This window comes from Gopherus flavomarginatus, chromosome 3 (genome assembly GCF_025201925.1).
Source record: "Gopherus flavomarginatus isolate rGopFla2 chromosome 3, rGopFla2.mat.asm, whole genome shotgun sequence".
In the NCBI taxonomy this organism is placed as follows: Eukaryota; Metazoa; Chordata; order Testudines; family Testudinidae; genus Gopherus; species Gopherus flavomarginatus.
Genome location: NC_066619.1, coordinates 203166995 through 203433720, shown reverse-complemented (window position 1 = coordinate 203433720; position 266726 = coordinate 203166995). Strand labels below are relative to the sequence as shown.

Sequence of the window (266726 nt, the reverse complement as noted above, 5' to 3'; positions counted from 1 at the left end):
AGAACTATAACAGTGTTTAAAAGAAAACTGGATAAATTCATGGAGGTTAAGTCTATTAATGGACTTTAGCGAGGATGGGTAAGGAATGGTGTCCCTAGCCTCTGTTTGTCAGAAGGTGGAGATGGATGGCAGGGGAGAGATCACTTGATCATTACCTGTTAGGTTCACTCCCTCTGGGGCATCTGGCATTTGCCACTGTCGGTAGACAGGATACTGGGTTAGATGGACTTTTGGTCTGACCCAGTACGGCCATTCTTATGTACTAAATTTTTAACCTTCCTGAAATTCAAAGCCTACAAAAAATTCAGGTATTCTCCAAATATTAACACGTTCTTTCTCATTGCTGCAGTATCGTGTATGCTGTTCAAACATGTTTTGGAGAAGCAATTTTTATTAAGCTTTCATTTTCAATTTGATACAAACTAGCGATTCAAATTTTTTTGGAGCAGAGGTTACAAAACAAACAGGCCTTTCATCTCCAGGATAAAAAAATATCGTATAACATGAGATCTCTGTATATTTTAAATAACTGTAGGCATCTAACTACTGGTCTTTTACTTTGCTTTATTAAGTAGAAGAGAGTTTTGCCATGTTGCTGAAGCATCCAATTAGCACTGTATGCAATTCACATGAAAACCATTTTATTTGTACAAATTAATATGTGAAAAGTTACCATTTTGAATTGATGAACAAAAATGGATACAGTGTTTGTTTTTAGAGAAACAGAAAAATAGTTCAAGTTCAAAGATTGCTTTTTGCCTTTTATTATCATATAGTAGATTCTTTACATGTTAACTGAGGTTTATAATTGTATTTTAGGTGAGTATCTTGGAGGAAGCAACAAAAGTAACTGGATGGTCTATCATGTAAATGCTGTTTTGAACACTAAAAACAAGATATCCCTGCAAAGAATGACAACTGAAAGCATGCTGCAATTTTAATTGCCCTTGTCATTTAAATGGAATTTGTAGTTTGTGGATCAATGTATTTTCTTTGAATGTTAACAAACTTCTCATTGAAGTGAATGGGAATGATGATGAGAGGGGAGATATTGACCCAGTTTATCTATAGCTACAGAACTTGACAGGAGGGGAACTAAATGGATCACTATTACTGATGCAGAACTTTGCACCTCTAGGGCACTGCATTAATTTGAAGCTACTTTTTGGATAGTGATCAAGAATAATTGTCGTGGCTTTCTGGTGGTGTAGTGGACTTAAACTGTTGTATACGTGGCACTGGCTTATGTAATGAGAACTACTAGAATTGGCTGGCTCTTTACTTAGCAGTCTCAATAGAGAGGTCAGAGTATGGAATGTGAGCTACCATCTCACATCTAGAAATGGTCTCCCCAGGATAGTGTTGAGGCACAGTGGTTTGGACCATCTGGAGAAGTTTTCACTGTCACTCCCTGTGCTATATCTGATCTGGGATTAAGCTCATGAACACTTTTTTCAGTTATGTTCATGATGATGGAACAATACATTTCCCTATGCTTTCTTTAAACCAACAAACAAACAAAAAACCACACCTCTGAGAAATGTGTATATATACCTCTACCGTGATATAATGCTATCCTCGGGAGCCAAAAAATCTTACCGCGTTATATCGAACTGTCTTTGATCCGCCGGAGTGCACAGCCCCACCCCCCCGGAGCACTGCTTTACTGCCTTATATTTGAATTCATGTTATATCAGGGTGAGGAATAATTTCCATTCAATGAGTTTCAGGCACTGCAAAATTAAAAACATTAGAACAAGCATTCATGAAATAATTTTTATGTTGGAAAAGAATGCAAGCCTTTTCCTGCAAAAATACCATATTGACATAATCAAGAAGACTTTTTCCCTCTCATAACAGGCAAGTATCCTAGCAACCACTGAATAGCAAAGTCTGTGAAATTCTCAAAGGTACTATCTAATAGGGGCATGAAAAATATTCTTAGACCTCAGCTTCAGCCTCCCTTTGGTTTCCAAACATAGGACCCAATTCTTCAAGCCTTCTATGCAAGAAATTCCCTTTGAAGTCAGTGACTTAAATGAGAGTTTCATAGAGCAGCTGCAGTGTCAACCCTTTGGTATGACTTTCTCCCAATATTTCCCTATGCAGAAGCTATTTAATATCTGCTTTTTTTATCTCTGTCTGTAATATTTAAATGTAAGTCAACCTGGAATTCAATAGCATTTGAATGTCTAACTGTATTCATTATTACACGTATATTGCATTTTATTTTGCAATGAATTCTGGACACGTTTATTGCCTTCTTTAACTTCCTTGGATGCTATGAATGTTGCTGACAAGCTTTCACCTTTACCTCTTCTGTAGCAGTGGAATCTTTATTTGGCTTTGATTTGTCAAGGACAAATCATTTCTTGCCACAGTGGGTTTTTGAAATGTAATGGCCTGCAAAGCTGAATTATTTCTCTCAGATGTGTAGATAAGCCATGCATGGCTTAACTAGGTCTGTCTGTGATCCTGGCAATTCAGGCAATGGTTCACTTACTATTAGATAGTGTAGGCAAAAATCATGTGGACAAAGAGCCAGTGAGTTAAAATGGAAAAGGTCTTAAATTTGTGCGAAGTAGGAAAAACCCTCCTATAAAACTTTTTTAAAAAGAGGATTATTTAGTGTGTTTACATCCATTAAAATAAAAAAATCCAAATATGAAATACTTTGCTTTTGTTTGTGGTTTCTTCTGTGAGCATTTTATTGCAGTCTCTTCTCGTCATCTTTGGGGAAGGATAAAACTCCTGAGAAGGGATGTTAGCAGTTCCACAGCCCATTAGTTTCCTTCACTGTTTCTGTTGTAGTGACCAGTTTTGTTGGAAGAAAGGTTTGGCGCCTTTGGGTTTGTTCTTTGTTGCAAGGCTAATAGAAGTCCACTCAGATTGTGGCTGATGAACCAGTTGATGACTGATGGTGATTTTAGAAGGGTTTGAGCTTGACTGTCAGTGTTCAATTTAGTGCTATTATAAACCAAAGCTTAAAAATATAAAGCAGCTGATACTGGGCTAGAGAAGACCTGGATTTCATGGGCATGAGAGATAGGAAAGAGTGCAGTTGTCAGTGAAAAGAGAAGGTAGGTAGAAAAGAGGGATAGAAGGTAAAGAGTGATATTTAGTTTTGAGGAGTGCGAGTTTAAGATCGTGCTTTGACGTTATGTGGAGTTGTCTGGGATTGAGAGATGCCAGACTGAGCTGAGAGAGAAGTTAGTGATAGAGAGGAATCACCAGCATAGAAATAGTAGTTGAAGGCATGGGAGGAGATGAAGTTGTCAAGAGGGATATATTGAATATAAACACACTGTAGTTCAGTTACATAAGGAGATCACAGCAAAGACAGGACTCTGGTGATGTATGATACTGCTGTGGGATTCCTACAAAGATGGAAATGAAGTACAGATATGTCTAGACAAGGCTCAAGAATGAGGTCTTGAATATAGCCAAGCTGTACACTACTGGTAATGTAGTTAAATAGCCACGTCTGATGAACAGCATGTGTCTGACAAAAGTGGGTATTCACCCATGAAAGTTTATGCTCCACTACATCTGTTAGTCTGTAAGGTGCCACAGGACTCTTTAAAAGCAGCAAAGAGTCCTGTGGCACCTTTATAGAGTAATAGACGTATTGGAGCGTGAGCTTTCATGGGTGAATACCCACTTCATCGGATGCATGTAGTGGAAATTTGCAGGGGCAGGTGTATATATATGCAAACAAGCAGCAGGCTAGAGATAATGGGTTAGTTCAATCAGGGAGGATGAGGCCGCCTTCTAGCAGTTGAGGTGTGAAAACCAAGGGAGGAGAAACTGCTTTTGTAGTTGGCAAGCCGTTCACAGTCTTTCTTTAATCCTGAGCTGATGGTGTCAAATTTGCAGATGAACTGAAGCTCAGCAGTTTCTCTTTGAAGTCTGGTCCTAAAGTTTTTTGGCTGCAGGATGGCTACCTTTAAATCTGCTATTGTGTGTCCAGGGAGATTGAAGTGTTCTCCTACAGGTTTTTGTATATTGCCATTCCTAATATCTGATTTGTGTCCATTTATCCTTTTCCGTAGAGACTGTCCAGTTTGGCCGATGTACATAGCAGAGGGGCATTGCTGGCATATGATGGCATATATTACATTGGTGGATGTGCAGGTGAATGAACCGGTGATGGTGTGGCTGATCTGGTTAGGTCCTGTGATGGTGTCACTGGTGTAGATATGTGGGCAGAGTTGGCATCAAGGTTTGTTGCACGGATTGATTCCTGAGTTAGAGTTACTATGGTGCGGTGTGCAGTTACTGGTGAGAATATGCTTCAGGTTGGCAGGTTGTTTGTGGGTGAGGACTGGCCTGCCACCTAAGGCCTGTGAAAGTGAGAGATCATTGTCCAGGATGGGTTGTAGATCCCTAATGATGCGTTGGAGGGGTTTTAGCTGGGGACTGTATGTGATGGCCAGTGGAGTTCTGTTGGTTTAATGTTAAACCAACAGAAGGTTGGTTTAGTGTTAGTTCAAACCGGTATTTTCTAGCTTTTTTAGTTACTTTATCTTTTTATTTTTCTGCAGTTTCTTACACATGCATGGATCTGCTTACGCTGTTAAACTCAATCAGAACAAACTCTTTGACATTCATGGCAAGCTTCTGTCAGCCCTAAATATGCCTTTGCTCCTCTGTAGCATGCCTGGGGAGGAGAAGGGTGTCACTATGAAGACTCCCCTCCTAAGGTTTCATTTTCATGCCTAAGTATCTTCATTGATGTTTTCTCAATATCTGGCACTTTGGAGATGTGCATTTGTTTTCCATTAGTGCCTGTATTCATTTGAAGAGTTTTACTTCAAATTAAAATTTTAAATGAATCATCAAAACCTCCAGAATGGCCTGTCAAATTATTGAAAGATAAATTGCTTAATTAAAAGTTCAAACTCCTCTTTGGTATTTCCTCTCTTCTCTCCCACCTACCTTCCTTTCCCTCCTCATTTTCCTTCTGCTTCCTTCCTTGTAGCTTAGCTAAGGTGGTCTCCTCCCTCCCCCCCGCCTCCGTAAGAGTGACGGATTTTCATGTACTTTATGCTTTATTCAGAACTGAGAGGAGAAAGCTGAGGTTCTTCCAATGTAAACACATATATATGATAGATGGAGGAAAGTCCTGTTGATTTGTAGAGAGGGGATGGAAACTGAGGTGTGAGGTTAAGAGGGATGGTAGAAAGGAAGGGCAAATTAGTTTTAAAGGATTTTATCATTTTTAAAAACAGTCCTCAGCTGTCTGACAGAGATCCCTTTTTTTAAATTATTTTTATGTATTTTTCATGTATGCTTTGGGGCTTTGCTGTTTCAGCAGGAGGAAGTGAAAAATCAGTGTACAGGAGTAAAAGTGCTGAGAAATAACTATAGCATGATTATAGCTTTGTTTTTAATGTGCTGTCCAGTGGTGTGGGTACACATGCACTCTTTATAAAAATACAGACTTGGCCCTTCCAAATCCCCAGCAAAAGGCTTTACATAATCCATCCAGCTATTCATCCTTGCTCTTCCCAAAGGGCTGGCCCAGTACAGAAGTCTTGCAGCTGTGAAGGTGAATGGGGATCAGTTTTAGGAATTTGCCAAGGTGCCAGTTAGATTTTAAAGCTGAAGTCTAACAGACTAGATTAGCCAATTTACTATGTGCCATAGCCAACATTGGAATGGAATTTAGTTAGGATAACTAAAGTTTGTTTACTAGTGTTAGCTTACTAGGGTTAGTTTACTAGTTTTAATGCTAGGTTCTTTTCAGGTCAGTTTTGACCCTGGACAGGATTTCTCAAATCAGGATGTTTGGTGCTCTTAACTAATAACTAATTCACCCAAAAGCACATATGTATGTATTCAACATTTATAGATCAAATTTGGCTACAACAAATGTTCTAGCCATATAGTGAACACACAAATGTCGTCTTGCAAGCACTTTGTTGTAGACTAGGGTTGAGGCTCAACAGTTATATAACAATATAAATTACCAATGTTTCTTATTCTAGTGATTTACAATTATCAATCATTAGTAAGGAAGTTATATTACCTCTGTACTTGGCACTGTCACAACTGCTGCTGGATTACTGTGTCCAGTTCTGGTATCCTCAGTTCAGGAAGGATAGAAAAATTGGAGAGGATTCAGAGAAATTATTAAATGACTGAAAAACACGCCGTAGTGATGGACTGAAAGAGCTCAACCTGTTCAGCCTAACAAAGACAAGATTAATGGGTGAGGATTACAGTTTATCAGTACAGTACACCCACACTGTAACGAACCCCTGGGGATCCAAGCCATTTGTTCAGTATAGCCAGGGGGTTGTTATGGTGGGGGAGTGGAGATTTGCTTCTCTGGCTCTGAGGCCACGGCCAAGATTGAGTGCTCCTCCGGCCCCGGGGCTGTGGCAAGGACAGGGAGCTCCTCTGGCTATGGGGCTGGGGCAGGGAGAAACAGCTCCTCTGGGGCCACTGCTCGGGCACACTTTGCCCTGGTTGTGGCCCCAGGAGCTGAGGACTGATTAACCCCCTGCTGTGGCCCCAGGGCTGGAGGCACAGTTCCCCCCTTACAGCCCCGGGGCTGGAGTAGCTCTCAGCCTCCCACCACAGCGGGCAGGGCTGGAGGTGGGATTCAGGGACCACGTTCGCTATAGCCCAAGGTTCACTATTGCAAAGGGTATTATTGCAAGGGCCTTCTGAACCTACAGGAGGAAAAGAAAATTAATACTGGGATTGTCGATCTGGCAGACAAAGGTATAACACAATCCAGTGGCTGGAAATTGAAGCTAGACTAGTTCAGACTGGAAATAAGGCACAAATTTAAACAGTGAGCAAAATTAACTATTGGAACAACTTACTAAGCTTTTCGGTGGATTCTCTATCTCTGACTTTTAAATAAAGATTGGATGTTTTTCTAAAAGAGATGCTCTAGCTCAAACAGAAATTAATTCAGGGAAGTTCTGTGGCACGTGTTAGGCAGTCAGTCAGACTAGATGATCGCACTGTTCTGTTCTGGTCTTTGTGATTACCCCCCACTTAGATTCACAATTACAAACATTAGTTAATTTATTCTCACAACACCCTGTGTGGCAGGGAAAAATAATATCCATTTTATAGTTAACTGAGGCACAGAGATTGAGTGAGTTGCACAAGTTCACACAGGAAGTCTGTGGTAGGACTTAGCTATATATCTCCTGAGTTCCAGACCAGCACCTTGGTTACAAGACCATTCTTCTTCTCCCAGGAGGTACTAACTTTTCTGCTGACTCCCTATAGGGATTTGGTTACCTGTTATCTGAAATAATTCCATGTCCTCAGGTGTTTTACACTGAGAAATCTCTGAAGCCTCAAATAGCCAAACTTATGCTCTGCCCTACTCCATCTCTCTGATACTTGAATACTGATATTACATGGTGTGAAACAAATTCTGCTATATTTTCCTTTTGCTTAACCTTTCTACTTTAATGTTTATTCCTCCTTCCACATTTTACTGTATTTGAAATTGGGAACAGCAACACATTATATGAGTGAGAAGTCCCAAACTGTGGTCTTATACACTGTTCTATTAACAGCAGTGCTAACAGCCAAAATGATCTCTTGATTTGCCAAATTATGCAATACAGATAACTGGTCTTTTGCATTAGTTTTGGAAGAATCTGTTCCAAGGAACATTATCTAATGGGGCTGAAAGGACAGAAAATGTTTTAGGGTAAAGAAATGCTCTGAAGTGCCTGATGACCATTTAGTAGCATCAGTGCTATGGCATGATAGGTGCTGTGTTGCCTAATGTCCAAGGAAACAAAACATTTTGGAATATGATGGTTGAAATCCTGGCCCTATTGAAGTCAATTGGAGTTTTGCCATTAACTTTGTTGGGGCAGGATTTCATCCTATATCTCTCTATATCTGTATCTAAGATTTGATTTATATATTTATCCAATATATATATTTTACTATTAACCTTGCTGGGGCAGGATTTCATCCCATATATATATATATATATATATATATATATATATATATATATATATATATATATAATATATATATATAATGTCTGCCTTAGGTGGTTCCAATTCACAGTCCAGGGAGCTGGTTGGATTTCCAGACAGACTCTGATTGGAGTCCTATATCAGGCGCATCAGTGGCCAGCATGTTATACCAGCATTCCGTGAGCTGCCCTGGCTGCCTTTTGGCTTGATATTTTTAAGATGTAGGTTTGGGCCTGTAAAGACCTACTTATGTGAGAGACCTGTACCCCTGTGCCAGACTACAGTCAGTGCTGGTACTTAGGCTGAAGCCTCCTTAGTATAAGGGGCGGGGAATGGGGTGCTATTGGGAAGGCATGTTCAGTGGAAGTCCTTTGGTGTTGGAAGTTACTCCTGCCCTTGATCTAAAATAATCTGAATGGATTGACTTTTAGGGCATGCTATGAAGCCAATCTATTTCCCATGGCTTTTGGGAAAGGGGGAGAACTGCTAGGGCAATAAGTGGTTTGGAGTCTGTGTGTGAGAGAGAGAGAGAGAGAGAATAGAGAGGTTATTGTCTCTAGTAGTTTTCTATTGCTAGGCTATTGTTGGTTGGCTAATTGTGAAGTTATCTTTTATGATAACTATATTTAAAAATGGCTATGGACTTGTACAGCTCTGGTGAGGTGCTGTTTTACTTAGTACATAAAAATAACTATTTTAAAAATGAATAAAGAGATTATTTTATTCATTGCACAAGATTATGTTGCTCGCTGTTGTTTTAGTAACCTAATGATGTGTAATTCTGAGTCATCTGGAGAGCACACAGCATGTCTTAGGTTTTTAGTCTATATCTCCACTGTAACTTTGTCAGGCAATTAATCTAGAAAATAGCATGAAATTGATGCACTAAATAAGTATTTCAGATAAGCACTTTAGTGCTCAGGAGCTGAAACCTGAAGGGATAGTACAGATTTTTTGCTCTCCCTTAAAGATAATCTTGACCACAAAGCACCATTAGTTGTGTTTACATGTATGTATTGTTCCTGGATAGCCCACACACAAATTCTCTTATATATTGCATTCTCAAAATAAATTCTCAGTGTCTTTGCTAATGTTTTGAATTAAGTCCAGTTGAAGACTGAAGGGAGGAATGTGGTCTAATATAGCAATCTGATATCACATCTGATCATCATAAGTTTTTATTCTATTTCTGTTATTGACAGGTACTGATCCAAAGCCCCCTGAAGTCAGAGGGAGTCCTTTCATAGACTTCAACAGGCTGTGGATCAGGCCTTTACTGTATGACCTTAGGTAAGTCACTTACCTTCTTTGTGCTTTGGTTTCTCCATCTAGAAAATGGGTTTACTCTATTTACTTATCTGACAAGTTTTATTGTGAGGCTTAATTCATTGTCAGTGCTTTGGGATCTTCAAATGAAAAATATTTCAGGTATATGGCTTGTTTCTTTGAGTGTCCCATGCATTAGCAGCAATCTATTTCATGCTCTGAAATCCTTACCGTGTCAATGAGTGAAAGTAGACACACAGAGAGAAGTGAAAGACGATGGACCTGAATTATGCACCTCATAGAGAATCTGTTAATTGAACGGTCTCATTCTGTTATAATAAACATTGTGACAGTAATTTCAATAGTCCTTCTAAAAAATGTGCACATTAATTTGAAACCACTGTCATTTTTTCACTTCTTTGCAGTATAAACCCCATCCTGATTTCTGACGAAGAGTGAGATAATATCACACGACTGAGCTGCAGAGAAAATAGCAAACTGTTCCAAGTACAAGAGCCAAAGTGAGTGTTGAGAAAGGGATCACTATGTTATGAGCTCATGTTGGCTACAACATTTGGTATGGGTGTAAACTGAGCTTTGAGCCTGAGAGAGAAAACAGATTGAATCTCAGAAGAGCACTTTAATGTGTTTTGTTTTTTCATTAGCATCAGAATCCAATTTATAAGCTGCTCTCAAACTGAAAATTATAAACTAGTCACCAGTGGATCCAGCTCTCTGATATCTCCTGCTTCTATCACCCCCTCTTGAAGCAGCTATTAGCATGAGAAGGTGTTAAAAGTCAGAAGTGTGGAAAAAATCATTGGGCTTTATTATGGGCATTATATCATCTTGTAGCCAAGTCTAAAAAAACACATATGGATGAATTTTGTACTTGCCCTTTTCTTTTTAAGATGCTATTGTGACAAGGTACGTTACCTAAAAGTTGTAGAGTTTAGAAACAAAACCATCAGAAATCAAGGGTGTGATGACGATAGTGATGCAGGAAGTGAAATGATCAGGTAAAACTAATAAAAGAGAAAAGACTATTTTTCCACTCCCTTCTATGCTGGCACAAGGTGGCAGTGTTTCAGAACACTACTTATGGTTGTTAACTACTCACTAGTTTTATGTTTTTATTCATACAGGAAGGTCAGCCATAAAACTGTGATGGAAGTGCAAAGCATAAATGTGTTGAGATATAAAATGGAACTGACAGCACATTTATTGTATATTGCTCTTTCAAAAAAAACCCCAAACCTTTAGTATCATCTTAAAATGGCATGAACTCTAACAGTTGGGCTGTCTATCATAACCCATAACAATGGAGGAGAAAAGAGGTAAAAATAATCCACAACATTTTTACTGAAACCAAATCAGGCAAAAAAAAAAAAAATTCAGAGCTTTGGTAAAACCTAATCAACTAGCCAAAAAGGATTTCTGGGATACTTACATGCCAATGGCAGAAGCCACAAAGATGGCAGTGATTAAGATGCTTGACAACAAGAAAAATGTTATTAAAGACAATAAAGGCCCCATCTGTGCTACAGAAATCAGTGTTTTGAAACAGTGTATAAAATGGTACTGGGAAAACCATGTTACAATATGGATTATCCTTGCCTATGTAGAGAGGAAAAATGTGTCCCAACCTTAATTCACTAAAGCTTTTAAGCATATGTTTAAGATCCACTGAATTCAAATTGAAGTTAAGCATTTGCTTTAACGCTTTAATATGGGGATGGACTGCAGAATCAAGGTCTATGCTAGTGAACTAGTGATATTTTGTAACAGTTCTATGCCATTGTGAACACAAGGCAGGGTAGCCACAGGCATTTATAATAGTATGCTATTAGGTCTGCTTTGAGCAGGGTCTAATCCATCATTTTTAGACTCCTGTAAAAAATCACAGCTGGTTTGCAGTGCCTCCTTCTGGCCCTCAGATGGGTCTGCAGCACCCAGCCTCAGTCTCTCTTCACCCAAAAGCTCCCCAATATGTCCTTAGAGGTTTGTGTCCCACAACAACACCCCTTCCTGGGGGCTAGTTTATTAACATACAGTATGCTCAAACACAATTACCTTCACCCCCACTCACCCCTCCTTTCTGAAGTCTGTCTATTTTGCAGCTTCAAATAAAAAAAAAATTTCAGAGTCTTCCACTGGGCACCATCCCTCCTTTGTGATGTCTATTTCCCTTTCACACTCCCTCTTCTCTGAGACCTGGTTTCAGTTTCCCCAGCTAAACACAGCATTTCTTTTCAGTGACTCCTTCCTCTGTTTCCCTTTGGAGTCACCTGGGTTACGCAAGCCCCTCTTTAAGCCCATACTCCCAGATTGAGAAAACTACAGGTGGTTTTCCCCCAACCACTTCCTTCAAGAATCCTACCAAGAATTCAGTCCCAGCTCAAACCGGTCTGCAAAAACACTCCTCTGCTGTTATCTTTCACAGGGAGTTCTCAATTCCCTGCCTTATGAAACCCAGGCACCTTACCTTTCAGTCAGTTGGGCAGCAGGCTATCAGTTATAGGTGCCTTCCTTTTCACTGTGACAATTTCCTATTAAGAATATTGCATCTCTATTCTTTGTAAAGCCCAGCATGCATATTACTGCTTATTTTTTGCAATAAAAGAATAACTCTTGGTGGGGAAAATGTAGTGAGTTTTTTTTCCAAACACAAAATGTCTGTATTTCCTGATGTATTGGGGTCAAATCCAGAGCCATTGAAGTCCAGGAAGTCTTAGAAGTCTTTTTACATCAACTTTTGTGAGCTTCAGAACAGGCTCTCAAGGACCACACAGACCCAAAGAAAGAAATGTGTGCTCTTACGGGCAGATTTTAAGGACATGCTAACTTTGCTTTGGTAAAGATTAGGCAATCTTTTCTATTTTGTATATTTTTTGATAAAAAGTACCATAAGGCTTTGGATATTTAAATCCAAAAGAAAAGTAGCGAATTGGGTCCTGAAGATGCATAGATTTAAAGCCAGGAGAAGGGACATTCCATAGGACTTCTCTGAATTAATTCCTGGTTTAATTCCAATAGCTGTGTTTCAATTAGAGCATGTCTTTTAGAAAAAACATCTAGTCTTGATTTTAGAAATTTCCAATGATGAAGAATCCACCACAATCCTTGACAATTTGTTCCAATGGTTAATTACATTCTTGGTTAAAAAATTGTGCCTTGTTCCCAGTCAGAATTTGTCTAGCTTCAACTTCCAGTCATTGGAAGCCACTGGCTCTTGTTATACAATTGTCTGATAGATTATCAAATGTATGTTTGCCATGAAGGTCCTTACAGACTTATTAGATCACCCCTTTACCTTTTCTTTCATAAGCTAAATATTAGATTGAGCTCCTTTCACCATAAACTATGTTTTCCTCTAATTATTTTTATGGCTCTTCTCTGAACCCTTTCCAATTTTCAACATACTTCTTGAATTGTGAATATCAGAACCAGACACAGCAGTGGTTGTACCAAAGGCACATACAAGTTAATATAACCTACCTACCTACTTGATATTTCCTTGTTTATCTATTCAAGGATTGCATTAGCCCTTTTGGCCACAGCATCACACTGGAACCTCATGTTCAGCTGATTATTTACCATGATCCCTGTTACGCTTTGTGGGTTGGCTCACATTTGTGAGTGCCTATCTCAGGGCAGATTGTCAGAAAACAGGGCAGACACTCCAAACTGGTACATTCTATAATTAGATTTCACCAAGCCAGTAACAAATGTGAACCATACCAGTCTTACCATGGAGTTACAGGGAGTCCCCTCAGCTTCTCCAGCCTATCTTGCCACACAGACAAACTGGACTTTGTGATAATGATCACTTAAACCAAAAATCACACCACATCAGTTTTCTCCCAGTCTCAAGGAACCAGTCACTTACCTCAGATCAACTGGTTATCTCAATCTTACACCAAAGAAAATGCTGGCAGCCAATCCAACAGTAAACTAGCTAAAGGTAAGGGGAAGGGCCTAGCTAAAGGTTTATTAGCTAAGGAAAAAAGAATGAGTTATTGAGTGGTTAAAGCAGGAAAAACACATGTACAGGTGAATCAAAGCCTCTCCAGACTGCAGCATGGGCCTCTCCCTTTCCCCTCCCAGGGACTCTCGGCATGTGAGTGGAGGAGAAGGATGGGACTGATCCCTGCATGGTGGGGCAGCAATGAGCCCTGGGGGGTGAGAAGGGGGAGTAAGGAGCTGAGTGAGGCAGGGAGGAGCCCAGGGAGGAGAGGTTGGGGCAGTAAGGAATCTGTGGGGATGAGAGGGGACAGTTAGGAGCTAGGGGGTGGGGGGATAGTGAGGAGCCCCACAGCAGAGTGTAAGGCTGGAGCTGGGCAGCGGAGTGAGGGCGGGGCCTTGGGGGGAGAAGCCTTACAGGGATGGGGGCTCATGGTCCAGGTGCTGGGGCGTCCCCACCTCAATTTCTAGGGAGCTTCCAGTGCTCTGTAGCCTCGCCCAAGGGAAGACTTATATGCTGCCTATGCCTTGGAGCCCGAATTATGGACCAGAATTCCATTGTGCAAGGCACTGTACAAACACAGAACAAATAGACAGTCCCCCGCGCCCCCCCCACTTACCATCTAAGTATAAGACAAGTAACAACAGATAGATATAGATAGGTGAGTACAAGGAAACAATGAGACAGCATAGGGCAGCATAAGCAATGGTCTCAGCACAAAAGCAGCCTAACCGTTGTCACATTTTTTGTAGGCCTCAGAACAAAGGAGAATTTTAAGGAGGGTTTTGAAAGAGAATGAGTTAGTTTCACAGATGTTTACAAGAAACTTCTTCAAAGGTGTGGGGAAGCATAGCACAGAGAATGAAAGTCCTTATTTAAAAATTTAACAAGTGGAAGAGGAGGGCTGACATGGAGATGGGAGTTAATTTTTGATGCTGAATAAGGGGATAGGTCGTGATGGGCCTTGAAAGTGAAGACAAGTAGCTTATGTTTGATACTACTGGAAGAGAAGAGGGAGCCAGCGAATGGATACAAAGAGAGGGGTGACATGGTCAAAGCTCTGAGATTCCTGGCTCTAGCCTGGGCTCCACATTTGCTGCCATAGATAAGGAAACCTGCTAGCCCCTGGAGCCAAGAGTTTAGCAGCCTCAAGAGCCCTGGTTCTAGGGGCTAGCAGGCTCCCATTAACAGAGGAGCTAAGTGAAATTGACCTTCTTGTTAGTTTTGTGGCTGCTATTCACTGAACAGCAACCATACAATTGATAAAAATGTCAATTTTACATTTCCTGTCAGGAACATCATATTTCAGTGTTTTTGAAACACATTATTTGGGGATCTTTGGTTCCCCAAAACATTTTGGGTAAATTTGCTCAGATACTTCAGTGACTGACAGGCACTATTAAAAAAACCTACACAAAACAAATAGTAGTTGGAAGAAACTGAAAGAGGATCTGTTAGAGATTGAAGTATATCTGAAAAGATGAAATATGCAAATACCATAATGATATTTACCCATATGGACTAAATTAAAACCAGATAGGTTTAGATTAGCTCATGCTTTCTGGGTTCATATATGGCTCAAATTCAGATAAATTTAATCCATTAATTAATTAGGATTTTCATAATACAAAATGGTGACTATCCAAAAGCTCTTAAATATCCATTGCACCAGTTATATATAAAACAAACTAAACAGCAACTTGCCCTGACTGCCAACATAACTACCCCCCCCAACATATAACACCTACATCCCCTCTCCTCACATTTATGGGGGATTGAACTCCATCAAACCTCATCCTCCACAGCCACCCACACAAATAGATGCACCTTGTAGTGTGCCCTGAAAGTCAACAGAACAGGGATGTTTCAGGTTGGATTGTTGGGTACCCAGTTTGTTTTTGCTTATTTTTTGTCTTCAGAAGGGTATTTGAGTAAAATGGGTAGACCTTTTGGAATCATAATAGTGATGGTGTCAATTAATGCATGGCAGTCCAAGCTTGCACTGTCAAGTTCCTTGTGAAATTTTCATCTGGAAAAAAGCAGCGCACAGGCTCAGCAACTCCAAGTGACTTGGTTGCTTTTGATTCTTTTTGCAAAAATAGCCAAAGGCCTTAATTCACATGTGGATTACTGCATATTTTATTTGTAAGAGCAAAGTCTTTCTTGATTTATAGCTACTTTAAATAATTACTTAGCTAAAAATAGCAAGGGAAGTTGCTGGCATAGTGGCTCAGCACATTAATGATATGTTTTCATGTGTCAACCCTCTGTTCTCAGTGCCACAAGCTTTAGTCCCCAGTAGGGACTTAAACTGATGAAGTGATAGCAGCAAGTTTCCAGATCTCAAGTGTACTGTGTGAGCTGTTCTTTGGTGATGAGGGCAGCTGCCCCAAGAAGCTGGATTTTCATAGATTTTTGAAGCCAGGTGGGAACATTTTGATCATCTAGTCTGACTTCGTATATAACACAAGCCTTAGAATTACACCCAGTAATTCCTGCATCAGGTCCCATAATTGGTGGTTAAAGCTGAACATATCTGTTAGAAAGACATCTAATCTTGATTTTAATGATTCCAGGTGCCAGAGAATTTATCACAGCCCTTGATAATCTGTTCAAGCCCTGTGGTTCATTATTCTGTTTGCATCTTTTTCCAGTTTGAACTCAGCAGACTTCATTTTGTTGTCCTGGCACCAATGGCACTGCACACAACATTGATCAAAAAACAGTATTGGATACTTTAAATGGTGGCTGTAGGAGGAGCCTGGGGTTGGTCCAAGCGCATTGCTTCCAGAAATTATTTTCCCAGCAAAGCATCTCCTCAGCTTTAGGATTATGGTGTGGATTTATTTGGATGAGAGGGAAGAATAATTAGCAAAATCCATGCATTATAGCTCAGTGGTTTGAGCCTTGGCCTGCTTAAACCCAGGGTTGTGAGTTCAATCCTTGACAGGGCCACTTAGGGATCTGGGGCAAAGTCAGTACTTGGACCTGCTAGTGAAGGCAACGGGCTGGACTCAATGACCTTTCAGAGTCCCTTCCAGCTCTATGAGATAGGTATATCTCCATATGTTTTTTTTTATTGATACCTTCTGGTTAATACTTGAGTATTCGAACAGAGCTGGCTGCAAATTTTCTGATTAAATTTAGTTATGTCGGAAAACACTGATTTGCTGGAGTGAAAAGTTTAGCTGAATCTAGCAGATTTCCAGTAGAAACCTGTCAGTGTTCCAAGGTTGACAGCTTTGCAGTAGAGAGCCTGGGAGTCCCTAGCTTATCTCTAGGGGCTTATAGATTTTCAGCTGTGCTGAAGGGAGACTGCTAGACCCTGAAGCCCTCACTGGAGCTGGGTTTCTGGGGGCTGCTTGGCTCCCAGCTCCAATCAGGGTGCTCAGGGCTTCCAGGCCTGCCCAGGAATAGGTCCACTCCAGCAGCTAGCTGGTCTGGGACTCTGTAAGCACTAGGGTCTCCAGTCCAGAGCAGTCCACGTGGCAAGGCTTCCTGGAGCTGAGGATCTTAGGGCTTCTGGTATCCCAGTGCTGTTGCAGGGAACTTTGAAGTTGAGAGCTCTGGCTTAAGTGGGGAGCCTAGCAGTCCCCAGAGCCTGAGGCTCTCACATGATCCTTACTGGCCAGCAATTGAAGGTCAATTTCACAATTTTGTTTCAAGAACACTATATTTTGGTGTTTCCATAATGAAATTTTCAGTATCTCCAGTATGATGAAATTTCAGTAATTTTGCTTTCCTTCTGAACTGGAATGAAAGCAAATTGGGAAGCACTAAAATTTCTCCCAAAACAAAACTCCCATGTTTTAGCCAGCTCTATATTCAAATAGAGAAGGACCAATTTGTTATCATGTTTACTCCCACTAAAATCTTGCTTTTTGTAGCTTCACGACAACTACACCTGAAACTGAGTTTTTAAGCATACCAATGTACTTCACGGTCTACCCATCCTATAAACATGTACTGACCTCTCTGGTCCTGGAGTTGAGTTGAGTTGAGTTGAGAGAAGGCATAAGGATGAAGAACAGCTTATCACCTTTTGGACCAAATTCTGTCATTGGTAATATATAGAATTCCTTTGCAAGGCAATAGGAGTTGCATGTATTTCCAATGGCAGAATTTTGCCCTAGTTTATTTCTTGTCCTGTACCACCTTCCCCCTACCCTCTCTCTTGCATGTGCAAATAAAATACAAGTAAGCTCTGCATGGGCACCGTTGTTTGCACTAGTGAATCTGATTGGACCCATTCTGACATATCTCGTAAGGGATGAATAAAAAAACTTGAACAATCCCTTATTTAGGCATACCAACAGCCTTTCCAGTCACAAATGAACAGTTTGAATGGAGATGAGAACGAGTGAGGTTGTGCTACTAGGACTAATTCAGGAGAGCTAGTTTCTTAAGACTTTCTGGTGTCCAAGTCCAACTTCATCAGAGCCCTTGTACTTTGATTCCATCACTGGTAGCTAGGTGGCACAAGAGAACTTTGTGTAAAGCAGAAATCATGAAGTCTAAACTTCTTTTGTGGTTATTGTCTGATGACAAAATAAACACAATATATAAAAACAGTGAACTCTTCTCAGAAAAATCTTAAAGGGGTTGTTTTAAACCATTATTAATTTAATCAGTATAATGGGTCAGGAGAGAGAATAGGAAAATCTTCTCAAATGTCTGTCAGAAGCTAGAGTTAAAGTTGAAAAGGGCATGCCATTATCTAGTTTAAATTATTATGTACTATTCAACATGAGTAAAAGTTTTACTCCATGAATGGTCCCACTAAGTATTGACTTAAATGGGACCATATGTAGGGTAAGGAAATATCCAGTGTAAGTAGGGTTATCGGAATCTGTCCCTAAATATATCTGAGCACCACTGAATCCCTTTAACATTTATTTTCATATTTGATTTTACCTTAGTTTTCCAGATGCATATTTTTCAAAAAGAAATCAGATGATGTTTATGCATCAGGAATAAACATCCTGATCTTCTTGGGAGAGGAAGGAACATATTGTGCAAAATTATGATCCTAGATTCAAAATACTTGTATTCTAATGATGGCTGGGCCAGAGAGCATGCATGACCCCCTGTTTCTCCCTTTAGTTAATCAAGAAGTTCTGAGGAGACTCTAACAGTTGTAAGGAAGACAGCTAGGAGAAACAGTTAAGTGAGTGAGGTGGCAATGGTAGTTTGGATAATAGCGGAAGAAGGTGACATAACCTTAGTCCCAGATTTGGACCTTAGCGTCCAAAATATGGGGGTTAGCATGAAAACCTCCAAGCTTAGTTACCAGCTTGGACCTGGTACCTGCTGCCACCACCCAAAAAATTAGAGTGTTTTGGGGCACTCTGGTCCCTCTGAAAAAACCTTCCCTGGGGACCCCAAGACCCAAATCCCTTGAGTCTCACAACAAAGGGAAATAATCCTTTTTCCCTTCCCCCCTCCAGGTGCTCCTGGAGAGATACACAGACACAAGCTCTGTGAAACTACACAGAGAGACTCCCCCTCTCTGTTCCCAATCCTGGAAACAAAAAGTACTTTCCTATTCCCCCAGAGGGAATGCAAAATCAGGCTAGCAAATCCAACACACAGATCTCCCCATTTCTTCCTCCCACCAATTCCCTGGTGAGTACAGACTCAATTTCCCTGAAGTAAAGAAAAAACTCCAACAGGTCTTAAAAGAAAGCTTTATATAAAAAGAAAGAAAAATACATACAAATGTTCTCTCTGTATTAAGATGATACAACACAGGGTCTATTGCTTAAAAGAATATTGAATAAACAGCCTTATTCCAAAAGAATACAAATCAAAGCACTCCAGCACTTATATTCATGCAAATACCAAAGAAAAGAAACCATATAACTTACTATCTGATCTCTTTGTCCTTACACTTAGAAACAGAAGACTAGAAGGTAGAAACTGCTTCTCCAAAGCTCAGAGAAAGCAGGCAGGCAGACAAAAGACTTAGACACTCAATTCCCTCCACCCAAAGTTGAAAAAATTCGGTTTCCTGATTGGTCCTCTGGTCAGGTGCTTCAGGTGAAAGAGACATTAACCCTTAGCTATCTGTTTATGACAGAAGGTGTGAGGCAAAAAGAGCATGGAACAAGGTCCACAGAAAAGAGAATAGTAGAGACACGAAGGAGGGAAAGAGAGCCTCCTAACCACAGCTGATTCTAGGTGCATGTGAGCAGCACAGTCTCCCAAAGGGTGGCATCTTGCTGCACCACTTGGTTTTTTATTTTGCTCTCCACTGATTGGCCAGTTTTTCCCTTGCCCCAAGGCTGATGGAGACAGGGAGGAAACAAAAACGGTTTCCCCTCGTCCAGCAAAATGGCCAGTTCCACTCCTATTTCTAGCAGAGCAGAAGGGCCTACAGAGGAGGAACAAAGGAGAGAAGGGAGGGGAAAATACAACTAATGGAGAAAATAAATGTAAGTATTCATTTGGGCAACTCTGTTCTGACAGTGAGATTTGGATTCCAATAGCCTTACTCTATATGAGTAAGGGTATCAGTAGCTGACCCTGAATGATCGCATCCATGCCTACAAGGAAACTCCCTCTCTTCAGAGAACAAAGTGACTTCTACTCATATTTTACCTGCAGCCACATGGCACTCAAAGCTGTAAAATCCTGCCTTTGAAAATAAAATCAAAGAAATTACTTCCAATCTGATTCTTACAATGAAATCCCCATGGATTAGGGAGGACCAAACATCATCTTCAGAAATAAATGAGTTGTATAAATAAAAATAAAAGCAATTTGTGAACAACAGAGATGAATGATGGCTACCAGCAGAACCACTACAGTTATGTTTTATTGTATCCCTAACTCACTTCTGTAAGTAAGCTACTAATAACATAGTAACTGTGACAACTTTCGTTGGTTGCCACAATATCTTTGTGGGTCCTACAAGAGACCTATAAGTAACCAAACAGCTGAGGATCTACATATCTGAGGCATCCTCCATTCATCTCATCTTCCAGGCTGAATCTCCATAATGAGGACGGCCTCAAAGGAAAAGCAGGTTAGGCAGGGAATAACACTTTGTTGTGTGTGTATTAGCGACCCACCCACACCTCAGTGATGAAAATACTAAAGTCAAAACTTTCAAAACCTATTAAGAATGCCTTGTATCTACTGTAACAGAGTGGTCTCCAAACTACTCCTGTCATACTAATCTAGGAAGTGAAGCTGATATAATACTCCTTTGCTGCCACTATGGTATGTCTTCACTGCAAGAAACACGTGTTCTTATCTATATTAACTAATTTAGCTAAATCAGATTAAAATAGCAGTGACAGCAACTCAGCTTCTAACTTGAGTTAGCAGCTCGAGTTTAAGCCTTTAGGGAGACTTGGGTTGAACTTGAGTTGCTAACCCAATTGAAATGCCACTTTGCTATGTCTTCATTGCTATTTTAATGCAGGGGCTAACCTGAGCTAAGAACACACACTTTTTTTGCAGTGAAAACATTCTTGTATTTATAGTCTGTGCTACTCCTACTCTTCATGTAGTTCTTCTCTCTACAGTGAGTAATCAGAAGAGGTGGTTAAATATATTATGTAAATATGCTCAAGATTTTAAAACCTTTTATTTGCAGTGTGAGGGAGAAAAAGATGTGGAAAAAAGACATGGAAAAAAGCAGAGAAGGAGTAAGAATAACTGAGAGGGGATGAAAGCATCAGAGAAGAAGAGGTGGAGGAAGGCAAGGAAGAGGGAAGGGAGACTGGCAAAGGCAAGGAAGAACTACTCTGGGTGTAACAAACACACAGCATGTAGATGGAACATTTCTACTGTAATTAGGATGCAATAATTATGGAAACTTAATACAGCAACAGAAGAATTTACCATTAGTCAGCCGGATTTTGTTCCTTACATAGGCAAGTTTACTGGATACAAATAGTGAGGAAACACCCAGCTCCTTGCAAACTCCATGGATACTCATGTTTGCATCAATACTGACAGAGCTACAGAAGTTGGGGAGAAATTAGATAGAGTTTAATGGATCCAGATATAATCCAGCCAAACATAGCCATTCAATGCATTTCCTCACCAAATTGCAGTGTATTCAGGTACTTCCACACTGATTTATATCTGAATACAGACTATCCCTATTTAGGCAGTGACTTGTGCTTGAAAAAAGCAGGTTTTGTTTAGTTCCTCAATAACTGCCTTGCTTGAACGTGATTCATATGTTTCCTTAGTAACTGCATGTGCTGAATAGGACATGGCTTTTCCCCCCTGCAAATGTGCTCTGATTCAATAGGATCCAGGCATTTTCATACTGAACATCTGTGACTTGGGAAGGATCCATGTGTTTTCTCAATGAATATTAGTGGAACGGGCAAGTCTCTGAATGTTTTCTTCTTGCTTCCATGCCTGGAATTATCACTATAATATATATTTTTTTATAATATTATCAATGTGTTTTGCTTCATCCAGCAAGATGAATAGGTCTAGCTTTTACTCTTCCCCACCTTCTCTCTACAAAAGACAGCAAGCCATGTTACAAAAATATGGAATAAAGGTAGGAGTAAATTCTCAAATATTCTAGTCTTCCCCCATTAGTTAATTTGTCCCTTTTATATAAATATAAAAGTTATTTATAATACAGAGAGAGAGAGAGAGATGTCAGAAATTAAATACCTACCACATCTGGATATGTGGAACTGTAACAACACTGGGGGAAAAACACTTCTCCCCTGAAGCTGCTATTTTAAATTATGTACAGCAGCACTAGCCATTCCAAAGAGTATTGCCATCCCAGGAGTGGTGCTTAGGAATGGGGTAAAATAATGGTAGTTCTTACCATGCTTGTAAAAGAGGCAAGTAGCAAACAAGCCTTTCTCCTAAGGGCCTAGCAAACACAAAAACTGTATTCTTTCATACCATATGATCTATCTATAATATGTGCTCCTGCCACCTCCTTTTACTCACCGTCCTTGTCTATCCATGCCAAATTTGCCTTTTCTGAATGCCAGAAATGATGAGATTCCGCATAAAGAAGGACTAGCAAGAAGAGCAAGACACCTGAAAATATTGAAGTCTTGTCCTTACTTTTCACAGAATGATTGATGCCACAGTACTTAGCATGTATAGGGTGCTGTATATTCTTAGTTTCACCATAGAAACATTAACAAATTAATCCTTATGAGATGCCGAGTTAGGTGAATGGGGAAACAGACAAAAGGTGAAATTCTGGCCCCACTGAAAGCAAAGGAAATGTTGCCAGTGACTTGAATAGAGCCAAGATTCTACCCAGAGAGAGTTTAGACAACTTGCTCAAATTTATTAGATATAGGATTAGAATTCAGGAATTCCTGGCTACTAAACCTATGCTTAGTCTAGACTTTACTGCTACAAAATCCCAAATCCCATGGTGTTTCAGAATAAACCACTTCTCCAATGTAATATTCCTGAAAAAAGACGCAGAACTTTCTGGGGACTAATGTGACTCATTTTAACCAGGAAAATGAGAAACTATTTTAGCAATAATCAATTCTGACAATTATTTTGTGACACTAGAAACCAGAATAGCTACTGCCAAGAGCAGCAGGGTTTTAGAAGTTGTGGCAAAAGATAATGTGACAGAAAAAAAAAAGCTATACTGGATATTAAGTTTCACTTAACTTGGAAGTTATTTCTGGTAAATGCTTCTCTGCAGTGCTTTTCACTATTTACTGAGCTAATAATGGTGGGATAAAGAGCTAGCATTCACGTTATGGAAAATTTGGACCAGAATAATAAAGAGAACAAAAACTCGCTGAATGTAATAAACAGTTTATTCTTGCAGATTTTTGCATAATTTAAATGCTGTCTCCTGATTAAGCATATTTTTTCTGCATCTAAAAGTAGTAGTGTGCTTTATTCACTGCTTTCATGTAAAAGCTCTTCCTCCAGCACCTCCCAAAAATCAATCTTTATAAGAGCCATCTCCTGGTTTGAGTTTGTTTTAGATCATTGAAGCATGACAAAATGTTACAAAATTTAACAATACACAACACCAAGTCTGATCAACTGCAGGATTCACAAAAATGTAGTGATTTATTTGTATGAGTAGAAAGCCAAGGAAATGTATCATCCTTCTAACGTGCCTATCCTCTGAGCTCGTAAGGTGTCACCATAACTGCCTACCTAGGGAATATATTTTCTCCTCATGTGGTTTGCACTTTTTTTGATATATTATTACACCACATTTACCTCAGACCTTTGTGTAGCTTCCCCTTCTAGGAATTTCATAAATAAATTAGTACAATATTGTTTACATGAATCACTGAAAAGGAGGCTAAGATCCTAACTGTGGCGACTATATCTGCAATTTTATCCATCTCATGGCTTTGTATAATTATGTAATAAAATTTGTGAAGTGCTTTGGGTTCCACTTGGGTGAAAGGCTCTATAAAAATGCTAGATCATTAGCAATCCACAGTCTGGAGTGTTATAATCTCCAAGCAAACTTCACTGCATTGAAATTATTAAGGCAGGAGACAGGAACATCTCCCAGATTGTCAATTTTCTGCATTTTAAGAACCTCCAGTCTACCTTTGTTTTGACTTTGTTGAAAATGAGAGCCCAAAGTCAACTCCTTCTGCCTCTGTCCTGGTGGTTCTGCAAGAAGCTTGTTTTCCATCTGTCATAAACAGATAGCTAAGGGTTAATGTCTCTTTCACCTGAAGCACCTGACCAGAGGACCAATCAGGAAACCGGATTTTTTCAACTTTGGGTGGAGGGAATTGAGTGTCTGAGTCTTTGTTTTCTGGCTGCCTGCTTTCTCTGAGCTTTGGAGAAGTAGCTCTACTTTCTAGTCTTCTGTTTCTAAGTGTAAGGACAAAGAGATCAGCTAGTAAGTTATATGGTTTCTTTTCTTTGGTATTTGCATGAATATAAGTGCTGGAGTGCTTTGATTTGTATTCTTTTGGAATAAGGCTGTTTATTCAATATTCTTTTAAGCAATTGACCCTGTGTTGTATCATCTTAATACAGAGAGAACATTTGTACTTATTTTTCTTTCTTTTTATATAAAGCTTTCTTTTAAGACCTGTTGGAGTTTTTCTTTACTTCAGGGAAATTGAGTCTGTACTCACCAGGGAATTGGTGGGAGGAAGAAATCCAGGGGAGATTTGTGTGTTGGATTGCTAGCCTGACTTTGCATTCCCTCTGGGGGAATAGGAAAGTACTTTTTGTTTCCAGGATTGGGAACAGAGAGGGAGATTCACTCTGTTTGGGTTCACAGAGCTTGTGTCTGTGTATCTCTCCAGGAGCACCTGGAGGGGGGAAGGGAAAAAGGATTATTTCCCTTTGTTGTGAGACTCAAGGGATTTGGGTCTTGGGGTCCCCAGGGAAGGTTTTTCAGGGGGACCAGAGTGCCCCAAAACACTCTAATTTTTTGGGTGGTGGCAGCAAGTACCAGGTCCAAGCTGGTAACTAAGCTTGGAGGTTTTCATGCTAACCCCCATATCTTGGACGCTAAGGTCCAAATCTGGGACTAAGGTTATCACATGAGTGGCAGCTGGTGGGATATAGACAGAATCCAGAAGCCAGTAGAAATATTATATTATTTTTCTTTTCTCTGCTAAGGGCTTTTTAGCAGAGAGAAACAGTTGGTTTTAAAAGGGAACCAGAGAGAATTTTTTTTTCTGCTCTCTCTCGCAGTTTGTGGCTTGCATGTTAAGGGTCTTTTGTCATGCAATAGCCCTCCCATTAGGAGGCAAGTACCAGCACTTATATGCATGCAAATAAAGTGGTTTTTCTGGTTTCCCTTCATTGAACATTAGCTAGAGAGAGAAAAGGAAAAAAGCACTGTTGCTAGGCAGACTTCAGGAGGCAACAGAGAACCTGCAGTTCAGAAGATAAACACCGGAGGGCACCCCAACACAAGAAAACAGGAATCATGACTTCTAAGGCAAAAATTGAGGCCGAAGGGCAAATCAAAGAAGCTGAACACAGGCGACAACTGGAAATAAAACAAAAAGAAATGGAGATGAAAGAAAGAGAAGAACAAATCAAACAGGCAGCACACAAAAGAAAACTAGAAGAAGAAGAGTTCGCCCACCGAAGGAAACAAGAAGAAGAAGAGTTGGCCCACCGCCGAGAAATGGAAAAGCACCAAAAAGAAATGGAAAAACAACAAAAAGAGAATGAAGAGAAGGAAAAACAGAGAAAACATGAACTGGAGTTGGCAAAAGCTGGGCTGCATGTGCCAGCCAACCCTAACAACCCGGCGCCAATTATTGCTCCACAGCACAGGAAATTTCCCACCTACAAGGCAGGTGATGACACCGAGGCCTTCTTGGAAAATTTTGAAAGAGCCTGTCTTGGGTACAGCATTCCCGAAGACCAGTACATGGTAGAATTGAGGTCACAGCTCAGTGGACCTTTAGCCGAGGTGGCAGCTGAAATGCCTAAGCACCAAATGAATGACTATAAACTTTTTCTAACCAAGGCCAGATACAGGATGGGGATAACCCCAGATCATGCCCGTCGGCGCTTCAGAACCCAAAAGTGGAAACCAGAGGTGTCATTTCCCAAACACGCCTACTACATTGCAAAAAACTATGAGGCCTGGCTAACAGGAAACAACATTCAAACCTTGGAAGAACTGAACCTCCTCATACAAATGGAGCAGTTCTTGGATGGTGTTCCTGAAGACATCACGCGGTACATACAAGATGGAAACCCCAAGAATATCGCTGAGGCGGGGGAGATTGGAGCCAAATGGATGGAACTGGCAGAAAGCAAGAAAGCTACTGTCAAGGGGAACGATTACCCCAGGGGGCACACAGACCATAAACCCTACAACCGAGGACAGCCAAAGACCCCACATACCACCCAAGTAAAGCCACAGATACCCTACCCTTCAACCTCACCAGTCTCCAGTAACTCACCTCGGCCCAGTGACCCATCAGATGGAAGATGCTTTAAGTGTAATGAACTGGGACATATCAAGGCCAAGTGTCCCAAGAACACCATGCGAGTGCAATTCATTACACCACCATCACACCAAAGATCCCCAGGCCCGGATGCCTCTCAAATACCCTTGGAGCGAAGGGAAAATTTGAGAGTGGGCGGAAAGAAGGTTACTGCGTGGAGAGACACGGGGGCACAAGTGTCAGCTATCCACCAATCCTTCGTTGACCCCAAATTCATCAACCCAAAGGCCAAAGTTACAATTTACCCCTTCATGTCACAAGCTGTAGACTTGCCTACAGCTCAACTGCCTGTCCAGTACAAAGGCTGGTCAGGAATGTGGACTTTTGCAGTCTATGACAATTATCCTATCCCCATGCTACTGGGGGAAGACTTGGCCAACCAGGTGAGGCGGGCCAAGAGAGTGGGAATGGTTACACGTAGCCAAACCAGGCAAGCTTCCAGACCCATTCCTGTTCCTGAGCCGTCCACAGAGGCCCCGTCTGTGTTACCAGAGACCCAGACAGAGGTAGTGGACCCGGATTCCATGCCAACCACTGAAACAGCCACAGCACCTCCAGTCCCAGGCCCGGAACTGGAACAGCAACCAGCACCAGCCATTGCAACCCCATCTTCAAACTCAACGCCAGAGGGCGCCAGCGAGCCAGAACTGGCAGAAGCAAAAGACAGCCATACCCAAAAGGCTCAGCCAGAGCCTGAAATACCCTCAGGTGCACCAGCGGAGAGCGGTTCACCAGCAACGGAAACAACCCCATCACCTACATCACTTCCAGAGGGACCAAGCCCAAGTCCACACTCTGAGGAAGAACTGGTGACCCCAGCCTCAAGGGAACAGTTCCAGACTGAGCAGGAAGCAGATGACAGCCTTCAGAAAGCTTGGGCGGCGGCACGGAGCACCCCACCGCCTCTCAGCTCTTCTAATCGATCCCGGTTTGTTATAGACCAAGGACTTTTATACAAGGAAATTCTTTCTGGTGGACACCGGGAAGAATGGCAGCCGCAAAAACAGTTGGTGGTTCCAACTAAGTACCGGGGGAAGCTCTTAAGCTTAGCCCATGATCATCCCAGTGGGCATGCTGGGGTGAACAGAACCAAGGACCGGTTGGGGAAGTCCTTCCACTGGGAGGGGATGGGCAAGGACGTTGCCAAGTATGTCCGGTCTTGTGAGGTATGCCAAAGAGTGGGAAAGCCTCAAGACCAGGTCAAGGCCCCTCTCCAGCCACTCCCCATAATTGAGGTCCCATTTCAGCGAGTAGCTGTGGATATTCTGGGCCCTTTCCCAAAAAAGACGCCCAGAGGAAAGCAGTACGTACTGACTTTAGTGGACTTTGCTACCCGATGGCCAGAAGCAGTCGCTCTAGGCAACACCAGGGCTAACACTGTGTGCCTGGCCCTAACAGACATCTTTGCCAGGGTAGGTTGGCCCTCTGACATCCTTACAGATTCAGGGTCTAATTTCCTGGCAGGGACCATGGAAAAACTGTGGGAAACTCATGGGGTGAATCACTTGGTTGCCACCCCGTACCACCATCAAACCAATGGCCTGGTGGAAAGGTTCAATGGAACTTTGGGGGCCATGATACGAAAATTCATCAACGAATTCTCCAATAATTGGGACCTAGTGTTGCAGCAGTTGCTGTTTGCCTACAGGGCTGTACCACATCCCAGTTTAGGGTTTTCACCATTTGAACTTGTGTATGGTCACGAGGTTAAGGGGCCATTACAGTTGGTGAAGCAGCAATGGGAGGGGTTTACGCCTTCTCCAGGAACTAACATTCTGGACTTTGTAAGCAACCTACAAAGCACCCTCCGACACTCTTTAGCCCTTGCTAGAGAGAACCTAAAGGATGCTCAAGAAGAGCAAAAGGCCTGGTATGACAGACATGCCAGAGATCGGTCCTTCAAGGTAGGAGACCAGGTTATGGTCTTGAAGGCGCAACAGGCCCATAAGATGGAAGCATCATGGGAAGGGCCATTCACGGTCCAAGAGCGCCTGGGAGCTGTAAACTACCTCATAGCATTTCCCAATTCCTCACTAAAGCCTAAAGTGTACCATGTTAATTCTCTCAAGCCTTTCTATTCCAGAGACTTACAGGTTTGTCAGTTTACAGTCCAGGGAGAGGATGCTGAGTGGCCTGACGGTGTCTACTACGACGGGAAAAAAGACGGTGGCGTGGAAGAGGTGAACCTCTCAACCACCCTGGAACATCTGCAGCGGCAACAAATCAAGGAGCTGTGCACTAGCTTCGCCCCATTGTTCTCAGCCACCCCAGGACGGACTGAACGGGCATACCACTCCATTGATACAGGTAATGCTCACCCAATCAGAACCCCACCTTACCGAGTGTCTCCTCATGCCCAAGCTGCTATAGAACGGGAGATCCAGAACATGCTACAGATGGGTGTAATCCGCCCATCTACCAGTGCATGGGCATCTCCAGTGGTTCTGGTACCCAAACCAGATGGGGAAATACGCTTTTGCGTGGACTACCGTAAGCTAAATGCTGTAACTCGTCCGGACAACTATCCAATGCCACGTACCGATGAGCTATTGGAAAAGTTGGGACGTGCCCATTTCATCTCTACAATAGACTTAACCAAGGGGTACTGGCAAGTACCACTAGATGAACCTGCCAAGGAGAGGTCAGCATTCGTCACCCATGCGGGGGTGTATGAATTCAATGTCCTTCCTTTCGGCCTTCGAAATGCACCCGCCACCTTCCAGAGGCTGGTAGATGGTCTACTAGCTGGACTGGGAGAATTTGCAGTTGCCTACCTCGATGATGTGGCCATTTTTTCGGACTCCTGGCCCGAACACCTACTACACCTGGAAAAGGTCTTTGAGCGCATCAGGCAGGCAGGACTAACTGTTAAGGCCAAAAAGTGTCAAATAGGCCAAAACAGAGTGACTTACCTGGGGCACCAGGTGGGTCGAGGAACCATAAACCCCCTACAGGCCAAGGTGGATGCTATCCAAAAGTGGCCTGTCCCAAAGTCAAAGAAGCAGGTCCAATCCTTCTTAGGCTTGGCCGGATACTACAGGCGATTTGTACCACACTACAGCCAAATCGCTGCCCCATTGACCGACCTGACCAAAAAGACCCAGCCAAATGCCGTTAAGTGGACTGATGAGTGTCAAAAGGCCTTTACCCAGCTTAAGGCGATGCTCATGTCTGACCCTGTGCTCAGGGCCCCGGACTTTGACAAGCCATTCCTAGTAACCACAGATGCATCTGAGCGTGGTATAGGAGCAGTGCTCATGCAGGAAGCAACAGATCACAACTTCCATCCTGTCGTGTTTCTCAGTAAGAAACTGTCTGAGAGGGAAAGTCACTGGTCAGTCAGTGAAAAGGAATGCTATGCCATTGTGTACGCCCTGGAAAAGCTACGCCCATATGTTTGGGGATGGCGGTTCCAACTACAAACTGACCATGCTGCACTAAAGTGGCTTCATACTGCCAAGGGGAACAACAAGAAACTTCTTCGTTGGAGTTTAGCTCTCCAAGATTTTGATTTTGAAATTCAACACATCACAGGAGCTTCTAACAAAGTAGCTGATGCACTCTCCCGTGAGAGTTTCCCAGAATTCAGTAGTTAAAAAGTGTTCTTAAAATGTAGAAGTCTGTTAGTTATATACTTAGGAGTATAGGTAAAGGTGTATGTGTTGTATTAATCTGTTTATTTTCAAGTTCTAGAAGGAAATCGCCGCCAGTGAGCTTCCCCACTGTCTGCAATTTGGGGGGCGTGTCATAAACAGATAGCTAAGGGTTAATGTCTCTTTCACCTGAAGCACCTGACCAGAGGACCAATCAGGAAACCGGATTTTTTCAACTTTGGGTGGAGGGAATTGAGTGTCTGAGTCTTTGTTTTCTGGCTGCCTGCTTTCTCTGAGCTTTGGAGAAGTAGCTCTACTTTCTAGTCTTCTGTTTCTAAGTGTAAGGACAAAGAGATCAGCTAGTAAGTTATATGGTTTCTTTTCTTTGGTATTTGCATGAATATAAGTGCTGGAGTGCTTTGATTTGTATTCTTTTGGAATAAGGCTGTTTATTCAATATTCTTTTAAGCAATTGACCCTGTGTTGTATCATCTTAATACAGAGAGAACATTTGTACTTATTTTTCTTTCTTTTTATATAAAGCTTTCTTTTAAGACCTGTTGGAGTTTTTCTTTACTTCAGGGAAATTGAGTCTGTACTCACCAGGGAATTGGTGGGAGGAAGAAATCCAGGGGAGATTTGTGTGTTGGATTGCTAGCCTGACTTTGCATTCCCTCTGGGGGAATAGGAAAGTACTTTTTGTTTCCAGGATTGGGAACAGAGAGGGAGATTCACTCTGTTTGGGTTCACAGAGCTTGTGTCTGTGTATCTCTCCAGGAGCACCTGGAGGGGGGAAGGGAAAAAGGATTATTTCCCTTCGTTGTGAGACTCAAGGGATTTGGGTCTTGGGGTCCCCAGGGAAGGTTTTTCAGGGGGACCAGAGTGCCCCAAAACACTCTAATTTTTTGGGTGGTGGCAGCAAGTACCAGGTCCAAGCTGGTAACTAAGCTTGGAGGTTTTCATGCTAACCCCCATATCTTGGACGCTAAGGTCCAAATCTGGGACTAAGGTTATCACACCATCACATAATTTAATAGTTGCACAGACAGAATTAATGTGGTTTCACATCCCTGTGTGTACTTATTCATTTTATCCTTTATATTAACCCCACAAGCTAAATGCAGCAAAGAATCCTGTGGCACGTTATAGACTAACAGACGTTTTGGAGCATGAGCTTTCGTGGGTGAATACCCACTTCTTCAGATGCATCTGAAGAAGTGGGTATTCACCCACGAAAGCTCATGCTCCAAAACGTCTGTTGGTCTATAAGGTGCCACAGGATTCTTTGCTGCTTTTACAGATCCTGACTAACACGGCTACCCCTCTGATACTTGACACCCCACAAGCTAAGCAGCTCTTCTTTTGGCACAAGTTATCCTACTCAATTGTATTACCAGTGATTATTCCTCTGTCTGATCTATAAGGTTATTCAAGATAAACGTGGATAAAACCCTCTCTCTCTCTCTAGGATCCTAAATCACTACTTTGCATAGATCACTTGATCGGGGGCCTGCATGTCTCCTCTAACGCTAGATTCAGGTTAGCAGGATCTGGCTAGTGTACTGTCCTTCCCAGCGTCTTGCTTCCCAGCCAGAAAGGAGAAAGGGACAAATCCCTGCTGCAGTGCTTGCTCCAGCTATCCGTAGGAGCGGAATCTACCCTTGTCTGAGAGCCGAGTCACATGGGAAGACTAGGAGGGCGTGTGTTTGCAGCTCTGCTACTCCCGAGACGTTGTGGGTAGCAGGCTGAGCAGGCGTCTTCAGCTGCAGCAGCAGCCAGGAAGCTGTCCCCTCCCGCCTCCCTCACACACTTGTTATTCCCCCCACCAACTCTGGCGTGTGTGTGCTTTAGAGGATTTCCTATTGCTCTAGCAACAGGAATAATGCACCTGACTGCGGCGGGGGGAAGGGGCGGGTCAGGCCAGCGGAGCGAGGCGCGGATGCCAAAGAAATAAAGGAGGTTGAGAGCGAAGAGGAGGCATCCGGCAGCGCTCGTGGAGGAGCGCACAGGCTGCGGCAGCGTGTGCGGTGAGGGGCCCCCGGCTGAGCCGCAGAACTGCAAACAAACCCCTCACGATGCTGACTTAGAAACGATCCCCGTGTCATTGCACTGGGCTGCGAGGAGGTGTCTGGGGAGCACCCGGCGCTTGGATTCCCCCGGCTGCGGGGAGACCAGCGGCTCTCGGCTGAGAAGAAGGGGGGAAGCAGTGGAGAATGGGGCAGCGGCCGCTGCCCCCGAGGCCGAGCAGCAGGTGCCAGAGGCAGCAGGAACAGCCTCTCCCCCAAGGGAGCAGGAGACGCGGGGGCCTCGGGGCGTCCGGGGCCGGGCTGCCGGCGCTGCTCGTGCCCCTGTGGCTGTGCGCGGCGGGGAGCTGCTCAGCCCAGCTGTACAACCTCAGCCTGGCGGTGAATGAGGGGCTCCCGGCGGACACGCTGGTCGGGGACATCCGGGCCGGGCTGCCCCCGGGGGACGGGCAGCTGGGCGGCTTCTTCTTGTCGGAGGGGAGCGGCGAGTCGGCGGTGCTGGCGGATTTCCACGTGCAGCCCGACACCGGCATCATCCGCACGGCGCGGCGGCTGGACCGGGAGCGGCGGGCGCGCTACAGCTTCGTGGCGGCCACGCTGCGCGGGGAGATGGTGCAGGTGGAGATCGCGGTCACCGACGTGAACGACCATCCGCCCCGCTTCCCGCGGGACTCGCTGCGGCTCAACGTCTCCGAGCTCAGCCCGCCCGGCACCGCCTTCCGCCTCCCGGGCGCCCGGGACCCCGACGCCGGCAGCTTCGGCACCCAGGGCTACACGCTGCTGGCCGAGGGGCAGGAGGCGGCGCCGCCGCTCTTCCGGCTGCGCTACGGCTCCCCCCCGGAGCCGCTGGACCTGGTGCTGCTGCGGCGGCTGGACCGGGAGCGGGCGGACTCGCACCGGCTGCTGATCGAGGCCTGGGACGGGGGCAGCCCGCGGCTGAGCGGCCGCCTGCGGGTGGAGATCCGGGTGCTGGACGAGAACGACAACGCGCCCGCCTTCAGCCAGCGCGAGTACCGGGCCCGCGTGCGGGAGGACGCGGCGCCGGGCACCGCCGTCTGCCGCCTGCTGGCCACCGACCCGGACCTGGGCGCCAACGGCGAGGTGCGCTACCTCATCAGCCGCCGCCAGAGCGACCCCGCCGCCTACTTCGCCGTGGAGGAGCGGACCGGGCTGCTGCGCGTCAACCGCCCGCTGGACCGCGAGGCCCGCGCGCTGCACCGCGTCATCGTGCAGGCGCGGGACGGCGGCGCCGAGCCCGAGGTGGGCAGCGCGCTGGTCTCCGTCGCGGTGCTGGACGTGAACGACAACAGCCCGGCCATCCACGTGCTCTACCTGACCGAGGGCGGCGGCGCCCGCCTCTCCGAGGCCGCGCGGCCGGGGGACTACGTGGCGCGCGTCTCCGTCTCGGACCCCGACGAGGCCGGGGACGAGCTCGGCCTGAGCCTGCAGGGCGGGGACGGGACCTTCGCCCTGCGGCCCGGCGGCGCCGCCGGCCTCTATTTCCTCTGCGTGGAGGGGCCGCTGGACCGCGAGAGCCGCGACCTGTACGAGCTGCGCCTGGCGGCCACCGACGGCGGCTCCCCGCCGCTCTCCGCCCACGAGACGCTGCTGCTCCGCATCGCCGACATCAACGACCAGCCGCCCGCCTTCCCGCAGCCCCGCTACCGCGCCGCCGTCTCCGAGGCCGCCTCGCCCGGCACCGCCGTGCTGCGGCTCAGCGCCTCGGACGCCGACGAGCCGGGCTCCCCCAACGCCCAGGTGCGCTACGCCCTGGAGGCGGCTCCGGGCCTCGAGCTCTTCCACATCGACCCGCTGAGCGGCGTGATCAGCACCCGGCGCGCCCTGGACCGCGAGCGGGAGGCGGCGCTGGAGCTCCGGGTGGTGGCGCGGGACCTGGGGGAGCCGCCGCTCTCCGCCTCCTGCCTGGTGAGCGTCCGGGTGGAGGACGCCAACGACAACGAGCCCGTCTTCGAGCAGCAGGTCTACAGCGCCAGCCTGGCCGAGCACGCGGGGCCCGGGCACTGCCTGCTGCAGGTAACCGGGCTGGGCACCGCGGGCGGGGGGAGAGACCTGCCGGGCAGCCCTGCTGCGGCGGGAGCAAGTGGGGAGTCTCGGGGCTCCTTAAGCCTCTTCTCCCGAGACACCTGGGTTTGTTCTCCGGCTGTGCTTGGGCCCTCGCAGCACCCTCCCTATGTGGGCACAGAGAGCAGCCCTGCTGGGGTGGCATCGCGGCAGCAAGCCGCCTTGGCAGGGTCTGCGTCGGGCTCACATTATGGCCGATGTATTAAACCTCACCTGTTGTGACCTCGAGGCAAGGTTGCCAGAGAGTATCTGAACTCCTATACTGTCAGCTTCACCGTTGTCACTCCCAAATCACAACATCCCCATCCACTGGCTTCTGGTTTGGAAACATTGCACTCCCATTGATTGTAAGGCATCACAATTCTCTTCCTGCTTTTGTCATTAGTGAGTTGTAAGAAGGAAGCCAAAGAAATAATTTCCTTTTTGCAAACACGGTCACATTTTTAAAACTGGTAGATCATGTTGATTTGGGGGAAACTAAGGAAATTCACACACCCCTTCCAAAATCCTCCCTTCCTGGGCCTCTCTGGAAAACTCCTACAGATTATTATGCAAGAAACATAGAAAAGGGGCATCTGCAGCATGGTACACTCCTTTTGCCAAGTACCATTGAAGATGTGCTGTAGAGTTATGGAGTGTCTGTTGTCCTAGACCATGCATGGATTCCATAGCAGAGTTAACCCTGGCAATCAATATTAACTTCACTATGTATCTGCTTTTTCTTTTCATACAAAGGGGTTTCTGGAGGAATAGACTAGCCACAGAGATCCAAGGCAGCACAATTCTGTTGAAGTTGGTCTTCTGTGGAGCCAAAGAAAGGCATAAGGATCTCTTGAGACTGTACAGCAGGCTGTGGGTTTTGCCATGTGAGCAGAACCTTGTAACCATTCCATATGAGTGATGCAAACTTTGGTCCTCGGAAGAACAATAGTTTTTTGTGCTCCTTGTGGTTTCTCTGGGGGAAAAGTCTTTCTGGTCCCAAACTGTTCTTCTAAACATTCCACAGATCCAGGGGATACATATTGTTCTTTCTTTTCCATAGTATCCTCCAGGCTTTGAATTACTATTTGCTACATATGGTATAATGGAACAGAACCACTTTTTGACAGAGTCATGGCTTCAAGATGTTTGTGTAGTTCTGGTTCTGTTGGTACAAGATGAACAAACTGAAAGTGGGGGAATGAGTTATTTTTGCACAAATCTTAGTGTTTATTTTGTACAGAATGCAAACACTTCCGTGTGGTTGCTTTACAAATTAAAATTATAATTGTATTATTAGTTGCCCTACTCAGGATTGCCTGCTTAGGTGGTCTTGGTGTAACACAGAGTTGGCTAGTTTTTCAACATGAGTGGAGGAAAATATGTTCCAACTTTAAGGCCTGAACCTGCAAACACTTATTCGGGTGAATAACTCCTTACATGGTTTCAGTAGGGCTGCTCACATGAGTAAAATAACTCATCTCTGTAAGTGACTGTAGGATCTAGTCCATAGGATGCAACTAAAAAACAAACCACCAAACCCTCAAAAAATACAGAATAAACTGCTGATAGTGATTTGAACCCTAACTGGAGCCATAGCAGGTCAAAACAAAACAAAACAGGAAGGGAAGCTCACAGTAAGTATACTTTTCCTTAGCTTCATGTGTTCCAACCAGGGTTTATTCACACCATATTTCTGCTAGTGGAATCTTTTTGTTCCAGAATGTTGTGGGGTTTTTCCTAGTGTTTGGTCTCTTTACCATGGAGATATGCTTCCAATTAAATCCTAGTTGTAGCATATGGATCACACGAATGATAGATTTTCTCATGTGTGCTTTCTGTCAGCAAAGTGATAAGTATTTTGTAGTTTTATAGCTTTAATTGTGTTCATTTTAATATGAACTACAACCTTTGCAAAAAGTTACAGAAATGTATTATTTGTCTTCAGTAGTGTCCACAATGTGTTTAAGCACTGCAATTAATTGATGCATTTTGTTTTTTATAGATGGCGAGTGCTCTTGAATAGCCAGGGCAATTGGTTGGCATTCAACACATAACTGACTTGAAACTAGACTTATTCTCCGGTGCTCTTCATTTCAGCTCCTCCATAGTTATGCTGCTTGGCTTCTGCTCTGCTGTGATGCCACCAAATACATCATTTTACAACATTTTGAGCCCCTATTCAATGATAAGGGCTAACCCCAATAGGGCTGAACTAAACGGTGTATTTATTGTATTGGGTTTTTTGAAGTGTTTTTTAAAAGATTTAATTTGTATTTCTTGAAGGAGCCAGACAGCATGACTCTGAGGGAACTGAAATGAAGGAAAAAGGAATATGAGCATAAAAGTTTATCTGCCGATGAACAAGGTCAGTTCAGTGACCCTTTGCCATGATGATTAATGCTAATTTTTTTTAAAAGATGTTTTACTTGCTCGTCAAACTACTACTCTACAAGTGTGGTTGAGTAGAATTTTGCAAGGCTGTTATTTTCAAAATATCCATGTCACCGTTGGTTTTTGGGAGTTTTGGCTTATAAAAATTGTGTTTTTAAAATGCAGTTCGTGTTTTAAACGGTTAGTTCATATTAGCATTCAGGTGTGCTTCAACCAGCTCTTTATTGAAGATAATGACCTTTAAAACCAAAAACTTCTTCCACTCAAACTCCTTCCTGGTTACAGGTCACATGATAAATTTCCTGCTGGCTTCATGCTTTGAGAAGCAAATAGAAAAGCTGGCAAAACCATTTGAGGAGTTTATCTGCTGCTAGTCAGATACTTCAGCCTTATTAGGGTTGCTAAGTGGTAGCAAAGTGAGGAGGATTGCAACCAGCAGTCCATGGTGCTGAAGGAAAGTTGTTTTTTAAATTGATGTGGCCTCAGTCTACAGTAGGAACTGATTGTTCCTGACACGTAGGATTGATTTAGTCATGTATATATTACTATCCTCAAGGAGGAATGGAGACCAAAAGAAATGTAGTATACATACACACAAAAGATAAGGTTGGAGCCCAACAGCAAGGTGCTGGTGGAATGCCCCGCTAAAGTTCAGACACTTCCAGCTGCTAGGAATGGGGAGGGTGTAGGGATTTGTACATGAGTGTTGACCCTGGATTCTAGCTGAGGGCTACATTTTTCTCATCGCTTTGCGTATGTCTAATAAATTGTGAAGCTTCGAGTCAGTGGCTTGGACAATTGGATGAGTGAAAAAGCTTTTCTTTCTCTCTCTTTCGCACCCCTCCAGAGCCTCCTGGCTGTCTTGAGGAGGATAGGGCTGTTTTGTGGTAACTGCTCTCCCAGAGGTTTCCAGCTGCAATTAATGGTGGGGAGGCGAAAAGTCTCTGTTTTTCCACTCCTCCTCTAGCCATTTTCTTGGGACCTATAAGCCCAGTATCTGACTTTGTTACTGCTCATAACTTTACCAAGAACCTGCATGAAACTGACATCATTATTGATTGTGTCACTGCTGCTTCCATGGTTCTGAATAGAATCTTGTTAAGTGAAGCTATCTGCATAATAAGGAATGATGCTCTGCATTGGTTTACCTTTGGTTCACAACTGTGGGAGCTAAAAGCCTTTTTAAAATGAAAATTTAAATTCTGCAGAAATGATAGTTTAAACCCCTTTGTTCATCAGGGAAATCTTCCGACTCTGCAATGATGAGTAGATTTTTCAACCCAGATGGGTGAAGTATAGAAGCCTCTTACTTTCTCCCAACTAAACTGATGACTAGTAACAAAGAGCTATGTTCTAGATCTTGCCAGTAGTTGCTCTACTCTACTACCCTGCTATAAATCTAGTAAAGTTGGTAAATACTGGACATGGTTTTCATCTGTATCCAAATGACAAGATGTGGTCAAGAATATTTGCCTGACAAGAAATTTTACTCCTGTTTTGATTGCTATTTGGATTTCCTTCATTTCTATTTTTTTCTTGTTGGAAATGTCTCGTAGACTAGTTCTGTGGATGATACTGGATTACTCTGCACCTAAATCTGCATTTGATTAGTTTCACTGGTTTTACAAATATACATAGCTTGAATGAACTGTCCCTCTCATGTGGAAACAATGTATGCTTTCAGTGCTCCAGTGCCCACCACCATGGGAAAATGCCATTGCCTATATTTAAGTGCAATCTCAGCAGCAATGAGAAAAATTTAAAACTTTATTCATAATGATTCATTTTATTCACGCAGATTTTCTTGCAAATCTAGCTAATTTAGTAGAAACAGTTCCTTCATCTCTTGGTTTGATATTGCTTCTGACCAATGTGGTGTTCAGCAAGCACTCAGATAGGTTAGAGAGATGCAAGTCAGCTATTAACTGCAATGCAACAGTTACTGCATAAACACATAGATCAATCTGACCTGTCCTTACAATATCCCTGCTGCTCAGTGAGAGACAAAGTATTTTCTGGAAAATAAACTGAATTTATATGCAGCAGCTGAGATAAGAAGTTATTAATTCAAAGAAGCTGACAACATAATGACTGCATCACTGAGAAAAACAACTAGATTTGAATAATTTAGAATCACCACCTGAAATCTAGACAAACAGGAAAAATCCTTAAAAGGGTGTAAGGGGAAGAGTATGCATTGAAATGCGTAGAGTAAATTTGTTAGTTATAAATTTTGTAGGTTTTTAAAAATTGTCATGCTACTACACGCAGGTCATTATGGGTTATAAGCACACTTCTCTTAAACTCACTGTTTACTGGTGAGATGAGGACAAAGCAGAAACAAAATATAGCAACAGACAAGATGAGCTCAGAGAAGAAGGGGGAACACTGTAAATGAAACTAGGAAACATAAGCAAAAAGTGTTACATTTAAAAACAAACAAGCAAGTGGAATACCAGCCATCCCAAAATAGTGCTCCACTCAGCCTTGCCATCAAGGCTGACCTTAGAGCCTGGGTGAAGAGACCTGCCTTTTCCCCCCAAATACTCTTCCCCTTGTGTGTCTCCAGCAGAGATTTTTTTATAGATCTTTTCTTTTCACAGGAGTCCAGGACAAAGAACTGGGAAGTTGGAATAAACTCTTTTTGTGTACTGGGGACTAGATAATGCCCCTGCACCTTCTCCTACTCCGTCTGACAAATATGCGGCCCACAACACAAGTGATACCTCACTCCTCACCCAGCATGTGAAAATGAATTAGCATTCTAGTGTGCTACTGCCAACCTAATGGCATACAGTGAAGGAATAGAGCCAGATACCAGGAAATGATCCCGGGATTGGTATCTTCCATGGCTTCTGTCTAAGCTGCAAGGGGTTTATCCACAGAACTGGTCAGGAATAGGTTCCAATAGTTCATGGATTAGGGACCCAATTTTATGGGGTTCCAGGAGCTTCAATATAGATTTAGATTAATTTTTCTATCTACCCAATGGGACTCAGTGCTCAGTCTAGAAGATACCATCAGAGATGCTTAGTTTTGCAGTTCTCAAACTGTGGAATTTGTCTCCAGAGATAACATGCTTGTTGACAGCAAAAATGTTTTAAAATAAATAATATATAGAGGTGAGAAATAACAGACCTCAACCCTATTGTCCCTATGCAAATCTGTGTATACAGACTCAATCCCTTACCTCTCTCTAAAAGTGCAAAGTTTCAAGAAGTTCAGTGAATAGAAGATTGTTGGGGATGGAATACATCTGGACAAAGAGAAGACGTCTGGAGATAAATGTGAGAAAGGAGGGACAGGCAGTAGACACAAAAGTGAAACTGTTGGAGCAGCATATTTCTGAAGTCTTAAGATCTATGTGAGTGTAGCCTTCGTTGATTTGAGATCTACCATACCATTCTCTCACTAAAAGGGAAAACCTATAATGGCAGCAGGCTGTAAAAGAGACCCAGTTTGGGAATAAGAACCATTCAGGAAATATGCTTGCTGATGATGCTTTAAAGAAAGTCAAACCAGTGAACAAGTGAAAGTCACTGAAGCACTTGGATTCAGAGACTGTTGAAGTGACAATCTCACTTTTAACAGCAGTAGCTTTTTCTGCCGGTGTAGAAAGAATATTTTCTTCCTTTGGACTAATTCATTCCAAACTGAGAAATCGTTTGGGACCTGAAAAAACAGGAAAGCTTGTTTTTCTTTTCCAGATTATGAAAAAAAGGGGAAAATGAAGGTGAAGAAGACTGAGTTAGCTGCAGAAGCCAATATTTTAAGTGTCTCATGTTGACCTGGCTGACATCGTCAATTTAATTTTTATTTAAAAAAAAATTCATTTAACTACTTTAACAAAAACAAACCTGATTTTAAAGAACTTGAATGTTTAACTAAATTCAAAAATTCATATGCTTTTTTTTGTTAAAATATGTTTTGTTAAAATTGAAGAAAAAAATTCTAGAAGACATAATGTTTTAGTTAAATAAAACAATTCAAATGTCTGTCTGGTAATATACTCCTCTTAATACAGCATGGAAGGCAAATCCTCCAAATATTAATGATTAACTTATAGAATTGGAGATAGTTCACCTCCCAATGACTTCATAAGTATCTGCTCCAATTACCTTTGGTAAATGAAATAACCAATCATTCATTTTCTGATATAGCTGTAAAACTAATCTGAAAAGTTTTCAGAATAAATCACTTAAAAATGTGTAGTGTGTACCTTCTAAATGAAACCTACATCTGTCTCTGAGTTGTGAAGAATATGTATTAAGGTTATAACAGCCAACAAGAATGCACTTTTATGTAGAAATCCATGATAAAATCAAGTCCTCCTAACTAGTGATATCAATTATGATTTAAATCGATTTGATTTAAATCAAATCCACTCTGCCTGGAACTGGGTTGGGTTTAACAAATTTCCCAACTTGTTAAAAATGCTGAGGGGCGTGGGGGAAGTTTCAGAGTCAGTTTTCCAGTTCAAAATGACTTTTTGTTTCAACATTTACATTAATTAGACTGGAAAAGATTTTTTAAAAGCTGAAATCCAAACAAAACACTTCAAGATTATTAAAACAAAACATTCTGATTGACTGACTGAAAACAAACAGTTCAGTATTTTTATAACTTTTGAAATTTAGACTTTTCATTTTGATTCAAGATGGGGCAAAAAATTGAAACTCTGAGCTATTTGTGGGCCAGGAAAACTGTTTCCTGTCCAGCTTGAAGGGTAAGTGTGATAAGGGTAAAATGGGTCAGAGGTGATAATAGCACAGCATCCATAGTTCTGTTGCCTATTGCACAGGCCTTTTTTTTTTTTTTTTTTTTTAAATCACCATATATAATGGTGGAGGTAGCATGGGAGGGTGCACTTCCTGCACAGCATGAATCTCCACTCTGGCAATTCCTGTTTGTCAGTGCACAGGGGGAGGCTGGTGATGGGATGGAGCCAGAGGATCTGCCTCTGTATAGGTCCTCACAATTCCCCCCCCCCTTTCATGTGCCAAAGAGGATCTCATAGAAGAGCCTGCAGACCTCTGAGTCTAGTGGTGAGGATTCCTCCCTGCCTGTGCCCATGTTTCACTCCAGTGCCAACTTGGTTACTTGGGCTGTGGGTTGGATTTGCCCTGTAATTTGTGCTGACTAGCTTTAGACTGAATAATACACGCTACAGAATCATACCATAAGCATTCAATGTTAACATAAATGAATAAGTTGCAAAGTACTCTACTACAGTTCTATGGGCCTCAGTCTCATGGGTGATGACGAACTAGCTCTCTTCTGAGCTGCTGATCATAGTGTAGTGCATTGAGGAATCAGTGGAAGTCTTGGCTTTAAATTTCCTTGCTAATGTAGGTTTAAATCAGTCAACAGTCAACTTTTTTTTGAAACTTTTTTGAATGATTATGAATGCTTTTCAGTATCTACTGTAGTGCTGCTTATAGAATTTTAGTGTGGTATGTGTCAGGAATACAGTATTAACTGACATGCCACTATAGGCAAGGATCTGTCAGTGTTTTTAGTCTTTGCTGACTGTGTGTGTGGGGAATATAACATTTGTCCCTTTCATACGCAACTGACTGAAACTTGACCTGTAAATTTTCATTTAATTTAATTCTGTTTAAGTGCTCTTCTGCATATCTGACACTAGGATCCATTTTCTGGTGCATTAAGAATATAATATATTTTGTATCCTAAAATGTACCTGGTAACTGTTCCTTTGAATCATTTTTGATGCAAAACATTTTCCTGACGGGATTTTGCAAAGAGAAATGTTTCAACCCGTAGCAAGACCACTAAATCAAATTCTGACATAAATTTGTCATGTAAACTCTTCAAGGCAGAGACAGTGTTATATTTTAGGTTCTATGAATGTTTACAATGCTATATAAATGCTTTAGTTGTAATAGTAAAATGTATTATTTAAACACGTTTTAGGATTAATATCAGTAAGTGCTCTGAATAAAAGTCAGTGTAAACATTATTATATTGATGCAGTAACGGTAGTGGCTTTGAATGGCAGTGTAGTTAAAGAGTCAGGTGTGAAATACCTAGTTTTCTGGGCGCTAATAGGATGAATTGACTTATCCTCCTCCTGAAGTAGACCAGTTGGTCACTATGCATTTTACTGTGCGCCACAATGTCCAGAGTAGCTCATGACTCAAGGTGCTTTTCTCAGGGCAGACAGTCAGAAAACACGGCAGACACACCAAAGTAACGGTGTGTTCTATAATTAGATTTCACCAAGTCAGTGACAAATGTGAACTCTTGGATCACTATACCGATCTTACCATAGAGTCATAGACAGTTGCCTTAGACACTCCAGTTTATCTTGCCACATAGACAGCCTGGTTACTTACACCAAAACCCACATCACATTTAGGTTGCTTCCAGTTGCAAGAGGCCAGTCAGTTACCCCAGATCAATTGATACTGTAGGTCTTATACCAAAGACAATACTGGTAGCCAATTCTGTGGTTAACTAACTGTTTATTTCCTGAGAAAAGGAAGTGAGAGTTATTGATAGGTTAAAGCTGGTAAAATATGTGCACAGTGAGTCACAGTTTGTAATTGCAAATAGTGGCAGTGATGTGATAAACTGCCAGTGTTCCAAAAGTCTTTTTAGGGTACCCAGATTGTCTCTGGGGATCTCTGCTTTGCATCTGGTACACTTTCCTATAAGAGTCCAAATAGTCCGAGATTCAGGGTCTTTCCTTGAATCCATACTTATCGCATTTTCTCATAGAAAACAAGCTGACAGGGTTGCTACCCATATTGGCTTTTCCTTTGATGGAGATTGAGGAATATATTCAGAGTCTTTAATCTCTGTTCATCAGACACAATGACCACTTGCTTTGAAATTAGCACTTTTCTGTTATTTAGTTACAAGAGTATATGCAATATAAGTGTTTGCTATGTTATATTGGGATACAGATAGGTGAGAATTATGTAAGTAACATCCCACTCATTTTAATGAAGTTTAAACACCAAATACACTCCTATATTGAACAATCACTTTGATCTATAATAAAATACAAGCGAATTGGCCTGGGGCTCTGGCATGAGCTTGCCCCTAGTCTGCTAGCGTCACATTGTGTGAACATCTTTTTAGTGAGATTTTAAAAAGTAAAGTCTTGTCTGCTCTAAATGGACATTAAAATCCTGGGAGACCTTTTTTGTTTTTTTAAAGGTAGGTGTTTCCTCATTACCTTTGCCCAAATATTCCCTTCCATCAATGTGGTGCAGTATAAGGTAAACTGATTGCCTGGATGCTGGGTACTGTATAGCAGTAGAAAGTTGTTTTTATTATGCAGTGTATAGGTTTCAATATATATTGTAGATGTATGTTTAGTGTATGATTTAGAGTAAGAGAGAAACTGTACAGTAGAAAGGTGCATTATATAATGTTTTGTATTGTATATTGTATTCTAAACTATGCCCTGTACAATAGCACAAGCACTCTTGCTGATTTTACAAGATATATTGAGATGTTCTCGGTATCTGAGTGGGAGAGAGAATTATTTGTATACACTGTATAGTCTGTCTGCTTGGTAAGTAGTATGTGTTTCATTGTCTAGTGAATCATCTTCACACATTCAAATTAAATATTTATAAGATTTTAGCAATTAAAATATTAAATATTCAATATATATTAGTGTATATTTCAGAAGTGTTTTTCCTATATGCAGTGATATTTTCAAATATCTAACACAGCATATGCATTTTTTAGTACAGGAGATTCTGCTTGCTAAATCTTTCTTTCCTTACTCATTCAAAATGTCAGTTGACTTAAATGGGAGTTTTGTGTGAATAAGGTGAGAAGGTGTTGGTGCTGTGTGTGTGTTTTCATAATATAGTAGTGTATAGTGTAGGTGATTAAAGCCCAGATCCTGGACTGTAGCTTAGTGCACAGTGCCACAAAGGAATGGTATGTACCACCTTTGCACTTTCCATAATGCTGAGGTGGCTCTGTGCCTGCCTGTTTCCTAGGTGTAAATTAGAAGCTGCAGACTGCTCTAATTTATACCAGATGCCATTGACTTCAGCGGAACAATTGGCAGCCAGAGCTTGCTGGGGTATGGATAACCCAGTCATACCTCCTTTTCCCTTGGCTATGTTTCCTATGTTGGTGTAACTTGTAAGGTGGGTGTGGCCTAGAAACCACAACCTCAACCCTGTACAGGCTGAACCTCTCTAGTCCGGCACCCTCAGGACCTGACTGGTGCCGAACCAGAGAATTTGCCAAAGCATGGGAGGTAGATGCAGAGTGCCAGCTGGTCTCCATAGGCATGGGAAGTAGAGGTGCGAGGGTGCTGCAGCAACTCCAGGCTTTGGGCCCAGCATGGCCCCCCGCCCAGGGGTCCCACTGCCATGCGACGTCCTGGATGTGAGCCCCCATCCAGGGTCCCAGCCATTGGCCCCAGGTCCTCCTCCTCCCTTCCGGAGCTTGAATACTGCAAATCAGCTGTTGTGGTGCTCCAGAAGCACTGGGAGGGAGGAGGAGTAGTTAGCAAGCGTGGGGCTGAGGGAGGGGGGAGTTTGACACCAATGGATGCCCCGCACCCACTAATTTTTCCCTGTGGGTGCTCCAGCCCGGGAGCACCCATGGAGTTGTGCCTATTCATAGATTCATAGACTCTAGGACTGGAAGGGACCTCGAGAGGTCTTCGAGTCCAGTCCCCTGCCCTCATGGCAGGACCAAATACTGTCTAGACCAGCCCTGATAGACATTTATCTAACCTACTCTTAAATATCTCCAGAGATGGAGATTCCATGACCTCCCTAGGCAATTTATTCCAGTGTTTAACCACCCTAACAGGAACTTTTTCCTAATGTCCAACCTAAATCTCCCTTGCTGCAGTTTAAGCCCATTGCTTCTTACTCTATCATTAGAGACTAAGGTGAACAAGTTTTCTCCCTCCTCCTGATAACACTCTTTTAGATATCTGAAAACTGCTATCATGTCCCCTCTCAGTCTTCTCTTTTCCAAACTAAAAAAACCCAATTCTTTCAGCCTTCCTTCATAGGTCATGTTCTCAAGACCTTTAATCATTCTTGTTGCTCTTCTCTGGACCCTCTCCAATTTCTCCACATCTTTCTTGAAATGTGGTGCCCAGAACTAGACACAATACTCCAGTTGAGGCCTAACCAGCGCAGAGTAGAGTGGAAAAATGACTTCTCGTGTCTTGCTCACAACACACCTGTTAATGCATCCCAGAATCATGTTTGCTTTTCTTGCAACAGCATCACACTGTTGACTCATATTTAGCTTGTGGTCCACTGTAACCCCTAGATCCCTTTCTGACATACTCCTTCCTAGACAGTCTCTTCCCATTCTGTATGTGTGAAACTGATTTGTTCCTTCCTAAGTGGAGCATTTTGCGTTTGTCTTTATTAAACTTCATCCGGTTTACTTCAGACTATTTCTCCAATTTGTCCAGATCATTTTGAGTTATGACTCTATCCTCCAAAGCAGTTGCAATCCCTCCCAGTTTGGTATCATCTGCAAACTTAATAAGCGTACTTTCTATGCCAACATCTAAGTCGTTGATGAAGATATTGAACAGAGCCGGTCCCAAAACAGACCCCTGTGGAACCCCACTTGTTATACCTTTCCAGCAGGATTGGGAACCATTAATAACTACTCTCTGAGTACGGTTATCCAGCCAGTTATGCACCCACCTTGTAGTAGCCCTATCTAAATTGTATTTGCCTAGTTTATCTATAAGGATATCATGCGAGACCATATCAGTGCTTTACTAAAGTCTAGGTATACCACATCCACTACTTCTCCCTTATCCACAAGACTCGTTACCCTATCAAAGGAAGCTATCAGATTGGTTTGACACGATTTATTCTTTACAAATCCATGCTGGCTATTCCCTCTCACCTTACCACCTTCCAAGTGTTTGCAGATTTCCTTAATTACTTGCTTCATTATCTTCCCTGGCACGGAAGTTAAACTAACTGGTCCGTAGTTTCCTGGGTTGTTTTTATTTCCCTTTTTTATAGATGGGCACTATATTTTCCCTTTTCCAGTCTTCTGGAATCTCTCCCGTCTCCCATGATTTTCCAGAGTTAATAGCTAGAGGCTCAGATACCTCGTCTGTTAGCTCCTCGAGTATTCTAGGATGCATTTCATCAGGCCCTGGTGACTTGCAGACATCTAACTTTTCTAAGTGATTTTTTACTTGTTCTTTTTTTATTTTATCTTCTAAACCTACCCCCTTCCCATAAGCATTCACTATGCTAGGCATTCCTTCAGACTTCTCAGTGAAGACCAAAACAAAGAAGTCATTAAGCATCTGTAGGGGACCCGGGAAGATATTGTTACCGTCTAGCTAGGGCCTGCGCTTTCTCAAGGAGAGGTTATTAGCGGACAGAAGTTGCTAGCAGCTGCTGCTTCTAACCGGTTAGAACTGCCTTGTGTGGGAAGCCCCAGTGTTTTGGGGAACTGCAGAAAGTCCCTGGCCCGAGGCCAGGGGAGGCGACCATTGCTGTTGGAAAGTCCCCCATTGCATATGTAGAGGCTGCTTTGCATGATATTAGCTATAATTGCTATGGGCTGGAGCTTGCGCGTTGGACTTCACACCTGACCAAGCTGTTCGGACGTTGGACTCCCCAAGCCAGTGGCAGCAATGCATGGAGTCCCCGTTGCGGGTGTGTCACTTAACCTTCATTAAAGCCAATTAACTCACCTGTGTGTGTGGGCCTCGTCCTTGCAGAGCATCCAGGCACGTAACAGCATCTCTGCCATTTCCAAGTTTCCTGTTACTGTTTCTCACTCCTCACTGAGCAGTGGGCCTACCTACTCCTTGGTCTTCCTCTTGCATGTAATGTGTTGATAAAAAGTCGTCTTGTTTTCTTTTATTCCCATAGCTAGTTTGAGCTCATTTTGTGCCTTTGCCTTTCTAATCTTGCCCCTGCATTCGTGTATTGTTTGCCTATATTCAGCCTTTGTAATCTGTCCTAGTTTTCCATTTTTTATATGACTCCTTTTTATTTTTTAGATCATGCAAGATCTCGTGGTTAAGCCAAGATGGTCTTTTGCCACATTTTCTATCTTTTCTACCCATTGGAATAGCTTGCCTTTGGGCCCTTAATAGTGTCCCTTTGAAAAACTGCCAACTCTCCTCAGTTGTTTTTCCCCTCAGTCTTGATTCCCATGGGACCTTACCCATCAGCTCTCTGAGCTTACCAAAATCCGCCTTCCTGAAATCCATTGTCTCTATTTTGCTGTACTCTCTTCTACCTTTCCGTAGAATTGCAAACTCTATGATTTCATGATCACTTTCACCCAAGCCTTCTACTTCCAAATTCTCAACGAGTTCCTTCCTATGCCAGACCTCCGATGTTGCCGGACCAGGGAGTGCCAATTAGAGAGATTCAATCTGTACCATCAAAGGATTCTCATACATTGGTGTAATGCTCCCCATCAGGCTATCCAGGGATAGAGTGTGCTGGTGACTGCAACAAAGTCCAGGATCTCTACTAACTTGTTGAAGTTCAGCATAAAATAGTTAATGTATCTACTTTAGTATATTGTGTTGTACAATATAGTGCACTGTGTGGCTGTTTGGCATATAGGCCCAGATTTTTAAAGGTATGTAGGTATTGATGCTTTTAGTGTTCCAATGATTAACTAATTTGGAGCCTAAGTCTCATTTTCAAAAGGGATTTAGGCACTCATGAGCCAAAATCCCATTGACAGAAATACTTAAATACCTTTAATTGGGCCACAGTGCCTGAATTGGTTCCCACTGAAGGATCAGATTGTAGTTTATGGTGTAGCTGTATATTGCAAAAAATACGGTGCATATGAAAGGAATAACAAATTATATTTAACATTAGCTTGAAGAGAACACAAATTGTGACAAATTACTGTCAATCACACACAGTAGTTCTGTGCTAGAGATTATTTTATTCTAAGGATTGAATAAAGAAAATATACTTATTGTTTTTAGAACAAAACGTTAGTCTCTATTATAGTCCAGAAGCTAAAGATCATGTGCTTTATCTGTCAGGTTATCTGAACCCATAAGATTTTGCTGCTAGAACAGTTTGCACTTTTAAGGTCCATAAGAGAATTATTGTAACTCACATTTCTTCAAAACTGAGGCATATGGAATAACAAAATCTCTGAGATGTGATTGTACTTTTTTGGCTGCGGAATGCACATCTCAGCAAGAAAGGATTTTATATAAAGCTGCAATAGCATATTACAGAAAATATCCATTTTTAAGGTACTGAATAGGGAAAGGCCTCTGGATTGTCAGGAAATATATTCAAAATACAATATAAGTATGTTAAAAACCAAGGAGCATCTGCAGGGCTTTGGATTTGTTCATGTTTTATGTATTAAATATAAATAGAAGACAAAGTAATAGAGATGCTTGTTCTTACATAAAATGTACATATTTCAAACAGCCACTAATGGAAAGGGTAGATTTTTAAAAGACTTGTATTTTAATATTCTGTATGGTTTTTTTTTCCCTTACAAAAAAGGGTATTTAGTGCTTCTGGAAGGTGTCAGATTGCTGGGTTTGGTGACTGAAATCCTCCCTTTTAGCCATTGCACAGAACAGTACAGGCTGCAGCAGTACATATTTCTTTCATCTGTCTCTCTCAGCACTGAGCTGGGGAGATGAGAGGTTAGTTCTTTAATGTATTCAGTTCTGTCCAACTAATGCAAATTGTAATTGCTAAGAATTGAACTGCGAACTTATTTCGTGTAGGTCTCAAACAGCAGTCAAAAGCTGACAGATCATTATCAACCTGGGCCAGTGTTGAGACAAACCTATCCAGCCAGCCCCCAGAAAAATAAAAGGCCTTTGCATCCTATTACCAATCACTAGAACTATCCAGTCCGACTTCACTTTCTACGTTTTTTCAAAAGTTGTCTAGAGTTAAGTAGACTTTGCTGATGGTATACTTAATGTGTTTGTAATCTTTTAAAACTCTACCTTGATTGTAAATAGGGTAGGGGAAACCACAAACCAGACAACTCCACTTGCTTGAAAACTAGACAGTACAGAAGTTATTGGTCAATATATAATTATAACTACACATGATTTATTTGTTCATCTAGTTTGTACTGTTGGTATTTATTTGAACGCTGTATTTAGTTTAATTCTTAGTTTATAGCAATTTATATAATTCATATTCTGGATTTCTAAATTCATGCTGGGTATTCTTCAGCTCTCCAGAAATCAAAGTCAATGGAGTCCCTATAAAGAATAATAGCTCTATGGCAATAAAATCACCTTTATGACTGCACATACCTTCTTGTAATCCATAAAATATGTGGCTTTAGCAGACAGTGATATTTTATGGCTGCTCTATGCTCAGAGCTTAACAGACAGACAGGCAATTTCTCTCAAAATCCATGCAGGATCTTACTACCTGCTGTGCTGTAACTGGTTCTATAATTACAAGAAAAAATACTTTATGGTAATACCTTTTCTTCAATACCTCTTTTAATTTTGGAGTGAATTTACTTTCTGTATATTCTTTTAACGAGAGTAATATTTAAGTGACTTCTTTTGAAGATTTATTAAGGATAGAAAAGGAATTCAATTAATGAAGACTTTATGTTGTGCTTCAGTGCAATTAATTTGTGTTCTTTATTGTAATAATTTCAGAGCCAGTCTCAAACATTTGACTTGCATGAAAGCAGTTTTGGTGATTATATAAAGCTCTGATTCAATACTAAAAATGCAGTAAAACAACCAGAAGTCCGGTGGCACCTTAAAGACTAACAGATTTATTTGGGCACAAGCTTTTGTGGATAAAAAACGCACTTCTTCAGATGTATGGAGTGAAAATTACAGATGCAGGCATAAATATACTGACATATGAAGAGAAGGGAGTTACCTTACAGCATAAACACTAACCCAGGAACCTGTCCTTGCAACAAAGCCCGATGCTAGCTCTGTCCACATATCTATTCAAGTGACACAGTCATAGGACCTAATCACATCAGCCATGTCATCAGGGTCTCGTTCACCTGCACATCTACCAACGTGATATATGCCATCATGTGCTAGCAGTGCCCCTCTGCAGTGTACATTGGCCAAACCAGGCAGTCTCTAGGCAAAAGAATAAATGGACACAAATCTGATATCAGGAATCATAACATTCAGAAACCAGTGGGAGAACACTTCAACCTCTCTAACCACTCAGTGACAGACTTGAAGGTGGCAATTTTGCAACAAAAAAAACTTGAAAAACAGACTCCAAAGAGAGACTGCTGAACTTGAATTAATGTGCAAATTAGATCCAATTAACTCAGGCCAGGAGCGGCACGAGGATTTTGGCGCCCTAGGCGCAGGCCCAGCTTGCTGGTTCCACGGCTCCGGTGGACCTCCTGCAGGCGTTCCTGCGGACGGTCTGCTGGTTCCGCGGCTCTGGTGGTCCTGCCACAGGCGTGCCTGCGGATGCTCCACCGGAGCCGTGAGACCAGTGGACCGTCCGCAGGCACGCCTGGGGGAGGTCCACTGGAGCAGTCTGCCGCCCTCCCAAATCCTGGTGCCCTAGGCGACTGCCTAGGTTGCCTAAATGGAAGCGCCTGCCTTGACTCAGGCTTAAACAGAGACTGGGAATGGTTGGGTCATTACACTAATTGAATCTATTTCCCTATGTTTAGTTCTCCTCACACCTTCTATGGGTCATCTTAATTATCACTTCAAAAGTTTTTTTTCTCCTGCCGCTGATAGCTCATTTCAATTGATTAGACTCTTCCTGTTGGTATGCATACTTCCACCTTTTCATGTTCTCTGTATGTATAAATATTTCCTGTCTGTGTGTTCCATTCTGTGCATCCGAAGAAGTGAGTTGTAGCTCACGAAAGCTCACACTGAAATAAATTTGTTAGTCTCTAAGATGCCACAAGTACTCTTGTTCTTCTTACCAGTGGAGAAGCTGTGTTAACAAGGCCAGTTCAGTCAGGGTGGATGTGGTCCACTCCCAATAATTGATGAGGAAGTGTCAATACCAAGAGAGGGAAAATTGCTTTTATAGTGACCCAGCCACTCCTAGTCCCCGTTCAAGCCAAAACTGATGGTGTTAAGTTTGCAAATGAATTGTAGGTCAGCTGACTTAGAACAGTGCTTCCTCAGCTCTCCTCCCCTAGCACCCCTCCTCTGCTTGTGCTACATTGATGACATCTTCATCATATAGACCCATGGGAAGGAGGCCTTTGGAGAATTCGACCTGGATTTGAACAATTTCCACCCCACCATCAACCTCAGCCTGGACCAATCCACACAAGAGATCCACTTCCTGGACACTACAGTGCAAATAAGTGATGGTCACATAAACACCACCTTAAACCGGAAACCTACGGACTGCTATACTTACATGACTCTAGCTTCCATCCAAGACACATCACATGATACATTGTCTACAGAGAAGCCCTAAGATACAACTGCATTTGCTCCAATCCCTCAGCCAGAGACAAAAGCCTATGTAACCCTCCAGCCCATCAGAGTTGGCACTAACAAGGGCTGAGTTCAGTATCTAGGGGTTCCATTTCAATAACACAGTGCAAAACTAGCTTGAGCCCCCACCCAGTGACTTGGAACAATTACATACCACCCTCCCGGGCGCATCTAAGAGGCAATACTTTCCCTCTCACAAGCACGGAGTCTGAGTGTAGCAAAATTCTTTTAATAAAGGAGGGAGACAATGTAGAATTGTGTTGGAAAAACACCACAAACAGGATTCATAACACAAATCATGAGCAAAAGACCCACCTCCAAGTAAGTTTGACACTTAAATTCTGCCCCTCGGGGTCTTAAATCCAGTAACCCAACAGTCATGCCCCCACAGTTTATGAACTTGGTCAGTGCAGCCCCCAGAGTTCAGACGTTCCTCTGCAGAGTTTACCACCAAGCCTGGATGGAAGCGGGGGAAGGAAAGGAGGGACATCATGCTCAGGTTGAGGGCTGATTGGCACACCTCGCCATGGGGTTCTTCCACAGTCTTCACCGCCAGCTGTGTCTCTCTGCCAGCTGCCCTGCTATCCTCTCCTCTCCTTTCTGCTAGCTGCTCTGCCAGCCACCCTGCTATCTGTTCCACTTGCCATGCCTCTCTGCTATCAGCTCCTCTTCACTAGCTGCTCGCCAATTTGTTTTCAACCCCCTACTTAACACAGATCTCAGCTCTTTAGTGACTTTAGCTGGTAGTAGAGGACCCTCAATGCCAGTGCACCACTAGCCCAAAGTAGGTCTAATGCTTAGACCCACGTATCAGTGATTTTAGCTCTGTAGCACGTAACAAGACCTCTAGTGGAGTAAATATTAGCTCTGTTACTGCACACTGGAGAGAGTAGGGGTAAAAGTGGTGTTAGGGGCCCACACTACTGGGCACAAATACCTGTTCCCAGCCTTTCTCAATTCACAGGGGTTTAGAACCCATGTACTTTGCCTAGTGAGTGCTACTTAGGTGAGGGTGAGTCCCTCAGTCATAAAATGCCAAGTACATTTCTACTGTCCTTGATTCATATAACCAGGATACCAACCCTTTATTACTCCTGCCCCAATAACAAAGAAACTGAGGATCCCACAGCAGCCAAAGTGACCATTTGGGCAAGCAGTCCATCATGCTAGGCAGGGTGGGTGTGCCCATGCAAACAAGATCAGCTCCTGAAGTCCTTTTCCACAGCTCACTGCCAGTTGTCAGGAGAGCTCATTCTGATTCTGCTTACATCTATAACGGGTCGGCAACCTGTGGCATATGTGCCAAAGATGGCATGTGAGCTGTTTTTTACTGGTATGCTGGCCGGGGTCCTGGCTGCCGCCCCCGCTCAGCTGCTGCCGGCCGGGGTGAACAGCAGCGGGCTGAGCAGGGCTGGCAGCTGGGATCTTGACTGGCAGGAGCCAGCGGACGGAACCCCAGACTGGGTTCTGTTCACGGGTGTAGTGTATTAAATTTCTCCCTGTAAGAATGCACTATTTGTGGAGCACCAGGACTGGCAGCCGTAAGTAGTACACTGTAAGTAGCACATTCCTCCAGGGAGAAATTTAATTCACTACACGCGGGTAGGGAAGGCTGTGCCTCTCCAAACTGCCCTCCCCCTATCCTCTCCTTCCTACTTCCTGCCCCTTGACTGCCCCCCTCATAACCCCTGACCCATCCAATGCCCGCTGCTCCTTGTCTCCTGACTGCCCCCTCCCAGGACCCCCTGCCCCTTGACTGCTCCCCTCAGAACCTCCCACCCATCCAACCTCCCTGTTCCTTGTCTCCTGAATGCCCCCTCCCAGGACCCCCCCACCTCATCCGCCCCACTGGGACCTAACCCCCCCTGTTCCCTGACTGCCCCGATCCTATCCACACCTCCAACCCCTGACAGGCCCCCCAGGATTACCATGCCTAGCCAGCCACCCCTGTTCCCCATCCACTTACCATGCCGCTCAGAGCATCAGGACTGGCAGCCATAAGTAGTACACCATAAGTAGCACATTCCTAGGGGGAGCAATTTAATACACTACACCTGGCCCCGCTCAGCCTTCTGCTGATCTGGAGTTCTCAAAATATGTTCTTGCACCCTTTGTCAAAAATTACACTACAGTTAGCTTAAAAACTTGAAAACTTAAAAACTTTGTATATGACAGTAATGGTTAAAAATGTGTAATGTTAATAAATACATAGGTTTGATTAAACAAAGTAGTTGCATTTATGTGCCTGTGCTTAATTTGTGTTTTTGATGATTTACCTTCTAAATAAATCTCTCATGTCTTGCACCCCAAGGGGGTGCGTGCACCCCAGGTTAAGAACCACTGCACTAAACTGATAAGATCTGCATTTTAATTTAATTTTAAATGAAGCTTCTTAAACATTTTAAAAACCTTGTTTACATACAACAATAATTTAATTATGTAATATAGACTTCTAGAGAGACCTAAAAATGTTAAAATGTATTACTGGCACGCAAAACCTTAAATTAGAGTGAATAAATGAAGACTCGGCACACCACTTCTGAAAGGTTGCCGACCCCGATCTATAAGATCTCTATCAAGCATTTTTTGAACTAGTGAGGAAACAGATTGACAGAGCGAGACGTGTACCCAGAAGTCACCTACTACAGGACAGACCCAACAAGGAAATAACAGAACACCACTGGCCCTCATGTCCAGCCCCCAGCTAAAACCTCTCCAGCACATCATCAGCGATCTACAACCTGTACTGGAAAATGATCCCCCACACCCACAGGCCTTGGGAGGCAGGCCAGTCCTCGCCTACAGATGGCCCCCGAACCTGAAGCAAATACTCACCAGCAACTACACACCACAGAAACACTAAACCAGGAACCAATCCCTGTAACAAACCCCTTTGCCTTCTCTGTCCCCATATCTACTCTAGCGACACCATCATAGGACCCAACCACACCATCACAGGGCTTATTCACCTGCACATCTACTAATGCAATATATGCCATCATGTGCCAGCAATGCCCCTCTGCCATGTACGTTGGCCAAACTGGACAGTCTCTACGTAAAAGGATAAATGGACACAAATCAGACATCAGGAATGGTAACATACAAAAGCCAGTGGGAGAACATTTCAGTTTCCCTGGACACTTAATAACAGATTTAAAAGTAGCCATTATTCAACAACAAAATGTCAAAAACAGACTTCAAAGAGGAACTGATGAGCTACAATTCATTTGCAAACTTAACACCATCAATCTGGGCTTGAATAGGGACTGGAAGTGGCTAAAAATTGGCTTTCTAAAAAAAAATATTGAAAATTGAAAAATTTCAGTTTTGGTTATCTGTCAAAACCAAAATTTGCATGGGAAAATAAATTACATTTCTTGCAGAAAACAGTTGGTATTTTTTGGCTGGCTCTAATGGAAATCTTTTTGTTAACTTCAGTGAGCTTTGGATCGGGGCGTAGAAGAAGAAAAGTCCAAAGATTTGTTCAGGCAGGTCAGTTTGGCAGTGCATACCCACTCTAATCTGTAGTCTTGATGAGAGTAGTAACTTCACTGAAAAAGTATTAATGGAGCAAGTAAATGTGTTCTTAGCACTTGACAAGATGATGTGTGAAGTTTCAGTCTTCTGGTGTGATTCTTTTCCATTAAGGATACTAGGATACAATTAAAATATTGGTCAGTGAAAACATAGAACACCAATGGCAAACACTCAAATGAAAATCTGGAAGTGTCTTTAATTTCTTTATTTTTCTGAAGGTTTATGTTGCATACTTTCCTTAGCATCCAGTCAGTGTCCATTTTCAATCACTGATTTCCCATATTAATGGTTGGTAAACACAGTCAAATGGAAATAAATCAATTCAGAAATATTTTGCTATTGTTCACCTTTATGCTAAGAGTTGTTTTCACAATGAGTAAATTATTATTAAGTTGTATATGTGTGGATATGGCCTGTATATCCATTTATCAAATATTAATGGCAGTTTATCATCCATAAATAGAGCTATAAACTGGAAAGTTGGCAGACAGTGAAATCTCAGTTTTTGCTGGAAGGTGTAAGAGCACGGGAAGATAAGGGCTGAAAATTTTTAAATTAAAAGTCACAAACTAGCTTACCGTGTAGAGGACTGAGATGTCACAGAATGAGTCTTTATTTTCTAAACTGCTGTAGGAACAATTCATTCTTGAATAACAAACCACGCTGGAAAGATATCAGTGGTTTACAGCGTCTACATTTGTCATTTACAATTTATTAGCTTGATTTAGAACCTATTCACAAGTTTCGTAGAGCTCAATTCAGTATGCTTGTGGAAAGGTCGGAGAAATCTGCTGTGCAGTGCTTCAACTGCACATCATATTTGGAATAACTTCTACTCTGCATTCATTATAAAAGAGACATAATAGGAGCAGCTGCAAAATCAATAGGAGGAGGGGTCTGGACTGTTTCCAAGAATAGCCAGCTTCTGCTATAGGTATCAGCAAGAAACAGGCACAGATAGCAGCTCACAAAACATGCTTTATGCAAAACATAGTGGAGTGCAGTAGCTGTGAGTGAGATAAGAGTATTCCATGTTGGTAGCTGAAAAAAGTATTTCATGTATATACAGTGGCATATGGCACTTGAACATAAATAAGTGCTGAGACTTGCCAGTGGCCAGGAGATGTGTTCTGATCTTGTTTAATCTATGTGCTGTTAGATATGCTGCTCCCATACTGCTCTGGGAGTTTGGGAGCAATAGAGATGGCAGCTACTGGAGAGAGAGAGAAGGGGCTAACCACATAAGATTGTAGAGCAGAGGGTATAGGCACTTTGAGGTGCACACTGCCTCTTTAACATCTGTTATGGTGACTGGTGTACGTCTCTGGAAATGATATTGATGGTTTTGCCATTGCTTACTGAGGGATACAATAGTTTTCTATGCAGTCCCTGTTATGCTGGGTTGGTGCTTGGAGTGACTCTCCAGGACCTGTGCCTCTGTCACCATGGTATGAAATGCAAAGGAGGAGACTTCATACATTCAACAATATTTTCTGCCCTTGTGGAAAAGTCCCATAGAACTTAATAGAAAATGCTTATCTTCCTATAGGTTTTTTTTTTAAATCCATTACGTAGAAGGTAATAGGAAATTATATCCTTGCTATCCAGTTCAATAACCTATAGAGAAGATAATTTTCTAGAAAATGTTCTTAGTTTTTAGAGTAACTTCTATAAAACCCTATTGATTTCTTCCTTTTTAATTTCTGTGGGACTCTTCCATAAAGGTGCCTCTGCAGCCAGGAGTTCTTCTGTTGTAGTGGGCCCTAGGTGGTTACACACTTCTGTGGAGAATGTGAAATTGCAAAGATTCTACTTTTTTACAGGAAAACATGCCCAGAAGCATTTAGCATTGCCCCATGATATGTGCAGGCACTTTGCATGTTTCTGTTTTGAATTGTGCTGATAAAAATACATAGTATGTACAGTAAAAGAAAAATCCAAACTAAATTTTATCCTGCCTAACACACACACAGCCAAATTCAACTCTTCTCTGCATTTAGTATGATCACAGGCACATATTAACTGCATAAAAGCAGCATTTATTAGACCCTTATTCTGGCCAGCCATGTATGGATGTAGAATCTCTGTTCAACTGCCATTGGCGATTACTTGGCCAGGATTATGGGGAGGTGAATGCTTCGGGTGTGGGAATTATGTGCTAAAATATATGAAATGCACCTCTGCAAAACCAGCACAAGGCCTGATAACACTTAAATCTCAGTTAAATCAGATATAAGTAGTGCAAAGGCCTTATATGTCTGAATTCCACACTACAACCCAAAGCCTTGCCCCGCTCTGTGGCTTCAGCTGCTGAGAATCTTATAGAATTAATGGCGCAGGATTTTATGGGAAGATACAAAAGTTGCAACTCTTTCTTCCCCCTCCAAATGTGCCATATGCTGGGGTAAGCCAGGATTGAGTCAAGCACTTAAGTTTTAAAATGCCTTTTTGTTCGGAAATAGTTGTTTTTTGATAGTTCTCTAGTTAAAAATACGGCAATAGACATGCATCTCTAGAGTTTCTCTTTTCCATTCTTCCTGTCAGCTTCCCCACACAAGAACATGTTTATGTCCATACCAGAATGTACTAGCTCTTAAAGATTTCTGTTGTGTATGCACCAAGCCAATAGGTAAAAATCAGGACAGTCTCAGGCCTATGTACTTGGAATCAATTTCTGCATTTTGAAGTTTGGGTTATTTTAAATATGAAACTTTTAATAATACATTAATAATAAAAGTGCTCCTTCCACAGAACAAGCAAACCTACCAAATTCAACCCTGAAATATGTCTCCTGCGTTGACCTTGTGAGACTCATATGGTGTTTTTCTCTCCCTCCTATGCAGAGAATTAGATTGTCATGCTTGTGTCTGCTCCACTTCCACTGACTGTACCTACATCTGGTACTTGGAAAGGGGTGACAGGAAGGGCAGTTTATAAACTAATGTCTGACTAAACAAACTTGAAACAAATAACTTGTATGTGCTGTATTTTTTTACTAATATAAACAAACACATATGGTTTAGGGTAACGTGCAAAGTACTGGGTGTACGTTTCCAAACAGTTTCTGTGAGTGGTACTGTTATACTTTAGCTTTTTTGTCATTTGCTTTTAAGTTCTAATAAAACTTTGAAGAGTAACTCTACAACTTTCATATCACATGGCACATGACTGAAATTCAGTTTTTCTTAGTGCACACTATAGTTTGATGAAGTACTTTAGAGCAATAGTAACATAAATCTTGGTAGTTGGAAATACAGGACCGAGCTTCATACATTGTTTGAAAATTTACCTCATAGAGTCTTGCAGAATTTTTTTCTTTGACAGATTTTTCTAAATTGGACATCCATGTGTCTAAGCTTGAGTTTGGTACTACATTAATTTAGTATCTAATGCTCTCCATGTTAGGTTTATATGCTATCTTGACAGGAAGATGGGTTTGATATAAGGGCTTCTGAAACTTCTAACTTCAGTCCCATAAAGAATTTTCAGCCAAAATTAAGTTGCTAACAAGTGGAGGAAAATAAGCTGTCTGGGGCATGGACTGTCTTCTTTGTAGCTCTCTACAGTATCTTGCATAGTGGGGTCCTGATCTGTGATTGGTTTTCCTAGGTGCTATAAAACTAATAGAAAATATTTTTATCTCAAGAACACTTTTATGGCTGGACTTGGGACTAAGATTTAAAACTAAAGGACTTGCTTGGATGGGAACAAGAAAAGTGGTGGCCCTTATATGCCAAGTTGTCACTTGCTCAGTTTTATCAGGGTATCCAGTTTTGACAGGATGGCTCTAGTCTTGACTATTTAGTGGACTGAATTAGTTCTTGTTCTTGACCACCAAGAAACTGAATTTGATTTTATATTCTTGTTTTCTCATACACAAAGTCTCTTAAAACACTTCAAGTTTGTACAGGGTAGATTATATTCTTAGTTACACTGGTGTAACTGGAATATCTTTGTTGAGACCTTCACACTACTCTTCTTTTCAGTTTGACAAGCAGAACTGCTGTTATGTTTCCATCAATAGTTTGCTATAGCCATGGATTTAAAAACCTTGTGTATTGAAAGGGAACATGGGCCAGAGCATCTGGTTATCCTCTGCGCCTTTCAGAAACTGCTAAAGAGACAATAGTGATCAGAGAGAAGTGGAAGAGACTTCAGTTCAACATTTGTGTTTACAAAAATATTTGTAATTTAAAAATATGTAAATTAAATGTGGGTGAAGCTATGCAGGATTCAGTCCACATGGGACTCAATCTGCTGAATAGATACATGAGTAGTCATAGGCCAAACTTTTATTGTCTCAACCATATCTCTAAGCTGGAGCTGGAGGGATCACTTATAGGGGCAAGATGCATGCGTGCCCATTCAGTCCTTTGCTGTTGAGAAAGCTAAGAGTGCAGTGGCTGCTAACTGTTAGAGTGACTTCTGTGATAGAGAATTGGCAGGATGTTGGCAGAAAGAAAAGGGGTTAGGTTGGTGATGAGCAGGTCTGACCACTTTCTATAGGTGTAAGCTAATTTTAAAGTTTTACAGATATCCTATTTAGGATAATAAGTAGGTGCTGCTACATGTTACTGAAGGAAAATTAGTAAATGCAAAAAATAAATTTAATTTAAATATTTTTCTGTGTATGGAACTGACCTGATATATATACCTAAATATGTACGCATGTAGCCCGGAGTTGCCTCTAACTCACTGATTCTCAATCAATGACCTGCAGATTGTCAGTGGTCCGTTACAGTCTTTCTCTCTTGTAAAGTGAGCCAGAGAATGAAAGATGGAAAACCTTCTTTAATAAAGGTTACAGCTGGGATGGTACTTAACTGGGTCCCATGAATTCCTGACTGGTGCTATTTCTTTGCTTATTTATGAGCTAAATTTTCCCCTTGCATAAGTATGTGAAGCTTGGCCTTATCTTTCTCTCATTTTTCTTGAGTTTACTATCTCTTATTAGCTGGGATATAACATGAAATTTCCCCTGATTTTAATGTTGTCACAAGAAACTCTTCATCCAATTTTTTAATTATTATATTCCGTTCTTTTGGGGGGTGGAAGTATGAGAAGTCTTCTGGTGATGCTGGCTTTGGAGTTGTTCCGCTGAGCCATCATGGACAGAGTTGGAGATGAATGGTGTTAAGTTTTTCCTATACACAAAGACCAAACATGCATTTCTCAGTCTGGATAATTTATTTCAGATTAAGGAAGACAGCAATAAAGAACAAAGTCTCCTTATGAGGAGGAAGGGGCACAGGGACGGGGAGAGAGACAGAGAATATTGTGACTTTGTAACATGCTGCATTTGAACAGTAACCTGAAATTGCAACTGTCCCTATAGCAGCCAGGAACTCTAGATTTAAGAGGTGCACAAAAAGGAATGACAACATCTCATTTTAGGGCTTGTCTAAATGAGCTTTTAGTGAGCGACAAGCTTGGGTGTGAATATACAGTGCTGTCAGTGTGCTCTAGGGAACTTTCAGACAGTTAGAATGCAGCACACTGGAATGCTGGAGATTTACACCCTGGCTTGCTGTTCACTAACTGCTTTCTTAGATGTGCACTCACTTATGTAGCTACGTATGCCGAAGTAGCTTCCCATTGACATCAGTGTCACAATCGTTCCTGATGTGTAACCTGGTCTATTTCTTCCCAATTTCTTTTGTTCTGTGTGATATGTTCAGGGCAATAACTCATGCTATTTCATATCATGAGATTGGTTAAAAACAATAAGACGGGGAAAAAAGTAGGTTAATAAATGTTTTCCTACATTTGTTATACAAATACTGACTCAGTGAGTACAGTAGAAATAAAATATTGCCCAAAGAAGGAAGTATTTCAGAGACACTCGTATGATGCCTGAGTTTTGAGGTGCAATGTGCACAAATGGAGGGAGGGGGAGTAAAACTCCCTCTGTGAATTATCTATCTGTGCTTTAGAAACAGTCACTATATGCTTTTTATATACTTTCAGATTTGTTTTTTTTAATGTCTTGGTTTCTTTAAGGTCTTAGGTACATCAGTAAATGAAATATCTAGTTCGACTGGAAGATACAAGGGCTACTTGCTGGCTCCTGTTCCTTGTGTCGATTTAGCGGGTCTACTGAATGGCCCTCTAAATCGATGATAAAGCGCTCTCTGGGTGACTCCAGTACTCCAGCTGTCCGAGACGAGTTAGGTAAGCAGACCAGAGAGCGTCTCCTGTCAACGCAGCGCGGTTAAGACACTGGGATAAATTGACCTAAGCTTTGTTGACTCCAGCTACGTTATTCATATAGCTGGAGTAGCGTAATTTAGGCTTATTTACGCCGGCAGTGAAGATAAGCCCATAGACTATTGTCTTCAATGTGCGGTACTGTGTACATAAGAAGAAAGAAAGCCTTGAAAAAAATCTACCCAATTCAGGCAAGACATTTTTTTAAGGGATGAATAAAACGTCCACTAGATTTTTCATTCTCATCAGTCATCATAGTTAAGGAGTAAGAGTAGATTTTGTGTCTGGATGGTAGATTTCCATGAAATTTTTTTAAGGCTGCAGTAGAACAGTTGATTTTTTCATCATCTGACGAATTTTTAAATGACTTGCCTCAGCTTTGCAGAGTTGAAGAGTCACGTTGCCATTGAATAGAGTTCTGTTCACCTTCACTGAGAAAGCTGGGGGGCTGTAAAATTTCCATGCAGATGTGCAGGCTGGAGCCCAGGGTCTGAGACTAGCACATTCACACAGCAATTTTATAACCCTGTGAATGGGACTTGTGCTCCAAGTCTCGAAGGCAGTTCTGAAAATACCACACTCAGATCTACTTTGTGTGTGAAAGAGAGAATGGGAGGGCAGGGTCATAACTACAGGGAACAAAAGGGCAAATAAAAATATGATGCAAATGTGACCTACTTTTCCAAAGTGTGGAAATATTTTCTTATTAATGTCAAATCTAAAAATAGCATTCTGGTTCCTTAATTAGTAGTATTAGAATAATTGTATCCCTAAAAATTGAATCTGAAAACCAGATCATACTAAAGTAACTACTTTGGTGGCTGTTCATTAATCTTGGTTTTACATTGAAAGAATTTTAAAAACGGTTTAGAGGAAAATTTTCCTGCTAGCTTTAAAAAAACAAAATCTTTATGCAAAAATTTAGTCAGTGTTTTGTTTGTTCCCTTTTCTTACCATTAAAGCAAAACTCCATTTCCTTCTATAGCAATATTTTTTGTTTCTTCAAGTTGTCTTTGATGTCTTTAGCAATGCTTTTGGCAGCATGGTAGTCTCATAATGATTTTATGCTGTTACTAGCTTGCTTTGTGCATTCTTTTCATTTAAAAAAATAAACAAAAATTTTGCATTTGCTTTTGTAATTAAAAAATAAAGGTTTGAATCTGTATGGTATTAATTAACAATTTTTTAAAACTCCATTTGAGGGAAAAATCAAGACATTTCAAATTCAGCAGTTGAAAAGACTAAGCACTTTTTAATTTTAAAAAAATGTGTCTTTGAAGTTTTTGTCATTTCCTTTTTGTGGTCGACTAATTTCTTTCTGACCCAGAGACTTTGCTGACTAGTTAGGACGTGACAGGTATTGCATATCTGGGATTGCTGTTACGAAGTGTAAGTAACACAACCAAATTCTTTCATTAGAATGCCTTACTGGAATCCTAACACCAAAAAAAGAGAAAAGTCATTGCATGTACTGAGAGATTATTTATGTAGGTCTGACCTTATTGACAACTAGTCAAAACTTGCCATTTGTTGTTTTGAGATCTTGAATACATGCAATAATATTATTTTTAACTCCTTATAATGCATGCCACGTTTTATGCCTATGGCCATACATTAATAATGAGTATGTTTCTCAAAAGTGGAAAGAAGTTACAAATAACTGCTGTGGTTGACAGGTGCAAATTATACCCAGTATCCCATGAGGATCTCTGACATAATTTGACACAATCTCTCATCATCCACCACATTTTTGGGAAGCAAGGAAGCCGAGTGGATTTGATTTAAATCACTAGTCAGGAAGACTTGATTTAATCATGGATTTCTACATAAAAGTGCCTTCATTTTGGTTGTTATAACCTTAATACATATTCTTCACAACTCAGATAGATGTAGGTTTCATTTTTAGAAGGTACACACTATACATTTTTAAGGGATTTATTTTGAAAACTTTTCAGATTAGTTTTACAGCTATATCAGAAAATGAATGGTTATTTCATTTACCAAAGGTAATTGAAGCAGATAGTTCACCTCCCAATGACTTCATAAATATTTCCAATTCAACAGGATAATCATTAATATTTGGAGGATTTGCTTGCCATGCTGTATGAAGAGGAGAACATCACCAGACAGACATTTAAATTGTTTTATTTAACTAAAACAACAACGTTATGTATTCTGGATTTTTTTCTTCAACAGCAAACATAATATTTTAGCAAAACAAGCATATGAATTTTTGAATTTAGTTAAACATTCAAGTTTTATAAAATCAGGTTTATTTTGTTAAAATTGTTTTTAACTAAAATAGTTAAATGAAATATTTTTTTAAAAAACAAAAATTAAATCAACTATGTCAGCCAGGTCAACATGAGAAATTTAAAATATTGGTTTCTGCAGCTAACTCACTTGTGTTCACCTTCATTTTCCTGCTTGTTCATAATCTGGAAAAGAAAAACAAGCTTTCCTGTTCTTCAGGTCCCAAACGATTTCTCAGTTTGGAATGAATTAGTCCAAAGGAAGAAAATATTCTTTCTACACCGGCAGAAGAAGCTATTGCTGTTAAAAGTGAGATTAATCACTTCAGTAGTCTTTGAATCCCAGTGCTTAAGTGACTTCCACCAGTTCACTGGTGTGACTTTCTTTAAAACATCAAACATATATTTCTTGAATGGTTCACCCTTAGCTGTGAAGTTTATTGTAGTTGGCATTGTGGAGGGATGATTACTGCATATCCATGTCATAGCCTACTCTTCTTCAGCATTTAAGGTTTGACCCTTGTACCGATATTGAGAATATTATCAAGAAAATGAGCTGGAGATAGTGCTTGTCCCATTTGTTTTTTTAATGCTTGTAATTTAATTCTTTTCATTGCATATTTCTCTTTTTAAGATCTCACTCAGTTCCTTCCACATTTCAACAGCATCAGCAATAAAACAGCTATTTCTCTGCTTTTTGTTCAAGGCTGCAGAAATAGACTTCAAGGTACTCCGCATGTGTTCAACATTTCTCTTAAGCCCAGTGTTGAGAACTTCGGCTGTGACAGTGTCATCTATTTTTTTCACGATTTTGTTCACAAACTGTCATCAGATTAGGCTAGTTCTTGTTATAGTGCTCCAAACAGTTCACTACTGAGTTCTATCGCACGTCTTGTGGGAGAGTTAGCTTAGTTCCTCCCACTTTTTTCAGAGCAGCTGCTGCAAAGTGTTTGTTAGGGAAGTATTTTGCAGTTTCAACAACATTAGCCTTTATTTCTGGAACACAGAAGTCTTTGGCTAGGAGGTGCATCAAATGAGCACTGCAACCATATATGTTAGCTTGGTACTCTCTTCTGAATTTCTTTTCATCTTGGATACATTTGCAGCATTGTCTGTGACCATGCTGCGTACTAGACATTTGAACTTTTTTTCACAGTTTGTTACAAGAAGTAGCAGTAAAAGCTGTAAGTATTCTACTGTCTGTGCATTTCCTGATGTATCAATTGTTTCCGTAAGGAAGACATTTCCTTCTTCTGTTGTCACACAAGCACATACAACAGGATCATTGTGGACATTGCTTCACCCAGCAAGACTCAGGTTAACAATTTCACCCTCTAGACCTTTTGCACACTGCTCAATTTCTCTTTCATACACTTTATCCAGAAATTTGCCTGCAACATCTGTTCTTTTGGGTGAACTGTATCCTGGTCTTAATGACTGCACCGTGTTATTGAAGTGTGGGTTCTCAGTCATATGGAAAGGAGAGTTTGTTGCATAAACAAACAGGGCAATTTTTTCATCAGTTACCTCCTTTTTGTAATCACAAAGTTATCTATAGTTGTTTCTGGATGATGGAGTTTTTTTTCGTTTTGCTACAGGTGGCTATATTGTGACTATGTGACATACATGATGTGACTGAAACACTATCATTGGCAGATAACTCTGAAACTATTGAAAATGATGGTGATCTTGAAGGTGGATAGCATTCAGAATCCTGTATGTTGAAGATGGGTTCTCCTAAATAAAATAAGTCAATGCAGTTATTTAATTATTATTACCATACTGCTTATTTGGTATTATTCATCGCATTCACTGACACTCAGTACTACTTTAAAGGTGAAATTGTAAAAGGAAGATCTGCTGTTTCAGCTATTTATTTTTTTTATCACAACTGCATCTAAAATGATAGTAACATAGAGTAACAACTATATTTTTTGCTAAAACATAAGAATTTAAAAATAGATTAGAAGGAAGACAGGCTGTCCTTAAGAAAGAAGTATGAAATGAAAAAGTTTACCAACCTGAACATAGGTGCCAACTTCCCCTCTTCCCGGAGAGTGCTCGACTGCCCTCACCCCACCACCATTCCACCCCTTCCCCAAAGTCCTCGCCCCTGTCCTGCCTCTTCTCTGCCTTCTCCTCTGAGCACACCATGTCCTCGCTCCTCCCCATCCCTCCCGGAAGCTCCTAAGCACTTCCAAACAGCTGTTAGGCATGGTGGGGAGTGCTTGGAGGGAGGGGGAGGAGTGGGGATGCAGTGTGCTTGAGCAGGGGAGAAGGAGGTGAGGAGAGGGAGCATCTGCTAATTTTTTCTCGTGGGTGCTCCCGCCCCGGAGCACCCATGGAGTTGGTGCCTATGAACTTGAAGATCCTGCATGTTCAGACATGTTCCTTTCGTTGTGTTCAGTGCAAGTTCCTCCTGAGAAGGAACACTTCTCATGATGTTGTTTCATTTGGGCAACTAGGCCTCACATTTCTTTGTTGTACTGTTTGCATTTTGCACATATGCCTGTGTTACCCACAGGTATAGGGATTTCATTAAAATATGCCCAAACTGGGTCACTTTTACAGCCTGCTGCCATTATAGGTTTTCCCTTCTAGTGAGAGGATGGTATGGCAGATCTCAAATCAATGAAGGCTACACTCAGAAAGACCTCAAGCCTTCTGGAATATGCTGCTCAGACAGTTTCACTTTTGTGTCTACTGCCTGTCCCTCCCTTCTTGCATTTATCTCCAGACTTCTTCTCCTTGTCCAGATGTATTCTGTCCCCAACAATCTTCTATTCATTGAACTTCTTGAAACTTTGCACTTTTAGAGCAAGGTAAGAGATTGGCTCTGTGTACACACATTTGCAGAGGTACAATAGGGTTGAGGTCTGTTATTTCTCACCTCTATTTATTTATTTAAAACATTTTTTCTGTTAACAAGCATGTTATCTCTGGAGACACTGCAAAACTAGACTTCTAGACTGAGCACTGAGTCCCATTGGGTAGATAGAAAGATTAACTTAAATAATCTATACAGAAGCCCCTGGAACCTCATAAAACTGGGTCCCTAATCCATGAACTATTGGAACTCATTTACAAAACTTCTCTTAAACATTACATGAATATGTTGTCTCATCCTATAGAATTAGAATTTATAATCCCTATTCCATGATGAGATATCTTTGAGCTATAATGTATCTTAATTAAAACTATCGTTAGGTTTTTTCCTCAAAAAGCATTTTACCAAAAAAATCATATTTTTTTTAAATAATTGATTTTTTTTTTATTCACTCTGCAAGGAAGAATGGCTGTCTTCCTACAAAAAGAGGCATTTTGATCAAACTCTAGACTGTTAAGAGTATGTCTGCACTGCACTGTAAGCTCAGGGTTAGTAGAACTTGAGTTAGCAGATACTGTGTTTGTTATTTTAGGTCTTGAGCGCCTACACTCATTTGTAACCCCAGGTTAGGAATCATTGAACCCTGGGTCCCAGCATGCAGCGCTTCATTATGGGGGCCTTAGTTTGATTACCCATATCCCAGACTTCCTAGCATGCTCCCAAAATGTGGCTGCTTTAGCCGTTTGTTTGTGATGCAGCATGGGAAAACTTGGACTGTGCACCATATTTGACTGTCCAGAGGAGAAAGAAAGTCAGACCGTGGGATTGTGAGGTGCTTTTGGGGGACTCTCACAGCATGAGTCCAATGGGGCTGTTTCTACGCTGCAGAGCAATAGGGCTCGAACCCTGAGTCCCGGCTTGACTCAGGTTATGTCTACACTGCAGTTTATGTCTAGGGTTTGAACTCAGGCTCAAGCCTAACGGCCCCCCCCTTCAGTCTACACACAAATGCCACTAACCCATGGTGTGGACCCAGGGTTCCAGGATCCCATGGGGGTAGAATGTTCAAGCTTGAGTCAAGCTAGGACCTAGAGTTCAAGCCCTATTGCTTTTCCATGTAGATGGATCCCCACTGGATTTATGCTCTAGGAGCACATCAAAAATATCCCACTATCCCATGGGCTAACTTTCTTTGTTCTCTGGACAGTCAAGTTTGGTGGACAGTCAAGTTTTCCCACAGCACCATGAACAAAGGGCTAGCGCAGTCACATTTTGGGAGAGTGCTCGAAAGTCTGGGATATGAGTGGTTTGACAAGGGCTTGCAGAATGTAATGTAGACATTGGAGTGCTAAGTTGGTGCCCAGGGTTCAACAGTTCCTAACCTGGACTTACAAATGAGTGTACGTGCTCAAACCCTAGTTTAACAAACAAACTACTGACCCTGGGCGTACATTGCAATGTGGACATACCCTCAGGCTCAGACCCTCCACCCCATGAGGTCCTGGGACCCTGAGTCTGAGCTATGGGTTAGTGTGATTTTATGTGTTGATGGAAGTAGGCTTACACTTGAGGCTAATTGTAGCCCTAAGGGTAACATGAAGTGCCTTCAAGAGGTGTGTGGCACTATGGCCACAAATTGATATAGAGGCTTTGCAGTCTATAATTTACTGAAGTGCACACAGCTGTTAAACATTTAAAAATGTTGCTGGAGGAGGGAAAATAAAACTTGGTGCTGGGAAAAAACAAAAGGAAACAGAAAACCTACTAGTGACTTCTAGTACAGAGGTTCCACCACTATTAAAATCTTATCTTCTTAGTTTAGAGACCTATCACTAATCTCTTTCTTTTAGTTCACAGGCATGCATGTGACACCATCCCTATGTTTTATATAACATCCTGGTTAATGGGTCTGAACGTTACCTTTTGCTGTACTAGATGGAATCAGAAATTCTTAATAGTGTGTCATGAACCCAAATACTACTCTCTCCCTAAGGGACTTCTTTTGTGTCTCATATGGAAGGTGTTCTAGAGAATTTAATAAGAGAATGGAGACATACATATGTTTTAATAATCATTAAATCAACCTCTAGAACTCCACATGGGGATATAATTCTCTGTTAAATTCCATACCTTAGTTTAAAAATGCTAAGAAAAACACTCACTTTAAATCTGCTAGGATTTTAGAATAATTTCTTTAGACTCCTATTGGTTTCATCATCATTAGATTCTATATGACTTTTGTGTAAGAGAGAGGTGATAGGTAACTGTGATTTTTGGAAAAGAAATATCTGAATTCTACCTGTGAAAAATCAAATGCTACTGTGCACAGTATGATGATTATGAATTCTTAGGTATCTATGTATCTGTTACAGTTCAGTCTGCTCTGTTTTTGTGTGCTGGATAGGGAGTGACATCTGCATAGGAGTAGAGAATTCCTGTAAAAGTCTTGTAAATCAGAAATAATTCAAACATACAAAAATAGAGAAGGCAGGCAGAGTAGACAACCACAAAGGAGACACCAGCATCAGCCTAGGCAAGAGTATCATCTAGTTCTCTAATGACGTCTCTGACCAGGCCTGAAAATATAGACAAAAACTAGTAGAGGCAAAGTCAATAAGTATCAATCAACTTTATATGGTATGAATGCCAAATTGGAAAAACAAGAACAAGAATTGTTAATATAGAGTAGAAAATAGATGCCTCATAAAAGTAGCTTGAGAGGGTAGCAAACACAGCTTATTCCAGGTTGGTTTTTCTTTTACACTTAACCCATTGTTATCAGTGTTAGAGAGAGAAATGCGTTATGATAATAATTGCAACTCCTTAATAACAAATCAAAATAGGAATTATGTCGATATGTGGGACTATAGGAGCCAGTGGAAGGTGATGGCCACTATCCTTTGAAAAGTAGATTCCTGCTATTTAGTAATTTGACATGAATTCACAACCACCGTATGTTGTGATTCCCTGTAAAATACTGAAAGGAAAAAATAAAGGAAAAACCTCAATGTTCAAGCTGAATGATTGTTTCAGAATAGGAGGATTAAAATAGAATCCTACAAGCTGCCAAAAAACAGCAGACGATAAACTTCCAGAACAAAAAGATTCAGTTTTTTCCTTGTAATGTAACACAGGCAAAATGCAGAGAACCGCTAGCTGGAAAACATATGTTGTAAAGTAAAGGATTTGATTATGTAATGAGTTGAGGCCACATGCAGTCAGCATCAGAAACATAGGCCTCTAAAACTTTAGCTAAAGGAAAATTCTCTCTCTGCTGTGAGATAGTAGAGGACTGCTTAGTTGTTGCCGTCACCCATTAGGGAGAATCATGATTACATTGACTAGGGCTACATATTTGCTGAATTAAGCAAGCTTATCCGGAGGGTACGGGGTCCACAAGACTCTGGGTGCCATTTTGTAACAAACATTGGCACAGACACTATGGTTGGTAAAAGGGATTGAACGCAGGAACTTCAGTGTCAAAAACATGCTTCTACTACTTGAGCTCAGGTTAAACTTCTTAAGCTGTGAGTAGTAGGCTGTTTTAGCTTGTGAGGAGTGGGGATAGCCACAAGAGTAGGATATGATCTCTCAGCACTAGGCTAGTTTATTACACTTTTGTCTGCTGTTGTGTGGCAGGACAAAGTTAAGAACAAATCATGTCCTGATGCCAGATCCTAAGCTATAAATCAGCATAGCTGCACTGAGGTCAAAATACACTTGGGACACTCTTCTTCACTTAGATATGTATGTGCTTTTCATCAAAACATAGAGTGTAGAAATGTGAGTTAAGTCAGACTTGAGAACTGCTGCTGCCATCGAAGATAACACAAATGGGATTTAACCAAAAATGGGAAGTGTGGTTTTATGCACTAATTATTTGGATACTGTTGTCTGAAACAGGAACTTCAGAAACAGATTTTCATGGATATAATTTATTCCACGTTTGCTGGAATAATGCACGTGGGCCTTTTGAAATGGGTAATCATTTTGGAGCTGTGTGCCTATTGTGCATGGGATTTTACTAGTCTTTTAGCTAACTCAGATTTAAATATTGTACAACAATCTAGTCCTCAGGGAAATCATGTAAATATGTATCATTTATTGGAGGAGTTCATGTCTTCAAACAAATTAATATTTCTGTTATCTATATATGGGACATTGGTAATATGGATAATCTTTGTTTAATAAGCAATCCAAAAACAATTCCGTAAACTACAAATATAAATTGAATATAGGCATTTCCTAAGTTATGAGTCCTTGACTTTGCAAGGTCAATTTTTTCAGTGTAGGCTTATTAATGTAATTTCCTAATTTAAAAAAAAAAAACAGAACTGACAAAACAGAAGTTCAGTCATGTGGAATCATATTGACTCTAACTTGGGTCATCAGTAGGGTTCAAAACTTTAGCTCCACAGTGCAAACTCCTGCTACTTGAATTAATGACATAACTGGTAGCAGCAGTGGGCTTTTATCATACTTTTGCCCCTCACCCCTACTCCTATCCACCCCCCACAGTCTGGTGCCTAGTCCTCCCCACCACCCATTCCTCTCTCTTCTACACATCAGCAAAGGAGGGTGGGCATTGAGAGCAGGAGATTCTCAAGACAATCTGCCACCTTAGGCAAAACTTCAGTGTTGTGCCCCCACCCCATTTCCTGAGAAGTTAGCAGCACCGATATGCACGCCATCTGCCCCCTGCAGCCCTCCCCAGGCTGCCTTGACCCCTTCTCCTCTGTGGCCAGGGACCCCAGCCCACATCCCCATCCTTTCTTGTATCCCTCTCCCCCTCCCTCAATATGTCTCCCCACCTTTCTGGATCAGCTCCTTGCTGTTCAGCTTGTAGCACAGGGCAGCCACATTGCTAGCCAAGAGTGGCAGCAGCTGGGGCAGAGAGCAAGGGCTGCTTTGACATCAGGGCCTGGCAAGGCTGACTGTGGAGCGGAAGCTGTAAATTAGGGGCTGACATGGAGCCAGGTGGATCACTCTGTTTGAGGCTGAATCCCCGACAGCACTTGTAGTGCTTCCAGGAGCAGCCCCAAGCTGCTCAGTGCCTGGGCTTTGATCATGACCTTACCCAGGCTGGGGGTGAGGAGCAGCCAGGAAGGGGTAGGGACACTTCCCTAGCAGACTGGCAGCGGGCTGCTTCCTGCTCCTTGGAGCCGCAACTGGTGACTGTCCCTTCCCTTGAGCATCCCTGCCAGCCTAATACCCCACCACTGCCATCATCTATGGAAGGAATCGGGGGGGGGAGGGTGTCCCAAAATCTGCTGCTCTAGGGGGTGCCTAGCTTGCCCTATGCCCAGGGCAGCCTCTGCCAGAAAAATAGTCTCTAGGCTCTCATTTCCTGTGTCTGGTTTCACAATGCCTTTACTGCTAAGAACAACAATTTCAAGGGAAGTCCTGATTAGTCCTTGCAGACCTGGCTTCCAACAAGCTCCAGTGTCCCCAATACAGACATTCTCCAAAAATTCTATTGCTGTCAAATTTTATTAAATCTTTACTGAGTGTATGCAAGTTGAGATTTTTGGAGGTTTTATAAATTAATGAGATTTGGGTGGATTTTCACAGGAATGGGAAAAGGCACATCCCAACACCCTGATGGCCTCTGTGCCAAATTTCAAGCTTTTTCTCCAAAGCATGGAGGCATGGGAGCTTATCAAGAAAACATTTGTTTGTAAGATTTTTTTTTAACCTGGACATACAACATTTATTCTTAAACTTGTTCTCAGAAATGACTGAGCCATTTTAGAAACCATAAAAAATAACATAAAATGCAACCTGAGACAGACAAATAGACTCACAGGCTCAGCGTGATCATCTAGTCTTACTTTCTGTACGTGGCAGGTCACAGAACCTCATCCACTCCTGAAATAGACACCTAACCTCTGGCTGAGTTACTAAAGTCCTCAAATCATGTTTTAAAGACTTCAGGTTACAGAGAATTCACCATTGATGCTAATTTAAACCTGCAAGAGACTCAAGCTGCAGAGAAAAGTGAATCCTCCTTCCCCCCTGCCCCCCCCCCGCAGGTTTCTGCCAATCTGACACAGGGAAAATTCCTTCTTGACTCCAAATACGGTGATCAGTTAGACCCTGAGCATGTGGGCCAGACCCTCTAGGCAGGTACCTGGGAAAGAATTCTCTGTAATAACTCGGAGCCCTCCCCATCGAGTGTGCTACCAGTCAGCTATACCAACTCCACCTAAAATACATGAATACACATACATACACACACTTTTATATTTAACGTTCAGAACAACATGTCTGAGAAAACATATCAGAGTGACATTTGTTCACGCACAATGTGAGGTACAGCAGTTTATGGCATTGGTGCTACGTCTCACTGGTATGCTGGATGGTTTTGGTATACAGAAGGTAGAGTAGATGATCTGGTGACTATAAAACTCTGTGTCAGTGTCATGCTCCAGCTATTCAGCCCTGGCTTTTCACCTCAGTGAGAGGCATACACAATAGACTGCAAACTTCTACTACAGATATAATAAAAAATATTGATGGAGAAATTGCATTGTTGTGTCTGGTGTTTTCCTTATAATATTTCAGCATAGTGTGTCTGAGCCAAAGATTGTTGAAGTCAATGGAAAGACCTCTGTTCGTTTCAGTAGGTTTTGAATCAGGACCAGGATGAGAAATAACCCTTATAGAAAAATCCTATAGAATGTACTTGGAAACTATAATCTTGCTGTACCATCCTATGTAATTGTAATACAGAAGAATGTCCCTGCTATAAAATTCTATAAAAAATATAGAGGACATCATTTTCTGTTAAAACTGCTAGGCTTTTTGAATAATTTCTATAGAACTCTTAAATTTAAAGCCTACCGGTTTCATTCCAATTAAATTCTCTTGGACTTTTTTCATAAAGGATGGTGTACAGTTTATATATGTTTGATGGTTATTTGGATAGATTGGTTGGACCCTACTATTTCAGCCAATACACTTTTTAAGAAATCCCTATATAATTTTAGTCAGTGTAATTATACTACTCTAGCAGATCAAGAAAAAAGAAATGATACACTGCATCCACTAAGATGGTGCACTTCTTGGACAAGTTGAGTTCCTGGATGAAGAACAGCTGGTTGAGGCTGAACCTGAGCAAGACAGAAGTTATGCTGGTGGGCTGAGAGAAGCACTTTGAAGAGTTTGCAGCCGTGATATGGTCTCAAGGCATACACCTGCAATTGGTCAGTTCAGTTTGTAATTTAGGAGTATTCTGGATTCCTTTCTGACACTATAGCAGCATCCATAAGTAGTATTTTCTACCATCTTTGATTGGCTAGGAGACTCCATCCCATCCTGGTGGATGATAACCTATCCTCAGTTATTCATGCCTTTGTCACTTCTCAGCTTGACTATCAACAGTGTGACACATCTGCACATGAAGCATTCAGCTCTTAGGAAACTCCAGCTAGTACAGAATGCTACACATCATCTCAGCAATATGGACCACCTCAAACACATCAAACCTGTTCTCTTCTCTCTGCACTGGCTTCTCATAGAATATCAAGTAAGGTTCAAGGTCTCAGTCCTTGTCTCAGGGTGCTCAATATACTGGGCACAGGGTATCTATAAGAACACTTAAAACTCTGAGATGGAGACATTGATCTACAACTCCACCCCTCTGGCAAAATGAAACTTTCTGCAATAATGGTAAAACATATCTGTATGGGAGATAGAACTTCTTGAGGTCTGGTTCTAGACTGTGGAATGAACTCCCACAGGAACTATCTCAAACTTCAGAACCGTCCACTGTAATTGCAAGGTGCATTTTTTTTAAACCTTGCCTTCTCTATCAAATACATAGCAACATTTAAAAAACCCCAAGTGACAACAATGAAAAGCTAGCTCCCCCATCAAAACAAAACATTCGATAGCAAACACTTCTTCTGGGGAGAGATTGACAGAATAAACAACATGTGACGTGACAGATGTTAGTCACCTTGTTTACTGTGCTACTGGAAGGCACTCAAATGCTGTGATGATGAGCACGATATAAGAACATAAATAGAAGAGAAGAGTAAGCCCACTTTGGACTGGGTAGCCAGAATTAGGCACATATTGTGTAGAGAGTGACACACATAAGTAAAGATCAGAACATAGGCCCAAGTGCAGATTAAATTCTGACCACATTTTTGAGAAGCACACCCAGCTCTGATTTCTCTTCCCATACCCAGATTTGAACACATGGATCTGACAGACCAGAAAGCTAAGTGTAAATGGCTTATGTGAAAATTTTGCTGCCCTGCCGAAGACAGACTCTTTCAAACTTTGGGTCACATTTTGTTCTCTGTTTTATAAGTGAGACCACATTGAAGTAAGTGGGATTGCAAGAGTGCAACTCATAGTAGAGTACAATCTTATGCAATCTTTACCCAATCCTGAGAAGTCAGAATTGAATGGTAAAGACTTAAAAATGAAAAGATTTTCATTAAAAACAACCAATGTATGTTGGGAAAATAACTATAATATTACCTATAATCCAAGAACATATCCCTTCTACTTCACCTCCAAACATTGTAATGAGAAGAAGCAGGTGTTCTCCTTGATCTAATTTTAATTTTAAATATAATTTTAATTTTTCTTGGTGGGGAAAGGCAGTACTGTCAGATTCAATCCTCATTTTACCAATTTGTTATGCTACAATTAGCACAGGCCTGGTTAAAATGCTGATTTTGTTTTATTACCATAAACTATTTGGAAACATCTTTTGAGCCCTGGTTCTGATCTTATTTACATGAGTTTTACACTGGTATTGCTCCACTGATTTCAGTGAAGTCATTTCTGATAAACATCAGTGGGAGATCAGGATTAGGCCCTTTGTCCTATAGAAAATTGTGTGCCTGGTTAGTAGTGTTGAAGGTACAGTAGGTCCTAAGGATAGGCAGAGGTTAGTAGAGGTCCGTGGTTCTGAATCTACTTATCATTGCAGGCCACATATGTAGCTCTCTGTGTTATGTGGGCTGCATCCACACAATATATGTACTACCTGTAGGGTCCTGAGGATGTCACATGGGCCACAGCTGTGTGCTGATTGGGCCACAAACGGCCTGCGGGTTGAAACTACTGGTCTAGGCTAATCAGATACCAACTCTTCGTGTGCGCGCGCGAGGCTTGTAGGGCATAAAGAGCCTTTCTCCTTCTGTATTGTAACCCTAACCAGGTTATTTCCCTTCATAGTGTACAGGAGTTTCCTGGCTAAAGTTCCATGGTGCACATCACATCCCAAAGGAGGCACAGTGTGTGGATCAGAAAATGTGTGTAGTTTTGAAGCTAACTAATGTGTGGGATACCACTGGCACCACAGGCAAGAAGGCAATAATTGATATGCAAACTCCTCCCTTAAAAGGAAAGATGCCTCTTGTCTTGGATATGCAGCCAGAAATGTGCCTCTTTCTCAGGGCCGGCGCTTCCATTGAGGCGAACTAGGCAATCGCCTAGGGCACCAGGATTTTCGGGGAGGCGGCATTTTCCGGGGGGGGGAGGGGGCAGCAGGCGGCTCCGGTGGACCTGCTGCAGTCGTGCCTGCGGAGGGTCCGTTGGTCCGCGGCTCCGGTGGACCTCCCGGAGGCACGGCTGTGGCAGCTCCACCGGAGCCGCGGACCAACGGACCCTCCGCAGAAATGGCTGCGGCAGCTCCACCGGAGGCGCAGGGTGGCGAAATGGCCATGCACCTACGGCGCGAAAAACTCTAGCGCCGGTCCTGCTCTTCCTCCTCTCCCCCCATGCTAGCTAAGATACGGCATTAACCTCTGTGCATATATGTGAAAGACACTTTGTGGAATACTGGGACATACCGCAATAAGCTTATGATACTAAAGCCAAAATGTAAAATTTGCAGTTCAGAAGGAGGACCACAAAAGAGAATAAAAAAGTTTGGTTGTGCTTCAAAAAGAACAGAATATTGTAATGTTAGGAGTTTCTTTTGATTTTCCCTGCCCTGTTACTTCTACTGGCTTCATTCCCTCCTCAGCATCTTTAGTACTGGAAGCAGCCTGACTTGCTTCTCTTGCATTGAATTAGTTCAATGTTAAGTGCACAGCAGTGACTATCAGCTGTTGACCTAAGGAAGAGACATGCACTGAAGTTGTGGAAATAGAGTAAATATGTGAAAATCTTCAGGAACACTTTCCCCTCCCTGTACATTATGGTAAATCTTTCCAGGCACTCACTTTGGAATGATAACTAGTCACTTCAGGATCTAATTGCTGTGTCCAGATGTTAACAATCTTAAAGGATACAACCTCAGTCCTACTTACTGTACTGGGATGTAACACTTAGTAAGTTAACACTATAACACAGTTCATTTCTGCAGAAGAGAATATGACTGTATTCATTCCTGTTCCCTAGAAGTTTCACCTGTTCTGAATTAATATACCTCATTCCTTCATTTTCCACTAGGGGTATTATATCACTGATCTCCATTTCATATATCTTTTCTTTTTTTCTCTATTTTAGTATATATAATATAATAGAAAAATTGAGACTTATGAAACAGTGATGTCCAGAAGCTTAAAACTATATATTGAAATTAAGAGTTAGATGACATGAATGACAACTGGAGGCATATTGAGTGCCTAATTAATCACAAAGCTATGTGCCCTATTATGTCTCTGTGGGAGGAATACTGTGTAATGTACGTTTTTGTGATTTCAGATTATATTTTCTATTAACTGGGATCATATTTCCATGAATTCTATTCAGCTAGAACCCATATACTATCCAGTATTAGAAATGGATAGCGAAAGAAGATGACAGTAGAAGATTTTTTATCATAAATTATTAGGCAACTTTAAACCATCAGACTCCTGAGTAAGGCTCAGTGCAGCAGGAAACAGTACAGCCTTTAGAACAAATACTACGCTTGATCTTACAAAATAGGAAGCCATCTTGCCCCCTAGAAATTCTTACCAGCTATCGTATTAGGTAGGAAGTCCATCTTATCTCTAAACATCAGATGGGGGAATGGGCCTCTAAGAACCTAAAAGCCACAGATTCAGCCAGACACACACAAAGGATAGTGGGAGAAGAAGATATTTCAGTAGGCCATCTCCCTTCCAGAAGATGACTTAAGGTAAGGATAGGCAAATGAGCAAGGGACAGTGTTTCAGGATTTCGGCCTAGATCAAAAGTCTAATTGGTTTGCCTAAATTCACCAAAATTCAACCAATCTTTGTCAACAATAGTTTCACAATTTACTATTTACCCACATTTTTATCTCTGTATATATATTATGATATAAACTGGTCAGAAAATGTGTATTGTAAATACAATTTTGATTAAAAGAAATTTCACTAAAATGTTTAATTTTTTTCTGTTTTCAGTCAACTCAGATATTTAGTAAAGTAGCTATTTATTATCACTTACAAACCCTCTGATGTACATGGCAAGTATTTATAACATCAGAAGTGGTAAACTATTGAGACTTTAATATTTTATATACAATATTTATATGCTTGTAGTTTAATGATAAACTGACTTTCCCTCAGGGATTTAATAATGTCTTTTTTAAATGTTGGGAGTAGGGCTTGTCAATTAATCGCAGTTAACTCACATATTTAACTCAAAAATATTAATTGCAATTTAAAAAATTAATTGTGCTGAATCCCACTGTTAAGCAATAGAATACAAATTGAAATTTATTAAATATTTTTGGATGTTTTTCTACATTTTCAAATACATTGATTTCTATTACAACACAGAATACAAAGTGTACAGTGCTCACTTTATATTATTTTTATTACAAATATTTGCATTTAAAAATGATAAAAGAAATAGTATTTTTCAATTAACCTCATACAAGTACTGTAGCGCAATCTCTTTATCATGAAAGTGTAACTTACAAATTCAGATTTTTTTGTTTGTTACATAACTGTTCTCAAAAACAAAACAGTGTAAAACTTTAGCACCTACAAATCCACTTAGTCCTACTTCTTGTTCAGCCAATTGCTAAGACAAACAAGTTTGTTTACATTTACAGGAGATGCTGCTGCCTGCTTCTTATTTACAATGTCACCTGGAAGTGAGAACAGACATTTGCATGGCACTTTTGTAGCCAGCATTGCAAGGTATTTACATGCCAGATATGCTAAATAGTCATATGACCCTTCATTCTTCGGCCACCATTCCAGAGGATATGCTTCCATGCTGATGATGCTCATTTAAAAAAAATGAGTTAATTAAATTTGTGACTGAACTCCTTAGAGGAGAACTGTAGGTCTTTGGCTCTGTTTTACTCTCATTCTGCCATATATTTTGTGTGATAGCAGTCTTGGATGATGACTCGGCACATTTTCATTTTCAGAACACTGTCACAGCAGATTTGACAAAATGCAAAGAAGATACCAATGTGAGATTTCTAAAAATAACTACAGCACTTGACCCAAGGTTTAAGAATCAGAAGTGCCTTCAAAATCTGAGAGGGCTGAGGTGTGGACTTTCAGAAGTCTTAAAAGAACAACACTCAGATGTAGAAACTGTAGAACCCAAACCACCAAAAAAGAAAATCAGCCTTCTCCTGTGGCATCCGACTCATGATGTTGAAAATGAACATGCATTGATCCGCTCTGCTTTGGATCATTATCATGCAGAATCCGTCATGAGCATGGACACGTCCTATGGAATGGTGGTTGAAGATGAAGGGACATATGAAGAGGGCCGTCCTTAGGATTTATGGGGCCCTGTGCAGTATTATTAAACTGGTGCTCCTATGTCCGATGGCAGCACAGGCTCGCATGTGTATTTTAGACAAGGGTGGTCTTTTAAAGGATTTATTTTAAAAGCTATATGTCTGAAGATACAAGCATTTAAGGCTAAAGATGAATACTCAGATTGTGCATCTAAAAAATCTATGCAAGGATTTTTTTAGAGATGTGATTTTTATAATCTTCAGCGACACTCTAAATATTTTAAAGCAAATTTTACACTAAGGTCCTGTAGAATAACATGTTCTGAGTAAATATTACAGTAATGCATAACTGTTTTTATCAGTAAATTCAGAAACTGGCAGTATATACCTGGGGCTTGGCAAATGCCTGTTAAATGGCTTCATTATCACTTGAATGGCTCTTTAACACAGTTTCAGTGTTGTGCTAATAGGTCTGGCAGGCTGGAAGGCTTTTTCACTTTTAAGTATTAGATCCCCTTCAGAAGAAAATTCACCTGGCTGCAGCAGACAGCTGTAATGGGAGCCTTCAGGAAGGGTCAGAAAAGAGATAGGAAGAGGTGGGAGGGTGGACACTAAGGGCTTGGCTACACTGGCACTTTACAGCGCTGCAACTTTCGTGCTCAGGGGTGTGAAAAAACACCCCCCTGAGCGCTGCAAGATACAGCGCTGTAAAGCCTCAGTGTAATCAGTGCCGCAGCGCTGGGAGCCCGGCTCCCAGCGCTGCAAGCTACACCTGTAAGGGATGTGATTTACGTGCAGCGCTGAGAGAGAGCTCTCTCCCAGCGCTGGCGCTCCGACCACACTCAGGGTATGTCTACATTTGGAATTTCAAAGCGCTGCCGAAGTGTAAGTGTAGTCAGAGCGGCAGCGCTGGGAGAGAGCTCTCCTAGCGCTGCTTGTAAACTACATCCCTTACGGGTGTAGCGTGCAGCGCTGGGAGCCGCGCTCCCAGCGCTGCTTCCCTGATTACACTGACGCTTTACAGCGCTGTATCTTGCAGCGCTCAGGGGGGGGGTTTTTCACACCCCAGTTGCAGCGCTGTAAAGTGTGAGTGTAGCCAAGGCCTGACACTTCAAAGCGCTGCCGCGGCAGCGCTTTGAAATTTCAAGTGTAGCCATACCCTAAGGGATTTTCTACACTGGCACTTTATAGCGCTGCAACTTTCTGGCTTAGGGATGTGAAAAAACATACTCCTGAGCGCTGCAAGTTTCAGTGCTGTAAAGTGCCAGAGTAGATAGTGCACCAGCGCTGGGAGCCATTTTTTAATGTCGTTATTTTTTGTACATAATTCTACATTTGTAAGTTCAACTTTCATGAAAAAGAGATTGCAGTACAGTACTTGTATGAGGTGAATTGAAAAATACTATTTCTTTTTGTTTTTTACAGTGCAAATATTTGTAATAAAAAATAAATATAAACTGAGCACTTTGTGTTCTTTTTCAAATGATTGCTCCACAATAGGTATGCATTCTCACCACGTGCACCTGTGTTGGATGTTTTTCCCCTAACAGCACCCGTAGGGGTCCGCCCCGGAGTGGTGCCTCCATGGCGCAGTATAAGGGGTGCTGCGCACTCCCCCAACCCTGAGTTCCATCTTGCCACCACTGAAGGTGCTTAGGAACTTCTCTGCTCCAGCTTTGCTGCAGCTCTTCCCCAGAACTCTTGTTTGTTCCGTGTATGGTACCTGAAGTTAGTAGTTTAGTTTAGTTAGTGCGCCCGGGCTGGGGCATGCCCTGCACCCCCAGTTTTAAGTCATGCGACAATTGTAGGTGGCTGATGCCAGTGGGTGATCCGCACACGGACTGTTTACGCTGTTTGGGTGAAACTCATCTCAGTGATTGCTGCAAGATTTGCAAGTCGTTCCAGCCTCAGACAAAAAGAGAGAGAGACATTAGGCTCCGGGCCATCCTTATGGAGTTGGCATTGACCCTGACTCCAGTGCGACTTTCCAAGTCGGCACTGAGTACCGCGGTGTCGATGCACAGTGGCTCCCCGGTGCCATCTACCAGTCGGCACTGCTTCCTGTCCGTGGGGCATGCCAAAAAGGCTAAGAAGAGGCCTTCTCTGCCATAGCGCCGGAGCAAGACGGAGAGAGGCTAAACACCTGTTGGGCAGTCCTTGGTCCCCATCGGCCTCTAGGCCTCTGACTCAGGTCAAGCGGAGTAGCCCAGTTCATTCGGAGCAGGCTTCCCTGGATGTCCGGATGCGCTCCACGCTGGAGACTGTGCAAGCGGGCCAGGACATTATGTCCATGCCGGTACCAGGAGCACTGCCAATGATGGCCCCACGGTCCAGAGGCAAGCCGTCACTGGAATCTCCACAGTTGCCTCCGTCTCAATACCAGTCACAGTCAAGGGAATGGTCCCAATGCCATTTGCCGCTAAGTGACCATCCCATGAGTAGTTCACGCAGGTCGCCATCGACTGCCACCAGGTTTTCTGGCTGGGTTCTGACGGACAGAGACTCCAGGCACTGCTCCGCCTTGAGGAGTGGACACTGACAGGACCGAGACAGACGCCCTTGAAGGTCCTCGTCTCAGAGGGGCTATTATAGCCAGTCATGACATGAACATCGACTCCGTTCCCGTTCATTGTCTCGCTCCAGGAACCCGCCACAGCACCACTCCCGCAGCCCTAGGTGTTGATCGCCGGCGCATCACTGCCATGGGTCCATCTGCCAGAGCAATCATGGAGCAGCTGCTATGGGTGGTACTGTTCCTCCATGTCGAGATCATGGTCCCGTGGTCGGCACCGCTCCCTGTGCTGCCGCTCCTCCCCATCCAGAGACAATGGAGTAATAGGATGAAATTTAATAGTGAAAAGTGCAAGGCCATGCATTTAGGGATTTATAAAAAATTTAGGAATTTTTTATAAACTGGGGACGCATCACTTGGAAGTAGCAGGGCACTCCCTACGAGTACTGCTAGGGGAAAAACTTCTGACACCGGTGCATGTGATGAGCACACACACCTACTGTGGAATAGACATGAGCAACACATCTCGAAGAACACCAGTTATGGAAAAGGTAACTGTCTTTTCTGTGTTGTAATTGAAATCAATATATTTGAAAATGTAGAAAACATTCAAAAATATTTAAATAAATGGTATTCCATTATTGTTTAATAATGCGATTAATCGTGATTAATTTTTTTAATTGCTTGACAGCCCTAGTTGCGAGTATTAAAATTAATACTTTGTCACAAAGTAACACATCTATCAGGGAGCTATCAGTTAATGTTTGTGAGGCACTTTGAAAATGGAAAGTACCACATACTTATTTAAATACTATCATTTTATTATTATGTAAAGAATTAAACTGATGGTCTCACATTCAAACACACATTTATATACATGCATACTCCCACTAACACTCTTATGTAGGCATACTCATATGCAAGCCAGCATCATTACGCAATGTGCATAAAGCCATAATTGGAGCAGATGCGGGAAGTCACTGTTAGTGCTGAGATTACAATTCAGGAGTTCTGGGCTCCCAATTCTGTGCTCAGATTACAAGAGTTAATTTCCCTTTTTCTTTTTTTCACTCTCTGGAATATTTTATTTTACAAAGGTGCACACTATTTCCATTTGTTCAACATGTGATTAGCTGACTACCAATTTACAAATCAAGAAATTTCAATTCCTTGAATTCGTGTTGATGATTCCTTCTTGCACAGCATGATTCAGAAAAAAGCATTCTGTCCCTTTCAAAAATGACTCATACAATAGCAAATATGTCACTCTTTTTTTGTTTCATATGAAACTCTTCATATTGTAAGCTATAGGTACAGTGCACCAATAGATATATGAACTGTGAAGACTGGAACAAGCAGTGGTTTAACAGAATAACATTTCCAAATGTATTGAAAAGTGTCATTTACACGGAGTTTCTTTTATTGTCCCTGTTAAAATTTTGGATTTTAATATTCATTAACTCAATATTTCTAGGTTAGACTATTTAATAGTTTAAAGTAAAAACCAAACTGATGACTTACTTTCTTTGCTTCTAAAGAATTTGCTCAAATGAAAAGTGTGGTTTTTTAATAATGCAGCTGGGTTCGCTAGGTGCTTGAAAAAGCTTTTATGTTTTTTTTGTCAGCAGCTTTTGCAGTTTCATGCTTACCAGTCAGGAACACTTAAAATATGTCATCATGACAATGCAGAACATTAATCCTGATGTGATGGTTTTTCGGTATGTTGCAGGGTTTTTCCTTTTCTAATTAAGTCACCCAAAGCTTTTTGGGTTTTTTGTAACACTGCCCCAAAAGCACTCAAGCACAATCTTTCTCTTGTTCTCAGACAAGAGAGAGGGGCAGGTTAAATTTACTGTTTTAACCTGTTCCTTGAAGAAACATTGGCACATATTGGCAAGCTTTATTCCATGTAACTTTCATTCTTTTCCTGTAGTTCCTTGCCTGTCGTTGCCGATAGCTAAAATACTTGTGAAAACGTTAAAATACTCATATGAAAATTTTTATTCTTTCTCATCAGCTATCCACCGTGTGCACCCAAAATGTCCATTGACTTTATTGGAAGTTTTGGATGGGTGAAATATGTGGGAACTGGCCATTTGTCATAATTTCCTGCCCATGGGATCTTATCACTGCAACCCTTATTCTTTCATTCTCTCTCTCTCATTGTTTGTTAAACCCGCTTGTCATGTCTCGCCTTCAGATTAGCAACTAAAAGATTGCCTGAAGATCTGGGATGAACTCCACTCCTCAGCCACAGTAGAACTTTCTGGCAAAAGGGCAATGCTCATCTGGGCAAGAGACTGCAATTTTGGTGTGGTGTGGAGTTTCACTACCGCAGTAACTAAGGGCCATCATTAACCTTACCACCTGTTCCAAGCACAAAGTGCGCTTCTTCAGTCTTGCCTTCTCTAACATAAACACATAGCAGATTGTACCCGTGTGTGTGTGTGTGTGTGTGTGTGTGTGTGTCTCTCTCTCTCTAATAAAAAATTCTACAAAAACAATGCCATGCTAAACACACAATTCTTCCTCTGTGGAGAAAATGAGAAAGAATGAACCACCTGTGACAGATATTTGTCACTTTGCTTAATTCACTAGTGGAAGGAACTCCAATACTGTGGTAATAAAGGCAGTATAAGGACCTATATAGAGAGGCTTGGAGGGATCAGATTTTTATTGGTAAATATTGGTAAATGTCTCTTTCACCAAACACACATAATCCAATGAAAAAATATTTCCCTCAATAGTGATCAGAATTTACTGATGGATAGGAAAGAAAAATGCTTCTCGAGAACTTATTAGGACATTGATTTAAGGATATTTGCCGTGTATATTTTGACATGTGATGTTGATCATTTGTGTTTTAGGGGTTAAAGAGCTTTAACTTTTTGAATCTCTGTCTACCGTCATTAAATAAGTTTGACCCTCCCTCTTAATTTCCCACAACCGTGAATATTGAAAAAATGCTAAAAACTCAGAATTGTGCACAACTGTGAAAATGAAAATGGGTAAAAATAGAAAAAAATGCTTAAGAATAAACATTGATATTTTACATATCAAAATTATAAGAAATATAAATAGAATCCCACCAGGCTTAGATGTAGGTTAGACGAGAGCCATATTCTAGTACCCTTACTCTCAATGTCTTGAACCTTTTTTCTCCAAGTAGTGTTAAACTGAGGGCAGATCTACACTACAGAATTATTTCGGTATAACTACATCGTTCAGGGGTGTGAATAATTCACACCCACGAGTGACATAGTTATATCACCTTGAGCACCGGTAGAGACAGCGCTATGTCGTGGGAAAGCTTCTCCCACCGACATAGCTACCATCTGTCACAGAGGTAGGTTAACTATGCCAGCAGGAGAGCTCTCTCCTTTCGTCATAGAACATCTTCATTAAAGCACTACAGCGGTACTGATTCAGCAATTTAAGTGTAGACCTGCCCTCACTGGGATTACTTGGGTGCTGTGACAAATGTGGGAACATTGGTAATATTTTTATGATTCCTGTACATGCCTCAGTTTTCCTCTGGGCTTTGCACTGCTATGCAGCACGTGTAAAAAGAAGGGGTGGGGTATTTGCCTAACATAGCTGCCTGGCTGGAGATTAGAGTCATTAACAAACCAAATAAAGTCTATGAATGTGAATGGAAAACTCCAGTGGCTTGGACAGTCACACTTAGCAGCCACCAGTCAAGAGAAGGAGATTTCCCCCAACCTCTCTGCAGGGAAATAGAGCAAAGGCACTGAGCTGGAGGATAAAGGGGAAAGGTTAAGAGCTGAGCTCATAGAGATACAGGACTTAGACCTGGAACTGAGAGACTAAGGGACAAAGACAGATAGAGAAAGCAAAGATGGTTCCTACAGCAGCATGGCTCAAGGACACCCAGGTGTTAGCATATCTGAACTCTCTCAACCTTTGCTTCCCCAGTGCTACCTTAAGACTTCCAGATTTTGTGTGCCAGGTGACTAGTAAATTTACATTATTTTGAAAAGGCTGGCAGGTGTTGCTGCAAATACTGACTGATCATTGTATGCTGAGAGGTAAAAAACCAAGCCTTCCATGGAAGTCTAGTTTGATGGGGGACCTCAGACAGAGGGAGGGATTGCTGGTGCCCCGAGGCTCGGTTTTGGAGTTATGAAGGACACAGAGCTGTCCCTGTGGAACTGCGGATTTTTGGCGTACTGCACACTAAAGAAATACCTCCCTAGGGACTGGTTACAGGCTGTGGCATAGACCAGACCCTGTGAATCCGTGGTGGGCACTGTTATAAACAGATAAGTAAGAGTTAATAGAACAGAAATACTTCATATTTCTTTTGCCTGTAAAGGGTTAACAAGATTAGTGAGCCTGGCTGTCACCTGACCAGAGGACCAATTAGGGGACAGGATACTTTCAAATCTTGAGGGAGGGAAGTTTTTGTGTGTGCCGTTAGATTTCGGTGGTGGTTCTCTCTGGGTTCTGAGAGTGACCAGATGTGCAACCAGGTTTCTCTCCAATCTCCCTGATACAGGTTCTTATAGATTCAACATAGTAAGTACTAGGTGATAAGGCGAGTTAAGCTTATGTTTGTTTTCTTTATTTGCAAATGTGTATTAGGCTGAAAGAAGTTCAAATCTGTATTTTGCTAAAATAATTTTAATTTGTACTTATATACTTACGCTGGGAGGATATTCCCAGTGTCTATAGCTGAAAGACCCTGTAACATATTCCATTTTAAATTTACAAAGATAATTTTTACTGTTTTTTCTTTCTTTAATTAAAAGCTTTTTTTGTTTAAGAACCTGATTTTTTTTTATTCTGGTGAGACCCCAGGGGACTGGGTCTGGATTCACCAGGGAATTGGTGGGGAGAAATGAGGGAAGGGGGAGAGAAAGGTTAATTTCTCTCTGTGTTAGGATTACTTTCTCTCTCAGGGAGAGTCTGGGAGGGGGAGAGAGAAGGAGGGGGGGAAGGTGAATTTTCCTCTCTGTTTTAAAATTCAAGGAGTTTGAATCACAGTAATCTTCCAGGGTAACCCAGGGAGGGGAAGCCTGGGAGAGGCAACGCTGAGGGAAAGGGTTTACTTTCCTTGTGTTAAGATCCAGAGGGACTGGGTCTTGGGGGTCCCCGGGCAAGGTTCTGGGGGGACCAGAGTGTACCAGGCACTGGAATTCCTGGTTGGTGGCAGCGCTACAAGTACTGAGCTGGTAATTGAGCTTAGAGAAATTCATGCTGGTACCCCATCTTTTGGACGCTAAGTTCAGAATGGGGGAATTATACCATGACAGGTACTAATCAACGTAAGGATGGTAGGCTCAGGTTTTGGATTGTAAGGCCTTCAAAGCGGGACTATATCAACTGATGGCCAAACTTACTGACTCTCTGAGCTGCATACAACAATCTTCAGGAGTTCAAGTTCAGAAGTTCAAGAGCTGGGGTGTACCTGCTGGGGCTAAGGGCTTCAGCCCACTGCAGCGTGGTGGGGCTAAGGGCTTCAGAGGCAATGTGTGTGTGGGGATCATGCGAAGTCATGTGCCTCCCAGATTTTAGCCAGGATTTGCTGGCCTCACTTGGCACATGGTGCCACCAGGCCCCCCCCCCCCACAGTAACTGCTGGAGCTAGCAAGCCACCCCTGGACTATATTTTACTATTATTTGCATATTACAAAGCACAGAGGTGTCCCAGTCTGAACAGGGGTTTTTAGGTGCTATTGTAATACAGATAATAAATAATTATTGTAAACTTATTAACAAATTCATGGAGAAGTAGGTTGATTATAAAGGTGGTATCTTCCATTAATACACAAATGAACTTGCATTACAGATATGGTTAAATTGCACCTCTTGGATCTAGATCTGAGCTTCTACAAATTGAAGGAAATTAAAATATGTGGTTAGGGTTGAGCTCATTTCTACCTTATACACAATGATGAAAAAGGACATATATTAGAAAGAATCTAATAGATGTAATGTTTTGTTTAAATAAAATAAGCTTTTATGAAGCTGCTAGAATATAGCCGTGCTTCTTTAATTCTGGACTTTCCCTTTCAATTTTTCTTCATTCTTCATTTCCACTATTCCCTACTTTCTTTTTTGGAAAGAGAGAATCTCTTTTCATTCCTCTATCACCCTCTCCTCTTTACTTGACCTGAGTTGGGAAGCTTTGAAGAGTTCCTAATTAAATACTGCTGTGTAATAAGTAACCAGTCATTTATTAAACTGCCTGTTGAGGAAATGTTTGCAGTGTTGCTGTAGCAGTGTGGGTCCCAGGATATTAGAAAGACAAGTGGGTAAGGTAATATGTTTTATTAGACCAAGTTCTGTTGGTGAAAGAGACAAACTTTTGAACTACACAGTGCTCTTCTTCAGGTCTTTGTTCACGAAATAACAAGAATAGTCTGATTGTAGCATTCCATCAATGTATCCTGCAAAGTAGTACTGAAGACAGTGCGTGTCTGAAAAATGTGGTGGCATTACAGGTGACAACTGAATGCATTTAAAAATAAGAATAAAATGCAGAGCATTCTGCTTAATGTGGGGAATTTGAGAAGTATTTTTACTTCTATTCTGCATTGTAGATATTTGCGCGTTTACTTCTGTTGAAACAGTTGGTTATCTTAATTGGATAGAATCACTCAGTGTGGCACTGACTCAAATAAGAACCTGGGAGTTACACTCTACCAGTTGCTGGTCAGCCCCGTGTAGTTTACATTGCAGCAATTAGATGGGCAGAAAGGCCAATTTAGGCATTTACAACATTGAAAAGCAAACTGATTGAGACAGAAATATATACAAAATGATCAAATCAGAAGTTTTGATAGAAACTGTCTTACTGGAACAGTCCAACGGTCCATCAGGTGCAGTATTCTGTCTCTGACAGTAGCTAGTGTCAGATGCTTTTGAGGAAGGTACCCCTAATTCACTTGGTTGAGCAATAGTATATGTTGAGGATAAGTTTCTTCTAAATCTCAGCGAAGGATCATTTAATGTGCTGAGGTATAAAGATTGTGACCCTTTTTAATTGTATCCTAGTTAGTTTAATGTATCCTAGTGTAAATGCCATTTCTTAATGGTTTTGGCTTTTAATTTTTTTGTTGAGGAGTCTTCATATCTATAGCTGTGATTTTTATGAAGATACTTAACGTATTCTTGAACAAATCTTTTGAACTGTTTGCAGTATGTCCTCAGATATGTATACACACAACGTTAATCTCCCTCACTGTCGGAAACCAAATCCCAATAATGTGAGAAACAAAATGTGGAGCCTGGAAGCTGTTTCTCATGAGGACTTGAAAAATATTGTGAGGAGATATATTTTATCTCACAGGAGCTGTCAAATTTTTCAGGTGTCTATATTGCTGGAAACATTCAGACCCAGCTGTGCAGGCTGACTGGGTAGCTCACAGATGCAATTATTCAGCAGTCACCCAAATATAAATTTTCAAGTCACACAGTTTATACCTTTAGAACAAGCAAAGGCAGGATTTTATTACAAAATTAAATTTGCTCTCTTCCAGACCTCAGCAGCTGTAGTGTGTCCAACTACCTTCATTTGATGAGCTCCAAAACAAATGGGTCAGGTTCTGTAGTGAAAAAAGAAACCAACCACCCACTTTCATTGTAAAACAGGATACTGAGTCTTCACTGTGAAATCAGGGCTTGAAGGAGAATGAGAAATAAAACAGCTGCTTTTCAGTTTTCCTAAGAAGTTTCACATGCCTCTTTGGGGCTTGTATTCATTGGCCTTAAATATCAAGATAGTTGATGGCATAACGAAAAGATCTTGTTTTCTTTACTAGTCTGGATATCTTTTTCTGCACTTTACCTGCATGATGACTCATTACATGGCTGTTGGTGCTCAATTCAGCCTTTGCAGAAATTGAAACTGCAGTTAGTATAAAAGAGCTATTTTCACAAGCAATTTTGATACCAAATCTACATGACAAAAGAGACTGTGGAATTTTTTGGAAAAACAGCAGAATTCGAAACAAGACGCAATAAAGAGTATTTTTTTGTTTCTCTGATATTGTAAGCATGGCAGATGCCATTACAGTAATGATGGAATTCTGCATTCATTATCTTTTTGGACAAAAGCAGTCAGTGTTGGCAATTTCTTGGGCTAGTGTTACTGACCTATTTTTTCTCTGGATTAACAAGTGTTTATGTAACATGACAGGCAGAGCTTTGGTGCCACTTTCTTGTTCAGACCATTGTATTGTATGCCTGGTACTACCAGATGACATACACAAAGAAGCTATTAAAGAGTAAAATGAGACACTACTGTGCAACATTAATGATTAAAGAGGAGCATATTAACTCTAATTTACAGAACTAGTCAATGTGCCAGTTTTTTATGTGGTGATTTAGGAAAAGAATCTCTGTTTTCCTTAAGCAGGTTGAAAATAAGAATACATTTCTATGATAAACGTTTGTGGGGTTTGGTTTGAATTTTCCGTTTGGCTAGTAGAAATCACTCCTTTGAAAAGAAACATTTATTGCTTTCCTGTGTATTAAGTAATAATCTGAAAACACTGCACCCCCTTATATAACATAAGATACTTCAAAATAGTGTAGACAGAATTCTGCCTGCAATTACACTTGTGTTGTTCTGTTAAGTCTGTGGGATTGTGTGCGTGGACATGAGTGAAGAATTTTTTGGTCCTGTATAGGTTAAGTATGGTAATTTTTCCACATAATTCATCAGCTTCTGTCCTTCCCCTCAGGAATACCACCTTCCCCCTCCCTACCCGTTGGCGCTAAATTGCAGTGATTGTTTGTCTTTCTCTGGACCACAAATCATGGCACCCTCCAGAGCATGTCACTGCTGCTGAAACTGCCTTCTAGAGGAAGTTGACTGGATTAGTGCTTGTAGAGCATATAGCAAGGGACTAAGTTCAGTCCTGATCTCAGATGCTTCCATGAATCTATCATCTTGGTGTTTTCTTATTTTTTTAGGATTGATATTATGCACCAAAATTTCAACTGACAATTGTAAAAAGAAAGTAAGTCCTGTAATCACCTTTAGGCGCTTAACATTTTTAAAGAGAAGGGTCTTGCACGCTCTCTCTCTCTAAGACAGGGGTCTCAAACTCAAATGACCAGAAGGGCCACATGAGTACTAGTACATTAGCCTGAGGGCTGCATTACTGACACCTCCCCTTCACTGCCCTCAGCCCCTCCCCCACTCCACCCCTTCCATGAGGCCCTGCCCCACCCCTTCCCTGCCCCCATTCCAACCCCTTCCCGAAATCCCCACCCCAATTCCACCACCTCCCTGACCCCAGGGGGTGCAGGAGGGGTATTGGGTGTGGCAGGGGCTCAGGACAGGGAGTTGGGGTATGGGGAGCAGGAGAGATGAGGGGTGCAGCAGGGAGTCAGGGTAGGGGGTCGGGGTGCAGGAGGGGTGCGGCGGGGGTCTGGGCAGGGGATTGGGGTGTGGGGTGCAGGAGGTGTGAGGGGTGCAGCAGGGGGCTCAGGGCAGTGGGTTGACGTGCAGGAGGGGTGTGGAGTGCGGCAGGAGGTTCAGGGCAGGGGGTCACGTGCAGGGTGCGGCAGGCGGCTCAGTGCAGGGGAGGGTTATGGTAGAGGGTCAGAGCAGGGGATCAGGCTGCAGGAGGGATGTGGCAGGGGATCAGAGTGTGGGGTGCAGGAGGGGTGAGAGGTGTGGCAGGGGGCTCAGGGCAGTGGGTTGGGGTACAGGAGGGGTGAAAGGTGCGGCAGGGGGTCAGGGCAGGGGTGAGGGGTGCAGGAGGGGTGTGGCAGGGGGCTCAGGGCAGTGGGTATGGGTGTGGGGTTCAGGAGGGGTGCGGCAGGGGGTCTGGGCAGGGGATTGGGATGTGGGGTGCAGCAGGGGGCTCAGGGCAGTGGGTTGGGGTGCAGGAGGGGTGCGGGGTGCGACAGGGGGTTCAGGGCAGGGGGTCAGGTGCAGGGTGCGGCTGGCGGCTCAGTGCAGGAGCTTGAGGTGCAAGAAGGGTGCGGGGTGCAGCAGGGGGCTCAGGGTGCAGGGTACGGCAGGGGGTCAGGGTGCGGCAGGGGGCTCAGGGGTGCAGTTTGCATCAAGGGGCTCAGGGCAGGGTTTTCGACTGCAGGCTGGGTTCCGGGGGAGGGCTCTGGCCTGGCGCGCACCGGGGGCAGGGCAGGCTCCCTGCCTGCCTGCCTCCCTGCCTACATGGAAGGTAATTGTCCCACTCTACCCTTCACTATTGAGGTCTCAGCTGGAGTATGGTGTCCAGTTCTGGGTACTACACTTTAGGAAAGATGTGGGCTAATTGAAGAGTGTCTAAAGGAGAGCAACAAAAATGATAAAAGGTTTAGAAAACCTGACCTGTGAAGAAAGTTTAGAAAAACTGGGCATGTTTAGTCTTGAGAAAAGATGATTGAGGGGAACCTGATAATAGTCTTCAAAGTTGTTAAGGACTGAAGAGGACGGTGATCAGTTGTTTTCCATTTCCACTGAATATAGGACAAGTAGTAATGGGCTTAATCTGTAGCAAAGGAGATTTAGGTTGGATGTTGGGAAAACCTTTCTAACTGTAAGGGTAATTAAATTCTGGAATTGACTTTCAAGGGAAGTTGTGGAATGCCTCTGAGGGATGGTCTAGGTTTCCTTGGTTCTGTCTCAGCCTGGGGAGCTGGACTTGAAAGTTATCAAGGCCCCTGCCAGCCCTGCATTTTTGCAATTGTATGATTCTATCCTGACCTCTTTGGGGGGTAAACTCCAGATTTCTGGGCCAGGCATTGAAAAAGCACTGTCTCTTGTTCATACAGCTTGAGGTTGACAGTTCCAGTGTTCCATGGAAGCAGTCCCTTAGGTAATTGGGCCACTCCAAAAGGAGGATTTCAAGACAAAGACTGAAATCTAGAATTTGATCTGTTCAGTGGAGAGCCAGAGAAGAGCTTGAACATTGGGGTGGTGCACCCTGAGTGAATTGTATTGCAAAGCTATTGGGCTGCTATGTTCTGAACCAACTGGAGTTAATTAAAGATTGGCAGTTTAATACCTAGGTACAGTCAGTTTCAACAATCGAGGCTGAAGGTTATATATCTTTGGATCGACGTAACTAAATCTGTCTGCAAGAGAAGGAATATTGTGTCCTTGCTAGCTTTAGGTGGAAAAGGGTATTTTTATGTGGCTATGGCTGTTTGAGTATTCAGAAGTAGTGAGGAGTCCAGGTTAACCACAAGGCTGGTGTCTGTCTTACAATTTAAGGGTAGATATTCTTAATGGAGGGTGATGTTAGAGAAAGGTGTCAATTTCTTTGAAAAACTCCACTCTTCTCACCAACATAATTTCAGTATTGACAAGATTCAACTGGTTGACCTAAATGAAGTTGCTGATCTTAACCAGACCGTTGGATAACTGGGACACTGCTGTTTGTATCTGTTGTAGATCTGGATGTCATCTAAATGTCACTGGCATTTCAGTCCATGCTGTTTCACAGCCTCCCCAATGGCTTTGTATAGGTCTTGATCATGTGAGTGGAGAGAATGGATCCCAGTGATACTCCACTGATGATGGATGTGGAAGTAGAGGAGCAGGTGTTTATCATGATTCTCTGGGTATAGTCTGAAAAGAACATTTGATGCCATCTCAATAAAATCCCACTAACTCCTGCCATGTTTTTAAAGAAGCACAATAGGACCACAAGATTCCTGATTGGAAGGAATCCAGGATATTGGCTGTTGCTTTGTGGACTTGGAGGCAACTCTTGATAAGATTCTCAATTAGTTTTCTTGGGAAATAGGTTAAATAATGGACAGCAGATGGAGGGGTTGGTTGTATCAAGTGAAGGTTTAAATATGGCATACTTGGAGACTGTGGGGAAAGAATCTCCCTCAAATGATTTGAAGAGGAAACACAACAGTTAAAAAATTTATTAAAAATTAGGTCTTTCTCTCTTCATCCATCTATGTATTCTGTGATGTTTATAGAGTTGTGAAACTCAGCTCCACTGAATATTATTACCATCTGCTCCTTCATGTCCCTTCTGAGGTGAACTGGAGGTCTGGGGCCAGTTACTGGTGTGTATATATGCACACACCACAGAATCCACTGTTTTAAAAGCCATCTTTGTTGGTATTCAAGAGAACAAAGGATCAAAGGGCATTGATACTGAATTATTCTCTCACCCCTAAAAGTGTTCTCTTTACGTTCAGTTTTGAGGCACATTAGCAGGAATTTGTGCTAAGGACAAAGAGAGGGCTTTCGTTTTTTCAGTGCTGTCCAATTGGCACCTTTTATGGGAACTAAATTTACTTTAAGAAAATATCTGCTTGAGAAGTTTCCCATAAAAATTAATAAAACCTCATTACATTTGTTTACTTTACAAGATTTAGATATGGTTGTTCACATGATATAGCCTGGTCACACAAAAAAATGACTGCCAGGTGACCTTTAAAGTGTGACAAGAACTGTGTAATGGAGAACAGCTTAACTCAATAGACATAAAATAATTAATCAAAAATTAAGTCCTGAGAAAGAGGGAAAGTAGATATACTTGTATATGACCGATCCAAAGTAAATAAGGAGCAAGATCTCAATGGTAGCTGGGACTTCTGGGTTTCTGATGCTAACTGTAAAAAAGGGCTTATATCAAGTATACACTAGCTTAAAATTAATTCAACATTTGTAACGTTACATCTATATTTTAACTTTATTTATGTGTTTAAGCATATTAATGTGAGACAGCTGCTAGAGCTTTGTATGGAGACAAAGTCCACATGATGAACATTCTTTCATGTGATCAGCAGGATTTAGTACTATTCATGATTTTTAAAATGCTATAATGAAATGCTATTTCGACATAGTACATTGGTTTAACATTAAACTAATAGTTAGATTTCATTCAAAAGACTCAGGGTTCTTTTCTCAGTTCCACCAGCTCATGATTCAAAACTGCAGTTGATTACCATCTAACATCCAGCAGAATTGAGTTACCTTTCCAAATTAATCACTCCTCCAAAAAACTATACACAATTTCAGGAGGAGGTAGATTCTAAATATGACCAGTGTGGTATATGGATGAAATCAAATAATCTCTTGGTATAGCATCAATAATATTAGACCTTGTAAGTGAAAAAAGTGTTGTGTGCATTTTTTTCTATAAAACTACAGTTTTCTTTAGTGTCCATGGGAATGGCACATACGAACAAGGACAGATTTTGGCCCTGAAGCGGCATCAGTTATCTATTAGATATTGTTACCCACCTTTGTTGTCTTGTACGCTATACTTATTGAAGTGAATGGGTTGCATGCTCGTAACTGAGGGCAGAATTTGGCTCTTTGACTTCTTAGTTGACTTTTCAGCTGAGTCCATCTTGACTTCTGCATTGAATGTAATCAGTAAAAGCACTCACAAAATGTGTAATTCTTTATGGGCCTAGTCCTACATTGATTTAAATGAGAGTTTTGCATGCCTAAAGTACATGGTATTGAACCTCTGTATACCTCTCAACTGTACTTCATTTCAAGAAACATCACTCATTTTAGTCCACAAATTACCTGTGTTCCACCCAAAATTGGTATCCCCTTCACTTTTATTGTTGGAAATTATTTACCTCAGAAGTAAAGAACCAGTGAACTGAAGTTATAGAGAGAGTTAGTTACTCTAAAGAAATTGCATAGCTATTTAAAATTCCTCACAGTCATCATTTTTTTTACGCAACATTGAGCTTTGACAGGTTGAGATGTGGATGAGGCTTTTCACCTGTGACAGTATCAGATTGTCAAAATTGGTATCCCCTTCACTTTTATTGTTGGAAATTATTTACCTCAGAAGTAAAGAACCAGTGAACTGAAGTTATAGAGAGAGTTAGTTACTCTAAAGAAATTGCATAGCTATTTAAAATTCCTCACAGTCATCATTTTTTTTACGCAACATTGAGCTTTGACAGGTTGAGATGTGGATGAGGCTTTTCACCTGTGACAGTATCAGATTGTCATTTTATATCTGTCTTTTTATTAAAAATTATCTCTGGCTAGATCCTGGACTGAATAATATATTAGACTACTCTTTCTGTGTGACCTTGGACAAATAACTTAATCTTTTTGAGCCTCAATTCTCTTTTCTGCAAAATGGTTATAATAATACCTACCTCACATATGTGTTGTGAAGATTAAGGCTTATAAAGCCTGTTGGAATTCCTCTATTCTTTTCAGTTTAGGTTCTTCAGTCATGTTCATCACTATTGTATCTGACATAGTCCAGCACATAGTGATGACTTAATTTGTCTGTCCTATATTTATGTGCCTAATTAAGGAGACAGACCAGAGATTTATTTGGTAAGAAAATAAAAAAAAATTGCTTCTGTGAATCTTTTGTGAATCAAACCCTCAGATATTAAAGCACATTTAATTGTTTTTAATGAATGAGAATGATGTGCCCGCGAATTGGAAGCAACATATAATATATTGTATAAGTAATCATATCCTCTGTGGAATGAGTTATGCATTGATACCATTAAGGCTTGAATGTATTTGGCCACAGTCTGTTCCTCTAGTGCTGGAAGCATTATTACTCTGTGCAATATTTTAGTGATTTTATTAAGTTGTGATTTGTAAAATTAGCACAAAAGCTGTGTTAATAACATGCTTCAAAAATGTAAAATATCTTTCTGCAAATAATCCAGTTTTTATTATTTACAGTAAGTGTCTGTGGTTTAAGAAGAGTTAATCAATGTTTCTGTGATGTTTGTTGGGGAAGGGTTTGTCTGTGAGTTAGGAAACAGAAGTTGAAATCTGTTTTCATACCAACCACTTTGACGGGTTTTTTTTTTCTTGTGGTTGGCTATACAGGGCTAATGTCTATTCAGAGAGGGGTCTGTATTTAAGGGGAACAGGGAAGAAAATCTAAGTCTAATGCAACTTCCTCTGAAGTACATTACTAACAACTTAGACAGACCTTGTAGAAATAATCCTTAACCCTGAGACTGTTATACAAGAAAAAATAAGGGTAATTTGGGTGTAGCGTTTCTAGTTTTTGTTAAATGCCTAAAATAAAATTGACCAAAGTGTCTTGTTGAAGATGCTGCTGTTTTTATTATTATTAGGGAAAAAAAATCTTAATTTAAGTAACTATAATGTGCTTGATATAATGTGCTGTATTTTAGGCCAGACACACCTGCATCATCTGAAAAAGGGCCCCAAAATTTAATGTTATGCTGGGGGCTGAGGAAGCTTGTTTTTGAAGCTGTTGGATGTGCTGGCCCCTTTCAGTTCAGGCTAAGGGAGAGAACAATTAAATGTCCCTTTGTTAGTGATAGCCAAAACCATGGAAAACACCAACCTGGGGTCTGATATCAAATATCATCAGCCAAAGACTAAACTAAATGTCAAGGCAGAAGAGATTGATTTTATTGCAGTGTGTGTGTGTGTGTGTGTGTGTGTGTGTGTGTGTGTGTGTGTGTGAGAGAGAGAGAGAGAGAGAGAGAGAGAGGGCCAGAAAAGCACTAGGACTATGGTCCTGAAAGAGAACCTAAAGAGAAAGCTTTATGGGCAGAATGCTGGCTGGAAAAAGGCATTGAACTGTTATCGAAGAGACTGCCTCCTGTTGTTTGATTTCTGTTGTGTTCAGGGAAGGAGGATTTTGTATATATTTTGTTAAATAAATAGGATTGCATCAAATAACTGCCTGACTCCATCAGTTTCTTTTCCTAACAGAAACAACCCCTACAAGATCCCATATACTGACTGACTGCTTGGGTCAAAAGATGTAGCAGTATTTTGTTACACTGGACCTTCAGTTTTGCCCAACTCCTCAGATTTCATGGGGGAGACCAGTGTTTCTCAAATTGGGGATCCTGACCCAAAAGGGAGTTGAAGGGGTGTTGCAAGGTTATTTTAGGAGGATTGTGGTATTGCCACCCTTACTTCTGCACTGCCTTCAGAGCTGGGTGGATGGAGAGCGGTGGCTGTTGCCCTGGCGCTCAGCTCTGAAGGCAGCACTTCGCCAGCAGCAGCACAGAAGTAAGGGTAGCAATACCATACCATGCCACCCTTACTTCTGCACTGCTGCCTTCTGAGCTGGGTGGCTGGAGAGTGGCGGCTGCTGACTGAGGGCCCAGCTCTGCAGGCAGCAGCATAGAATTAAGAGTGCCAATACCATACCATGCCACTCTTACTTCTGCGCTGCTGTTTCCCGGCCAGCAGCTGCCGCTTTCCAGATATCCAGCTCTGAAGGCAGCGCCACTGCCAGCAGCAGTGCAGAAGTAAGAGTAGCACTACCGCAAGCCCCCCCCATACAATAACCTTGTGACTCCCCCCCAACTTTTTTGGGGTCAGGACCCCTACAATTATAACACCATGAAATTTCAGATTTAAATAGCTGAAATCATGAAAGCATTATGATTTTAAAAATCTTATGACCATGAAATTGACCAAAATGGACGTGAATCTGGTAGGGCCCTAATGATAGACTTCAGTCACTGATACCAGATGAATGCACACTATTAACTTCACATTTTATCATTGCCATTATTGTTAGGGCCTGATGTTTTCTATATTATATGCAGGATAAACCTTGAGAAAGACATTGAATCTGCATTGCTTTTCCTTGAGATATAGAAAGTAATTACATTGTTAAAGCTCATTATCACTGTGTGCTAATTTCCCTGGCTGCTTCTAGCATATTATAAAACTGTGGAGTTCTTTGGGCAGAGCTTTGTTACGGTTGTGGGGCCGCGGGAGGCAGCGAGGGGGCCTGGCCGGGTCATATCTATGCTAGAAGTACTCTACCAGTATCTGAATACCAGTATGGATGCAGCTTATATTGACAAAGCAGTGCTTGTAACCGGTGTCAACTATTCCACACACACCACCTCTCCCAAGCAAGATGAACTATACTAGGAAAAAGTACAGGTTTGATGGTATAACAGCCTGTATGCTACTATTAGGAATGGCAATATACAAAAACCTGTAGGAGAGCACTTCAACCTCCCTGGCCACACTATAGCAGACCTTAAGGTGGCCATCTTGCAGCAAAAAAACTTCAGGACCAGACTTCAAAGAGAAACTGCTGAGCTTCAGTTCATCTGCAAATTTGACACCATCAGCTCAGGATTGAACAAAGACTGTGAATGGCTTGCCAACTACAGAACCAGTTTCTCCTCTCTTGGTTTTCACACCTCAACTGCTAGAACAGGGCCTCATCCTCCCTGATTGAACTGACCTCGTTATCTCTAGCTTGCTTGCTAGCATATATATACCTGCCCCTGGATATTTCCACCACATGCATCTGAAGAAGTGGGTATTCACCCACGAAAGCTCATGCTCCAAAACGTCTGTTAGTTTATAAGGTGCCACAGGATTCTTTGCTGCTTTTACAGATCCAGACTAACACGGCTACCCCTCTGATACTAAAGGAAGTTAAATGTGCTACCACAGCATGTGCCTCATGTTTCCTATTAAGGTGCAAAGCACATTTTATATTCATTTATTATAGTAAATAAAGGATCTTAAAAACCATTTATTCCTTATCAGTTTTGCTGGGGAGTTTTTCAGCATACTGGGGATTGAACTTCTACTAAGTTTAAAAGAGACATTGAATGTGTATAAAGAGAGGGAAAACAATGAGTTTTAATATAGTTATGCCTGATCACCAAACCAAATTAAGATACTGTTAAAGATCAGATGGAACTTCAGATAGAATGGTAGAGCGGCACATCTGAAAAGAATGCTGTGAAATAAGAGTTTTCTCTTCATGCTGGCTTAGAGAATGGATTTTTCTTTTGTTTGGAAAATGTCCAGGCTTTGAACAGGTGGTGGCAGTGGAGTTAGATTCAAATTGTATTTGAGCACAGACGTATTCAGTTCAAATCATTCTCTCAGGCTTGCATTTGATATTAGTGAACACTGGGTACCTTGGGGAATTGACTGTGATGTAGATTTTGCAAATGTATGTGCTCGATGTGAAGATCAGATTATTAAAAGACTGAATCCCACACACTGCAGGATAGTGGAAATTCACACCAGTGTTGTGATGACTTCTATCTTCTAATCCTAGGTTGTCATGTTGTTTTTCTTCTTTTTCTCTCTGTGGTGCCATTTTTATGCCACTTTGATAATGGATTGTTATTTCTTTCTTGTCCTCTCCCTCAGCTTTGAGTGATTGACTCTTTCTCACTGTAGTGCTCTTCTGTCCGATTTCATATTTCCTTCAGGCAATTGAAATGTTTTCTTTCCTTTCTATCCCCTTTTAGGTTTTAGCCTGCTCTTTCGTCCCTCCTTCATTCTCCTGAATATTGAATAATCTTAAATGTGTTGTTATGGCCATACATTAAAAAAAATGCTAACTTGAACTTTGTGGATGTGTCTGTATTCCCCTTGTATCAAGCTGTGGAACTGTCTTCAAAAACTGTGTCTGTTGGGGAACGCATGAGCGTTCTCATACATTGGTGGTGCCAACCTACTATTCTGTATAAGGGAGTCCACCCCCTAATCCACCTCAGTTCCTTCACCACTAATGCAGAGAGCAAATGGGACTTGTTGTGTCTCTTTTGACTAGATCCTTCTCTAGCATTTTTCTTATAAATAATTCTTTTAATGTAGTTTAGAATAGTGTATGTAGTTTGTATCCTTTTTTTTTCCTGGGTTTGGGAGCCTCTAGGTTACTTCACTGGGGCTATGCTGGGCTGTAAGCACAGAAAGACTTCAAGAGGTGCACTTCTTACCTGGGCATTATACTGAAATCTGATGCCCTGTTCGGTTCCAGGTCAATCATACTCCATCACCCAGTGTGAGGTCTGCTGCACCTTTACTCTTAAAGCCAGATGGAAAGATAGTTGAGACTCCAGGTTCATCTGGCTATAGACTGCCTACAATCCAATGCTCTGTCCAGCAGGTCTGTTGCTATTGTTGAGGCCAGCTTCAGTGCTGAGGTTAGTCTCTTCACTGTCTCCCAACAGACCAGGATCACCCTAATCCCTTTTACTTTGCCCAAAATATTTTAGTTTTGTTGAATTTCTTCTGGAGTCCTAATTTTCCTTTTCTGTTTCTGTTATGAAATTACACAATATATATTTTGTAGTGCTTTCAGCAGAACTTGTACCTCAAATCAGATCTGCTCCTTAAGTTGATGTTCTTAGAGCCTGTGTTTAAAAACAAGCATCTTTGTGGTCAGCAGGGGCAGCTCCAGGCCCCAGCACGCCAAGTGCATGCTTGGGGCAGCAAGCCACGGGGGGTTGATAAAAAAACCTAGAGGAGCCATAATTTTCCATTACATTCTATAGGGCTTTTCTAGAAGAGAAACAGTTATGAAAATTTAGAGAAAAAAAGTTATAACTGTTTTTATTCTTTCTCTCTTTTAAGTCAAATATAGTGCAAACAGGCAGACCACAATACTTTTATTATTGTACGTAATTGTGGTTGAAATAATTGGTGACACACAACTGTCATTATAACTATACCGAGTCAAACATTCTTACCATTTTTTATAAGAAATTAGTAGGGCTGTTTATTAATGACAGTTAACTGATGCGATTAACTCAAAAAAATTAACTGTGTTTAAAAAAATTAATCATGATTAATTGCACTTTTAAACAGTAGAATACCAATTGAAATTTATTAAATATTTTTTGATGTTTTTCTACATTATCAAATATATTCATTTGTATTACAACACATAATACTAAGTATACAGTGCTCACTTTATATTACTTTTATTACAAATATTTTCACTGTAAAAATGATAAAAGAAATAGTTTTTTTCAATTCACCTCATACAAGTACTGTAGTGCAATCTCTATCGTGGAAGTGTAACTTACAAATGTAGATTTTTTTTGTTACATAACTGCACTCAAAAACAAAATAATATAAAACTTTAGAGCCTACAAGTCCACTCAGTCCTACTACTTGTTCACCCAGTTGCTAAGACAGACAAGTTTGTTTACATTTACAGGAGATATTGCTGCCTGCTTCTGTCACCTAATGTCACCTGAAAGTGAGAACAGGCATTCGAATGGCACTTTAGTAGCTGGCTTGCCAGGTATTTACATGCCAGATATGCTAAACATTCGTATCCTCCTTCATGCTTCAGACCATTCCAGAGGACATGTGTCCATGCTGATGATGTTTGTTAAAAAAATAGTATGTTAATTAAATTTGTGACTGAACTCCTTGGGGGAGAATTGTATGTCCCCTGCTCTGTTTTACCCACATATCTGCCATATATTTCATGTCATAGCAGTCTCGGATGATGACCCAGCAGATGTTGTTTGATTTACAAACACTATCACTGTAGATTTGACAGACTGCAAAGAAGGTACCAATGTGAGATTTCTAAAAATAGCTACAACATTCGACCCAAGGTTTAAGAATTTGAAGTGCCGTCCAGAATCTGAGAGGGACAAGGTGTGGAGCATGCTTTCGGAAGTTTTAAAAGAGCAAAACTCCAATATGGAAACTACAGAACCCAAACCACCAAAAAAAGAAGTCAACCTTGTGCTGGTGGCATCTGACTCAGATAATGAAACATGCATCGGTTCGTTCTGCTTTGGATTGTTATTAAGCAGATACCATCATGAGCATGGATGCATGTCCTCTGGAATAGTGGCTGAAGCATGAAGGGTTATATGAATCTTTAGCGCATCTGGCACGCAAATATCTTATGACGTCAGTTAAAACAGTGTCTTGCGAACGCCTGGCTGAAGTAGGACTGAATGGACTTGTAGGCTCAAGAGTTTTTCATTGTTTTATTTTTGAATGCAGTTATTTTTTGTACATAATTCCACATTTTTAAGTTCAACTTTCATGATAGACATTGCATTGCAGTACTTGTACTAGGTGAATTGAAAAATACTATTTCTTTTGTTTTTTACAGTGCAAATATTGGTAATAAAAATAAATATAAAGTGAACCCTATAAACTTTGTATTCTGTGTTGAAATTGAAATCAATATATTTGAAAATGTAGAAAACATCCAAAAATATTTAAATAAATGGTATTCAATTATTGTTTAACAGTGCGATTAATCACGACTAATGTTTTTTTAATTGTTTGACAGCCTTTGTTATGGGAATAAAGAACACAGGTTACTGTGTGCAAGCCTCACAAACATTGGGAAAGAAATCCATAAAGTTATTTAAGGGGGACACAAGTACAAACTTTATTGTTTCAAAACATTCTCACTGAAGTGATTTTTGAGGGATTGGTACAGTAGCTTTGGAGAAACTATTCGTTGCTCTTTGACACACACAACAACTTTTGGACATTTCTGTCAGTAAGGAGCGAGAAGGAGGGGGGAAGGTGGACTTTCCTCTCTCTTTTAAAATTCAAGGAGTTTGAATCACAGTAATCTTCCAGGGTAACCCAGGGAGGGGAAGCCTGGGAGAGGCAACGGTGAGGGAAAGGGTTTACTTTCCTTGTGTTAAGATCCAGAGGGACTGGGTCTTGGGAGTCCCTGGGCAAGGTAATGGAGGGATCAGAGTGTACCACGCATGAAATTCCTGGTTGGTGGCAGTGCTACAAGTACTAAGCTGGTAACTGAGCTTAGAGGAATTCATGCTGGTACCACATCTTTTGGACGCTAAGGTTCAGAGTGGGGGTTTATACCATGACAGCATGCGATTCCGCCTGCCATTACACTCAATGTAATTTCGACTATACGCGATTTTCGCTTTACACGCTGACAGCGGAACATAACCCCAGCGTAAGATGAGACTCGCCTATATTTAATGACAGTAGACATTGAAATTCAAAAAGAAAGCTTTATTACCATTAACACAAAGCGTCAGCATCATATCTGAAAATATACAATCAAACTCTTAAATTCTCAAATATAATTTTTCTTACTTTGCTTATCTGTACATTTTGATTATTGTCAATGGAAATGTTTTTTCATTGACTTGTGTGTGTATGTTGAAATCAATGTATATCAACATTTTCTGATAAAAATCTAATCTGTCCCAGAATATTTATGTTAGTGTGCTTGTTATGATAAAAATAGGTCCACCAAAAATGAAGTGTTAAGGTCTATGGACATATTATCCGTGAGCTTTGGCTGCCACAGACATGATTATCATGTTCAGTATTTCCAGATACTTAAAATCTCTTTTGCATTCATTTAAAATATACTTGTTTTATTTCACCGCACCTGTGCTCTTGTAGATACAGCATGTGTCATGTGACGATGCAGAATGTTTATGCAGACAAGGCCATTGGAGCATTAGGATACAGATGTGGAAGGAGCTCGAGTGACAGAATTCTGAGTCTTAGGTAGCATGGTGATGGAATGGAGATTATATTTCCATTTCTAATCACAAAAATCTGAGTCTTCAAAGCCCAAGACTGGGCTTCTTGAGTGTGCGGAGTTCCCTAATTGTCATGAGAGAGAATGGTACAAAGGATCAGATAAATCACATTCCTTGTGTGATAGAGCAAGCGTTATTGGCTGTGTGTTCCCACTAGAAAATGTCAACTTCCACATAATTTATTCTGCTGTTAAATTCAATTAAATAATTTTTTCTTAACGTCTTTTAATGTACATCAGATTTTCATTAAAATCTATTTTATTAATCTGTTTTCCCTCTTTTTCCTACCTACCTTTTCATCTTTCCTCTGTCTTTCTGCAATTTCTAGTGGCCTTCCTTTTTTCATTGCATTTTCTATTTCTTGTCGTCTTTTCTAATCTTACTCTTACTCTCACCCAGCTCATTGACTCCACCTAGACTTTCTCTTCAACAATAATTTTAGAATAATTGAAATTAGAAATGGAAAGATCTACTGGATTACTTAGTCCATCCATCTGCCACTGCAGAGTTGTTCCATATCATCTAATTTCTAGAGTTTAGGGATGCTTAGGTGGAAATGTCAAGCAGTGGGGCTTCTTTGGAGACTAGTGAACAACTGAACAAATGTAAGAACTTGCTTTTTTGTATTTGGTCAGTTTTTTTCATCTTGGGTTCATCTTACTGTTCTTAATTGTGGCTGCTTTTACCATCTTTAATAATATCTATCTCTTACTTACATTCTTCCAGTATTTGTGGACTCATCTCATGTTTATACTCTTTCACCCTCCCCACATATCCACCTGACTTTATATACATATTTAACCCTTTTTAACAAAATATTTTAATCTAGTAGGGAATTTATGAAGAAGCCATACAGTTCTAGTGCATAGAGTGGGCGTCCAAAAATATAAGCAATACCCTAAATTTAGAAATCCTAGTTTTTCTTCAAGTGATTGTTCACATTGATTCCAATTAGGTGTGTGTGCACCTCATGCACAGTTTTTGGAAACTTTTTCCCTTAGCAGCTCCCGTTGGGTCAGCCAGGGAGCCCCCGGCAGTGGCGCCCTCATGGTGCTCAATATATGACCCTGCTGACCCGACCCCCCTTCAGTTCCTTCTTACTATCCGTGACGGCATTAGAACTGCATTGGCTTGCTTGCCTGCAAGTCTTCCCTTAGCCATTCTTAGTTTTCTTTTTTGAAAATTTTTTTTATTTTCTTGTGTTAGTTATTGTTAGTAGTATAGTAGGTGAGTGGATCATTCCCCTCACCCTGTCCTGGGCTCTGGGGCATGCCTCAAGCCCAAGGATTTAAATCTTGCTGTCTATGCAAGAAGCTTATGCCAAACAGTGACCCTCACAACTTATGCTTGAGGTGTCTTGGGAAGGCACACCAGTCCGAGTGTTGCAAGATCTGCAAGGCTTTCAAGCCTAGGACTAGGTAGGAATGCGACTTCCATCTGAAACAACTACTGATGGAAGTCACATTCTGTCCCGGGGCACCTGACCACCAAGTCCCTGGCTTGAGCTTGGTGCACAGCGCCCCGGTGTTGGTCTGTGAACAGGTACCGAGGAAGGACTCTGGTGCTAGAGACCCTTGGTACCGAAGATCCCGGGCACTTCAGCATGATGTGGCACCCTGACACCGGTCAACATCCCCGGTGCTCCTTAAGTGCCATAAGAAGACCAACAGAGGGCGCTCTCCCCATAGAGCGAGACCATCAGGGGAGACCTTGCTGCCCCAAAGGAAGGACTTAACTTCCAAACAGCAAGATCCCATGTTGTTGACTCTGGTGACCCAGTCGGCACTGTTGAGTCCAGCACCCAGTGACTATCCAGCAGGGCTTGACTTATGGAGGAGTTGAAAGCTCCCTCCACCCCAGATACTTTCGAGGTGGCAAGGGACCTCATAGAAAGTACTCTGCTTTAACCCCCTGCTGTTAGAGACAAGCCCCAGCATCACCTAGAGGGGTGCCAGCTAGAGGCAAACCAGCACTGATGAGGCCATCTTCCTCCCCAGACCGGCACCGTTCGTGTATGGCCAGCGCTTCCATTTAGGCGACCTAGGCAATCACCTAGGGCGCCAGGATTATTGGGGAGCGGCATTTTGCCGAGGGGGCGGCAGGCGGCTCCGGTTGACCTGCCGCAGGCGTGCCTGCGGAGGGTCCGCTGGTCCCACGGCTCCGGTGGACCTCCCACAGGCACGCCTGCGGCAGCTCCACTGGAGCTACAGGAGCAGCGCGCCGGGTGGTGAAATGGCCGTGCGCCTAGGACGCTAAAAACACTGGCGCCAGTCCTGCTTTTGTGGCACCATTCCCGGTCTATTTCACCCCTGACACTGGTCCTGTACATGACTGTAAGACCCAGGGAGCGCGTTGCTCAGGATCTCCGGCATTGGGAAATCAGCACCAATCACAATCACCCTCTATTGCCCAGCACAATGATACGGCACCAGAACATAGGAGCCGCTTCGTAGCATTGGACCTGTGGCACCAGTGTATGTCGTGGAAAAGCTGACACCATTCGTCTACATGGTTGTTGTGGCACCGATCTCCGATTTCCTCCTCTCGGCACTGCCCACCAGCGCAGGGATACTTGACACTGCTGTGGTCATCGCCCTTGGGATCCTTGGACTCTGAGGATGGCTCCTACTTCTCATGGCGTAGTGGACACAGGTCAGAGAAGCGCGGGAGACATGCTCCTTTGTCCTGGCAACCTCAATGGCCACCAACTGCACAATAGCCCTTCTGGACCCCCTGGGCTTACCATCAGGCCCAAGGTACCCCTTCCAGGGTTTCTAGGTCTGTTACTTCGGGCCATCATCGGGCAGGGTCACTGTGGGCAGAACTACCCCTTGTACTGCAGAGGTGGCTCTATCCAGACTGCCCCTGCATACTACAGAGGGCACAGTGGAACCCGCCCCAGATCCACCCTCATCCAAGATCCCGTTGGACCATGCTGAGTCACTTGATACCAATGTGGCCCAGGACCAACCTGAGCACATGGTGCACCATGATGACCCTGTGCCTCCACTGGCCTCTTCTTCGTCTTCGCCTGATGACCTGGTGGCAGGGGCCTCAACTTCATGTTCTCTTCCCATTGACCACAGGGCCCACCAGGACCTACTCCACCACATTGCCTGTAATATGGGCCTACAGGCAGAGGAGGTCATTGAGCCAGAGGACCTGGTGATGGACATCTTTACACTAGAGGGCACTTTCAGAGTGGCATTGCCAGTAATTAAGACTATTGGCAACAACTGTAGTGCTTTGTGGCAGACTCCAGCCTCCATTCTACCGACCACCAGGGGTGTGGAAAGAAAATACTTTGTTCCCTCTAAGGGCTATGAATTTTTGTTTTCTCACCTGCATCCTTGCTTCATGGTGGTCTCTGCGGTGAATGAAAAGGAGTGTCAGGGACAACAAGTACTGGCTCCTAAGGCCAAAGAGGCCAAACGGATGGAGTTCTTTGGCAGGAAAATTTATGCTGCAGGGGGTCTTCAGCTGAGAATAGCTAACCAGCAAGCTTTTGTAGCGATGGCAGACCAGATGAAGAGACTTCCAGTCTCCTCTCAGCGCATCTCTTCCTGGATTACGGACTGTATCTATGACCTCGTCGAAGTCCCAGCCCTGCCTATAGCGGCCCACTCAACAAGGGCTCAGGCCTCTTTCACCACTTTCCTGGCCCAGATGTAGTTTCAGTGCTACTTAACTGATGGGCACTGCAGGTGCCTCTCTTATTTAGGAAAAAGACATGTTCCTGAGCTTTGTTCCATATGTTGCTCCTTCTGTAAGCAAACTAAAAAAACTAAAGAGCATCTTAAATTGTTCCTCCTGGAACACTCCTTATAAGCCTCTGCAGACACTGAAAAAAAGGATGAAGGTAGACCTCAGTCCTCCAGTCAGTCCCGCTCCATGAATGCCCCAATAAGCTGAGATTCCATCCTGAGGCCCTGTGCTATGTCAACCAAGAAGCCTCCCTATTTGTCTGCATCCATTCTAGCATCTGACTGCAGAGGTGGGTAGTAAGGGGTGACCTGCACCTCAGCTCATCACTGAATCATTTAAATAAACCTATTTAAAATTAAATTTGAAATTGACAACATAAGTTGTCAATTTATGCTGTCAACTTGTCAGGTTGACAACATAAGTTGTCAGTCCCTATGATTTTTTTTAATGCGCCTTTGAAAGAAATGGGTCAATTTGAAAAAATTGACACCTTATGCATCTATCAGAGTAAGGCAAACTATGGAAAAACAGGACCTGGTACTGTACATTGGAACAAGACCTTGCCAAGAAAATATCAAAATGTATTTACAACAGAACTGAAAGTCAATGATGCAAAGTGGAAAGTGTGTGCATTACAGCCCAGCTATCCCTTTTGATGTGCTGTCTGCTCCCCTTTGTCTCATGTGGCTGCATTGTAATTGTTTTGTTGTGAAATTTTAGCCTCTGTGATTCCCATCTGTGAAGTTTAACAGGAGCCATGTCCGTATAAAAAATGGTTTGTTTTATAATTTTAATGCAAGACTGTTGCTATGCGTCTGCTGCACAAGCAGCCAGTTGAGGAATTACCAGTCTGTAGTAGGAGTCACTGGGATGGATGGGACCTAGGTTAGGTTAGGTATGGAATGGCACGTTAAGGGAAACATTCAGGTTATGTTCGGTCATACAGTGAAAAGCACCAAAGAAAACAGCTGAGATTAATGAGCAGTGTGGAGAGGTACTGAAAATATGTATGAGAGGTGAAAATAATTCAGAGCAGAATTTCATTATTCAGCACTTCCCTATTCAGACCTATACACATTCTTTAATTTCTCCAGAAAATAGGGTAACATCAAACAATGAAAATTAAAGGGCTGTGATTTTAACACACAAAAGTAACAGAACTACTGGCATTCGTTTGGCTATTAAATAATAATATCTAGTCTGTTAATTGCCTTAATGAATAACATGCCACAAATGGTCTCATCCATCATTTCAAGAGAAATGTTATGAGAAAATAGGAACTTGCTCATCTAAAAAACTGTAGCATGTGTGATATAGTGTTTTAATATTAGAGACACGGGGTCTGAGTTTTCAGTGGCCTCAGCTTTTGCATATGCTTTTCCGTACCCAGCCTGCATTATCACCTGCACATGCAGGTGAAGGAATTGAATACTGAACAGCAACTTGGGCTAAATTATGCTGGCATAAATCCTATTAAAAGTCAGAGCACAGTGATCTACCTCTAAGAGGTTGTGAGAGTAGTATTCCGTCACTGTAATTTTCTCACCCATATGGAGTATTTTGTATTCATGTTGGAACCTAGAGGACCCACTAAATTAAACTTCCCTCAGGTCTGTCTGCACAATTGGCATCTTGGAACCAAGGAAGAGAGATTCACAACAAAACCCTGAGCCATGTGAAACTCACCTGAAACTCTCACCATGTTTGGCTGAAGAGGCCCTAGTTTGTTAACCTTTAGAACTAATCTGAGCCTGTTGTTGAATGAGCATAAGCCTAATTTCAAGGCTTATGCTCACTCACGTTCATTTTTGAGTGAATGTAAACCTAATTCTCAGGAAACATTTATGCTTTTGTGTTAAACTCATGCCTTCATTCCAGTGAGTCATTGTGCAGCTTCTTGTTGGAGCCTTCAGCGTGCCTGTGCTTTTTCTTTTCTTTGTGGAGAAAAGGATTTGAGAGCTGCTCCTACCCTTCAAAGTACTCTGCTTCTCTGCTCATTGAGACTGACACCATGAATGGTCCCTTGAAATATGTGTTATCTACTTATGCTAACCAGTCTGTTCAAACCTTGTAACTTTGAGTTAGTTTCCCAGATCTGAGGAAGAGCTCTGTGTAAGCTTGAAAGCTTGTTTCTCTCACCAACAGAAATTGATCAAATAAAAGATCTTACCTCACCCACCTTGTCTCTCTAATGTCCTGCCATATTCTGGATAAACCTTATGGAATTAAGATGAACTTTACTGAATTAAGTAACCCTAATTCAGTAAGATTTATATACCTTTGGTATCCGTTGTATTAAAAATACAAATGTGTATGTATTATAGTGGAATTACATGTAACTCCTCTAGGAGGAGGATTACAAACATGTAATTCCTCTGTTTCCAGCCCTTTGAAGTCCTTCCCCCTCCCACACCCCTTTTTTAAACTGGATTCTTCAGGGACCAACCACAAAGGAATTTTTGAATATACTAAAAAGTTAGGTCGACCCAACTACATTGCTCAGAACTGTGAAAAACCCACATCCCTCGGAGATGTATTTAAGCCAACCTAACTTTGGTGTAGAGAGTATTAGGTCAATGGAAGAATTCTTCTGTCGACCTAGCTATAACTTCTTGGAGAGGTGGATTAACTACAGTGATAGTCTATGCTGAAGCAGTACAGAGGCACAGCTACAGCTGCTATGGCTGAGTTAGAGCAAATATACCTAAAATTTGTGTGTGCTGTGGGATGGTAGAAAAGTGTGAAGCAAAATGAATATGTATATAAAAAAGGGGCTTAGAATAAAAGGGTGGGTGAAATCTCTCTATTTTTTTGTTTGAATTGAGCCTGATTTATGATCAATCATTAGAGGATATATAAACCAACTGCCAATTGTTTTGTCTGCTTTTTACAAAATGCAAGAGGTTTTGTAAACATTTTTTTTAAAGCCATTTGTGACATTAAATGAGCTGTGAAGTTGCCTGCTTGAACAGAACATTTAAAACATAGCCAAAGGGCTTAACCAGGACAACTTTTATTTTACAATGCTCCTTACTTCTAAATATAACAATGACTGCATATTACAGGCTGCACAACACACGTACTTTTGTTAGTACAGTAACTTGATTCTTTTTCTCACTTGTGATTATTAACCTTATTGAAGTGATTGAAAGACGCATAGGCCATGTTCATAAGAATTGAGCCAAATCACTCAGTGACAAATTAGAAAATATTTTTGATAATGTGATTGCAAAAATAAGCTTGTTAAACATACTTCACACAAGAAAAAGGCATTAGGGGCTAGATTTGTAAAGTTTTTGGCACCTATACCAAATATACAGATATGTGCCTAAGCACTTTTAGGTGCCTAAACAGCCTTAACAGTGTCGCCCTAAATCCCTTTATATTTCTTCACAACAGTCTGCCTTATGCAATACAGTAAGAGCACCAGATATTGTGTGTTTGAGAGACAAGTTTTACTATTCAATTAAAATGTTTTTTTCAGTTTGTTGGGATAAATCATGCTTGTCTTACTATTATGACTAGTCCTGGCTGCAACAGATGTGTGAGAAAAGTGAACAGGATTTGTTCCTGAATAAATAAGTACTAGCGACAGTGGTTTGTCACTCTGATGCAGGGATAGGCAATCTATGGCACACGTGCCAAAGGTGACACGCGAGCTGATTTTCAGTGGCACTCGCACTGCCCGGGTCCTGGCCACCGGTCCGGGGGGCTCTGCATTTTAATTTAATTTTAGAAGACGCTTCTTAAACATTTAAAAAACCTTATTTACTTTACATACAACAATAGTTTAATTTAGTTCTATATTATAGACTTATAGAAAGAGACCTTCTAAAAACGTTAAAATGTATTACTGGCACGCAAAACCTTAAATTAGAGTGAATAAATAAAGGCTCAGCACACCACTTCTGAAAGGTTGCCGACCCCTGCTCTATGTTTGTTAGAGCAGACTATGGGATTTCTCTGAGTTATGCCAGGAGCCATGCCCAGAATTTGAGAGGTACTAAAGTTGTTTTAAGGAATCTTCCCCCACTCCCAGCCCCCTGCACTGTGATGCACAGTTCAGAATCAGAGCTATAGGCTTTTCCGGTGGTGGTGTTATCATTTATTCATTGTTTGTATTGCATTAGTGCCTGTGGACCCCAATCTTGGTTAGAACTTCACTGTGCAAGATACTGTACGAATACCTACAAAAAGAAAGTCCCTGCTCCAAAGAGTTTATAATCTAAATATAACAGACAATAGGTAGATACAGTTTAACAAATTGTAGTCTTAGAAAAACAAGCAATATTGTGAGAAATATGTTGCTTATAAAATTAATTCTTTCCAAAACAACTTGCAAACAGTAAGTGTATTTAAACTAATAACCCATTATAAAGAAGTTAGTCATGTGATAGGAATAAATTAAGACCTGTCAAAATAAATATTTTATAAAATGTTTCCATATTTGCATGACTGATACATTATTGTATTAAACCCATAAGTATATTAAAGTGTACTTTTCATCATTCTTACTTTTTTACTTTGTGCACTGAGTGAAACACAAATTTACTTTCATTGTTTTGTGCACTAGCACTTGTTGACAGCATTTTGATCATGAACCCTGCAGGAGAAAGATTTTTAAATTTTATTATCAACAACAACAAAACCTCATATTTATTTAAATTATACATATGAAAACATTTCTATAGAGTATAATAATATATTTTATAAAACCAAAATTACACCTAAATATTTGGCCTTAATTACTTGATAGACACAGTAAACACAGGGCTTCTCTACACAGTGCTGCAGTGCAGCCTACAGGGGTGTGAATTGCACCAAAGAGTTGTACTCTAACTGTCCTGTCTGGACACTGCTGTCACAAACTAAAAAAAAGTACCTAATTCTTGTTAACATAGCCCTCTTTCAAACAGGAATACGTTAACATGAAATAGGCTGTTTTTAGTTTGCACCACCAGCGTCCCTGGGGATAACTAGAAGCATAACTTTTGGTGTGCCCTGCAATTCTCACGCCGGTAGTCTGCATTGCAATACAGTGTAGACAGAACCATAATTGTAAATTAAAAATATGCAATCTTTGTGTTCTGAATACTAAATCAAGACTTAATCCTTCAAACATTTACTAGAGGCATAACTCCAAAATGGCCCACTTTTCAAGGATCATCACTCATTTCAGTACCACTCTTATTCTACTGAGATTCGTTTTCTCTGTGGTTTTGTTGTTCAAAATTATTTACACCGGAAATAAAAAAAAATGAACTAAGGTTATATTTACACTAAAAAAAAGGAATCCCATAGCATTTTAAGACTCCTCATGCATAATTTTTTTGTCTTTGTGAGACATTGTCCAATTGTGCAATGCAATGATAGGTTGAGAGGTATAACTACTAAGTGTAGTATTAACTGCCATAGGTAGATTCACTGACTTTAAACTTCATATTCTATCAGTTTTCATGGGAATAGTCACCAAATAAGTGTTGTGCCAACTAGAAAATGTTTACAAGATTAGACCGTAAATTGAGATAATCAATGGCTGTTGGTCAAAATTCAGGGTGTTCCTGTAATAACCTTAGTCCCAGTTTTGGACCTTAGCGTCCAAAATATGGGGGTTAGCATGAAAACCTTCAAGCTTAGCCACCAGCCTGGACCTGGTACCTGCTGCCACCACCCAAAAAATTAGAGTGTTTTGGGGCACTCTGGTCCCTCTGAAAAACCTTCCCTGGGGACCCCAAGACCCAAATCCCTTGAGTCTCACAACAAAGGGAAATAATTCTTTTTCCCTTCCTCCCTCCAGTTGCTCCTGGAGAGATACACAGACACAAGCTCTGTGAAACTACACAGAGAGACTCCCCCTCTCTGTTCCCAATCCTGAAAACAAAAAGTACTTTCCTATTCCCCAGAGGGAATGCAAAATCAGGCTAGCGATCCAACACACAAATCTCCCCTTGATTTCTTCCTCCCACCAATTCCCTGGTGAGTACAGACTCAATTTTCCTGAAGTAAAGAAAAACTCCAACAGGTCTTAAAAGAAAGCTTTATATAAAAAGAAAGAAAAATAAGTACAAATGTTCTCTCTGTATAAAGATGATACAACACAGGGTCAATTGCTTAAAAGAATATTGAATAAACAGCCTTATTCCAAAAGAATACAAATCAAAGCACTCCAGCACTTATATTCATGCAAATACCAAAGAAAAGAAACCATATAACTTACTATCTGATCTCTTTGTCCTTACACTTGGAAACAGAAGACTAGAAAATAGAAACTACTTCTCCAAAGCTCAGAGAAAGCAGGCAGCCAGAAAACAAAGACTCAGACACTCAAATCCCTCCACCCAAAGTTGAAAAAATCCGGTTTCCTGATTGGTCCTCTGGTCAGGTGCTTCAGGTGAAAGAGACATTAACCCTTAGCTATCTGTTTATGACAGTTCCTCTTTACCATATGTGGAGGTAAAAAGAAATTAAAATTGATAAATAAAATGGATGTTGTCACTGTTGGTGCACCCTATGTCCAGAGACAGCAGTAGAGAACATTACACTGTAATTCAAGTTATCAGTGTTAAGCCTCTTTGTTTAGGTGATTAATCAAGTATGATTGTAATAAGGCCTTTTGTTTTCAACATCATTTGAAATGTTTAAAGAAATGGTTCATCAAGTGTCTTATGTACTTAATTATATTCTCTTTCCTTATGGTGTGGCCCACAAGGTGCATGGAAAGCTTCCATCAGTTTCAACATTTTTAAATTAGATATGACTCCGAATGGGTTTTCCATAAATTTCAGTATCATTTCCTATAAGAACCTACATTTTTTAAATAATCCTTCCATTAATTTTTTTAACATTCTGTGCCTCCACAGAAAACAGGAAATTAAGAGAGATACATTTTTGTATGAAGTACTGTAAGAACCAGATAGATAATTCTGGGATTTTTAGCCTTAAGTTTGATTGGAGAGGCTGTTGAAAAAACAATGATAGTAAGCAAACTTGCTGTTTAAAATACTGACGTATCTTGTCTGTGATTATTTTGTAGAGAAATTAAGATATTTGTAAGGGAAACAGGCTTTTGTATGTTATGGCATCTCTCACTGAAACCCTGAAACTAGGACATTTTTAGATCACCAGCTTCCTGCTATAGAAGAAGTGGAGATCAGCTGCTTTTGCTTAGGTCCATTTGTCCTTACATGAAAGTCTGTTAAGGCTAAATTCATGAATATTTGTGAAAGATTTAGATATTATAGTGATGAGCACCATTGGAAAACCTAAAGACGTGATGTATTGTTTTTAAAGCGTTTCCAAATTAAAATTCTGTAAGTTTGTAGGGTATCAGGGGCCTAATGGTGCCAGAGGGTTTGGTGAACATTCTGGTGAATTTTAGTACTTACATAGCACTTGACAACTGTTGCCTAATTGTCATAACACCCAGAAAGCTGTGATTACCTTTGAGATGTTTAGGTCCTCAGAATGGGAAGTGCAGGACAATGGCATCAAGCTTTGAGGGCCAAGAAAGTCAATTCTGAATTCAGTGGTGTTATACTGTGGCTGAATTTGACCCAAAATATTGTTTGCGGGAAATTTTTATACTCAACTCTTTCTCTTGATTCTTGTTTGCTTGTGATAAGCACTCACTCTTCAGTAAATCATTTGGCTAAACAGCCTGCTGGACTATTTCTACAAAGTGTTCATTTTTAATTCTGTGCTCTAAAAATAATAAAATCACTTGTAGTCACCATGGAATGAAAATCCTCACTGCTAAAAGGCTTGTGTAAGGGCTATGCATCACATAAATCCCACTTAAGCCCTATTTCCAGAGCATAAGTGGGACTTAAGTACTGTATAGCCCTAATGCTGGTCCTCTGCAAAGGGGTGAATTTCACTGTATCTTAATAAGTTCACACCTGTTTACAGAGAATGTCCCCTTTGTTGGGTTTCTGCATACAAACTATTAGCTCATGTAAAACTCTCTTTCCGCAATTTGAAGTATTTACTGTGCATTTCAAAATACACCTCTACCTCGATATAACGCGACCCGAAATAACACAAATTTGGATATAATGCGGTAAAGCAGTGCTCCAGGGGGCAGGGCTGCTCACCCCAGCGCATCAAAGCAAGTTCAATATAACGCGGTTTCACCTATAACACGGTAAGATTTTTTGGGCTCCTGAGGACAGCATTATATCAAGGTAGAGGTGTATATATTGTCGCTCTGAAAATAAAAGATAAGAGCTGTCTGTTTCTGCCTGTACAGGTTCAGAGGACTGACCATATTTTTTAACTCATGCTTACAATCGTTTACAAGTGACTCTCTCTGTGTGTGTGTGTGTGTGTCTGTCTGTCTGTCAGGGAACAATGAAGTGAAAGATTTAACTCCATACACAGGAGCTTTATTTTGGTCTACTGACAGCAACAGAATGGTGAAATTAAAAAAAAATTAAGTTTGCACTAGTGGCATTTAGAAAAACAACCATTCTAAAAGGGACATTTCTCTCAAATTACATTGGTTTTGGTTGAAAACATTGTAGACTTGAGGGTTGATTTAATTCCCTGTAATTTTGGCTAGTCCTAAATTCATACCCTGACACTCTTTGTCAGAGCAAACTAAACTACTCACTGTTAGAGGATAACTTCTCCAAAACTGACGCTGTTCACATTTAAAAAATACAGAGGCAGATCCACAGCTGGTGTGAATTCTCTTAGATCTGTTGAGTTGAATGAAGTTATAATAATTGGTACCAACTGAAGACCTGCCATCTGGACTCTCTCATATCAGCTGTTTTCTCAAATGCAGTCTTTTCTTTCTTAGAATAATATTTAGAAAAAGCAGTTTCACAGCTCCTGGAGGTATTGTCTAGTCTCCAGACTTCACAGTCCTTATTGACCTTCCAGTGCTTCAAAGCCTTCCCCAGGTGGCCCCTTCTCCCTGAATCTATCTGTCAGGTCCAGTAAGCCCCAGCCCAGTTCCTTCTCTGATTTTGCATCCTAGTTATACCTCTTTGGCTGAGAGGCAGGACACCTTATAAGTTGTAACCTGTAGGGCGCATATGGCCAGGAGCAAGCATGTGACCTGACACTTTAGCGCCCTGTTTTAAAGGGCCCAAGACTATAACAGGCACACTGTAATGGGTATGTGCCCCACGCCCACTTCCCTGTTACAGCTAGGCTTTCATTATAGTGTTTTCTCCCCTGCCTGCCCCTGCCTGCCCACCCCGTAAGATTCAAACCTATGTCCTCTATAGCTCTCTTGGACTTCCTGCTTTCAGTATTCAAACTGTGAGATCATATTGGTGATTGATTTTTCCAGAGTTTACATTCCTTTAATTCATTGGGCCTTTTCTGCTTATATTTTTATTTATTTTATTTGTAGTGTCAACAGTGTGTAAAGCATTTTATAGACAGGTAAGAAAATTATTTTCTTCTAAAGAGCTTGCAGACACAGAAGGGGAGAAAAGACTATAAAAGCAGCATGACTGAATGTAGAAGTTTAGCAGGCATCTTTTCAGTTCCATAATTTTTGCTGCGCTGTAAAAATTTTTATAGGAAATACTTGTAGTCATCTGGTTCCTGATTCCCAAGTTTATACTTCTTAATCTCATGCATTCTTTTAATTCAGCATATCCAAAATGTGTCCAGTTAAGTAATAAGAAGAACACTTTCAACCTAATTATCATCTCTTTTCTCCTGGAATCCAATATCACATTCAGCCTACCTCTCAGAACAGATGTGGGCCATACAGCAACAAACTCATTTGCCTCCCACATCTGAGGACTGTAAGTCTTTTAAGCATTATCACTTCTGTAATACTGTGAACATTCAACACTCTTGATCAATCCACTGTGAAAATTCTTTCTGCTGCCTTCATTTTCTCTTGTTTTGACTGCTGTCATTCACTCTCGTGCTGTTTCTCTGCATCCCAACTCTTAAATTACTATACTCTACAATAATGGCAGCAGCACAACACTCTTGTAAGCTGTAGTGTTTTGGATCACTACTGTAATGGGCTCATATTTCCAAAATGTGAAATGCCTTGTCTCTCCTCACCTATATCTCAAAATGTGAATGTTAGCCTGTCCTCTTTAGCTTTCTGCCTCTAGCAGTAGTACAAAATCTCTCTCTGATACTTCAAGAATTTCCATAGAATAGTTCCATTCAACCTCATCTGTATTTTCCAGCTAATTTGTTTTCTTCTTTAATGCCAATTATAGAATGGTATTGGACACAAAAATGAGACTAGTATAAAACTGCGTTGGCTGTAACATAGGACATGAGTCAGAAAGGGAAAGAGTAAGGAGAAACTGAGTGGATACTGAGGAACTTCATGGGTAAAAGTCGTATCTTCTTACCCATGCAACTGCTGTCATTGAAATCAGAGGCACTCAAGTGACTAAGGTCGAACTTGATTAGGCCTTCAGATTTGTATTGCTAGTTTTGAAGCATTTTTATTTAAATACCTCATTCATTATTCCTTTGTATCTACCATTAAAAATCTAAGGACTGCATAATGTGCAGGAAGGAAAACAAGTTACTGAAGGTAATGGGCTAACCTTCTAACAATAGCCTCTAATTTTTCACCCATAATTAATCTTCCACAGTCAATTGTGGGCATACATTATAGCATTTAGAACTTTTTAACTATCTGCAGACACAGCCAGATAGAGCTACATCTTAATGTAGTCACCAGCAGTAGATTGCAGGCACAAAAATAATGTTTTTTGCTTGTTTTTAAACATGGACCAAACTAATTAGTGTAGTGGTGATAATGGAGAAATACTGTAATAGCATACAACTTTAATTTAAAAATTAATAGAAATATTAAATTAAATAGTAGGTAAAATATCAAATGTTCCAGACTAGGTATGTAAAATATTAAATGGTTAACTGATAAGTATTAGTCTTACTGTTAATATATTGTAGCTAACATTTAAAACAGATTGGCAACAGCCCCGGACTCCACCCTCCTGCTGTGCGGGGCTAGGTGGCAGCCCCGGACACTGACCCCTCGCTGAGTGAGGCCAGGCAGTAGCCCTAGACCCTGACCCCACCCCCATCATGTTAACGATTAAATGGTTAACTGATATAATTTTTAATAGTTTAAACGGGTACTTTTAAAAATATATTTATATGCCTATTCCAGACTTGTTTAATGCACAACTATAAATCATTTTTAATGCCAAATGCTTGTTCTATTGAAGTCCGTGGGAGTTTTGCCTTTAACTTAAATGAAATGAGGCTTTGGTCTTTAGTCAAGAATTGCACTGTTTCCTGTACTACAGCTGTGGAACGCAAATTACAAGGAAATGAAATGAGCATGAATTGTTCTATAACCACATGATCACTGGCAAATCTTTATGAATGAATTTTCTAAAATCAGTATCAGACAATCCAGTATGGTGTTGTTAATTACTGTCACCAGCTGACTTTCAGAAATGGTGGCTAATGATTCTGATGCACCATAATGATACATCAGAATATTTAGTGCAATTTTTAATGCTAAAATGTCCCTTGTCTAAAACAGAGCAAATATTGAATATCCCAGGGATCTTTCAAAGGGTTAAGAGAGTAGAAAAGTGGAACCTTTATGAATTAACATATATTCCTTTTTAAGTCTTCTGACATTTTCGGATTTTGATGGAAGTGACTGGCCTAATCTGTTTTTGACAGTTTTTATCTGCATTCCACTTCCTCCAGTTCTTTCCTTTTCAGCCAGATGTCTAAGCTCCTTTGGGTATTAATGATTTTAAAGGATAAAGATTACAGTATGTGAGACTACAGATAGCAGAGGAGTAAGGACTGCTAATTATGAGCCACATGTGATAATGGGTAATCATGTGTAAATAAAAAAATGACCTAAAAGCAGATCTCTTTCCTTTGCTCTTTCTGCACATGTAAACACACATGTACATGCATGTGCATGAACACACAGGCACTCATAATAGCAGAGGGAAGAGAGGTCTCAGTAACCTTCAAAAGTTAGGTTTTCCTCCCATTTCACCTAAATTCAAGCCCAATTCACCATTCTCATACCAAATTATTCTTTGGAAAGAAAAGATAGGCTTGTGGTTAAGGCACTGATTTGGACTTGGGAGATCTACATTCAATTCCAAGATCAGTTATATATATATTCTGCATAAGCTTGGATAAGTTTATAATGGAATCGCAACCTCAGTGGGCACCTCTCGGTATTACTGTAGCACAAATACCACTCCACAGCAAAAGGATCTGATGTTTACCTTTAAAGAACTAAATAAAAAGTGAAACAGAACTGAAGAAGAAATCTTTCGTTAAAACACCTCTAATAATAGCAAACTCACACACACTCAGAATGGTTCCATTACCATACATTTCTTTTTTTTAATAAATCCTTTCCCTCCCCAAGAGTTTGCTCCAGTGTGAAGTTTTCATTTAATTTTACATATGTCATAAAATAACCCCACTAGATGCTAAGAAATTAATAACTAGCTAGAGAGATTGACAATAAAAATGAAGATGTAATGAATTGTCTCAAGAACCACAGTTTGCCAGTTTTATTGCTGTGTCACATCTTGGTTAAACACTAAAATTTCATAGTTTTTAACATAATGCTAATGTAGAAACATTTATGCTTCAGACTAAATTGTATGGGCTAAACTTATCAGCATTATATGGTTAATGTTCATTACAAAGTGTTGTCTTCCTTTTAATGTTAAAAGAAGAACTTTAATATTTGGCATATTCAGATATGTCTGAAAACTTAAAAGCACTTGAAAAGTACATGAATTTCATATTTTTCTTACCACATTGCTGATTACCAAATACATTGTGTTAAAAAACCGCATAGCGTGTAATGTTCAGTAAAATACTCTAAAATCGAGTTGGTTGTAGTGAAGATATGTTACATCAGCTGGACAAGCACACAAATCAAGCTGCTTCTGGAAACATCTTGTTCAAATTGGGCATGCTCAGAGGCTTAACCTCATTATAGTTACTCCCATACTGGAAATGTGCTACCTGTTCTATGCAGTCCATCTCACTTTTTTGCTTGACATGTAGTGGAGTTCTAATACTAGATTTTTTTGACATTACAGTAATTTCCAGAGCAATAGACAATTCAACAGTGTAGAATAAACTGTTATACCTTAACCTCAGTGTTCTGACACCACTGCAAGATTGCACAGAAAACAACATATAGCTGACAGAGAATGCTTATTACTGACACAGATATCAATAACAGCAGAGGAAATGCAAAAATATTAGCCAAGTACATTCTAATACTCCCCCCCCCGCCCGAAGTTTCTTCAGATGTGAAACATTTTTAAGTTTCTTTTTATTAATGCTTTATAAAGTTTTGTGGTATAACATGTTCCTAGTTTACTGTAGTCTTTAACTCTTCATTAAGAGTATAATCCTAGTTAGAGAGACTGGGATAGATAATATAGTGACATGCAACCAAATGCATTAATATGGGAAACAAATCACAATAGTACAGCATTTCCCCAAGGTCTAATTACATAAAGCACTATCATGGTATGCATCACCCACCACCAGACTGGTGCCTCGTCCTGGTCATTCTGGGGATTAGCTTGGGGCCAACACCTCCATCTGCACCTTGTCACTCCTTCTCTGAAGTCCGCCTGCAACCCCTTCTGCAGCATCAGGAACCATAGTGTCCTCTTCATGGCTCAGCCCTCCGGCCATGTCACAATCAGTGTTCCCCTCCTTCCAGGGGAGTGAATTGCAGTGAATTGTCCTGCCACCACCCCAGGTCCGCCCACTACGGGTCCCAGCCCAGGGACCTGGTGGATTGCAGCCTCCTGCTGCATCCCACTGCCTCTGCTATTGCTGCCTTTCCTTAGGCCACTTCCCCACAACCATAGCACCCTCCTCAGTCTTAGCAGCCCATCCAGAGCTCCTTCTCTTCTCCCTCGGTTTCTGTCTGCACTGCTCTGTCCAAGGAGTTACGTGATTGCACCCTACTCTAGACACAGACTCCCTCCTCAGGCTTCAGGAAGCTACTGACCGTACTCTGCCTCTAGGCTCTTTTTATATAGCCCCGCTGATCCGCTTCCCACAGTCCCTCTCCTATTGGCTCTTTTTTGTGCAGCTTCCCTAGGGCTCTGTTAACCCCTTACTGGCCAGTGTGGGGCGGATACCTCATCACATGTACACATTCAGATTAATGAAATTCTGAATTCCATTTGTGATAGTATAATCTGATGACTCCAAGGTAAAGTTATGCTTGGGCTGCTGTAGTAATAATGGGAGTGGGAGGGAAGAAAGAACATTTCCAAAAATGAGGTGGCAGAGGTCTTTATTTCTGCTTAGGGCATCGTCCATCGTAATGCCCTGATCATCTAGAAATAGTTTAGGTGATATGTTGTATTTTGTCCACACTGTGTTAAGTGTTAAGGAATAAAAACAATGATATTAATGTACTGGCTGGTTGATATTGTTAATACAAATATTGGACTCTATTGGAGAGAAATTAAAGATATAGATTCTGTTAAAGAAAACACATGGTAAAGTTGAGTCTCTGCCTTGAGTCAATAATATATCTGGCTGCCTGAGTCTTTCACTTGAACAGAAATTTACATAATCTTTCTAATTTAAGAAAATTGCCAATATTTTAACATGTTTGAGATGTTGGCATGTACCTGGCATTCAGCTTCTCTCCTGAGAATAAATACAGAGCTGAATTCCAAGATAAAGGAGATAAAACCTCTTTTGTGAGATGTATAGTCTCCGGGCCAAATCCTGCTTGCCGTATTCACATAAGATTAAATTAACTCCTCTCCAGAGGCTATCACAAAGCCTATGCATCACTTAGGTTTGGGGTGGCCATCTGGACACGGGTGAATTTCACCCATGGATTTTAAGACATTGAGTGATGCAGGCAGAATTTGCATCACTATGCAAAACTATCTCCAAAACCTCACAAGCTTCATCTCAGGGAAAACTATTTACTTCTTGGTTCCAGAAGAGTATAGCTCTGAAGGAAGCATTTCTGTGAGATATTAATCTACAGAATTTGTTTCAGATTTACAGCAGAGTGGTTTTAAGTGGTGAAGGCAAAGTGTTGCTGTCCTGATAAGATCTATTTACTGTAGTGCGAAATGAAATACGTGATTCTAGTTATCTTCTACTCAGTATTCCTAACCATCTGCATGACAGCATTGATGAAGGAAGTTAGCCTGTGGCTAGAATTTTTCCAGTGACTTTACTGATGGATGTCTTTTTATCATGCAGGTGCAGATAGACATGTTTAGTTCAGTTAGTAGAACTCTTGCCTTTAAACTAGGAGGTCATGGATTAAAACCTAATCCTTGTACTCCTGTCAAGCACTGTATTGCTAGGCCATCCTTCAAATGAGATGTTAAAGTAAGCTCTAAGAATCCACTGGCACATTTCAGAAGGCAGAGTAGATAATGTCCTGGCCAGCATTCCCCTTCTCAGTAATACGGTTCTATAGGTGAGCTGTTGTTGGCTTTAAGGCCTTGTCTTTATGGGTATTTTAATCATGTTAGTTCAATTGAATTAGCTTAACACTATTGAAGAACTTCTTCAAGACACAGGCTAACACTTTTAGTCATATTGGTTAGCTTTGGTTTAGCCTCTGAGGTTAAAACATGGCAAGCTAATGTGGCTTCACAGATGGTAGCTGATGTCTTGTAGTAAGCCACTTGATTGACTTGACACAAACAAAGAACGCATCCTTTTTGCTTGTCAAAATAATCCTTTATTTACCTATGCAATACCTGAACTACCACTATCTAACTCATTGTTATGAAAAGGGCATTGGGATACCTTATGTATTAGAGCCAATGTATTAAATAAATACACTTTTATAAACAGTAATAAAGACTTTGGCATCAAATACCCATAATAATTGAAATATTATTATGTAATAGTAGTTTATCTAGTTTCATTTCATTTTTATTCCTTCCCCTCAGGTCAAGGCAGCAGATGCAGATGCAGGCCAGTTTGGTCGTATCGAATATTTTCTTTATGATGGATTCCATAACTATGAAAAATCTAAAGCATTCCAGATAGATCCCCACACAGGACACATCTGTGTATGTCAAGACATTGACAGGGAAGGGGATCCAGCCACTTACGATCTCTTAGTGAAAGCTACAGATGGGGTAAGTTTCACCCTGGAATATTACTAGACTTGTAAGCATGTTTTGTATTTTGAGCACAAATATATAGTTTTTGTCCCTGCCTGCAGGTATATGGGATCTTGGGGAGCAATTACCACACAGGTGGGGTGCAAAATAAACTTTATTAAGAAAATGCAAAAACAGGGAAAATTTAATAGTGAGGGGTATGGGGTTTGTTAAGGTAGGCAATTGGGGAGGGAGTTCTTTTAGTATAGTATAGGGGGTTACAATAGTGGGGTACAATACAGTGGGGTACAATACAGTTGGTAACCAACTAACACTGAAGTATAAATGTAACAGGTAGCTAACAATTTCTAGGTAAAGGGTGTGTCACAGCAGCATATAACCAACTAACAGTTATGGGTAAAATGTGTTAAATAACCAACAACTCTAGGTAAAAATGTGTCACAGTGGTGTAAATATAAAATGTGAGGTGTGTGAGAGAGAAAAAGGGTAACCAATGGGGTTTTATGCTAGACTTCAGTAATACAATTGAGGTTTGGCAGCAGTAGGAGCGGGGTGAACACGTGGGGGAAGGGATTAAAAGAGAGAGAGAGAAAGGCAGTGGTAGAGGAATGAGGTTAGGGGATGGGGGAAGAGGAGCACGTGGTGGAGCAGAAACCAAAGATAGAGGCGCTACAGAGGGAGATTTAAACTCAGGGAGTCACAGAGAGCAGACAGGCTGCAAGTTTAAACAGCAGAGAGACTGCAATGAGTGACTGGGGAGCTCGGGGGGGGGGGGGTTGGGGCAGTGGGAAGACAAATTCAAATAGTAAAAACCTTATCTATCCCCTAACTTAATCAAACTTATATAAAATGACAAGCAGCTACAGAATACAACCAGGCAATGATTTTCTAAACTTATCTTAACCAACAATTAGGCAACACAACAAATATCACAGAAACTTACAAGCTCTACAATCTTAACAAACTATGACTTATTAAATTAAAAAAAAAAAACAAGACCTATGGTGCACCTTATGCTATGGGGAGGTTACAGAGGGCAGAGTGGTATGTATCCAGGACCCAGCTCCCAAGGAAGCCAAGGGATGGTGGCTACAGCGGTGGATACAGCTGAAAGCAGAGAGCCCCAAGGCAAAGCCCACAGGAGCAGAGCTTAGCAGTGGCAAAGAGCCCTGTAGTTTAAGAGAGGTTTTAAGACACAGACCAAGGTTTAGCTTGAGTCTGTGTGCTGGGGAAACAGAGCCAGCAGCTAAAATAATAAAATAAAAGTATAAAAAGTTTTACAGAGGGATTCTTACCAGTCCCCAAGGCAGCAGCAAAGGCAGAAGCAGCAGCAACATCAGAAGAGGCAAGGAGGGTTCGGTACAGTCTCAATAATCAGGAGATCTCTCAGGTAGCAATTCGTTCTTCGTGGGGGGGATTTCAAAAACGGGGGTACGCTCAAAAATAAAACGAGAGCGGAGAAAGGACCCCCCAGAACCCCTGGCTGATCAGACCAGGCAGCAATGCAGGAACCTTTCTGAGGTGTGTTTCAAAAATGTCTGGTTTTAAAGGCAAACTTGGGCAGTTTCCCACCAGTAATCCTGATAGGCTCCCTCTGTCACAGGGGAGGGGGCACAGGGGAAAAACTGAAGGTAAGCCCAGAGACATGCCTGGACATAGTCCTGTGCAATAGGTGACTCAAGAGCACATGAGACTATGACTCATGCCCAGGATCTTAAAACCACAATAGGCCTTGCAGCTCTGGACATTGCCTACCCTACACCAAGCCCAGGTTCAACGAGGTGATAACAGGACTAACCCTTTGAAAAGGGCAGTGGTCCCACTTAGCATGCAGCACAAGTGGCCATCCCTTTGAGAAGGGCAATGGCTCTTGTTAAACAACTTAAGGGGCCCTCCCTTTGAGAAGGGCAGTGGCCCTGGTAAACAACTTAACAGCCAGGGAAGGGCGGCCACAGGAGAACAGAAAACAAAATGGAGTCTGGGGAAACAAAATGGAATAGGGGAATAGCTGTAACGGACATGCCCCCCTGGCCGACCTGAACGGGCTGTGAGGGGGATGTCCCATGCAAAGACCAAAAAAAGAAAAAAAAGAAAAAAAAGGTTTTACAAGTCATCGTCTTCGTAGTATGGAGGTGGTGGTTTGCTGCTGTCCAAGGGGATGGAGGAATACCTCACCTGCAAAGGCAGGGCTGACACAACCTTATGAATTAGCTGCTTGACCACTGCTATCCCCAACAGAAAGGCCACAAGAACAATAGCCACAGTAATAGGACAGTTTTAACAAGAGAGAGAAGTTTTTAATATATTTATTGGAAGTTGAGAGGACAGCCTACAGTCTATGTAGACTATGCTGGATGCTCGGAGGCTTTGCTGGCTGGGATATATGGAACATATGCCTCAAGAACGTCTATTGAAGGCTGTGCTCTGTGGCCAGCTCAAGAACTGCCCATGTTGCAGAGGAAGGCCAAAACTCCAATACAGCAACAAGGTCAAGCAGGGTCTCAAGAAATTCAGCATTTCCATTGACAGCTTGAAGACACAACCCACAGCTGCTCAGTCTGGAGAAGCTGAGTCAAGGCTAGTGCAGTCATCACTGAGAACCATCAGATAGCTCAGACTGAGGCCTGCAGGTGAGCCAGGAAGTAGTGTATGTTCCAACCGCCATCTAGCGAGTGGACCTGTAGCCACTGTGGGAAGGTCTGCCGTTCACACATCAGGCTCTTGTCTCACACAGCTGTCAAGCACCATTGGCTGACTGACTTTGTCATGTTTCCTTTAATCTGTCAGGATGATGGATGGCCATGAATGTGGATGTTTCAGAAAGTTTAATTGGAAATCATGTATTGCTCCTAAGGTAATCAGAGAATAAAAGAAAGTTATTAAAGTTTATGGGTAAATCATATTTTATCTTGCTTCAGATGGGTAAAAATAGTGCTGCTCAGTAGAAATGAAAATACATATATGTGTATGCAGTATCAAGATTAGATATCTTAATAATGGATACTTGATTTGGATGAGAGCACTGGCAGTCTTAAGAGTTTCTCACATTTCCCTTTCATTTGGCTCAGAAGATTTGGGTTTTGCCAAAACTCTGATTTTCAAATAAAAATATAGTAAAAGAGGCTCAGATGGATATGTTATATGTGTATTCTGATCAGATTAATGCCCCAGTGATAAAGTTTAAATCAGAATCATGAGAGAACTGTAGGCATGCCAAAACTATAGACTCTTTCATTTTTGGATCAGTCTGTGATTTATCTTCTTTCAAGGAAGTCTGATTTTTCAGAAGTTCTGAGCATTTTGTTGACTTGACTTTTAATTGTGGGAGCTCAGTGCTTTTAGAAATCAGATCCTAGGTTCCTCAAGTTGGCACCTAATATCTCTGCCCACTTTTCAAACTTTGTGCTTTAGTGTATATCAGAGCTGGTACTGAGTCACTTTCTATCTCCACTGCTGCGTTATTGTAGCATGCACCTCCTCTTGGCCCCTTAGAATATGTCTTCATTGCAAAAAAAAAAAAAAAAAAAAAAAAAAAAGTGAGTTAAGAACAAACATATTTATTTATTTATTTATTTTTGCAGTGAAAGCATAGCCTTAGTGCTTATTTTCAGTGCTTGGGAAGGAGCATGAATGATAGATGAGCTGTGGAAGAAGGGTTTGGCAAACGGAGAGAGAAATAAATGGAAAAAGACGGGAGAAGAGCGAAGGGTCATTGGTAGTGACAAAGGGAGGGAAGGAAGGAAGGAAGAAGGAAACTGAGAAGGTTAAATAGACAATGAAGAGGAGGACAGTGAATTTTCCAGGTGGTACACAGCTTATTTTACAAATGACATGGTGCAGTAGAAGTATCAGTTTCTTTCACCCTGTTTGTTTCTTCTCCATTATTTGATTTCTGAGCCTGTCTGCCTTTTTTAATATGTGTCTTTTCAGAAACAGCAATGGGAGAAGCAGAACTGCTCAGAAGTGACTGTAGGGAGACGAGTATAAAAATTGCCTTTGTTAAATTGATACTGTGATCGGGGTGCTAGTGGGTTGCACCGTGCCAGCTGTGGTCATTCAGTTAGGGTGAATTGCAAAGAATGGGGAAGACAATCCCCATAAAGTTGATGGATATTCCAATACCTAGATTTACTAAGCCAGCATAAAACAGTTTCTTTATTACCTCACTGGTTACTTAGAAGTCCAAACAACACAGTTCTCTTAAAGTGATCCAGTGTCAGGCTTCCATCCAGGTACCCTTGTCAAATATGATGAAAATTTCTGTAAATCTGATTTCATCGTATAAAAGAAAAGGTTCTGCCAATCCCAAAAGATTGGGCACATTACCTCCCAGTTTAATTAATGTTTCAAATCTTACCCAAATACAAGCTACAGCCAATTCTTATTAATTAAACTAAAAATTATTAAAAACAAAAGAGAGACAGAGACTATGATTAAAGATCAATGTACGTTCAGGCATGCATGCATTTATTTAGGTGCAGATTCATAGCAGAGATGGTGAGCTTAGTAGTTGCAGAGTCCCTTTAGAATTCAGTATATAGGTCATAGTCCAATGTCCAAATATTATATTCAGGGTGTACCAGCATAACTAGGACCTCAGTCTTGTGACTCAAACTTCCTCCGAAGAAGCTTAAGCAAATCTGAGATGACAGAATTAGGATCCAAGGATCTTTTATACAATTTTGTGTATTTTGACAAGTTGGAATTCCTCAGGGAACAAAAGTTAATTAGGATTACCTGTGGGGAGGGATAACTCAGTGGTTTGAGCATTGACCTGCTAAACCCAGGGTTATGAGGTCAATTCTTGAAGGGGCCACTTAGGGATCTGGGGCAAAAATTGGCACTTGATTCTGCTAGTGGAGGCAGGGGGCTGGACTCAATGACCTTTCAAGGTCTCTTCTAGTTCTAGGAGATAGGTAGATCTCCAATTTTTTTGTTATTACTTTGAAGGAGGTCCATCAGTGGTATTTAGCTATACGAATTAACATAAGGCCATTTGCTTGTTCCTCCACCATTCACAGTACATTCCAAAGAGAGATGAATACAGAGATATCCCATGTTTACAATTTGTTTACATGATAGGATGTCCTTTTGACCTCTGAATTATTAGAATACAGCATAGACATTGACTGTTGATTACATTGTCAACCCTACTCATACATATGTAAATACACAAAAACACAAACATTATCTCCCTACATGTCTTTTGAGGATTATTTATTTTGCAGGATGTTTAACCCTTTCTGGCCATACATCACAGATACTCATGAGTAAAGCTGGGTGAAATTTTTCACCTAATTTTTTTTTCTCCAAAATGCAGATTTGGGTTGATTAATTTCATGAATTTGTACTTGTTTTAGCAAATTGTTTCAGTTGATACAAACATTCAGAAATGTCAAAACTAATCACTCTTATTTTTCAGGCTAGATTCACAATGGGATTTAGGTGTCCTTTACAAAGCTGAGGATGATATGATGGTGACCTACTTATAGCCTGATGGTTAGGGCTCTCATCTGGGAGACCTAAATTCTTGTCTGTACTGAAACAGGAATTTGAACCCAGGTCTTCGCTCCTCCCAGGTGAATTCCCTAAGCACCACACTATTGGCTATTTTGGGATGAGACACTCTCAACATCTCCAACTGAAGCTGTTCCACTTTTTTATCGAGAGAGAATGTGAGAATGGCTCTGTAGCGCAGTGGTTGGGGCACTCACCTGATTGGAGGGACACCACGGTCCAAGTTCTTGTGATAGTGAATAATTATTTATAGAAAGTGAAAGAGCCTCTCCTCCTCAATCCCAGTGCCATGGTGATTAGAACACTCACCTGAGAGAGGGGAAGACTTTGGTTCAACTCCTGCTCCAGAATGGGGATTGAATCTGGGTCTCTCACATCCAAAAGTGTTCCAAACATTAGGTAAAAGGGAATCTAGCTCTTCATTTCCTTTTATTAAACAAAAGGTGAAAATTACCTGAAATTGAAATTAAATGTTTTATTTGGGTCAAATGAAGCATTTAGTTTGACCCAAAAACAAAATTTTTCTAATTTTTTTTGATTTGTTCAATATTTTGAAAACTGTTTCAGTTCGAGCTGAACTGATTTAAAAAAAAAAATTCAGAGCTGCTAATGAACTGAAAAATCAGTTCTTCTTTGAGTGATTGTTCATGTCCATTCCAAGCAGGTGTATATGCGCCGTGTACACGCAAGCTGGAAGATTTTCCCCTAGCAGCACCGTAGGGTCAGCCTGTGCGCCCAAATTGACCGGTGCAGTATCTGCAAGGGGTTTCATCCCAGGACTCTTACAGACAGCGAGCAGAGACTCAGAGTGCTCCTGATGGAGGGGCCTTACGGCCACACTCAGACCCTGAGCCTGCCGACCTGGCACCCAGCACCTCATCCTCGGTGTGCAGCGCTCCAGGAGGAGGCCCAGTCTAAGAACTCTAAGTCCCAGCACTGGAGAGAATCGGGACATAGAAAATCAGCCTCCATGTGGCACCGATCGCCATTGCCAGTGCCCACGAAAAAGAAGAGACTGGTGAGGGGCCAATCACCCCACCAGGACCTTAAAAGGCCGGCGGCATCCACAAGTATAGTGGGACAAGCCACGCCACAGCCGCATCCTCCCACGGTCCCATTGACTCCGGCCCCGTGTAGGTGCAGTCGAGTCTGGACTGGTCTAGGTCCCTGGACCTCAACGAGGAGGTGCGCCTCCCATTGATGCTGGAGGTGTTCCAGGCAGCCTCAGGCTTATTAAGCATCTCAGTGCTGGCCTCCCTGCACCGGAAGGAAGGGCTGCCAGGGATGGCCCGACCCCATATCCAATCAAGGAGCAAGCCGGCCACGATGATGCCACAGTCCCAGCACCACTCCGATGATACTGGTGCAAAGAGAGCATTCCCCGGCCTCACGGCACCACTCGTCGGCGACAGTGGGTACTGCCCGTCCTCAGTTTTCATATTCGGAAACCTCGAAGTCAGAGTCAGAATCCTACCACTTCAGTAGATCAAGGAGCAGGAGGCTGGCTTCACAGGCAAGCCAATGACCTTACCCGGCACCATGGCATCAGCAGTGGCAACTGCCCTCCCAGTGGCTGTTCTGGATTCCCTGGGCTTACCATCAGACCCTAGGACAGCTGCATGGTCCACGCTCCAGGTCTGCATCAGTCTTCTCGACATCAGTGGCTCTGGCGCAAATGCCTCCACCATCAGCACCGCCATCCGACAGGAGTGTGCCGCAGCAGAATCTGGTACTGCCTAGTCCGACACCGGCACCGACGGGGGCCATGTTTTCGATGCCGCAGACATCGCCCAGCACACCTCGTCATTCAGCATCAACCCTGGTACCAGTCACTGTGCCGCATCTATATCTGCACCAGCCACACAACCAGAGTACCATGTGCTGCAGGACCCTGCAGAGCATGAGGGTAGCGAGGAAGATCTCCTCCTCTTCCTCGCTGGATGAGGCAGTTGCGGGAACTTCAGCAGCACAAGCTCTAGAGGACACCCAGGTGCTTCAGCAGCTACTTAAACGTACCGCGCGATCCAGGCGGAGGAGGTCAAGGTGGACGTCGATCTGGTAGTGGATGTCCTTGCTCCCTTGAGCCCGTCTAGGGTCACCTTACTGTTGATCAAAACGATAGCTGACATGTCCCGTACCCATTGGCAGACACCAGCTTCTTTGGCCCCTATGGCCAAAAGGACAGAGAGGTGCTACTTTGTACCCTCCAAGGGCCAGGAGCACCTATATGCTCACCCTCCCCTGGACTCTCTGGTTGTGGCTGCGGCCAAGCAAGGGGAGCGTCAGAGGTTTCAAGGGTCTACACCAAAGAACAGAGAAGCCAAGAAGTTGGACCTCTTTGGTAGAAAGGTGTACTCAACAAGAGGTCTGCAACTACGCGTAGCCAACCAACCGGCTATAGTGAGCCGGTATGGCCATAACACGTGCTCGGCCTTGTCCAAGTTTGCTGAACTCTTTCCCCAGGAATTGCTTATGGAATTCTCCACTCTGGTGGAGGAGGGAAAGCTGATTTCACATGCATCCCTCCAAGCGGCCCTGAATGCAGTGGATGCAGCCTCCTGCATGCTGGCCACTGGGCTGGTGAAGCGGCGGGGGGCCTATCTTCAGGTTTTGGGCCTTCCACATGAGGTCCAGCAGACCATCCAGGACCTCCCCTTTGAGGGGCCCATGCTGTTTTCCGAGAAAACGGACAAGAGGCTCCATAGCCTAAAGAAATCAAGGGCTACCTTATGCTCGCTGGGCCTGCACACTCCAGCCACCCAGCACAGGCAATTCAGGCCACAGGCAGCCCTGCTGCCGTACCAACCCCAGAACCGTCAGAAGCCCTTGCATAGGCAGAGCAGAAGTGGCAGGAGGAGGCAACAACAGCCCTCCGGACAGTTGTCTGGCCAGCTGCGGCCTCCGTCGGGGCCTAGACCTCAAATTTGATGGTGCGGTCGAGGACAACCTACTAGTCAGGACTTTGGATCCTACCAATCCTACCTTTTCATCAGATCTATCCCCCTTCTGTCATGTCTGGTCCCAAATCACATTGGAGAGTTGGGTGCTCCACAAGGTAGAAAGGGGATATTCTATCCATTCTTCTCCCTGCCACTCCACTAGCTCCCCTCTCCATCCCTCTTCAGGGACCCCTCTCACAAACAACTTCTAATTCAGGAAGTGCAGTCCCTCCTCATTGTAGGGGCAGTGGAAGAAGTTCCTCAGGAACTCAGGGGCAGGAGGTTCTACTCCCGGTATTTCCTAATAACGAAGGCGAAAGTGGGCCTCAGACCTATTTTGGACTTGCAGCGTCTAAACAAGTTTATAAAGAAGCGCAAGTTCCGTATGGTCTCCCTGTCCTCCATCATTCCCTCCATGGATCTAGGAGACTGGTACATTGCCCTCGACTTGAAGGACGCGTATTTCCATATCGCGATAATCCCTCAACACAGACGTTACCTCCAATTCATAGTAGGCAACACCTATCTCCAGTTCAGCCTGTCAGCAGCCCCTAGGATCTTCACAAAGTGCATGGCAGTCTTCCTGCGCAAGCACAAAATACAGGCATTTCCCTACCTGGATGATTGGCTCACCAAGGGCCGCTCCCAGGCACAAGTGGAGGCTCAGGTGGCTTTTATCAGACAGACCTTCCTCGAGCTTGGTCTCCTGCTGAACGAGGCCAAGTTTACCCTGCCTCCCGTTCAGCGGATAGAGTTGATGGGGCAGTTCTGGACTCGACGCAAGCCAGAGTGTACCTACCGGAGTCCAGGTTTCAGTCTGTGTCTGACATCATTCTCGGTCTCCAGAGTTTCCCGCCCACCACAGCAAGGAACTGCCTCAAGTTGCTGGGGCATATGGCTGTGTGCACCTATGTGGTGAGCCACACCAGGCTCAGGCTGTGCCCTCTTCAGTCCTGGTTGGCGACTGTGTACCAACCAGCCAGGAACACACTGGACTCTGTGGTGACGCTTCCCCGAACAGTGCTAGATTCCCTCCAGTGGTGCTTGACCTGTGGGAGGTCTGTGCGGGAGTACCCTTTGCCAGCCCCCATCCATCCCTATCCTTGGTAACAGATGCATCAGATCTGGAGTGGGAGGCGCATCTGGGAAAATTCAGGACCAAAGACCTTTGGTCCCCAGAGGACCTCTCCTTGTACATCAATGTCAGGGAGCTACAGGTGGTGTGTCTCACCTGTCTGACCTTCAAATCTCGCTTGGCGGACAGGTATGCTGCAGTCCTCATGGACAATACCTCGTCAGTGTTCTTTATCAACAAACGGGGTGCACGCTCCTCTCCCCTGTGCTGGGAAGCCCTCACGTTATGGGACTTTTGTACCTCCCAGGGTACAGAATGGCCTAGCGGATGCCCTCAGCCGCTCGTTCCATGGTCACGAGTGGTTCCTTCACCGTGATGTGACACGTTCAATCGTCCATCTCTGGCGCTATCCCCAGATGGATCTGTTTGCCTCATGGCTCAACAGGAAGTATCAACGGTTCTGCTCCCTCATGGGGCGCAGTCCAGGGTCTCTCATGGACACCTTCCTCCTCTCATGGGAAGGTGTCCGCTTTACGCCTTCCCTCCAATTCCGATGGTCCACAGGGTACTCCTCAAGATTCGCAGGGATCACGACTGATAGCACCAGCATTGGTTCACATCGCTACTGCAGATGTCCTCATATTGCCCCTGCTCCCGGACCTGATCACATAGGGTCGAGGCCGCCTCCGGCACCTGAACCTGTAGTTGCTCCACCTCACAGACTGGATGCTCCATGGCTAAACCTGGTAGAAATGCAGTGCTCACAGCAGGTTAGGCAAGTCCTCCTTGGTAGCAGGAAACCCTCCACCAGGGCCACATACACGGTCAAGTGGAAACGGTTTTCCATCTGGACAGAACAGCAGGGACAGGCTCCATTGCTCGCCCCGATCCCACTCATCCTTGACTACCTACTTCATCTGAAACAGCAGAGTCTTTCCCTCTCTTTGGTTCGGGTCCACTTGGCGGCCATCTCCACGTTCCACCCAGGAGCTGACAGTTGTTCAGTCTTTGCAAACCCACTGGTCGGTCGCTTCCTCAAGGGTCTGGATAGGCTTTTCTCACATACTTAACAACTTGTCGTGGTCTGGGACCTTAATTTGGTCCTTTTCACCCTCACAGGGCCCCCCTTCGAGCCCCTGGCTACGCGCTGTCCTATATGGTTGCATTCCTTGTGGCTATCACCTTGGCCAGGAGGGTATCGGAGCTCAGAGCCCTGACGTCTGAGCCTCCATACACCGTTTTTCACAAAGACAAAGTCCAACTCCAGCCACAACTGGCATTCCTTCCTAAGGTGTTCTCCCAATTCCACATGGGTCAGGACATTTTTCTCCCTGTGTTCTATCCTAAGCCACACTCCTCCAGCACAGATCATAGGCTGCATTCCCTAGATGTTCACAGGGCCCTGGCATTCTACACTGAAAGAACCAATCTGTTCAAATCCAACTCTTTGTTGCTGTGGCCAACAGGATGAAGGGGCTCCCTGTCTCATCACAGCGTATCTCCTCATGGATCACGCCCTGCATCCGCGAATGCTACAGTCAGGCTAAGGTGCCTCCCCTGCCAATCACAGCCCACTCCACAAGGGCACAGGCCTCCTCCATGGTGTTCCTGGCTCAGGTCCTGACACAGGAAATATGCAGAGCTGCTACGTAGTCTTCAATCCATACATTCACTTTGCACTATGCCATCAAGCACCAGGCGAGAGACGATGCAGCCTTCGACTGTGCAGTGCTCCAATCCGCTGTGAACTCCGACCCCACTGCCTAAACTCAGGCTTTTGAGTCACCTGCTTGGAATGGACATGAACAATCGCTCGAAGAAATAAAAAACAGTTACTCATCTCAAAGAACAACAGTTACAAAAAGGTGAGTAACCATTTTTTATTCTGCCAGCTCTACTTATGAAACCTAATACTTCTGTTCTTCTTCGAGTGATTGCTCATATGCATTCCAGTTAGGGTGTACGCATGCCGCATGCACGTTCTTCGGAAGACTTTTTTACCCTAGCAACACTCGGCAGGTCGGCTGGGTGCCTCCTGGAGTGGCACCGCTATGGCACCATATATATACCCCAGCCGACCTGGCCACCCTTCAGTTCCTTCTTACCGCTTGTGTCAGTCGTTGGAACAGTGGAGTGCAGCTTAGCTGACCTCCACCTTCCCTAGCTACTCGTAGTTCTTGTTGTTATCGTGTACATAGTTATTGTTCTTATATAGATAGATAGATAGATAGATAAACTCAGTTATAAGTTCTTACTTAATAGTATAGTTAGTTTAGTATTACTTATTGGGGTTCAGGGAGTAGCCCCTTCCCCACACCCGGCGCCGGAGCTCATGCCCGGCTCACCGGGTTTCAAACCGTGCTCGGCCTGTCACAGGCCGATGCCAACAGGAGACCCACACGACTCCTGTTTAAAGTGCCTCGGGGAATCGCACTTAACAGCTAAGTGCCCTATTTGCAAAGCTTTCAAGCCGCGCACTAAAAAGGAGCGGGACATCAGACTAAAACAGCTCCTCATGGAGGCGGCCTTGACACCACCACCTTTGGCACGGAGCACTGGTCAGTTGGTGAACAGAGGCACCCCTATGGCACCGGATCACACCGGTACGCCTAAGGACTCTCGGCACCGGCCGACACTGGCACCGAAGTCGACTCCGCGTCACTCCCTCTCCTGAGGTCGAAGAAAGCCAAGACTCCTGCTGCCTTGGCGCCAACTATGCCGCAGCCAGAGAGCAGGCCGAGTTCAGACCGCCCGGCGCTGATACCTGCCGCGGCATCGACTAAATCGGCACTATGGATTCCGGTCCCGCAAGGGCTGTCGAGTCCGTCGCCTCATAACTCCCCGGCGCTTGCCGCGGGAGAGCTCACCATGCCATCCATGCCTAAGGCGTATTCGGCGGCGAGAGACTTAATCGCCTTGAGTGACTTGGCGCTGCCTCTACCCCCGGCACTGCCGGTGCGGGTAATCCAATCTCGGGTCAAGCCGACCCTGCCTAGACCACCGTCCGTCGGCACAGCTTACCGGCACCACTCAAGATTGCGGTCCCGTAGACGCTCCAGGTCGAGACAACGCTCCCGTTCTTGACGCCGCTCACAGTCCCGGCACCGTTCCCCTACACGGCACCAGTCGGATTCGTGGCACCGGTCAGACTCCCGCTCTCCGCCTCACTATTCACGGCACCACTCCAGCTCTCGGCATCGATCCAGGCACTGTACCTCTCGGAGCCGTTCACACCGCAGAGACTCAAGATCTCGGTCGACCTCCCGGCACCATTCTGGTCGCAGGTCCCGATCTCGATCCAGGTACCGCGATGCATACCGGCACCGGTCCCTGTTAAACAAGGGAGCGAGGTCCATTGGAACCTCAGCCCAAGGTTTCTCTGCTCCTCCATGGCCGTCCAGGCAGTCGTCTGTGTCCTCCCACGCGGACAGTTACTACGACCAGAAGCGAGATATGGAGGTGCCTACTGGGGTCTTCCAGGAGGTACGGTCTCAGGACCCAGGACCTCACCAGTGGTCCTTTTGGACACCCTAGGCGTACCATCAGGCTCAGGGTGCCCTATTGCTCCAGACCCGCTCCGCTTCCTCAGAGCATCGAGCCCCAGAGGCCACCATTAGCCGTCCCCCTCCAGCTGGGACAGAGGAGCTGATATCCCATCCACCAGGTTCCCCAGTACCGCTGAGGCAGGAACCGACCCAGGAGCAGGAGGCCATCCAGGACCCCCTCATTCCCAGTCTATCGTCCTCTTCCTCCCCAGACGAGGCGGTGGCAGGGACCTCATCATCAGAGCCCCCGCCGATAGACCTCAGAGCCCATCAGGATCTGCTTAGGAGAGTGGCGCTCAACATCAGTCTTCCCGTAGAGGAAGTCCCGGAGGTTGAGGACCCAGTTGTCAGCATCCTGTCGGCAGATACCCCCACTAGGGTGGCTTTGCCTTTCCTCAAAACCATCCAGGCCACTGCTGACACCTTATGGCAGTCCCCCGCCTCCATTCCCCCTACGGCAAAGGGAGTTGAGAGAAAATACATGGTGCCCTCTAGGGGGTACGAGTATCTGTATGTTCACCCTCCTCATTAGTTGTCCAATCGGTCAACGAGAGGGAATGCCACGGCCAACAGGCACCAGCCTCCAAATCAAAGGAGGCTAGGTGAATGGACCTACTGGGCTGCAAGGTGTATTCGGCAGGTGCCCTGCAGCTCAGAGTAGCCAACCAGCAGGCCCTCCTGAGCCGTTACAGCTACAACACCTGGGCGGAGGTGGGTAGATTCACAGATCTTCTACTGCCGGACTCTTGCCATTAATTTGCAGCATTCCTTGAAGAAGGTGGCTAGAACCTCCCTCCAGGCTTCTCTCGATGCAGCCGACTTGGCAGCCAGAACTCTGGCCTCAGGTATCACCATGAGGCGTATCTCATGGCTACAGGTCTCCAGCCTGCCACCCGAGCTCCAATACACCATCCAGGACTTACTCTTTGATGGCAAGGGTCTGTTCTCTGAAAAGACTGACCCCAGGTTGCAGAGTTTAAAGGACAACAGGGTCATCATGCGCTCTTTGGGTATGCATACACCTGTGACCCAACGCAGACCCTTCCGGCCCCAACCTCACCGGCCTTACTCTGTGCCCCAGCACAGACAAGGCTTCAGCAGAAGGCGCGGGAGAGGTGGCCGTAGGCACCAGTCCAGAACCCAAGGGGGTCAGACCAGTGGCCCCACAAAAGCACCTCCAGGTCCTAAGTCTACCTTTTGAAGGTACGCACGAGGACGGCGTACCGGTTTCAGGACAGGATCTTTCTCCTCCCTTCTCCAACCGCCTCTCCTACTTCCTCCCGGCGTGGTCCCAATTGACCTCAGACATCTGGGTCCTACGGACGGTGAAACAAGGATACCGCCTCCAAATTGTTTCATCCCCGCCTTCCCACCCCCCCAACCCAGTCCCTCTTCAGGGACCCCTCTCACGAGCAAGTCCTCTTACAAGAGGTGCAGTCTCTCCTCGCCGCAGGAGCAATAGAAGAGGTACCACCAGACGAGAGGGGAAAAGGGTTTTACTCCCACTACTTTCTGATCCCCGAGTCCAAGGGAGGCCTCAGGCCCATCCTAGACCTGCGAGGCCTCAACAAGTGTGTGGTCAAGTTGAAGTTCCGTGTGGTCTCCCTGGGGACTATTATCCCGTCCTTGGATCCTGGAGACTGGTGTGCCACCCTCGATATGAAGGACGCGTACTTCCATATAGCCATCTTCCCTCCACACAGGAGGTATCTTCGCTTTGTAGCCAGTCACCGGCACTTCCAATTCACGGTCCTCCCCTTCGGCCTCTCTACGGCCCCGAGGGTGTTTACGAAGTGCATGGCCGTTGTCACCGCCCACCTTTGCTGGCGGCAGATCCATGTATTCCCGTATCTGGACGACTGGCTCGTCAGGAGAACCTCCCAGACTCAGATCAGTCAGCACGTGAACATAATCACAGACCTATTCTCTCGGTTGGGGCTGCTCCTCAATGCCGAAAAGTCCACACTGGTTCCCACACAAAGGCTGGACTTCATAGGGGCAACCCTGGACTCCACTCGAGCCAGAGCCCACCTACCTCAGCCACACTTCCAGACACTGATGGCAATCATTCGAGGTCTGCAGAACTCCCCGGTCACCTCGGCTCGCACGTGCCTCGGCCTACTAGGCTACATGGCCGCATGCACTTATGTGACCAAATATGCCAGGCTCCGCCTCCGGCCCCTTCAAACGTGGCTCAACTCGGTCTACCGTCCGGGCAGGGACCCAGCAGACACTCTGGTGACCGTTCCTCCGAGCACCTTACGCTCCCTCGACTGCTGGCTGACTCCCTCCCTGGTGTGTGCAGGGCTACCGTTTCATCCACCACAGCCCTCACTGTCCCTAACGACAGATGCATCATCTCTCGGTTGGGGGGCTTACCTTGGTCACCTTTGCACCCAGGGCCTTTGGACATCACAGGAGCTGTCGCTCCACATAAACATCCAGGAGCTGAGAGCAGTCCACCTCGCATGCCAGACGTTTCAGCAACGCCTTCTTGGCCATTGTGTCTCAGTGTTTACGGACAACACAACAGCCATGTATTATATCAACAAACAGGGAGGGAGTCTCTCTTCTCCCCTGTGTCAAGAGGCCATTCGACTCTGGGACTTCTGTATAGCCCATTTGATAGACCTGGTAGCATCCTTTTTCCCAGGGGTTCGGAACACTCTAGCAGATCAGCTGAGCAGATCCTTCCTCTGTCACGAATGGTCAATAAGACCGGACGTTATTCATTCAGTCTTCCGGAGGTGGGGCTTTCCCCTCATAGACCTGTTCGCCTCTCGCACGAACAGGAAATGCCAAGCGTTCTGCTCCTTCCAGGGTCTTTCGCTGGGATCGATCACGGATGCATTCCTCCTGCCATGGGAGCACCATCTGCTCTACACCTTTCCACTGTTCCCTCTGGTTCACAAAGTCCTAATAAAACTCCGCAGGGACAGGGCGCATCTGATCCTGATCGCGCCAGCGTGGCCCAGACAACACTGGTACACCACACTGCTCAACCTGTCCCTGGACAGCCCGATTACCCTACCTCTCCTTCCAGACCTCATAACGCAGGACCACGACAGTCTTCGCCACCCAGACCTGCAGGCCCTTCACCTCACAGCATGGCTCCTGCATGGCTAAATAGATCGGAGTTACGCTGTTCCGCTCCAGTGCAGCATGTTCTCCTAAGCAGCAGAAAGCCTTCCACTCGATCTACATACCTGGCCAAGTGGAAATGTTTCTCCTGCTGGTGTGCAATGCAGAATGTTGCTCCTTCTGAGGTCTCGATCCCTGCTGTTTTAGACTACCTCTGGTCTCTTAAGCAACAGGGCCTGGCGATACCTTCTCTGAGGGTGCACTTGGCGGCTATCTCTATATTCCATCCCGGAGAAAGTGGCCACTCCGTGTTTTCCCACCCCTTAGTTTCTAGATTTCTTAAGGGCCTGGAGCGCCTCTACCCCCCAGTACGCCGCCCTGCCCCCACCTGGGACCTCAGCTTAGTCCTAAGCAGACTTATGCATCCACCTTTTGAGCCATTGGCGACTTGCTCGCTCCTACACCTGTTGTGGAAGACAGTCTTCCTCATGGCCATTACATTGGCCAGAAGGGTCTCCGAACTCCAGGCGCTTACGGTAGACCCACCGTATACTGTCTTCCACAAGGACAAGGTACAGTTGCGACCTCATCCGGCATTCCTCCCTAAGGTAGTGTTGGCTTTCCATACCAACCAGGACATCTTCCTCCCGGTCTTCTTTCCGAAGCCCCACTCTTCTCGACAGGAGCAACGGTTACACTCCTTAGATGTCCGTAGGGCGCTCGCTTTTTATATCGAGCGGACAAAGCCCTTCCGGAAATCTCCCCAGCTGTTCATGGCAGTAGCTGAACGGATGAAAGGTCTACCCATCTCCTCCCAGAGGATCTCCTCCTGGGTAACGGAGTGCATACACACATGCTATGACCTGGCTCATGTCCCCTCGGGCCATCGCACGGCGCGTTCTACGAGAGATCAGGCTTCGTCAGCCGCCTTCCTGGCCCACGTGCCTATCCAGGAGATATGTCGCGCAGCGACCTGGTCATTGGTCCACACCTTTGCTTCGCACTATGCTCTGGTCCAACAGTCTAGAGATGATGTAGCTTTTGGCTCAGCAGTTCTGTACGCTGCCACATCTCTCTCCGACCCCTCCGCCTAGGTAACGCTTGGGAATCACCTAACTGGAATGCATATGAGCAATCACTCGAAGAAGAAAAGACGATTACTCACCTTTGTAACTGTTGTTCTTCGAGATGTGTTGCTCATATCCATTCCAAACCCACCCTCCTTCCCCACTGTTGGAGTAGCCGGCAAGAAGGAACTGAAGGGTGGCTGGGTCAGCTGGGATATATATACGGTGCCATAGCGGCACCACTCCAGGGGGTGCCCAGCCGACCCGCCGAGTGTTGCTAGGGTAAAAAAGTCTTCCAACGAACGTGCACGCGGTGCGCGCACACCCTAACTGGAATGGATGTGAGCAACACATCTCGAAGAACAACAGTTACAAAGGTGAGTAACCGTCTTTTATGAAAGCTAGTGACAGAACTCTCATTTATATCAGTGGGGGCAGGATTGGGTCCAGTATTACTGCAAGCTGAAAAACAGCAAAGAAATCCAACATACGTTACACACAATCCCCCCTTCTATTTTGCTGAATCATTGAAGTGGCATATTTAAATGTGTACAAAAGTTAAATCATACGTGTGAAGCATACCTCATTTTGAGAGACATCTCTCATTTTAGTCCCTACGTTATCTACATGTTTGGTATCCCGTCCCCCCACTTTAATTATCGAAAATTACTTTCATCAGAACTGTTGTAAATAAGGTTATAGAAAGGAATGAATCCCACAGCACCCACATGAATAATTTTTGTGTTGTTCATTTTGGGGTCTTTGTCACACATGATCCTCCATATATGGACCTTTGCAGATTGAGAGCTAGGTGTGCAGTAACGTCAATTTTCCCATACATCACATCCTGTATATCCTTCGGTATACATTTAGAGTCGGACTATACCAGTAAACCATAACTCTAAATACAGCTGTGGTATATAGCCACAACTTCCTACAAAAACTCTAGGAGGTATTGTGTTTTAAAGAGAAACTATGTCTCCTGGAGTTTTTGTGGATAGCAGATGCTGTGCCACGACTTAAGCATGCAGCGCATTTTCCCCTCCATAGCCAGCCTATTTGTGGTGGGTGATGGCCTTGCCTCCTCCCTTTTCCTTTTGTGGTTGCTTTTGCCTCCTGGGTACTAGTAAAAAAGCAGCACATTTCCTCTAGAGACCACAGGCTTGTTATTGTGGCTGGTTCCTGTGTGTGAGGGAAGCAGAAAGAGGGAGAAAAGCACATCAACCCTCCTCCCACATGAAACCTGCACAATGCTCAGCCACAGTTTGGCTCTGAATAGTTAAAGAAGTGATTAGAAATAATACATTTGTGTGATGTGGACAAGTTAATGATATTAGGAGAGCCTTAATTTTGTGCATTTCCTGTTTTTTCTGTGCTTAAAATGCAATGTTAAGGTTATAATTCTCTTTCCACCTGCAAACTTCCATTTTTTTTTAGGTGTTTTTGAGTTACTAGTGAACTAAAAACATCTTGAACTGCTGCAAGAGTACAATGATTTTCATTCTCAAATAACACAAGAACAGGTGAAGGCATTTCCTTCAGGAAACCTTCCAAAATTTTTCAGCTGTAGGTTGAAACCAGGCATGGAAAATGTCAATCTCAATGGTGATTTTTTCAGAAAGAGAATATGAGAAACAGGAATTTTAATGAAAGGTCTAGCATAGTCTTAAAGGTGACCAAGAAAGGGGAATAAAATGGTATGCCTTTTTTTCGCTTTTTAAAGATCTGAGAATAAGGTCTGATATGGACTTGTTTGGTTTTCCTTTGTTTATCTTTTACAATAAGAATGCAATTCAATAAGGAATCCCATGTTTTGTTTTCCCTGGGTTGGTTGGAGTTGTATGCAGAATGTTTATACCCATGGTGGTAAACCTAGCAATACATGTTGTTGTACAATGAGGCATTAAAATAAACTCAGCTGCATGTGTGAAACAATATCCAATTTTTTAGAAATGTGTATATGTTTTTATTGTTGTGCAGTTACACTCTGATCAAGCCTTATTGCTAATTAAGATGCATAGCCCTATCCTTTTGTGTGCTCACTTGCATTATTTACATGATGGCCAACAGTTTGGTGTTCTACTTCATCCAAACAAGCAATGGTCAATACAGTTGCTAGAGGAAACCTACTGTAGTACTAGAAAATGTAATTGTAGCATGCTGAAACAGAATCCTTCTCCCTCTGTACTAGAAATGTACCTATCACTATAGTGCTTAGGCAGCAGTTACAAAACTGAAAATCTTATGACTTCTGTGTAAAGGAGATACAGATTATTCCTTTACCATACATTAACATTAAAAAGTTTATTAACATTAAGAAACACATTCTTTTCACATCTTTATTTGTTTAGTTCCAGTTTAATTGGCTTTGTCTTCCTGTCCCGTTTTAATGCTTGTTCCTCTGAAAGATTGAAAAGACTAGCCCTTTTGCCTGTATTTTAAAAACAGTTTCAAAATCAAATCTATTCTGCAGAAATTGCATTTGCAGGGAGTCAAGGACAGAGCATTATAGGCACGGTGCTTTTAAAGAAATCACTTCTAATTACACATGCAAGCACGTGTGCTGAATATGACGGTGAAGTTACATAACTGATTATGATGAAAATTGAGTTATATGCTCAGAGATGATTACACCTATAGTCCACTCAGAATGGTCTGTTTTCTTATTTATGCAGATGAAATTGTAAACTCTTCGCTATTAAGCATAATCTTTTGAAAATAAGAAGTAAATGCAATTGACAGTTTTTACAAACATAAATCTTAAGGAAAAAAGAGAATGAGCACTGTGTGTGGTGCATGTTCTGACCTTATCGTCAGGGGACACTTGATACATAACACTGTAAAGAACAGTGCTGATACTATCTATTTATTCAGGAATTATAGCAATATGTGTTGTTTACTTAATTACATTAAATGGCTTGCAAGATATATTGTACCTTTGACAATTTTAAAATCAGTCATTTTTAATAATCTGTGGCTTATTCCTCCACGTTTGCTCAGGCCAAATTGCCATTCCTGAAATGAGAATTCCAATGGGAGTTTTATCTCAGAAAGGAGTAGAGGATTAGACCTCAACATTATCAAATTCATAAGATATTGGTAAACATTATAAAACATATGTCATTTATGTGGTAAACTAAAATGGATCTTGTCATAAACAGATAGCTAAGGGTTAATGTCTCTTTCACCTGAAGCACCTGACCAGAGGACCAATCAGGAAACCGGATTTTTTCAACTTTGGGTGGAGGGAATTGTGTGTCTGAGTCTTTGTTTTTCTGGCTGCCTGCTTTCTCTGAGCTTTGGAGAAGTAGTTCTACTTTCTAATCTTCTGTTTCTAAGTGTAAGGACAAAGAGATCAGATAGTAAGTTCTATGGTTTCTTTTCTTTGGTATTTGCATGAATATAAGTGCTGGAGTGCTTTGATTTGTATTCTTTTTGAATAAGGCTGTTTATTCAATATTCTTTTAAGCAATTGACCCTGTGTTGTATCATCTTTATACAGAGAGAACATTTGTATGTATTTTTCTTTCTTTTTATATAAAGCTTTCTTTTAAGACCTGTTGAAGTTTTTCTTTACTTCAGGGAAATTGAGTCTGTACTCACCAGGGAATTGGTGGGAGGAAGGAATCGGGAAGATCTGTGTGTTGGATTGCTAGCCTGATTTGGCATTCCCTCTGGGGGAATAGGAAAGTACTTTTTGTTTCCAGGATTGGGAACAGAGAGGGAGATTCACTCTGTTTGGATTCACAGAGCTTGTGTCTGTGTATCTCTCCAGGAGCACCTGGAGGGGGGAAGGGAAAAAGGATTATTTCCCTTTGTTGTGAGACTCAAGGGATTTGGGTCTTGGGGTCCCCAGGGAAGGTTTTTCAGGGGGACCAGAGTGCCCCAAAACACTCTAATTTTTTGGGTGGTGGCAGCAGGTACCAGGTCCAAGCAGGTAACTAAGCTTGGAGGTTTTCATGCTAACCCCCATATTTTGGACGCTAAGGTCCAAATGTGGGACTAAGGTTATTACATGGTGGCAGCGGTGGGATATAGACAGAATCCAGAAGCCAGTAGGAATATTATATTTTTCTTTTCTCTGCTAAGGGCTTTTTAGCAGAGAGAGAAGCAGTTGGTTTTAAAAGGGAACCAGAGAGAATTTTTTTTTCTGCTCTCTCTGGCAGTTTGTGGCTTGCATGTTAAGCGAGAAGCCATTAAGAAACTGTTGAGGGTCTTTTGTCATGCAATAGCCCTCCCATTAGGAGGCAAGTCCAGCACTATAGGCATGCAAATAAAGTGGTTTTTCAGGTTTACTTAACATTAAAGATTAGCTAAAGGCACTGTTGCTAGGCAGACTTCAGGAGGCAACAGAGAACCTGCAGTTCAGAAGATAAACACCGGAGGGCACCCCAACACAAGAAAACAGGAACCATGACTTCTAAGGCAAAAATTAAGGCCGAAGAGCAATTCAAAGAAGCTGAACACAGGCGACAAATGGAAATGAAAGAAAGAGAAGAACAAATCAAAGAGGCAGCACACAAAAGAAAAATAGAAGAAGAAGAGGTGGCCCACCGAAGGAAGCAAGCAGAAGAAGAGTTGGCCCACAGAAGGAAGCAAGAAGAAGAAGAGGTGGCCCATAGAAGGAAGCAAGCAGAAGAAGAGGCAGCCCACAGAAGACAGATAGAACTCCAGAGGGAAGCCCACCAACAGGCCATGGAATTAGAAAAGGCTAAGCAACAGACTCCAGCCAACCCTAACAACCCGGCGCCAAATATTGCTCCACAGCACAGGAAATTTCCCACCTACAAGGCAGGTGATGACACCGAGGCCTTCTTGGAAAATTTTGAAAGAGCCTGTCTTGGGTACAACATCCCCGAAGACCAGTACATGGTAAAATTAAGGTCACAGCTCAGTGGACCTTTAGCAGAGGTGGCAGCTGAAATGCCTAAGCTGCAAATGAATGACTATAAACTTTTTCAAACCAAGGCCAAATACCGAATGGGAATAACCCCAGATCATGCCCGTCGGCGCTTCAGAACCCAAAAGTGGAAACCCGAGGTGTCATTTCCCAAACACGCCTACTCCATTGCAAAAAACTATGAGGCCTGAATAACAGGAAACAACATTCAAACCTTGGAAGAACTAAACCTCCTCATACAAATGGAGCAGTTCTTGGATGGTGTTCCTGAAAACATCACACGGTACATACAAGATGGAAACCCCAAAGATATCGCTGAGGCGGGGGAGATTGGAGCCAAATGGATGGAACTGGCAGAAAGCAAGAAAGCTACTGTCAAGGGGAACGATTACCCCAGGGGGCACACAGACCATAAACCCTACAACCGAGGACAGCCAAAGACCCCACATACCACCCAAGTAAAGCCACAGATACCCTACCCTTCAACCTCACCAGTCTCCAGTAACTCACCTCGGCCCAGTGATCCATCAGATGGAAGATGCTTTAAGTGTAATGAACTGGGACATATCAAGGCCAACTGTCCCAAGAACACCATGCGAGTGCAATTCATTACACCACCATCACACCAAAGATCCCCAGGCCCGGATGCCTCTCAAATACCCTTGGAGCGAAGGGAAAATTTGAGAGTGGGCGGAAAGAAGGTTACTGCGTGGAGAGACACGGGGGCACAAGTGTCAGCTATCCACCAATCCTTCGTTGACCCCAAATTCATCAACCCAAAGGCCAAAGTTACAATTTACCCCTTCATGTCACAAGCTGTAGACTTGCCTACAGCTCAACTGCCTGTCCAGTACAAAGGCTGGTCAGGAATGTGGACTTTTGCAGTCTATGACAATTATCCTATCCCCATGCTACTGGGGGAAGACTTGGCCAACCAGGTGAGGCGGGCCAAGAGAGTGGGAATGGTTACACGTAGCCAAACCAGGCAAGCTTCCAGACCCATTCCTGTTCCTGAGCCGTCCACAGAGGCCCCGTCTGTGTTACCAGAGACCCAGACAGAGGTAGTGGACCCGGATTCCATGCCAACCACTGAAACAGCCACAGCACCTCCAGTCCCAGGCCCGGAACTGGAACAGCAACCAGCACCAGCCATTGCAACCCCATCTTCAAACTCAACGCCAGAGGGCGCCAGTGAGCCACAACTGGCAAAAGCAACAGACAGCCATACCCAAAAGGCTCAGCCAGAGCCTAAAATACCCTCAGGTGCACCAGCGGAGAGCGGTTCACCAGCAACGGAAACAACCCCATCACCTACATCGCTTCCAGAGGGACCAAGCCCAAGTCCACAGTCTGAGGAAGAACTGGTGACCCCAGCCTCAAGGGAACAGTTCCAGACTGAGCAGGAAGCGGATGACAGCCTTCAGAAAGCTTGGGCGGCGGCACGGAGCACCCCACCGCCTCTCAGCTCTTCTAATCGATCCCGGTTTGTTATAGACCAAGGACTTTTATACAAGGAAATTCTTTCTGGTGCACACCGGGAAGAATGGCAGCCGCAAAAACAGTTGGTGGTTCCAACTAAGTACCAGGGAAAGCTCTTAAGCTTAGCCCATGATCATCCCAGTGGGCATGCTGGGGTGAACAGAACCAAGGACCGGTTGGGGAAGTCCTTCCACTGGGAGGGGATGGGCAAGGACGTTGCCAAGTATGTCCGGTCTTGTGAGGTATGCCAAAGAGTGGGAAAGCCTCAAGACCAGGTCAAGGCCCCTCTCCAGCCACTCCCCATAATTGAGGTCCCATTTCAGCGAGTAGCTGTGGATATTCTGGGCCCTTTCCCAAAAAAGACGCCCAGAGGAAAGCAGTACGTACTGACTTTAGTGGACTTTGCTACCCGATGGCCAGAAGCAGTAGCTCTAGGCAACACCAGGGCTAACACTGTGTGCCTGGCCCTAACAGACATCTTTGCCAGGGTAGGTTGGCCCTCTGACATCCTTACAGATTCAGGGTCTAATTTCCTGGCAGGGACCATGGAAAAACTGTGGGAAACTCATGGGGTGAATCACTTGGTTGCCACCCCATACCACCATCAAACCAATGGCCTGGTGGAAAGGTTCAATGGAACTTTGGGGGCCATGATACGAAAATTCATCAACGAATTCTCCAATAATTGGGACCTAGTGTTGCAGCAGTTGCTGTTTGCCTACAGGGCTGTACCACATCCCAGTTTAGGGTTTTCACCATTTGAACTTGTGTATGGTCACGAGGTTAAGGGGCCATTACAGTTGGTGAAGCAGCAATGGGAGGGGTTTACGCCTTCTCCAGGAACTAACATTCTGGACTTTGTAAGCAACCTACAAAGCACCCTCCGACACTCTTTAGCCCTTGCTAGACAGAACCTAAAGGATGCTCAAGAAGAGCAAAAGGCCTGGTATGACAGACATGCCAGAGAACGTTCCTTCAAGGTAGGAGACCAGGTTATGGTCTTGAAGGCGCAACAGGCCCATAAGATGGAAGCATCATGGGAAGGGCCATTCACGGTCCAAGAGCGCCTGGGAGCTGTAAACTACCTCATAGCATTTCCCAATTCCTCACTAAAGCCTAAAGTGTACCATGTTAATTCTCTCAAGCCTTTCTATTCCAGAGATTTACAGGTTTGTCAGTTTACAGTCCAGGAAGATGATGCTGAGTGGCCTGACGGTGTCTACTACGACGGAAAAAAAGACGGTGGCGTGAAATAGGTGAACCTCTCAACCACCCTGGAACGTCTGCAGCGGCAACAAATCAAGGAGCTGTGCACTAGCTTCGCCCCATTGTTCTCAGCCACCCCAGGACGGACTGAACGGGCATACCACTCCATTGATACAGGTAATGCTCACCCAATCAGAACCCCACCCTACCGAGTGTCTCCTCATGCCCAAGCTGCTATAGAACGGGAGATCCAGAACATGCTACAGATGGGTATAATCTGCTCATCTACCAGTGCATGGGCATCTCCAGTGGTTCTGGTACCCAAACCAGATGGGGAAATACGCTTTTGCGTGGACTACCGTAAGCTAAATGCTGTAACTTGTCCGGACAACTATCCAATGCCACGTACCGATGAGCTATTGGAGAAGTTGGGACGTGCCCAGTTCATCTCTACAATAGACTTAACCAAGGGGTACTGGCAAGTACCGCTAGATGAACCTGCCAAGGAGAGGTCAGCATTCGTCACCCATGCGGGGGTGTATGAATTCAATGTCCTTCCTTTCGGCCTTCGAAATGCACCCGCCACCTTCCAGAGGCTGGTAGATGGTCTACTAGCTGGACTGGGAGAATTTGCAGTTGCCTACCTCGATGATGTGGCCATTTTTTCAGACTCCTGGCCCGAACACCTACTACACCTGGAAAAGGTCTTTGAGCGCATCAGGCAGGCAGGACTAACTGTTAAGGCCAAAAAGTGTCAAATAGGCCAAAACAGAGTGACTTACCTGGGGCACCAGGTGGGTCGAGGAACCATAAACCCCCTACAGGCCAAGGTGGATGCTATCCAAAAGTGGCCTGTCCCACGGTCCAAGAAGCAGGTCCAATCCTTCTTAGGCTTGGCCGGATACTACAGGCGATTTGTACCACACTACAGCCAAATCGCTGCCCCACTGACCGACCTGACCAAAAAGACCCAGCCAAATGCCGTTAAGTGGACTGATGAGTGTCAAAAGGCCTTTACCCAACTTAAGGCAACGCTCATGTCTGACCCTGTGCTCAGGGCCCCGGACTTTGACAAGCCATTCCTAGTAACCACGGATGCATCTGAGCGTGGTATAGGAGCAGTGCTCATGCAGAAAGCAACAGATCACAACTTCCATCCTGTCGTGTTTCTCAGCAAGAAACTGTCTGAGAGGGAAAGTCACTGGTCAGTCAGTGAAAAGGAATGCTATGCCATTGTGTACGCCCTGGAAAAGCTACGCCCATATGTTTGGGGACGGCGGTTCCAACTACAAACTGACCATGCTGCACTAAAGTGGCTTCATACTGCCAAGGGGAACAACAAGAAACTTCTTCGTTGGAGTTTAGCTCTCCAAGATTTTGATTTTAAAATTCAACACATCACAGGAGCTTCTAACAAAGTAGCTGATGCACTCTCCCGTGAGAGTTTCCCAGAATTCAGTAGTTAAAAAGTGTTCTTAAAATGTAGAAGTCTATTAGTTATATACTTAGGAGTATATGTAAAGGTGTATGTGTTGTATTAATCTGTTTATTTTCAAGTTCTAGAAGGAAATCGCCGCCAGTGAGCTTCCCCACTGTCTGCAATTTGGGGGGCGTGTCATAAACAGATAGCTAAGGGTTAATGTCTCTTTCACCTGAAGCACCTGACCAGAGGACCAATCAGGAAACCGGATTTTTTCAACTTTGGGTGGAGGGAATTATGTGTCTGAGTCTTTGTTTTTCTGGCTGCCTGCTTTCTCTGAGCTTTGGAGAAGTAGTTCTACTTTCTAATCTTCTGTTTCTAAGTGTAAGGACAAAGAGATCAGATAGTAAGTTCTATGGTTTCTTTTCTTTGGTATTTGCATGAATATAAGTGCTGGAGTGCTTTGATTTGTATTCTTTTTGAATAAGGCTGTTTATTCAATATTCTTTTAAGCAATTGACCCTGTGTTGTATCATCTTTATACAGAGAGAACATTTGTATGTATTTTTCTTTCTTTTTATATAAAGCTTTCTTTTAAGACCTGTTGAAGTTTTTCTTTACTTCAGGGAAATTGAGTCTGTACTCACCAGGGAATTGGTGGGAGGAAGGAATCGGGAAGATCTGTGTGTTGGATTCCTAGCCTGATTTGGCATTCCCTCTGGGGGAATAGGAAAGTACTTTTTGTTTCCAGGATTGGGAACAGAGAGGGAGATTCACTCTGTTTGGATTCACAGAGCTTGTGTCTGTGTATCTCTCCAGGAGCACCTGGAGGGGGGAAGGGAAAAAGGATTATTTCCCTTTGTTGTGAGACTCAAGGGATTTGGGTCTTGGGGTCCCCAGGGAAGGTTTTTCAGGGGGACCAGAGTGCCCCAAAACACTCTAATTTTTTGGGTGGTGGCAGCAGGTACCAGGTCCAAGCAGGTAACTAAGCTTGGAGGTTTTCATGTTAACCCCCATATTTTGGACGCTAAGGTCCAAATGTGGGACTAAGGTTATTACAGATCTAAACTGGGTGATTATATATGGCACTTAGATATGTTATTAAAAAGGAGTCATTTAGCTAATAAAATGCTATTATGTCTTCTAAACTGTTACAGACAGCTGTATATCAGTATTATATAATGAAAATATCTATGAAAGCCCTTAAAATAATATTGGCTGTGTCTTGACTGGTCAATTTTTAATCAAACACCAAAAGCAGTTGGATCAGTTCAACATTTAAAACTTTACCAATGCTCCTTGGTATTTAGGTGGATTCTGATGAAAGTGTGATGATACTACTGAAACTCTAAATAGCTTTCCTACTATGTGTTGTGTATAGAGAGAGACTTATGCTTGTTGTGTCTTTCTTGTATTTTAGTAGTTACATGTAACAGCTACCAATATTCTTCTCTTTTTTTTAGCTAAAGCAATTACCATAATACACAATGTGCCCACTTCAGCACTCCTTTCTCAGGCAAAATTCCCATTGAAGTTAAAGCTTTTGAAATTAGTGGCTAATTCTATTCCTTCCTTGCCCTACTACAGCATTACAACTTAAAAACTGCATAAAACTATATATAACCTTTCAGTCTGGAACAAAATTTTAATGGAATGCTATATCCCCACATGTTGGAAGCTATAACTGAAATCCTGTCAGATTCTTATGCAGTCTTACAATGTAAACAGCAAAAATGCAGCTGTTCTACATAACATCATATGTATTTGTTAAGCAGTAGAATCTTTTCTGTCAAGAAGGTAGTATTATTTATATTTGAAGAATGGTTTGAGAGGTTTATTGTTAGCTTCATGTTTTTACATAGATTGGATGTTGCTAGGGAAAAGAAAGTCTCCAGTTATGGTAATTTCAGCTCTGTAGCAGTATATCATGTTCATTGTTTGTTCCACAAGTAACAAAATTTCAGAATCACAACAATGTGACTTGTACCCAACTTTATTGCCATTCCATCAATCAGCACAATTGTAGTTAAAAAGTTATTGAAGCATTTGAGAGACTTGAAGTTATATGAGCAATAGTTCTAGAATGCAAAGGCAAAATGAACAACAGTGTTCTACTGTTGCTTGAAATATATTTTAACAAATGTAATTTTCTTTCAGCAATGGGCATGCTCAAATCAGTCTTCATTTCCTGGATAATCAACTGTCATGCTTGTCTCTGAACAGATAAAGAAGCATATTCATGTGGTTAGAAATAGCAGCCGTTTGTTCCCAGTCACTAGGGGTCTTTCTCAAAAATTACCACTGCCAGGGTAACCTTAAAGAAACTCTAATGCATCAAAACAAGAAGGGTTGCATGTCATCCATTATACTGGGTGATGACAATAGTAGAGCCTTTCTTCACTTGTGTCTAATGGATATGCTTCAGGGTCAGGAAAAGGAGGCACTGGCTCTTCAACAACAGTGGTTAGCACAAGGACAGAGAGAAGTGAGGTAGACCAGCCGTTACATTCCCCCATCTCATGTCCCACCCTTCTAAAAATATTTCAGAATGGACCTCTCCCTCCTCCGAAAAAAGATTTTACAGTCTAACTCCTTAAAATGAACTTCTTAGATTGGAGAGTGAAATGTCTGCATTTTTCCTTAGCAGTCAAGAACACAGATTGGGGCAAGTGGTTTAAAATTAATCCCCATAATACTTTGCTGTTCTTAAACTCCTCCCACCTTTGCCCCCTTTTCCATATTTTTCCTTTCTCTGCCCCCTCTCCCCTGAAAAAGAAAATCCAACAGCACCAAATGGGTGGGGGATAAGGATTCTATTTTCAACCTAATCTCCATCTGTGGACTAAACTCTTTTAACTTTGCTTGTGGGATCAGGATTCAGTCTACTGTAAGAATACTGCAAATAAGTAATTTTTAATTACTTTGCATTATAGTCTTAATTTTCCTCATACATTTAAACTAAGGTTCCTCATAACAGTGTCATGACATCGTCAGTGCCAGGCTATAGAGACAATATGACTATGTGAAAAAATATGGAAAAGCGAAAGCCACAGTGAGAAAATTTACAGAGCTAATGCTATTGATAAATTTATTTATTGTATCTCAGCAATTCAGTACAAGTCTATGGAGTCAATAGACCAAAGATCGAATGCAGTTTTTTTGAGCTTGCTACTGCACTATAGTGCAAATCCCAAATGCAGCCTGAGTAACTGGACTGCATTCTTGATAGTTTTGTGAAGGACAAAACATTTTTCTCAATAAATGTGGCACACAATGGTACATGCAGAAATATACATCTGAGTTACATCCATGGTTCCTGTGGCATCATGCATAAATTCAGCATTGCGAAACAAAGCTTGCCCTTTGTTCATGCCAGTATACAATTTGTGTATGTGCAGTCTCTATAATTACTTATTCAACTTACATGTACACATTTTTTGTGTATAACTCCTTGAAACTCAAACTCTGTATCCATGGAGTGTCTTCTTCCATCCGTGTTGTAATGTACTGTCAAGAGCATGTTCAGAAATCTGTATCCCATCATTCCATTGCCACACAATTGGCTTCTTGCTGCAGAATTGTGCTACAGAATCTCAGCTTTGTTACAATTATGTTTGTAGCCTTTATGGGTATAGAGAGAACCTTGAAAATGTGAACCAAAGCAAAACTGATACAGCAGTGCTTTCCTACATCTATAGGAAGTCTAAAACAATAGTGCTGAGAAGTAAATGACTGTGCATCTCAGTCAGGGCTCTGTGGCCTCCATGATTCTGCAGCTACAGAATTCATTTTTTTTCCAAGATGGCACAAAAATCCATATTTTTGCTATGGAATTTGCCATATTGCCATTTTTCTGTAGTTCTGCCTTGCTCAGACTGGCTTGCAGCTGCTGCCTTCCCCACAAGGTTGAGTTAATAACCAGTGCATGCTCCCTGTATTGTTCCATGGAGCAAGTGCAAGAGTTTGGCTTCTAGCCAGGGTATGTGAGAGGCAGAAGTGTAAGCCAAGTGGAGAATAACATAGCAGCCCAGTCTTGAGGAGCTGGATGAGTTAGTGATGACAGCTGCAAGACTTACCCTCACAATTCCTCCTCCCCTCCCTGGTGCACGGGGAGGAAAGGAGGACCAAGGTCCAGGATGTGGAGTCAGGCTTCCAGGACAGTATAGCAAAAAAAACTATGCTCAAAAGTAATTGTGTATTAGTTAAAAATATTCACTGATGTAAAATTATAAGCCATAGTTGTGTGTGTTTGTGTGGGAAATGGGAATGGATAGTATTTCATGTCAGCAGACTAAATGTTGCCATGGAACATAGGGAATGGAATATAGAGGTTTAGGGTGACTAGACATCCTGATAAAATCGGGACTGTCCCCATTTTGAGGAGTTTGTCCTGCGTCCCCACCAGAGTATCGTTGGGATGCCATTTGTCTCGATATTATGTTTCCTGGCCTTCAGTCGCAGATGGTCGTTAGCGGTATTTCAGCGGCGGGTGCTTCTGTCTTTGGTGGCAAGGCTTATTACCCACCGCTGAAATACCGCCAAAGACTGTCCGCAACTGAAGGGCTCTCTGCTGAATTGCCACCAAATTCCCAGATGGGTGAGTGTAAAAAAAAACACCAAAAAAACGCTCCCCCTGTGGCGGTCTCAATATTTTCTCCTTAACATCTGGTCACCCTATAGAGGTTGCTGCTGCAGAATTCAATTCCATTGTGCCTCTGAGTACCCAAGGGCTTGTATGTGTGTGTGTATGTATATGTATGTGGACTGAATGGATTGTCAGAACTGTGTGTTGCCCTCTACAAGCTGGTCTGTAGAGGAAATGGGGCCCTAACACTAATACAACTAGCGGAGATTCTCATTTCTTTCAAGTGCTAGAGGCATTTGTTCTTGAAGAAAAAGGGCCTGGCCTTTATCTGTGAAGCCACCGAAAGCGCAATTGGTGATGACTGTGAAATCCTATGTGCCAGGATGTACAGTACAAGGGATTTACATGAATAACTCCTGTTAGAGTTAACAAGTTTTGTAATTAAACCTAATGTTCCTTCATGGGAGAATAGATACCTTTGTGTACTGCAGTAGCTAGCACGGTGGAGCTGCATTAAAGATAGTTAACTCCTTAAACTCAATTTTCTGGCTTTTATAGATACCCTTTACGTAGTTACTTTTAACAAATGTTTTTGTTCAATTTCATTGTAAATTGTTTTATATTCTAGCAATGCCTTGAGGCATATATTTGGTTAACTGTAACTGACTTTGATTTTTACTTTGTTCTGGTTTATTCAACAGGGTGGGCTAAGTTCCCAAGCTTTTGTTCGTATTGAGATAGAAGACATTAACGATAATCAACCTATTTTCGAGCCTGCCAGCTATGTGACAAGCATCAGTAGTCATACGCACCCAGGAACAGAGATCATCAATGTTGTTGCCACAGACAGGGATTCAGGCATATATGGAGTTGTGACATATGAGCTGGTTCCAGGAGAATTTTCTTCGCTTTTCCAAGTGGATACTTCTTCAGGTACAGTATGCGTGTGTGACACAGAAATTATGAGACACACCATGTCACACTTATACTTTGAAATTTAGTTTCTTCATTTAGAGTCAAGTCATAAAATGAAAACTTAGGCTCTGTGGCATATGTGCAAGATATTTTCTGTGTGTGTGTGTGTGTGTGTGTGTGTGTGTGTGTGTGTGTGTGTGTGTGTGTGTGTGTGTGTGTGTGTGTGTGTGTGTGTGTGTTTTGGGGGGGAGGGGGTTGTGAGCAAATGTTAAATGACCTTTGCATCTACTGGAATAAATAGAGCTCTAGAATGTATGTCACAGGAAGTGGAATGGCAAGCAGCTGATGTCATTTCTTTAGCATTTTAAATTGGAAACTAGAGCATTTTGGCTATGCATCAGTTGTGCATTAATTACTTTATACATATGTTAATGCATGGAACACTAAAGACTTATCCTGAGTGCTTTTTATTGGGGGATAGTTAGTCTCTCACCCCACCAACAAGGAGCCTACTCTTCTCGATTTCTGTTTCCTTCAGGATTTCTATCAAATAAGACCCCTCTTTATAGCCTTTCAAAGTGTGCCACAACAAATTTCCCAGCATGCTGACAGTCTCATGCTACTACCAATCTCCAGTTCTATGTCTCTGCTTGACTCCACTGTCAGCTTCATGAGTATCCTTTCCTGCTTCTTACTTCCTGACGTGGCCTTCTCCCCCATTCTGACTTCTAGCTTGAGGGAGAGGACTGGATCCCACATCTGGGGGTCCTGAGTCACACTAGGAGTGTAATCCAAGGCAAGAGGGCATTCTTGATAGGGGCAAAGCAAGTCAGGCTGAACTACTTCTAAGAGTCTTTAATGCACCTTGCCTTCACAGAACTCGCTCTTTTAGCACTGCCCAAACAGCAGTCCCTGCTGGGTTTTTTTGTAATCCTGGGAAACTCTCCAGTGCCTACTGGATTAAATACATGGGGCATAACGAATGCCCAAAGTACACCAGACTTTCAATATTTGGCTTTTAATATTTGGTAACTAAACCAGAACTACAGTTCAACTTGAAATCTAGTATACGTGCACTACTAGGAATATATCCTGATTGTCAGTATTATTTCCTGATAGTCTGTTATTTACGATTAATTAACTTTGACATAGGGGATTATTTCATATGTTTTAATAATTTTGCTGTGTTGTGATATATGTGTGTGTATTAGCTGTTTGGCATGGAAATCATCATGAGGAAATACTCTTCTCTCAAAATGATGCCTATTTGCATCCTGTGACCTAACACCTAAAATATTCTGATGAACAGAAGAAACTAATCTTCTTGGGAAGTTGGCCTGCTTACCTTGGCTATTTCATAATTTACTTTTACCGTGGACCTTAACTGCCTGTCAAATCAGTCCCTCTAGGGCATATCTGATGCCAAAAATATATAGGTCAATCAATAATCAGGGAACTAGATCTCTACAATCATTTAACTGATTGTTTCAAACTGCATCAGGGGCCTTGTCAGAGAGAGCCCCTGTAGGTTGGTCAAGAAGAATTGGCTTTGCAATATGCCTTTCTTTAAAGGGCTCTTCTCTGTTAAATTTTGGCCCTTTGGCCTGATTTTTCCAGTTTGGGTGATTTGTATAAGGTAAATGTCATCTTTAATCATGAGGAGTACTTGAGTCATCAGTATCTTGTGGAACTATCATAGTATTTTATCAAACAGAGACTAAATTAATAATGAAATAACCTGAGGTCATTATTGTTGGCACTTATAAATGAAAAACCATTTGGGTTGAAAACACTATTTCCAACTTTATAGCACTTGGAATCTGATTGCATATAATCAGATCTCATGGGTAATTCATGATATCCGGCTGTGTTTTATTTTAACCTATTAATATTAATGCTGATATGTCCTTTTTGATAAAGGATACCCTTTTTCCTTTTGCCTTTTTTCATGTCTAGCTGCAGCAGTGCATACAATTAATTAATGGTGAGCTGGAATAGTTTCTAGACTGTTGGCGATATCTAAGTGACAATAGCCCTTATGACTGTCAGACTACTCAAGCTCTGCAATCTCCTAGGTTAAGTAGCTATGGAAGTTGATCAGTATTAAGAATTGGAAGCAAATTCTATGGCTTCCTGTGTGACAGCACAGAGACTGAGTGCCTCCTCTTTCTCATTTTCTGAGAGGCAGGAAGATGACCAGTTGCCATTTAGGATTTTCCCTTTCTGTAAGAGTCTCTTCTCTGCTTCTGATATTGGAGGGATTCACTGAGAACATCGAGTGTCCGTGCTGTTCTTCTCTCAAGAGGTTGTAAGGAGACTTACTCCAGCTGCCATGTGGTTTGCATTGACCCAGTTTCATGGGGAGAAAGAGATGTACAGAGAGACTATCAGAAATAGAAATTGTATATTGAGAACAGGTGGGCTGCAAAACTTCTATAATCTCTCCTTTCTCATGAGCTATTTGAAAACATACTTAAGGGAGGTCATTTTTTTAGCCTTCACTGTGGACTTTCCCTTGAAGCCACCATCTGTGGATTGAAAAAAGAACAGGAGTACTTGTGGCATCTTAGAGACTAACAAATTTATTTGCGCATAAACTTTTGTAGGCTACAGTCCACTTTATAAGATGTATGTAGTGGAAAATACAGTAGGAAGATTTTACACACACACACACACACACACACACACACACACACACACACACACACACACACACACACACACACACACACACACACACACACACCATGAAACAGTGGGTGTTACCATACACACTATAAAGAGAGTGATCAGTTAAGATGAGCTATTATCAGCAGGAGAGAAAAAGAACTGTTTGTAGTGGTAATGAAAATGGCCCATTTCCAGCAACTGACAAGGAGATGTGAGGAACTGTTGTGGGGGGCGAGAAAAATAAAGACTTGAATAAAGACTGGGAGTGGATGGTCCATTACACAAAGTAAAACTATTTCCCCATGCTTATTCCCTCCGCTGCCCCTATTCCTCACATCTCCTTGCCAATTGCTGGAAATGGGCCATTTTCATTACCGCTACAAACAGTTATTTTTCTCTCCTGCTGATAATAGTTCACCTTAACTCTTTCACCTTTCCATGTGAATTTGCTCTTTTTTATCTACCTGTAAGAAAAATTAAGGAGTTTTTACAAAATTAATATCAAACAGTTTTCATCTTATTTATTTTTAAAAAGTAAAACACTGTTGAACTGTTGGTCCAAATATATTTATTATTCTTACTTTAACATAGAATGAGGCCTGCAGCCCTGGAGTTCTCTGTCCCCGGCAGGGACGGGGCGGCGGCTTCCCTCCAGCTTTGAAGCTGGAGAGAAGCCGTGGACCGGCCCCTGCCGAGGACAGAGAACACTGGCGCCTGCAGCCCCGGAGAAGCCAGAGAGAAGCTGCAGCCCTGCTCCTGCTAGGGACAGAGAACACCAGCACCCGCAGCCTGCAGCCCTGGAGTTCTCTGTCCCTGGCAGGCGCGGGGCCCTGGTTTTTCTCCCATGCTGGGCACTAGTAAGGCCCCGCACCTGCCGGGGACAGAGAACACCGGCACCTACAGCCTGCAGCCCCGGAGTTCTCTGTCCCTGGCAGGCACGGGGCCACGGTTTCTCTCCGGCTTAAGCCGCGGCCCCGCGCCTGCCACAGACAGAGAACACTGGCGCCCGCAGACTGCAGGCCCTGGAGTTTTCTGTCCCCAGCAGATGCGGGGCCGGGGCTTCTCTCCCCTGCTGGGCACTAGGCGGGCACACATAAATGCCCCGGCTGGCGCCATGGCACCCGCGGGCACCACGTTGGGGACCACTGATATATATATATATATATATCTTCCTACTGTATTTTCCACTACATGTATCTGATAAAGTGGGCTGTAGCCCACGAAAGCTTATGCTCAAATAAATTTGTTAGTCTCTAAGGTGCCACAAGTACTCCTGTTCTTTTTGCGGGTACAGACTAACACAGCTGCTGCTCTGACATCTGTGGATTGTACATTGTACAATATTGTGGATTTGTGCCATGGCAAGCCCCATCTCATTTGCTTTTTTCATTTGCAAAGAAGAGATTAGGGAGATGACCGTGTGGTATGGTAACAGAGGTTGGGATTAGAAGTTGTATGTGAATTTATTTTACTAATCAATTTCTTAATTTCTAAGTGATAACTGTAATTGTTGGAAATGTGTTCAGGAATCAGGCAAGAGTGTTAGTTAACTGAGTCTTTTTGACTGATTTTGTTAGTCCTTAAGTAGTTTGGCTTCCTTTGATATGTACATGGGACAGAATGGTATTTTCAGTTTTAGGAAAAGACATTACAAAAGCCATATTTTTTACTAGCTGAGAATTGTAGTAATATAACAAAACTCATGTACCAGATGAAGCTATTCTCCAGGCCAAATGAGATTTTTATTTTACAGTGTCCAGAATGTGTGTTTGTGTGTTATTGTAGCTCAGCTCAGGGGCAATCTCAAATTGCTGTATTCAGGAGTTGTAGCGCTCGCCAAAAAATAAAATTTTCTTTCCACTTTCTGAATAAAAAAAGAAATGGATAAGGGGATTAACAAAAAAACCTGCTTGCTGAATATCGCTTCCTGCCAGCTATGGCTTTGCTAAGGAAACTATATGTCTGTATTACCAAAACTGTAAACTTTGCACAGTAAGCAAACTGTGTTCACAGTAAAAAAAAAAATCTTCATGATCTGTTGGTCATAGCAGTTGGTCAGGAACAGGAGATTTAAAAATAAACAACCACTTTGACATCTAGATACTATGAGGTTAGGCCTGATCCAAAACCTATTGAAGTCAGTGGGAAACTACCATTTACTTCAGTGGGCGCTGGTTCAGGTTCATTGTGTGGTTCTTCTAGATCAGTGGGGAAAAAGCTTTTCATTGGATGGACAGAAACATATTCCAGTACAAGGATTAGTGGAATTTTGAAAGACTGGATCAGTGGTATTTATGTGCTTTTTAATTTTAAGATTCTCCATCATTTAGACTATTCTTTTAGAAATCTGTCAATAACATTTATTGTGCTTCTCAGTATGTAGATATTAGGATTAGCCATTTTTCATTTGACTGAAGGTAGATTGTTCCAAAAGTAAATAGTTTGAAGATTGCGTGTAACTAGAAAACCATTTAGGTGTGTCATTGGTTCCCAGTTCTATGCTCTATGCCTGTTTTATTATAATTTATTTCTACTGGTGGTGCAAAATCCACCTTGGTTCACTTTTATATTTTACTTTCCTGGTTACCTGCATGATCCATGTTATCTGTGCCAGTGGATCTCAAACTTTTTTTTTTTTTTTTGCGGACCACTTAATGATCTTTCCAAATGTTATTTGTACCATTAGCTAACTATTGTAAAGCTCTTTGAATAAAAGCATTATATTAAAAAAAATTAACTTTTTTTGTTCTACAAATAAAAGCACACAACTCATTTTAAAATATCTCTCCCCCACTGCAGCAGCCCCCGAGCTGGGAATGGGACGGAGCGGGGGTCTCTCTCTCTCTCTCCCCTGCCACGGCAGCCCTTGAGTTGGGGCTGGGAAGGAGGGGGGTCTCTCCCTGGCAGCCACAGCCGTGGAGCTGGAGAAAGTCCTCTTTCTCTGGCTGCCTCAGCCCTGCATGTCCCAAATTCCCCCCACCTCCTCTTCTCGCCTCACCTCACATGTGCGTCTTCTCCAGAGTCCAGGCACCTAATTAGTGGAGCTATGCCTTCGTGGTTCCACTAATTAGGTGGGCGGCCTTTCATTCTCTTGTGTGCTGCTGTCCAGGCCTGCACTTTAGAGGGAACTATTCGCAGACCACTTGAGTGGAGCTTGGACCACAGTTTGAGAACCTCTGATCTGTGCTATTTGCTCTGTGAGCAGCACTGGTTAATTGCCTGGAGCAAAGCATACTGAAGAACTATGCAGCTAGTATGTTGTTTAAGCTGTATTTCTCTGTTTTCCCCATTAATGATTAACAATACTTTACCTGAAGGTGTCATGCTGTCTGGAGTGACTCACCACTGTGAGTGCTAATCTCAGGTCAGCCTGTCAGAAAACAGGACAGAGGCCCAAACTGGTGGTAGGCTCTATTAGATTTCATCAAGGCAGTAACAAATGTGCATTCCTGGATCACTATACCAGCTTTATCATGGAGTCATAGACAGTCCCCTTACGCACTCCATCTTGCCATCCAGACAAACTGGACTTAGTGATAATGGTCACAAACCATAAATCACACATCATCCGATTGCTCCCAGTCCCAAGAGACTAGTCACTTACCTCAGATCAATTGGTATTCCAGCTCTTACGCCAAAGACAACGAGGGCACCACATTCTATAGTAAACTCTAACTATAGGTTTATTAACTAAGAAAAATAAATTAGAGGTATTGAGAGGTTAAAGCAGGTAAAATATATTAACAGGTGAATCAAAGTTCGTAAATCCAAAATGATAGCAGAGATGTAGTAATCTGCCAGTTTCCCAGAAGTCTTTTCAGTCCTACCCAGAATAACTCTTGAGGATCTTCTGTTAAGTTATTCCACCACATTAGAATCCAAATAGCCCAGAGATAAAGTATCATTCCTTGAAATCCATTTTATAGCTTCTTCTTACAGATAATGCGACAAATGTTTTTACTCACTCCATGATCACCTGCTTTGAAATTAGAATTTCCTGTTACAGTCCTTAAATCCTTCATTAGTATTTCACAAGATTTCTTTGAGTAATTTAGTTACAGGGTTATACATAAACACAAATGTTTGAAATCACAAACAATAAGGTATTGCTCTAGTTTCCATGAATTGAACACCTGAACTCATTCTCATATAGGGTGACCAGATGTCCTGATTTTATAGGGACAGTTCCTATTTTTGGGTCTTTTTCTTATATAGGCTCCTATTACCCCCCACCTCCGTCCTGATTTTCCACACTTGCTGTCTGGTCACCCTATTCTCGTACTAACACTCACTTTAATCTAGAGTTATCTAATTACAGGGGCATACATAATATAAACAATTTCAGAGAGTATATGCAATGTAAATGTAATATAATAGTAAATAACAAGATATAGATAGGTGAAAACAATACAATTAACATCTCCTTTGATCTCTACTAAAACAAGTGACTTGGCCTGAATATCTACTAATACATGTAACTCCTTTGATATTCATACACAAATGAATTGGCTTATGGCTTTGGCCTGAGCTGGTCTGTCAGCATCACAAAGGTATAGTATATTTATAGGCATGGTTGAACAAGAAATTAGAAGTTGTGGGCCTTAAGATGCAACTGACATCATGACAGTAAACCTAGACAGCAGTAACTCGAAAAAACTGACATTGACTCCTCAATTTATCATCTGTTTGTCACAACAGCAGCATTATTTCTGGGATAGTTGATGGAACACACACACAGTTTCTTCTTTGGTTGATTTTTATTTTTCACTCATGGGCATAGAGTTCATCCTTTAGTCTTGTAAATATACTACCTGAGAGCTGTAAAAAGACATAGGATTATCACCTCAGTTTTTTCAAGATAGTCTCCTCAAATCAGGGCTATCTCAAGTCTGCGAAATATGTTTTGAAAATTATTTTGGCCCAGTGTGACATCATCATGTTGAATTGCAGAACTTGGTCTGACCCAGACTCTTCACACAAGTGCTCTCTCCTTGTTCTTGAATGCACACTTTCACTGACTATCATGAAATGTCTGATCTGAATCATAGAGAGGCAAGGTGGGTGAAGTACTATCTTTTATTGGACCAATTTCTGTTGGTGAAAGAGACAGGCTTGTCTCCCTCACCAACAGAAGTTGGTCCAATAAAAGATATTACCTCATTCATCTTTTCTCTCTAATATCCTGGCACCGACATGGTTACAACTACACTACATACATGACCTGGATCATGAGAGCTGAGTTAAAGCCTGCAATCAACAGTTTTCTTTTTTAGAGTGTTGTATTCTCAACATGAGGTAATCATCTTCTGGACCATTAAGTTTTGCCAGAACTGCTCTCACTGGTCTTTGGGTGTCTGTTGATTACAGTGGGCTTTGGCCCTTTAATCAGAGGACTTCTTCTGTCTACTCAATTCAGAGAAGATGTGTTAAAAACAGCAGACAAGTAGTATTACTAATGCTGGTTGGGAATTTTTCATCAAAATGACTTTTCAATGTGAAATGCAAAATTGGCATTTTTTTTTGTGGGAAAATTTTGATTTTTACAAAAAAACAAAAACAAAAAAATTTCCAGTGGGAAAATTGAAATGAAGTAGCTTATTTTTGGTCAGTATGACATACACTGCATCTGCCTAAGTCCATAGGTGTTAGAGTTCAGGTACTTCACTCCCTCATTCTCTTCTATGGTTTGCGCGCCTTGGTTTTGACCACCTCGCTCATGGCGTACTGTGGTAACCCCTCTGACTCAGCCACATGGTAAAACATGTGAGTAACATTGCTCTGGTGCATCATGGGAGATGTAGTCCAGCCAAGGAGCCAGTTCATAAGAAAGAATAAAGGCATGAAGCACTTGAACTTCAACTTCCATGAATTACTGCAGCACCTTAGGCAATACAGTTTAATGTCAAACTGACTCAAAATGAAACATTTAGATTTGGTTCCACACATCAGAATAAAATGTTTCAACTGGAGAGTGTCAGAAAGTTTTGTTTCAATCAATAATGTTGAAGTGAAATATTTTGACATTTTTAATTGAAATTTTTTGATAATTTTTTTGGTAAAAATTTGGTATCTCGACTTTTCATCCAAATTCAGAATGAAAACAAATGTTGGAATATCAGTTGCTGTGGAACATAAATTCTGATTTTTGCTTGACCCTAATTATTACATAGTATTTAATACTTACCAGATTGTAGACTATATCAAAGTAAAACTGGGATGTGTACTTCTTTTAAAAAAAATAAAGCTTTTTATGGCTGCTAATGATGTTTTCCTACTATAATTTATTATAGGAAAGATTAGTCCGCTTAACTTTTAAACTACTCCTGGCATTTTTATATGGTATGCAGTAAAATAAAATTGCTACACACATGAAGGGGTTCGCTTGAGTAAAGACAGATTTAAAATTAGGAATGATTTATTTTGGAACGTTCTAAGGCCACATTTTTAGTACAACCTCTTCAATGCCTCTTTCCCCTATTTTGCATAAGTAATTGGTAGCATATGTAAAAGACTGAAAATCATGGAACTGTATGACAATGGGTTAGCATGTTAAGCTTTCACCTCTGAAGACCTAAGTCTGTGTTAGGTCATAGCAGAAGACTGGGTGGGCGGCCTTTACCTAGTCATTAGTGGATATGTATCTCCGTCAGAAGACTGCCACAGAATTTAATACAACTGAATTTGATTGGCAGTCTCAGCTATGGAGAAGACTAAGACTGGGAACAGTAAGGACCCAGGATTAGGCCGTAGGAACAGATTGGGTTGGCAGAACAGCGTGAAAAAACATATACACTGTGCCAGCCCTCATTCTACATGGTTCTATTTTCATTGAAGATCACTAAAATGCAATAGAATCAACCAAATATGGGGAGAAAAATTACTAAAGCCATATGCTGAAGACCGTGTATTTGTGATGGTAGCGTGATGTGTGCATTTGTAATGCATTGTACTGCAACACACTCCAAATTATTTTACAAAATATCTTGTAGTTCACTGGATGTCACATCTATGAATTACAAATTTTTACCAGATGGCAGAAATAGCACACCCCAACCCCATTCCAATGCCACTGCTGTTTGGTCTACATGAAGCTGCTTCCATGGCTTGACAGCAGCAAAAAGAGGAAAAAGTAGATCAAAAACTGCTTGTACAAAAAACAAAAATATGTGCACTTAACAAGCAGTAAAATATCATCACTCAGCAAGCTTTTCCCATAGATAATATATAGACAACTAGAACATAATCCAACTGCTACATAAACAACCAGTAAGTTTTGCTTTCTTCTCTCTTCTGGTCTGCTAATATTGGATTAATCCTCCTAACCAACATGCGATAGATCAAAATTTCACATTAACTATTGTGTTCCAGAGCCAATTTTATAGACCCAGAGAGCCCTGAAGAGTGTTTTCCACTTTTTACCATTTTGTGAATGGTTGACTGGCACCTTTCAGAAGCAAGGGCTCCCCACATGTGTCTGGGAAAGGCGAGAGCACTAACCCATTGTGACTGAAAGCAGCAAGTCACACCAAGAATAAGTAGCTATGGAAAATTCTTCCACTATGTTAAACTGCTACAGAGGAGCGTAGTAGGCAGCAGAGCAGATCAGTTTGAGGCTTAGGATGATATGTGGAATGCTGTGTAGTGCCCTCAATGAAGGGAAAGAGCAAAGAAGCCCACTCTCATTGGGCTTCTGTTTCAGTGTCTGTCTCTGTGCCTTATAAAGATTATCTCTGGCTACCATGGCAGTGTAGTTTTTGTCAGGTTGAGTACTGAAAGCTGTTTTAACATCTGCGAGCCTGCCTGCTCACAAAACTCTTTTACTGAAAAGATTGTTGATTAAACAGAGATGCTGTTGGAGAAATTCAATAAGTTAAGTAATCAGAAACCACTGTTTGAATTCTAATGTCTTGCTGACCAGGTGAAATGCTTTGGCAGTCAAAGAGCCATATAGGTTATCTCAAAAGGCTATGTGTTTTCTTTGAAAACACATATGACTGTTTCCTGGCTATGGAACTACATAGGAGAGCAGTATGCCTCTCTGGGAGATTTGCAGTTCATCATTAGCCTGGATTCCAGCACACTCCATTGTCATGTGTTTTGTTTGAGCTTTTGGTTGCCTGTTCAAGCCTTGTGTAGAAGTGTTATTGTCTAATTTTTTCTATATACAGAACAGCCTGAATTACTTCTATGTGAGATTAAGGGGAGCAGAAGTATATCTCCATGAGACTGCATTTTGAATCTCTTCTGCAACATTTTGCATTATTCTACCTCACAAAATAACAGTTGTTTTTGCTGGCAAAGTCAGACTTCTTTAGAAATGTAAAGGTGCAGTAGGGAGAAAACAGTAATAATCAGTTACATAATATTTTTTAATTTATTTATTTGTATTGCTGTAGCACCTAGGAGCCCAAATCACAATCAGTGCCTCATTATGCTAGTTACTGTTCATACACATAATACAAAGACAGTCCCTGCCTCAAATAACTTACACAGTCTAATTATACAGCAAGAGAAATCTGATGGACACTGACAGTAGGGAAGGACTATATAAGTCTGAGGCAATATTGGGCAGCATGATAAGCAGCCGTTTCAGCATTCCAGCTGCTTAACAGTTGTCAAGTTTGTTTTTTGTAGGTACCATATTAAAGGAGAGTTTCATGGAGCTATATAGTCCACAGGAAGGAAAGTACGCTTAAGCAATCCATATCCTCAGTATTGCCCAACCCCAAAATTAAAAAATCATGAGTTAGATGCCCCTAAATCATAAGAGTAAAAAGATATATATAGTGGTTTTTCATCTATCTTTTGATTTTTTTAATGCCACCCACCCCGTGTGAGTGTGAGAGAGAGAGAGAGAGAGACGAGTACTGCAGTACCAGTTCTCCCAGATTTATAGAGTAAGATGATTTTAACCCCCACTTCAGGAGCTCCCACTGGAAGACCCAACTGAGATCAGATTGCACTTTTTCTTTTTTATAAAATCTGATTAATTTGGCCCAGTGACTTTAATAAGACAAATTAGAAACATTTCCTAATGGCTTTGCAAACTCCAAAATAAACAACTGCCACTGTAAAGTAAACATGCAAATTCGATCAGACTTTGAACCAGCAACTGAAAATTTTTGCTAAATGATTGTGATGTCATGAAGCATGAAAATCTTGTGTGAGGGAATTACAATACTTCTGTGAAACAGTTGCATTTAAATGCTAATGTTTAGTTTTCCTCACTTTTAAGTACTTATACAAGTTTGTGGAAGAGAAATTTTTTGTGCAATTCAGAGAGTGTTTAGTGAATAGGTGTCAGAAAGTGAGATATGGAGGGTCAGGCCTAATGGATGGAGCAGTAGCAGCCATGCCTATTGGTCAATGCAGTGGCAGCCAGGCCAGGAACTGGTGCCAGTGGTCAGAGTCAGGAGTCAAAAGCAGGGTCGGAGCAAAGCAATAGTGGGGCTGGGAGGCAGCCAGGAGCAAGGGCAGGCCTGGAGCAGGACTGGGAGCAAGGTTGCAGTTGGAGCAGGGGTAGAGCAGGCTAAGGCCTATGGAGTCTGTCACCCCTCAGACAGGGGGGAATGGAAAGCTATGAAGTGCGTCTGACGAAGTGGGTATTCACCCACGAAAGCTCATGCTCCAATACAACTGTTAGTCTATAAGGTGCCACAGGATTCTTTGCTGCTTTTACAAGCTATGAAGTGACATTGGGCAGACTGAGCTGCTGTTTCTTTGGTGAGGCTTATATGCCTTTTCTGAGAGACATCAGACCAGCTCCTGGTTTGTGGATTGGCTGGAGCCTAGCACAGAAATGACTTACCATCGCATGTGGTAATCAGGCTATAGTTCAGGGATGTCTTATAACACACACATGCCTTACAATAGGCTCAAAACCCAAATTCAGAAAGCTAACTGAAGCATGAACAGATACACAGCCGGATGTTTTAAAGTTCCAGTCCTCTGGCGTCAGATTGTGACTGGCCATTGTCCAGCTGAACTGGGCATAGGAAAGGTACAAGAAGACATCCTTCCCTGGCCCCACATAGTCTAATAAAAGTGCAGCCAAATCTCAGTGCCCAAAGAAGTGCAGGAAATGCTTGCTCCAGAAGCGTATGGCTCCCTAGATGGATCAGAGAGTAGGCAAAGACCAAACTCCCTCTCCTTCTAGTGCATCCCCAGGAGTATCACAGCAGGGTTGTTCTAGGAGGCAGGAGGTACAGCTCCATATCACTCATAATATGAATTTGTGCGTAAATGGTACCGTATTACCCCCACTCTTGCCTTGCTCGAAAGGCTTACACACTGGAGTACTTTGCGCCACCAGAATGTTAATGTATTGTGTATTGATTAATAATATCTGGCTCACTAATATTTGTAACCCTGGAAGCTAAAATAATAACTGCATGTTTGAAGGAATAATCTGCCTGCTGAATAGGCTATGTGTATTATAGGTGGGTATTACCTCCTTTTTTTAAGTGTTCAAGTACTGGCCCCTTTTGAATGCAGAGTGCCAGACTAGTCAAATCTGAATGACAGTCTCTATCCCTAGTTTCATATTTTTTAATTTTGATTAGCATAGCAAAATATATTTTGATACAGATTTCCATAAATTAAGCACCTACTGTGGCAAAACCTACAATTTTATACATCTAGATATTTTCCATATGTGTATTTGCTTTTTTAACAGCAAGAAAATGTAATTTTAGCACAAGAATCCAGGCAGAAGGGGCTGTAGGAAGCTTTCTCCATATAGAGGTGTAGGTTTAGGAAGGAAACTATTAACTGGAAATTGGTATGTTAGGGATTGCCTAGTACAACAGCAGCAGCAGAATACATAGACCTTTCAAACTTGGGGTGAAATAGTCCTGCCAGCAAGCAAAGGACCTCAGTGCCAAGCTTTATTAACCTAATTCTTTCAAGCTAGAGCTGTTTCTGTTATAGCAAATAGAATGTAAACAAAATTGTAAATTCCCCTGTAGACGTGCAGACTCGCCCCTGCGGCATCTCCTGCTGATGACTTCTGGGAATTAGCTCATTCCAGCTCCAGAGCACCCTCTACAGGCTGGTCATCTGCCTGTCCTTTAGTCCCAATGTCCCTCTCTGAACTCCGGTGCCCTGTTAGCTGGGGTGCTGCCCCCTGGCAGTAACCTCTTTCTCTCAGGGTCTCCCCTCCCCAGGGAACCCCCACCCACTATCCCCACCTCGCCTCAGTATAAGGCTACTGCCAGTCATTGTCTAGCCCTCATGCCCCTGGGACAGACTGCAGTATCAGCCTACTCATCACTGGCAAGGTTGGGTTTGGACCTGCTGCCTTTGCCTACCCCTAGGCTGCCCTCTGCAACCCCCCAGTACCTCTTAGCCCAATGCTAGGCCACAGGCTGGGGCTTTCCAGGCTTGAGCTCCCCAGCTCCTCTGCCTTTCCCCAGCCCTGCTCCACTCAAGTGCCCTGTCTTCAGCTCCCTGCAGCCAGAGGGAGACTGCTGCTTCTAGCTTCCCTGGCCTTATAAGGCCCTGTTGCTCAGTTTGGGGCATGGCCCCAGCTACAGCCAGTTCCCTGAATCAGGCAGGGTTTTACCTTGCCGAGCCCCAGCCCTCTTCAGGGCTTTAACAACCCCTTCCAGGCTGGAGCGAGTGGTCATCCCGCTACATCCCCCAAGAAAGCTTTTATTTTCCTGACAGTTATTAAACTAGTTCTTTATAAACTGTATTTTGGAATGTTGTGTTATGGTTGCTGTCAAGAAAATAGCTTCAATAAAACAGATGCATTTTGAATACAGAAGAAATGATAAACTTGGAACCTAAATATGATTTTTCAAAGATTATAAAGGAGCAAAAATAGGCAATGAGAAGATGAACTAGAAGTGAGATAAAGGGCCATCCTCCTCCACCTCTACAACCATGCTCTTGATGTTAGACACAGGATCCCATCTTCTACATGCTATCTTCTGTCAAGGAATTGCCTCATGTTTGCTTGTTCTGCACATTTTTACTATCTAATTTCTCTGCCATAGTAACTGCTCTGTCACATGTAAGAGCCAAAGCAGTACTTAAGCCTCACTGCCGATAGGTTAAAACATACTCTGAATAGGTCACTGGAGATGAGCATTGACCTACATAGTATCAAGTAATGGGGTCAGCTGCCAGATTTGAAGGTGAATTTGGGTAATGAACTATACATACCATTTTTGCCATCTGCCTACTGTCTGAGTTGGGTGTCAGTTCTTGTCAGTAGATCAGTCCAAGAATTCTCTACAGAAATACTGCCTGGGTTAAAGCCACCATGGCAGTCAATTTCATGTGAAAGATTGCTACTAAATAGCAATTGATCTTACTCTTCTCATGGTTATTTGCTTGTTCTAAACTTACTTTTTAGTTCTGTGAGCAAAGAGAAAAAAATAGCAAGCTAATTGAATAATTGAGTATACTTGTAAACACAATAAAATATGTTGGTTCAGTTAGATTAGCTCAATTTCTGTCTTTGCTTGTTCAGTGGATGTCTAGTGATAAACAAATACTTAGCTATCGACAGCTGAAAGCATAAATGGTAATAATTGTTGGCCAGGGACCAAGATTTGGTAGGGGCATTGATACTGTAGTGTTTCTTCTTTTGTTGCTAGTTTGTTTAAAAAAAAAGACATTCATTTTTCAAGAGAAAGAGGTGCTAGTTCCAAAAACATGGCAGTTTGCAGCTGTAGACAATGACCAAAGGACTCAGGCTACATAGCCATGTGAGTGAGAGAGGCCCTCTTGCTGTCCTGTGCAGCTGTACCAGCCTTGCCCAGACTGTGGCTCTGGTAGGGATGAGAAAGGTGGAGAGCAGGGGTTGCACACCTGACATCCCCCACCCGATGAGCAAGTGGGCAAAGCTATGGCTCTGATTCATCATTCACTCCCAATGCAGCAGCCAAAAGGGGTGCAAAGAGGGAGTCAGTGCTCTATGTTGAAAAGGGCTGTAGCAAAATACTTTCTCCTAGAGCAAGGGTACTCCCTGGACCACACCGTCCCTTACTCTTGGCTGACTTTAATACATCATTCTAGTCAAAGATTTTTAATCTGATTTTTTAAAGAGCCCATGGAGAATTAGGATGACTGTCCAAAGCAGTCAGCAGGAGAAATATATAGAAATTCATTAACAAATCAGTGTATTTCTGCCATACAGAATGTGCTCTTGGCTGGTGGCCTGCTTTTGAAATCTACCTCCATAGTATTCTCTTGGCAGATTTGGTGTCCAAAATGAATGGAACACAAAATTATGGTGAGGAATAAGACCTAAAGAATACCTTAGAGAGAATAATTATGTAGGGCCCAATTCTCCCTTTCTCCTGTTGAGTAGTACTTTACTCCACAGTAATTCCACTGAACCAGTGAGACTACCTGTAGAGTAAGGTGCTGCTTAACAGGAGTAAGAACAGCAGTATCAGGCCCATAATGAATGCTATGTAATTGTCCACAAGAGTGGCCTGTCCCGAAGGGCTAGATTCTGCCTATCCCTTATGTGGTTTCACATTGTGGGGGAGGAAGTAAGAAGCTTCACCCTAACTTATGTGGCTTGTGTAAAGACCTGATAGTATTACAGTGCCAGCACTGGGGGCAGCACAGGGACTTCTTGCTAATTAGTCCCCTTCAGCAGGGAGAGAGGAAGGATGTAGAGGGACAGAGAGCAGGTAGGGCCATGATTTTGCTCAGTATCAACCATCACACTTATGCTGCATCTCTTAAATCTCTTTGCACTCTCCCCAGGCACAGGGAACTCTGAAGAAAAATACCATCATCGCTCTTTACTGCCCCTGAAACAGAGCTGTGCCTAAAAGGCACAATCTAGTCCCAAATTAGGTTCTGTAATGTTCCCCATTAATGTGTGCTCATATGCTGAAAAATCATTCTATGGAAGTGATATCATGAAGATCCATATTTATTTTGTTCCTCTCTCAATTCTTCTGCATTTACATGTAGAAGTATGACTTCTCTAGCTGCCAGCCCTCCAGATTGCATCTACAACGTGACAGGGAAGTGGTTTTCTTTCTGGGCTGTGTATTGTCACTAACAATAGTTTCTACAGTCTGGATTTCTGTCTTCAATTACAGTTGTGCAAACCCATTAAAGAGAATAGGTTTGTAGAGGCATAAGTGGGGTCAGAATTTAGCACTGCAACTGGAACTTGTGATCTTTTGATCACTTGTGAGCCAGAATAGGATCAAGCTCACTGACCTGTACCTATGTTAACTCTGCTGAGCTAACAGGAGCAAAAGGTAGTAAAATGTATTAGAAGCAGAAGATATGAGTTTCCATACACACTGGGAGCCAATCTGCAAGTAAGAAGGTGCCATTTCTACATCATAATGTCTCAAAGTAGAACCACACTTTTATCTGTGTGGTCCCTGCTGGGAACTTCCGTTGCAATAAAACATTTCCTCCAGAGGAGTTGTCTAACCACTGCTCCATTCGCTTTCCATCATAAGCCTTTCTTCTTGGAACTGTTTTTCATAGTGGAAGGATATATTCTGTAAAATAGCAACAAAATGTGCTCTCTTTAAACAAAAAAATTACAACTGAAGCCATGAGTTCTAAACAACAAATGCCTGTAGTGGTAATAATTAGCTGCTGTATTTTCTTAATGACAGAAAAGGAGAGAGTGGAAAAGTATAGAACAATGTTCCACCCTGTGACAAAGTGGAAAAGGGTTAAAAGGCTACGCTTGAGGCAGAGCAGAAGACACAAGGTATTTGTGTCATGTAACTGTCGGGTTGATACGAACAGGTCATTAAAGGACTGGCTAAAACCCACCCATATCAATGGAGAATCCCAAAAGGACTGAACAGTTCACATCTAACAACAGGAAACTGGCAGGCAGAATATGTGACTGCAGCATGTGTCTGCAGGAGGACAATGGACCGAGACATGCCAGGAGACTAGGGTAAGAACTGGCCTTTGGAGAAAGACAGGAGCTCAGCTAAGACTGAAGAACAAAGGGAAAGAGAAAGAAGCCAAGATGGTTCTGTCAGCACCATGACTCAAGAGAGCCCTGGGATGGCCAGTTTGAACTATGTCTTAATCTTTGCTTCTCTGTGCTTCCAGTTAAGTAATAAACCCTACTCTGTTTTGAAAAGGCTGCCTGGTATCATTACAACTACTTGCAGAAATGCATCAAATCCCGAAGATAGCAAAAAGTTATTGAACTGGAATCCCGTCTCCATTGAACTCACTGGGCAGAGTTCTCAGTGAGTAAAATGAGTGCTGGAGCCCAGAGGCTCAATCCTGGAAAAGTGGCCAGTTGGCCTACCGTAAAGGAAGAGTGTAACCCCTTAGAAGTCTGGCACACTGAAGGGGTTTACACAAGGGACTGTTTAAAAGCTGGGGCTTAGCACAGCTCCTGTGATCTGTGACACCCATAATTAAGTAAATGTCAGTTCATTACTATAGCTGTCTAACCTCAGAGCTAGTGTTCAATTTTATAAGAGCAGAGACAAAGAGAAAAACATATATAACCAAACCTAGGGCTAAAGTAAGAACTGCCCTTATGTTCATTAACAGATTCATCAGATTATCTAGTCTGACTGCCTGTATGATCCAGGCCATAGAACTTCATCATGATGGAAACATATCTTTCAAAAAGGCATCCACTCTTGATTTGATAACTTCAGGAGATGGGGAATTCACCACCTGCCTTGATACATCCTTCTATGTGCTACACAGACCTATGGTCCAGGTGGATAGAAGTAAGTGAACACTGTATACCCGTTTACATCTCTTTCCCCTGGAGCAGGTGAGGCAGGGGAGGAGACTAGGGAATGGGCAGAACCTGGAGTTCATCTCTATCTTCTGGCCAATACAGCTGAGTTGGCTTGAGGTGTGCTATCATTTGCTGCTGGTATAGAGCAGCAGAGGAGAAATTCTGATTCTGAGGCATTTCTGTCACAAAATCCTTTCAGTGCTCCTGGAATGGAGCAACTTGCATACCACCCTTTGCTCAGGGATGTACTAAAGTCACAATTTATTTCTTAAAGAGCAGAAATTTCAAAATTTAACACTTTCTCCAGAACCTTTTCATTCTTCATTTACATCTAACTGTATCTAAAATGAAATAGACTTTAAAACTATTCATTGGCTTATCCCACACAAAAATACCCAGTAGTGAGTTGGTCATAATTGTAAAATATATACACTTGATCATTCCATGTGAGCTGACAGTGACAATCTTAGAAAAATTTTAAATTCATATTTATACATTTAAACTCTGTGGGAAAAAAAAGACCTTTTCTTTCAAGCTACAGTTGCTCAGATTACTTCAGGAAATGCCAAAAGTTTTATGTCCCTGAAATAACATTTTGCTGAGCTGTCTCACTAATTGTAAAATATAGTCATGGTCAGAAGGCAAAAAAGAAGTCAAAAGAAAAGAAGGCTGCTTCTTAGAAATGGCATGTGGTAATGGGTTAGAAACTGAGCAACAACAGATTCAGAATTCATCTGTATCTTTGCTGAATTGTGCTGTGGTTTGTCACACTGGAATAAGTGTCTTCTGTTACTAGTAGAAAACATTCTTCTTTAATTATGAGCATTCTTTAGAATATATTTTAATTATGTCAAGATACAGTTTGTTATTATAATGTACTGACAGTATAATTGGAAAGTTTACTAAATGTAAATTTGAATATTTATAGCAATTTTAGGTATTTTCCATCCTTCTACTTACGAATGCATTGTTCCAAATTAGTGATTCCGTTTGATGCTTCTTTTCAAGCAAATATGTCATATTTAATCTTCCTTAAGTGGTGGAACTTTAATATAATTTCCACTCCATTTGATGAAGAGCACCGCCAGACTGAGATAGTGTCAATCTTGAACTCCTGATATCTTTCCTAATATATCTGTCTTGTGAGTCAGAAAATTATGAAGACAGTGCTTATCTTAAAATCTATTTTACTGAATTGCCAGAGGTCTTATTGCCTCCACTGGTTTCCACAAAGGGCCCTGGGATATGGACATCTTCCTAATAGATGTCTATTCATATGTAGAACTCTGTCCATATTTACTCTGCTTCATTGGTTGAGTCATTTGAGGAACTTTATACACTTACTACTACTGTGGCATTTTAGCATACTTTTCCTTAATAAACTTATATTTAATCTCAATGAACAATGTCCTCAAAATCTTAAAATTGACTATCAGTTTTCTTGTTCAAAATTATACTTATTTAAGGACAGACAGACAGAAATGGGTTTCCTTCTACGTATTGATCAATCATTCTCAAAACGTGAGAGGAAAAAGGAGGACAAGTAGTCATGAATAAAAATAGCACACTCTTGCTTCCTTCTAAGAATCTCAAAGTGACAGAGTGATGGGGAAGAGAGAAAAATTAAAGTGCAGTTTCATATAGAAACTGGAGCAAGTGCTACCAAATCAGTGTCCGTGTAGCAGAAGTGAGACTGCCTTATCAAACTGAGGTAAATATAATGGTCATGTTGGTGGAAAAAGAAGAAAGAGATTAAAAACACAAAGAAGAAGGAGAAGGACAAAAGGGACAAGAGGAAGGCAAAGAGAAAGAGAGTTAGATTGGAGGGAAATAATTTTTAATGAAGTCATTTATCATTTATCAAATAATACATAGACTAAAGATAGGAATTTGTTTTTGGTTCTGTTGATGTGCATTCATTGTAGGGAGACATCTTTAAACAGCATAATCTGGATATTGATGTATGCTAGGTTTATAGGTTTTCCCCATGCCTGTGATCATCTCTTGCTCCTAATGTAGACTTTTAAATTAACTGTGACTTTAGAAAAATAGGCAAGATATTGAGGTAGTGTAGAATTCCCACAAAAAGGGGATAAGGGAAGAAACTCTAAAATGTCCCAAAATAAATAAAATTGACCAACTATAATTTAAACAGCCAGTGTCAAAGCAGGATACCATGGGCATCTGATATCTCCCATCCTTCATTCAGTTATGTGTGGAAACAAATTATCAGATGACCTGGGAGGAATTCTGTTGCTTGACTAATAAAGGGCTGAATCTCATTTACACTAAGACCCCTTTATGCTGCCTAAGAAATGTAAAGGGCCTTAAATGTAAATGAGAATCAGAACTGAACTGAAATAGACTTGTGACTTTTTTTGAATTTCATGAATACCGCTAACAACAATAATTAAGGCAGAATATGAACAAAAAATATGATATATAACACTTGATATATACATTTAAAAATTTTTAAATTAAAACCAGTATCCATATCAACAGCACTGAAGCATTCTAAAACAAAATTACTGTGCCTTTATTCCATGTCTTAGATGGTCAAAGCCACTTGAAATTTGGCCTTGTGCCTCACAATGTACCTGCATGCAATTTATGATACAGCAAACATATCCTGATGTACTTTCTTGTTCTATTATACTATGCTATATAGTGCACTTCCCTAGATCTTTTGGTATTTCCATTCACTTCATGTACCCTAAAGACCTCTGTGCACTTTAAGAGCTAATCAGTTTATTTTTGTTGTTGCTTCTTAATTCAGAAATCCTGACTGTACTTGTAAAGGACAAGTGGCCAATATTAAATATGGAAGAGTTAATAGCATCGATTTTGGAGAATCACTCTAGTTCTGTATGAACATCTTAGAGAGAGTTATGTTTAAACATAACCGTTATTACTGAGATTATGAACTCTTGACTCAAACAAAGCTCCCTTTAAAGTCAAGAGGAGTTTTGGCTGTGTAAGGAGGGAGAATGGAGTCCAAAAGAACACAGTATGCCCATGCTACTGCCTTTTACATTGGAATTGGTGCTAAAGTTAAAGGTTGTTTCTGTAGTTCTATGTAGATTATATGAGAATAAAGGCATCATACATGTAATAATGACTTAGTCAAGCAGTCAGAATAAAATATATTTAGGAATATTGATCCCAGTCATTTGAGTTAAGTGCTGAAAATGCATTTGTTTTAAGGAATGCTGCTCCCAAAGAGAGCTGCTATGGACAAGGCATTGCATTGACCTTTCAAAGAGGCAGAATTTATAGCAGTTATTTCTTTTGCTTTAAGCCAATCAGTAAATTGATAACATTTTGCCAGTTCAGCAGATCTCATAAATTGCTAGGTAAGGATGCCTTGCCCTTAAGCTATGATCAGTCAATGAGTGATTGCTATCATGATGTCCACCATAGGTCCCACAGACTTGTGTTTTGTGGCTTTAGCTTTTATTTGTTTGGGTGTATTCCTTGGGAAGTTTTGTGGATAGTGTCATTGTTGCCATTCTGAAGTGGAATGCACTTTCCTGTTAGTGAAGTGGAATTAATCTCTTACCATTAGTGAAGTTATATTTTCCCTAATTCACTTCCAGAGTTGTTAGTGTTATTATTTGTCAAACTCTGGTCTCCTTGATACTGTTGTAAGTTCAGAGTTACTCCACTGAAATCACGGCAGTTGTTCTGGATTGATACCCGAGTAACTGAGAGTAGAGTTTGGCACGGTTACTTCAAATGCATCTACATTGCTATTTATGAAATCACAATAAGGGAATATGTAACAGTCTGTCTCCTGCCATATTTAAGTTCCACCCTTCTCCCCGTTTTGAGGTGCACTCTGAAACCGTTTTACATTTTGCTAAAACTTGGTGTAAGATTCCATGAACTCAAGTGTCTTCATTATTCATTTTTTCTGTATTTTCAGGAATTATTTACTTGATATCAGCTCTCAGTCATCTGGATCATACCATGATGTTCTTGACTGTTTCTGCACGGGATGGTGGTGGCCTTACCTCTGTTGTTAATGCATCTGTCACAGTAAACATCCTCCAGGCCACTTTGGCACCAGCTATATTTGAGAGGTCACGGTATACCTTTTCTGTTCCTGAAGATGTACCTGAAGGCAGCCCTGTTGGAACTGTAAAAGCAAGGGAGCCTTTAAGTAAGTTGTCCACTTAGATTGCATTCAGACAGTTTGCAAAATGTTCTAATTGTAATTGATACAGAAACATATGAAAATGATCTCTCTTTTTTAACTCATTATTTTTTTAATATGTCAAACATGCTTGTAAGCTGGTGGACTCAATCATCTGCCACACCCAGATCAGTTCTTAGTCCTTACCTCAGTGATCTGTGTATTGTCCAACACACGGAAAAGGAAATGTTGAATGAGAATGCAAAGTAATAGTCCTGTTTCTAACATAGTCTGTGGGACCCTTTGGCATTTTAGTAGTCAGGGCTCCACCCAGCATAGGTGAGTTTGCAGAGCCTCTCACTCCCTCGTAGTCCTCCACTGTAGTTACAAGAATGCTTTCCCAGTTCTTTCCTGGAGGTTCCCTCTGAGAATTGAGATCCTCATCTATATCCCTGCGTGGTAATCATCAGACCCAGTCAGCTGATGCTGGCCAGTTGGGTCAGATGATTCCTAGCACCTGCCTGCCAGGCTTCTCTCCAGAACAGGGATAACCAGGTTGTAAAAAGAACAGTTCACCATTACAATACTATATCCAAGAAGTATGCTTAAATTTACAACCGGATCTCCTTTAGAACATAGATTCCCAAACTGTGATCCATGGAGCACTTCTTGGTGGTCTGTGGTGAGCTGGTAGGTCACATGGTGTACTGCTTCCACCTTATTATTTTGAGTTGTTAAATAGCACTAAAAGACAGCTAAAATGCATTAAATACTTTTGTAATATTGCTTTTCCTTGTAAGCAATTGCTGTAGTTACAGCCTGGATGTTGTTGTACCACAGGTGGGTACAATCATGCATGTGCAGGGAGTTGTCCATGTGGGAATCTTTGTTAACGTTTGGTCCACACTGAAGAAGTTAGCAAATCCCTGTATTAAAGCAATAGTAAAGTGCAACTCTTTGAGGGAATCTTGACAACTTGCTGCCTCAAAAAATGTTTTCCCAAATTAAATGGAGAAATCCTGGTGATCTTATAATGTTTTCTAAATCAATTTTATTCATTTATTTTCTTAGAGGAAAGACTCAAATCCTGCTACATTCTTTATAGCTGCAGAAGACCCTGACTGGGCACCTCTGTTGTGGCTCTTCTGCAGAACATTGTGGAGGCAGGATTTGGGAATCTCGCAAAAGGAATCCAAATGCCATGTTGGTGATGGAGTTCTGCATATAAGGAAGTAGGGGCAAGGGCTTTGTATATATTTGTGAGTACATAAATCCACTGCCTTTCTCCCCCATGGAAGGACAGTGCATTGGCTGCAGGTGTCTTGCCCGGACTACAGTAGTGCCCGAGGAGTGGCTCTGCTAATTTTCTCTGGTCCTGTGCAAAAAGGATGGGAAAGAATATTACGCTGCAGTGGAATATTTAACTATCTTGGACATAGCAAAAGTGCATTCAGAGAAAAACTCAATGAAATGTAATTCTTTTAATGTATTGCCATGTTTTTCAGTTCTGGCTATATTGAATCTTAGCTTATAGTGATATTGTTCTGTTAAAAATAACATAATTATTGGAGGTTTTCACTGTATTTTATATAATGAGAAGAAAATGAGTAAGCAATAACATTTTCTCTATAAAGGTTTATCAGGGAGGTGAAAATCAAACATCTCATAAATGGACAAAATAGATGCAGTCAGATGCAGCCTGTATATTATTCATTTTATTGAAGGGCTCCAGGGACATGAGCAAGGAAACATAAAGAGCTCAGGAAAGAAAAACCTCTGTAAAGGGGATTACATTTTTTCAGCTGATTCTAACAACATTGCAGTATATTCTTCACAGATGTTCTATAGTGTATTGTGTTAAGCACTCACATTATCAGTTGCTTATTTTTTTACATTGGTATTTTTTGTTCCCACTTGTAGATACTTTCGAAGTGATCTCTTACACAATTTCTTCTGGTGATCCTTACGGAAGATTCTCTATTGACCCTCAGTTTGGTATCATTCTCACCAAAAAGCAGCTGGACCATGAAACTCAGGCTCTCATTATCCTTACTGTCCAGTCACAGGTGGCCAGCTCCCCTATCTACAGTAGCACCCAGGTCAATATATCTGTGATTGATGTCAATGACAATCCTCCAGTATTTCTTACAGAATCTGATAAGATAACTATATCTTATAGTACAGTGCCTGGCACAGCTCTGTACATTGCTCATGCAGAAGATAAAGATAGTGGGTTAAATGGAGTAATCAAATATACTATTGCAAACAGGCAGTCAAATGCATTTACCATTGATCCAAGCCTTGGGGTGGTATATCTCACCAGGACTCTGTTCACAGATAAGCAGCATGAATACGCTCTCCACATCACAGCTGAAGATCGCGGAACTCCTTCACTGAGTTCTCTGCTAATGCTGACAGTGATTGTTGAAGAGCAAAAGATGGGCACCACCTTGACTTTTGAAAACTTGGTGTATCAAGTGGAAGTCAGTGAGACTTCTTCACTGGATGCCAAAATTCTGCAAGTACAAGCCCACACACAAGTTCCACAGCACACTGCCTCACGGATAGTGTACTCCCTGGAGCCTAGCACAGATTCTGCTGCATTTGGAATTGACCCTTTCACTGGCTGGATCTACCTCCGGAAGTATCTGAACTATGAATCTACACAGATGTACAATTTTAGAGCCTTTGTCAGCAGCCCAGAGGACAGCTCAGGGCAAAATGCGAGTACATCAGTAATTGTTAATGTCCGGGATGAAAATGACAATTCCCCAATGTTCATGCGTGATCTTTATTTTTTTGAAATTGAGGAAAGTCCAGTTCCCCGAGGTGTGGTTGGTACCATCACAGCAGTTGACAGAGACTCAGGAAGAAATGGACAGCTTTCCTATTTCCTTTTGTCAGATGGAAAGTTTTTCAAGATTAATTCCAACACAGGTAGCATGTTATGAGTCTTCCTCTAAAAGAATTAATGTAATGTGTGAAGTCCAGGAACTGTCATGTCTCTCTTGGGTGGGAATATGCATAATTCAGAGCCTCAAAAAGTTGGGATGGAATAATCAGTGAAGAATAGGACAACCTAGAGAGTTTGTTTTTTCACTCTCAACTCAGTCATGCCTTTTCTTTGCTTACTCACTCATGAGTTTGTGTTTGATCGTAGAAAATTTGGGAGTATTAAATAATAGCTTCAGTAAATCATATGAAAAATTCCTAATTGTCTAGTGGTCAAGTAAGGTTGAAAATAAATGATCAGCAATAAACAAGAATGAAAGGAATAGTGACATTTTAAAGGGAGCACATTTGTGAAAATCTTGAATAGTTATAGTTTAAAACCATGAATTGAATATATCAGAAGTGTTGCAAAAAGAAAATGGTCTCAGAAAAGTTATGCACTGTAAAATGAATCGCAGAATGCTCTCACTGATAACCATTATCTCGAGTATGTTTTAGCAGTATAAAATACAATACTGAAAGTCATGCAGAAGGGAAGCCTTTAAGAAACACAGGTACTGTGAATATGCTGACTAGCAAGAGTTTGCTTTTGCAACACAGATCTGCAATGTGAGACTCCACCACGTAAAATGGTGTATACCGAGGGGTCGAAGGGCCCTTCTATATACTTTGGAAATGTGACATCTCAAAATAAAACTACTGTTTCAAAGTAAAGTCTTGTATAATAAGCTTATAAAAGTTTAAAGGTAAACAGAGAGAGGGAGACAAGTAACATAGAAGGTCTTAAAATGTATAATATAACTCCATCTATCTGAAAAACAGGAGGACACACAGAATCCTCAGATAAATGTGAGTGCAGTTGAGCAGCTGTCCGGAAGCTTGTATTAAATTTGGCCACTGGGATCTCAAGCCTCAGAGTATGGTGAAGATTAGGTTTGCTGGTCATCAGAGAGAGTCTGTGTTGAGTTTCCTAACCCCGAAGCAGAGCGAAGATAAGGTTAGCAGTTAAAGTCTGCACTTGAGGTTCTCCAATTTGGAATACAATGAAGAAGAGGGCCAGATTTCTCCTTTAAAATAGCCAGCCTGCACAGTTGGCTGATGTTGTTTTATTGTGCGAGTTTGTGGGATCCAGAGTGCAGTGAAGAGTGTAATATGACCCGGGGGTATATAAGTAAACTTTGATTAACTAGGTGTTTCAGTGGAATGAAGTTTAGTAAACTGGGATAGTACTCTGTATACTGTAGGAGGCATATCAAATGACACAAGTGGTTAGTTTAAACTCTGCAGTGTGTATTTCTATGAATTTTATACAGTCTATTAAGATTTCACTAATACAGTGAATACACTAATACAGTGCCTTTATTTATTTAATTTAATTTATTTATTTATGTCCAACAGGTGAAATTATAAACTGGGTTGCATTAGACCACGAGCAACAAACTCACCACCAGTTGATTGTACTAGTAACTGACCACGGTGACCCCCGGCGTAATGCCACAATAACTGCATATATCTTAGTTGCTGACATCAATGATAATCAGCCTTACTTCCCTCAGATTCCATCTGGAAAGGAAGTAACCCTCAAGGTTTGTAGAGCCTGTTTCAGTGACTTTCTAATCTGGTCAATCATAGTAGTACAAGATTTGTTTCGAGCACCATCTTGTGGCAATAAGCTTGAATTATAAATGAAACTTCCTTCCAAAGCTCAGTTCACACACCACGGAGTATTGTATTTAATGAAATTCATGTGCTCTGAATGCTACATGAACATTATTAAATCAAGGGTATTCTCTCAGTAAGACATGTCTTTTATTTCATGTGAAAGTTACATTGCCTGTTTCCCCTAGTATGACCTAAATGAACCACGTATTCAGATTCAATTAAAAGTCTGACATTTTACAGTCAGTATCAAATAAATAACTTTTTAAAGAAAATTACTTCTAACGTATTGGTTGCTTTTTTATTATGGTATTAAATATCATAGGGCAAAAATTGCTCATATTATACATGAATGCCTTACCCAATGTGAATGTATGAACAGTTGGAATTGAACTGTTTCAGGACTATTAGGAGATGAAGATTATACTCGTATTTTCTTTAAATTTGCATCTTATGTTTTACTTGTGACCTCAGAAACAGGAGATATTAATGATTTCTGTAGAGAAAAGACATATGGACAAATGAACTTTATTGGAGATATGCTAGAAATGTATTAATTTAGCAGTATCTCTGAAATGTAGTTTATTTGCATTGACTGTAGCCATTTCTAGAATGGAAAGTGCTCCTAGTATATAAGTACTGAATTTAACTGTTTTGTGGTATATGAATTCAGTTATGATGCATCAATATCCTTTATAATATGTAAAGTGCTCTTGTAAACATATTGTTTGATGGCAGGTTTTGGAAGGACAACCAGAAGGTACACTTGTCACCACTATGTTTGCAAAGGACCTTGATTTTGGAAACAATGGTGTAGTGTTATACTCAATATTGTCAGGTAAGAATGTATAATTGTTGTGCCCAATAGAAAGTTTATTAAAATAATGATAGGGTTTAAGGGAGCCACTAAACATACAAAGTCTGGTTCCTGTTTACACTGAGGCTAAATTACATAACTCTGGCAGCTAAAAGGGGCTTTGAAGTCAGACTAGGTTTACAATCACTTTTGAGCTCCCTTTACACTGCTGTAGTAGAGGCCTCAGTGTAAGTAGTAATCAGGGTACCATAGGACTAATAGGTCATACCGAAATATTTGTGGAGGCATGAGCAGCTAGCTTCCTTTCCATCACCGTCTGCCTCTTCACAGGGGTTTACTTGCTCCTGTGGCAAGTCACAGAATCTTCAGTTAACAACAGCAGCTTCCCCAAGATTAGGACCATAATCATCCAATAGCACATACAGTACAGAGTTTGTCATTTATGAGTAACTGTTTAACATCTCAATGGAAAAATGATCTCCCCTTTCCATGATCAACTGAAAATTTTCCTGCTATAGGAACAGTTCATGACAATCTGAGACAGGCATCGTAAAAACATAAGAACAGCCATACTGGGTCAGACCAAAGGTCCATCTAGCCCAGTATCCTGTCTTCAGACAACAGTCAATGCCAGGTGCCCCAGATGGAATTAATAGAACAGGTATCATCAAATGATCCATCCCCTGCCGTACATTCCCAGCTTCTGGCAAACAGAGGCTAGGGACACTAGCCCTGCCCATGTTGACTAATAGCCATTGATGGACCTATCCTCCATGAATTCATCTAGTTATTTTTTGAACCCTGTTATAGACTTGGCCTTCACAACATCCTCTGGCAAAGAGTTCCACAGATCGACTGCATTGTGTGAAAAAATATTTCCTTTTGTTTGTTTTAAACCTGTTGCCTATTAATTTCATTTGGTGACCCCATGCGTGCTCCCCCCACCCTCAGTTCCTTCCTGCCGCCAGTGAAGGTGCTTTGGAACTGCTGTGCTTCAGCTCTCCTCTGTAGCTTTCCCTGTTTGGACTGTCATTTAGTTTGTAGATAGTTAGTACCTGTAGTTTAAAAACAAAAATTATATAGAGTAGAAGAACCGCACCAGAGGCTTTAAGTCGTGTGACACTTGTAAACAGCCTATGCCAATAAGTGACCTGCCTAGTAGCTGCTTACGCGGTCTTGGGGAAACCTACGTCAGCGACAGCTGCAAAATCTGCAGATTGTTTAAGCTCTGGACTAAGAAGGAGCGGGACATACAGCTCCAAGCCATATTGATGAAGTCGGCCCTGACCCCGACAACACTATGCCACTCTGAGTCAGCACCAAGCACTGTAGCATCAGTGCGTGGCGACCCAGAGGTGCCTTCCACCAGCTGGCACTGCTCTCCATCCGCGGGACACTCTAAGAAGACAAAGAAGAAATCTTCTCTGTCAAGGCACCAGGGCAAGGCTGGGGGCGAGACTAGACCAGTACTGGGAAGCTTTCGATCCCCCTTGGCCTTCTGGACTCCAACTCAAGTAGAGCAGAGCAGCCCAACCCATTCCAAGCTGACCTCCCTGGATGCCAGTGGCCACATACAGTTGCCCTCCACGCGGGAGGCCCTGCAGGCGGCATGAGACAAAATGTCTCTCCCGGTATCGGCTGCACCGACCCCAGCGGCTCCCAGGTCCACAGGCAAGCAAGCGCTTGGACCACCATAGTCGTGACCTAGGCAGTACTGTTCGCAGTCGAGGGAAGGTTCCTGACGCTGTTCTCCAAAGAGTGACCACTCCGCTTGCAGCCTGCGCCAGTCCCTGTTGACCCGCATGCAATTATCTGTCTTGGTGCTGAGCAGCAGGGAATCGAGAGAGCGCAGGCCTCGAGGTCAGAGCATGCCCCATCGGGACTGGGACCGATGGCTTCAGAGGTCGCTGACTCCGAGAAGCCACCATAGCACCTTGCAGTACCGATGCTGCTCACACTCTTCGCCCCAGTCGAGGTCCCTGGCACGGTACCGCTTCCGCAGCCCTAGGCGTAGATCGCTGGCAACTAGCCATCGTGGATCTGCCCAATGGAGCCATTCGCGGAGCAGCTGGCACAGGTGGTACTCCTGCTCCTCTACAGAAGACTCAAGTTCTCGAGCCCGGCACCGCTCACGATGTCACTACTCATACCCATCCTGAGATAGCAGTTGTTCATATACCAGCCCAGCCTCCCCTCGGAACCGGCAGGCAGCGGGCCAGACAAGTCTGGCAGGGCAGCCCACCCCAACAGTGCCACAGCAAGTGCAGTGGCACCAGGCGCCCTGGCCAGCGCCCTGGTACCAATGGACCCCATGGGCTCTGACACAGCCCCCAGTGGTGGCCAGCTCAGTAGCCGGGGCCTCAGACAGACTGTCGACCTCCCTCTCTGAACCCCCGAGGAAGGGGTGAGCGGGGCAATCTTTCCTAGCCCTGTGCTCAGAAGGGGACCAAGTGCTGGGAACTGCGGCACCAGTGGGGATGCAGAGTGCCACCCCTCCATCCTAATCCTCCTCTGATGAGGCCATCATGGTGCCTCCTTCCCTGTTCCCCAGAAGGACACAAAAGACCGCTAAGAGCTCCTGAAAATGGTGGCTTCAAGCCTTAGTTTACAGGCTGAAGAGATGGAGGAACTTTGGACTTCCTCTTTGATGTCCTCTCAGTCATAGTGCTGGCCAGGGTGGCCATCCCTCTCCATGAAGGGGTGGTGAAAATCTCCACTGCCCTGTGGCAGACCCCGTCTTCCTTGTCCCCCATATCTAAGAGGGCAGAGTGGAAGTGTTTCATGCCCACCAAGCGCCGTGAATATTTCTATACTCACCCCGCCCCAACTCCCTGGTGGTCAAGGCGGTCAACCACAGGGAGCGTCAATTCCCATTGCTAAGAATAAAGACTCGAGGAGGCTGGACTTATTTGGTAGAAAGCTTTATTCTTCGTCAAGTTTCCAGTTGAGGGTGTCAAACCACCAAGCCCTGCAGGGCAGATATGATTTTAACTTGTGGGGCTCAATGCCAAAGTTTACGGACTCCCTCCAGGAGTGTGATAGGTAGAAGTATAAGGCCTTGGTGGAGGAGGGCACCGCTGCTGCGAAAGCAGCCCTTCAGGCAGCCTCAGACACAGTGGACATGGCAGCAAGAACTATGGCCTCTGCGGTGTCCATGTGGAGAGCGTCGTGGCTCCTCTTGTCCGGGTTGTCCAGTGAGGCACAGAGCTCCCTGCAGGACCTCCCCTTCGATGGCAAGGCCCTGTTTGCGAAGCAAACAGATGTGAAATTTCACAGTCTTGAGGACTCTCGCACAACGTTAAAGATTCTTGGTCCTTTTATAAGAACCTTCTTATAAAAAAATCCAGAGATTAAAAGACACATTCACAGTGGCAGTCTCGGCCTGTCCCCCAGCCTGGCCCCTCTAAGGGCAAGCAGGCAGGTAAGTGCCAGTGTTGATGGGACACCCAGAGACGACTTACCAGTCTGCACCAGGGATCCGCCCAACCTACCCTTCTCCAACTGTCTCTGTACTTTCCTCCCAGAGTGGTCACTACTGACCTCAGACTGATGGGTCCTGGGGCTATACCCTCCAATTAGTCTTTACCCCACCTAACCACCCTCCCTTCCCATCCCTCTTCAGGGACCCCTCTCACGAGAGCCTACTTGAGCAAGAGGTGAGGTGGCTCCTTCACCTAGGAGCGGTAGAGGTGGTGCCTGTTGAGTTCAGATACCAAGGATACTATTCCTGCTATTTCCTTATCCCGAAGGCCAAAGTGGGCCTCAGGCTCATTCTGGACCTGCGAGGCCTAAACCAGTACATGGTAAAACTCAAGTTCCGTATGGTCTCCCTGGCCTCCATCATTCCCTCCCTGGATCCCAGAGACTGGTACGCCACCCTCGATCTCCAGGACGCGTACTTCCACATTCACGTATTCGAGGTCCACAGGCGTTTCCTCCACTTCGCGGTAGGACAGGAACACTACCAGTTCACCGTCCTCCCGTTTGGCCTCTCGATGGCACTCACAGTCTTCACAAAGTGTATGTCTGTGGTGGTGTTCTATCTCAGGTGTTGCGGGGGTCCAGATCTTCCCCTACCTCTAGCTGATCAAAGGCAGCTCCAGATCACAAGTACAGGACCACGTAACACTCATCCTGTACATATGTACCACACTGGGGCTGCTGGTAAAGAACAACAAATCCACATTGGTACCAATACAACAAATAGAGTTAATTGGCGTGATTCTCAAAGCTGCATCAGCCAGAGCTTCCGGACAGATTTGAAACCTTGAGGGATCTCATCAGGGCAATCATGATGTTTCCTGTGACAACTGCCAGGGTGTGCTTCCAACTCCTGGGTCACATGGCAGCATGCACATACGTAGTACGCCATGCCAGACTGAGGATGCGACAGAGGTTGGACAAAGTCCTCACTGTGCCCGAGTCCATACTAACCTCCTTCCTTTGGTGGTCCTCCCCGGAGAACATGCTCCGAGGGGTCCCGTTCTGGAGTTGCTCCCCAACTATAGAGCTGGTGTCCGATGCATCGGACTAGGGGTGGGGAGCCCATGTGGGAAACCTACGGACCCAAGGCCTCTGTTCCACGCAGGAACTAGGCCTGCACATAAATGTCAAAGAACTCCAAGCTGTCCGTCTGACCTGCATGGCCTTTCGCCCTTGCCTTACAGGCAGGATAGTCAGAGTTCTCACGGACAACACGGCCTCGATGTTCTACATCAACAGGCAAGGCAGGGCCCATTCCTGATCCCTCTTCCAGGAAGCCCTCTGACTGTGGGACTTTCTGCATTACCCACAATATCAACTTGGAAGCCCACCACTTTCCAGACATCCGGAACTCTCAAAAGATCACCTGAGCCAGGACTTCTCCTCTCAGCAGGAGTGGTTGCTACACCCAGAGGCAGCTCACATGATCTTCCGAACATGGGGCACTCCCCAGGTGGACTTCTTCACGACCAGGCAGAACTGGTTCTGCTCCAGGAGGGGCCTGGGCAAGGGCGCGATTTCCAATGCCTTCCTTCTGTCCTAGTTGGGTCAGCTGTTATATGCTTTTCCCTCAATTCCGCTGATCAGCAAGGTCCTGGAAAAAAAGACGGACAAGGCTCATGTCCTCATGACTGCCGCAGCATGGCCCGGACAACACTAGTATGGGACTCTTATGAACCTGTCCATTTTCCCCCCATGAGCACTACCAACCCGCTCAGACCTTCTCTCTCAGGACCAAGGTTGCCTCCTCCACCCCAACCTCACAGCCCTCCACCTCACAGCGTAGTTGCTCAATGTTTAGACCAAGAGGAAAGGACCTGCTCAGAGGGCATCCAGCGAGTCTCCTGCAAAGCAGGAAGCCCTCCACGCATCAGGCTTACCTGGCAAAATAGTCAAGGTTCTCTCGGTGGGCTGCCGATTGCGGCGTCTCACCAGTGGCTGCCCACTCCAGCTTATACTGGATTACTTCCTTCATTTCGGAGCCCAAGGCCTAGAGCCCTCATCCGTCAAAGTGCGTCTGGCAGCCATATTGGCCTTCCACTCGCCCATCCAGGGCCACACAGTATTTTCTCGTGCCATGACCGGTCGATTCCTTAAGAACTTGGGTCACCTCTTTCCTTACGTTAGGCCCCAGTTCCACAGTGGGACCTGAACTTGGTTCTGGCTAGGCTGACAAGGCCTCCATTTGAGCTGCTTGCCACATGCTCCTGATCCCATCTTTCTTGAAAAGTAGCCATTCTTGTGGCAATCATGTCTGCTAGGAGAGTCTTGCAGCTCCGGGCCCTGACTTCCGAACCCCTGTATATGGTATTTCATAAAGATAAGGTCCAGCTCTGCCTACACCTTTCATTCCTCCCCAAGGTGGTCTCCGCCTATCATATGAGCCAGGACATTTTCCTTCCAGTGCTCTGTCCCAAACTGCATGCGTCTAGTGAGGAGCGCCATCTCCACATGCTAGATGTGAGACGGACGCTGGCTTTTTACCTGGAATGAACAAAACCATTCAGGAATTCTTCACAGCTGTTCGTTGCCATGGCCAAACACATGAGGGGTCAGCCTATCTCCACTCAGCAGCTCTCCAGCTAGATCACTTCATGTATCTGTACTTGTTACGACCTGGCGGAAGTTTCCCTGCCACCGAATGTGAGAGCGCACTTGAGAAGGTTGCAGGCCTCGTTGGCCACCTTTCTGGCTCACGTCCCTATTCAGGACATTGCTCCTTGGTCATTGGTCCACTGTTCACCTCATGTGTGATCATCTCCCAGATCAGAGAGGATGCTGGGTTCGGCAGGGCACTGCTCCATCCCAAGTGTCTGGGAACTCTTACCCACTTCCAACAGATATAGCTTGGAATCACCTACTGTGGAATGTACATGAGCAATCACTTGAAGAAGAAAAGACATTTACCTTTTCCGTAACTAGTGTTCTTCAAGATGTGTTGCTCGTGTCCATTTCACATCCCACCCTCCTTCCCCTCTGTTGGAGTTGTTTGGCAAGAAGGAACCAAAGGTACGTGCAGCGGCCCTTATACTGCGCCATGGTGGCACCACTCCAGGGGTCACTGGGGCTCTCCCATATGGGTACTGCTAGGGGAAAAACATCCGGCACTGGTGCACGTGGTATGGACATGAGCAACATATCTCGAAGAACACCAGTTACAGAAAAGGTAACTGTCTTTTCTTGTGTTATAAGAAGGAGTAACTAATACTTCCTTATTTACTTTCTTCATACCAGTCATGACTTTGTAGACCTCAATCATATCTCCCCTTAATGGTCTCTTTTCCAACTGAAAAGTCCCAGTCTTATTAATCGTTCCTCATATGGAAGTCGTTCCATACCCCTAAACATTTTGTTGCCCTTTTCTGAATCTTTTCCAATTCCAAATCTCTTTTTTGAGAGGTGGGGTGACCACATTTGCATGCATTATTCAAGATGTGGGTGTACCATGGATTTATTATCAAAAGATAATCTGAGCAACCAATAAGGCTTGTGGTTTTTAACTCAGTTTTTACCCTTGTTTGGCAGTACGTTTGCCTGATACTGTTTGGCAACATAAAAATCCCCTGGAACGCCTACACATAGGAGATGGAATATGCCTTAAGACCTGATTCTGATTCCAGTGAAATCAATGACAAAGCTCTCCTAGACTTCAACAGGAGAAAGATTGAGCCATTAGTTCTAATCAGAGATAGAGATGTATTCTTGTCTGTCTGTGTCAGCCATAAAATAAGAAGAGAGCATCTAAACAATGAGAAAAACATGGCAGTTCTCTTGGTTATACCACATTGTTTGTTCAAGACTGCAAAACATGTTAAGAATAAAACTTTATTTCTGAAAAACTGTCAGTAAGGCGTTCACATCAGAATGCCATAACATTATTTTTTATACTCTGCTTTGTTTCACAGGATTTATGGAGTCAATGTCTTTCATGCTTAATATTTTAAATCTGTAATAATTGACACATAAAACATACCATTTGATTAAAAACAGGCTATGCAAGAAAACAGCTCTGATGTTTCCATACGAGTTCTACAGTTTCTCATCTGTCATCTTTGCTTAGCTAGAGCTCAAACCCATGCCTCAGTCAGTTTATACTTGTCATTATTTGTCACTTCAGAGTAAAGAACCAAAACTAAAGTATCATAAAACTAAATTACCTCTCAGGAGAAAGGGAGGCAGTAATCCCTTCACAGGGGTGGCTCTAGGTATTTTGCTGCCCCAAGCACGTCAGGCAGGCTGTCTTCGGTGGCTTGCCTGTGGGAGGTCCCTGGTCCCGTGTATTTGGCGGCACGCCTGCGGGAGGTCCGCCAAAGCCACGGGACCAGCGGACCCTCCTCAGGCAAGCCGCCGAAGGCAACCTGCCTGCCACCCTTGCGGCGACCAGCAGAGCACCCCCCGTAGCTTGCTGCCCCAGGCACGTGCTTGGCGTGCTGGTGCCTGGAGCCTCCCCTGTCCCTTCATGGCAAGGCAGAGGTTATTATGAGCTATATTCCCCCGTATCTTCATGCACTACATTTGCCTTTGTAGGAGGAAAACACCCTAACTTCCATAAGGGCCTGGATGTTAAATCTGTTCTCTCCCACCAACAGACATTTTTTAAAATTAATTATTTTCAGCTGGATTGAAAATATTGCAGTTGTAATGTATTTATGTAATAAGAATCAACAGTTTTTATTAATCTGAAGGTCTGTTTTTATTGCATCTATTTCTCTGTAATAATACCTTTTATTTGCTATCATGCAAAAATTACAAGATGCTAAGAATCCAAGTATATCCCTAAAAATAGAGATCCAGATTGCCACTTCCTGGAGAGAGGACCAAAGGGACTGAAAACTCCTGTGTGTTGAACTATAGAGTTGGCAAGAAATTGCCCCCTCTAGTGCAGTAGAGAGTTAGAGGGCTGCAGAGCAGATGGCAGTCAGGGCCTCCCAACCATGTGGACCAAGTCTGTCAAAATAAAGGCCAGTCTGTATAGATGGCTGTCCCTCTGTATAGCCTCACCTTCGCTTCAGTATCACAGAGGTTTCCCCCATTGGCTACACAGAGCAGCCTTGGAGAGAACTCAGTAGGAATGCAAATGGTTACTATCCCAACATTTAACTGTTTTTAGTATGTTACTGCTACAAATGTCAAAAGGTTAAATATGTTATACTCTGATTAGAAAGCTTATTTGGTCAAATAAAGTACACTCAAAAAAGCCAGACCCCCCCCCTACTCCCTCAACTGTGAAATTAGATATTTTGTCAGTGAACAAATCTAGAGACATCTGACTTTCTCCGATAATACATTTGTATTACCTGGCTAATGGCATTTCACATCTAGATCTTTTATTTCACAGTGAATTGTGGTTTAATATTTAAAAAATAAGAAATCAAGAATTTCGTATTGAGATATTGTTCAGAAGATTATCCAGTACTAAGCATAATAAAGAAATATGGTCTGTGTTAATGACTATGCAGACTAGTGTAAAAACACAGGAATCAGTTTGGGATCTGCATGCAGTTCCCAATGTTCTTTTCAACAATTAAGGGATGGTCTCAGGATCAATAGTTATGAATAACAATGTCCTCAGTGCAGCTTTCAAGTTCTACAGGAATGCAAGTCACAGAGCAATGTTTAGTGTTCTTAAGATCCTTAAGGAAATTCCCAACTAAAAACAGGTTAATTTGTGTAAAGGAGTTAATCATAAATGTGCACCTTTATTTAAGGGAGGAAAACCTTTAAGGGATCATTGTAGTTTACTCAAGACACAAATGTTAGCTTTGAAAGTAAATGTTTCACTTTAAAACAAAAAACAAATCAAACCAAAACACCCTCAAATGCTAATATACACAGATGTACATGATCATCAAATCACAATTCTGCTCCTATATCATCACTCATAGAATAACTGGTAATCTGCAAACAGTCATATCCTCAAAAACCTACATCTTTATGGCATCAGTAACTGAAAATTGATCTATCTGGACTAGTTTACTCTTGTTAAATATACAGTAGCATTTCCAAAAAGTGCACCTGTCTTTACATTTCCATTGCTTCATAAAATATGCCTGTCATCTTAAAACCACGCAGTAACACTGGAAAAATACAGCCTTTTACAACTCTTTGGCTAAAGCAATTGAATTCACAACAATTCCACAAAAACATCCAAGATATAAAATTTAGGAGTGTTCTCATACTGTTAGATTTAGGATAGATATGCAGTTACCACAACTAGAAGAGTTTACATGCCAGAGACATGCAGGGTGACAAAGGTCGCAGCTGTCTCCCATAGACAAATCAAAACCCAAAACCTTGCTCTCTAGGGGAAGGAGGAGCCCAGACCTTAGTAGAGATGAGAGTCACAAACTTCATGGACCCTGTGATATCAACACTATTGAAGGGCCATGCCAGTGACTCCCTCTCACCCAGTGAAGACAGGACCCTTGCCTTCCCTCATCAGAGTGAATTGAAGTTGGCAAAAGTTCCCGAATTACTTACCATCTCCAGTGATCAGGTTGCAAAATATGTGGAAACTTAAATGGGGCTTTTATATAGAATACAATTCCTCTATAAATCACATAGGAAAATAATTAAAACAATAGGTCACTTATATTTGAGAAAGATCTAGTATCATTCTACGATTAGTCACTAACGATAGCTAGATTTTCAGAAACAGATTGTCACAGATTTGAGATGCAGGGTTTGAAAACCTGTTGAGATAGCTAAATGAACTACGCAGCACCTTGAATGTCTATGTTCTAATGGCTGGAGGAACAGTTCTGCTGCAGTTCATGATTGCCCACCTCAAGCACTCCCACCTCCTCTTCATCCAAATTTGCAGTATGTGCTGCTTTGTGTGGGAAAGAGGTAAGGAGCTTCCTGCGTATTGGAGAATAACAGATAAATGAGAGAGCGAGCAGAACAGTGAGTGGATTGGGCAGCAGAGGGGAGGGAAGCACAGTGGAATAGAATACAAGGGCACAGCAGGGAACTGGCCAGGAGGGGAGCACTGGGCGAGTAGGGACCCAACCACCAGGAGGCTAGGGTTTTCTCATTTCCCCACTTCTTCCTCTTTCCTCAGTTTCTTTATTTTTCCCCCTCTGTTTCCTTTGTTCTCCCCTCCCCTTTAATAACAGGACATATTGAGGTGCATTGACTCAGCTGCAGTTGCCAGATGCATATTGCCTGTGGATCACCAACTCAGGCAAATGCAGGGAGTGTTCACTCAAAAGCATTAACTAATAATAGGAACAGCAGTTCCAGAATACCTCTCGTTGTGGACACTGTGTTCCAGAATAAAAATCACTTTATTCTGAATTAATATTAGTGTGCTCACAATTAATTCCTCAATGGCTACTCTGATCGATTTCCCTGTTTAGAAGGCCCAAGTATCTAAATTTATATGATTGTATTCCTTTTAACTGAAGGGAGGTGGTGTTGGTTTTGAGGGGTGTGGCTGCTCAGCTATTTTTGGCTCTTGGCAAGTAGGCTTATTTTTCAGGCCAACGGGTGTTGGGTACATTTTTTCAAGTCCTGATTACATTGATGCATCAGAGTAGTAGAGGGCACAGGAAATTTTTTCCTTTCTCTCACACACCCACTTCGAAGGTATCCAGAACACTGGTGTTTTGGCTCCTCATGCATTCATGAGAGAGGTGGGCTAGTGTGACCTGAAGCACTGTGCCCCCATAAGGGGGCATGACTGGGAAAGCAGGCCCTCTTTTCCCCTTCAACTTTAGAGGCTAATGCTGGGGGCATTGTATGCTGCAAGAGTATATTATTTGTTGAGCACATTCTCCAGGGCAGGCATTTTACAAGATGGAGTACGCCACAGACAGCATGTGATTGGCAACTGCTGCGGAGACAGTACACCTCCACAGCCACCTTCAATGCAGTTGTGGCTATAAAAGCCACACCGTTAAATTGAATTAATATTACTTCTTTTTAAATTGGGTGTTTTAAATTTTATATATCTCTATGAAATAGAATTAGGGCAGTGTTGTATATTAACATTAGATAAGTGACAATGACAATTACTTCATGTATGTTGTAACTTTAATTGTTTGCATTGTGTGTGTTGTACATATATATTTACATTGTATATATTTGTTTTTGTACAGAGGTAACTCTTAAAATCTTTGGTTTAGATAACATGTCCTTGGTGTTTTCTTATTCAACCTTGTGGTGGTCCTGGCACAGCAGCGCCCCTTTGTAGCAGGGGTGGGATGGGGTGCCGGCGCCTCACCACTCTCTAGTCCTTGCGTCCACCTCCCTGCGGGTGGTCGATTACGGCCTCGCAGCCTTCTTCCTCACTATCGCCTCTGTCTGGTTGGGTAGCATGGCCTAGCGGCCAAAGTCCATACACACACACCCCCACAAGCAGGGTAGCGCAGCCTAGTGGCTAAAGTTTATACAATCCCCATTCATGAGCAGGGTAGCACAGCCTAGCAGCCAGAGTCCATACATCCCCTGCTTATGAGCAGGGTAGCACGGCCTAGCAGCTGGAGTCTCTAGGATCCCTCATGGTTCAGTGGTGAGGGGATAGGGGGACTCGGGCCCACCCTCTCCACCGAGCCCTAACCCAGGACTCTGGTAGCAGCAAGCTGTCCTTGCCACTTGCTCAGCAGGGATCCACCCACAACACACCAAGCGGCAATATAGCTCTAATTTTGTTTGTCTCTAAAGTTCCCCTGAGTCACTTCCTACCTGGAATACCAGTTCATCTGCGGTGGAGGGTCCTCCGGTCTGTACCTCCCCGTGACGTCCTCTGTCGAGGTCTCTGGTAGTGCCTCGGCTTGGCTGACTCCTGGATCCTGGCGCACAGGTTCTCCTTCAGGAGCTAGCAGCGCACATCCTTCCCCTCCAGTGATCAGCCCTGACTGAGCTGATCTGCAGGCTTTTATGCCTGTGCTCCAGCTGGAGCATGCCCAGCAGAGCTTCCAGGGCATGGCTTCCTCTGCTTGGAAGGAAGGGTTAACTCATGCAGTACCAGTGCGGGGCCACTCTGCCCCATCACATACCTCATATTTATGGAATCCTGAAACAGTACCAAAACTATTTTAAGTAAATCAAAATTGTGAAGTTTTAAAGTGTGGTCTAGATGTGTATTTTTGTATTTTGTTATCCTGATTTTATAATTTATTAAATCAATAAAGAATATTTTTTTAAAAATTCAGCTAATTGGAAACCACCTTCATAAAACTGAAAAGGTTTGACTCAGAATTGTGCAGTGGATGGAAGTTCCATTTTGTTAAGGATTTTGAGATTTCAAAATTTGGCTTCATTCCAAATCTAAGTGAAACTTTAAAATTTCAAAATTCTCTGACAGAAAATTCCTCCCAAATTTATTTTGGATCAATCACAACATTTTTATTTACAAAAATGGAACCATTTTGTTTAGATTTTGACTTTTTATTGTATATTATGTTACAATACATAATATAATACTAAATAAAAAATTCTAAACAAAAAATCATTTCAAAATGAGGGGTTTTTTAACCTGTTTTTTTCTAAACAATTTCATGCAGCATTTTGTTTTCAGTGGAATTGCATTCTCTGATGGAAAATAGCTCCATCTAAGTTTTCCCAGCCAGTTCTAGTTTTACTGTACTTTATGCATGAAACTTGCTTTTGACAGGTTGCTTATTTTTCTTTCTCTTATCAAGTAAGCAAGGGATCTCCTCCTGTAGTTTTATTGACTGACACCAATCTTAGATGGTACTTCACACCATAACTGCACACCATTTGTACAGCATTACTTGAAAGGGAAAAAAACAAATAAAAGGCCTGATTCTGAGAGCTGCTGAGTACCTTCGACTACCATTGAAGTCAGTGAGAATACTCATAGGAGTTCACTCATGTTGTAATGTTAACGTAAGCTTCGTTTTGTTAGAACATGAAGGATATCATATTTATGCACATTTATTTATTATTAGTTTAAATTCTGTTTAATTTCATTGTCAATTACTTTAAAATACATAATTTCTAGCAAATGTTATTAACATATGCTTATCGTTTTTTTGTTTGGTCCTATTTTTTCTCTCTCCTTCAACTTTCTCTTTCACTGGAATTTTCTAACATAAAATGTTACTTGGAATAATGGAGGGTAGCTGCGTATGCTGTGACACATGCTATTAAGGCCTTAAACACAAGCCTTTCCAAGGGTTATATATGAAACAATTGTATAGCAGCATTAATTTTCTGAAAATCAAATGAAAAAGTGCAGAATACAGTATTGTTCCATTAAATATATTTGCTTGTTCACCTTGTGTCCCTTTGGCTGGCAATTTCCCAGGTATGCTGTACGATAAAAAACAAAAATCAAACTAAAAGGGGGTTAATTGAGGCATTAGAAATGTATATTCACTCTAAAGTAACCTTGAAGAACAATGGAAAAATCTCCTACATATTGAGAATTAAGGCCGTGTTTTCACAATAGTCTCTTAAATTGCATGTTCAAAGTATGCAGAACCAAATATTTTGCAGTCACAGGTGGGGTAAGGTAATTGAATGCATAAATGGTAATTTGTGTGTTCATCTATCTAATTTGCATATGCAGATTGGGGGAAGAAACAGCTTCATACTCAGGTTCTCTATGGAAATGTAGCTCTTTATGGATATTTTGTGTACTACATCTGTCTTTAATTTGTTTTTACCACAGTAGCTTATTAGAGTGTGCTCACTGCAGTTGTATGACATGGGTCCTTGGTCAGAAGAAAAGGTGCTGTTGCACCTTAAAGGGCTCCCTGTGCAACTGGTGGCAGAGCGGGCAGGGGTATACTGGGCTGGAGCAGGAGGTGCTGGCTTCTTCTAGCTGACTGAATGAGGGGGGCTTATTTATACCCTATGAAGCCCCCCTGAAACCCTCTTTCACCTGGTTTAGGTTGGCAGCATCCACCCTCCCACCCATGAAATCTGAAAAGGCCTGCATTCCTTCATGATGTGCTGTGGGCATTATGCTAGTCTCCCCTTTTTCCTTGGGGGCTGAGAAGGAATTTTTCCCTCACTGCCAGATTGGCTGAGGAGGGATGGGGGGTGGGGTTTGCCTTCCCCACAGTGGATTTGGGACCCAGTGAAGTAGGATTGGGGGACTAGACTATAATGTTGCAGCTTAGTGCCTAAAACGTGTGCCAGATTTCCAGTGCAGATACTCATTATGGAAGGGATATGGTTATTGGATAAAATGGACTGGAAAAGGATGGAAAGGAAAGTGTCCTTTAATGGAGCTGAGGAAGTGGGGGGTTGGGTCTCCTGTTTCAGATACAGCGGGGAGCTGATCTCCCCTCCTTTTATAGCCCCCTTAACCATCATGTGAAGGGAGCACAGCAGCGTCCCAACAATGGGATGGCTGGAACCAGGTTGGGGGTTATGTGAACATTTTTAAGGAAATGATGATGACCTGCACTGTGCAATGTATTTTTAGGTATTCCCAGATATTTTAGGTTAATAAGGTTGCAGCCTAGTTAAACCACATCCATTGTCTCCTGGCTGGATGACAGCAGCTATTATGCTATACAATTATATTTGACACACAAGTACACCTTATTAAAAATACATGTGTCAATATATTGTATACACAATATTTTAAGAGGGAATTTTTAATAACAGATAAATTAGAATTTTCCAAATTCTTATGTATTTTAAATATTTTTCTGCACATTCTGTAAAATTGTGGCGGAAATCTGCTGTTTCGTTCTAGGAATTTCATTATTTCAAGTGGGAAAGAGAATGCATAAATAGCATGGTGTAGCAATACTCTTGTTAGTTAACATTTCCTTGCCAGTCTAGTATAAATACTAATATGAAGTGGCTACTAGTGATAATTTAAATGAGAATGTACTGGTTATTGACCATGTGGCCACTCTTTGTATTAATTATAAAAGAGTAGTTTCTTATTATCCTATTTTGTTCTAGGGCAAATATGCATAGGATTTTAACTCCCTTAGAGTACATGCAAAGTGTATTGTTCCTATTCAAAGCAAATACAAGGCTAGATCATCATATTTACACTGCCCTAGGTGAAGACCAGACTTTGAGAATCACAATTCTGTTCCTGCTTCTTCCTTCCTTCATGTGGGAAATAAGTCAGCCCTGTACCTGTCTCAGTTTACTTCCCCCTCCGTGACAGTTCAGCTGCTAAGGCTCCACCCACTCTCTGCTCATGCCTATTCACTCCCTGTCCACTCTCCCTCTTGTGTAAGTAGCAGCCCTAGGGGAGCTGATCTTCCCCTTGTGCACAAAGCAGTAATGTAGGTAGTCTGGTCATGGAAATAAGCAGGTGCCTTATACCTTGTGATCCCCATGAATTGGCATCTTGCGATTGAGCTCACAGCAGATCATCCTAATTATGAGCTTGATCCTCAGAGGTGAGGAACCCCCACAACTCCCATAGAAGTAAATGAGGCTTGCAGATTCTCTTACCTCAGGGACATACTCTGTATTGTTAATTCTAAAGTACAGTAATATGTGACTATGAAAGGTGTGTCTTTGGGGAAGTGATACTGTATCTTCAACATTTATATTAACAGTAATTAATTTTTTTTTTTTGCTGTAGAAGATAGTTTTGGTCACTTTCAGATTGATGCCAACAATGGCAAGTTAAGAACAACTGAAGCTCTTTCATATAATTGGAGACCTAACTACAGAATACTGGTCACGGCAAGTGACCAAGGAATGCCTCCTCTTCAAGGACATGCAGTTGTTAACATCCAGGTACCTGTTCGTTTAGCATGGATTGGAAAACTGGTACTGTATTTTCAGTTTATTTTTTTTAAATCTTTTAGACACCCAAAGGATGAAGCTGTTGAAAGTAAAATGTATATATTTTGACATAAAGAGCATATCTTCTCATCAGAATTCTCTCTAGTCTAGATATTGTTCTACTGAACCAGGAAATTAGAGGATGAACATATTTTGCCTAATTTTGAAACCACTGCATTATTACGGGTTCAGAAGTTTGACGTGTAATTTACAGCATTCATGTCCTTTTAGGAAGAGATTGTGAACATAAGAGAGGAAAAATATCCAATAAAGAAGTTAAAAGTGGAGCAGGGACTAGACAAAGTGAAAAGAAAATACAGAGAGAAAACAGAGAAATCTGAAGACAAAATACTTGAAATACGTGCAATTTCCCTACTATACCATGCCCCTTCTCTGCCTGCCCACACTCCTCCTGCTGGCCTGTATGGAGCTATCAGAGAGACCAGCTCTGCCATGCATGGGGAGTGTTAAATCTACCTTCGTGCCCTCTCTGTAGCTACCCATCTGCTGTTCATCAGAACCACAGTAGATCTACTTTGTCAGGGGTCTTCTATAATTCCTTCATTATAGGTTGAATGTCATCCAGAATATTGTTCGTATATCACCAGTAGGAAGGTTAATTTTTGGTAGTTTTAAGGAATATGCTAAACATTTCTCAATCATGAGGCTGTTGCAGCTCAACTATTGAAGAGTTTCTCCCATTCTGAGATCATTTCAATGATCTCTGGTGAAGAAAATTCTAATCCTCAACAAAATCAATTGCCTATTCATATTTGGCAAACTAAATTGTGGATAGTGATTTCTGTGGCAACACCACATCCCTGCCACAGGAGGGAAGGCAGCTCAAGAATAAAACTGGATGAGAAACAGTTTTGCCATCTCATTAGAATTTGAGACTGAAAAATGTTCCCATCTCAGCTCTATTGAGGAGCTCTGCCGCTGGGAGAGAGCAGTGGGGATGGAGCCTCTTTGTGGAGCTCATGAGATTCAGGGGAGGGGAGATTACCTCTTGTTCCCTATTCTGCTCCAACCTTGAGTGCAATGGTGGTTGGAAGGATAAATCTGGGTAGTGACTTGTTGGAGGATTTTCTAAGGCTGATTTTTAACTTTTATTAAATTGCAGGGGAAGAAGGGGGATTAAAGCTTTTTCCTGTGTTACAAGTATACAGTTGTGAGGGCTGTTCTGTCCTTGATGTCTGTTAATGGGAATTATGTATGAACAAGCTACAAATGACTAGTTAATTAGTAAAGAAAAGTATATTGCAAAAAATCCCAATAGTAGCAATGGAAAAAATATTGCTGTCTTTGTGCTTTTGTTTCAGGTAATCCCATTTTCTAAAGGGAGATCTGTCTTTTCTCAAGATATCAGGCACTTTGTCATACCTGAGAATTTTAAACCTGCACAAATATTGAGCTTGGTGAAGTTGCCTGGTCATTATCTGCAAACCAACAGAAAACTGCATTTTAGTATCTCTGAAGAAGAGGATGATGATCATTTTGAAATAGATAGTTCAACAGGGGATCTGTTTCTTTCCAAGGAGCTTGACTATGAAACAACTTCTCACTTCCTTCTAAGAGTTGACATGAAGGATTATAATAAGAATCCTCCACAGAACTACACCGTTTTCCTCACTATTGATGTAGAAGATCAAAATGACCACTCCCCTTATTTCCAGGATAACTTCATAGTGATTGGCATACAGGAGAATATACCTGTTGGCACTCTGGTGTACACATTCAATGCAAAAGATGGAGATGGCAGTTTTCTGAACAGCAGAGTACAGTATTCCCTAGAAATGAGTGACTCTGGTGAAAATCCATTTCTCATCCACCCTTCATATGGCACCTTGATCACAGCAATTCCATTAGACAGGGAGATCACTCACTCAGTTGTCCTGAGAGTGTCTGCATCAGATCAGGCAATAAACTTGACAGAGCGCAGACTTGGTTCCCTGACAGCAAAAATTGTCATTTTAGACATTAATGACAACAGTCCCCAATTTGTTTCTTCCTCTCTTTCCTATGTCATGGAGAATGCAGAGGTAGGCTCTCTGGTACATCACGTAGTTGCAGAGGATCCAGATGAAGGAAGGAATGGACAAGTTACATATCACATTATTTCAGGCAATGAAAACAAGGCGTTTATGTTAGATAAAACCACAGGTACTGTATATTCTTTATAGATTCTTGTGCTGTGCTCATCACCATAATATCTGCTCACCTTCCAGGAGTTCATTGACCAGTGTGACTAACATCTGTCACAGTTTTGTTTGTTCAACCTCTCTCTAAGGGGAGAAGTGTGTGCGCTGGAGTGTTTTGTTTTATATGTGCTTTCGGGGAGGAGGGATAGCTCAGTGGTTTGAGCATTGGCCTGCTAAACCCAGGGTTGTGAGCTCACTCCTTGAGGGGGCCACTTAGGGATCTGGGGCAAAATCAGTACTTGGTCCTGATAGTGAAGGCAGGGGGCTGGACTCAATGACCTTTCAAGGTCCCTTCCAGTTCTAGGAGATAGAATATCTTTATTATTATTATTATTATACACAATTTTATATTAGAGAATGCAAGGTAAAAGAAAGACACCTTATACTTACAGAGAAAGATGGTGATATTTGTAATGGCCCTTAGTTCCCATTGGAGTTCATTCCCCATTCTCGGGCTGGCCCCCAGGAAAGCTCTGTCTCCTGCACAAGATCTGTAACACTGATACCATATCCATTTCAAACATGAATCCAATTTTTCCCTTTTTATAAGGGGTGTGCAGTTGTACATCTTTTTCAGGAAATAGTTGCTACCGCTTATTTTTGGTTTATACTCTCATTGCCAATCCTTTCTGTGATTGCAGACCCATGTATGTTAACTGTTTCTGTGTGGGACTCCCATAGCTTTGGGACAAATTTCTGGAACAAGAAAATTTTTTCTCTCACACTGCTCTTTTACTGCCAGGGGCACATAAATATTTTTTAAATGATGAAAAAGAACCCTCTCAGGTGTAGAATAAACATCACATTTCCTATATGAAAGAGAGAGAGAGAGAGGCTATACATACTGCAAACTGTCTGGCATTGGCATATGGACTTGGAGTTTATATTCTGTACTATTTACCAAACATTTATAAAGTCCTCTGGACAAAAAAAAAGTTCCCTTTGGACCTGATCCTATATGTTTTATAACATTTCCTATTGTCAACATGATGAGCAATATGGAATTGGCCCCTTTATGGCAAACTAAACAGCACCACAGATCATTCATCAGAAAGCAATAGGGTAGGTGTCCTCCCTCTTGGTGACGAGAGTGTAACGAAGAGAGACAACACATACTTGTCAGACCTTGCTGTAGGACCTTCTCAGAGCTTGGAACTACTACATAGTAGTTTAAACTTCAGCTGGAGGGTGACTTAAGAATAACTAAAATTGTAGGAAAGGGGAAACAGGGAAAGATTCAGGAGAAGAAATATCCCAGGAAAGCACAGATTTTGTGAATCTTGAACAACTAATGTGTTTAATCAGTTTGCTTAATTATTTTTCCCATAAGGGGAAGGATACTAGTTGGTGAATACTTCAATACATGAAAGGTGTATCTGTGTCACAAGGCTAATGGCTCTTATAAACAGACTTTCAGAGCTGTAGAACAGTTCCGGGTTGGGAAAAGTGCTGATTAAGAGTTCCAGGTAAATAAGTGTTAAAAGGATACTTTACTAAAACCTAACTTTCAAATCCTACTTTTCAATTAAACAGAGAAAAAAATGAATGCAAAATATGAATGAACACACAGAAACAAAGCAAAGAATACACAATTCTGAGGAAGCAACAATATGAGTGTGTGTTAATACCATTTAACAGTTCATTGTACTTTGTGGGTTTTGGAATACAGTGGCCGCTGTGGGCTGGTCTTCAATCAGTACAGCAGGAATCGATTTAGCAGGGCTAGTGAAGACCCGCTAAATTGATGGCAAATCGCTCTCCGGTCAACCCTGGTACTTCAGCTCCCCGAGAAGAGTAAGGAAAATTGACCAGAAAGCATCTCCCATCAACACAGCGCAGTGAAGACACCGGGGTAAGTCAACCTAAGCTTTGCCAACTGCAGCACGTAGCTGGAGTAGCGTAACTTAGGTTGACTTACCACCATACTGAAGACAGACCCTGTGTAGTTACTATTTGAAAGACTCACATTTTGTTCATGAATTTAAAAATCCGACAAAGGGCCAGTAAACCAAAAGAAAGCTGAAAAGGGCTGTGTAAGTATACTTGTATGCTTAAAAGACAATTACCATAAAAAATGGCACCATTTTATTAAGTTCAGATCCCTCTTTGTATTCATAGTAACATTTGATGACTGTCATGACAAAATGTTATTCCTGAGTTAGCACTACAAATAAGAGATAGTGAGATGGATTCTGTGTTGTACACCAACACAGTTGTTTTCTAAGGGCTTGTCTACATGAACTTTAGTTCATGGCAAGCTGGGGTGTGACTCTACCCAGCCTGCCGTGGTCCAACTGATGTGCATCAACAATTCACTAAAATGCTTTGGTTTAGTTCTTTTTGAAACAATTAGATCAAAGCACATTAATGAAGTGTTGATGCACGTCAGCAGTGTGCATGTGGACAGTGAGAGTGTGGCAGGCTAGTGTGAGGAAGATTCCCCCACCATCTGACTGCGAACTAATTGTTTGCAAAGACAAACCCTTAGTTCCAATCAGTTACACCAGTGCAACTCCATTGGAAGCCCGATAGGTTACTTCTACACAGGGATAAAAGACCTGCAGTATCGTTGTGACTGGGCTGGGTCAGCTGACTTGGGCTTCTGGGGTTTGGGCTGCGGGGCTAAAAATCACTGTGTTGACATTTGGGCTTGGGTTGGAGCCTGAGCTCTGAAACCCTGCAAGGGTGGAAGGTCCCTGAACTCAAGTTTCAGCCCAAGCCTGAATGTCTACACTGTAATTTTTCAGCCGTGGAGCCTGAGCCCCATGAGCCCAAGTGAGCTGACCCAGGCTAGCCATGGGTTTTTTATCCCTGTGTAGACATGAATGAAATGTGCTGATGCTGTGGTTCTCAACCAGGTGTCCAGGGCCTCCTGGGGGACCGTGAGCAGGTTTCAGGGGGTCTGCCAAGTATGTCCAGCATTAGACTCACTAGGGCTCAGGGCAGAAAGCTAAAATCCCACCACATGGGACTGCAGCGCAAGGCACCAAGCCCCATCATCCGGGGCTGAAGCCAAAGCCTGAGCAACTTAGCTTCATGGGGGCCCGGGCAGTTGCCCTACTTGCTACCCCCTAACACCAGTCCTGGCTTTTATATACAGAAAAACAATTGTTGTGGCACAGATGGGCATTGGAGTTTTTATAGCATAGTGATGAGATCTCAGAAAGAAAAAGGCTGAGAACCACTGTGCTAAAGTCTTTAGTACAAAATTAAGAAAGCAGTGGGGTTACATGTATGTCACTGAGGGCATAATTTGTCTAGTAGAATCTTTAGCATGTGGTGATGATACAAGTTAGAAACACAGCCTGACTCACATATGGAGCCCAAGGCTGAGTTTGCAGGGCTGCCAAGAGGATGCTGTGATATCACAGTGCTTTACAGTAGATAGAAAAAAAAATCATCTTATTTGTAAAGTGAACACAGTTGATATAGAAATCAAAGCCGCATTTACAGAGTTTTGCATTTTCAGAGCAAATTGCACATTAAGAGATCATATAAATATTTGCGCTACTTGAGCTTCTCTTGGACTGCAGACGTTAAACAAATAGTGACTGACTATTGTGATAGTGTAACTTAGTGTACTAAGGGGGGGGGGGTGCTGTAATGAAAGAATGCCCTTTTGACCTTTCTTTTCCTTATAACAGGGTTGCTAACCACAGCCTTTCCTTTGGACCATGAGAGTCAAGAATACTACAGTTTGACCATCGTGGCTCTTGATGATGGCACACCGTCACTTTCTGCAACCCAGATGCTGACTGTAAGCATTCTTGATGTAAATGATGAGAGGCCAGTATTTCAGAAGCAATTGTATGAAGCTGCAGTTTGTGAAAATCGAAATCCTGGAGAGTTTGTCATTAACGTGGAAGCTGTAGACAGAGATTCAGGTAATTTCAATCATTTTAACCATTACTTTCATACTGGAAATAATGTTAATGACCAGATCTTGGTTCCTAATGTCTGTACATATGTTAGCCACCTTGTGTTACTCGTAGCTGGGTTTGATTTTGAGTTTCAAAATCTGGCTCTTGGTTCAGAGTCTGAACCTACTTCTAAAGTATAAGGGGTGTTTAGAGTTGGGGTTTGAGTCAGGCCCATCTCTGTTTAACATATGTAGTGTAAAATAACAGCTCAGATGAGTTTGCAGAAATGGGTGGCACTTTATAGTATTGCCTTTGAATGGAAATTGTGAAAATAGCTAAAGCATGAGGAGTACATCTACAGTGCATTAAAAGGCCTGTGGCATTGCCACAGCTGGCCCATGTCAGTTGATTTGGTCTTGTGCTGTGGGGCTAAAAATTGGTGTGTAGACATTCTGGCCTGGGCTGAAACCCTCGGGGGTGGCGGGGTGGAGGCAGTCTCAGAGCCCAGATTCTAGCCCAAGCATAAACATCTCCACTGCAGTTTTTAACCCCAGGTGCCTAAGTCTATTGACTCAGGCTCTGAGACTTGGTGCCTGGGTTTTTTATTGCAGTGTAGATGTACTCCATATTTCTAAACCTATGAATGAAGGTGGACTCCGCAGTAAGGTTTCACTCTTCTCCATGGAAAATTCAAGCAAGCCAGGGAAAGTGAGAAAAATAGAAATAGTCTTTCTTGTTTTGCTTAGAGTTTGCTGAAATCAGAATCCAGTTTTGAATATTCAGGACCAAATACCGAAACTGTATGCAGTAGGTTGTTTCCCATTTCCAGATTCCAAATTATAAATAATCAGCAGAGAAAAAGTGTAGAAGACTACCACAGATGAGTAAAGTGATGCTGCCAGATGAAAATCTAAAAAAAGAAATTAATAATAACACATTAAATAATTAAAACCAAAAGACTATTTAAACTATAATTTATCTTGTCATCCTTTATGCTGTTTAATCTTTGCATTTCACTGAGGCATTCTGATCCACATGTGCGGAGCCCCAGTGAAGTCTAGGGATTCTGTTCAGAGGTCCATCTGCACAGATCACATTGGAGGATTGGGTTCTTAGATTTGATGCTGAAACTTGTCTGGTCAGGTTCAATTTTTGGCTCTCATGCCCTAGCGTAATGCTGCGGTGTTTGGGTTGCAAACACTAAAGGAGAATGTTTCAATTTATTAAAAATTTATGTTTAAAAGGTTTCATATTATGTCTACTAATACTGGGCTAGGGAGAACATTTATTTAAACAAAAGGCAGAAAAACTAAATGTTGCCTCAAGCTATGTAGCAATGTCCCTTTAAAACATACTTCCCACATGTCAAATTTTCCCAGGAAGGGGCCTATTGCTCCAGCATCCTATATAAAAAAGTTTACATTAGGTTAGCTGTGAGCATATTTTCAGGGTGAAATCCTGGTTCCATTGAAGTCAATGGCAAAACTCGCTATTGACTTCAGTAGGCCAGAATTTCATCCTCTGTGCTTGAAGAAAGAATATTGTTACAAAGGACTTGATCCTCCTGCCTTTGAAGTGAATGACAAAACTTCAGTTTATATCACTGAGAACAGAATCAGGCCTAAATTTTGGGAAACCATCACTTCAAAGAAGTAAATCTAGAATTGTGTGGGAACCTGATGTGGAAGGCAGTCAGTGATTTTTTCACCAAAACTTGAAATAGTAAAATAATTGTAAACTAAGTTAAAGTCATTATTAAAGTCAATATCTGCAACTTCTATTCCTTCTAAGCAGAATATTTTGTAATGTTTAAAAGTTACTTTACTAGATAAAGATACTATTATAGTAATGGAACCAGCAAATGTGCATTAATCTCTTCTGGCCAGAGAGGGGCACTGTCATCCTAGATTTTTGTTGTAATAGCACAGAAAAATAATTTGACCTAGAAGCCAGCTGTAGATCTGTAACATGATGAAAAATTGAGGACATGAAGACTTTGTGTATTTTTTAAAGTTAATAACACTAATGTTTTTTTCAGAGACGTACAAAATGGATGAGGAAGAGGGTTCCTCATATGCTCACTTCTTCTGTACCACGTGCTTTCTTCCTCCACATATGTTTTGCAGTATAGTATAATGCTGTGCTACATTTAAAAAAAAATTGTTAAAGAGCTGGTTAACAAAACTATCTTCTGCACTCAGCAAGATTTACAGTTCTACTACTGTGCTCACAGTCATTGTGAAAGGCAGGTCTGAGGAGGACAGACCAGTGGAGATACCATGTAGGAAAGACTCTTCATGCCCATGTGTGCCACATATGTGCACAAGCTGTACCTAGGAGACCACTGAAGGGAAGAAGTAGGCAGGTAACCCCATGGGTCCATGCATGGTGTGACTCTACATGACCCAAAGTTAACATAATAGCTGAGCAGTATCTGTGTCCACCCCTTACCACATTCCCCAAAGTATTTATTCTTTGTTAATCACAACAGTGTGTTCAACACTGTTCTCAATATAGAAGTGAAGGCAATACCTGATATGAACAGTTTACAATCTAAAAGAGGGATGCAGAGACGCATGGGAAATTTGCTTGAATTCTACTCTCACCCAATCCCTATAATTATTTTTTACTCTTTTCTTGTTGGCAGTGCAGAAGTGAAAATTGTGGGAGCATTAGAATGAGGAGATGGTAGTGGAGACTTGGGAAAATGAGATAGAAAGGACATTCCAAGCATAAGCCATGGCATAGAATAGTAGCCAGCAGCAGGCTGTCTGCATACACGCATTGGGTTGGAGCAGTATGTTGTGGCCGAAGGTTCCTTCCTCTAGTTCTGTTATTTTTGAACAGATTTTCTAGTAACCACAGTCCTGGTGTTGGGGCTTTTTCTCCCATTATCAGAATTTGGCCCAATGTTACGTGTATATTACAGTACTAGTCAAACCCAAAACCAAAAGGTGAGGAAACATACAACATAGTTAAATAAACATACAGCATGTTGAAATAAATGTTATTTGCTTTTTTATATATTTGGGAATAATGCCACAATTATTTTTTGCGTATGGGCTGTCACCTTGCTTTTTGAATTATATTGGTGGATAGAGCTACATTTCACATCCTCAAAGTTACTTGTTTGCCCTACATATAGGGCTTACTTTCCTCCCTTCACTGATTCTTTTTTCGTCTCCTCCTTGACTGGCACATGGAGGAGTTCTGTTTACTGCCAAATGCACCTTCTAGTCTTCTCCTCCTCACTAGTTCTCCCACTTTGTAGGTTCTCTCCCTATAGAAGAGGGAAAGCATGCAGCAGTAAATTAGTTTGTGTTTGACTCAGGCCTCCAGTCTGACCACCACTTTGAAGTATCGGTTATGAAAGACTGTGCGTTAGTGGCGGAGGCCACTTTCACTCATTTTGACATCCATTGGACATCCTGCTCCAGTGGGGACCACAGGAAGAGACCTTTAATCATTAGGCAAGCAGCCATTGCATTTCTACTGGCACCCCAGACTGCCCCCTTTTCTCTCAGAAGGAAGACCTCTTGCATTGTATGAGAGGGCCTGTGCTCCTATAGACTCTCTACCTTCCTCACAGGAGCGCTAACTCTGTTGTCTCCTTCTTCTGGGCCGTTGCACCCAGGGAGCTGTCTTGTCCTAAATTTTGAGCAGTTTCTCCTGAGCATGCTTCCTGTGAGTTCCTCAAGCTCCATCCCAAAAACTATCTGGAGATGCATGCTTCCTGCAGGTCCAGTAGGAGTGTATGCTACAACCAACCCACAAGTCTAAGCTCTCAGACATGAGAGCAAAGATATCTGCAGAATGTTTCAACTAGGTAAGATACTTGGGTTGAGGAACCCCCTTTATAGCAAAAATCTTGGGCTTTGAACCAGCTCTGTGTGTATTTGATATGTTCTGCCTTTAAGTTCCCCATTGTCTGCAATTCTAAATGTGAGTATCATGAAAACAAAATCAGAGTATTAATAGGGATCTCAGTACCATAAACCTGGAAGAGATTCTTTTTTGGCTTTTGATGTGCAGAAATTGTTGCTTCAAGTATAGGAACTCAATACTATAGCTGGAAAACAGTGCCTTGTCCTCAAAGGAGTCCTGTTCAGAAGTCCCTATTTCCAGAGAGTGTGTAGTAATCTTCTTGCCATGTCCTCATACTGCTTCCCACCACATCTATGCATACATGATTGCCTGATCGTTGCATTCTGCCAGGTCACTGGAAGAGCATGCACACTCGCGCAACTGGCATCACAGGAGAAACTTCATGTTTGAGGCTCTCTGTTGTAGTCACAGGTATTGAGGTTAGCGATGTAGCCCCACGTGATCATTGCATCTCTAGACTGGCCAACTACTGTGCGCAGTTGATTAAGACAAAATCATATAGTCTAGAGTTGTCCTTCACCGAATAGTAGGTGTTCAACTGATGGGGGCCAGATCACACAGGCTAAAGGGACATTATCTACTCTTTTTTTCCATATTGTACCCTTGCCTGTTTGGGTGACAATTTTAAGGGGTTAATGGTGGCAAGAAAATTTTGTCATATCTTTAGGCAACCAAGCATCAGTATTAAATCATATAGAAGATGTCTTGGATCTGTGCATTGCTTTGTGCACTCTGCTAGCAACTTTTGAGCTTATGTCGGGGAGCAATACTTGCAAGGATATAGAGGCTGTTGACATGAGTGGGCTTAAGTATAGGGTCTAGCTTCTTTGTATTAGGGGGTTGTACCGATGCTGCACAGGCATATTCAGCAGAGGAGTAGCATAGTGCCAGTGCTGTTGATCACAGTGTGGATGGATCTGCACCCCTCTTTGATGTAACCAGCTTGCTGAAAACATTGTTTTGTGTGATAACCTTGGCTTAGGTTTTCTCAATGTGAGTTCTGAAGGAGAGTATGTGGTCAAGAGTAAGAGCAAGGAATATGGGATTTATGGAATGAGTGTGTAGTAAATATAAAGTGCAGTAAATAGTCCCGTTTCATTCATTTCATATTAGTTGTATGATGCAGTAGCATTTTGAAGCTTAAGAACTCTGCAGGAGAGCAGCTACAGAGACTTCCCACCTACTGTAGATCTTCTGAGCTTTGCCACAGAGAGGATACTGTGGAGCCAAGAGTTAGAATAAGAGAGAGCATGGGGAAGCCTGGCTGTCCATCCTCCTGACTTTTCTCTGGCTGGTGAAGTACAAACTCTTCAGATGGGAGATTCTGAATGGTAGAAAAGTGTTTCCTCGTTGTGGGTTTGTTGGGCTCCAAGCCTTTTTTACCAGTAGTTGGAGCAAAGTTCCACTCAAACTTCCAGAAAAATAATTCCACTTGGGCAGAGAAAAATTCTGTTAAAAAGGGAATGTTTCAGAAAGTTATAAGCAACTGGAAAAGGGGGGTTGAAATGGAAACATTTAAGCTTCCCTAGCAAGAGCTGTCAATAATGCACTTCCAGAGTCTAAATATGTCACTTGTTCTGCCAGGTGTGTGATATTGTAATGCACTGAATGTATGACCACCACCACTTCCCTCTCCTGGATAGAGTGTCAGTGTTTATCATCCTCTAATGGACTTGCGGTCCAGTGACTGGAGGCCTGAAGGGAGGATATTATAAGCATTCCCACACTGGCAATTAATCAAGAATGTCCTCTAGCTCAAAGGATAGAAGCTTGTGGTTTTTATTTTAAAGGTTGGAAATTTTATTTCTAATAGTGCATTTATGTGGTTAGCTGACTGTTATGGTAGCTATGTGTCTGTGTAGCATTGGCTACAAATAATGACCGTTGTGAAGAATCTGCCCATGAAGGCCTTAACTAAAGGCCTTTAGTTGCAAAAGGACAAAGGCTTTTATCGCAAATTCATGTAATATCTTTCCCTAATTCAGCAGTTATCTTCTTTCTCATTTACAGTGTTTGTACTTTCAGATGCAGTTGACTTGTATCAGTGACTGTAGCCATTTTCCACACAGCTAGAGCTGCAGTGATGCTTTTATATTTAGGTAAAATATACTTTACATGGGGAAGGGCTGCAGTGGGTTGTTGACCTTTAATTTTGCATGAGGTTACTCCAGGGTTGTCTTTTCCATTACATGGTTTTTCTCTTATCTAGAAAGAGTTAAGAGCATATTTAATGTATCCTCTTTCTCCTACACAACTTTACTTGTATTTTGAATGAACATGTTATCCCTTTGAATTAATAAGAAGCAAGTCCATTTACAGTAGTTAGTCCCTTAATCAAATGACAAATAATCATTAAGGTGTAGGAATCTGTTTCACCAAGGCTAAATTAAAGAAAAACAAGGCCTTGGCTGGCAGGACTTTTTTTCTTCTCTCACACTGAGTTGACATGAATACAACTCCAAGTCTAATGGATTTAGGGTGACCAGACAGCAAATGTGAAAAATTGGGATGAGGGTGGTGGGTAATAGGAGCCTATATAAGAAAAAGATCCAAAAATCGGGACTATCCCTATAAAAATCAGGACATCTGGTCACCCTAAATGGAGTTTATCCTGATTCAGGGTGTTTGGGCCTAAATAGCTTCAGAATTTGCTAAGAACTCCAGCCTTTTCCAGCTGCATTAACTGTACCTAAACTACTAATAGTCTGTTGTTAGTTTAAAAGAAACCACAGAAAAATGATTGAATGGAACTTGTGAAAAGCTGGAAATATACTTACACAATAGTACAAGATGAATGCAAGTTGCCCTTCATGTATAATATAGGATTAATCTCATTAAAGTTAGTAGTGTGAATGATCTTAGGGCTTGGCTACACTTGAGAGTTGCAGCGCTGGTGATGGGGTTACAGCGCTGCAACTTACTCTGTGTCCACGCTTGCAAAGCACAGCCAGCGCTGCAACTCCCTGGTTGCATCGCTGGCTGTACACCTGGTCTGCCTGGGGTGTAGCGATTCCAGCGCTGGTGATGCAGCGCTGCTCATCAAGTGTGGACACCAAAAGCGCTTTTATTGGCCTCCAGGGTATTAGGAGGTTTCCCAGCATACCTGTTCAGCCACTCTGCTCATCATTTCACACTCCACTGCCCTGGGCTCAGGTGACCCGCCCTTTAAATGCCCCTGGAATTTTAAAAATCCCCTTCCTGTTTGCTCAGCCAGGTGTGGAGTGCAATCAATCAATCACTGACCATGCCTCCACGCCCCAAACGAACCCCAGCATGGAACACTTCCGAGCTGCAGGACCTCATCAGTGTTTGGGGTGAGGAAGCTGTGCAGTCACAGCTGCGCTCCAGCCGTAGAAATTATGATACCTATGGGCAGATATCAAAGTCCATGCTGGAAACCCTGCACTGCACCGGGACGCGGTGCAATGCAGGGTTAAAGTAAAGGAGCTGCGGAGTGCCTATTGCAAAGCCCGTGAGGGAAACCGCCGCTCAGGTGCTGCCCCCACAACCTACCGTTTTTACAAGGAGCTGGATGCGATACTTGGGGGTGACCCCACTGCCAATCCGAGGACCACGATGGACAGTTCAGAGCAGGGAGAGGAGGGGGAGGGTGTAGAGGAAGCCGAGAGTGAGGCTACTGAGGTGGTGGGAGACACCCCGGAGTCCCAGGAGGCATGCAGCCAGGAGCTCTTCTCAAGCCAGGAGGAAGCTAGCCAGTCGCAGCAGCTGGAACGTGTTGGTGAAGAAGAAGCAGAGGAGTGGGTTCCCGGTAAGCAGATATTATTTTTAGGATGGAACTGTTTTGGGAGAGGAGGGTGGGGGTTATGGCTGCCTGCATGCATGCCTAGATGTGGAATAGCCCATTGATGTGGTCTATCACGTCGCTGTAATCGGCCTCTGTAATCTCTTCAAAAGTTTCAGCCAGAGCGTGGGCAATGCGCTTGCGCAAGTTTATAGGGAGAGCCACTGTGGTCCTTGTCCCAGTCAGGCTAACGCGTCCGCGCCACTGTGCCATGAGGGGTTGGGGGACCAGTGCTGCACACAGGCAAGCTGCATAGGGACCAGGGCGGAATCCACATTGCTGTAGAAGACCCTCCCGCTCTTCCCAGGTAACCCACAGCAGTGAGATATCTGGCAGGATAAAATCCTGTGGAAAATGTAGGGATAGTGTTCAATGCAGGTCCCCCCTAGCTGCTCTGTGCTTTCCCCAATGCACAGAAACCCCAGCGAGGCCTGACTCAAGCAGCTCCCCTTCCCAGGTGAGCCGCAGCAGCAACATGGCTTCCAGGAGTAACTGCTGTGGCAAATGTGGGGGTGGTGCTCAGTGCACTTTCCCCCTAGCTGCACTCTGCTTTCCCCAATGCACAGAAACCCCAGTGAGCCCTGACTCAAGCAGCTCCCCTTCCCAGTGAGCTGCGGCAGCAACGTGGCTTCATTAATCACTCATTCCGCATTACTCACCATGTCTTCGCTGCTGTGGCATCTCTGTGCTATGTTTGCTATGTGTAAATGATGCTACAAATAGTCTACAAACTCCTTCACTGTGATTATAAACAATGCAGCCTCTGTAATAAATGTTTCTATTTCTGTTTTTTTTAAGTGTCCTTGAATCCTCCGGCCCTATCACAGCCTGCTGAAAGACTACAGAACTTGAGGAGGAAACCAAGAAAAAGCAAAGAAGATTTGGTGAAAGCAGTTATGAATCAGTATGCCAGAGAGAATAAGAGGCTGCAGGACTGGAGAGAGAAAATGCATCAGTGGAGGGAAACACAAAGCAGGAGAAAGGAATTGGCTACCAAGTAAAGCACAAAGCAGCTGATAAGCCTCCTGGCGCACCAAACGGACTGTATGCAGTCACTCGTAGCCATGCAGGCAGATCACTACCGTGCTAACCCCCTCCACATCCAAATGCTCTCTCCCTTGTGCCCCACTGTTTGCTCAAAACCCCCTTCTCCATCATCCTGGTTCTTACCACCACCAGCTGCCCCCAACACCTGTACGTTCACCTACCAGCCTGAGAACTACGACCCTTACCCTATGCACTCAGCCCCCATCACCATGCAGCATATTAATCCTGATGTGCAGCAGGCATTGCACAGCACTCCAGGCAGGACATAGTCAAACCTCTGACTATACAGTTCAGCACCCTACCTCCCTGCCCTTTTATGTACTGTATTTTGAATAAATGATTTCTTGGCTTTTAAAACAGTTTTTATTATTGCAGAAAGTGAAACATACTGTACCCCAAGGGAAAAACAGGCACTGCAAATCATTGTAACCACTGCACTTCACTCCCGTGCAAGGCACCAAACATTACTGCTGGCTTTCAGCCTCAAATTGCTCCCTTAAGGCATCCCTAATCCTTGTAGCTCTGTGCTGGGCCTCTCTAGTAGCCCTGCTCTCTGGCTGTGCAAATTCAGCCTCCAGGTGTTGAACCTCAGAGGTCCATTCCTCACTGAATGTTTCACCCTTCCCTTCACAAATATTATGGAGGGTACAGCACGTGGATATAACCGCAGGGATGCTGCTTTCCCCCAAGTCTAGCTTCCCATAAAGACATCTCCAGCGCCCTTTTAAATGGCCAAAAGCACACTCCACAGTCATTCTGCACCGGCTCAGCCTGTATTTGAACCGGTCCTTGCTCCTGTCAAGCTTCCCTGTATAAAGTTTCGTGAGCCATGGCATTAACGGGTAAGCAGGGTCTCCAAGGATCACAGTGGGCATTTCGACATCCCCTACTGTGATCTTGCGGTCTGGGAAAAAAGTCCCGGCCTGCAGCTTCCTGAACAGGGCACTGCTCCGAAAGATGCGTGCATCATGCACCTTTCCAGGCCATCCTATGTAAATGTTAATGACGGTGATCCACAAGCGCTTGGAGAACCACAGAGAAATACCCCTTTTGATTAATGTACTCGGATGCCAGGTGGGGTGGTGCCAGAATAGGAATATGCGTCCCATCTATCACCCCTCCACAGTTAGGGAAACTCATTTGTGCGAAGCCATCCAGAATTTCCTGCACGTTCCCTAAAGTCACAGTTCTTCTTAGCAGGATGCGATTAATGGCCCTGCAAACTTGCATCAACACTATTCCAACGGTCGACTTTCCCACTCCAAACTGGTTCGCGACCGATCGGTAGCTGTCTGGAGTTGCCAGCTTCCAGATTGTAATAGCCACCCGCTTCTCCACCGACAGGGCAGCTCTCAATCTTGTGTCCTTGCGCTGCAGAGCGGTGAGTGAGCTCAGCACACAGTCCCATGAAAGTGGCTTTTCTCATCCAAAAGTTCTGCAGCCACTGCTCGTCATCTCAGACTTGCAGGACAATGTGATCCCACCACTCAGTGCTTGTTTCCCGAGCCCAAAAGCGGCATTCCATGGTGCTGAGCATGTCCATTACTGCCACAAGCAATTTATTGTCATGCACGTCAGGCGAATCGATATCATCGTCGGACTCCTCACTGTCACTTTGGAGCTGAAGGAATAGCTCAACTGCCAAATCTGATGTGCTGGTGACATTCATCAGCAAAGTCCTCAGCAACTCGGGCTCCATTTCCAACAGAAATCGCGCTGCAGACTCACAATGGCACCAAACTTCTGGGATGTGTAGTGATGCACCACGGGGCGTTGGGACAGGAAGCGGAATGACCTGCACCCTTCCGTCCCCTTCCCACAACCCACAGCGCCAAAATGGGATGAGGTTGTCATAAACAGATAGCTAAGGGTTAATGTCTCTTTCACCTGAAGCACCTGACCAGAGGACCAATCAGGAAACCGGATTTTTTCAACTTTGGGTGGAGGGAATTGAGTGTCTGAGTCTTTGTTTTCTGGCTGCCTGCTTCCTCTGAGCTTTGGAGAAGTAGTTCTACTTTCTAGTCTTCTGTTTCTAAGTGTAAGGACAAAGAGATCAGATAGTAACTAGAAGAAGAAGAGGTGGCCTACCGAAGGAAACAAGCAGAAGATGAGTTGGCCCACAGAAGGAAGCAAGAAGAAGAGGAGGCGGCCCACCGCCGAGACATGGAAAAACACCAAAAAGAAATGGAAAAACACCAAAAAGAAATGGAAAAACAACAAAAAGAGAATAAAGAGAAGGAAAAACAGAGAAAACATGAACTGGAGATGGCAAAAGCTGGGTTGCATGTGCCAGCCAACCCTAACAACCCGGCGCCCATTATTGCTCCACAGCACAGGAAATTTCCCACCTACAAGGCAGGTGATGACACCGAGGCCTTCTTGGAAAATTTTGAAAGAGATTGTCTTGGGTACAGCATCCCCGAAGACCAGTACATGGTAGAATTAAGGCCACACCTCAGTGGACCTTTAGCAGAGGTGGCAGCTGAAATGCCTAAGCAGCAAATGAATAACTATAAACTTTTTCAAACCAAGGCCAGATACAGGATGGGGATAACCCCAGATCATGCCCGTCGGCGCTTCAGAACCCAAAAGTGGAAACCAGAGGTGTCATTTCCCAAACACGCCTACTACATTGCAAAAAACTATGAGGCCTGGCTAACAGGAAACAACATTCAAACCTTGGAAGAACTGAACCTCCTCATACAAATGGAGCAGTTCTTGGATGGTGTTCCTGAAGACATCACACGGTACATACAAGATGCAAACCCCAAGAATATCGCTGAGGCGGGGGAGATTGGAGCCAAATGGATGGAACTGGCAGAAAGCAAGAAAGCTACTGTCAAGGGGAACGATTACCCCAGGGGGCACACAGACCATAAACCCTACAACCGAGGACAGCCAAAGACCCCACATACCACCCAAGTAAAGCCACAGATACCCTACCCTTCAACCTCACCAGTCTCCAGTAACTCACCTCGGCCCAGTGACCCATCAGATGGAAGATGCTTTAAGTGTAATGAACTGGGACATATCAAGGCCAAGTGTCCCAAGAACACCATGCGAGTGCAATTCATTACCCCACCATCACACCAAAGATCCCCAGGCCCGGATGCCTCTCAAATACCCTTGAAGCGAAGGGAAAATTTGAGAGTGGGCGGAAAGAAGGTTACTGCGTGGAGAGACACGGGGGCACAAGTGTCAGCTATCCACCAATCCTTCGTTGACCCCAAATTCATCAACCCAAAGGCCAAAGTTACAATTTACCCCTTCATGTCACAAGCTGTAGACTTGCCTACAGCTCAACTGCCTGTCCAGTACAAAGGCTGGTCAGGAATGTGGACTTTTGCAGTCTATGACAATTATCCTATCCCCATGCTACTGGGGGAAGACTTGGCCAACCAGGTGAGGCGGGCCAAGAGAGTGGGAATGGTTACACGTAGCCAAACCAGGCAAGCTTCCAGACCCATTCCTGTTCCTGAACCGTCCACAGAGGCCCCGTCTGTGTTACCAGAGACCCAGACAGAGGTAGTGGACCCGGATTCCATGCCTACCACTGAAACAGCCACAGCATCTCCAGTCCCAGGCCCGGAACTGGAACAGCAACCAGCACCAGCAAGTGCAACTACATCTTCAAACTCAACGCCAGAGGGCGCCAGCGAGCCAAAACTGGCAGAAGCAACAGACAGCCATACCCAAAAGGCTCAGCCAGAGCCTGAAATACCCTCAGGTGCACCAGCGGAGAGCGGTTCACCAGCAACGGAAACAACCCCATCACCTACATCGCTTCCAGAGGGACCAAGCCCAAGTCCACAGTCTGAGGAAGAACTGGTGACCCCAGCCTCAAGGGAACAGTTCCAGACTGAGCAGGAAGCGGATGACAGCCTTCAGAAAGCTTGGGCGGCGGCACGGAGCACCCCACCGCCTCTCAGCTCTTCTAATCGATCCCGGTTTGTTATAGACCAAGGACTTTTATACAAGGAAATTCTTTCTGGTGGACACCGGGAAGAATGGCAGCCGCAAAAACAGTTGGTGGTTCCAACTAAGTACCGGGGGAAGCTCTTAAGCTTAGCCCATGATCATCCCAGTGGCCATGCTGGGGTGAACCGAACCAAGGACCGGTTGGGGAAGTCCTTCCACTGGGAGGGGATGGGCAAGGACGTTGCCAAGTATGTCCGGTCTTGTGAGGTATGCCAAAGAGTGGGTAAGCCTCAAGACCAGGTCAAGGCCCCTCTCCAGCCACTCCCCATAATCGAGGTCCCATTTCAGCGAGTAGCTGTGGATATTCTGGGCCCTTTCCCAAAAAAGACGCCCAGAGGAAAGCAGTACGTACTGACTTTAGTGGACTTTGCTACCCGATGGCCAGAAGCAGTCGCTCTAGGCAACACCAGGGCTAACACTGTGTGCCTGGCCCTAACAGACATCTTTGCCAGGGTAGGTTGGCCCTGCGACATCCTTACAGATTCAGGGTCTAATTTCCTGGCAGGGACCATGGAAAAACTGTGGGAAACTCATGGGGTGAATCACTTGGTTGCCACCCCGTACCACCATCAAACCAATGGCCTGGTGGAAAGGTTCAATGGAACTTTGGGGGCCATGATACGAAAATTCATCAACGAATTCTCCAATAATTGGGACCTAGTGTTGCAGCAGTTGCTGTTTGCCTACAGGGCTGTACCACATCCCAGTTTAGGGTTTTCACCATTTGAACTTGTGTATGGTCACGAGGTTAAGGGGCCATTACAGTTGGTGAAGCAGCAATGGGAGGGGTTTACGCCTTCTCCAGGAACTAACATTCTGGACTTTGTAAGCAACCTACAAAGCACCCTCCGACACTCTTTAGCCCTTGCTAAAGAGAACCTAAAAAATGCTCAAGAAGAGCAAAAGGCCTGGTATGACAGACATGCCAAAGAACGTTCCTTCAAGGTAGAAGACCAGGTTATGGTCTTGAAGGCGCAACAGGCCCATAAGATGGAAGCATCATGGGAAGGGCCATTCACGGTCCAAAAGCGCCTGGGAGCTGTAAACTACCTCATAGCATTTCCCAATTCCTCACTAAAGCCTAAAGTGTACCATGTTAATTCTCTCAAGCCTTTCTATTCCAGAGACTTACAGGTTTGTCAGTTTACAGTCCAGGAAGATGATGCTGAGTGGCCTGACGGTGTCTACTATGACGGAAAAAAAGACGGTGGCGTGGAAGAGGTGAACCTCTCAACCACCCTGGAACGTCTGCAGCGGCAACAAATCAAGGAGCTGTGCACTAGCTTCGCCCCATTGTTCTCAGCCACCCCAGGACGGACTGAACGGGCATACCACTCCATTGATACAGGTAATGCTCACCCAATCAGAACCCCACCCTACCGAGTGTCTCCTCATGCCCAAGCTGCTATAGAACGGGAGATCCAGAACATGCTACAGATGGGTATAATCCGCTCATCTACCAGTGCATGGGCATCTCCAGTGGTTCTGGTACCCAAACCAGATGGGGAAATACGCTTTTGCGTGGACTACCGTAAGCTAAATGCGGTAACTCGTCCGGACAACTATCCAATGCCACGCACTGATAAGCTATTGGAAAAGTTGGGACGTGCCCAGTTCATCTCTACAATAGACTTAACCAAGGGGTACTGGCAAGTACCGCTAGATGAACCTGCCAAGGAGAGGTCAGCATTCGTCACCCATGCGGGGGTGTATGAATTCAATGTCCTTCCTTTCGGCCTTCGAAATGCACCCGCCACCTTCCAGAGGCTGGTAGATGGTCTACTAGCGGGACTGGGAGAATTTGCAGTTGCCTACCTCGATGATGTGGCCATTTTTTCAGACTCCTGGCCCGAACACCTACTACACCTGGAAAAGGTCTTTGAGCGCATCAGGCAGGCAGGACTAACTGTTAAGGCCAAAAAGTGTCAAATAGGCCAAAACAGAGTGACTTACCTGGGGCACCAGGTGGGTCGAGGAACCATAAACCCCCTACAGGCCAAGGTGGATGCTATCCAAAAGTGGCCTGTCCCACGGTCCAAGAAGCAGGTCCAATCCTTCTTAGGCTTGGCCGGATACTACAGGCGATTTGTACCACACTACAGCCAAATCGCTGCCCCACTGACCGACCTGACCAAAAAGACCCAGCCAAATGCCGTTAAGTGGACTGATGAGTGTCAAAAGGCCTTTACCCAGCTTAAGGCGACGCTCATGTCTGACCCTGTGCTCAGGGCCCCGGACTTTGACAAGCCATTCCTAGTAACCACGGATGCATCTGAGCGTGGTATAGGAGCAGTGCTCATGCAGGAAGCAACAGATCACAACTTCCATCCTGTCGTGTTTCTCAGCAAGAAACTGTCTGAGAGGGAAAGTCACTGGTCAGTCAGTGAAAAGGAATGCTATGCCATTGTGTACGCCCTGGAAAAGCTACGCCCATATGTTTGGGGACGGCGGTTCCAACTACAAACTGACCATGCTGCACTAAAGTGGCTTCATACTGCCAAGGGGAACAACAAGAAACTTCTTCGTTGGAGTTTAGCTCTCCAAGATTTTGATTTTGAAATTCAACACATCACAGGAGCTTCTAATAAAGTTGCTGATGCACTCTCCCGTGAGAGTTTCCCAGAATTCAGTAGTTAAAAAGTGTTCTTAAAATGTAGAAGTCTGTTAGTTATATACTTAGGATATGTAAAGGTGTATGTGTTGTATTAATCTGTTTATTTTCAAGTTCTAGAAGGAAATCGCCGCCAGTGAGCTTCCCCACTGTCTGCAATTTGGGGGGCGTGTCATAAACAGATAGCTAAGGGTTAATGTCTCTTTCACCTGAAGCACCTGACCAGAGGACCAATCAGGAAACCGGATTTTTTCAACTTTGGGTGGAGGGAATTGAGTGTCTGAGTCTTTGTTTTCTGGCTGCCTGCTTTCTCTGAGCTTTGGAGAAGTAGTTCTACTTTCTAGTCTTCTGTTTCTAAGTGTAAGGACAAAGAGATCAGATAGTAAGTTATATGGTTTCTTTTCTTTGGTATTTGCATGAATATAAGTGCTGGAGTGCTTTAATTTGTATTCTTTTGGAATAAGGCTGTTTATTCAATATTCTTTTAAGCAATTGACCCTGTGTTGTATCATCTAATACAGAAAGAACATTTGTATGTATTTTTCTTTCTTTTTATATAAAGCTTTCTTTTAAGACCTGTTGGAGTTTTTCTTTACTTCAGGGAAATTGAGTCTGTACTCACCAGGGAATTGGTGGGAGGAAGAAGTCAAGGGGAGATCTGTGTGTTGGATTGCTAGCCTGACTTTGCATTCCCTCTGGGGGAATAGGAAAGTACTTTTTGCTTCCAGGACTGGAAACAGAGAGGGGGAGTCACTCTGTGTAGTTTCACAGAGCTTATGTCTGTGTATCTCTCCAGGAGCATCTGGAGGGGGGAAGGGAAAAAGGATTATTTCCCTTTGTTGTGAGACTCAAGGGATTTGGGTCTTGGGGTCCCCAGGGAAGGTTTTTCAGAGGGACCAGAGTGCCCCAAAACACTCTAATTTTTTGGGTGGTGGCAGCAGGTACCAGGTCCAAGCTGGTAACTAAGCTTGGAGGTTTTCATGCTAACCCCCATATTTTGGACGCTAAGGTCCAAATCTGGGACTAAGGTTATTACAGAGGTGCTCTGTGGGATAGCTGCCTGCAATGCATCACTCCCAACAGTGCTGCAAATGCTGAAAATGTGGCCACACTGCAGCGCTGGTAGCTGTCAGTGTGGCCACACTGCAGCGCTTTCCCTACACAGCTATACAAAGAGAGCTGTAACTCCCAGCGCTGTACAACTGTAAGTGTAGCCATACCCTTACTCTGTAACCAATTATGGAAATTATGTTATACTTTCCTCGGGAGAGCATTGAAACCACAAGAAAAGTGGGAGAAATTATTTTGAATCCATAATGGATAGGAATGTAGAATCAGATTTATCCATCTACACAGGAGACAGGCAGCTTTGAAAAGAAATACAAAAAGATTCTACCTTTGCAAATCTCCTTATTCTTCAGAGTAGGGGTGGGCAAACTACAGCCTGTGGGCTGGATGCGGCCCATGAGCTGTTTTAAACCAGCCCGCAAGCTACACCATGTGGCTTGGCCCCACTCCAGCCAGGGCAAGGGTCGAGGACTGCACCACGCAGCTTCTGGAAGCTGCGGCATGGCCCTGCTCCGTCTCCTACGCACTCCAATGGGAGCTGCAGAGGTGGTGGCTGCAGATGGGGCAGCATGCAGAGCCACATGGCCATAACTCTGTGTAGGAGCTGGAGAAGGGACATTCCACTGCTTCTGGGAGCCGCTTGAGGTAAGCATCACTCGGAGCCTGCACCTCCGAGCCTCTCCCCATGCCCCTGCCCCAGCCCTGATCCCCCTGAGTCTCTCCAAACCCCTCAATCCCAGCCCTGAGCACCTTCCTGCACCCCAAACCTCTCATCTCCAGCCCCACCCACACTCCAGAGACCGCACCCCCAGCTGGAACCTGCACCCCTTCCTTCACCCCTGCCCCAGCCCTTATCCCCCTCCCACTCGCGAAACCCCTCAGTCCTAGCACCCACCTACACTCCAAACTCCTCATCCCCAGCCCCACCCCAGAGCCCGCACCCCCTCCTGCATCCCAACCCCAATTTTGTGAGCATTCATGCCCTGCCATACAATTTCTATTCCCTGATGTGGCCCTTGGGCTAAAAAGTTTGCCCACCCCTGTTCCAGAGACACCCAGACATGGTTGTGATCCCATACTATACACCAAGCGATATGTCTGCATGTATAATCTGGAATTACACTGGACAAAGTTATAATGAGCTCATTAAATAGCAATCAAGGTGTTCGAAGGACTAATTAGGAATATAGTATGGACTTCATACTTGTAAACTCATAGACTCGTAGACTTCAAGGTCAGAAGGGACAATTATGATCATCTAGTCTGACCTCCTGCACAATACAGGCCACAGAATCTCACCTACCCACTCCTGTAATAAACCTCTAACCTATGTCTGAGCTACTGAAGTTCTCAAATCATGGTTTAAAGACTTCCCAGAGAACAAAAGGGTGTCTGCCGGGTGCTAAGATAAAGATGTGGACCTGAGGCTGAAGAGGATCCTAACAGGAGCGGAAAAGAATCCACTGATTGTCCTTCATATGGGAACAAATGATGCGGCTAGATTCTCTCTGGAACGTATCAAGGGAGACTATGCCAGGCTGGGGAAGATGCTTAAGGAAATCGAGGCTCAGGTGATCTTCAGTGGGATTCTGCCTGTTCCTAGAGAAGGGCAGCAAAGATGTGACAAGATTATGGTTATCAACAGGTGGCTCAGGCAGTGGTGCTATAAGGAGGACGTTGGGATGTATGGCCAGTGGGAGGCATTCATGGACAGAGGACTGTTCTCTCGGGATGGACTTCACCTGAGTAGGGAGGGAAATAGACTTCTAGGATGGAGGCTGGCACAACTGATTCAGAAAGCTTTAAACTACGAATTTGGGGGAAATGGTTGGGAGATGTCCAGGTAATCTCTATGCTGGATTTTAACATTGAGAGGGAAGAAAACGAAGTAAGAAGGGATACAGTTGTGGGTAGGAGAATGGACGTAAGGAGGAAGGGTAGCGAAGATAACTGTCTAATAGGTGATACTAGCGGTAGAATGTCAGTGCCTAATCGGGTAAAGAATGTGAGTGAAGTCAAACAGCAAAAATTAAGATGTTTGTGCACCAATGTGAGGAGCCTTGGTAACAAAATGAAGGAACTAGAGTTACTGGTGCAGGAAGTGAAAACAGATATTATAGGAATAACAGAAACATGGTGGAATAGTAGTCATGCCTGGAGTACAGGTATTGAAAGGTATGTGCTGTTTAGGAAAGACAGAAATAAAGGCAACGGTGGTGGAGTAACATTGTATATTAATGTATTGTAAAGAAATAAGAATGGAATGGATAAGAGTCTGTCTGGGCAAAAATCACATTTGGGAAGAAAGCTACTAGAGTCTCCCCTGGGATAGTGCTTGAGGTGTGCTGTAGACCACCAGGATCTGATTTGGATATGGATAGAGACCTCTTTAATATTTTTAAGGAAGTAAACACTAATGGGAATTGTGTGATCATGGGAGATGAACTTCCCAGATATAGACTTGTGCACAAGTGCTAGTAATAACAATAGGACTTGGATTTTCCTGGATGTAATAGCTGATGGATTCCTTCACCAAGTAGATGCAGAACCAACAAGAGGGGATGCCATTTTAGATTTGGTTTTGGTGAGTAGTGAAGACCTCATAGAAGAAATGGTTGTAGGGGACATCCTTGGTTAGAGCAATCATGAGCTAATTCAGTTCATACTAAATGGAAGGATAAACAAAAATAGATCTAAGACTAAGATTTTTCATTTCAAAAGGGCTAACTTTAAAAAAAATTAGGAAATTAGTTAGGGAAGTGGATTGGACTGAAGAACTTGTGGATCGAAAGGTGGAGGAGACCTGGAATTACTTCAAGTCATCAAGCCTGCATCCCAAGAAAGGGAAAAAAATCATAGGCAGGAGTTGTTGACCAAGCTGGATGAGCAAGCATCGCAGAGAGGTGATTAAGAAAAAGCAAAGCCTACAAGGAGTGGAAGATAGGAGGGATCAACAAGGAAAGCTACCTTATTGAGGTTAGAACATGTAGGGATAAAGTGAGAAAGGCCAAAAGCCGTGTAGAGTTGGACCTTGCAAAGGGAATTAAAACGAGTAATAAAAGGTTCTATAGCTGTATAAATAAGAAGAAAATAAAGAAAGAAGAAGTGTGACCGCTAAACACTGAGGATGGAGTGGAGGTTAAAGATAATCTAGGTATGGCCCAATATCTAAACAAATACTTTGCCTCAGTCTTTAATGAGGCTAATGAGGAGCTTAGGGATAATGGCAGGATGACAAATGGGAATGAGGATATGGAGGTAGATATTACCACATCCAAGGTAGAATCCAAACTCAAACATCTTAATGGGACTAAATCACAGGGCCCAGATAATCTTCATCCAAGAATATAAAGGAACTGGCACATGAAACTGCAAGCCCATTAGCAAGAATTTTTAATGAATCTGTAAACTCGGGGTTTGTATTGTACCCTGTTTTTAAGAAAGGGCAAAAAAGTGATCCAGGTAACTACAGGCCTTTTAGTTTGACATCTGTAGTATACAAGGTGTTGGAAAAAAATTTGAAGGAGAAAGTAGTTAAGGATATTGAGGTCAATGGTAATTGGGACAAAATACAACATGGTTTTACAAAAGGTAGATTATGCCAAACCAATCTGATCTCCTTTGAGACGGTATCAGATTTTTTAGACAAAGGAAATACAGTGGATCTAATTTACCTTGATTTCAATAAGGCATTTGATATGGTTCCATGTGGGGAATTATTAGTTAAATTGGAAATGATGGGGATCAATATGAAAATTGAAAGATGGATAAGGAACTGATTAAAGAGGAGAGTACAACGGGTCGTACTGAGAAGTGAACTGTCAGGCTGGAGGGAGGTTACTAGTGGAGTTCCTCAGGGATCAGTTTTGGGACCAATCTTATTTAATCTTTTTATTACTGACATTGGTACAAAAAGTGGGAGTGTGTAAATAAAGTTTGCGGATGACACAAAGCTGGGAGGTATTGCCAATACAGAGAAAGACAGGGATATCCTACAGGAAGATGTGGATGACCTTGTAAACTGGAGTAATAGTAATAGGATGAAATTTAATAGTGAAAAGTGCAAGGTCATGCATTTAGGGATTAATAACAAGAATTTTTGTTATAAACTGGGGACTCATCAGTTGGAAGTAACAGAGGAGAAGGACTTTGGAGTATTGGTTGGTCACAGGATGACTATGCTCCGCCAATGTGATATGACTGTGAAAAAAGCTAATGCAGTCTTGGGATGCATCAGGCAAGGTATTTCCAGTATTTCATCTGGAATACTGTGTGCAGTTCTGGTCTCCAATGTTTAAGAAAGATGAATTCAAACTGGAACAGGTACAGAGAAGGACTACTAGGATGATCCAAGGAATGGAAAACCTGTCTTATGAAAGATATTTGAAGAGCTTGGCTTGTTTAGCCTAACCAAAAGAAGGCTGAGGGGAGATATGATTGCTCTCTATAAATATATCAGAGGAATAAATACCAGTGAGGGAAAGGAATTATTTAAACTCAGTACTAATGTGGACCCAAGAACAGATGGATATAAACTGGCCATCAGGAAGTTTAGACTTGAAATTAGATGAAGGTTTCTAACCATCAGAGGAGTGAAGTTCTGGGACAGCCTTCCAAAGGGAGCAGTGGGAGCAAAAGACTTATCTGGGTTCAAGACTAAGCTTGATAAGTTTATGAAGGGGATGGTATGATGGGATAGCCTAATTTTGGCAATTAATTGATCTTGACTATTACCGGTAAATATGCCCAATGGCCTGTGATGGGATGTTAGATGGGGTGGGATCTGAATTACTACAGAGAATTATTTCCTGGGTGTCTGGCTGGTGAGTCTTGCCCACATGTTCAGGGTTTAACTGATCATCATATTTGGGATCAAGAAGAAATTTTTATCCAGGGCAGATTGGCAGAGGCCCTGGGGATTTTTTGCCTTCCTCTGCAGTGTGGGGCATGGGTCACTTGCTGGAGGATTCTTTGCATTTATATAGGAACTTATATTGGAGGGGAAAGTGTCAAACAGTCACTTGTGGGAATCCCAGAAGGCTCTTCAAAACCAAATATTTCATCTTGGAGATTTCTCCCTGGCAAGATCAACTGAAGTAAAGATACCAATTCTTGTCTCTTGAAGTCATCATGGGTTCCTGAACAGGTTCCTTTAGGCACACTGCTTCTGAGATTCACATGAGAAATGAATCACTAATAATTTTAAGAGCAAACACTTTATTGAGCTGCTAAAATGTGTATTTGCCAAGACTCAGTTACTGCATGATCTTGTTGCTCGTGTCCTCCTTTTTCCTTAACTCCAATGCTTCTCTACTACATTACCTACACTATTCATGTCACACCTAAAACTAGATTATAAATTCATCAGAGCAGGGACCATTTGTTTCCATTGATTCTGTGAAGTTCCCAGCTCATTTTGTATAAGTTTTCTGCAAACACAATGCTATTCCATTAATTTCATCCACAAACTAAAGATCACCGAAAAAAAGCATAAAGCAGTGTCCAGAGAGTGGGTTTTTCAACTGGAACTTTTGTATTTTACTGGATTTCCTTTCTGTTTTTAAGGAATAAATTCCCTGCTTCAGTATGAAATCTTACCAGGAAATGGGTTTGAGATTTTCCAGATAAACTCCGATACTGGAGAGGTGATGACAACTGCCTCACTCGACAGGGAAACCCAAGAGATTCTCAGTATAAAAGGTAACTGTATGAGATGTTTGTACTGTAAAATGGAATGTGGAGAGTGTGGGATCACTTACCATCAGTGTTATCTTTTCTCAATTTCATTTGACTTATTCAGATAGGTGTAACATGATGTTCAGGAACAGAAAGCAGCTGTGTTTGCACATATACTCTTATTTTCTGTATAGCACATGGACTCTAATATTTTGATATTACTGATGAAGAGTCATCATTACACTAACATCACTAATATAAGCTTTCTTTCTATGTGTTTCATCTCAGTCCTGGTTCGAGACAGTGGAACCCCTTCTTTATCCAGCACAGCAACAGTTATCTGCAAAGTACTGGATGAAAATGACAATACTCCTAAATTTCTCCTTCCTGTCCCTGAGATTCAAATTCTGGAGAATCAAGAGCCTGTAATAGTGCACACTACACTAGCTGTAGATATAGATGCTGGCAATAATGGAACTTTACGATATCAAATAATTGGTAAGTATGGTCTTTATTTTATATATTACTAATACCAAAAAAAAGTTGTCAGAAAATAGTTAAACAGGAGTTTCAGGTTTTAAAATAGTTCTGATCTCAGCCAGTCCAGCTAGAACTTAGCTAGTGCAATGGGGAGTCCTAAGACTCCCTTTAAACAGAAAAAACCTTCCACCTCCTCCATTGGCACACACTTCCAACCCAGCCTCTCAGCCTAGCAATCAGATTTGGGAGTGTACAGAAGAGAGGAACAAAAATAATCGGAAGGGTGAAAATAAGAAAAAGATTAAAAGACCTAAATATAGCTTGCTGATGAAGAGAGGGCATGGTAAGTATCTGTAAATGCATGAAGAATACAATCACCAAGGAGAAGGAGACATTTTTCCAGGGTGTTATATATGAGATGAAATTTATAATGTTGCAAAAGCTCTTTTGGGTGAGGACAGTCACCTAAGGGAAGAGATGAAAGCTCAAATGCATGGGACATTTAAAACTACACTGGACAAAGCACTGCAAGAATATACAGCAAGAAAAAATCCTGCATTGGCAGGGGATGAACTAGATCAACAGTTTTGAAAACTAAGCCCACTTTCAGGAAAATGAAACCAATTGTACCCCATTTCATCCCCTCCATGGGTCATTAAAGCCTGCCAATCTCACATTTGGGAAATGCTTGGTTCTTCTTTGAGTAGATGCAGCCATGTATTCCACTTAGGTGTGTGCGTGCCCAGTGCCTTGTGGTCTTCTCCAGTGACTGAAGAAGGGCCATCCTTGTGCCTTGTGGTCTTAGCCCCTCCCCGTCTATATGAGGTGGCACCTCTCCAACCCCCATCAATTTATTCTTACAGTCCATGGCTGGAGTTAGAGCTCTTTGTGGTCTTAACCTCACAACCTTTCACTATTTTAGTGTCTTGTTCTAGTTTTATATAGTTAGTACCCGTACTGTTAGATTTAGTGTTAGTTGTATTTAGTTAAATACCCCTGTGATGCCATCACCGGGGTTTAAACATTGTCCATCATGTGGGGGAATGATCCCAATAACGATACCCCACAAGGTATTTGCTGTGCTTGAGTGAGGCCTCACTCAAAGAGTGGTGTTCGATCTGTCGATTGTTCATGAAACTGACTCAGGTGGATAGGGACCTTCGCCTGAAGCAGCACCTGTCCAAACAAGCCATGTGGCTGCTTTGCCACCAAGACTCTCATTGGATCATAGGTAACCCTCGGGTTCTGAGAGTGCTGGCATTTCGTGCTCTGGAGCCAGCACTTCTCTGAACGGAGGAGAAGATCCCCATAGAGAGCGCCAAGGAAAACGTTACATAAGACTAATCAAGACCACTCCAGTTCTCCTGGGGATCCCAGGAAGAGCGTAGACCGGCATGTGGAATGTCTCTAACCACTCCCCGGAGTACCATGTAGGGAGGTCAGATACACTGTATCAGCAACTGCGGTTCTGACCGTGGGGCATCTGTTGAGTCCAATATCGACAAGGCATCAACTGTTTGCATGTTGGCAGTATAGCAGGCAGATCTGGACCACCTCTGCCTTACCATCCCAACCTCTCATTTCATCCAGGATTTTGCCATAGTTATGTCATTTACAGCCCTGTTGGCTGGATGGGCTACTGAACTCTTGGGCTAATTGGTACCGCACACCGATGTTCCCCTTCCACAGTCTGTGGAAGCACGTCTAGTACCGGGCTTAAGCACGGGACCTCCTTGGCACTGGAAAACTTCTTGGCACAGTTGCATTTGGCATGGCAGATGTGACCGTGGTGGCTTTCACAGTCCTCCACTTCAGCGCCATCTGCTGCTTCACTATTGCTGCTGACTTCAGGGTTGTTAACACTTCCAGTAGCAGCATACTTGGTGCCAGCCTTCCCGCATCAGCATCAGCACTGGTCCCTGCCTTGTTTAGGGTGATGGATGAGTCAAACCAGTTAATCATTTCCTCAAGTATGTCTCCACCTTTATCCCCAGAAACTTGAGACTCCTCGGCATTGAGGTCAGGATCTTCCTCCTCCTGCTTTCTATCTCCTGTCTCATATCGGGGACCCTTTATGGAGCACTATGGGCACAAGAATTGGCACTTGTCTCACAGTCAGGACAGGGGCCCTTGGCCCAATGCTGCTGGCCATCGATACCATATCCTTATGCTTAGCATTCTCTGTAGAATCCGTGGGATGCTCCTTGGTTGGGGAGGTCACACTTCTCAGCTCGCTCTAAGGAGAGATCACCAGGCAGATTGGTGGTGGCAACTGTGGACCCACAGGATCAGGTACCAGTGAGGCTTCCCCGTGCAGCCTTCATAGAGCTACTCCTTCCAGCTCCACCGATCCAGGAATGGGAGCCAGCATTGGCACAGTTAACCAACTCTTCTTCATCCCCAGATGATTCAGCAGTGTCTGGCTCTTCCTCTCCTCCAACACCTGAAGATTTCAAGGACTCTCCAGACCTTTAGAAACATGTGGCTGCCTCCCTGGGCATTCAGGCAGAGTTATTGGATATCCTTCAGCCGTCTGCTCCTGGGAGAAGTAGCCCTTCCTATCAACCATAGGATCCTAAAGCCTTCTTAGTGGACCTCCGTTCAAGCCATTGGGATTTTGTTCCTCTCCTCAAAAACCTACATTCCTTGTGGTGATAACATCTACAAGGAGAGTGAATTTCAGGCTTTGGAGAACTGTGTGTAAGGAGGCTCTGCCATCAAAGACACCAAAATTTGAGTCTAATTTCTCTCAATTTCATTTAAACCAGGTGATATATTTGCCTGAGGTTTTTCCTAAGCCAATTCATCTCTGGAGGAGCAGTGTCTTCACACATTGGACATCAGACAATGTCCGGTCTTTTGTTTGGACAGGACTATATCTCATCTGTTTGTGTCATATGCAGACTGTATGAAGGGCAAGCAATCTCCTCACAGACTCTTTCTAAGTGGATAACTTCCTGCATCAAAACCGTATGTGACACAGCTTCAGCTACACCCCCTCTCTGGGTGTGAGTTCATTTTATGAGAGTGCAAGCTACTTCAATAGCATTCTTCAGTGACGTCGCAAAATTGTATAATTTCAGGGCTGCTACATGGTCGATCATATGTACATTTATGAACCATTATGCCATTATCATGGCATCCAAAGCAGATGCAGACTTTGGGAAGGCAGTCCTTAAGTAGACTCAGAACTCCACCTCCTGTGGTTCTGCTTGTGAGTCACCTAAGTGGTATACATGACTGCATATACTGAAGGAAGAAGAAAGAGCATGGTAACTGTGGTTCTTTGAGATGTGAAGCTAATGTGTATTCCATGACCCATCCTCCATTCCCTCTGCATTGGAAGCTAGTCTCTTGGCATTAGGTGTGAAGGAACTGAGTGAAGTCAGAGAGGCACATCCTTATATAGCCATGGGAGAGGCTATAGCCACAAGACATGAGCACCACCTCTTTATGGGAACTGCTAGGCAAAATTCTCTGGCTCCGGTGCTCTGGGTGCACACATACCTCAGTGGGATGCATGCCTGCATCACAGCGCAAAGAACCACAGTGACTGTAAGTAACAGTTAATCTAAAACAAAACAAATGCCTTTTCAATCTTTTTATGATTCTCTCTTCAGCCCCCCATATAAGGGCCCCCAACCCAATCCTCCTTTCACTTTAATAATAGGTGTGGATAGATACCAAGTCCACCTTCTAGGTGATGAAAGTTTCTTTCAACCACCAATGATAAAAACCTCCAATCGGTCTTCCAAGTTGCCAAACCATCCCCAAGTGCACTATGCGAAGAAACTCCAACACAGCCCCTGCCCAACTCTTAAAACCTTCCTGTACTACCTTCATCCCAAAAATGGCAAGACACTCTTTACTTTGATTTGGGACCCTCTGTGGTATTACAAAAATAAATTATTGGCAGCACTGATAACTGCTGATTATCCCTGCTTTGCTCCAACTATGTAGAAAGGGCTATAGAGTCATCTTAGATTTTTATGCTTTTAATTTGAAAATTATCTTGATCTGTTGAAATATACTTATTCTAGTCACTTAAAAAAAAATTATAACTCTTTCTAAAACCCATTGCTCCAGATATTTAATAGTAGCTTTAAAAATGAAAAAAGTGGATAAGACCTCATTACAGTTCATTTCTAAGAGACAGGTTTGTAGATGAAAGCAAGGGGCAAATAGCCACATTTGTTGTCAGCAATGCTTTATGGGTTTCTGGAATTTGTAGCCAAGGTTGGGAAGAGTTCACTTTGTGCAGCAGTATAGTTGCACTAGATTTTATAAGGTGTGTTGATTTGGGAAAAAAGACATTCATCTGGCAAAATAGCTGTTCTGTAAAAGGATATAACATTCTGGATTTACTGTCACTGCCACCCACTGATTTAAATGAAATGCAGGTTTTAATTTTTATAAAAGGAGGAAAATATGCCAAAGGCACATGAATGCACCAGCTGTACTGGCAATAGGATCATGTTATTATAATTAACATAATGGTACTAGCAAAAGGTTTTTTCAAATTAGAATTGTTTGTGATAGTTTTATTTTTATTGTATTTTAAAGGTGGAAATATTGGAGAATACTTCACTCTAAACGATACTTCAGGAGAACTCTTGGCCACTCGTAGTTTAGACAGGGAGGATGCCAGCAACTTTACCCTCATTATTGAATGTCATGACCTGGGCAGCCCACCAAGAAGCTCCACAACACAGCTACAGATTACAGTCCTGGATGAAAATGACAACAGCCCTATATTTGCAAAGAAGACCTATCAGACCTCTGTGAGAGAAGACGTTGAGGAAGGATCACTAGTTCTTGAGCTCTTTGCTTCAGATGAAGATAGTGGCCTGAATGGTGAGGTCATGTATTCGCTCAATGATGACACCCTTGGAGCATTTACTGTTAACAGTACAACTGGAGCTATAGTTACTACAAAAGCACTAGACCGGGAGACTAAATCTCAGTATGCATTTAGAGCAGTGGCAAGTGACTGTAGCATCCAAGGCCCAAGAAGTACTGCAGTTAACATTATGGTGCACATTGATGATGCCAATGACAACAGTCCAGTTTTTCTACAGAACCCTTTCAAAGTTTATGTGCCTCCTGAAACCTCTGTGAATCAAACAATAGCCACTGTGAGAGCTGTGGATTTGGATCTGGGTCCAAATGGTGCAGTGGGTTTTAATCTTGCAGTACCTGGAACTATGTTTTGTATTGACATTAATACAGGAGAGATTTATCTTCAAGAGCCATTGCCTTCTGACGGTTTCAGTTCCCACCTGCTGGTATTGGCTTCAGATCAAGGTGTTCCAGCTAGGACAGCCACAGCTCTATTGGCCATTTCCACAAGGGAACAAGAGGAGGTGATGTCATTCAGCCATAGTTTGTATGCAGTAACTGTGCCTGAAAACAGTGAAGCAGGTGGGTATCAGACTCTCTAACTTGTGGCTGTTAGTGGCCAAAGTCCTAACCTGTTGGGCACTATTGAGGATGAAGTGTGTAGGAACCTTTTTCAATAACATGCAGCAACAGGGTAAAATTGAAATTGGACTATATGCAAACAGTACGTTAAGGAAAAAAAACTTCTCCCTGCCCAGTGCACCAGGGACCAAAGGGGAGCATAATGTGCTGTCTCAGAGGCATAGTTGGGTTTCTGGCCCCTGCACACATACAACAGAATGGTAATCATATTAGACAGGATGCTCCTTTTTCAAAGAGAAGAAAGGGATGTTGCACTGCATGATCCTCCCTCACCCTGGACAACGCTTGAGCATCTCTGCTCTGTATCTACAAAGTGGCTGTAATGATGGATGCACAATTTTTATCCTCGGCACTTTTCCTTGCCAACATGCATCTCCTTGGAATAAAGGCAGAATTTATCTGTCTGTCTCTGTGCTTGTGCAGATGTGTGTGTGTGTATCCAAACAAGACTGATTACATAATATGTCACTAATAGTTCACTTAAATAAATGCAGTGAAAGCTCAGATAAGATGAGAAATCCACAAATGTCTGTTGCGATGTATGATTTTTGGCTTTAGCGAAATCCCTGGTGTATTGTAACTGCATTCAGAGATTTTCCAACACTTTCCTCACAGTTTCATACTTGCTAAAAGAATGTGTAGAAGTAGGCGGAGAATGCACAGAGGCTGTAATACATTCTTTTACTTAACAAGACATTGTGAAATTGGTAGCCTTGTACAAGATGCAAGCAGTAGATAGAAGCCCACATTGTTAAATGCCCACTATAGATAAAGGCCAGATTCACTGCAGTCTGTGCCACCATTGTTTCTTTTAGGCTGTAGTGGAATAAAGTTGTTGGAGGAAAAGTTTGAGTTAGTTCAGTGAAGTCACAATTTTGACCTGCTGGTCAAAGTAGCCCATAAGACATTCCACTGGGAGTGTACCTGCAGAGCACTGGACAAGAATTAATACTATCCCTGTCCCCATGGGGGGAGACGCTGTCCTGTCTCACTATTGCTGCAGAAAGATGTGATTCTCATTTCCTAGAGTGTAGGGTTTTTTGGTTTTGTTTGTTTTTATCTGGCCCCACCTCTTCTTCCATGCTTTAACCTAACAGTTGTGAATTCAGCTGCGACATTTTAACTGACGGTCCCTAGAATTATACATTTAGGAGTAGTGGGGGCAAAGTGTTTTAAGTAGAGGGTCCTGGACTCTTGATTTTGCTGCTGCTTTGGTCCAGTAATAATAAATAAATAATAATAATATCATCAGCTCTTACATAGCACTTTTCTTCATTGAATATCAAGGCCTGATAATCTTCAGGGTATGTTGCAGGAACCTAGTTAATCAGGTTTTTCCATATGGTTGTTAAAGAGTGCCTGTGGGGATCTCAGTTTTTTGTGTTATTGTTGGTACTGCGTTGTTTGTTTAACTTGTATACATTTAAAGAAAGAAAATCAAAATATCCTTTCAGCAATGGATAAGCTTTTGTAATTCTGCATGTGCCTAATTACAGATATAGTAATGGGACAGGTTAGGCAACCCAGCCTGAAATTACTGAAACCCCCAAGGAATTGTGGTAAGAGAATACCATAGTCTGATGGCCACCCACTAAATATATTGCAAACATAAATTGCAGTACATTTAAATTATTTTGATTAAAGGAAGTTTAAGGAAGCTTCAGGATAAATCAGAAGATTTCAGCCTGAAAGCTTACTGTGTATAGTAAGAAAACTATAGGGTATAGAAGAGCAAGTTATTTTATGCATTCTTTCATGAGATGTTCCACAAGTAGTAGTTCTGTTTCTCTTCTAATTATTTTATGTGATTTCAAATAATACAAAAACATACTAATTTCATTTTATTTGTCAGAAAAAGTTATGACTATAATTAAACACTCTAAAGGATTCAGTTTGGTAGCTACATTTCTGATTCTGGAACCTTTACTCCATATGAATAATACTTACTCTCCCACCCAGTCCCATGGAAGTATATACATTATAAAATTCAATATTAATGTAATCAGGATTAACGAATAACATTTTGCTTAATACATTTTAGTTTCATTTTCAACCACGCAGTGGCAAAACTTCACTGTAGTCAGACAAGAATCAAAGCAATATCAGCAATGAAGGCCAAAGCCTGATATCCTTACTCAGTTTTTACTCCGTAGTTAAGCAGACAGACTCCTGCTTAGGTAAGAATCTCAGGATTTCTTCAACTAAAACGTTTGGCCCCAAGTTTGGTTACCTTCATGTTATTCCCCAAGTTTAGTTTTGCATTGTATTAAATATGTTATACACTGCATTGCAACAGGCACTTTTAGAAGTCAACTAATAAATAAATAATCATGTCAGTGCTCTCTATAAAGTGCAAAAAACCTTTTCATTATTCACTATGTCTGCCTCCAGTTGATGTCTGGGTGTCAGATTCACCAGTAAAACAGTCACAGCTGCTAGTTCTGCAGGATTGTTTTATTTATTTTTAAATGCATATAAAGTATCTGGGCTGGAAATTTATTTACCTCTCTTTTATTCTCTGTGCTCCATGAGCCTTTTCTTTATTATCCACCCAAGAAGTCTATCCTCCAACACAAAGGCAAGGGTCAGACAAGGGTCAGAGGGAAAAGGGGCATCCCTGGTTCCAATGTCTGGATTACAAAAGAGAGGAGAAAGGGAAGAAAATAATATGGGGACATGTTCTTATTTCATGGATAAACACAGGTCTCCCAAAGTGACTTGGACTGTAGCAGTGGATCAGTTTTGAGTTGTGCATGTGTGTCTCAAGCCAGAATATGACCCAGGGTTTTTATGTCTGTTTTTCCTCCTATTCCTTAGAAAAAGCACACATACTATACAAACTATAACATTTTAGTGCATTTAAGGTACTTGGTTGTTTAATGCAGGTTGAGGTATTTTAACATAGTGTTAGGATGCTTCTGATTTAACAGACAAATCAGGGAAATTCTAAGTTAAGGCACTTGCTGCAACCTTGCTTTGCCCTGTTATGCTTGACTGGTTTGGAAGTTTCAGACAGTGTTGGATACTAGGTATCAGAGGGGTAGCCGTGTTAGTCTGGATCTGTAAAAGCAAGCTGCTTTTGTTGGATACTGTGTCCCTTATTTGAGGCAGTACCTACACACAGTGGACAGAGTCAAGTAAGTTTAGGATTATAGCTCTTTGAGATAGAGACTGTTTTTGCTGTACATCTAGTGTTACCTCATTAGGGACTTCAGGATTTGGCCTCATCAATTTAAGATACACCTCTCTCCCACTATAACATGTCCCGATATAACACAGGTTCGCGCATAGCGCAGTAACAGCGGGGCTTGGGAGGCGCCTTAATGGGTCCGGGGCTCCAGCTGCTGTGGGGAGCCCCGAGCCCTTTAAATCCCACTGGAGCCCTGCTGCCACTACCCTGGGGCTGCGGCAGCAGGGCTCGCCGGCAATTTAAAGGGCCTGGGCTCCCCACAGCGGCTGGAGCCCGGAGCTCTTTAAATCACCGCCAGAGCCCTGCCGTCGCTACCCCAGGGCTGTGGCAGCGGGGCTTGGGCAGTGATTTAAAGGATCTGGGGCTCTGGCTGCTGTGGGGAACCCCAGGCCCTTTAAATCCCGCTGGAGCCCTGCCACTGCTACCCCAGGGCTGCGGCAGCCAGGGCCTGCTCTACTGTTTTTGGGCCCCAAGCAGCACGCCAAATTGCCAGCGCGAACGGCGGAGGCAGTCTGTGAGCCATTAGGGCGGCACACGTGTTTCTGTGGTAGCAGCAATTCTGCAGCAGCTTCTATGTTCAGCTGTCCGCGGCGGCACAGCTTCTGTCTTCCAGCTGAAGACAGAAGCTGCTACCGAATTGCCTCCACCGCGGAAACGAGCTTGCCGCCCTAATGGCACACGGACTGCCCCCGCCATCCACGGCGGCAATTCGGCTCACTGCTTGGGGGCAAAAACACAGACTGCTGCCCCTTGCAGATTGCCGCCCCAAGCACTTGCTTGGTATGCTGGTGCCTGCAGCCAGCCCTGGCAGCAGTGGGGCTCACCAGTGATTTAAAGGGCCCGGGCTTCCCGCGGTGGCTGGATCCCAGAGCTCTTTAAATCATCGCCGGAGCCCTGCTGTCCCTACCCCAATATAACAGGGTTTCAGCTATAACATGGTAGGGATTTTTGGGTCCCCACAACCGCGTTATAGTGAGGTAGAGGTGTACCAAAAGGCACTATCCAAAGTGAAAATGAACTGTATGGAAACTGCAACATTTCATTATTTAAATGCAAGCCATATTACTACCACAGTGTGGCCAAAAAGCATCAGAAACCACAGAAATGCCATTTCTTTGCCCTTTACCAAAAAAGTTATCAACGGTTTTAACAGCATTAAAAAAAGGCTTTTCGGCAGGAAATTGGTAGAACCAGAGCAGGATTTCATTGATCCATTTATTATACCCTGCAAATCAAGGTATCAAATGGTAATACTGATGCAGCCGTTTTTTCTTGCGATTTTTTTCTCTTGCTCCTTTCAAAAACCAGGTAGAGAAGGTTGTGAGCACAGGACATAGGGACTTGTCCTTCAGACACTAGATATTTTCTTTTCCTTCAGTTAAGGATGCCATAAACAACGGTAAATGCTGGCTGCTGTATTGAATAAAAATTGTACAATTGTGAAAATGGGACCAGCTGTCCCTGTGATCCAAAAAGGGGTCTATGTTTAATTTATAGAAACAGTGGACTTCTCATTCTCATCTTTAGCCTTACACACTCTGACAAAGTTCCTCCTCTACTTTGGTGGGTCCTGCACTTATTGGCAGATTTGCTTACCTCACAGATTCACCATGTGGGTCGGGAAACAGCCCAGAGACCTTCCCCTCTGGTAGAAGCCACAGTCCAGGTCAATTCCTCCTGTGTCTGATCAGGAGTTGGGAGGTTTGGGGGGAACCCAGGCCTGCCCTCTACTCTGGGTTCCAGCCCATGGCCCTGTGGACTACAGCTGTCTATGGTGCCTCCTGGTACAGCTGCGCGACAGCTACAACTCCCTGGGCTAATTCCCCATGGCCTCCTCCCAACACCTTATCCTCATCACAGGACCTTTCTCCTGGTGCCTGATAATGCTTGTACTCCTCAGTCTTCCAGCAATATGTTTTCTCACTCTCAGCTCCTCGTGCCTCTTGCTCCCAGCTCCTCGCATGCACTCCACAAACTGAAGTGAGGTCCTTTTTAAACTCAGGTGCCCTGATTAGCTAGCCTGTCCTAATTGATTCTAGCAGTTTCTTAATTGGCTACAGGTGTCTTAATTATCGTGCCTGTCTTAATTGGTTCTAGCAGGTTCCTGATTACTCTAATGCAGCCCTTGCTCTGGTCACTCAGGGAACAGAAAACTACTCATCCAGTGACCAGTATATTCGTCGTCTACCAGACTCCTGTATCCCACTGGTCTGGGTCTGTCACAACACATACAAATCATATTTGTATTTTCTTTTGTGATTGGTCCTACAAGTATCCTAAGTAGTGCAGAAAAGTTCATAAGCCATAACATGCGTATTTCCCACACAAGTGTTTTTGGTTTATGTTGCCATGATTAAGAACAAATGACTAACCAGTTAACATAACATTTCCTGATTTAAAAAAAAAAAGTAACAAGTTATAAGCGTGTGATTTTTGTAATTAAAGGTAAATTATACTACTGTGATGGCACAGTCCCACCCAAAATCTAGGACATTTTATATTAACAGCATGCCTCCTGTTGTAAATGTAGTAAAATAATGTACGCTTATAATGCCATTTGGAAGAGGTCAAGTTACACAGTAACCTGAATCCATGATAGTTGGTTAAAATCAATTGTCATGTGCTAAATGGCTTCATAATTGGCTTGAGAAGAGCAACCATTTGGAAATCTTGACAAATGTTTTTTGAATTTTGTTTCAGTTTATGTTAAGCATGATGCTTCTGATCAGGATAATATATTCCATTTCACATTTATTTTCTGCTCCTATTGCAAACAGCATTTTCATTCCATGCCTTTTCAGTGTTGTGTCAGATCAGTACTATTTTTGATGAATTTAAGATTCTTCATGAACAATAGATTGCCCTTACTTTCTTCAATGCTAACACCATACTGCATATCTCTGGGCACCCTGTTACGGCAAGAAAAGCTATTGTGAGTTGTATTCGGATTGTGTCTACTTAAGATTGATTGATGTATTCATTTAGAATTAAGGTGTCCACCTTTACAAAACTCTGGGTTACTGTACATAAGAAAATGAAAATTAAATATTATCTTCCCAGTTCCTCAGAGATAGCAGTCATGTTTAACACCCACATAAAAGCCCCTCTTCACCCACCCCTGCCTCAAAGAGTTTGTGAAAGGATGAGGGTAAAATGACCAAAGATGGAGAAACTTGAGTAGGAAGGACCTACACCAAGCCTTGATACAGCCAGAGGTAGATTCCTGTAGACAGCCTCAGGGAGGGAGATCCATAAATAATGTCTCTGAAATAAGACGGTCTAGCCGTCAAGCCAGTGAAGGTGTGCAGAGAGCAAGGATCAGGGATTGTTGACCATTAGGACATGCTGCAAACTCCATCATTTTGCCCAGCAGCAGAAGATGCCGGGGCACAACAAGGGTGTTAGTTGATGGGGCAATGGGGTTGGTGGGGAAGTTCCTGTCTATGAAGTTGTGATGTGAGTGGAGTTTTGTTGAGCAGTTGTTGCTGGGTTTGTTTTTGTTGTGGGCTATTTTAAATAATGTTAGAAACACTCAGAGTGGTGGACGGGCACCTTTGCATGCATTATTATTAATCGCAGTAAATCTATAAGTAATAAAGTAAGATAAGATCTTGCAAAGTTGACTATTAAAAACTATTATTGCTTCTTTAGGCACCTCACTTTTGACTGTAGAAGCTTATGATCATAATTTACTGGAAAAAGGCATACAATACAAGATATTCAGTGACAATGAAGATATTTTCTCAATACACTCCATCACAGGTAAATTAATGTATTTAAATTTGTTTTAAAGGCACGTTTAAGGCTTTTGATATTTGAATAAACATTAAATTGTGTACAACGTGTTTCCACATTGGGATTGCTTTTATACCAAAACATTCTCATAAGTTGATGTTAGTTTAAATCAAAACCTAGTAGAAGTGGGTGATAGGCAGGTAAGGGTAACAAACACCTATTGCCACAAGAACCATTTTTATATGTCATAGATATACACATGCCTTTTGTCTACAGTTAATCTAGAATACAGGGCCTCCTCTTATCCTGGGGCAAATCATTAGTAATGTCATTGACATCAGTGGAGTTACACTCTTGTAAAATTCTTGTGAGAGGAAAATCATGCCCAGGATTATTCCTCTTTAAAACTCCTCTGTTATTCAAGTAGATGCAGCCTTGTATTTCACTTAGGTGTGGGTGTGCCCACCGCATCAGAGGCAGAGAATTTTGCTAGCAGTACCTGTAGAGGGGTGGTGCTCGTGCCTAATGGCTGTATGAGGTGGTGCCACCCCAGCCCCCCTCGGTTCCTTCTTACCTCCCATGGCTGTAGTCAGGGCTCTTAATCTTGCAATTTCTCACTATTCCTTAATGTCATCTTCTAGTTGTATATGTTTAGTAGTACCCTAAGGGCTAATTAGATTTAGTGTTTGTTGCATTGAATTAAGTATTCCCCTGTGATGCTGTCACCCTTGTCCATCATGTGGGCGAGCGATCCCAACAACGATCTCCAGATGCAGTGCTTGCTTTGCTTGGGTAAGGCCCATGTCAAAGAGTGGTGTGAGGTTTGTAGATTGTTCACAAAGCAGACTCAGGTGGCTAGGACCTAGTCCTGAAGCAACACATGTTCAACCAAACCATTTGGCTTGCTTCAACACCAAGGCCATCATCAGATTGGTGATCACTCTCAGGTTCTGAGAATGTTGCTGTTTCATGCTCTGGAGCTGTCTCTTTGAAGAGGTCGAGAAGCTGTTCCCCATCAAGTGCACTGGGGAAAAGGTCTCATAAGACCAAGTGAGACCTCTCCAGGTCTTGTGGGGACTCCTCTGCCTCTTCAGGAGATGCTAGTGCTAATGCATGGGCTGGCGCAGGTGCCTCTAACTGTTCCGTGGTAGTTCACTGGTATGTTGGAGACCCTATACCGTCATCTCCGGGTTCTGGCCCCAGGGCATCCCCTGAGTCCAGTACTAATGAGGGTGATGCCGACACTGGCTGTTTGCATGCTGGCAGCATACCAGGCAGCTATGGATCACCTCTGCCTGTCCAGCTCAATCTCTCCGTTAGTCCAGGACTTTGTCAGGATTACATCAGTTATAGCCCTGTGGCTGGTTGGGCTGCTGAACCTTTGTGTCCATCAGCACTGTACCCTGATGCTCCCCTTCCATAGTCTGTAGAAGCAGAGCCAGTGGCAGGCTTGATGCAAGGGTCCTCCTTAGCACCAGGAAGCTCCCTGGTCCTGTTGCATTCAGCACCGCCAATGTTACTGTAGTGGCTCTCACTGCCCACCACTTCAGCACCATCAGCTACCTATCGTTCTGCCTCTTCAGCTCCACCTGTGCAGGAGCAGAAGCCAGCCTTGGTGCAGTTAATCGAATATTCTTAATCCCAGGACGATTTGGCACTGCCTGGGTCCTCTTCTCCTTCAATACCCAAGTTTCTTCTTTGAGTGAATGTAAGAAGGAACTGAGGGTGCACGGGGTCAGCTTGGCCCTATATACTGGCGCTATGTAAACGCAGCACCAGAGAGCATCAGAGCCAATAACTCATGGGTATTCTCCTGCAGGAACTCAGCCTGAATGCCCAGGGAAGCAGCCACATGCTGCAAAAGATCCTAACAGGCCTTGAAATAAAACGATTACTAACATTTCCGTAACTGTTGTTCTTCGACATGTGTTGCACACATCCATTCCCTTGTAGGTGTGTGCACCCTGAGCACAGTCCTTGGAAATATTTCCCTCCATGGTATCCCAGAGATTTAATAAGACCTTTGCTATGTATTAAATGAGTACCAATTGTCTATTACAAACTTACTTTCTTATGATTAACAATGTACAAGATGTATCTACAGCTTAGTTAAACCTTAAGCATGTTTTTAATCATTAGTTATTTTATTAACATCCAACTGTCTTATTTAATGTATATTAAACAAACATTTGGGAACTTTTTATAAGGCATCATTAAAATATGCTTTTATAATAAGAAATATAGACCCAGTGGCAGAACCCAGGTAAATTAGAGGATTATAGCCTCCAAAAAAATCCAATAGTTTTCCACCTAGATTGCCTTCTGAAATGGTTTTATTTTGGAGTAACCATCCAGGAATGAAATGGATGCTCAGCGCCTTTGAAAATCAAGCCACTCACTTAGCCTAACTATTTAGAAGACTAACATTAATCACCCTTGTTTGAAAATCTTGGCAATAACATTCTAGGTACACACAGGGGATTTGTATGAATACGATCAGTAAAAATTCCACTGTTTTCAATATGGGTTCTTTTTGAATGTTATGTTTATAAAAAAAGGCAATTCACATAACAGAAAACTTCATCAAGACCGACATTGTATGCACCTTCTGAGCTAGAGCGTATATTCTCCGAATATATACACACAGCTCCATCTCACCCTGTCAGATGTTACATGCTGTGACAAAGTCCCTCCTCTACCTTGGTGGGTCCTGTGCTTATTGGCAGATTTGCTCACCTCAGTGATCTTCCTCACAGTCTGGGTCAACTCCTCCTGTGTCCGATAACGCTTGTACTCCTTAGTCCTCCAGCAGCACACCCTCTCACTTTCAGCTCCTTGCACCTCTTGCTCTCAGCTCCTCACATGCACTTCCTCTCCTCTGGCTCCCCCACACCTGACTGGAGCGAGCTCCTTTTTAAACCCAGGTGCCCTGATTAGCCTACCTTGATTGGCTGCAATTGTTCTAATTAGCCTGTCTGCCTTAATTGGTTCTGGCAAGTTCCTGATTACTCTAGTGCAGCCCCTGCTCTGGTCACTCAGGGAACAGAAAACTACTCATCCAGTGACCAGTATATTTGCCCTCTACCAGACTCCTCTACCCCACTGGTTTGGGGCTGTCACAATGCACATACCAAGAGGAGGACATTAGTGAAAAGTTCATTGAACAATTCTTTAGGTGATTGCAGATACCGTCCTAACTAGTGCAGTGAAATACATCCACTGATGTGAAGCTACACAGAAATGACAGTGTAAACTTCCAACATATGTCAAAAGCTTACAGCAAATTATATCACCACCAGCAAATACTTTTGTATATTTGATATCCCTTGTCACATTGTTGGGTGCAAATAATCACATTTATCTTGGATTAATTGTGGTTGTACTGCATGGCACTTCCACGGTAGGAATTCAACCTGTGCCAATGTGACCCTACATCAGTCATTTTGCATCATGTGGCAGTTGATGAACCAAAAGTAAAACAAAGCTTTAGTTCCACAGAGTCAGTGTGTGTGCAAAATTCCAGTTATCAATGCCCAAACACAAGTCTTTTGTTAAGAATTCCAGTTTAGAGGTAATTGGCACATTTTTACACAATTGCAATTTTATATTGCATATTGTTTTTCCAATGTACAGAAAAATGATGCAGTGTTAACTGTTCTGTTATTGCTGAAAACAAAGCAAGCTCTCTAGCTTTTGAAGCCTTTATGTCCCAGACCCACCTTAGACTCAAACTGCTTGAATCTTGCACAGACTTTGCTTCCTGGTTTAAAAATTAAGAACCAGATTATTAATAGGCTCTTAATTCCAGTTCGGCAAATCAGGAAGTTGTTCTACTTCTATTGGAAGTTCTACTGCCACAGTATTTTGACTACTCAAAATTTTTGTTGATACTCTTGGTAAGAATTTGACATTATGAAAATTCTTTACAAAATTCTGATTTTGAAATTTTACTGAAATTAATATGCAAATAATTGAAGAAATTTTTAAATGTTTAGATTTAATCTAGAACTTTGATAATTTAGTATTAATTACAGTGCAGAAGCTGTAACCACAGAGTCTCCAAAGGCAGATTATACCTGTCTTCAGGTTTAACCTGGAGGTGCTGTCTGTAGAGACTAGTGTATATATATCCCAACATGCAGTGCTTCCTCCTGATTTTAGCAGCTGTCATTGTTGACTAGTGGTGGAATAATAGTTCACCTAGTGGCACTCAGATGGGCTTCCTTGGATAGCACAGTTTGGGTTGCTGTGTGATTCAGATTGACCCAATCTGATGCAAATGAAGTCCATGCCTTCTAGGAAATTTCTCATGTGGCTATTGATTGGACAAAGTTTGAACATCCTGGATTTGTACCATAAGCAGCGTGTACCGTAAGCAGCATGAACTGTTTAATAAAGCAGCCCACATCTGTGAGAAATCTCTCTCAGATCTACATTTGTAGTTTTTTCCTTTAGTTATACATATATTTTCCTTTGTATTCCTTTATTGGATATATTGAACAGCTACAGCTATTATTTTCTTTATTGCACAGTAAGTGTCCTCACTTTTACCAGTTTATTTGTCCTAAATATGTATATAACCTGTCTTCCTTTAAATTCTTTTTGGAAAATAGGTGAACTTACAGTGAAGGAGCCAAAGTTTCTTGACCATGAAGTCAAGAGTAAAGTGCATCTCGCTGTTTTGGCTGAAAATGGCTTGAATTCAGCACACTGTGGAGTGACAGTTTGGATACAAGATGTGAACGATAATGCACCTAAATTTGAGCAAAGCTCTTACAAAACATCAGTGTGGGAAGGCCAAATCTACAATACATATGTCATGCAGGTAATGGGGAATACATATTTACAAACCTATTTCTTCAGTTAAAATTAAGAATAGCCAAACTAAGGCCACAGTCTAGCAGTGTATTCATTGGCCTTCCACTCTGTTCAAAATTCATTCGCCTTCTTTAATGTTGCTGCAGTCTTTCCTGGAAAGCTAAAATGTATAACTATTTTGGCTGCATTAGAGCTCAAGGTTCAGTTCAGTTTTTATCAAATTAGGCCAATATCCTTTAGCTTCTGACTGATGATAGAAATAGAAACTAAATTCAACTTTCTTGTTGTCTTCCTAACAAAGAGCAATTCTTGCTCATGAAAGGTAGTCAGAGAATGATTATTCAAGGCTAGTTCATAGTTTCAGTGTAGACAGATTCTTGCTCCCAGCAATGTCTCTAGGGTTTGTCACTTAAAAATGAATCCATTCAGCTCCAATCAGGAGTAAAATCCTCTTGTCAGATATAAGCATCTGATTTTAAATCTGCTGCTGAAAGAGTAACTCATCTCATTGTATGTGTGAAAATGCTCCTTCCTCTGAACATGTCCATTCTCCAAAAGTGATTCCAGCTGTTCATGCACTATATCTATGTTGGAGCAAAAGAGGGACATTATTTGGGGTAGAAAGGAGAACAGTTTTCTCATTGCACCCCTTCCAGTTTCTCCCCTTGAAAGTTAGGTCAGAATGAAGGTCATGTTAGGAACTGAAGATGTTCCTCCTCTGAGAATAAATAAATGAAATGCAACAACTGCCCCTGATGTGAAGCCACTAGGGAGATGGATGAGCCTAGATTTGTTTAAAGAAACATATGTCTGCTAATGGAAAAAAAATGACAAAGCAATCAATGTGTCTGGAATAATCTGGATCCTGTACAGTATGTCTCATGCTCAACAGTAGGAAAAAAAACCAGTGAGGACTCTTCAAGGAGATTGGGGAAATGTTCTTTATATTGAGAATCCTCCACTGGTATATTTTCCTGCTGCTGAACATTGGTTATTCAGCTAGTTTTATATTCTATTTCTGCTCCTTTTCCACTATTCTTTATTTCTTTAGATTTAAACAATAATCTATAATAGCCTACAGAAAGGTGCCTTAAGCATTAATAATTATTATTTCATTTATTTGTAAGAGCACTTAGGGTCCCCTGACCAGGGCTCAGGACCCCATTGTGCTAGTGACTGTACACACACATAACAGAGACTGACAATCTCCTAACAGTAACCACACAGCAGCGTAGAAATAATCAAATACACAAGAACAGATCAACTCAACCACCTCTTGCTTTATTGTTTGAAATTCCAATTCTGCAGCAGAATGTTTTAATCCAAGAACATTGAGTTGTTTTTATTTTGTAAAAATATTTCCATCCAGAGTGATCTTGGTAACTTCCCCTGGGCTAACCCACAAAATTTGGGGCCTAAATTATTTGATTGTCCCTGTAGTGCGGCTTTGCCACAGTCCATCCCTCAGCGGGGCTGTGGAGTATCCCACCGCCTCGCTCTAGCTTGCTGTCCGTGGGCTCTGCGGTTGTGGGAAATAACACACACTCGGTTAGAGGCTCAGGCCCTCTAAGCTGGGGCTGAGCCAAGAGTTCTAGAGCAGCCCAGGCCCTAAATCAGGGCGGGGCCACACCCAAACAGTCAGGGACTCAGGCCCTTAGGCAGGAGCTGAGTCAGCAGTTCAATAATAGCCCAGGCCCTAAGTCAGGGCGGGGCAGTAAACAAATAGTCAAGGACTCTGGCCTTTACGCAGGGACTGAGTCAATATTTCTAACATCAGGAGGCCCTAGCCTCTCCAGGCCAGGGAAAAGGGGGAGTCTGCCACCCAAGGAGTGGGTGGCAGGGGGGACACAGGCCCTCCCACTCCACTGCGTCCCAGCCCGGGGCCCTAGCAGTGGCAGAAACTCGCTGCTGTCAGTGGGGGATCCTGGCCGCAACACACTGACATAGGCTCTGGCAGTGTTGCAGCCAGACTTGGGTCGGCTGCCCTCGGGCTACTTCCACACTCCCCTTCGTAGGGTACCTGAGTCGTTGTAGCATCGCCAGCGGTCTCAAACACCATCGATTCCTCTGGGTAAGTAGCGGATAGTAGGCTCAGCTGTTCCTCAGGGTTGCTGACAGCAGGCAGGCTCGGCTCCTCCTCGGGGTAGCTGGCAAGGGGCAGACTGGACTCCTCCTCGGGGTAGCAGGCAAGAGACAGGCTCGGCTCCTCCTCGGGGTAGCAGGCAAGAGACAGGCTCGGCTCCTCCTCGGGGTAGCAGGCAAGAGACAGGCTCGGCTCCTCCTCGGGGTAGCGGGCAAGCGGCAGGCTCGGCTCCTCCTCAGGGTAGCTGGAGCGGGGTAGGCTCGGCCAGTCCTCCTCGGGGTAACGAGCAAGGGGTAGGCTCGGCCAGTCCTCCCCGGGGTAACGAGCGAGGGGTAGGCTCGGCCGGCCCGGTGCAACCTGAGGCCGGCCGCAGCCTTCTGCTGTCTCCCCAAAGGGAGCTCGGTCGCAGACGTCTGGCCTCTCTGGCGGCTGATTCCCAACTGAGCTCTGCTGGTGAGCTTTTATACTTCCGGGTCTGCACCATGACCTCTGAGGGACGGGCACAGGACCCAGTGACTCCGCCCACGCTGGTGTTAGGGGAGGTTTGTCCCTCAGTCGGGCTGTGGGGTATCCCACTGCCTGACTACAGTCATTTTTAATCTGTGTGGCCAAAATGCAGCTAACTGGCAGAAATACATATATGTGATGTAACACTTTACTTTTTGAAACTGCGGTTTTTCATCTGAGATTAAGCATGGATTTTCTTCCAAACAGATTTTTGCAGCTGACCTTGACAGTGGGCTAAATGGAGAAATTGAGTATTCAATTTTATCTGGTAATGAAAACGAAACATTCCTGATTGATTCGAAACAGGGGATTTTAGCAACTAATGCAATCCTGAATCACGAAGACATTTCATCCTACAGGTTGTGTATAGTGTCTGCATAAAATATATATTGTTGCTAATTGTGTTTGCCACAAGTTGATATTGCTCATGCTGTCTGTCTTAGGGTTTTATACTGCTGTCCACCACTGTAGTATTGGAACACCCACCATGTAAACTCAAAAGCAGTAGCAATGGTGAATGTTGTCATGGAGTCTCTGGTACTCTTCTCTTTTTGGAGTGAAAACATAACCTTGTTAAATCAACTACAGCACACACTGACACAAAAGCACAGTAGATCTTTCAAGATACCCTGTTCATGGTGACATATGGCCATTTGTGCAGGGGCAGGAATTGAATGTCAAGATAGCTAATTCAGAATTACTCCTTTCTGTTATTCATCACTGTGGACATTTTTTTTTAAAGAAGCCATTTTTTACACAAAAGAGGAAGAGGTTTTTAAGAGCCACTGTTGGTAGTTTACTTTACAGAATGGCAGATACGTTTTCAATGGTGAGTTATATAATATTGTAGAATTTCAATGGGATGTGATTATACCACATTCCAGCAGTCCCCCTGGCTGCCTCCTTCTTCTCTGGAATCCCAGATTTCATTCTGAAAATAATAGAGTAAGTTTCTAGCTGATATGGTTGGAAAGAAAGCCTTGAAAATGTGAACCACATGGTTCACCAGAATGAACCCAACTGCTCATCAAAGTGTGTAAGAAAAAAAAGATAGGATCATATTAAGAAAGTCTATACAGTCTGCTCTGAAAGACTGCTCATTTTGGTGTCATGAATGGGTGGATGCAGGAAAGAATACCACCATTTACTTTTTCTCCCCAGTCAAGAAGCAGCCAAGTCCAAGGAGCCCACCTAGGCATTTGTGCTACACTGAGGGGAAGCCAAGCCCAAGGAGCCATGCAGAGGTCATGAGTATATTTGGAACCTAGTCAGGGTGAGCCATGCTCAGAAATCATACATGACATGATTCTGCTTTGAACAACTACACCAATTACTGAGAACAGTGTCTTATTTCAGTCCATCAAGTGGGAGATTACCATGAACTTTTTTTCCAGTTCAACCCATGCATGAAAGTATATTAAAGTCCATTGTGAAGTCTTGTCAGACACTTCCTTTAATAGGAAGTTTGCTTTCACATGGACAATAGGAGTGATCACCTACAGCAGTAGAACATCTCCTTGATTTCCACTTAATTAGCAAGAATTGTACAGCCAGTTTCCCTGCATAAACCCAGTTACATCAGTATAAACATAAAGAGAACACTGCTAATCCCAGAAATAGCAATGTGTTCAGTGCTACAGTTAAGGTTGAATTTGTTCTTAATTCTGCTTTAACTATTGTTACCCAGGTTCTATCCATGTGGAAAGTACTAGAATTTTCAGCTATAAGCTTTTTTATACTTAGTTTTGTTGTGTTTCTCCTGCAACTCCCAGATTAAAATCAAGTGAAGTTGACTCTTACATTACAAATCATGTCATCATTAGAATTCCAAGATAAACAAAGCATGCAAGTAAAGATATGTCAATTGTTTAGCATAGCAAATCAGTTTTATATACTACAGTTCTCTAAGAAATTAAATTACTGTATATTGTACTGTTGGAATTGTGATTTTTTTTGACATATGGCTGTAGCACCAGCTAATGCATATACAAATTCTCTTTACCTACTGGGCCTCAGATTTTTAATTATCCTATCAGAATTTAGAAAACTACATCAAATATGTCACCAGAATATGACTTCTTAAAAATATCAGTATAGTTATGGCAATAGTCTCCTATAGGAATTATTTTATGTGAACATAATGCCCAGAATATTTCATTTAATTAATTTTTCATTTTCTCCTGAGCCAACAGCATCCGTCATTTTTTTAGTGCATCTACAATATATTGTATTTCATTTGCTGAAATAATACTTTAAAAGAGTATTTGAAGTAAACCTTCTAAAGGAAATTCTCAGTTAACGTAGCATTCATGTTAACATAATACATACTTGTGTCCTTAAATGTGAATTTGCTTTTATTTAGTATTTAGTATTTAAATCAGATAACATTCTTTTAATGTAAATTCTGTTTGATGTTTGTTTATATCTCATTTCATCCTTAATAATCTGTGGTTTCTTATTTTTAGTAAAAGGAATCAGAAGAGCAACAGAAACTGTTCTAAAAAATAATTTTATTGTCTAATTTCAAAATGGCCCTCTTAGATTTTTTCCTCAAAATTTGAAAACAGTTGCTTGTTTCAGCTAATTTAGACATTTTCATCCCCCAAAATTTCTAAGCCCTTAAAATAGAGGGTTATAATAAAAGTATTGACAGAACCTTAATTTTAATGTCTGAGCTGAGGTGATTTTATGAGATTTTTTCCCACTGAAACTTTAGAAAATTATTATTTTTAGTAAAATATTTCCATGTGTATGTTATATTCATTCTAGACTAGATAGGCTTTCTGTCTGGAATTATATAGATGGTTACCAACTGAATACAAGTCTGTAATTCAAGTTTTGTGTTCTGTTGGTGTCATAAACAGCAAGAAAATTCAGAGTACAGCATGTGTGGTTCACGATGGCAGTAGAATCCACAGCTTGAATTACAGCTTTGATGTTCAGTATTGTCATGTGAATATTAAGAAATTCATTATTTATTTGTCACTTTCATCAGAAAGTGCTTGTAAGATGAAGAAAGAGTTTAACTCTTCAGACTCAACAAAGCAGACAGAGAAAGTGCTGCTTGCCATTTAAATATTTATACTATATAAAACATTTTACATTGCTAAGCCCTGCAGTGTATATACCATTGTGTAGCCTGACTGACTTTCTGACCAGATTTTTTTTAAGTAGTTATAGAATAATCCATGAAGCTGAATTAGATTCAACCATAAATTACCTTTCTGTGGATATTTTTTTAAACCATCTTTGCTTATAGTAAGCAATTTGCTCTTGATCGTATAGAAGTTAATTCTAAGAAACAATATGAAGAGCAAATTTCTTTTAATGATTTTTTCTTTGGGTGGATCACTGCTTTCTTCATTACATTGTCTATGAAAATGAAAGTAATGTTAGAATAATCCACAGCAGTTCCCTGTCCAGGTGTTTAATGAAGACCTAAAGGTAGATGCTTGTTTTATATGCTGATAGTGAAATCTTGGCCTTGTTGAAGTCAATAGGAATTTTTTCATTGTCTTAAATGGGGCCAGAATTTCACCCTGAGTTTTTAGTATGACTGTCTAGTCAGTCCTACAGCAGTTGTTGCATTGTTTCATTGGGTTCAGTATGTCTTTGTCACCTAGGAGCCCTTGGACTTTGTTCTTTCAACCTGTCAAAAAATAAAATTCCAATCACTCATTTGTATATTGGAAATTAAAATGTGATTTAGGCAATGGCAAGAAGAAAGGTAAGACATATTAGCTAATCCCATCATTTTTCATTTTTATTTTGTACATTTGAAATCACTGTTGAATAATTCTATGATTTCTGGCTGCATGTGACAACTGTGACTTCCTTTCAATACTAGGTTAGTTGTTCAAGCTGCCGATAGAGGAACCCCCAGCCTTTCTGCTACAAGCATAGTAACGATACAGGTAGTCGACGTTAATGACAATACCCCAACTATCCAACCACTAGGCAAAGTGGAAGTCTCTGAAAGTAAGTGTGACGGTGCAGAAAAGTGTTATTGAGTCAAGGGAATGTCAGACCAAGATACTGCCTTTTATTTTGTTTTGTAACTAAATGTTATAGTGGAAGAAATCTCAAAAAATCATGACAATATTAACAGAAATATTGAAGCAAATATGATCTGCTTTTGTTTTCAAAGGCATGATTCTTAATCTTTGGACATTACATTTAGGAACAGTTTGGAGCCAAAATACAGGCAGTATTAAAAAAAAAATACAGCTGTGGTATACTCTCTGTAGACTCCAGGCTCAAATTCCACAGATGTCTTAAATTTATCTTTATTTTTAATAGAAAAAAAATACTGTTAAAGCCAACACTGTGAAAAAAATCTTTGGAGTTTTATTATTTTGAAGGAAACATTTTCTTTCCATAATATCAGACCTTTCTTTAGAAAGATTCAGCAGCATGGCCTAGTAGACAAGCATGGAGATTTGGAACCTGAACCTCTTGAGTTCTAATGCCAGCTTAGCATCTGACTTATTGTGTGACCTTGGACCACTTAGGCCAAACTTTTCTAACTTGTATGTGTCTTATTGTGCACTTAAATCCAGATTTAAGCACCTAAATAAATAAGTAGCCTGATTTTCAAAAATGCTGTGCATCCATAGCTCCTGTTGACAGAGTGTATCATGGTTATATTTTTTCATGTGGGTGAAAGTCAGACCACTTCTATTTAGATGTCTGAGTTTAGCACTAAATTTGAAAATGTTGGCCTTAAACTATCTAGTCCTCATTTCCCAAACTCATGGAAGGGCCCCTTGAGCCCTCTTGATCTTGTGTCTTGTACCAACTCTTGCTGAAGATCTCATGTCCACTGACCATTACTTCATCCAGGAGAGCCTGGGAGTTGCATGCCCTGATTCCACAAAGACAAAAGGATACTTATGCCTTACCCAAATATTCTAACAAAAGTTGCATCAGGGCTTATCTACACTTGAAATGCTACAGTGGTGCAGCTGAGCCATTATAGCGCTTAAGTGTAGACACTCACTATAGCAAAAGGAGGGGTTCTCCCATCAGTGTCATTAATGCACCTCCTCGAGAGGTGGTAACTAGTTCAACAGAAGAATTCTTCCATCCATCTAGTACTGTTTACTCCCAGGGTTAGGTCATCTTAACTATGTCACTCAGAGATATGGATTTTTCACACCCCTGAGTGACATAGCTGGATCAACTTAAATTTTGAATGTAGACCTGACCTCAGGCTTTCCTCTCAATAAGTCAGTAAGTCAGCAATTCATGGCAAATTCTATGTAGAAGATTATAGACTTTCCTGTTGCCCTGAAGGAGTAGTCTTTGTGGGATACAATAGGGCTGAAGGTCTAAAATAAAATACAAGTTTAAGGTCAGGTTTCTGAGGGACGAAGCAGGGTTACTGTATCTCCTGATATATGCTTTATATAGCATGCCCAGATCTTGCTCTTATTCTAAGATATACAGCCAAGATATGCCAAAAATACTGTAAAAATATTATGCATGTAAAATCTAAAATGTACAAAATATGCAAGCTCTACCATATATACTTCAACTAACTAGATTTATTTTGAACATCACTGTTTCAGATGCCCCGCCTGGTTTCATAGTGACTCAGGTTTCTGCAAATGATGTGGATTTAAGTCCAGCTCTTCTCTACAGCTTTACACAAGATGGTAACCCGGGAATGAAATTTGCTATTAATCAACACACTGGAGTGATCACACTGGTGAAACCATTAGATTTTGAAGAAACTGCTCAGTATCAGTTGTGGATTAGTGTGTCAGATTCTGTGCATCAAACAGAAGCAGAGCTCACCATTCATGTTTTGGATATCAATGACAACCCGCCAGTATTTACTCAGTATTCATATCAGGTAAGAAGGTGGCAAATAGAGAAACCATATGTATACATGCACTTGAAGGATGTATATGACCACATAGGAGAGGGAGGATCTCTGTTTATCCATCAACCACTACATCATCAGCAGGGGCAGCACTTCCAGTACACCTCAGTCTGACCTAGAGGGGCTAGTTATGTTTCCAAGCTTATTCATTCTCTAGACTCATTGTTGAGACTGCCCAGAAGAGTGCCAGTTAGTGCTAATTTTTTTATGGTGTAAATATCTATCCATAATAAATTTTATTGAGACCACCACACTCTGTTCATATAGGCCACCAAGCAGCCAGCAACTAGTAATAACCGTTGGTTAATATTGTCTTGTGCTGGATTTGAACAGGGATCTAGAGAGAAAAATCTCTCTGTCCCAGTCATTTAAGCCCTCCCTATGCCCCTTTTACTTCTTTGTTTGCAAAATGGTTTAGGCAAGCACTAAGCACTATGCAAGATTTTTAACTGAAGGTAATAAGCATTGTTCAATCAACTACACTATTATAAACCAACTGAGTTTCTGGCCCAAAGATTGTCATTTTTGATGTGTTGCTTGGACAGTAAGATTACACGGCTCCCTTGCACTCAAAGTATATCATATTACCTGTTAATTGCACTGAAATTTTTACCCCTTGTATTCTCAGGTTTTCATGTTTATTCTGTATATGGATTTACCTGCATTTAATCCATGTATTAATGTGATTTTAACTAGATGTCTAACATCTGAAGTTATGAGAGAGATAGCTGCTTTATCATATAAACATTAGAAGTTTGATTGAAAAGGTTTTGATCTTAAAAATAGTGCATCTGGGCTTCAAATAATGGAAATACATAAAAGAGGAAAATGCTTACTTATTTTCCAAGATTCTGTGAAGAAAGTAAGCTGTTCGCAAAAACTAAATTATAACAATGATCTATTGATTATTAAGTGCTGTGACACTTGGATTTTTAGACCATATAACAATCTTTTAGGGGACCAGGACAATATATAGTCAACTGAATAATTCAAAATAGGCCTCAGAACTTTATTCCATGTACTAAAAACAAGATATCCATGGAAGCTCAGGGGGAAAACTAAATTGCAATATTGTGAGAAGCCTTGTTTCCATTAGTGTTTTGTTGCAGTGAGAGACGTTTTATACTCTCTAACTCACTGAACTACTTTGGAAGAAATAATGGTCAGAATGAAATCTCAAATGGATAGTTTTATTAAAAATATATAGTTCACTCTGAATCTTGGACTCGTTGCCAGCATTGTTTTAGTATCTCAGCCCTATTAAGTTTTTTAAGCTTAAGGAAATTGGCAGGTGACACCTTTCACAAAGCTCAGAACTGTATTTTCTGTAATCAAATCAACTAAAATGTATCTTGCTATATCCAAGACCTTTTATGTTACTCTTATCAAACATTTCATTTTGGTTACACTTCAGGTGACCGTGCCTGAGCTCGCTCCTGTAGGTACTTCTGTCCTGACCGTCTCTGCTGTAGACAGAGATTCAGAGCATAATGGAATTATTTCCTACAAAATTTTGTCGTTATATGAGGGATTTTCAATTGATCACAAAAATGGTGAGTTTATTACACAATTTATTATGAAGTAAGGGCATATAGTATAGACTGAAAATTCATATTCCGTATCTAAATGTTGTTTTTGGTGATCACAGAGTTCTGGATGCCTTTGGTGCCTGTAGCCCTATTTATCCATAAGTAAAGGGCAGCTGAAGGAGTCACAGTGCTTCTTTAGTGTACCTCTGCCATGGCAGAGGGGAAATAAGGTGATTAACTGACTGCTTATGGGAGCTGAGAAACTGATGGCACCTGAGAGTATAACACTCGATTTATCCACATAGCTACTGTGAACCTCAGCCAGAATATATGTGAAGCAAAAGTGATGGAAGTAGTGCTGCTGAAAGCTAATGAACTAATAGCACTAAAGACCGAAGTCCTTTGCTTATCCTCAGGCTAGATGTAAAGCTACTAGTCACAGCATTCTGTAGACTCTATTCCTCTACTGTGATTTAAAATGAAAGCTACCATAACTCTTGCATTAAGTTTCAGCTGATTTGGTGTTCATGCTTAATCAGTATCTTCTAAGTGCCAGTTGTACTACTTATATTTACAGTGAGGCTTGTGTGCAGTGTTTGTGCTCAAGTCTAATGTTTCTGAAGACTGGAACAGCTAGTCTTAGGCATGACTTGTGTTATGTAGTAATTATAAATGGAATTTATAACTAAGATTTTTAATATGAGAAAGGCCTCTCTGAAGAATATCATTCTCTTCAGCAACTAGAATCTAAATCTGCTAATGTCTGTTGTGTGTATTTGTTTATACAGAAAAATTGTTGCCACTATATGTTGTAAATGGATTTTGGAGATAGCCATTAGAGCTGACTGTATACTGCAAAAACAGCATGGGGCCACTTATTCAATTTGAGTGCATTCAAATCACTTACTTTACTTGCTGCCCTTCAAGTGGCTCTGCATATTCCCACTCGGTACTGGAGTGCATTGCCATAGAACCTTCTTCTAGAAGTATCAGCTAGAGTGCTCTCATGTGCCCCTGCCCCTCTCCTCAGTGTCACCAATGATCTGAGGGTAAAGCTATATAAGGCTAGAGCACCAACACTGCCTCAGTTCCTTCCGACTGGAGGGATGTGTTAAAGTCTCCTGTTTCCTCAGGGTCAGAGGCCTCTTTCTTCTAAAGATATTTAGTGTTAGCTTGTTTTAGTAGTTAGTTAGTCAGAAGTCTCTTCCTAGTTCCAGAGTATGGCTGCTTTGAAGATGCAGTAGAAACTGGGTATTAAGAGTTTTACTTCCCCAGGGCTCCTGTGACGCTCCGGCCTCTGTTGGCAAAGCATTGGTGTCTGCTGTGACCATCAGGAAGTAGCTTTGCTTCATTCCTCTTCTCTATCACTAGACACTATTCTTAAGCTGGAGGATCTCCCTTTAGAAAGGGAGGGTCTTTTGAGTGAATAGACAAATTACTGGAAAAACTAAAGGACATGAGATTGACAGCACTCTTTCTGGGTTTGATTCCCTCTGCTAGGAGGAGGTCTTCTATTCCTTTCTAGTACCAGAGGGAGTCCTATCCCCAGTCTTCATTGTCAGACATCTCATCAAGTAAAAGATGCCCACAATACCAGAATCCTGCAGTTTTCCAGAGTCAGCAACGAAAGAGGCCTTTCTAATCCACGTCCAAATCTAAACAACCTCCTTCCTTGTCAGTATCTTTGTTGCGAAACAGCAGGATTCAGTTTTGACAATACTATCAAGAGTCAGGAGCTAGTTATTCAAATCCAATCTACCCCTTTTTTTGGAGCTGGCTAGCCCACTTTATCAATGCATGGAGGTAAATTACATCAGATCTGTAAAAGCAGCAAAGAGTCCTGTGGCACCTTATAGACTAACAGACATATTGGAGTGTGAGCTTTCATGGGTGAATACGAAAAGCGCATGCTCCAATACATCTGTTAGTCTATAAGGTGCCACAGGACTCTTTGCTGCTTTTACAGATCCAGACTAACACGGCTACCCCTCTGATACTTTACATCAGATCTATGGGTCCTGGAGATTGTATAAAGGGGCTATGCCATATAGTTCAAACATTCTGGTCCCCAATTCCCTTACCCTTTCCACTGCAGGGACCCCATTCACAAGGCTATTCTGCTTGCAAAAGTAGAAAAATTGCTTCTGATAGGACAGTGTCCAAATACCTGAGGGATCAGGGCTTTTATTCCTGTTACTTTATGGTGCAGAAGAATAACGGCGGGTTTTGTCCAAAACTAGATGTAAGGGACTTGAACAAATATGTTCGGAAGTCTCATTTCTGTATGCTGACTTTGGCCTTCATAATCCCCTTTGCTATCTGTCCTGGATTGGTTTATGACTCTTGATCCAAAGGACACATTTTCATATATTGATTTATCACACTCATTGCAAGTACCTTCTTTTCTTGGCAGCAGGACACTATTTCCAGTATCAGATACTTCCATTTAGCTTCTCCACAATGCCCAGAGTTTTTATAAAGTGCCTCTCTGTGGTAGCAGCTCATCTAAGGAATCAGGGTAGTTTTGTTTACCCCTGTTTGGGTGACTGGCTACTGAAGGCTGCTGTGTGTGAGGACCTATTAAGGTATATTGTTTTTACAATTAACCTCTTCTCAGCCCTGGGGCTCTAAATCTCCCAGAGTCAGTTCTCTGCCCTCCCTTTACAGGTTGTGTACTGGACTCTGTGGTGGGAGAGCCTTTCTACTAAAGGGCACATTTCTCAAACTAAACCAGTATCTACTGAAAATTCAGCAATGTCCCACTCAAAGAATAAAGTTCTTCCTAGGTCTGATGGGCTTTATGGATCTACTACTTGCAGTTAAGCAGTCTGTAATCTAGCCTCCTTGCCAGGGCATACAGCAATCACAGTCGTGGGGCTTGCAGCCTTTGGGTGGGGCAAGCCGCAAACAAGTCACAGGCCTTCCAGCCTACAGGAAGTATGTCACCATTTGAGTGCTGGGGTTGGCGACACGGAAGTAGGGGGATCCAGGCCCACCCTAATCCACCAGATCCCAGTCCAGGGCCCTAACAGTGGCAGGGGATCCCGCCACCAGGGTAGCAGGGTTCCTGCCAAAACATGCTGACTTGTGGCAACAGCACGACCTAACTAATGTCTGGTTCGCCTGGGTTACCTCCTACTACAGTCCATTGGTGTGGTGCCATAGTTGGCAGGTCCTCAGTCTCCTTGAGATAGGTGACAGATGTCATTCCCAGCAGCTCCTCTCCACTCTTAGTCTCCACCTTCAGGGCACTGCACAGCTCAGGATCTGGTCCGGAGTCCTGCAGTGGGCTAGAGACATCTGCCTCCTTTGCTGACCCCAGCCCAACTGAGCTAAAGGGCCCACTTCTTATACTTCCTCTCCCAACCCTCTGCTTCTGGTGTGGTGGATGGGGCTGGCTTGGCTTCACCCACCAGGGAGAATATAGTGGTCCCTGCATCTCAGGCTCAAAGGGAGGCCCCTCTGCCTCACTACACACTGTAATAGAGGCTCAAATTAAATGTATAGGTATGTAAATAAAAGAAGTAGTAAGAAGGACCAAAAAACTGTCATGACGGCTAAACAACAGAGTTAAAAGAGGTTGCTTAGCACTGGGGTGGACAAACTACGGCCCACGGGCTGGAGCTGGCCCCTCAGGGCTTTGGATCTGGCCCGCGGTGCGGCCAGCACCTCCCATCTGCAGTCCCCAGCCAGGGGGGCAGAGGGCTCCATGTGTTGCCCTTGCCTCCAGGCACCGTCCCCCGCAGCTCCCATTGGCCGGGGATGGGGAACCGTGGCCAATGGGAGCTTCGGGGAAGGTACCTGGAGGCGTGGCAAGGACAGTGCATGCAGAGCCCTCCACCCTTCCTCCCCCAGGGGCCACAGCGCTTCCAGGAGCGGCATAGGGCCGGGGACAGGGCAGGCATGCAGGGAGCCTGCCCTGGCCCCGGTGCGTGCTGCTGCCACCCTGGAGCCACTTGAGGTAAGCAGTACTGGGTCAGAGCCCAAACTCCTCCTGTACCCCCCAACTCTGAGTCCTAAGCCCCCTGCCTGCACCTTGCATCCCTCCTGCATCCCAACCCCCTGTTCTGAGCTCTGTGCTGCACCCCGCACCCCTGTGCACCCCAGCCCCCTGCCCTGAGCCCCCTGCACCCTCCTGCACCCCAACCTCCTGTCCTGAGCCCCCTCATACACCCTACACACCTCCTCTGCCCCAATCCCTTGCCCTGAGCCCCTTCCTGAACACTACATCCCCTCCCACACCCACACTCCCTCCTGCACCCCAAACCTCTGCCTCTGCCCTGCTTACAATTTCCCCACCCAGGTGTGATCCTCACACCTGTGCCACTCTTTTTAGGTGACAAATCTGAGGAACTGTCCCAGATTGAGGTGTTGATAGAGGTGGTTTTGGAACAAATTGATAAATTAAACAGTATTAAGTCACCAGGTCCCAATGATATTCACCCAAGAGTTCTGAAGGTACTCAAATATGAAATTGCAGAACAATTAACTATGGTATGTAACCTATCACTTAAACTAGATGTACCAGATAACTGGAGAATAGCTAATGTGATGCCAATTTTGATAAAAAGACCCAGAGATGATCCTGGAAATTACAGGCCAGTAAACCTAACCTCGGAACCAGGCATGTTGATTGAAAGAAAAGAATTGTAAGAAACATAAACAAACACGATTTGTTGGGGAAGAGTCAATATGGCTTTTGTAAATGGAAGTCATGTCTCACCAATCTATTAGAATTCTTTTACATAATTTCAATACTGTCCTTGAGTTATATCAGTAGGCCTTTTGTTTGGATTAATTCAGCCTGTCTGTCTCCCTTTTGTACCTTTTTCAATCAGCATTTATTGTTAAAAGTGCATTGTAACATTTTTTTTTAATCTTTCACTGACCTCTCACGATTGAGCTCACAATTAGGGTACATATGTATGCCCAGTTACACAGCAGTGCTTGACTTTGCAACCTTAACAATATTCTTTTATCTTTATATATAATCTATATCTTTATCTGTATAAAAGCTTCACATACCCACACACATCCTACCTTTATATCAGATTGATTTTCAAACCTGGCTGTCTCTAGTTAAGCCACTAAATCCATATACCTAATTTACCTAACTTGTATTTTTTGATTGATTTTTCATTTTGGTTTTTCAGGGTCAGTATTCACTGCCAAACCAGTGCCACACCTGGGCAAGAGTTCAGTTATTCAGCTTCTTATAGAAGCCAAAGACAATGGAGACCCTGCTTTGACTGCTGTTACTTCCGTGGAGATACAGATACAGGATGTAAATAACTATGCACCTCAGTTCACAATGGCACTATACAATGTGAGTGTGAGTGAAGATGCCTCAGTCGGAAGGACTATCCTCACATTTTCAGCCATTGACTATGATTGGATACACGAAAATACGTACATTGAATACTCTATTATCAGCAGCAACACTAATAACCTATTCCATGTGGAAACAAGTGTCATTGAATCAACACCACCTTACAAGCTGGTTGGCAACCTTGTTTTGAGTAGTCCTCTGGATAGGGAAACTGCTTCCTCTCACCATGTGATCATTCTTGCATCTGACTGTGGAACACCTCCCCTGAATTCCAGTGCTACTGTATTGATAACTGTACTAGATGTCAATGATAACCCACCAGTATTTAGCAATCTGGAGTATCGCATTCATGTCAGAGAAAATATCCCAATAGGTAGTCATATCACTATGGTTTCAGCAAATGACTGTGATGCAGGAGCCAATGCAGAGGTGACTTACACTATAATCTCTGGAAATGACAAGGGGCATTTTCGATTAGATGGGAAAACTGGCTCTGTGGATTTGATCAGAACTCTGGATTATGAGGAAACAATTAAATTCACTTTGACTATTCAAGCCTCTGATGGAGGGGTCAATGTAAGAAATGTGGCTTTTTCTGTTGTTTTTGTCAGTGTCCTGGATGACAATGATTATGCTCCACTGTTTTTGTTTCCCAGCCTGAACTGTGTTATCCATGAAAATCTTCCTGCCTTTTCTTTTGTGTGCACAGTTTATGCACTAGATTTTGATACAGGTCCCTATGGACACCTTACTTACTCAATCCAGTCATCATGTTTGTCTGATCATGGATTTCCTCAAGATCATGACATGTTTTTCATAGATCCTTTGACAGGAGATATACGAACAGAGCAAATGCTTGATTATGAAAGTCAGAATAAGTACTGTTTTGTAGCCCAGGCAAAAGACAAAGGTGACTCAATAGCCACATTAACAGTTCAGGTAGATGTTGAAGGGACAGATGAATTTGATCCTGTTTTTACTGAAGATCAATATTTTTTTGATCTCCCTGAGAAAAATGAAGCAGGTCAACTGGTTGGCAAAGTGGCAGCATCTGATAATGATGCTGGATTGGATGGAGTTATTCACTACTCCCTGCTAAAACCTTCTCAGTTCTTTTCTGTAAATCAGAGTAACGGAAATATCTACATGACTAGGACTCTTCACAGAAAGAAGAGCAGTACCAAAAGGAAAGATGACACTCTTGAATTGTTAGTAAGAGCTCACAGCCCCAAACTGGACTCTAAATCCACTACATGCACTGTTCTGGTAAATATTTCCAACTCTCCTCAGAATTATTCCATAGCATCTGCAAACATCTTGTCTATTAGTCTTACTGTCTCTTTTGTAGTGTTCCTGGTGCTTGCTATCAGCCTTATTGCACTTATTCTGAGATACAAACGAAAAGACATGATAAATTCCTGTATGAAAAGAGAAACATCATTTTCATCAGCTGATTTGAGCTTGACCAATGAAGATAATATTCCTAAGGACTGCCAGAAACTCCAGAGCACTGAGAGTAGTACACTTCCCATGGGCTCCATAGCAGAGTGGTTGAGTTTGGTAGGCATCAGAGAAAAGGATGATATTGGTAACCCCAGCAGGCACTCAGATTCTAGTGGTCATGGCTCAGCAGAAGGGGACACTGCAGAAGATGAGGAAATCAAAAGGATCAATGAGCATCCATGCAGAAAGGGGTTGGGTTCAGCTTTAAGTGAGCGAGGCTCATGCGTGCCAGACTCAGGAATTCCAAGAGACTCTGACCAGTTATCCTGTCAGTCTGGAGAAACTGATGTGTTAGCTGGCACTCAAAATGCAGAGAGCTTCCACACCTTCAAAGATGGAGGAGGAGGAGAAGGCTATGACCCAAACTATGCCCATAACAAAATGCTGTCCCAAACTCTTCAAAAAATTGGGATAAAAGAGAGAGACATACTAACAGACATCACAAGAGAATACATCTTTATCTCTGATGGCCAGGATTCCCGGTATGGATCACTTGCAACCCTTGTAGCCTCTGATGAGGATCTTAGAGGAAGTTACAACTGGGATTACTTGCTTACGTGGGAACCTAGATTTCAGTCTCTTGCCTCCGTGTTTAATGATATTGCAAAACTGAAAGATGAAAGCTTACAAATTCATAGCTTTCCTAAGGAGAAGAAATCTTTTATTTTCCCTCCTCCCTTGATAACATCAGTAGCTCAACCTGGCATAAGGACAGTGCCACCACATATGCCAACTATAATACCTGGGCAGGCATTTAAAAAATATCCTCGTTCTCCCCTTATCCATGATCTTAGATACCCTTCACCGGCCATGACTCCCAGTTTTTCTCCTTCTCTGTCTCTACTTACCTTGCAGACTCCTACAGCTTCTCCAGTGATGTCAGATGCAGGACTGACAGGAACATACCAAATTGGCCAAAATCATGCAACAGAGGAAGACGTTCAGGTGTAGGTGATTAACCACTGGTAAAATGTTAAAGGAAAATTTGGCTTAAAACATACTTGTTCATTGTTTAATGAGTAAAACCACATGTCAGAGCTGTATCATCAGTATTTTATTTTTTATGGTTTACAAAAGATAAGATAATTTAGTCAAACTTTCTCACCATCATGTTCTTTGCAAAACATGCTCTAAACCTCTGAGGGTTGCCCTTTAATTACCTTTTTTCTATCTACCAAAAACCCTGGTATCTAATGTAAATCACATACCCAGGTGTCTGATAGCTGACTTACCCAAATGACAGGCTATATTGTTTATCATTAAGGATTTCAATAACTCTTTGTTGTGATTAATGGTTTATCACTGAGGATTTCAGTTTAAAATGCTGACTATTAGTGAAGGTTACGTTTAATACCTCTCTGCCGTCCTTAAGCTATTTATGTGGCAGCTGGAAAGTTGGCTATCTGCAGATTTCTCTTGTGTAGGGAAATCCACTTGGCATGTGGCTGAGGTAGCATCTCCAGTCTCAGGATCAGGGCAGTATAAAGGTTGTATAAAGACATCTGTGACTCCCCCACTCATCACTGGGACTGTGCTGAGTACATCTCAGCTGGAGCAGAAAATCTGGCCCTCTTCCTAATATATATCATACATATAACAGCTTGTGTGTATATGTACACACATACATGCATATGCTGTTTCTGTGTGTGTATGTTTTGTATCAAATCAATAAAACACACATACATATGCTCCTACCATAATTTTAACTCAGAATTGGCACTTGGGGAACAGGACAGGGTGAAATACAAGAAATATGCCTTACAGAGGGTAAAGGTGGCGACCCTTTTGGAATCAGTGGGTATATTATATGTGTAATGGCTTCTGAGCAGCTTTGCCCTTTATCACATGTTTGGATCCTTTCTGGATATAAACTGACATTGTTCCTAAGAGTATGCAGGCAACAACCATTTCCAAGACAAGAAATAGAAAGAAAAGAATCAGAAATGGAGTCAGCCAGAAGCCTGTGCCAGGAAGGGGAAAGCAAATGAAAGTAGTCATTCTCAATTAATATATGAACAGGGCTATGTTTGAGAATGCTTTTGGGGTCGTTAGATTGGCCACCTCAGGGTTACATAAGCTTCTTTGGACCTTTTTCCAAAGAAGGCAGAGTGTATTTTTTCCATTTTGTCTTGTTACAAGATGCATGTCTGCTTTTTGAAATTTTGGAGTTAATTTATGAACTTGCACACTAAATAGCTTTGGGTTCTTCTGGATACTGTAGTTATTTTTTAGCACCCAAATGGGCAATATTAATTTATGAACTGTGTATTGGTGGGAAATGTATGTACGTAAAAATAACCAAAATGTAATATCATGCTAATAACATGTATAATTATGTAGCTAAAATATAATATTTTTAAAAAATAATTTTATATACTTTTTTACTACTAATGGTTAAAAATTGTCCACATAACATACCTCCCATCTGTTAATGTTCTAATGTCTGCTAACCTGTTAGGTTTTGATTTGTACTACATGTTAACAGAATGAAATATACCCATTGTGGTGTGTGGTTATGTACAGCTACAGTTTCAGGAGGCGTGAATGGCACACAGTGCTAAATTATCTGTCTGTTCAACTCCAAATTAAGGTTTTCAGTATCAGTACTTGTGATCAAATGAGAGTTTGGTGCTACGAAGAGGAACAGTGAACCTTTTTATTAACATTATGATAGCAAGGATCATCTTTATCCATAGATGATCAGTGGAAGAATAAATATTTTGCACAGCATTATTGTGTTTGATTTTTCATGAAGTAAAAACTAGGGGCATTGTTGTTGAACACAATACTGCAGCATGCAGAAGACCATTTTTTCCCACTAATATCACTTGTTACAGCTCGAATGTCATCATCTTTACAAATGTCCAAAACATATCGTGTCCACCCAGAAAAGGTAATAGTAGAGTTCTATAATAGATACTAGCAATTCAGTAATTAACAATCAGTCTGCACTGCTACACTAGTTAGCTATGTTAGCTGAGAGATCAAGTGGAATGCACATAGAAAATTAACTATGTTAATCCAGGACAAGTTTGAAGATCTAAAGTACATCTGTTTCCTGTAACCATTCAAATCAGGCTATGGAGATTCTCTGTTAGGTATAGTGTAGAGGTAGTGCCCGCTGATAGTATCAGCAGAAACAGGTAGACAAGTTACACGTGTGGAAGGTAGAAAATAAGTCCTGAATCGAGAAGAAACCCCAATACAATTGAGGCAGATCATATATATAAAAAGTAGAAGGTCTAGATTTACAAAAGGACTTAGAAACATAACTTCCCACTCTGGGCACCTGAATCTTAGAATCAGGCTCCACTGGGATTCACAAAAGCCCCACTCAGCGGTCTCAGAACCCTGCAGGTGCCCAAATATTTGCAGTAAAAGTTCCCTACCTGCCTATGTGTCTGCCTCTGAGCATGCACACCGCAGTCCTAACTCGTGCCCAGTCGCCTTAGCCTCAGAGCAATGCACAAACTGGGAGAAGAAAAGCCTTTTTCCACTAAGCTGCCTGCAGTGCCCGATCCAGTAAGCCTGCTTAGACTTCGCCTTCTGCATCAGGCCCTATAACCAAGTTTCCACAAGATGGCTGGTGTGCTGGTGGTGGAGGAAAGTAGAGTGAAGAGCAGGCGCAGTTCCCTTGGTAATCATTAACCCGGTGGGTAAGGTACTCAGGTGGAATATGGGAGACCCCTGGTTCCAGTTCCTTCTCCTCCTGAGGGAGGGGGTCTCTCACCTCACAGAGTGCTCAGACCACTGTGTTAGGAGATAAGTGGGGCTCCCTCAGTCTCTCTCACTGAAGCTGCTTCACTGTGGAATTTTTTTTTTTAAGTAACTGTAGGATGGGTTGCAGCTGAGAATCTCAGGCAGTTGGAGGTGCTTCCCAGCAGCACAGACTTCAGCACCTGTCTGGGAATCCAATTCTAAAGCACCTATCTCTCCCCTTGTAAAGCTAGCTGAGACACCTACCTCAGGCTTTGTGAATCCCAGTGATTTTCTGGACACCTACAAGTGAAGTGAGGTGATGTTGAGCATCACCACATCTAAGTCTTCTTGTGAATCTAGCCCAAAATGTTCCACTGATTTGGTTGTGAATCTCTACAGATTCCCATATGTCATGTCTAAGTGCTGCACCCAAAGGATTATTTCTACTCTTCCTCTTTATTCTGGAAAACTCAAGAATTGTTCTTCTCATTGCTGCATATGTAGTTAAAAATGCGGTGCATGGTTCCATTCAATCAAAATTATTTGGCAGCCTAGAAAATGATCAGGCCGCGTATTCTTAACATCATATCTGATGAATCTGGAATGGATACAGTACAACTCGCATCTAATACGGATGATACCCCAAAACAGACAGGTTCTGTTATATGAATTTATACTGACAATATGTATGTGACAAATAAGTCTGAACATTGAGTGTTAAGTCTTAACATGAATGTGGGATGAACAATGTGGTTCATCCCACATTTCATCTCCAAGGAAACCACATGGATATCAATTAT

At 42.5% G+C, this 266726-nt stretch overlaps 1 protein-coding gene across 8 annotated transcripts; it reads left to right on the top strand.

The window, feature by feature from the left end:
• Positions 1-31763: 31763 nt before the first annotated feature.
• On the top strand, positions 31764-265958 carry DCHS2 (dachsous cadherin-related 2). 8 transcript variants are annotated; one of them, XM_050946199.1, is made up of 20 exons: positions 31764-33783; positions 123477-123668; positions 155169-155400; positions 177696-177932; positions 179826-180842; positions 182256-182443; positions 183255-183354; positions 199352-199509; positions 200880-201720; positions 205403-205642; positions 227575-227709; positions 227974-228183; positions 232729-233586; positions 240488-240598; positions 245185-245396; positions 248187-248338; positions 251827-251957; positions 253550-253836; positions 255281-255419; positions 260549-265958. In XM_050946199.1, the coding sequence occupies exons 1-20, from the start codon at positions 31939-31941 to the stop codon at positions 263176-263178; spliced, it is 9915 nt and encodes a 3304-aa protein (XP_050802156.1). In that variant the 5' UTR covers positions 31764-31938; the 3' UTR covers positions 263179-265958. The 8 variants fall into 8 exon arrangements, with proteins under 8 accessions (XP_050802156.1, XP_050802158.1, XP_050802162.1 ...); XM_050946200.1 differs by lacking the exons at positions 31764-33783; positions 123477-123668 and adding an exon at positions 126433-126507; XM_050946201.1 differs by lacking the exons at positions 251827-251957; positions 253550-253836; positions 255281-255419; positions 260549-265958 and adding an exon at positions 249141-249210.
• The last annotated feature ends 768 nt before the right edge of the window (positions 265959-266726 follow it).

Bases quoted from the DNA above. Each gene is read 5' to 3' on its own strand.
- DCHS2 (XM_050946199.1), top strand. From the start codon at position 31,939: ATGGGGCAGCGGCCGCTGCCCCCGAGGCCGAGCAGCAGGTGCCAGAGG. The intron at 199,510-200,879 runs GTACCTGTTCGT...CTTTTGTTTCAG, and splicing joins ATGCAGTTGTTAACATCCAG to GTAATCCCATTTTCTAAAGG. The intron at 245,397-248,186 runs GTAATGGGGAAT...TCTTCCAAACAG, and splicing joins ACAATACATATGTCATGCAG to ATTTTTGCAGCTGACCTTGA.